This window comes from Passer domesticus, chromosome 1 (genome assembly GCF_036417665.1).
Source record: "Passer domesticus isolate bPasDom1 chromosome 1, bPasDom1.hap1, whole genome shotgun sequence".
Classification (NCBI taxonomy): Eukaryota; Metazoa; Chordata; class Aves; order Passeriformes; family Passeridae; genus Passer; species Passer domesticus.
Genome location: NC_087474.1, coordinates 56,184,230 through 56,471,117, shown reverse-complemented (window position 1 = coordinate 56,471,117; position 286,888 = coordinate 56,184,230).

The window sequence follows — 286,888 nt, the reverse complement described above, 5'->3', positions numbered from 1 at the left end:
ACCAGCCACAGGTGCCTGTGGGGCACCTTGCATCTCGGCGGCATCCTGATCCATGCAGAATTTCAGCAGGCAGCCGGACACTCCGGGCCACCAGGCCGTGGACATGAACCATGGCCTTTCCCCAGAGAAACAAAAGTCACCAGGCCAGGTTCCTGATGTCAGTTTGCAGGAGGCACTTGGCACTGTCAAACCAGCCACAGGTGCCTGTGGGGGCGCTTTTCATCTGGGAGGCATCGTGATCCATGCGGAATTTCAGCAGGCGGCCGGCCACTCCGGGCCACCAGGCCCTGGACAAGAACCACGGCTTTTCCCTAGGGAAACAAAAGTCACCCCGTCAGGTTCCTGATGTCAGTTTGCAGGAGGCACTTGGCACTGTCAAACCAGCCACAGTTGCCTCTGGGGGCACTTTCCATCTGGGAGGCATCCCGATCCATGCGGAATTTCAGCAGGCAGCCGGGCACTCCAGGCCGCAAGGCCCTGGACATGAATCATGGTCTTTCCCCAGAGAAAGGAAAGTCACAAGGCCAGGTTCCTGATGTCATTTTGCAGGAGGCACATGGCACTGTCAAACCAACCACAGGTGCCTGTGGTTGCACATTGCATCTGGGCGGTATCCTGATGCGTTCGGAATTTCAGCAGGCAGCCGGACACCCAGGGACACCCGGCCCTGGACACGAACGATGGGCTTTCCCCAGAGAAACAAAAGTCACCTGGCAAGGTTGCTGATGTCAGCTTGCAGGAGGCACTTGGCACTGTCAAACCAGCCACAGTTGCCTGTGGTGGTACTTTCGTTCTGGGAGGAATCCTGACCCGTTCGGAATTTCAGCAGGCAGCCGGCCACTCCGGGCCACCAGGCTCTGGACACGTACAATGGCCTTTCCCCAGACAAAGAACAATCACCAGGCCTGGTTCCTGATATCAGTTTGCAGGAGGCACATGGCACTGTCAAATCAGACGTAGTTGCCTGTGGGGGCACCTTTCATGTGGGAGGCATCCTGATCCATGTGGAATTTCAGCAGGCAGTCGGCCACTCTGGACTACGGGCCCTGGAGAGGAACAATGGCCTTTCCCCAGAGAAACAAAAGTCACCAGGCCAGGTTCCTGATGTCAGTTTGCAGGAGGCACTTGGCACTGTCAAACCAGCCACAGTTGCCTGTGGTGGTACTATCGGTCTGGGAGGTATCCTGATCCGTTCGGAATTTCAGCGGGGGGCCGGCCACTACGGGCCACAGGCCCTGGACACGTACAATGGCCTTTCCCCAGAGAAACAAAAGTCACCAGGCCAGCTTCCTGATGTCAGTTTGCAGGAGGCACTTGGCACTGTCAAACCAGCCACAGTTGCCTGTGGCGGCACCTTGAACCTGGGAGGTATCCTGTTCCATGCGGAATTTCAGCAGGCAGCCGGCCACTCCGAGCCACCGGGCTCTGAAGAAGAATAATAACCTTTCCCCAGAGAAACAAAAGTCACCAGGCCAGGTTCCTGATGTCAATTTACAGGAGGCACTTGGCACTCTCAAACCAGCCAAAGTTGCCTGTGGGGGCACCTTGCATCTGGGAGGTATCCGGATCCGTGTGGAATTTCAGCAGGAAGCAGGCAACTGCGAGCCACCGGGCCCTGGACATGAACCATGGCCTTTCCCCTGTGAAAGAAAATCACCAGGCCAGGTTTCTGATGTCAGTTTGCAGGAAGCACTTGGCACTGTCAAACCAGACACAGTTGCCTGTGGGGGCACCTTGCATCTGGGAGGCATCCTGGTCCGTCCAGAATTTTAGCAGGCCGACGGCCACTCCAAGACACCAGGCTCAGGATACCAACCATGGCCTTTCCCCAGAGAAACAAAAGTCACCAGGCCAGGTTCTTGATGTCAGTTGGCAGGAGGCACTTGGCACTGTCAAACCAGCCACAGTTTCCCGTGGGGCACCTTGCATCTGGGAGGTATCCTGATCCGTGCGGAATTTCAGCAGGCAGCCGGCCACTCTGGGCCACAGTTTGTAGGATATGAACCATGGCCTGTCCCCAGAGAAACAAAAGTCACCAGGCCAGGTTCCTGATGTCAGTTTGCAGGAGGCACTTGGCACTGTCAAACCAGCCACAGGAGCCTGTGGGGGCACCTTGCATCTCGGCGGCATCCTGATCCATGCAGAATTCCAGCAAGCAGCCGGCCACTCCGGGCCACTAGGCCTTGGACACGTACAATGGCCTTTCCGCAGAGAAATAAATGTCACCAGGCCAGGTTCCTGATGTCAGTTTGCAGGAGGCACTTGGCACTGTCAAACCAGCCACAGTTGCCTCTGGGGGCACCTTGCATCTGGGAGGAATCCTGGTCCGTCCAGAATTTTAGCAGGCAGACGGCCACTCCAGGACACCAGGCTCAGGATACCAACCATGGCCTTTCCCCAGAGAAACAAAAGTCACCAGGCCAGGTTCTTGATGTCAGTTGGCAGGAGGCACTTGGCACTGTCAAACCAGCCACAGTTTCCCGTGGGGCACCTTGCATCTGGGAGGTATCCTGATCCGTGTGGAATTTCAGCAGGCAGCCGTCCCCTCTGGGCCACAGTTTGTAGGATATGAACGAGGGCCTTTCCCCAGAGAAACAAAAGTCACCAGGCCAGGTTCCTGATGTCAGTTTGCAGGAGGCACTTGGCACTGTCAAACCAGCCACAATTGCCTCTGGGGGCACCTTGCATCTGGGAGGCATCCTGATCAGTGAGGAATTTCAGCAGGCAGCCGGCCACTCCTGGGCTACTGGTCCAGGATATGAACCATGGCCTTTCCCCAGAGAAACAAAAGTCACCCGGCCAGGTTCCTGATGTCAGTTTGCAGGAGGCACTTGGCACTGTCGAAGCAGCCAGAGGTGCCTGTGGGGGCATCTTGCATCTCGGCGGCATCCTGATCCGTGAGGAATTTCAACAGGCAGCCGGCCTCTCCGGTCCTACGTATCCAGGATACGAACCATGGCCTTTCCCCAGAGAAACAAAAGTCACCAGGCCAGGTTCCTGATGTCAGTTTGCAGGAGGCACATGGCACTGTCAAACCAGCCACAGTTGCCTGTGGGGGCACCTTGCATCTGGGAGGTAGCCTTAACCCTGTGGAATTTCAGCAGACAGCCAGCCACTCCGGGCCGGCGGGCCCCGGACAAGAACGATGGCCTTTCCCCAGAGAAACAAAACTTACCAGGTCAGGTTCCTGATGTCAGTTTGCAGGAGGCACTTGGCACTGTCAAACCAGCCACAGTTGCCTGTGGGGGCACCTTGCATCTGGGAGGTATCCTGATCCGTGCGGAATTTCAGCAGGCAGTCGGCCACTCCGGGCCAGGGGGCACTGGACATCATCTATGGCCTTTCCCCAGACAAGCGAAAGTCACCAGGTCAGGTTCCTGATGTCAGTTTGCAGGAGGCACAAGGCACTGTCAAACCAGCCACAGTTGCCTGTGGGTCCCCCTTGCATCTGGGAGGTATCCTCAACCGTGCGGAATTTCAGCAGGCAGCCAGCCACTCCGGGCCAGGGGGCACTGGACATCATCTATGGCCTTTCCGCAGACAAGCGAAAGTCACCAGGTCAGGTTCCTGATGTCAGTTTGCAGGAGGCACAAGGCACTGTCAAACCAGCCACAGTTGCCTGTGGGTCCCCCTTGCATCTGGGAGGTATCCTCAACCGTGCGGAATTTCAGCAGGCAGCCAGCCACTCCGGGCCACCGTGCCCCGGACAAGAATGATGGCCTTTCATCAGAGAAACAAAAGTCACCAGGCCAAGTTCCTGATGTCATTTTGCAGGAGGCACTTGGCACTGTCAAACCAGCCACAGTTGCCAATGGTTTTAGTTTCGGTCTGGGAGGTATCCTGATCCGTGCGGAATTTCAGCAGGCTGCCGGCCATTCCGGGCCAGAGGGCCCGGAATATAATGATGGCCTTTCCCCAGAGAAACAAAAGTCACCAGGCTAGGTTCCTGATGTCAGTTTGCAGGAGGCACTTGGCACTGTCAAACCAGCCACAGTTGCCTGTGGTGGTACTTTCCATCTGGGAGGTATCCTGATCCGTGCGGAATTTGAGCAGGCACCCGTCCACTCCGGGCCAACGGGCACTGGAGAAGAATGATGGCTTTTCCCCAGAGAAACAAAAGTCACCAGGCCAGGTTCCTGATGTCAGTTTGCAGGAGGCACTTGGCACTGTCAAACCAGCCACAGTTGCCTATGGGGGCACTTTTCATCCTGGAGGCATTCTGATCCATGCGGAATTTCAGGAGGCAGCCGGACACTCCGGGCCACTAGGCCGTGGACAAGAACCATGGCCTTTCCCCAGAGAAACAAAAGTCACCAGGCCAGGTTCCTGATGTCAGTTTGCAGGAGGCACTTGGCACTCTCAAGCCAGCCACAGTTGCCTCTGGCGGCACCTTGAATCTGGGAGGTATCCTGATCCGTGCGGAATTTCAGCAGGCAGCCGGACACTCCGGGCCACTGGACTCTGAACAAGAATGATGGCCTTTCCCCAGAGAAACAAAACTCACAAGGCCAGGTTCCTGATGTCAGTTTGCAGGAGGCACTTGGCACTGTCAAACCAGCCACAGTTGCCTGTGGTGGCACCTTACATCTGGGAGGTATCCTGATCCGTGTGGAATTTCAGCAGGCAGCAGGCAAGTAGGGGCCACCGGGCCCTGGACATGAACCATGGCCTTTCCCCTGAGAAAGAAAATCACCAGGCCAGGTTTCTGATGTCAGTTTGCAGGAGGCACTTGGCACTGTCAAACCAGCCACAGTTGCCTCTGGGGGCACCTTGCATCTGGGAGGCATCCTGGTCCATCCAGAATTTTAGCAGGCAGACGGCCACTCCAGGACACCAGGCTCAGGATACCAACCATGGCCTTTCCCCAGAGAAACAAAAGTCACCAGGCCAGGTTCTTGATGTCAGTTGGCAGGAGGCACTTGGCACTGTCAAACCAGCCACAGGTGCCTGTGGGGGCACCTTGCATCTCGGCGGCATCCTGATCCATGCAGAAGTCCAGCAAGCAGCCGGCCACTCCGGGCCACTAGGCCCTGGACACGGACAATGGCCTTTCCCCAGAGAAATAAAAGTCACCAGGCCAGTTTCCTGATGTCAGTTTGCAGGAGGCACTTGGCACTGTCAAACCAGCCACAATTGCCTCTGGGGGCACCTTGCATCTGGGAGGCATCCTGATCCGTTCGGAATTTCAGCAGGCAGCCGGCCACTCCTGGCCTACGGGTCCAGGATATGAACCATGGCCTTTCCCCAGAGAAACAAAAGTCACCAGGCCAGGTTCCTGATGTCAGTTTGCAGGAGGCACTTGGCACTGTCGGAGCAGCCACAGGTGCCTGTGGGGGCACCTTGCATCTCGGCGGCATCCTGATCCGTGAGGAATTTCAGCAGGCAGCCGGCCACTCTGGGCCACTGGGCTCTGAAGAAGAATGATGGCCTTTCCCCAGAGAAACAAAACTCACAAAGCCAGGTTCCTGATGTCAGTTTGCAGGAGGCACTTGGCACTGTCAAACCAGCCACAGTTGCCTGTGGTGGCACCTTACATCTGGGAGGTATCCTGATCCGTGTGGAATTTCAGCAGGCAGCAGGCAAGTAGGGGCCACCGGGCCCTGGACATGAGCCATGGCCTTTCCCCTGAGAAAGAAAATCACCAGGCCAGGTTTCTGATGTCAGTTTGCAGGAAGCACTTGGCACTGTCAAACCAGCCACAGGTGCCTGTGGGGCACCTTGCATCTCGGCGGCATCCTGATCCATGCAGAATTTCAGCAGGCAGCCGGACACTCCGGGCCACCAGGCCGTGGACATGAACCATGGCCTTTCCCCAGAGAAACAAAAGTCACCAGGCCAGGTTCCTGATGTCAGTTTGCAGGAGGCACTTGGCACTGTCAAACCAGCCACAGTTGCCTCTGGGGGCTCCTTTCATCTGGGAGTTATCCTCATCCGTGCGGAATTTCAACAGGCAGCCGGCCACTCCAGGCCACCTGGCCGTGGAGTGGAACGATGGCCTTTCCCCAGAGAAACAAAAGTCACCTGGCCAGGTTCCTGATGTCAGTTTGCAGGAGGCACTTGGCACTGTCAAACCAGCCACACGTACCTGTATGGGCATCTTGCATCTGGGAGGTATCCTCATCTGTGCGGAAGTTCAGCAGGCTGCTGGCCACTCCAGGCCACCGGGCACTGGACACGAACGATGCCCTTTCCCCTGAGAAACAAAAGTCACCAGGCCAGGTTCCTGATGTCAGTTTGCAGGAGGCACTTGGCACTGTCAAACCAGCCACAGTAGCCTGTGGTGGTACTTTCCATCTGGGAGGTACCTTCAACCGTGCGGAATTTCAGGAGACAGCCAGCCACTATTGGCCACCCGTCCATGGATAGGAACGAAAGCCTTTCCCCTGAGAAACAAAAGACACCAGGCCAGGCTCCTGATGTCAGTTTGCAGGAGGCACTTGGCACTGTCAAACCAGCCACAGTTGCCTGTGGTGGTACTTTCCATCTGGGAGGTATCCTGATCCGTGCGGAATTTGAGCAGGCACCCGTCCACTCCGGGCCAACGGGCACTGGAGAAGAATTATGGCTTTTACCCAGAGAAACAAAAGTCACCAGGCCAGGTTCCTGATGTCAGTTTGCAGGAGGCACATGGCACTGTCAAACCAGCCACAGTTGCCTGTGGTGGCACCTTGCATCTGGGAGGTAGCCTCAACCGTGTGGAATTTCAGGAGACAGCCGGCGAATCCGGGCCGGCGGAACCCGGACAAGAACGATGGCCTTTCCCCAGAGAAACAAAACTTACCAGGCCAGGTTCCTGATGTCTGTTTGGAGGAGGCACTTGGCACTGTCAAACCAGCCACAGTTGCCTGTGGGGCCACCTTGCATCTAGGAGGTATCCTCAACCGTGTGGAATTTCAGAAGGCAGCCGGCCACTCCGGGCCAGCGGGCCCCGGACAGGAACGATGGCCTTTCCCCAGAGAAACAAAACTTACCAGGTCAGGTTCCTGATGTCAGTTTGCAGGAGGCACTTGGCACTGTCAAACCTGCCACAGTTGCCTGTGGTGGTACCTTGTATCTGGGCGGCATCCTAATCCGTTCAGAATTTCAGCAGGCAGCCGGCCACTCCTGGACTACGGGTCCATGATATGAACCATGACCTTTCCCCAGAGAAACAAAAGTCACCAGGCCAGGTTCCTGATGTCAGTTTGCAGGAGGCACTTGGCACTGTCAAACCAGCCACACTTACCTTAATGGGCTCCTGTCATCTGGGAGCTGTCCTGATTTGTGCGGAATTCCAACAGGCAGCCGGCCACTGCGGGCCGGCGGGCCCTGGAGAGGAACGATGGCCTTTCCCCAGAGAAACAAAAGTCACCTGGCCAGGTTCCTGATGTCAGTTTGCAGGAGGCACTTGGCACTGTCAAACCAGCCACAGTTGCCTGTGGGGCCACTTTCCATCTGGGAGGTATCCTGATCCGTGCGGAATTTCAGCAGGCAGTCGGCCACTCCGGGCCAGGGGGCACTGGACATCATCTATGGCCTTTCCCCAGACAAGCGAAAGTCACCAGGTCAGGTTCCTGATGTCAGTTTGCAGGAGGCACATGGCACTGTCAAACCAGCCACAGTTGCCTGTGGGGGCGCCTTGCATCTGGGAGGTAGCCTCAACCGTGTGGAATTTCAGCAGACAGCCGGCGACTCCGGGCCGGCGGAACCCGGACAAGAACGATGGCCTTTCCCCAGAGAAACAAAACTTACCAGGCCAGGTTCCTGATGTCTGTTTGGAGGAGGCACTTGGCACTGTCAATCCAGCCACAGTTGCCAATGGTTTTAGTTTCGGTCTGGGAGGTATCCTGATCCGTGCGGAATTTCAGCAGGCTGCCGGCCATTCCGGGCCAGAGGGCCCGGAATATAATGATGGCCTTTCCCCTGAGAAACAAAAGTCACCAGGCCAGGTTCCTGATGTCAGTTTGCAGGAGGCACTTGGCACTGTCAAACCAGCCACAGTTGCCTATGGGGGCACTTTTCATCCTGGAGGCATTCTGATCCATGCGGAATTTCAGGAGGCAGCCGGACACTCCGGGCCACCTGGCCGTGGACAAGAACAATGGCCTTTCCCCAGAGAAAGAAAAGTTACCAGGCCAGGTTCCTGATGTCAGTTTGCAGGAGGCACTCGGCACTGTCAAACCAGCCACAGTTGTCTGTGGGTCCACCTTGCATCTGGGAGGTATCCTCAACCGTGTGGAATTTCAGAAGGCAGCCGTCCACTCCGGGCCGGCGGGCCCCGGAAAAGAATGATGGCCTTTCCCAAGAGAAACAAAAGTCACCAGGCCAGGTTCCTGATGTCAGTTTGCAGGAGGCACTTGGCACTCTCAAGCCAGCCACAGTTGCCTGTGGCGGCACATTGCATCTGGGAGGAATCCTGATCCGTGCGGAAATTCAGTAGGCAGCCGGCCACTCCGGGCCACTGGGCTCTGAACAAGAATGATGGCCTTTCCCCAGAGAAAAAAAACTCACAAGGCCAGGTTCCTGATGTCAGTTTGCAGGAGGCACTTGGCACTGTCAAACCAGCCACAGTTGCCTGTGGTGGCACCTTTACATCTGGGAGGTATCCTGATCCGTGTGGAATTTCAGCAGGCAGCAGGCAAGTAGGGGCCACCGGGCCCTGGACATGAGCCATGGCCTTTCCCCTGAGAAAGAAAATCACCAGGCCAGGTTTCTGATGTCAGTTTGCAGGAAGCACTTGGCACTGTCAAACCAGCCACAGGTGCCTGTGGGGCACCTTGCATCTCGGCGGCATCCTGATCCATTTGGAATTTCAGCAGGCAGCCGGACACTCCGGGCCACCAGGCCGTGGACATGAACCATGGCCTTTCCCCAGAGAAACAAAAGTCACCAGGCCAGGTTCCTGATGTCAGTTTGCAGGAGGCACTTGGCACTGTCAAACCAGCCACAGTTGCCTGTGGTGGTACTTTCCATCTGGGAGGCATCCTGATCCGTGCGGAATTTGAGCAGGCAGCCGTCCACTCCGGGCCAACGGGCACTGGAGAAAAATGATGGCTTTCCCCAGAGAAACAAAAGTCACCAGGCCAGGTTCCTGATGTCACTTTGCAGGAGGCACTTGGCACTGTCAAACCAGCCACAGTTGCCTGTGGGGCCACTTTCCATCTGGGAGGTATCCTGATCCGTGCGGATTTTCAGCAGGCAGCCGGCCACTCAGGACACCCGGCCCTGTACATTAACCACGGCCTTTCCCCAGAGAAACAAAAGTCACCAGGCCAGGTTCCTGATGTCAGTTTGCAGGAGGCACTTGGCACTGTCAAACCAGCCACAGTTGCCTGAGGTGGTACTATCGGTCTGGGAGGTATCCTGATCCGTTCGGAATTTCAGCAGGGGGCCAGCCACTACGGGCCACAGGCCCTGGACACGTACAATGGCCTTTCCCAGACAAAGAAAAATCACCAGGCCAGGTTCCTGATGTCAGTTGGCAGGAGGCACTTGGCACTGTCAAACCAGCCACAGGTGCCTGTGGGGGCACCTTGCATCTCGGCGGCATCCTGATCCATGCAGAAGTCCAGCAAGCAGCCGGCCACTCCGGGCCACTAGGCCCTGGACACGTACAATGGCCTTTCCCCAGAGAAACAAAAGTCACCCGGCCAGGTTCCTGATGTCAGTTTGCAGGAGGCACTTGGCACTGTCGAAGCAGCCAGAGGTGCCTGTGGGGGCATCTTGCTTCTCGGCGGCATCCTGATCCGTGAGGAATTTCAGCAGGCAGCCGGCCACTCCGGGCCACTGGGCTCTGAACAAGAATGATGGCCTTTCCCCAGAGAAACAAAACTCACAAGGCCAGATTCCTGATGTCAGTTTGCAGGAGGCACTTGGCACTGTCAAACCAGCCACAGGTGCCTGTGGGGCACCTTGCATCTCGGCGGCATCCTGATCCATGCAGAATTTCAGCAGGCAGCTGGACACTCCGGGCCACCAGGCCGTGGACATGAACCATGGCCTTTCCCCAGAGAAACAAAAGTCACCAGGCCAGGTTCCTGATGTCAGTTTGCAGGAGGCACTTGGCACTGTCAAACCAGCCACAGTTGCCTCTGGGGGCTCCTTTCATCTGGGAGTTATCCTCATCCGTGCGGAATTTCAACAGGCAGCCGGCCACTCCAGGCCACCTGGCCGTGGAGTGGAACGATGGCCTTTCCCCAGAGAAACAAAAGTCACCTGGCCAGGTTCCTGATGTCAGTTTGCAGGAGGCACTTGGCACTGTCAAACCAGCCACACGTACCTGTATGGGCATCTTGCATCTGGGAGGTATCCTCATCTGTGCGGAAGTTCAGCAGGCTGCTGGCCACTCCAGGCCACCGGGCACTGGACACGAACGATGCCCTTTCCCCTGAGAAACAAAAGTCACCAGGCCAGGTTCCTGATGTCAGTTTGCAGGAGGCACTTGGCACTGTCAAACCAGCCACAGTAGCCTGTGGTGGTACTTTCCATCTGGGAGGTATCTTCAACCGTGCGGAATTTCAGGAGACAGCCAGCCACTATTGGCCACCCGTCCATGGATAGGAATGAAAGCCTTTCCCCTGAGAAACAAAAGACACCAGGCCAGGCTCCTGATGTCAGTTTGCAGGAGGCACTTGGCACTGTCAAACCAGCCACAGTTGCCTGTGGTGGTACTTTCCATCTGGGAGGTATCCTGATCCGTGCGGAATTTGAGCAGGCACCCGTCCACTCCGGGCCAACGGGCACTGGAGAAGAATGATGGCTTTTACCCAGAGAAACAAAAGTCACCAGGCCAGGTTCCTGATGTCAGTTTGCAGGAGGCACATGGCACTGTCAAACCAGCCACAGTTGCCTGTGGTGGCACCTTGCATCTGGGAGGTAGCCTCAACCGTGTGGAATTTCAGGAGACAGCCGGCGAATCCGGGCCGGCGGAACCCGGACAAGAACGATGGCCTTTCCCCAGAGAAACAAAACTTACCAGGCCAGGTTCCTGATGTCTGTTTGGAGGAGGCACTTGGCACTGTCAAACCAGCCACAGTTGCCTGTGGGGCCACCTTGCATCTAGGAGGTATCCTCAACCGTGTGGAATTTCAGAAGGCAGCCGGCCACTCCGGGCCAGCGGGCCCCGGACAGGAACGATGGCCTTTCCCCAGAGAAACAAAACTTACCAGGTCAGGTTCCTGATGTCAGTTTGCAGGAGGCACTTGGCACTGTCAAACCTGCCACAGTTGCCTGTGGTGGTACCTTGTATCTGGGCGGCATCCTAATCCGTTCAGAATTTCAGCAGGCAGCCGGCCACTCCTGGACTACGGGTCCATGATATGAACCATGACCTTTCCCCAGAGAAACAAAAGTCACCAGGCCAGGTTCCTGATGTCAGTTTGCAGGAGGCACTTGGCACTGTCAAACCAGCCACACTTACCTTAATGGGCTCCTGTCATTTGGGAGCTATCCTGATTTGTGCGGAATTCCAACAGGCAGCCGGCCACTGCGGGCCGGCGGGCCCTGGAGAGGAACGATGACCTTTCCCCAGAGAAACAAAAGTCACCAGGCCAGGTTCCTGATGTCAGTTTGCAGGAGGCACTTGGCACTGTCAAACCAGCCACAGTTGCCTGTGGGGCCACTTTCCATCTGGGAGGTATCCTGATCCGTGCGGAATTTCAGCAGGCAGTCGGCCACTCCGGGCCAGGGGGCACTGGACATCATCTATGGCCTTTCCCCAGACAAGCGAAAGTCACCAGGTCAGGTTCCTGATGTCAGTTTGCAGGAGGCACATGGCACTGTCAAACCAGCCACAGTTGCCTGTGGGGGCGCCTTGCATCTGGGAGGTAGCCTCAACCGTGTGGAATTTCAGCAGACAGCCGGCGACTCCGGGCCGGCGGAACCCGGACAAGAACGATGGCCTTTCCCCAGAGAAACAAAACTTACCAGGCCAGGTTCCTGATGTCTGTTTGGAGGAGGCACTTGGCACTGTCAATCCAGCCACAGTTGCCTATGGTTTTAGTTTCGGTCTGGGAGGTATCCTGATCCGTGCGGAATTTCAGCAGGCTGCCGGCCATTCCGGGCCAGAGGGCCCGGAATATAATGATGGCCTTTCCCCTGAGAAACAAAAGTCACCAGGCCAGGTTCCTGATGTCAGTTTGCAGGAGGCACTTGGCACTGTCAAACCAGCCACAGTTGCCTATGGGGGCACTTTTCATCCTGGAGGCATTCTGATCCATGCGGAATTTCAGGAGGCAGCCGGACACTCCGGGCCACCTGGCCGTGGACAAGAACAATGGCCTTTCCCCAGAGAAAGAAAAGTTACCAGGCCAGGTTCCTGATGTCAGTTTGCAGGAGGCACTCGGCACTGTCAAACCAGCCACAGTTGTCTGTGGGTCCACCTTGCATCTGGGAGGTATCCTCAACCGTGTGGAATTTCAGAAGGCAGCCGTCCACTCCGGGCCGGCGGGCCCCGGAAAAGAATGATGGCCTTTCCCAAGAGAAACAAAAGTCACCAGGCCAGGTTCCTGATGTCAGTTTGCAGGAGGCACTTGGCACTCTCAAGCCAGCCACAGTTGCCTGTGGCGGCACATTGCATCTGGGAGGAATCCTGATCCGTGCGGAAATTCAGTAGGCAGCCGGCCACTCCGGGCCACTGGGCTCTGAACAAGAATGATGGCCTTTCCCCAGAGAAAAAAAACTCACAAGGCCAGGTTCCTGATGTCAGTTTGCAGGAGGCACTTGGCACTGTCAAACCAGCCACAGTTGCCTGTGGTGGCACCTTTACATCTGGGAGGTATCCTGATCCGTGTGGAATTTCAGCAGGCAGCAGGCAAGTAGGGGCCACCGGGCCCTGGACATGAGCCATGGCCTTTCCCCTGAGAAAGAAAATCACCAGGCCAGGTTTCTGATGTCAGTTTGCAGGAAGCACTTGGCACTGTCAAACCAGCCACAGGTGCCTGTGGGGCACCTTGCATCTCGGCGGCATCCTGATCCATTTGGAATTTCAGCAGGCAGCCGGACACTCCGGGCCACCAGGCCGTGGACATGAACCATGGCCTTTCCCCAGAGAAACAAAAGTCACCAGGCCAGGTTCCTGATGTCAGTTTGCAGGAGGCACTTGGCACTGTCAAACCAGCCACAGTTGCCTGTGGTGGTACTTTCCATCTGGGAGGCATCCTGATCCGTGCGGAATTTGAGCAGGCAGCCGTCCACTCCGGGCCAACGGGCACTGGAGAAAAATGATGGCTTTCCCCAGAGAAACAAAAGTCACCAGGCCAGGTTCCTGATGTCACTTTGCAGGAGGCACTTGGCACTGTCAAACCAGCCACAGTTGCCTGTGGGGCCACTTTCCATCTGGGAGGTATCCTGATCCGTGCGGATTTTCAGCAGGCAGCCGGCCACTCAGGACACCCGGCCCTGTACATTAACCACGGCCTTTCCCCAGAGAAACAAATGTCACCAGGCCAGGTTCCTGATGTCAGTTTGCAGGAGGCACTTGGCACTGTCAAACCAGCCACAGTTGCCTGAGGTGGTACTATCGGTCTGGGAGGTATCCTGATCCGTTCGGAATTTCAGCAGGGGGCCAGCCACTACGGGCCACAGGCCCTGGACACGTACAATGGCCTTTCCCAGACAAAGAAAAATCACCAGGCCAGGTTCCTGATGTCAGTTGGCAGGAGGCACTTGGCACTGTCAAACCAGCCACAGGTGCCTGTGGGGGCACCTTGCATCTCGGCGGCATCCTGATCCATGCAGAAGTCCAGCAAGCAGCCGGCCACTCCGGGCCACTAGGCCCTGGACACGTACAATGGCCTTTCCCCAGAGAAACAAAAGTCACCCGGCCAGGTTCCTGATGTCAGTTTGCAGGAGGCACTTGGCACTGTCGAAGCAGCCAGAGGTGCCTGTGGGGGCATCTTGCTTCTCGGCGGCATCCTGATCCGTGAGGAATTTCAGCAGGCAGCCGGCCACTCCGGGCCACTGGGCTCTGAACAAGAATGATGGCCTTTCCCCAGAGAAACAAAACTCACAAGGCCAGATTCCTGATGTCAGTTTGCAGGAGGCACTTGGCACTGTCAAACCAGCCACAGGTGCCTGTGGGGCACCTTGCATCTCGGCGGCATCCTGATCCATGCAGAATTTCAGCAGGCAGCCGGACACTCCGGGCCACTAGGCCGTGGACATGAACCATGGCCTTTCCCCAGAGAAACAAAAGTCACCAGGCCAGGTTCCTGATGTCAGTTTGCAGGAGGCACTTGGCACTGTCAAACCAGCCACAGTTGCCTCTGGGGGCTCCTTTCATCTGGGAGTTATCCTCATCCGTGCGGAATTTCAACAGGCAGCCGGCCACTCCAGGCCACCTGGCCGTGGAGTGGAACGATGGCCTTTCCCCAGAGAAAGAAAAGTCACCTGGCCAGGTTCCTGATGTCAGTTTGCAGGAGGCACTTGGCACTGTCAAACCAGCCACACGTACCTGTATGGGCATCTTGCATCTGGGAGGTATCCTCATCTGTGCGGAAGTTCAGCAGGCTGCTGGCTACTCCAGGCCACCGGGCACTGGACACGAACGATGCCCTTTCCCCTGAGAAACAAAAGTCACCAGGCCAGGTTCCTGATGTCAGTTTGCAGGAGGCACTTGGCACTGTCAAACCAGCCACAGTTGCCTGTGGTGGTACTTTCCATCTGGGAGGTATCTTCAACCGTGCGGAATTTCAGCAGGCAGCCAGCCACTATTGGCCACCCGTCCATGGATAGGAACGAAAGCCTTTCCCCTGAGAAACAAAAGACACCAGGCCAGGCTCCTGATGTCAGTTTGCAGGAGGCACTTGGCACTGTCAAACCAGCCACAGTTGCCTGTGGTGGTACTTTCCATCTGGGAGGTATCCTGATCCGTGCGGAATTTGAGCAGGCACCCGTCCACTCCGGGCCAACGGGCACTGGAGAAGAATGATGGCTTTTACCCAGAGAAACAAAAGTCACCAGGCCAGGTTCCTGATGTCAGTTTGCAGGAGGCACATGGCACTGTCAAACCAGCCACAGTTGCCTGTGGTGGCACCTTGCATCTGGGAGGTAGCCTCAACCGTGTGGAATTTCAGGAGACAGCCGGCGACGCCGGGCCGGCGGAACCCGGACAAGAACGATGGCCTTTCCCCAGAGAAACAAAACTTACCAGGCCAGGTTCCTGATGTCTGTTTGGAGGAGGCACTTGGCACTGTCAAACCAGCCACAGTTGCCTCTGGGGGCACTTTTCATCTGGGAGGCATTCTGATCCATGCGGAATTTCAGGAGGCAGTCGGACACTCCGGGCCACCAGGCCGTGGACAAGAATGATGGCCTTTCCCCAGAGAAACAAAAGTCACCAGGCCAGGTTCCTGATGTCAGTTTGCAGGAGGCACTTGGCACTGTCAAACCAGCCACAGTTGCCTGTGGGGCCACCTTGCATCTAGGAGGTATCCTCAACCGTGTGGAATTTCAGAAGGCAGCCGGCCACTCCGGGCCAGCGGGCCCCGGACAGGAACGATGGCCTTTCCCCAGAGAAACAAAACTTACCAGGTCAGGTTCCTGATGTCAGTTTGCAGGAGGCACTTGGCACTGTCAAACCTGCCACAGTTGCCTGTGGTGGTACCTTGCATCTGGGCGGCATCCTAATCCGTTCAGAATTTCAGCAGGCAGCCGGCCACTCCTGGACTACGGGTCCAGGATATGAACCATGACCTTTCCCCAGAGAAACAAAAGTCACCAGGCCAGGTTCCTGATGTCAGTTTGGAGGAGGCACATGGCACTGTCAAACCAGCCACAGTTGCCTGTGGTGGCACCTTGCATCTGGGAGGTAGCCTCAACCGTGTGGAATTTCAGGAGACAGCCGGCGACTCCGGGCCGGCGGAACCCGGACAGGAACGATGGCCTTTCCCCAGAGAAACAAAAGTCACCAGGCCAGGTTCCTGATGTCATTTTGCAGGAGGCACTTGGCACTGTCAAACCAGACGCAGTTGCCTCTGGGTGCATTTTTCATCTGGGAGGCATCCTGATCCATGCGGAATTTCAGCATGCACCAGGCCACTCCGGGCCACCAGGCCCTAGACATGAGCCATGTCCATTCCCCTGAGAAACAAAAGTCACCAGGCCAGGTTCCTGATGTCAGTTTGCAGGAGGCACTTGGCACTGTCAAACCAGCTGCAGTTGCCTGTGGGGGAATTTTTCATGTGGGAGGCATCCTGATCCATGCGGAATTTCAGCAGGCAGCCGGCCACTCCGAGCCACCAGGCCCTGGACATGAACCATGGCCTTTCCCCAGAGAAACAAAAGTCACCAGGCCAGGTTCCTGATGTCAGTTTGCAGGAGGCACTTGGCACTGTCAAACCAGCCACAGTTACCTGTGGGGGCACCTTGCATCTGGGAGGTATCCTCAACCGTGCGGAATTTCAGCAGGCAGCCGGCCACCGCAGGCCACTCTGGGCCCCGGACAAGTATGATGGCCTTTCCCCAGAGAAACAAAAGTCACCAGGCCAGGTTCCTGATGTCAGTTTGCAGGAGGCACTTGGCACTGTCAAACCAGCCACAGGTGCCTGTGGTGGCACCTTCCATCTCGGCGGCATCCTGATCCATGCCGAATTTCAGCAGGCAGCCGGCCACTCCGGGCCACCAGGCCATGGACATGAACCATGGCCTTTCCCGAGAGAAACAAAAGTCACCAGGCCAGGTTCCTGATGTCAGTTTGCAGGAGGCACTTGGCACTGTCAAACCAGCCACAGTTACCTGTGGGGGCACCTTCCATCTGGGAGGTATCCTCAACCGTGAGGAATTTCAGCAGGCAGCCGGCCACTCCAGGCCACGAGGCACTGGACATGAACCATGGCCTTTCCCCAGAGAAACAAAAGTCACCAGGCCAGGTTCCTGATGTCAGTTTGCAGGAGGCACTTGGCACTGTCAAACCAGCCACATTTGCCTGTGGGGGCAATTTTCATCTAGGAGGCATCCTGATTCATGCGGAATTTCAGCAGGCAGCCGGCCACTCCGGGCCACCAGGCCCTAGACAATAATGTTGGCATTTCCCCAGAGAAACAAAAGTCACCAGGCCAGGTTCCTGATGTCAGTTTGCAGGAGGCACTTGGCACTGTCAAACCAGCCACAGTTGTCTGTGGGTGCATTTTTCATCTGGGAGGCATCCTGATCCATGCGGAATTTCAGCATGCACCAGGCCACTCCGGGCCACCAGGCCCTAGACATGAGCCATGTCCATTCCCCAGAGAAACAAAAGTCACCAGGCCAGGTTCCTGATGTCAGTTTGCAGGAGGCACTTGGCACTGTCAAACCAGCCGCAGTTGCCTGTGGGGGAATTTTTCATGTGGGAGGCATCCTGATCCGTGCGGAATTTCAGGAGGCAGCCGGCCACTCCGAGCCCCCAGGCCCTGGACATGAACCATGGCCTTTCCCCAGAGAAACAAAAGTCACCAGGCCAGGTTCCTGATGTCAGTTTGCAGGAGGCACTTGGCACTGTCAAACCAGACGCAGTTGCCTGTAGGGGCACATTTCATCTCGGAGGCATCCTGATCCATGCGGAATTTCAGCAGGCAGCCGGCCAATCCTGGCCACAAGGCCCTGGACATGAACCATGGCCTTTCCCCAGAGAAACAAAAGTCACCAGGCCAGGTTCCTGATGTCAGTTTGCAGGAGGCACTTGGCACTGTCAAACCAGCCACAGTTGCCTCTGGGGGCTCCTTTCATCTGGGAGTTATCCTCATCCGTGCGGAATTTCAACAGGCAGCCGGCCACTCCAGGCCACCTGGCCGTGGAGTGGAACGATGGCCTTTCCCCAGAGAAAGAAAAGTCACCTGGCCAGGTTCCTGATGTCAGTTTGCAGGAGGCACTTGGCACTGTCAAACCAGCCACACGTACCTGTATGGGCATCTTGCATCTGGGAGGTATCCTCATCTGTGCGGAAGTTCAGCAGGCTGCTGGCTACTCCAGGCCACCGGGCACTGGACACGAACGATGCCCTTTCCCCTGAGAAACAAAAGTCACCAGGCCAGGTTCCTGATGTCAGTTTGCAGGAGGCACTTGGCACTGTCAAACCAGCCACAGTTGCCTGTGGTGGTACTTTCCATCTGGGAGGTATCTTCAACCGTGCGGAATTTCAGCAGGCAGCCAGCCACTATTGGCCACCCGTCCATGGATAGGAACGAAAGCCTTTCCCCTGAGAAACAAAAGACACCAGGCCAGGCTCCTGATGTCAGTTTGCAGGAGGCACTTGGCACTGTCAAACCAGCCACAGTTGCCTGTGGTGGTACTTTCCATCTGGGAGGTATCCTGATCCGTGCGGAATTTGAGCAGGCACCCGTCCACTCCGGGCCAACGGGCACTGGAGAAGAATGATGGCTTTTACCCAGAGAAACAAAAGTCACCAGGCCAGGTTCCTGATGTCAGTTTGCAGGAGGCACATGGCACTGTCAAACCAGCCACAGTTGCCTGTGGTGGCACCTTGCATCTGGGAGGTAGCCTCAACCGTGTGGAATTTCAGGAGACAGCCGGCGACGCCGGGCCGGCGGAACCCGGACAAGAACGATGGCCTTTCCCCAGAGAAACAAAACTTACCAGGCCAGGTTCCTGATGTCTGTTTGGAGGAGGCACTTGGCACTGTCAAACCAGCCACAGTTGCCTCTGGGGGCACTTTTCATCTGGGAGGCATTCTGATCCATGCGGAATTTCAGGAGGCAGTCGGACACTCCGGGCCACCAGGCCGTGGACAAGAATGATGGCCTTTCCCCAGAGAAACAAAAGTCACCAGGCCAGGTTCCTGATGTCAGTTTGCAGGAGGCACTTGGCACTGTCAAACCAGCCACAGTTGCCTGTGGGGCCACCTTGCATCTAGGAGGTATCCTCAACCGTGTGGAATTTCAGAAGGCAGCCGGCCACTCCGGGCCAGCGGGCCCCGGACAGGAACGATGGCCTTTCCCCAGAGAAACAAAACTTACCAGGTCAGGTTCCTGATGTCAGTTTGCAGGAGGCACTTGGCACTGTCAAACCTGCCACAGTTGCCTGTGGTGGTACCTTGCATCTGGGCGGCATCCTAATCCGTTCAGAATTTCAGCAGGCAGCCGGCCACTCCTGGACTACGGGTCCAGGATATGAACCATGACCTTTCCCCAGAGAAACAAAAGTCACCAGGCCAGGTTCCTGATGTCAGTTTGGAGGAGGCACATGGCACTGTCAAACCAGCCACAGTTGCCTGTGGTGGCACCTTGCATCTGGGAGGTAGCCTCAACCGTGTGGAATTTCAGGAGACAGCCGGCGACTCCGGGCCGGCGGAACCCGGACAGGAACGATGGCCTTTCCCCAGAGAAACAAAAGTCACCAGGCCAGGTTCCTGATGTCATTTTGCAGGAGGCACTTGGCACTGTCAAACCAGACGCAGTTGCCTCTGGGTGCATTTTTCATCTGGGAGGCATCCTGATCCATGCGGAATTTCAGCATGCACCAGGCCACTCCGGGCCACCAGGCCCTAGACATGAGCCATGTCCATTCCCCTGAGAAACAAAAGTCAGGAGGCCAGGTTCCTGATGTCAGTTTGCAGGAGGCACTTGGCACTGTCAAACCCGCCGCAGTTGCCTGTGGGGGAATTTTTCATGTGGGAGGCATCCTGATCCATGCGGAATTTCAGCAGGCAGCCGGCCACTCCGAGCCACCAGGCCCTGGACATGAACCATGGCCTTTCCCCAGAGAAACAAAAGTCACCAGGCCAGGTTCCTGATGTCAGTTTGCAGGAGGCACTTGGCACTGTCAAACCAGCCACAGTTACCTGTGGGGGCACCTTGCATCTGGGAGGTATCCTCAACCGTGCGGAATTTCAGGAGGCAGCCGGCCACCGCAGGCCACTCTGGGCCCCGGACAAGTATGATGGCCTTTCCCCAGAGAAACAAAAGTCACCAGGCCAGGTTCCTGATGTCAGTTTGCAGGAGGCACTTGGCACTGTCAAACCAGCCACAGGTGCCTGTGGTGGCACCTTCCATCTCGGCGGCATCCTGATCCATGCCGAATTTCAGCAGGCAGCCGGCCACTCCGGGCCACCAGGCCATGGACATGAACCATGGCCTTTCCCGAGAGAAACAAAAGTCACCAGGCCAGGTTCCTGATGTCAGTTTGCAGGAGGCACTTGGCACTGTCAAACCAGCCACAGTTACCTGTGGGGGCACCTTCCATCTGGGAGGTATCCTCAACCGTGAGGAATTTCAGCAGGCAGCCGGCCACTCCAGGCCACGAGGCACTGGACATGAACCATGGCCTTTCCCCAGAGAAACAAAAGTCACCAGGCCAGGTTCCTGATGTCAGTTTGCAGGAGGCACTTGGCACTGTCAAACCAGCCACAGTTGCCTGTGGGGGCAATTTTCATCTAGGAGGCATCCTGATTCATGCGGAATTTCAGCAGGCAGCCGGCCACTCCGGGCCACCAGGCCCTAGACAATAATGTTGGCCTTTCCCCAGAGAAACAAAAGTCACCAGGCCAGGTTCCTGATGTCAGTTTGCAGGAGGCACTTGGCACTGTCAAACCAGCCACAGTTGTCTGTGGGTGCATTTTTCATCTGGGAGGCATCCTGATCCATGCGGAATTTCAGCATGCACCAGGCCACTCCGGGCCACCAGGCCCTAGACATGAGCCATGTCCATTCCCCTGAGAAACAAAAGTCACCAGGCCAGGTTCCTGATGTCAGTTTGCAGGAGGCACTTGGCACTGTCAAACCAGCCGCAGTTGCCTGTGGGGGAATTTTTCATGTGGGAGGCATCCTGATCCATGCGGAATTTCAGGAGGCAGCCGGCCACTCCGAGCCCCCAGGCCCTGGACATGAACCATGGCCTTTCCCCAGAGAAACAAAAGTCACCAGGCCAGGTTCCTGATGTCAGTTTGCAGGAGGCACTTGGCACTGTCAAACCAGCCACAGTTACCTGTGGGGGCACCTTGCATCTGGGAGGTATCCTCAACCGTGTGGAATTTCAGCAGGCAGCCGGCCACCGCAGGCCACTCTGGGCCCCGGACAAGTATGATGGCCTTTCCCCAGAGAAACAAAAGTCACCAGGCCAGGTTCCTGATGTCAGTTTGCAGGAGGCACTTGGCACTGTCAAACCAGCCACAGGTGCCTGTGGTGGCACCTTCCATCTCGGCGGCATCCTGATCCATGCAGAATTTCAGCAGGCAGCCGGCCACTCCGGGCCACCAGGCCATGGACATGAACCATGGCCTTTCCCGAGAGAAACAAAAGTCACCAGGCCAGGTTCCTGATGTCAGTTTGCAGGAGGCACTTGGCACTGTCAAACCAGCCACAGTTACCTGTGGGGGCACCTTCCATCTGGGAGGTATCCTCAACCGTGAGGAATTTCAGCAGGCAGCCGGCCACTCCAGGCCACGAGGCACTGGACATGAACCATGGCCTTTCCCCAGAGAAACAAAAGTCACCAGGCCAGGTTCCTGATGTCAGTTTGCAGGAGGCACTTGGCACTGTCAAACCAACCACAATTGCCTGTGGTGGTACTTTCGGTCGGGTAGGCATCCTGACCCGTGCGGAATTTCAGCAGGCAGCCGGCCACTCCGGGCCACCGTACCCCGGAAAAGAATGATGGCCTTTCCCCAGAGAAACAAAAGTCACCCGGCCAGGTTCCTGATGTCAGTTTGCAGGAGGCACTTGGCACTGTCAAACCAGCCACAGTTGCCTCTGGTGGTACTTTCACTCTGGGAGGCATCCTGATCCATTTGGAATTTCAGCAGGCAGCCGGCCACTCCGGGCCACCAGGCCCTGGACATGAACCATGGCTTTTCCCCAGAGAAACAAAAGTCACCAGGCCAGGTTCCTGATGTCAGTTTGCAGGAGGCACTTGGCACTGTCAAACTAGACGCAGTTGCCTCTGGGGGCATTTTTCATCTGGGAGACATCCTCAACTGTGTGGAATTTCAGAAGGCAGCCGGCCACTCCGGCCGCTCTGGGCCCCGGACAAGAATGATGGCCTTTCCCCAGAGAAACAAAAGTCACCAGGCCAGGTTCCTGATGTCAGTTGGCAGGAGGCACTTGGCACTGTCAAACCAGCCACAGTTGCCTCTGGTGGTGCTTTCAGTCTGGGAGGTATCCTGATCCGTTTGGAATTTCAGCAGGCAGCCGGCCACTCTGGGCCACCGTGCCCCAAACAAGAATGATGGCCATTCCCCAGTGAAACAAATGTCACCAGGCCAGGTTCCTGATGTCAGTTTGCAGGAGGCACTTGGCACTGTCAAACCAGCCACAGTTACCTGTGGGGGCATTTTTCATCTGGGAGGTATCCTCAACCGTGAGGAATTTCAGCAGGCAGCCGGCCACTGCAGGCAGCGGGGCACTGGACACTAATGATGGCCTTTACCCAGAGAAATAAAAGTCACCAGGCCAGGTTCCTGATGTCAGTTTGCAGGAGGCACTTGGCACTGTCAAACCAGCCACAGTTGCCTGTGGTGGCACCTTTCATATGGGAGGCATCCTGATCCGTTTGGAATTTCAGCAGGCAGTCTGCCACTCGAGCCACCGGGCCCTGGACATGAACCATGGCCTTTCCCCAGAGAAACAGAACTCAGCAGGCCAGGTCGCTGATGTCAGTTTGCAGGAGGCACTTGGCACTGTCAAACCAGCCGCAGTTGCCTCTGGGGTACCTTGCATCTGGGAGGTATCCTGACCCGTGCGGAATTTCAGCAGTCAGCCGGCCACTCCGGGCCACCAAGCCCTGGACATGAACCATGGCCTTTCCCCAGAGAAAAAAAAGTCACCAGGCCAGGTTCCTGATGTCAGTTTGCAGGAGGCACTTGGCACTGTCAAACCCGCCGCAGTTGCCTGTGGGGGCATTTTTCATGTGGGAGGCATCCTGATCCATGCGGAATTTCAGCAGGCAGCCGGGCACTCCGGGCCACCAGGCCCTGGACATGAACCATGGCTTTTCCCCAGAGAAACAAAAGTCACCAGGCCAGGTTCCTGATGTCAGTTCGCAGGAGGCACTTGGCACTGTCAAACCAGCCACAGTTGCCTGTGGGGGCAATTTTCATTTAGGAGGCATCCTGATTCATGCGGAATTTCAGCAGGCAGCCGGCCACTCCGGGCCACCAGGCCCTAGACAAGAATGTTGGCCTTTCCCCAGAGAAACAAAAGTCACCAGGCCAGGTTCCTGATGTCAGTTTGCAGGAGGCACTTGGCACTGTCAAACCAGCCACAGTTGTCTGTGGGTCCACCTTGCATCTGGGAGGTATCCTCAACGGTGCGGAATTTCAGCAGGCAGCCAGCCACTCCGGGCCACCGTGCCCCGGACAAGAATGACGGCCTTTCATCAGAGAAACAAAAGTCACCAGGCCAGGTTCCTGATGTCATTTTGCAGGAGGCACTTGGCACTGTCAAACCAGACGCAGTTGCCTCTGGGTGCATTTTTCATCTGGGAGGCATCCTGATCCATGCGGAATTTCAGCATGCACCAGGCCACTCCGGGCCACCAGGCCCTAGACATGAGCCATGTCCATTCCCCTGAGAAACAAAAGTCACCAGGCCAGGTTCCTGATGTCAGTTTGCAGGAGGCACTTGGCACTGTCAAACCAGCCACAGTTACCTGTGGGGGCACCTATCATCTGGGAGGTATCCTCAACCGTGAGGAATTTCAGCAGGCAGCCGGCCACTGCAGGCAGCAGGGCACTGGACAGGAATGATGGCCTTTCCCCAGAGAAACAAAAGTCACCAGGCCAGGTTCCTGATGTCAGTTTGCAGGAGGCACTTGGCACTGTCAAACCAGCCACAGTTGCCTGTGGGAGCAATTTTCATCTGGGAGGCATCCTGATTCATGTGGAATTTCAGCAGGCAGCCGGCCACTCCGGGCCACCAGGCCCGGGACAAGATTGATGGCCTTTCCCCAGAGAAACAAAAGTCACCAGGCCAGGTTCCTGATGTCAGTTTGCAGGAGGCACTTGGCACTGTCAAACCAGCCACAGTTGTCTGTGGGTCCCCTTTGCATCTGGGAGGTATCCTCAACCGTGCGGAATTTCAGCAGGCAGCCAGCCACTCCGGGCCACCGTGCCCCGGACAAGAATGATGGCCTTTCATCAGAGAAACAAAAGTCACCAGGCCAGGTTCCTGATGTCATTTTGCAGGAGGCACTTGGCACTGTCAAACCAGACGCAGTTGCCTCTGGGTGCATTTTTCATCTGGGAGGCATCCTGATCCATGCGGAATTTCAGCATGCACCAGGCCACTCCGGGCCACCAGGCCCTAGACATGAGCCATGTCCATTCCCCTGAGAAACAAAAGTCACCAGGCCAGGTTCCTGATGTCAGTTTGCAGGAGGCACTTGGCACTGTCAAACCAGCCACAGTTACCTGTGGGGGCACCTTTCATCTGGGAGGTATCCTCAACCGTGAGGAATTTCAGCAGGCAGCCGGCCACTGCAGGCAGCAGGGCACTGGACAGGAATGATGGCCTTTACCCAGAGAAACAAAAGTCACCAGGCCAGGTTCCTGATGTCAGTTTGCAGGAGGCACTTGGCACTGTCAAACCAGCCACAGTTGCCTGTGGGAGCAATTTTCATCTGGGAGGCATCCTGATTCATGTGGAATTTCAGCAGGCAGCCGGCCACTCCGGGCCACCAGGCCCGGGACAAGATTGATGGCCTTTCCCCAGAGAAACAAAAGTCACCAGGCCAGGTTCCTGATGTCAGTTTGCAGGAGGCACTTGGCACTGTCAAACCAGCCACAGTTGTCTGTGGGTCCCCCTTGCATCTGGGAGGTATCCTCAACCGTGCGGAATTTCAGCAGGCAGCCAGCCACTCCGGGCCACCGTGCCCCGAACAAGAATGAAGGCCTTTCATCAGAGAAACAAAAGTCACCAGGCCAAGTTCCTGATGTCATTTTGCAGGAGGCACTTGGCACTGTCAAACCAGACGCAGTTGCCTCTGGGGTGATTTTTCACCTGGGAGGCATCCTGATCCATGCGGAATTTCAGCAGGCAGCAGGCCACTCCGGGCCGCCAGGCCCTGGACATGAGCCATGTCCATTCCCATGAGAAACAAAAGTCACCAGGCCAGGTTCCTGATGTCAGTTTGCAGGAGGCACTTCGCACTGTCAAACCAGCCACAGTTGCCTGTGGGGGCACCTTGCATCTGGGAGGTATCCTCAACCGTGTGGAATATCAGCAGGCAGCCGGCCACTCCTGGCCACCGTGCCCCGGACAAGAATGATGGCCTTTCCCCAGAGAAACAAAAGTCACCAGGCCAGGTTCCTGATGTCAGTTTGCAGGAGGCACTTGGCACTGTCAAACCAGCCACCGTTGCCTGTGGAGGCATTTTTCATGTGGGAGGTATCCTCAACCGTGCGGAATTTCAGCAGGCAGCCGGCCACCGCAGGCCACTCTGGGCCCTGGACAAGAATGATGGCCTTTCCCCAGAGAAACAAAAGTCACCAGGCCAGGTTCCTGATGTCAGTTTGCAGGAGGCACTTGGCACTGTCAAACCAGCCACAGGTGCCTGTGGTGGCACCTTCCATCTCGGCGGCATCCTGATCCATGCAGAATTTCAGCTGGCAGCCGGCCACTCCGGGCCACCAGGCCATGGACATGAACCATGGCCTTTCCCGAGAGAAACAAAAGTCACCAGGCCAGGTTCCTGATGTCAGTTGGCAGGAGGCACTTGGCACTGTCAAACCAGCCACAGTTACCTGTGGGGGCACCTTCCATCTGGGAGGTATCCTCAACCGTGAGGAATTTCAGCAGGCAGCCGGCCACTCCAGGCCACGAGGCACTGGACATGAACCATGGCCTTTCCCCAGAGAAACATAAGTCATCAGGCCAGGTTCCTGATGTCAGTTTGCAGGAGGCACTTGGCACTGTCAAACCAGCCACAGTTACCTGTGGGGGCACCTTCCATCTGGGAGGTATCCTCAACCGTGAGGAATTTCAGCAGGCAGCCGGCCACTCCAGGCCACGGGGCACTGGACATGAACCATGGCCTTTCCCCAGAGAAACAAAAGTCACCAGGCCAGGTTCCTGATGTCAGTTTGCAGGAGGCACTTGGCACTGTCAAACCAGCCACAGTTACCTGTGGTGGTACTTTCGGTCGGGTAGGCATCCTGATCCGTGCGGAATTTCAGCAGGCAGCCGGCCACTCCGGGCCACCGTACCCCGGAAAACAATCATGGCCTTTCCCCAGAGAAATAAAAGTCACCAGGCCAGGTTCCTGATGTCAGTTTGCTGGAGGCACTTGGCACTGTCAAACCAGCCACCGTTGCCTGTGGGGGCATTTTTCATGATGGAAGGCATCCTGATCCGTGCGGAATTTCAGCAGCCAGCCGGCCACTCCGGCCGCTCTGGGCCCCGGACGAGAAGGATGGCCTTTCCCCAGAGAAACAAAAGTCACCAGGTCAGGTCGCTGATGTCTGTTTGCAGGAGGCACTTGGCACTGTCAAACCAGCCACATTTGCCTTGGGTGGTACTTTCGGTCTGGGAGGCATCCTGATCCATGCGGAATTTCAGCAGGCAGCCGGCCACTCCGGGCCACCGTACCCCGGAAAAGAATCATGGCCTTTCCACGGAGAAACAAAAGTCACCAGGCCAGGTTCCTGATGTCAGTTTGCAGGAGGCACTTGGCACTGTCAAACCAGCCGCAGTTGCCTGTGGGGGAATTTTTCATGTGGGAGGCATCCTGATCCATGCGGAATTTCAGCAGGCAGCCGGCCACTCCGAGCCCCCAGGCCCTGGACATGAACCATGGCCTTTCCCCAGAGAAACAAAAGTCACCAGGCCAGGTTCCTGATGTCAGTTTGCAGGAGGCACTTGGCACTGTCAAACCAGCCACAGTTGCCTGTGGGGGCACCTTGCATCTGGGAGGTATCCTCAACCGTGCGGAATTTCAGCAGGCAGCCGGCCACCGCAGGCCACTCTGGGCCCCGGACAAGTATGATGGCCTTTCCCCAGAGAAACAAAAGTCACCAGGCCAGGTTCCTGATGTCAGTTTGCAGGAGGCACTTGGCACTGTCAAACCAGCCACAGGTGCCTGTGGTGGCACCTTCCATCTCGGCGGCATCCTGATCCATGCAGAATTTCAGCAGGCAGCCGGCCACTCCGGGCCACCAGGCCATGGACATGAACCATGGCCTTTCCCGAGAGAAACAAAAGTCACCAGGCCAGGTTCCTGATGTCAGTTTGCAGGAGGCACTTGGCACTGTCAAACTAGACGCAGTTGCCTCTGGGGGCATTTTTCATCTGGGAGACATCCTCAAGTGTGTGGAATTTCAGAAGGCAGCCGGCCACTCCGGCCGCTCTGGGCCCCGGACAAGAATGATGGCCTTTCCCCAGAGAAACAAAAGTCACCAGGCCAGGTTCCTGATGTCAGTTTGCAGGAGGCACTTGGCACTGTCAAACCAGCCACAGTTGCCTCTGGTGGTGCTTTCAGTCTGGGAGGTATCCTGATCCGTTTGGAATTTCAGCAGGCAGCCGGCCACTCCGGGCCACCGTGCCCCAAACAAGAATGATGGCCATTCCCCAGAGAAACAAATGTCACCAGGCCAGGTTCCTGATGTCAGTTTGCAGGAGGCACTTGGCACTGTCAAACCAGCCACAGTTACCTGTGGGGGCATTTTTCATCTGGGAGGTATCCTCAACCGTGAGGAATTTCAGCAGGCAGCCGGCCACTCCAGGCCACGGGGCACTGGACACGAATGATGGCCTTTACCCAGAGAAATAAAAGTCACCAGGCCAGGTTCCTGATGTCAGTTTGCAGGAGGCACTTGGCACTGTCAAACCAGCCACAGTTGCCTGTGGTGGCACCTTTCATATGGGAGGCATCCTGATCCGTTTGGAATTTCAGCAGGCAGTCTGCCACTCGAGCCACCGGGCCCTGGACATGAACCATGGCCTTTCCCCAGAGAAACAGAACTCAGCAGGCCAGGTCGCTGATGTCAGTTTGCAGGAGGCACTTGGCACTGTCAAACCAGCCGCAGTTGCCTCTGGGGTACCTTGCATCTGGGAGGTATCCTGACCCGTGCGGAATTTCAGCAGTCAGCCGGCCACTCCGGGCCACCAAGCCCTGGACATGAACCATGGCCTTTCCCCTGAGAAAAAAAAGTCACCAGGCCAGGTTCCTGATGTCAGTTTGCAGGAGGCACTTGGCACTGTCAAACCCGCCGCAGTTGCCTGTGGGGGCATTTTTCATGTGGGAGGCATCCTGATTCATGCGGAATTTCAGCAGGCAGCCGGCCACTCCGGGCCACCAGGCCCTGGACATGAACCATGGCTTTTCCCCAGAGAAACAAAAGTCACCAGGCCAGGTTCCTGATGTCAGTTTGCAGGAGGCACTTGGCACTGTCAAACCAGCCACAGTTGCCTGTGGGAGCAATTTTCATCTGGGAGGCATCCTGATTCATGTGGAATTTCAGCAGGCAGCCGGCCACTCCGGGCCACCAGGCCCGGGACAAGATTGATGGCCTTTCCCCAGAGAAACAAAAGTCACCAGGCCAGGTTCCTGATGTCAGTTTGCAGGAGGCACTTGGCACTGTCAAACCAGCCACAGTTGTCTGTGGGTCCCCCTTGCATCTGGGAGGTATCCTCAACCGTGCGGAATTTCGGCAGGCAGCCAGCCACTCCGGGCCACCGTGCCCCGGACAAGAATGATGGCCTTTCATCAGAGAAACAAAAGTCACCAGGCCAGGTTCCTGATGTCATTTTGCAGGAGGCACTTGGCACTGTCAAACCAGACGCAGTTGCCTCTGGGTGCATTTTTCATCTTGGAGGCATCCTGATCCATGCGGAATTTCAGCAGGCACCAGGCCACTCCGGGCCACCAGGCCCTAGACATGAGCCATGTCCATTCCCCTGAGAAACAAAAGTCACCAGGCCAGGTTCCTGATGTCAGTTTGCAGGAGGCACTTGGCACTGTCAAACCAGCCACAGTTACCTGTGGGGGCACCTTTCATCTGGGAGGTATCCTCAACCGTGAGGAATTTCAGCAGGCAGCCGGCCACTGCAGGCAGCAGGGCACTGGACAGGAATGATGGCCTTTACCCAGAGAAACAAAAGTCACCAGGCCAGGTTCCTGATGTCAGTTTGCAGGAGGCACTTGGCACTGTCAAACCAGCCACAGTTGCCTGTGGGAGCAATTTTCATCTGGGAGGCATCCTGATTCATGTGGAATTTCAGCAGGCAGCCGGCCACTCCGGGCCACCAGGCCCGGGACAAGATTGATGGCCTTTCCCCAGAGAAACAAAAGTCACCAGGCCAGGTTCCTGATGTCAGTTTGCAGGAGGCACTTGGCACTGTCAAACCAGCCACAGTTGTCTGTGGGTCCCCCTTGCATCTGGGAGGTATCCTCAACCGTGCGGAATTTCGGCAGGCAGCCAGCCACTCCGGGCCACCGTGCCCCGGACAAGAATGATGGCCTTTCATCAGAGAAACAAAAGTCACCAGGCCAAGTTCCTGATGTCATTTTGCAGGAGGCACTTGGCACTGTCAAACCAAACGCAGTTGCCTCTGGGGTGATTTTTCACCTGGGAGGCATCCTGATCCATGCGGAATTTCAGCAGGCAGCAGGCCACTCCGGGCCGCCAGGCCCTGGACATGAGCCATGTCCATTCCCCTGAGAAACAAAAGTCACCAGGCCAGGTTCCTGATGTCAGTTTGCAGGAGGCACTTCGCACTGTCAAACCAGCCACAGTTGCCTGTGGGGGCACCTTGCATCCTGGAGGTATCCTCAACCGTGTGGAATATCAGCAGGCAGCCGGCCACTCCTGGCCACCGTGCCCCGGACAAGAATGATGGCCTTTCCCCAGAGAAACAAAAGTCACCAGGCCAGGTTCCTGATGTCAGTTTGCAGGAGGCACTTGGCACTGTCAAACCAGCCACCGTTGCCTGTGGAGGCATTTTTCATGTGGGAGGTATCCTCAACCGTGCGGAATTTCAGCAGGCAGCCGGCCACCGCAGGCCACTCTGGGCCCTGGACAAGAATGATGGCCTTTCCCCAGAGAAACAAAAGTCACCAGGCCAGGTTCCTGATGTCAGTTTGCAGGAGGCACTTGGCACTGTCAAACCAGCCACAGGTGCCTGTGGTGGCACCTTCCATCTCGGCGGCATCCTGATCCATGCAGAATTTCAGCTGGCAGCCGGCCACTCCGGGCCACCAGGCCATGGACATGAACCATGGCCTTTCCCGAGAGAAACAAAAGTCACCAGGCCAGGTTCCTGATGTCAGTTGGCAGGAGGCACTTGGCACTGTCAAACCAGCCACAGTTACCTGTGGGGGCACCTTCCATCTGGGAGGTATCCTCAACCGTGAGGAATTTCAGCAGGCAGCCGGCCACTCCAGGCCACGAGGCACTGGACATGAACCATGGCCTTTCCCCAGAGAAACATAAGTCACCAGGCCAGGTTCCTGATGTCAGTTTGCAGGAGGCACTTGGCACTGTCAAACCAGCCACAGTTACCTGTGGGGGCACCTTCCATCTGGGAGGTATCCTCAACCGTGAGGAATTTCAGCAGGCAGCCGGCCACTCCAGGCCACGGGGCACTGGACATGAACCATGGCCTTTCCCCAGAGAAACAAAAGTCACCAGGCCAGGTTCCTGATGTCAGTTTGCAGGAGGCACTTGGCACTGTCAAACCAGCCACAGTTACCTGTGGTGGTACTTTCGGTCGGGTAGGCATCCTGATCCGTGCGGAATTTCAGCAGGCAGCCGGCCACTCCGGGCCACCGTACCCCGGAAAAGAATCATGGCCTTTCCACGGAGAAACAAAAGTCACCAGGCCAGGTTCCTGATGTCAGTTTGCAGGAGGCACTTGGCACTGTCAAACCAGCCGCAGTTGCCTGTGGGGGAATTTTTCATGTGGGAGGCATCCTGATCCATGCGGAATTTCAGCAGGCAGCCGGCCACTCCGAGCCCCCAGGCCCTGGACATGAACCATGGCCTTTCCCCAGAGAAACAAAAGTCACCAGGCCAGGTTCCTGATGTCAGTTTGCAGGAGGCACTTGGCACTGTCAAACCAGCCACAGTTGCCTGTGGGGGCACCTTGCATCTGGGAGGTATCCTCAACCGTGCGGAATTTCAGCAGGCAGCCGGCCACCGCAGGCCACTCTGGGCCCCGGACAAGTATGATGGCCTTTCCCCAGAGAAACAAAAGTCACCAGGCCAGGTTCCTGATGTCAGTTTGCAGGAGGCACTTGGCACTGTCAAACCAGCCACAGGTGCCTGTGGTGGCACCTTCCATCTCGGCGGCATCCTGATCAATGCAGAATTTCAGCAGGCAGCCGGCCACTCCGGGCCACCAGGCCATGGACATGAACCATGGCCTTTCCCGAGAGAAACAAAAGTCACCAGGCCAGGTTCCTGATGTCAGTTTGCAGGAGGCACTTGGCACTGTCAAACTAGACGCAGTTGCCTCTGGGGGCATTTTTCATCTGGGAGACATCCTCAAGTGTGTGGAATTTCAGAAGGCAGCCGGCCACTCCGGCCGCTCTGGGCCCCGGACAAGAATGATGGCCTTTCCCCAGAGAAACAAAAGTCACCAGGCCAGGTTCCTGATGTCAGTTTGCAGGAGGCACTTGGCACTGTCAAACCAGCCACAGTTGCCTCTGGTGGTGCTTTCAGTCTGGGAGGTATCCTGATCCGTTTGGAATTTCAGCAGGCAGCCGGCCACTCCGGGCCACCGTGCCCCAAACAAGAATGATGGCCATTCCCCAGAGAAACAAATGTCACCAGGCCAGGTTCCTGATGTCAGTTTGCAGGAGGCACTTGGCACTGTCAAACCAGCCACAGTTACCTGTGGGGGCATTTTTCATCTGGGAGGTATCCTCAACCGTGAGGAATTTCAGCAGGCAGCCGGCCACTCCAGGCCACGGGGCACTGGACACGAATGATGGCCTTTACCCAGAGAAATAAAAGTCACCAGGCCAGGTTCCTGATGTCAGTTTGCAGGAGGCACTTGGCACTGTCAAACCAGCCACAGTTGCCTGTGGTGGCACCTTTCATATGGGAGGCATCCTGATCCATGCGGAATTTCAGCAGGCAGTCTGCCACTCGAGCCACCGGGCCCTGGACATGAACCATGGCCTTTCCCCAGAGAAACAGAACTCAGCAGGCCAGGTCGCTGATGTCAGTTTGCAGGAGGCACTTGGCACTGTCAAACCAGCCGCAGTTGCCTCTGGGGTACCTTGCATCTGGGAGGTATCCTGACCCGTGCGGAATTTCAGCAGTCAGCCGGCCACTCCGGGCCACCAAGCCCTGGACATGAACCATGGCCTTTCCCCTGAGAAAAAAAAGTCACCAGGCCAGGTTCCTGATGTCAGTTTGCAGGAGGCACTTGGCACTGTCAAACCCGCCGCAGTTGCCTGTGGGGGCATTTTTCATGTGGGAGGCATCCTGATTCATGCGGAATTTCAGCAGGCAGCCGGGCACTCCGGGCCACCAGGCCCTGGACATGAACCATGGCTTTTCCCCAGAGAAACAAAAGTCACCAGGCCAGGTTCCTGATGTCAGTTTGCAGGAGGCACTTGGCACTGTCAAACCAGCCACAGTTGCCTGTGGGAGCAATTTTCATCTGGGAGGCATCCTGATTCATGTGGAATTTCAGCAGGCAGCCGGCCACTCCGGGCCACCAGGCCCGGGACAAGATTGATGGCCTTTCCCCAGAGAAACAAAAGTCACCAGGCCAGGTTCCTGATGTCAGTTTGCAGGAGGCACTTGGCACTGTCAAACCAGCCACAGTTGTCTGTGGGTCCCCCTTGCATCTGGGAGGTATCCTCAACCGTGCGGAATTTCGGCAGGCAGCCAGCCACTCCGGGCCACCGTGCCCCGGACAAGAATGATGGCCTTTCATCAGAGAAACAAAAGTCACCAGGCCAGGTTCCTGATGTCATTTTGCAGGAGGCACTTGGCACTGTCAAACCAGACGCAGTTGCCTCTGGGTGCATTTTTCATCTTGGAGGCATCCTGATCCATGCGGAATTTCAGCAGGCACCAGGCCACTCCGGGCCACCAGGCCCTAGACATGAGCCATGTCCATTCCCCTGAGAAACAAAAGTCACCAGGCCAGGTTCCTGATGTCAGTTTGCAGGAGGCACTTGGCACTGTCAAACCAGCCACAGTTACCTGTGGGGGCACCTTTCATCTGGGAGGTATCCTCAACCGTGAGGAATTTCAGCAGGCAGCCGGCCACTGCAGGCAGCAGGGCACTGGACAGGAATGATGGCCTTTACCCAGAGAAACAAAAGTCACCAGGCCAGGTTCCTGATGTCAGTTTGCAGGAGGCACTTGGCACTGTCAAACCAGCCACAGTTGCCTGTGGGAGCAATTTTCATCTGGGAGGCATCCTGATTCATGTGGAATTTCAGCAGGCAGCCGGCCACTCCGGGCCACCAGGCCCGGGACAAGATTGATGGCCTTTCCCCAGAGAAACAAAAGTCACCAGGCCAGGTTCCTGATGTCAGTTTGCAGGAGGCACTTGGCACTGTCAAACCAGCCACAGTTGTCTGTGGGTCCCCCTTGCATCTGGGAGGTATCCTCAACCGTGCGGAATTTCAGCAGGCAGCCAGCCACTCCGGGCCACCGTGCCCCGGACAAGAATGATGGCCTTTCATCAGAGAAACAAAAGTCACCAGGCCAAGTTCCTGATGTCATTTTGCAGGAGGCACTTGGCACTGTCAAACCAAACGCAGTTGCCTCTGGGGTGATTTTTCACCTGGGAGGCATCCTGATCCATGCGGAATTTCAGCAGGCAGCAGGCCACTCCGGGCCGCCAGGCCCTGGACATGAGCCATGTCCATTCCCCTGAGAAACAAAAGTCACCAGGCCAGGTTCCTGATGTCAGTTTGCAGGAGGCACTTCGCACTGTCAAACCAGCCACAGTTGCCTGTGGGGGCACCTTGCATCTGGGAGGTATCCTCAACCGTGTGGAATATCAGCAGGCAGCCGGCCACTCCTGGCCACCGTGCCCCGGACAAGAATGATGGCCTTTCCCCAGAGAAACAAAAGTCACCAGGCCAGGTTCCTGATGTCAGTTTGCAGGAGGCACTTGGCACTGTCAAACCAGCCACCGTTGCCTGTGGAGGCATTTTTCATGTGGGAGGTATCCTCAACCGTGCGGAATTTCAGCAGGCAGCCGGCCACCGCAGGCCACTCTGGGCCCTGGACAAGAATGATGGCCTTTCCCCAGAGAAACAAAAGTCACCAGGCCAGGTTCCTGATGTCAGTTTGCAGGAGGCACTTGGCACTGTCAAACCAGCCACAGGTGCCTGTGGTGGCACCTTCCATCTCGGCGGCATCCTGATCCATGCAGAATTTCAGCTGGCAGCCGGCCACTCCGGGCCACCAGGCCATGGACATGAACCATGGCCTTTCCCGAGAGAAACAAAAGTCACCAGGCCAGGTTCCGGATGTCAGTTGGCAGGAGGCACTTGGCACTGTCAAACCAGCCACAGTTACCTGTGGGGGCACCTTCCATCTGGGAGGTATCCTCAACCGTGAGGAATTTCAGCAGGCAGCCGGCCACTCCAGGCCACGGGGCACTGGACATGAACCATGGCCTTTCCCCAGAGAAACAAAAGTCACCAGGCCAGGTTCCTGATGTCAGTTTGCAGGAGGCACTTGGCACTGTCAAACCAGCCACAGTTACCTGTGGTGGTACTTTCGGTCGGGTAGGCATCCTGATCCGTGCGGAATTTCAGCAGGCAGCCGGCCACTCCGGGCCACCGTACCCCGGAAAACAATCATGGCCTTTCCCCAGAGAAACAAAAGTCACCAGGCCAGGTTCCTGATGTCAGTTTGCTGGAGGCACTTGGCACTGTCAAACCAGCCACAGGTGCCTGTGGGGGCATTTTTCATGTGGGAGGCATCCTGATCCGTGCGGAATTTCAGCAGCCAGCCGGCCACTCCGGGCGCTCTGGGCCCCGGACGAGAAGGATGGCCTTTCCCCAGAGAAACAAAAGTCACCAGGTCAGGTCGCTGATGTCTGTTTGCAGGAGGCACTTGGCACTGTCAAACCAGCCACATTTGCCTTGGGTGGTACTTTCGGTCTGGGAGGCATCCTGATCCATGCGGAATTTCAGCAGGCAGCCGGCCACTCCGGGCCACCGTACCCCGGAAAAGAATCATGGCCTTTCCACGGAGAAACAAAAGTCACCAGGCCAGGTTCCTGATGTCAGTTTGCAGGAGGCACTTGGCACTGTCAAACCAGCCGCAGTTGCCTGTGGGGGAATTTTTCATGTGGGAGGCATCCTGATCCATGCGGAATTTCAGCAGGCAGCCGGCCACTCCGAGCCCCCAGGCCCTGGACATGAACCATGGCCTTTCCCCAGAGAAACAAAAGTCACCAGGCCAGGTTGCTGATGTCAGTTTGCAGGAGGCACTTGGCACTGTCAAACCAGCCACAGTTGCCTGTGGGGGCACCTTGCATCTGGGAGGTATCCTCAACCGTGCGGAATTTCAGCAGGCAGCCGGCCACCGCAGGCCACTCTGGGCCCCGGACAAGTATGATGGCCTTTCCCCAGAGAAACAAAAGTCACCAGGCCAGGTTCCTGATGTCAGTTTGCAGGAGGCACTTGGCACTGTCAAACCAGCCACAGGTGCCTGTGGTGGCACCTTCCATCTCGGCGGCATCCTGATCCATGCAGAATTTCAGCAGGCAGCCGGCCACTCCGGGCCACCAGGCCATGGACATGAACCATGGCCTTTCCCGAGAGAAACAATAGTCACCAGGCCAGGTTCCTGATGTCAGTTTGCAGGAGGCACTTGGCACTGTCAAACTAGACGCAGTTGCCTCTGGGGGCATTTTTCATCTGGGAGACATCCTCAAGTGTGTGGAATTTCAGAAGGCAGCCGGCCACTCCGGCCGCTCTGGGCCCCGGACAAGAATGATGGCCTTTCCCCAGAGAAACAAAAGTCACCAGGCCAGGTTCCTGATGTCAGTTTGCAGGAGGCACTTGGCACTGTCAAACCAGCCACAGTTGCCTCTGGTGGTGCTTTCAGTCTGGGAGGTATCCTGATCCGTTTGGAATTTCAGCAGGCAGCCGGCCACTCCGGGCCACCGTGCCCCAAACAAGAATGATGGCCATTCCCCAGAGAAACAAATGTCACCAGGCCAGGTTCCTGATGTCAGTTTGCAGGAGGCACTTGGCACTGTCAAACCAGCCACAGTTACCTGTGGGGGCATTTTTCATCTGGGAGGTATCCTCAACCGTGAGGAATTTCAGCAGGCAGCCGGCCACTCCAGGCCACGGGGCACTGGACAAAAATGATGGCCTTTACCCAGAGAAATAAAAGTCACCAGGCCAGGTTCCTGATGTCAGTTTGCAGGAGGCACTTGGCACTGTCAAACCAGCCACAGTTGCCTGTGGTGGCCCCTTTCATATGGGAGGCATCCTGATCCGTTTGGAATTTCAGCAGGCATTCTGCCACTCGAGCCACCGGGCCCTGGACATGAACCATGGCCTTTCCCCAGAGAAACAGAACTCAGCAGGCCAGGTCGCTGATGTCAGTTTGCAGGAGGCACTTGGCACTGTCAAACCAGCCGCAGTTGCCTCTGGGGTACCTTGCATCTGGGAGGTATCCTGACCCGTGCGGAATTTCAGCAGTCAGCCGGCCACTCCGGGCCACCAAGCCCTGGACATGAACCATGGCCTTTCCCCTGAGAAAAAAAAGTCACCAGGCCAGGTTCCTGATGTCAGTTTGCAGGAGGCACTTGGCACTGTCAAACCCGCCGCAGTTGCCTGTGGGGGCATTTTTCATGTGGGAGGCATCCTGATCCATGTGGAATTTCAGCAGGCAGCCGGCCACTCCGGGCCACCAGGCCCTGGACATGAACCATGGCCTTTCCCCAGAGAAACAAAAGTCACCAGGCCAGGTTCCTGATGTCAGTTTGCAGGAGGCACTTGGCACTGTCAAACCAGCCGCAGTTGCCTGTGGGGGCAATTTTCATCCAGGAGGCATCCTGATTCATGCGGAATTTCAGCAGGCAGCCGGCCACTCCGGGCCACCAGGCCCTAGACAAGAATGTTGGCCTTTCCCCAGAGAAACAAAAGTCACCAGGCCAGGTTCCTGATGTCAGTTTGCAGGAGGCACTTGGCACTGTCAAACCAGCCACAGTTGTCTGTGGGTCCACCTTGCATCTGGGAGGTATCCTCAACGGTGCGGAATTTCAGCAGGCAGCCAGCCACTCCGGGCCACCGTGCCCCGGACAAGAATGATGGCCTTTCATCAGAGAAACAAAAGTCACCAGGCCAGGTTCCTGATGTCATTTTGCAGGAGGCACTTGGCACTGTCAAACCAGACGCAGTTGCCTCTGGGTGCATTTTTCATCTGGGAGGCATCCTGATCCATGCGGAATTTCAGCATGCACCAGGCCACTCCGGGCCACCAGGCCCTAGACATGAGCCATGTCCATTCCCCTGAGAAACAAAAGTCACCAGGCCAGGTTCCTGATGTCAGTTTGCAGGAGGCACTTGGCACTGTCAAACCAGCCACAGTTACCTGTGGGGGCACCTTTCATCTGGGAGGTATCCTCAACCGTGAGGAATTTCAGCAGGCAGCCGGCCACTGCAGGCAGCAGGGCACTGGACAGGAATGATGGCCTTTACCCAGAGAAACAAAAGTCACCAGGCCAGGTTCCTGATGTCAGTTTGCAGGAGGCACTTGGCACTGTCAAACCAGCCACAGTTGCCTGTGGGAGCAATTTTCATCTGGGAGGCATCCTGATTCATGTGGAATTTCAGCAGGCAGCCGGCCACTCCGGGCCACCAGGCCCGGGACAAGATTGATGGCCTTTCCCCAGAGAAACAAAAGTCACCAGGCCAGGTTCCTGATGTCAGTTTGCAGGAGGCACTTGGCACTGTCAAACCAGCCACATTTGCCTGTGGGGGCACCTTGCATCTGGGAGGTATCCTCAACCGTGTGGAATATCAGCAGGCAGCCGGCCACTCCTGGCCACCGTGCCCCGGACAAGAATGATGGCCTTTCCCCAGAGAAACAAAAGTCACCAGGCCAGGTTCCTGATGTCAGTTTGCAGGAGGCACTTGGCACTGTCAAACCAGCCACCGTTGCCTGTGGAGGCATTTTTCATGTGGGAGGTATCCTCAACCGTGCGGAATTTCAGCAGGCAGCCGGCCACCGCAGGCCACTCTGGGCCCTGGACAAGAATGATGGCCTTTCCCCAGAGAAACAAAAGTCACCAGGCCAGGTTCCTGATGTCAGTTTGCAGGAGGCACTTGGCACTGTCAAACCAGCCACAGGTGCCTGTGGTGGCACCTTCCATCTCGGCGGCATCCTGATCCATGCAGAATTTCAGCAGGCAGCCGGCCACTCCGGGCCACCAGGCCATGGACATGAACCATGGCCTTTCCCGAGAGAAACAAAAGTCACCAGGCCAGGTTCCTGATGTCAGTTTGCAGGAGGCACTTGGCACTGTCAAACCAGCCACAGTTACCTGTGGGGGCACCTTCCATCTGGGAGGTATCCTCAACCGTGAGGAATTTCAGCAGGCAGCCGGCCACTCCAGGCCACGGGGCACTGGACATGAACCATGGCCTATCCCCAGAGAAACAAAAGTCACCAGGCCAGGTTCCTGATGTCAGTTTGCAGGAGGCACTTGGCACTGTCAAACCAGCCACAGTTACCTGTGGTGGTACTTTCGGTCGGGTAGGCATCCTGCTCCGTGCGGAATTTCAGCAGGCAGCCGGCCACTCCGGGCCACCGTACCCCGGACAAGAATGATGGCCTTTCCCCAGAGAAACAAAAGTCACCAGGCCAGGTTCCTGATGTCAGTTTGCAGGAGGCACTTGGCACTGTCAAACCAGCCACAGTTGCCTGTGGGGGCAATTTTCATCTAGGAGGCATCCTGATTCATGCGGAATTTCAGCAGGCAGTCTGCCACTCGAGCCACCGGGCCCTGGACATGAACCATGGCCTTTCCCCAGAGAAACAGAACTCAGCAGGCCAGGTCGCTGATGTCAGTTTGCAGGAGGCACTTGGCACTGTCAAACCAGACGCAGTTGCCTCTGGGGTACCTTGCATCTGGGAGGTATCCTGACCCGTGCGGAATTTCAGCAGTCAGCCGGCCACTCCGGGCCACCAAGCCCTGGACATGAACCATGGCCTTTCCCCTGAGAAAAAAAAGTCACCAGGCCAGGTTCCTGATGTCAGTTTGCAGGAGGCACTTGGCACTGTCAAACCCGCCGCAGTTGCCTGTGGGGGCATTTTTCATGTGGGAGGCATCCTGATCCATGCGGAATTTCAGCAGGCAGCCGGCCACTCCGGGCCACCAGGCCCTGGACATGAACCATGGCTTTTCCCCAGAGAAACAAAAGTCACCAGGCCAGGTTCCTGATGTCAGTTTGCAGGAGGCACTTGGCACTGTCAAACCAGCCACAGTTGCCTGTGGGGGCAATTTTCATCTAGGAGGCATCCTGATTCATGCGGAATTTCAGCAGGCAGCCGGCCACTCCGGGCCACCAGGCCCTAGACAAGAATGTTGGCCTTTCCCCAGAGAAACAAAAGTCACCAGGCCAGGTTCCTGATGTCAGTTTGCAGGAGGCACTTGGCACTGTCAAACCAGCCACAGTTGTCTGTGGGTCCACCTTGCATCTGGGAGGTATCCTCAACGGTGCGGAATTTCAGCAGGCAGCCAGCCACTCCGGGCCACCGTGCCCCGGACAAGAATGATGGCCTTTCATCAGAGAAACAAAAGTCACCAGGCCAGGTTCCTGATGTCATTTTGCAGGAGGCACTTGGCACTGTCAAACCAGACGCAGTTGCCTCTGGGTGCATTTTTCATCTGGGAGGCATCCTGATCCATGCGGAATTTCAGCATGCACCAGGCCACTCCGGGCCACCAGGCCCTAGACATGAGCCATGTCCATTCCCCTGAGAAACAAAAGTCACCAGGCCAGGTTCCTGATGTCAGTTTGCAGGAGGCACTTGGCACTGTCAAACCAGCCACAGTTACCTGTGGGGGCACCTTTCATCTGGGAGGTATCCTGATCCGTTTGGAATTTCAGCAGGCAGCCGGCCACTGCAGGCAGCAGGGCACTGGACAGGAATGATGGCCTTTACCCAGAGAAACAAAAGTCACCAGGCCAGGTTCCTGATGTCAGTTTGCAGGAGGCACTTGGCACTGTCAAACCAGCCACAGTTGCCTGTGGGAGCAATTTTCATCTGGGAGGCATCCTGATTCATGTGGAATTTCAGCAGGCAGCCGGCCACTCCGGGCCACCAGGCCCGGGACAAGATTGACGGCCTTTCCCCAGAGAAACAAAAGTCACCAGGCCAGGTTCCTGATGTCAGTTTGCAGGAGGCACTTGGCACTGTCAAACCTGACGCAGTTGCCTGTGGGGGCACCTTGCATCTGGGAGGTATCCTCAACCGTGTGGAATATCAGCAGGCAGCCGGCCACTCCTGGCCACCGTGCCCCGGACAAGAATGATGGCCTTTCCCCAGAGAAACAAAAGTCACCAGGCCAGGTTCCTGATGTCAGTTTGCAGGAGGCACTTGGCACTGTCAAACCAGCCACCGTTGCCTGTGGAGGCATTTTTCATGTGGGAGGTATCCTCAACCGTGCGGAATTTCAGCAGGCAGCCGGCCACCGCAGGCCACTCTGGGCCCTGGACAAGAATGATGGCCTTTCCCCAGAGAAACAAAAGTCACCAGGCCAGGTTCCTGATGTCAGTTTGCAGGAGGCACTTGGCACTGTCAAACCAGCCACAGGTGCCTGTGGTGGCACCTTCCATCTCGGCGGCATCCTGATCCATGCAGAATTTCAGCAGGCAGCCGGCCACTCCGGGCCACCAGGCCATGGACATGAACCATGGCCTTTCCCGAGAGAAACAAAAGTCACCAGGCCAGGTTCCTGATGTCAGTTTGCAGGAGGCACTTGGCACTGTCAAACCAGCCACAGGTGCCTGTGGTGGCACCTTCCATCTCGGCGGCATCCTGATCCATGCAGAATTTCAGCAGGCAGCCGGCCACTCCGGGCCACGAGGCCATGGACATGAACCATGGCCTTTCCCGAGAGAAACAAAAGTCACCAGGCCAGGTTCCTGATGTCAGTTTGCAGGAGGCACTTGGCACTGTCAAACCAGCCACAGTTACCTGTGGGGGCACCTTCCATCTGGGAGGTATCCTCAACCGTGAGGAATTTCAGCAGGCAGCCGGCCACTCCAGGCCACGGGGCACTGGACATGAACCATGGCCTATCCCCAGAGAAACAAATGTCACCAGGCCAGGTTCCTGATGTCAGTTTGCAGGAGGCACTTGGCACTGTCAAACCAGCCACAGTTACCTGTGGTGGTACTTTCGGTCGGGTAGGCATCCTGCTCCGTGCGGAATTTCAGCAGGCAGCCGGCCACTCCGGGCCACCGTACCCCGGAAAACAATCATGGCCTTTCCCCAGAGAAACAAAAGTCACCAGGCCAGGTTCCTGATGTCAGTTTGCTGGAGGCACTTGGCACTGTCAAACCAGCCACCGTTGCCTGTGGGGGCATTTTTCATGTGGGAGGCATCCTGATCCGTGCGGAATTTCAGCAGCCAGCCGGCCACTCCGGCCGCTCTGGGCCCCGGACGAGAATGATGGCCTTTCCCCAGAGAAACAAAAGTCACCAGGTCAGGTCGCTGATGTCTGTTTGCAGGAGGCACTTGGCACTGTCAAACCAGCCACATTTGCCTTGGGTGGTACTTTCGGTCTGGGAGGCATCCTGATCCGTGCGGAATTTCAGCAGGCAGCCGGCCACTCCGGGCCACCGTACCCCGGAAAAGAATCATGGTCTTTCCACGGAGAAACAAAAGTCACCAGGCCAGGTTCCTGATGTCAGTTTGCAGGAGGCACTTGGCACTGTCAAACCAGCCGCAGTTGCCTGTGGGGGAATTTTTCATGTGGGAGGCATCCTGATCCATGCGGAATTTCAGCAGGCAGCCGGCCACTCCGAGCCCCCAGGCCCTGGACATGAACCATGGCCTTTCCCCAGAGAAACAAAAGTCACCAGGCCAGGTTCCTGATGTCAGTTTGCAGGAGGCACTTGGCACTGTCAAACCAGCCACAGTTGCCTGTGGGGGCACCTTGCATCTGGGAGGTATCCTCAACCGTGCGGAATTTCAGCAGGCAGCCGGCCACCGCAGGCCACTCTGGGCCCCGGACAAGTATGATGGCCTTTCCCCAGAGAAACAAAAGTCACCAGGCCAGGTTCCTGATGTCAGTTTGCAGGAGGCACTTGGCACTGTCAAACCAGCCACAGGTGCCTGTGGTGGCACCTTCCATCTCGGCGGCATCCTGATCCATGCAGAATTTCAGCAGGCAGCCGGCCACTCCGGGCCACCAGGCCATGGACATGAACCATGGCCTTTCCCGAGAGAAACAAAAGTCACCAGGCCAGGTTCCTGATGTCAGTTTGCAGGAGGCACTTGGCACTGTCAAACTAGACGCAGTTGCCTCTGGGGGCATTTTTCATCTGGGAGACATCCTCAAGTGTGTGGAATTTCAGAAGGCAGCCGGCCACTCCGGCCGCTCTGGGCCCCGGACAAGAATGATGGCCTTTCCCCAGAGAAACAAAAGTCACCAGGCCAGGTTCCTGATGTCAGTTTGCAGGAGGCACTTGGCACTGTCAAACCAGCCACAGTTGCCTCTGGTGGTGCTTTCAGTCTGGGAGGTATCCTGATCCGTTTGGAATTTCAGCAGGCAGCCGGCCACTCCGGGCCACCGTGCCCCAAACAAGAATGATGGCCATTCCCCAGAGAAACAAATGTCACCAGGCCAGGTTCCTGATGTCAGTTTGCAGGAGGCACTTGGCACTGTCAAACCAGCCACAGTTACCTGTGGGGGCATTTTTCATCTGGGAGGTATCCTCAACCGTGAGGAATTTCAGCAGGCAGCCGGCCACTCCAGGCCACGGGGCACTGGACACGAATGATGGCCTTTACCCAGAGAAATAAAAGTCACCAGGCCAGGTTCCTGATGTCAGTTTGCAGGAGGCACTTGGCACTGTCAAACCAGCCACAGTTGCCTGTGGTGGCACCTTTCATATGGGAGGCATCCTGATCCGTTTGGAATTTCAGCAGGCAGTCTGCCACTCGAGCCACCGGGCCCTGGACATGAACCATGGCCTTTCCCCAGAGAAACAGAACTCAGCAGGCCAGGTCGCTGATGTCGGTTTGCAGGAGGCACTTGGCACTGTCAAACCAGCCGCAGTTGCCTCTGGGGTACCTTGCATCTGGGAGGTATCCTGACCCGTGCGGAATTTCAGCAGTCAGCCGGCCACTCCGGGCCACCAAGCCCTGGACATGAACCATGGCCTTTCCCCTGAGAAAAAAAAGTCACCAGGCCAGGTTCCTGATGTCAGTTTGCAGGAGGCACTTGGCACTGTCAAACCCGCCGCAGTTGCCTGTGGGGGCATTTTTCATGTGGGAGGCATCCTGATCCATGCGGAATTTCAGCAGGCAGCCGGCCACTCCGGGCCACCAGGCCCTGGACATGAACCATGGCTTTTCCCCAGAGAAACAAAAGTCACCAGGCCAGGTTCCTGATGTCAGTTTGCAGGAGGCACTTGGCACTGTCAAACCAGCCACAGTTGCCTGTGGGGGCAATTTTCATCTAGGAGGCATCCTGATTCATGCGGAATTTCAGGAGGCAGCCGGCCACTCCGGGCCACCAGGCCCTAGACAAGAATGTTGGCCTTTCCCCAGAGAAACAAAAGTCACCAGGCCAGGTTCCTGATGTCAGTTTGCAGGAGGCACTTGGCACTGTCAAACCAGCCACAGTTGTCTGTGGGTCCACCTTGCATCTGGGAGGTATCCTCAACGGTGCGGAATTTCAGCAGGCAGCCAGCCACTCCGGGCCACCGTGCCCCGGACAAGAATGATGGCCTTTCATCAGAGAAACAAAAGTCACCAGGCCAGGTTCCTGATGTCATTTTGCAGGAGGCACTTGGCACTGTCAAACCAGACGCAGTTGCCTCTGGGTGCATTTTTCATCTGGGAGGCATCCTGATCCGTTCGGAATTTCAGCATGCACCAGGCCACTCCGGGCCACCAGGCCCTAGACATGAGCCATGTCCATTCCCCTGAGAAACAAAAGTCACCAGGCCAGGTTCCTGATGTCAGTTTGCAGGAGGCACTTGGCACTGTCAAACCAGCCACAGTTACCTGTGGGGGCACCTTTCATCTGGGAGGTATCCTCAACCGTGAGGAATTTCAGCAGGCAGCCGGCCACTGCAGGCAGCAGGGCACTGGACAGGAATGATGGCCTTTACCCAGAGAAACAAAAGTCACCAGGCCAGGTTCCTGATGTCAGTTTGCAGGAGGCACTTGGCACTGTCAAACCAGCCACAGTTGCCTGTGGGAGCAATTTTCATCTGGGAGGCATCCTGATTCATGTGGAATTTCAGCAGGCAGCCGGCCACTCCGGGCCACCAGGCCCGGGACAAGATTGATGGCCTTTCCCCAGAGAAACAAAAGTCACCAGGCCAGGTTCCTGATGTCAGTTTGCAGGAGGCACTTGGCACTGTCAAACCAGCCACATTTGCCTGTGGGGGCACCTTGCATCTGGGAGGTATCCTCAACCGTGTGGAATATCAGCAGGCAGCCGGCCACTCCTGGCCACCGTGCCCCGGACAAGAATGATGGCCTTTCCCCAGAGAAACAAAAGTCACCAGGCCAGGTTCCTGATGTCAGTTTGCAGGAGGCACTTGGCACTGTCAAACCAGCCACCGTTGCCTGTGGAGGCATTTTTCATGTGGGAGGTATCCTCAACCGTGCGGAATTTCAGCAGGCAGCCGGCCACCGCAGGCCACTCTGGGCCCTGGACAAGAATGATGGCCTTTCCCCAGAGAAACAAAAGTCACCAGGCCAGGTTCCTGATGTCAGTTTGCAGGAGGCACTTGGCACTGTCAAACCAGCCACAGGTGCCTGTGGTGGCACCTTCCATCTCGGCGGCATCCTGATCCATGCAGAATTTCAGCAGGCAGCCGGCCACTCCGGGCCACCAGGCCATGGACATGAACCATGGCCTTTCCCGAGAGAAACAAAAGTCACCAGGCCAGGTTCCTGATGTCAGTTGGCAGGAGGCACTTGGCACTGTCAAACCAGCCACAGTTACCTGTGGGGGCACCTTCCATCTGGGAGGTATTCTCAACCGTGAGGAATTTCAGCAGGCAGCCGGCCACTCCAGGCCACGGGGCACTGGACATGAACCATGGCCTATCCCCAGAGAAACAAAAGTCACCAGGCCAGGTTCCTGATGTCAGTTTGCAGGAGGCACTTGGCACTGTCAAACCAGCCACAGTTACCTGTGGTGGTACTTTCGGTCGGGTAGGCATCCTGATCCGTGCGGAATTTCAGCAGGCAGCCGGCCACTCCGGGCCACCGTACCCCGGAAAACAATCATGGCCTTTCCCCAGAGAAACAAAAGTCACCAGGCCAGGTTCCTGATGTCAGTTTGCTGGAGGCACTTGGCACTGTCAAACCAGCCACCGTTGCCTGTGGGGGCATTTTTCATGTGGGAGGCATCCTGATCCGTGCGGAATTTCAGCAGCCAGCCGGCCACTCCGGCCGCTCTGGGCCCCGGACGAGAAGGATGGCCTTTCCCCAGAGAAACAAAAGTCACCAGGTCAGGTCGCTGATGTCTGTTTGCAGGAGGCACTTGGCACTGTCAAACCAGCCACATTTGCCTTGGGTGGTACTTTCGGTCTGGGAGGCATCCTGATCCGTGCGGAATTTCAGCAGGCAGCCGGGCACTCCGGGCCACCGTACCCCGGAAAAGAATCATGGCCTTTCCACGGAGAAAGAAAAGTCACCAGGCCAGGTTCCTGATGTCAGTTTGCAGGAGGCACTTGGCACTGTCAAACCAGCCGCAGTTGCCTGTGGGGGAATTTTTCATGTGGGAGGCATCCTGATCCATGCGGAATTTCAGCAGGCAGCCGGCCACTCCGAGTCCCCAGGCCCTGGACATGAACCATGGCCTTTCCCCAGAGAAACAAAAGTCACCAGGCCAGGTTCCTGATGTCAGTTTGCAGGAGGCACTTGGCACTGTCAAACCAGCCACAGTTGCCTGTGGGGGCACCTTGCATCTGGGAGGTATCCTCAACCGTGAGGAATTTCAGCAGGCAGCCGGCCACCGCAGGCCACTCTGGGCCCCGGACAAGTATGATGGCCTTTCCCCAGAGAAACAAAAGTCACCAGGCCAGGTTCCTGATGTCAGTTTGCAGGAGGCACTTGGCACTGTCAAACCAGCCACAGGTGCCTGTGGTGGCACCTTCCATATCGGCGGCATCCTGATCCATGCAGAATTTCAGCAGGCAGCCGGCCACTCCGGGCCACCAGGCCATGGACATGAACCATGGCCTTTCCCGAGAGAAACAAAAGTCACCAGGCCAGGTTCCTGATGTCAGTTTGCAGGAGGCACTTGGCACTGTCAAACCAGCCACAGTTACCTGTGGGGGCACCTTCCATCTGGGAGGTATCCTCAACCGTGAGGAATTTCAGCAGGCAGCCGGCCACTCCAGGCCACGAGGCACTGGACATGAACCATGGCCTTTCCCCAGAGAAACATAAGTCACCAGGCCAGGTTCCTGATGTCAGTTTGCAGGAGGCACTTGGCACTGTCAAACCAGCCACAATTGCCTGTGGTGGTACTTTCGGTCGGGTAGGCATCCTGACCCGTGCGGAATTTCAGCAGGCAGCCGGCCACTCCGGGCCACCGTACCCCGGAAAAGAATGATGGCCTTTCCCGAGAGAAACAAAAGTCACCAGGCCAGGTTCCTGATGTCAGTTTGCAGGACGCACTTGGCACTGTCAAACCAGCCGCAGTTGCCTCTGGGGTACCTTGCATCTGGGAGGTATCCTCAACCGTGAGGAATTTCAGCAGGCAGCCGGCCACTCCGGGCCACCGGGACCTGGACATAATGATGGCCTTTCCCCAGAGAAACAAAAGTCACCAGGCCAGGTTCCTGATGTCAGTTTGCAGGAGGCACTTGGCACTGTCAAACCAGCCACAGTTGCCTTGGGTGGTTCTTTCGGGCTGGGAGGCATCCTGATCCTTTTGGAATTTCAGCAGGCAGCCGGCCACTCCGGGCCACCATAGCCCGGAAAAGAATCATGGCCTTTCCCCAGAGAAACAAAAGTCACCAGGCCAGGTTCCTGATGTCAGTTTGCAGGAGGCACTTGGCACTGTCAAACCAGCCACAGTTGCCTCTGGTGGTACTTTCACTCTGGGAGGCATCCTGATCCATTTGGAATTTCAGCAGGCAGCCGGCCACTCCGGGCCACCAAGCCCTGGACATGAACCATGGCCTTTCCCCAGAGAAACAAAAGTCACCAGGCCAGGTTCCTGATGTCAGTTTGCAGGAGGCACTTGGCACTGTCAAACCAGCCACAGTTGCCTCTGCGGCCACTTTCCATCTGGGAGGCATCCTGATCCGTTTGGAATTTCAGCAGGCAGCCTGTCACTCGAGCCACCGGGCCCTGGACATGAACCATGGCCTTTCCCCAGCGAAACAGAATTCAGCAGGCCAGGTTCCTGATGTCATTTTGCAGGAGGCACTTGGCACTGTCAAACCAGCCACAGTTACCTGTGGGGGCACCTTCCATCTGGGAGGTATCCTCAACCGTGAGGAATTTCAGCAGGCAGCCAGCCACTCCAAGCCACGGGGCACTGGACATGAACCATGGCCTTTCCCCAGAGAAACAAAAGTCACCAGGCCAGGTTCCTGATGTCAGTTTGCAGGAGGCACTTGGCACTGTCAAACCAGCCACAGTTGTCTGTGGGTCCCCCTTGCATCTGGGAGGTATCCTCAACCGTGCGGAATTTCAGCAGGCAGCCAGCCACTCCGGGCCACCGTGCCCCGGACAAGAATGATGGCCTTTCATCAGAGAAACAAAAGTCACCAGGCCAAGTTCCTGATGTCATTTTGCAGGAGGCACTTGGCACTGTCAAACCAGACGCAGTTGCCTCTGGGGTCATTTTTCATCTGGGAGGCATCCTGATCCAAGCGGAATTTCAGCAGGCACCCGGCCACTCCGGGCCGCCAGGCCCTGGATATGAGCCATGTCCATTCCCCTGAGAAACAAAAGTCACCAGGCCAGGTTCCTGATGTCAGTTTGCAGGAGGCACTTGGCACTGTCAAACCAGCCACAGTTGCCTGTGGGGGCACCTTGCATCTGGGAGGTATCCTCAACCGTGAGGAATTTCAGCAGGCAGCCGGCCACTCCTGGCCACCGTGCCCCGGACATGAATGATGGCCTTTCCCCAGAGAAAAAAAAGTCACCAGGCCAGGTTCCTGATGTCAGTTTGCAGGAGGCACTTGGCACTGTCAAACCAGCCACAGTTGCCTGTGGAGGCATTTTTCATGTGGGAGACATCCTCAACCGTGCGGAATTTCAGCAGGCAGCCGGCCACTCCGGGCCACCAGGCCCTGGACATGAACCATGGCCTTTCCCCAGAGAAACAAAAGTCACCAGGCCAGGTTCCTGATGTCAGTTTGCAGGAGGCACTTGGCACTGTCAAACCAGCCACAGTTACCTGTGGGGGCACCTTCCATCTGGGAGGTATCCTCAACCGTGAGGAATTTCAGCAGGCAGCCGGCCACTGCAGGCAGCGGGGCACTGGACAAGAATGATGGCCTTTCCCCAGAGAAACAAAAATCACCAGGCCAGGTTCCTGATGTCAGTTTGCAGGAGGCACTTGGCACTGTCAAACCAGCCACAGTTGCCTGTGGGGGCACCTTTCATCTGGGAGGCATCCTGATCCATGTGGAATTTCAGCAGGCAGCCTGCCACTCGAGCCACCGGGCCCTGGAGAGGAACCATGGCCTTTCCCCAGAGAAACAGAACTCAGCAGGCCAGGTCGCTGATGTCAGTTTGCAGGAGGCACTTGGCACTGTCAAACCAGCCACAGTTGCCTTGGGTGGTACTTTCGGTCTGGGAGGCATCCTGATCCGTGCGGAATTTCAGCAGGCAGCCGGCCACTCCGGGCCACCGGGACCCAGAAAAGAATGTTGGCCTTTTCCCAGAGAAACAAAAGTCACCAGGCCAGGTTCCTGATGTCAGTTTGCAGGAGGCACTTGGCACTGTCAAACCTGCCGCAGTTGCCTCTGGGGGCATTTTTCATGTGGGAGGCATCCTGATCCATGCGGAATTTCAGCAGGCAGCCGGCAACTCCGGGCCACCAGGCCCTGGACATGAACCATGGCCTTTCCCCTGAGAAACAAAAGTCACCAGGCCAGGTTCCTGATGTCAGTTTGCAGGAGGCACTTGGCACTGTCAAACCAGACGCAGTTGCCTGTGGGGTCCTTGCATCTGGGAGGTATCCTCATCCGTGCGGAATTTCAGCAGGCATCCGGCCACTCCAGTACACCGGGCACTGGACAAGAATGAAGGCCTTTCCCCAGAGAAACAAAAGTCACCAGGCCAGGTTCCTGATGTCAGTTTGCAGGAGGCACTTGGCACTGTCAAACCAGCCACAGTTGCCTGTAGGGGCAGTTTTCATCTGGGAGGCATCCTGATCCATGTGGAAATTCAGCAGGCAGCTGGCCACCCCTGGCCACAAGGCCCTGGACATGAACCATGGCCTTTTCCCAGAGAAACAAAAGTCACCAGGCCAGGTTCCTGATGTCAGTTTGCAGGAGGCACTTGGCACTGTCAAACCAGCCACAGTTGCGTCTGGGGGCATTTTTCATGTGGGAGACATCCTCAACTGTGTGGAATTTCAGCAGCCAGCCGGCCACTCCGGCCGCTCTGGGCCCCGTAAAAGAAGGATGGCCTTTCCCCAGAGAAACAAAAGTCACCAGGCCAGGTCGCTGATGTCTGTTTGCAGGAGGCACTTGGCACTGTCAAACCAGCCACATTTGCCTTGGGTGGTACTTTCGGTCTGGGAGGCATCCTGATCCGTGCGGAATTTCAGCAGGCAGCCGGCCACTCCGGGCCACCGTACCCCGGAAAAGAATCATGGCCTTTCCACGGAGAAACAAAATTCACCAGGCCAGGTTCGTGATGTCAGTTTGCAGGAGGCACTTGGCACTGTCAAACCAGCCGCAGTTGCCTGTGGGGGCATTTTTCATCTGGGAGGCATCCTGATCCATGCGGAATTTCAGCAGGCAGCCGGCCACTCCGAGCCCCCAGGCCCTGGACATGAACCATGGCCTTTCCCCAGAGAAACAAAAGTCACCAGGCCAGGTTCCTGATGTCAGTTTGCAGGAGGCACTTGGCACTGTCAAACCAGCCACAGTTGCCTGTGGGGGCACCTTGCATCTGGGAGGTATCCTCAACCGTGCGGAATTTCAGCAGGCAGCCGGCCACCGCAGGCCACTCTGGGCCCCGGACAAGAATGATGGCCTTTCCCCCGAGAAACAAAAGTCACCAGGCCAGGTTCCTGATGTCAGTTTGCAGGAGGCACTTGGCACTGTCAAACCAGCCACAGGTGCCTGTGGGGGCACCTTCCATCTCGGCGGCATCCTGATCCATGCAGAATTTCAGCAGGCAGCCGGCCACTCCGGGCCACCAGGCCATGGACATGAACCATGGCCTTTCCCGAGAGAAACAAAAGTCACCAGGCCAGGTTCCTGATGTCAGTTTGCAGGAGGCACTTGGCACTGTCAAACCAGCCACAGTTACCTGTGGGGGCACATTCCATCTGGGAGGTATCCTCAACCGTGAGGAATTTCAGCAGGCAGCCGGCCACTCCAGGCCACGGGGCACTGGACATGAACCATGGCCTATCCCCAGAGAAACAAAAGTCACCAGGCCAGGTTCCTGATGTCAGTTTGCAGGAGGCACTTGGCACTGTCAAACCAGACGCAGTTGCCTGTGGTGGTATTTTCGGTCGGGTAGGCATCCTGATCCGTGCGGAATTTCAGCAGGCAGCCGGCCACTCCGGGCCACCGTACCCCGGAAAAGAATGATGGCCTTTCCCCAGAGAAACAAAAGTCACCAGGCCAGGTTCCTGATGTCAGTTTGCAGGAGGCACTTGGCACTGTCAAACCAGCCGCAGTTGCCTCTGGGGTACCTTGCATCTGGGAGGTATCCTCAACCGTGAGGAATTTCAGCAGGCATCCGGCCACTCCGGGCCACCGGGACCCGGACATAATGATGGCCTTTCCCCAGAGAAACAAAAGTCACCAGGCCAGGTTCCTGATGTCAGTTTGCAGGAGGCACTTGGCACTGTCAAACCAGCCACAGTTGCCTCTGGTGGTACTTTCGCTCTGGGAGGCATCCTGATCCATTTGGAATTTCAGCAGGCAGCCGGCCACTCCGGGCCACCAAGCCCTGGACATGAACCATGGCCTTTCCCCTGAGAAAAAAAAGTCACCAGGCCAGGTTCCTGATGTCAGTTTGCAGGAGGCACTTGGCACTGTCAAACCAGCCGCAGTTGCCTGTGGGGGCATTTTTCATGTGGGATGCATCCTGATCCATGCGGAATTTCAGCAGGCAGCCGGCCACTCCAGGCCACCAGGCCCTGGACATGAACCATGGCTTTTCCCCAGAGAAACAAAAGTCACCAGGCCAGGTTCCTGATGTGTGTTTGCAGGATGTTGCCAGGATTTTTAGTGAAAAAGCCTCTGCTAGGATTTTTCCTGTCCTGAGGAGCTGAGGGCCTCAGGAAAGAAATGTAAACAATAACTATCTGCTGCTGTGGAGTGCCACAGGTGAATCTTCCATTGGTCCATGTGGATTGTTTTCAATCAGTGACCAATCACAGCCACCTGTGCCAAGGCTGTGAACAGTCACAGGATTTTTGTTATTCATTCCTGTTCTATTCTTGTCTTTGTAGCCTTCTGATCTTCTTCTCTCTGTTCTTTTTAGTATAGTTGTAATGTAGCATTTTAGTATAATATATATCATAATAAATCAGCCTTCTGATCAACATGGAGTAAAGCCTCGTGTCCTCGCACCAAGAGTCCAAGTCAAAGCAACAGCAGGAGGCACTTGGCACTGTCAAACCTGCCACAGTTGCCTGTGGGGGCAATTTTCATCTGGGAGGCATCCTGATTCATGCGGAATTTCAGCAGGCATCCGGCGACTCCGGGCCACCAGGCCCTATACAAGAATGTTGGCCTTTCCCCAGAGAAACAAAAGTCACCAGGCCAGGTTCCTGATGTCAGTTTGCAGGAGGCACTTGGCACTGTCAAACCAGCCACAGTTGCCTCTGGTGGTACTTTCGCTCTAGGAGGCATCCTGATCCATTTTGAATTTCAGCAGGCAGCCGGCCACTCCAGGACTACGGGTCCAGGATATAAACCATGGCCTTTCCCCAGAGAAACAAAAGTCACCAGGCCAGGTTCCTGATGTGTGTTTGCAGGAGGCACTTGGCACTGTCAAACCAGCCACAGTTGCCTGTGGGGGCATTTTTCATGTGGGAGGCATCCTAATCCATGCAGAATTTCAGCAGGCAGCCGGCCACTCCGGGCCACCAGGCCCTGGACATGAACCATGGCTTTTCCCCTGAGAAACAAAAGTCACCAGGCCAGGTTCCTGATGTCAGTTTGCAGGAGGCACTTGGCACTGTCAAACCCGCCGCAGTTGCCTGTGGGGGCATTTTTCATGAGGGAGGCATCCTGATCCATGCAGAATTTCAGCAGGCAGCCGGCCACTCCGGGCCACCAGGCCCTGGACATGAACCATGGCTTTTCCCCAGAGAAACAAAAGTCACCAGGCCAGGTTCCTGATGTCAGTTTGCAGGAGGCACTTGGCACTGTCAAACCCGCCGCAGTTGCCTGTGGGGGCATTTTTCATGTGGGAGGCATCCTGATCCATGCGGAATTTCAGCAGGCAGCCGGCCACTCCAGGCCACCAGGCCCTGGACATGAACCATGGCTTTTCCCCAGAGAAACAAAAGTCACCAGGCCAGGTTCCTGATGTCATTTTGCAGGTGGCACTTGGCACTGTCAAACCAGACGCAGTTGCCTCTTGGTTCATTTTTCATCTGGGAGGCATCCTGATCCATGCGGAATTTCAGCATGCACCAGGCCACTCCGGGCCACCAGGCCCTGGACATGAGCCATGTCCATTCCCCTGAGAAACAAAAGTCACCAGGCCAGGTTCCTGATGTCAATTTGCAGGAGGCACTTGGCACTGTCTAACTAGACGCAGTTGCCTGTGGGGGCTCCTTTCATCTGGGAGGTATCCTCAACCGTGCGGAATTTCAGCAGGCATCCGGCCACTCCAGAACACCGGGAACTGGACAAGAATGAATGCCTTTCCCCAGAGAAACAAAAGTCACCAGGCCAGGTTCCTGATGTCAGTTTGCAGGAGGCACTTGGCACTGTCAAACCAGCCACAGTTGCCTGTGGTGGCACCTTCCATCTCGGCGGCATCCTGATCCATGCAGAATTTCAGCAGGCAGCCGGCCACTCCGGGCCCCGAGTCCACGGACATGAACCATGGCCATTTCCCGAGAGAAACAAAAGTCACCAGGCCAGGTTCCTGATGTCAGTTTGCAGGAGGCACTTGGCACTGTCAAACCAGCCACAGTTACCTGTGGGGGCAGTTTTCATCTGGGAGGAATCCTCAACCGTGAGGAATTTCAGCAGGCAGCCGGCCACTGCAGGCAGCAGGGCACTGGACACGAATGATGGCCTTTACCCGAGAGAAACAAAAGTCACCAGGCCAGGTTCCTGATGTCAGTTTGCAGGAGGCACTTGGCACTGTCAAACCAGCCACAGTTGCCTGTGGGAGCAATTTTCATCTGGGAGGCATCCTGATTCATGCGGAATTTCAGCAGGCATCCGGCCACTCCAGTACACCGGGCACTGGACAAGAATGAAGGCCTTTCCCCAGAGAAACAAAAGTCACCAGGCCAGGTTCCTGATGTCAGTTTGCAGGAGGCACTTGGCACTGTCAAACCAGCCACAGTTGCCTGTAGGGGCAGTTTTCATCTGGGAGGCATCCTGATCAATGTGGAAATTCAGCAGGCAGCTGGCCACCCCTGGCCACAAGGCCCTGGACATGAACCATGGCCTTTTCCCAGAGAAACAAAAGTCACCAGGCCAGGTTCCTGATGTCAGTTTGCAGGAGGCACTTGGCACTGTCAAACCAGCCACAGTTGCCTCTGGGGGCATTTTTCATATGGGAGACATCCTCAACTGTGTGGAATTTCAGCAGCCAGCCGGCCACTCCGTCCGCTCTGGGCCCCGGAAAAGAAGGATGGCCATTCCCCAGAGAAACAAAAGTCACCAGGCCAGGTCACTGATGTCTGTTTGCAGGAGGCACTTGCCACTGTCAAACCAGACGCAGTTGCCTCTGGGGTCATTTTTCACCGGGGAGGCATCCTGATCCATGCGGAATTTCAGCAGGCACCAGGCCACTCCGGGCCACCAGGCCCTGGACATGAGCCATATCCATTCCCCTGAGAAACAAAAGTCACCAGGCCAGGTTCCTGATGTCAGTTTGCAGGAGGCACTTGGCACTGTCAAACCAGCCACAGTTGCCTGTGGTGGCACCTTCCATCTCGGCGGCATCCTGATCCATGCAGAATTTCAGCAGGCAGCCGGCCACTCCTGGCCACCGTGCCCCGGACAAGAATGATGGCCTTTCCCCAGAGAAACAAAAGTCACCAGGCCAGGTTCCTGATGTCAGTTTGCAGGAGGCACTTGGCACTGTCAAACCAGCCACAGTTACCTGTGGTGGTACTTTCGGTCGGGTAGGCATCCTGATCCGTGCGGAATTTCAGCAGGCAGCCGGCCACTCCGGGCCACCGTACCCCGGAAAAGAATGATGGCCTTTCCCCAGAGAAACAAAAGTCACCAGGCCAGGTTCCTGATGTCAGTTTGCTGGAGGCACTTGGCACTGTCAAACCAGCCACAGTTGCCTCTGGGGTACCTTGCATCTGGGAGGTATCCTCAACCGTGAGGAATTTCAGCAGGCAGCCGGCCACTCCGGGCCTCCGGGACCCGGACATAATGATGGCCTTTCCCCAGAGAAACAAAAGTCACCAGGCCAGGTTCCTGATGTCGGTTTGCAGGAGGCACTTGGCACTGTCAAACCAGCCACAGTTGCCTCTGGGGCCACTTTCCATCTGGGAGGCATCCTGATCCGTTTGGAATTTCAGCAGGCAGCCTGTCACTCGAGCCACCGGGCCCTGGACATGAACCATGGCCTTTCCCCAGAGAAACAGAATTCAGCAGGCCAGGTCGCTGATGTCTGTTTGCAGGAGGCACTTGGCACTGTCAAACCAGCCACAGTTGCCTTGGGTGGTACTTTCGGTCTGGGAGGCATCCTGATCCTTTTGGAATTTCAGCAGGCAGCCGGCCACTCCGGGCCACCATACCCCGGAAAAGAATGTTGGCCTTTCCCCAGAGAAACAAAAGTCACCCGGCCAGGTTCCTGATGTCAGTTTGCAGGAGGCACTTGGCACTGTCAAACCAGCCACAGTTGCCTCTGGTGGTACTTTCGCTCTGGGAGGCATCCTGATCCATTTTGAATTTCAGCAGGCAGCCGGCCATTCCGGGCCACCAGGCCCTGGACATGAACCATGGCTTTTCCCCTGAGAAACAAAAGTCACCAGGCCAGGTTCCTGATGTCAGTTTGCAGGAGGCACTTGGCACTGTCAAACCAGCCGCAGTTGCCTGTGGGGGCATTTTTCATGAGGGAGGCATCCTGATCCATGCAGAATTTCAGCAGGCAGCCGGCCACTCCGGGCCACCAGGCCCTGGACATGAACCATGGCTTTTCCCCAGAGAAACAAAAGTCACCAGGCCAGGTTCCTGATGTCAGTTTGCAGGAGGCACTTGGCACTGTCAAACCCGCCGCAGTTGCCTGTGGGGGCATTTTTCATGTGGGAGGCATCCTGATCCATGCGGAATTTCAGCAGGCAGCCGGCCACTCCAGGCCACCAGGCCCTGGACATGAACCATGGCTTTTCCCCAGAGAAACAAAAGTCACCAGGCCAGGTTCCTGATGTCATTTTGCAGGTGGCACTTGGCACTGTCAAACCAGACGCAGTTGCCTCTTGGTTCATTTTTCATCTGGGAGGCATCCTGATCCATGCGGAATTTCAGCATGCACCAGGCCACTCCGGGCCACCAGGCCCTGGACATGAGCCATGTCCATTCCCCTGAGAAACAAAAGTCACCAGGCCAGGTTCCTGATGTCAATTTGCAGGAGGCACTTGGCACTGTCTAACTAGACGCAGTTGCCTGTGGGGGCTCCTTTCATCTGGGAGGTATCCTCAACCGTGCGGAATTTCAGCAGGCATCCGGCCACTCCAGAACACCGGGAACTGGACAAGAATGAATGCCTTTCCCCAGAGAAACAAAAGTCACCAGGCCAGGTTCCTGATGTCAGTTTGCAGGAGGCACTTGGCACTGTCAAACCAGCCACAGTTGCCTGTGGTGGCACCTTCCATCTCGGCGGCATCCTGATCCATGCAGAATTTCAGCAGGCAGCCGGCCACTCCGGGCCCCGAGTCCACGGACATGAACCATGGCCATTTCCCGAGAGAAACAAAAGTCACCAGGCCAGGTTCCTGATGTCAGTTTGCAGGAGGCACTTGGCACTGTCAAACCAGCCACAGTTACCTGTGGGGGCAGTTTTCATCTGGGAGGAATCCTCAACCGTGAGGAATTTCAGCAGGCAGCCGGCTACTGCAGGCAGCAGGGCACTGGACAAGAATGATGGCCTTTACCCGAGAGAAACAAAAGTCACCAGGCCAGGTTCCTAATGTCAGTTTGCAGGAGGCACTTGGCACTGTCAAACCAGCCACAGTTGCCTGTGGGAGCAATTTTCATCTGGGAGGCATCCTGATTCATGCGGAATTTCAGCAGGCATCCGGCCACTCCAGTACACCGGGCACTGGACAAGAATGAAGGCCTTTCCCCAGAGAAACAAAAGTCACCAGGCCAGGTTCCTGATGTCAGTTTGCAGGAGGCACTTGGCACTGTCAAACCAGCCACAGTTGCCTGTAGGGGCAGTTTTCATCTGGGAGGCATCCTGATCCATGTGGAAATTCAGCAGGCAGCTGGCCACCCCTGGCCACAAGGCCCTGGACATGAACCATGGCCTTTTCCCAGAGAAACAAAAGTCACCAGGCCAGGTTGCTGATGTCAGTTTGCAGGAGGCACTTGGCACTGTCAAACCAGCCACAGTTGCCTCTGGGGGCATTTTTCATGTGGGAGACATCCTCAACTGTGTGGAATTTCAGCAGCCAGCCGGCCACTCCGTCCGCTCTGGGCCCCGGAAAAGAAGGATGGCCTTTCCCCAGAGAAACAAAAGTCACCAGGCCAGGTCACTGATGTCTGTTTGCAGGAGGCACTTGGCACTGTCAAACCAGCCACATTTGCCTTGGGTGGTACTTTCGGTCTGGGAGGCATCCTGATCCGTGCGGAATTTCAGCAGGCAGCCGGCCACTCCGGGACACCGTACCCCGGAAAAGAATCATGGCCTTTCCACGGAGAAACAAAAGTCACCAGGCCAGGTTCCTGATGTCAGTTTGCAGGAGGCACTTGGCACTGTCAAACCAGCCGCAGTTGCCTGTGGGGGCATTTTTCATCTGGGAGACATCCTGATCCATGCGGAATTTCAGCAGGCAGCCGGCCACTCCGAGCCCCCAGGCCCTGGACATGAACCATGGCCTTTCCCCAGAGAAACAAAAGTCACCAGGCCAGGTTCCTGATGTCAGTTTGCAGGAGGCACTTGGCACTGTCAAACCAGCCACAGTTGCCTGTGGGGGCACCTTGCATCTGGGAGGTATCCTCAACCGTGCGGAATTTCAGCAGGCAGCCGGCCACCGCAGGCCACTCTGGGCCCCGGACAAGTATGATGGCCTTTACCCAGAGAAACAAAAGTCACCAGGCCAGGTTCCTGATGTCAGTTTGCAGGAGGCACTTGGCACTGTCAAACCAGCCACAGTTGCCTCTGGTGGTGCTTTCGCTCTGGGAGGCATCCTGATCCATTTTGAATTTCAGCAGGCAGCCGGCCATTCCGGGCCACCAGGCCCTGGACATGAACCATGGCTTTTCCCCTGAGAAACAAAAGTCACCAGGCCAGGTTCCTGATGTCAGTTTGCAGGAGGCACTTGGCACTGTCAAACCCGCCGCAGTTGCCTGTGGGGGCATTTTTCATGAGGGAGGCATCCTGATCCATGCAGAATTTCAGCAGGCAGCCGGCCACTCCGGGCCACCAGGCCCTGGACATGAACCATGGCTTTTCCCCAGAGAAACAAAAGTCACCAGGCCAGGTTCCTGATGTCAGTTTGCAGGAGGCACTTGGCACTGTCAAACCCGCCGCAGTTGCCTGTGGGGGCATTTTTCATGTGGGAGGCATCCTGATCCATGCGGAATTTCAGCAGGCAGCCGGCCACTCCAGGCCACCAGGCCCTGGACATGAACCATGGCTTTTCCCCAGAGAAACAAAAGTCACCAGGCCAGGTTCCTGATGTCATTTTGCAGGTGGCACTTGGCACTGTCAAACCAGACGCAGTTGCCTCTGGGTTCATTTTTCATCTGGGAGGCATCCTGATCCATGCGGAATTTCAGCATGCACCAGGCCACTCCGGGCCACCAGGCCCTGGACATGAGCCATGTCCATTCCCCTGAGAAACAAAAGTCACCAGGCCAGGTTCCTGATGTCAATTTGCAGGAGGCACTTGGCACTGTCCAACTAGACGCAGTTGCCTGTGGGGGCTCCTTTCATCTGGGAGGTATCCTCATCCGTGCGGAATTTCAGCAGGCATCCGGCCACTCCAGAACACCGGGAACTGGACAAGAATGAATGCCTTTCCCCAGAGAAACAAAAGTCACCAGGCCAGGTTCCTGATGTCAGTTTGCAGGAGGCACTTGGCACTGTCAAACCAGCCACAGTTGCCTGTGGTGGCACCTTCCATCTCGGCGGCATCCTGATCCATGCAGAATTTCAGCAGGCAGCCGGCCACTCCGGGCCCCGAGTCCACGGACATGAACCATGGCCATTTCCTGAGAGAAACAAAATTCACAAGGCCAGGTTCCTGATGTCAGTTTGCAGGAGGCACTTGGCACTGTCAAACCAGCCACAGTTACCTGTGGGGGCAGTTTTCATCTGGGAGGAATCCTCAACCGTGAGGAATTTCAGCAGGCAGCCGGCTACTGCAGGCAGCAGGGCACTGGACAAGAATGATGGCCTTTACCCGAGAGAAACAAAAGTCACCAGGCCAGGTTCCTAATGTCAGTTTGCAGGAGGCACTTGGCACTGTCAAACCAGCCACAGTTGCCTGTGGGAGCAATTTTCATCTGGGAGGCATCCTGATTCATGCGGAATTTCAGCAGGCATCCGGCCACTCCAGTACACCGGGCACTGGACAAGAATGAAGGCCTTTCCCCAGAGAAACAAAAGTCACCAGGCCAGGTTCCTGATGTCAGTTTGCAGGAGGCACTTGGCACTGTCAAACCAGCCACAGTTGCCTGTAGGGGCAGTTTTCATCTGGGAGGCATCCTGATCCATGTGGAAATTCAGCAGGCAGCTGGCCACCCCTGGCCACAAGGCCCTGGACATGAACCATGGCCTTTTCCCAGAGAAACAAAAGTCACCAGGCCAGGTTGCTGATGTCAGTTTGCAGGAGGCACTTGGCACTGTCAAACCAGCCACAGTTGCCTATGGGGGCATTTTTCATGTGGGAGACATCCTCAACTGTGTGGAATTTCAGCAGCCAGCCGGCCACTCCGTCCGCTCTGGGCCCCGGAAAAGAAGGATGGCCTTTCCCCAGAGAAACAAAAGTCACCAGGCCAGGTCACTGATGTCTGTTTGCAGGAGGCACTTGGCACTGTCAAACCAGCCACATTTGCCTTGGGTGGTACTTTCGGTCTGGGAGGCATCCTGATCCGTGCGGAATTTCAGCAGGCAGCCGGCCACTCCGGGACACCGTACCCCGGAAAAGAATCATGGCCTTTCCACGGTGAAACAAAAGTCACCAGGCCAGGTTCCTGATGTCAGTTTGCAGGAGGCACTTGGCACTGTCAAACCAGCCGCAGTTGCCTGTGGGGGCATTTTTCATCTGGGAGACATCCTGATCCATGCGGAATTTCAGCAGGCAGCCGGCCACTCCGAGCCCCCAGGCCCTGGACATGAACCATGGCCTTTCCCCAGAGAAACAAAAGTCACCAGGCCAGGTTCCTGATGTCAGTTTGCAGGAGGCACTTGGCACTGTCAAACCAGCCACAGTTGCCTGTGGGGGCACCTTGCATCTGGGAGGTATCCTCAACCGTGCGGAATTTCAGCAGGCAGCCGGCCACCGCAGGCCACTCTGGGCCCCGGACAAGTATGATGGCCTTTCCCCAGAGAAACAAAAGTCACCAGGCCAGGTTCCTGATGTCAGTTTGCAGGAGGCACTTGGCACTGTCAAACCAGCCACAGGTGCCTGTGGTGGCACCTTCCATCTCGGCGGCATCCTGATCCATGCAGAATTTCAGCAGGCAGCCGGCCACTCCGGGACACCAGGCCATGGACATGAACCATGGCCTTTCCCGAGAAAAACAAAAGTCACCAGGCCAGGTTCCTGATGTCAGTTTGCAGGAGGCACTTGGCACTGTCAAACCAGCCACAGTTACCTGTGGGGGCACATTCCATCTGGGAGGTATCCTGATCCGTTTGGAATTTCAGCAGGCAGCCTTTCACTCGAGCCACCGGGCCCTGGACATGAACCATGGCCTTTCCCCAGAGAAACAGAATTCAGCAGGCCAGGTCGCTGATGTCTGTTTGCAGGAGTCACTTGGCACTGTCAAACCAGCCACAGTTGCCTTGGGTGGTTCTTTCTGTCTGGGAGGCATCCTGATCCTTTTGGAATTTCAGCAGGCAGCCGGCCACTCCGGGCCACCATACCCCGGAAAAGAATCATGGCCTTTCCCCAGAGAAACAAAAGTCACCAGGCCAGGTTCCTGATGTCAGTTTGCAGGAGGCACTTGGCACTGTCAAACCAGCCACAGTTACCTGTGGGGGCACCTTTCATCTGGGAGGTATCCTCAACCGTGAGGAATTTCAGCAGGCAGCCGGCCACTGCAGGCAGCAGGGCACTGGACACGAATGATGGCCTTTACCCAGAGAAACAAAAGTCACCAGGCCAGGTTCCTGATGTGTGTTTGCAGGAGGCACTTGGCACTGTCAAACCAGCCACAGTTACCTGTGGGGGCACCTTTCATCTGGGAGGTATCCTCAACCGTGAGGAATTTCAGCAGGCAGCCGGCCACTGCAGGCAGCAGGGCACTGGACACGAATGATGGCCTTTACCCAGAGAAACAAAAGTCACCAGGCCAGGTTCCTGATGTCAGTTTGCAGGAGGCACTTGGCACTGTCAAACCAGCCACAGTTGCCTGTGGGAGCAATTTTCATCTGGGAGGCATCCTGATTCATGCGGAATTTCAGCAGGCAGCCGGCCGCTCCGGGCCACCAGGCCCGGGACAAGAATGATGGCCTTTCCCCAGAGAAACAAAAGTCACCAGGCCAGGTTCCTGATGTCAGTTTGCAGGAGGCACTTGGCACTGTCAAACCAGCCACAGTTGTCTGTGGGTCCCCCTTGCATCTGGGAGGTATCCTCAACCGTGCGGAATTTCAGCAGGCAGCCAGCCACTCCGGGCCACCGTGCCCCGGACAAGAATGATGGCCTTTCATCAGAGAAACAAAAGTCACCAGGCCAAGTTCCTGATGTCATTTTGCAGGAGGCACTTGGCACTGTCAAACCAGACGCAGTTGCCTCTGGGGGCATTTTTCATCTGGGAGGCATCCTGATCCATGCGGAATTTCAGCAGGCACCAGGCCACTCCGGGCCACCAGGCCCTGGACATGAGCCATGTCCATTCCCCTGAGAAACAAAAGTCACCAGGCCAGGTTCCTGATGTCAGTTTGCAGGAGGCACTTGGCACTGTCAAACCAGCCACAGTTGCCTGTGGGGGCACCTTGCATCTGGGAGGTATCCTCAACTGTGTGGAATATCAGCAGGCAGCCGGCCACTCCTGGCCACCGTGCCCCGGACAAGAATGATGGCCTTTCCCCAGAGAAAAAAAAGTCACCAGGCCAGGTTCCTGATGTCAGTTGGCAGGAGGCACTTGGCACTGTCAAACCAGCCACCGTTGCCTGTGGAGGCATTTTTCATGTGGGAGACATCCTCAACCGTGCGGAATTTCAGCAGGCAGCCGGCCACTCCGGGCCACCAGGCCCTGGACATGAACCATGGCCTTTCCCCAGAGAAACAAAAGTCACCAGGCCAGGTTCCTGATGTCAGTTTGCAGGAGGCACTTGGCACTGTCAAACCAGCCACAGTTACCTGTGGGGGCACCGTCCGTCTGGGAGGTATCCTCAACCGTGAGGAATTTCAGCAGGCAGCCGGCCACTCCAGGCCACGGGGCACTGGACATGAACCATGGCCTTTCCCCAGAGAAACAAAAGTCACCAGGCCAGGTTCCTGATGTCAGTTTGCAGGAGGCACTTGGCACTGTCAAACCAGCCACAGTTACCTGTGGTGGTACTTTCGGTCGGGTATGCATCCTGATCCGTGCGGAATTTCAGCAGGCAGCCGGCCACTCCGGGCCACCGTACCCCGCAAAAGAATGACGGCCTTTCCCCAGAGAAACAAAAGTCACCAGGCCAGGTTCCTGATGTCAGTTTGCAGGAGGCACTTGGCACTGTCAAACCAGCCGCAGTTGCCTCTGGGGTACCTTGCATCTGGGAGGTATCCTCAACCGTGAGGAATTTCAGCAGGCAGCCGGCCACTCCGGGCCACCGGGACCCGGACATAATGATGGCCTTTCCCCTGAGAAACAAAAGTCACCAGGCCAGGTTCCTGATGTCAATTTGCAGGAGGCACTTGGCACTGTCAAACCAGCCACAGTTGCCTGTGGGGGCACCTTGCATCTGGGAGGCATCCTGATCCATGCGTAATTTCAGCATGCACCAGGCCACTCCGGGCCACCAGGCCCTGGACATGAGCCATGTCCATTCCCCTGAGAAACAAAAGTCACCAGGCCAGGTTCCTGATGTCAGTTTGCAGGAGGCACTTGGCACTGTCAAACCAGCCACAGTTGCCTGTGGGGGCACCTTGCATCTCGGAGGTATCCTCAACCGTGTGGAATTTCAGCAGGCAGCCGTCAGCCGCAGGCCACTCTGGGCCCTGGACATGAACCATGGCCTTTCCCCAGAGAAACAAAAGTCACCAGGCCAGGTTCCTGATGTCAGTTTGCAGGAGGCACTTGGCACTGTCAAACCAGCCACGGGTGCCTGTGGTGGCACCTTCCTTCTCGGCGGCATCCTGATCCATTTGGAATTTCAGCAGGCAGCCGGCCACTCAGGGCCAGCAGGCCATGGACATGAACCATGGCCTTTCCCCAGAGAAACAAAAGTCACCAGGCCAGGTTCCTGATGTCAGTTTGCAGGAGGCACTTGGCACTGTCAAACCAGCCACAGTTACCTGTGGTGGTACTTTCGGTCGGGTATGCATCCTGATCTGTGCGGAATTTCAGCAGGCAGCCGGCCACTCCGGGCCACCGTACCCCGTAAAAGAATGACGGCCTTTCCCCAGAGAAACAAAAGTCACCAGGCCAGGTTCCTGATGTCAGTTTGCAGGAGGCACTTGGCACTGTCAAATCCGCCGCAGTTGCCTGTGGGGACATTTTTCATGTGGGAGGCATCCTGATCCATGCGGAATTTCAGCAGGCAGCCGGCCACTCCGGGCCACCAGGCCCTGGACATGAACCATGGCTTTTCCCCAGAGAAACAAAAGTCACCAGGCCAGGTTCCTGATGTCAGTTTGCAGGAGGCACTTGGCACTGTCAAACCAGACGCAGTTGCCTGTGGGAGCAATTTTCATCTGGGAGGCATCCTGATTCATGCGGAATTTCAGCAGGCAGCCGGCGACTCCGGGCCACCAGGCCCTAGACAAGAATGTTGGCCTTTCCCCAGAGAAACAAAAGTCACCAGGCCAGGTTCCTGATGTCAGTTTGCAGGAGGCACTTGGCACTGTCAAACCTGACGCAGTTGCCTCTGGGGTCATTTTTCATCTGGGAGGCATCCTGATCCATGCGGAATTTCAGCAGGCACCAGGCCACTCCGGGCCACCAGGCCCTGGACATGAGCCATGTCCATTCCCCTGAGAAACAAAAGTCACCAGGCCAGGTTCCTGATGTCAGTTTGCAGGAGGCACTTGGCACTGTCAAACCAGCCACAGTTGCCTGTGGGGGCATTTTTCATGAGGCAGGCATCCTGATCCATGCGGAATTTCAGCAGGCAGCCGGCCACTCCGGGCCCCCGGGCCCTGGACATGAACCATGGCCTTTCCCCAGAGAAACAAAAGTCATCAGGCCAGGTTCCTGATGTCAGTTTGCAGGAGGCACTTGGCACTGTCCAACTAGACGCAGTTGCCAGTGGGGGCATTTTTCATCTGGGAGGTATCCTCATCCGTGCGGAATGTCAGCAGGCATCCGGCCACTCCAGAACACCGGGAACTGGACAAGAATGAATGCCTTTCCCCAGAGAAACAAAAGTCACCAGGCCAGGTTCCTGATGTCAGTTTGCAGGAGGCACTTGGCACTGTCAAACCAGCCACAGTTGCCTGTGGGGGCACCTTCCATCTCGGCGGCATCCTGATCCATGCAGAATTTCAGCAGGCAGCCTGCCACTCCGGGCCCCCAGTCCATGGACATGAACCATGGCCATTTCCCCAGAGAAACAAAAGTCACCAGGCCAGGTTCCTGATGTCTGTTTGCAGGAGGCATTTGGCACTGTCAAACCAGCCCCACTTGCCTGTGGGGGCACCTTGCATCTGGGAGGTATCCTCAACCGTGAGGAATTTCAGCAGGCAGCCGGCCACTGCAGGCAGCGGGGCACTGGACACGAATGATGGCCTTTCCCCAGAGAAACAAAAGTCACCAGGCCAGGTTCCTGATGTCAGTTTGCAGGAGGCACTTGGCACTGTCAAACCAGCCACAGTTGCCTTGGGTGGTACTTTCGGTCTGGGAGGCATCCTGATCCGTGCGGAATTTCAGCAGGCAGCCGGCGACTCCGGGCCACCGGGACCCAGAAAAGGATGTTGGCCTTTCCCCAGAGAAACAAAAGTCACCAGGCCAGGTTCCTGGTGTCAGTTTGCAGGAGGCACTTGGCACTGTCAAACCAGACGCAGTTGCCTGTGGGGGCATTTTTCATGTGGGAGGCATCCTGATCCATGCGGAATTTCAGCAGGCAGCCGGCCACTCCGGGCCACCAGGCCCTGGACATGAACCATGGCCTTTCCCCAGAGAAACAAAAGTCACCAGGCCAGGTTACTGATGTCAGTTTGCAGGAGGCACTTGGCACTGTCAAACCTGACGCAGTTGCCTGTGGGGCCTCCTTGCATCTGGGAGGTATCCTCATCCGTGCGGAATTTCAGCAGGCATCCGGCCACTCCAGTACACCGGGCACTGGACAAGAATGAAGGCCTTTCCCCAGAGAAACAAAAGTCACCAGGCCAGGTTCCTGATGTCAGTTTGCAGGAGGCACTTGGCACTGTCAAACCAGCCACAGTTACCTGTGGGGGCACCTTCCATCTGGGAGGTATCCTCAACCGTGAGGAATTTCAGCAAGCAGCCGGCCACTCCAGGCCACGGGGCACTGGACATGAACCATGGCCTTTCCCCAGAGAAACAAAAGTCACCAGGCCAGGTTCCTGATGTCAGTTTGCAGGAGGCACTTGGCACTGTCAAACCAGCCACAGTTACCTGTGGTGGTACTTTCGGTCGGGTAGGCATCCTGATCCATGCGGAATTTCAGCAGGCAGCCGGCCACTCCAGGCCACCGTACCCCGTAAAAGAATGATGGCCTTTCCCCAGAGAAACAAAAGTTACCAGGCCAGGTTCCTGATGTCAGTTTGCAGGAGGCACTTGGCACTGTCAAACCAGCCACAGGTGCCTGTGGGGGCATTTTTCATGTGGGAGGCATCCTGATCCATGCGGAATTTCAGCAGGCAGCCGGCCACTCCGGGCCACCAGGCCCTGGACATGAACCATGGCCTTTCCCCAGAGAAACAAAAGTCACCAGGCCAGGTTACTGATGTCAGTTTGCAGGAGGCACTTGGCACTGTCAAACCTGACGCAGTTGCCTGTGGGGGCTCCTTGCATCTGGGAGGTATCCTCATCCGTGCGGAATTTCAGCAGGCATCCGGCCACTCCAGTACACCGGGCACTGGACAAGAATGAAGGCCTTTCCCCAGAGAAACAAAAGTCACCAGGCCAGGTTCCTGATGTCAGTTTGCAGGAGGCACTTGGCACTGTCAAACCAGCCACAGTTACCTGTGGGGGCACCTTCCATCTGGGAGGTATCCTCAACCGTGAGGAATTTCAGCAAGCAGCCGGCCACTCCAGGCCACGGGGCACTGGACATGAACCATGGCCTTTCCCCAGAGAAACAAAAGTCACCAGGCCAGGTTCCTGATGTCAGTTTGCAGGAGGCACTTGGCACTGTCAAACCAGCCACAGTTACCTGTGGTGGTACTTTCGGTCGGGTAGGCATCCTGATCCATGCGGAATTTCAGCAGGCAGCCGGCCACTCCAGGCCACCGTACCCCGTAAAAGAATGATGGCCTTTCCCCAGAGAAACAAAAGTCACCAGGCCAGGTTCCTGATGTCAGTTTGCAGGAGGCACTTGGCACTGTCAAACCAGCCACAGGTGCCTGTGGGGGCATTTTTCATGTGGGAGGCATCCTGATCCATTTGGAATTTCAGCAGGCAGCCGGCCACTCGGGTCCACCGTGCCCCGGACATGAACCATGGCCTTTCCCCTGAGAAACAAAAGTCACCAGGCCAGGTTACTGATGTCAGTTTGCAGGAGGCACTTGGCACTGTCAAACCAGCCACAGGTGCCTGTGGTGGCACCTTCCATCTCGGCGGCATCCTGATCCATGCGGAATTTCAGCAGTCAGCCGGCCACTCCAGGTCACAGTACCCCGTAAAAGAATGATGGCCTTTCCCCAGAGAAACAAAAGTCACCAGGCCAGGTTCCTGATGTCAGTTTGCAGGAGGCACTTGGCACTGTCAAACCAGCCGCAGTTGCCTCTGGGGTACCTTGCATCTGGGAGGTATCCTCAACCGTGAGGAATTTCAGCAGGCAGCCGGCCACTCTGGGCCACCGGGACCCGGACATAATGATGGCCTTTCCCCAGAGAAACAAAAGTCACCAGGCCAGGTTCCTGATGTCAGTTTGCAGGAGGCGCTTGGCACTGTCAAACCAGCCACAGTTGCCTCTGGGGCCACATTCCATCTGGGAGGCATCCTGATCCGTTTGGAATTTCAGCAGGCAGCCTGTCACTCGAGCCACCGGGCCCTGGACATGAACCATGGCCTTTTCCCTGAGAAACAGAACTCAGCAGGCCAGGTCGCTGATGTCTGTTTGCAGGAGGCACTTGGCACTGTCAAACCAGCCACAGTTACCTGTGGGGGCACCTTCCGTCTGGGAGGTATCCTCAACCGTGAGGAATTTCAGCAGGCAGCCGGCCACTCCAGGCCACGGGGCACTGGACATGAACCATGGCCTTTCCCCAGAGAAACAAAAGTCACCAGGCCAGGTTCCTGATGTCAGTTTGCAGGAGGCACTTGGCACTGTCAAATCCGCCGCAGTTGCCTGTGGGGACATTTTTCATGTGGGAGGCATCCTGATCCATGCGGAATTTCAGCAGGCAGCCGGCCACTCCGGGCCACCAGGCCCTGGACATGAACCATGGCTTTTCCCCAGAGAAACAAAAGTCACCAGGCCAGGTTCCTGATGTCAGTTTGCAGGAGGCACTTGGCACTGTCAAACCAGACGCAGTTGCCTGTGGGAGCAATTTTCATCTGGGAGGCATCCTGATTCATGCGGAATTTCAGCAGGCAGCCGGCGACTCCGGGCCACCAGGCCCTAGACAAGAATGTTGGCCTTTCCCCAGAGAAACAAAAGTCACCAGGCCAGGTTCCTGATGTCAGTTTGCAGGAGGCACTTGGCACTGTCAAACCAGCCACAGTTGTCTGTGGGTCCCCCTTGCATCTGGGAGGTATCCTCAACCGTGCGGAATTTCAGCAGGCAGCCAGCCACTCCGGGCCACCGTGCCCCGGACAAGAATGATGGCCTTTCATCAGAGAAACAAAAGTCACCAGGCCAGGTTCCTGATGTCAGTTTGCAGGAGGCGCTTGGCACTGTCAAACCAGCCACAGTTGCCTCTGGGGCCACATTCCATCTGGGAGGCATCCTGATCCGTTTGGAATTTCAGCAGGCAGCCTGTCACTCGAGCCACCGGGCCCTGGACATGAACCATGGCCTTTTCCCTGAGAAACAGAACTCAGCAGGCCAGGTCGCTGATGTCTGTTTGCAGGAGGCACTTGGCACTGTCAAACCAGCCACAGTTACCTGTGGGGGCACCTTCCGTCTGGGAGGTATCCTCAACCGTGAGGAATTTCAGCAGGCAGCCGGCCACTCCAGGCCACGGGGCACTGGACATGAACCATGGCCTTTCCCCAGAGAAACAAAAGTCACCAGGCCAGGTTCCTGATGTCAGTTTGCAGGAGGCACTTGGCACTGTCAAATCCGCCGCAGTTGCCTGTGGGGACATTTTTCATGTGGGAGGCATCCTGATCCATGCGGAATTTCAGCAGGCAGCCGGCCACTCCGGGCCACCAGGCCCTGGACATGAACCATGGCTTTTCCCCAGAGAAACAAAAGTCACCAGGCCAGGTTCCTGATGTCAGTTTGCAGGAGGCACTTGGCACTGTCAAACCAGACGCAGTTGCCTGTGGGAGCAATTTTCATCTGGGAGGCATCCTGATTCATGCGGAATTTCAGCAGGCAGCCGGCGACTCCGGGCCACCAGGCCCTAGACAAGAATGTTGGCCTTTCCCCAGAGAAACAAAAGTCACCAGGCCAGGTTCCTGATGTCAGTTTGCAGGAGGCACTTGGCACTGTCAAACCAGACGCAGTTGCCTCTGGGGTCATTTTTCATCTGGGAGGCATCCTGATCCATGCGGAATTTCAGCAGGCACCAGGCCACTCCGGGCCACCAGGCCCTGGACATGAGCCATGTCCATTCCCCTGAGAAACAAAAGTCACCAGGCCAGGTTCCTGATGTCAGTTTGCAGGAGGCACTTGGCACTGTCAAACCAGCCACAGTTGCCTGTGGGGGCATTTTTCATGAGGCAGGCATCCTGATCCATGCGGAATTTCAGCAGGCAGCCGGCCACTCCGGGCCCCCGGGCCCTGGACATGAACCATGGCCTTTCCCCAGAGAAACAAAAGTCATCAGGCCAGGTTCCTGATGTCAGTTTGCAGGAGGCACTTGGCACTGTCCAACTAGACGCAGTTGCCAGTGGGGGCATTTTTCATCTGGGAGGTATCCTCATCCGTGCGGAATGTCAGCAGGCATCCGGCCACTCCAGAACACCGGGAACTGGACAAGAATGAATGCCTTTCCCCAGAGAAACAAAAGTCACCAGGCCAGGTTCCTGATGTCAGTTTGCAGGAGGCACTTGGCACTGTCAAACCAGCCACAGTTGCCTGTGGGGGCACCTTCCATCTCGGCGGCATCCTGATCCATGCAGAATTTCAGCAGGCAGCCTGCCACTCCGGGCCCCCAGTCCATGGACATGAACCATGGCCATTTCCCCAGAGAAACAAAAGTCACCAGGCCAGGTTCCTGATGTCTGTTTGCAGGAGGCATTTGGCACTGTCAAACCAGCCCCACTTGCCTGTGGGGGCACCTTGCATCTGGGAGGTATCCTCAACCGTGAGGAATTTCAGCAGGCAGCCGGCCACTGCAGGCAGCGGGGCACTGGACACGAATGATGGCCTTTCCCCAGAGAAACAAAAGTCACCAGGCCAGGTTCCTGATGTCAGTTTGCAGGAGGCACTTGGCACTGTCAAACCAGCCACAGTTGCCTTGGGTGGTACTTTCGGTCTGGGAGGCATCCTGATCCGTGCGGAATTTCAGCAGGCAGCCGGCGACTCCGGGCCACCGGGACCCAGAAAAGGATGTTGGCCTTTCCCCAGAGAAACAAAAGTCACCAGGCCAGGTTCCTGGTGTCAGTTTGCAGGAGGCACTTGGCACTGTCAAACCAGCCGCAGTTGCCTGTGGGGGCATTTTTCATGTGGGAGGCATCCTGATCCATGCGGAATTTCAGCAGGCAGCCGGCCACTCCGGGCCACCAGGCCCTGGACATGAACCATGGCCTTTCCCCAGAGAAACAAAAGTCACCAGGCCAGGTTACTGATGTCAGTTTGCAGGAGGCACTTGGCACTGTCAAACCTGACGCAGTTGCCTGTGGGGGCTCCTTGCATCTGGGAGGTATCCTCATCCGTGCGGAATTTCAGCAGGCATCCGGCCACTCCAGTACACCGGGCACTGGACAAGAATGAAGGCCTTTCCCCAGAGAAACAAAAGTCACCAGGCCAGGTTCCTGATGTCAGTTTGCAGGAGGCACTTGGCACTGTCAAACCAGCCACAGTTACCTGTGGGGGCACCTTCCATCTGGGAGGTATCCTCAACCGTGAGGAATTTCAGCAAGCAGCCGGCCACTCCAGGCCACGGGGCACTGGACATGAACCATGGCCTTTCCCCAGAGAAACAAAAGTCACCAGGCCAGGTTCCTGATGTCAGTTTGCAGGAGGCACTTGGCACTGTCAAACCAGCCACAGTTACCTGTGGTGGTACTTTCGGTCGGGTAGGCATCCTGATCCATGCGGAATTTCAGCAGGCAGCCGGCCACTCCAGGCCACCGTACCCCGTAAAAGAATGATGGCCTTTCCCCAGAGAAACAAAAGTTACCAGGCCAGGTTCCTGATGTCAGTTTGCAGGAGGCACTTGGCACTGTCAAACCAGCCACAGGTGCCTGTGGGGGCATTTTTCATGTGGGAGGCATCCTGATCCATTTGGAATTTCAGCAGGCAGCCGGCCACTCGGGTCCACCGTGCCCCGGACATGAACCATGGCCTTTCCCCTGAGAAACAAAAGTCACCAGGCCAGGTTCCTGATGTCAGTTTGCAGGAGGCACTTGGCACTGTCAAACCAGCCACAGGTGCCTGTGGTGGCACCTTCCATCTCGGCGGCATCCTGATCCATGCGGAATTTCAGCAGTCAGCCGGCCACTCCAGGTCACCGTACCCCGTAAAAGAATGATGGCCTTTCCCCAGAGAAACAAAAGTCACCAGGCCAGGTTCCTGATGTCAGTTTGCAGGAGGCACTTGGCACTGTCAAACCAGCCGCAGTTGCCTCTGGGGTACCTTGCATCTGGGAGGTATCCTCAACCGTGAGGAATTTCAGCAGGCAGCCGGCCACTCTGGGCCACCGGGACCCGGACATAATGATGGCCTTTCCCCAGAGAAACAAAAGTCACCAGGCCAGGTTCCTGATGTCAGTTTGCAGGAGGCGCTTGGCACTGTCAAACCAGCCACAGTTGCCTCTGGGGCCACATTCCATCTGGGAGGCATCCTGATCCGTTTGGAATTTCAGCAGGCAGCCTGTCACTCGAGCCACCGGGCCCTGGACATGAACCATGGCCTTTTCCCTGAGAAACAGAACTCAGCAGGCCAGGTCGCTGATGTCTGTTTGCAGGAGGCACTTGGCACTGTCAAACCAGCCACAGTTACCTGTGGGGGCACCTTCCGTCTGGGAGGTATCCTCAACCGTGAGGAATTTCAGCAGGCAGCCGGCCACTCCAGGCCACGGGGCACTGGACATGAACCATGGCCTTTCCCCAGAGAAACAAAAGTCACCAGGCCAGGTTCCTGATGTCAGTTTGCAGGAGGCACTTGGCACTGTCAAATCCGCCGCAGTTGCCTGTGGGGACATTTTTCATGTGGGAGGCATCCTGATCCATGCGGAATTTCAGCAGGCAGCCGGCCACTCCGGGCCACCAGGCCCTGGACATGAACCATGGCTTTTCCCCAGAGAAACAAAAGTCACCAGGCCAGGTTCCTGATGTCAGTTTGCAGGAGGCACTTGGCACTGTCAAACCAGACGCAGTTGCCTGTGGGAGCAATTTTCATCTGGGAGGCATCCTGATTCATGCGGAATTTCAGCAGGCAGCCGGCGACTCCGGGCCACCAGGCCCTAGACAAGAATGTTGGCCTTTCCCCAGAGAAACAAAAGTCACCAGGCCAGGTTCCTGATGTCAGTTTGCAGGAGGCACTTGGCACTGTCAAACCAGCCACAGTTGTCTGTGGGTCCCCCTTGCATCTGGGAGGTATCCTCAACCGTGCGGAATTTCAGCAGGCAGCCAGCCACTCCGGGCCACCGTGCCCCGGACAAGAATGATGGCCTTTCATCAGAGAAACAAAAGTCACCAGGCCAAGTTCCTGATGTCATTTTGCAGGAGGCACTTGGCACTGTCAAACCAGACGCAGTTGCCTCTGGGGTCATTTTTCATCTGGGAGGCATCCTGATCCATGCGGAATTTCAGCAGGCACCAGGCCACTCCGGGCCACCAGGCCCTGGACCTGAGCCATGTCCATTCCCCTGAGAAACAAAAGTCACCAGGCCAGGTTCCTGATGTCAGTTTGCAGGAGGCACTTGGCACTGTCAAACCAGCCACAGTTGCCTGTGGGGGCACCTTGCATCTGGGAGGTATCCTCAACCGTGAGGAATTTCAGCAGGCAGCCGGCCACTGCAGGCAGCGGGGCACTGGACACGAATGATGGCCTTTCCCCAGAGAAACAAAAGTCACCAGGCCAGGTTCCTGATGTCAGTTTGCAGGAGGCACTTGGCACTGTCAAACCAGCCACAGTTGCCTTGGGTGGTACTTTCGGTCTGGGAGGCATCCTGATCCGTGCGGAATTTCAGCAGGCAGCCGGCGACTCCGGGCCACCGGGACCCAGAAAAGGATGTTGGCCTTTCCCCAGAGAAACAAAAGTCACCAGGCCAGGTTCCTGGTGTCAGTTTGCAGGAGGCACTTGGCACTGTCAAACCAGCCGCAGTTGCCTGTGGGGGCATTTTTCATGTGGGAGGCATCCTGATCCATGCGGAATTTCAGCAGGCAGCCGGCCACTCCGGGCCACCAGGCCCTGGACATGAACCATGGCCTTTCCCCAGAGAAACAAAAGTCACCAGGCCAGGTTACTGATGTCAGTTTGCAGGAGGCACTTGGCACTGTCAAACCTGACGCAGTTGCCTGTGGGGGCTCCTTGCATCTGGGAGGTATCCTCATCCGTGCGGAATTTCAGCAGGCATCCGGCCACTCCAGTACACCGGGCACTGGACAAGAATGAAGGCCTTTCCCCAGAGAAACAAAAGTCAGCAGGCCAGGTTCCTGATGTCAGTTTGCAGGAGGCACTTGGCACTGTCAAACCAGCCACAGTTACCTGTGGGGGCACCTTCCATCTGGGAGGTATCCTCAACCGTGAGGAATTTCAGCAAGCAGCCGGCCACTCCAGGCCACGGGGCACTGGACATGAACCATGGCCTTTCCCCAGAGAAACAAAAGTCACCAGGCCAGGTTCCTGATGTCAGTTTGCAGGAGGCACTTGGCACTGTCAAACCAGCCACAGTTACCTGTGGGGGCACCTTCCATCTGGGAGGTATCCTCAACCGTGAGGAATTTCAGCAAGCAGCCGGCCACTCCAGGCCACGGGGCACTGGACATGAACCATGGCCTTTCCCCAGAGAAACAAAAGTCACCAGGCCAGGTTCCTGATGTCAGTTTGCAGGAGGCACTTGGCACTGTCAAACCAGCCACAGTTACCTGTGGTGGTACTTTCGGTCGGGTAGGCATCCTGATCCATGCGGAATTTCAGCAGGCAGCCGGCCACTCCAGGCCACCGTACCCCGTAAAAGAATGATGGCCTTTCCCCAGAGAAACAAAAGTTACCAGGCCAGGTTCCTGATGTCAGTTTGCAGGAGGCACTTGGCACTGTCAAACCAGCCACAGGTGCCTGTGGGGGCATTTTTCATGTGGGAGGCATCCTGATCCATTTGGAATTTCAGCAGGCAGCCGGCCACTCGGGTCCACCGTGCCCCGGACATGAACCATGGCCTTTCCCCAGAGAAACAAAAGTCACCAGGCCAGGTTCCTGATGTCAGTTTGCAGGAGGCACTTGGCACTGTCAAACCAGCCACAGGTGCCTGTGGTGGCACCTTCCATCTCGGCGGCATCCTGATCCATGCGGAATTTCAGCAGTCAGCCGGCCACTCCAGGTCACCGTACCCCGTAAAAGAATGATGGCCTTTCCCCAGAGAAACAAAAGTCACCAGGCCAGGTTCCTGATGTCAGTTTGCAGGAGGCACTTGGCACTGTCAAACCAGCCGCAGTTGCCTCTGGGGTACCTTCCATCTGGGAGGTATCCTCAACCGTGAGGAATTTCAGCAGGCAGCCGGCCACTCTGGGCCACCGGGACCCGGACATAATGATGGCCTTTCCCCAGAGAAACAAAAGTCACCAGGCCAGGTTCCTGATGTCAGTTTGCAGGAGGCGCTTGGCACTGTCAAACCAGCCACAGTTGCCTCTGGGGCCACATTCCATCTGGGAGGCATCCTGATCCGTTTGGAATTTCAGCAGGCAGCCTGTCACTCGAGCCACCGGGCCCTGGACATGAACCATGGCCTTTTCCCTGAGAAACAGAACTCAGCAGGCCAGGTCGCTGATGTCTGTTTGCAGGAGGCACTTGGCACTGTCAAACCAGACGCAGTTGCCTCTGGGGTCATTTTTCATCTGGGAGGCATCCTGATCCATGCGGAATTTCAGCAGGCACCAGGCCACTCCGGGCCACCAGGCCCTGGACATGAGCCATGTCCATTCCCCTGAGAAACAAAAGTCACCAGGCCAGGTTCCTGATGTCAGTTTGCAGGAGGCACTTGGCACTGTCAAACCAGCCACAGTTGCCTGTGGGGGCATTTTTCATGAGGCAGGCATCCTGATCCATGCGGAATTTCAGCAGGCAGCCGGCCAATCCGTGCCCCCGGGCCCTGGACATGAACCATGGCCTTTCCCCAGAGAAACAAAAGTCATCAGGCCAGGTTCCTGATGTCAGTTTGCAGGAGGCACTTGGCACTGTCCAACTAGACGCAGTTGCCTGTGGGGGCATTTTTCATCTGGGAGGTATCCTCATCCGTACGGAATTACAGCAGGCATCCGGCCACTCCAGAACACCGGGAACTGGACAAGAATGAATGCCTTTCCCCAGAGAAACAAAAGTCACCAGGCCAGGTTCCTGATGTCAGTTTGCAGGAGGCACTTGGCACTGTCAAACCAGCCACAGTTGCCTGTGGGGGCACCTTCCATCTCGGCGGCATCCTGATCCATGCAGAATTTCAGCAGGCAGCCTGCCACTCCGGGCCCCCAGTCCATGGACATGAACCATGGCCATTTCCCCAGAGAAACAAAAGTCACCAGGCCAGGTTCCTGATGTCTGTTTGCAGGAGGCATTTGGCACTGTCAAACCAGCCACAGTTGCCTGTGGGGGCACCTTGCATCTGGGAGGTATCCTCAACCGTGAGGAATTTCAGCAGGCAGCCGGCCACTGCAGGCAGCGGGGCACTGGACACGAATGATGGCCTTTCCCCAGAGAAACAAAAGTCACCAGGCCAGGTTCCTGATGTCAGTTTGCAGGAGGCAATTGGCACTGTCAAACCAGCCACAGTTGCCTTGGGTGTTACTTTCGGTCTGGGAGGCATCCTGATCCGTGCGGAATTTCAGCAGGCAGCCGGCGACTCCGGGCCACCGGGACCCAGAAAAGGATGTTGGCCTTTCCCCAGAGAAACAAAAGTCACCAGGCCAGGTTCCTGGTGTCAGTTTGCAGGAGGCACTTGGCACTGTCAAACCAGCCGCAGTTGCCTGTGGGGGCATTTTTCATGTGGGAGGCATCCTGATCCATGCGGAATTTCAGCAGGCAGCCGGCCACTCCGGGCCACCAGGCCCTGGACATGAACCATGGCCTTTCCCCAGAGAAACAAAAGTCACCAGGCCAGGTTACTGATGTCAGTTTGCAGGAGGCACTTGGCACTGTCAAACCTGACGCAGTTGCCTGTGGGGGCTCCTTGCATCTGGGAGGTATCCTCATCCGTGCGGAATTTCAGCAGGCATCCGGCCACTCCAGTACACCGGGAACTGGACAAGAATGAAGGCCTTTCCCCAGAGAAACAAAAGTCACCAGGCCAGGTTCCTGATGTCAGTTTGCAGGAGGCACTTGGCACTGTCAAACCCGCCGCAGTTGCCTGTAGGGGCAGTTTTCATCTGGGAGGCATCCTGATCCATGTGGAATTTCAGCAGGCAGCCGGCCACTCCTGGCCACAAGGCCCTGGACATGAACCATGGCCTTTTCCCAGAGAAACAACAGTCACCAGGCCAGGTTCCTGATGTCAGTTTGCAGGAGGCACTTGTCGCTGTCAAACTAGACGCAGTTGCCTCTGGGGGCATTTTCCATCTAGGAGACATCCTCATCTGTGTGGAATTTCAGCAGGCATCCGGCCACTCCGGCCGCTCTGGGCCCCGGACAAGAATGATGGCCTTTCCCCAGAGAAACAAAAGTCACCAGGCCAGGTCGCTGATGTCTGTTTGCAGGAGGCACTTGGCACTGTCAAACCAGCCACAGTTACCTGTGGGGGCACCTTCCGTCTGGGAGGTATCCTCAACCGTGAGGAATTTCAGCAGGCAGCCGGCCACTCCAGGCCACGGGGCACTGGACATGAACCATGGCCTTTCCCCAGAGAAACAAAAGTCACCAGGCCAGGTTCCTGATGTCAGTTTGCAGGAGGCACTTGGCACTGTCAAATCCACCGCAGTTGCCTGTGGGGACATTTTTCATGTGGGAGGCATCCTGATCCATGCGGAATTTCAGCAGGCAGCCGGCCACTCCGGGCCACCAGGCCCTGGACATGAACCATGGCTTTTCCCCAGAGAAACAAAAGTCACCAGGCCAGGTTCCTGATGTCAGTTTGCAGGAGGCACTTGGCACTGTCAAACCAGACGCAGTTGCCTGTGGGAGCAATTTTCGTCTGGGAGGCATCCTGATTCATGCGGAATTTCAGCAGGCAGCCGGCGACTCCGGTCCACCAGGCCCTAGACAAGAATGTTGGCCTTTCCCCAGAGAAACAAAAGTCACCAGGCCAGGTTCCTGATGTCAGTTTGCAGGAGGCACTTGGCACTGTCAAACCAGCCACAGTTGTCTGTGGGTCCCCCTTGCATCTGGGAGGTATCCTCAACCGTGAGGAATTTCAGCAGGCAGCCAGCCACTCCGGGCCACCGTGCCCCGGACAAGAATGATGGCCTTTCATCAGAGAAACAAAAGTCACCAGGCCAAGTTCCTGATGTCATTTTGCAGGAGGCACTTGGCACTGTCAAACCAGACGCAGTTGCCTCTGGGGTCATTTTTCATCTGGGAGGCATCCTGATCCATGCGGAATTTCAGCAGGCAGCCGGCCACTCCGGGCCACCAGGCCCTGGACATGAGCCATGTCCATTCCCCTGAGAAACAAAAGTCACCAGGCCAAGTTCCTGATGTCAGTTTGCAGGAGGCACTTGGCACTGTCAAACCAGCCACAGTTGCCTGTGGGGGCATTTTTCATGAGGCAGGCATCCTGATCCATGCGGAATTTCAGCAGGCAGCCGGCCACTCCGGGCCCCCGGGCCCTGGACATGATCCATGGCCTTTCCCCAGAGAAACAAAAGTCATCAGGCCAGGTTCCTGATGTCAGTTTGCAGGAGGCACTTGGCACTGTCCAACTAGACGCAGTTGCCAGTGGGGGCATTTTTCATCTGGGAGATATCCTCATCCATGCGGAATTACAGCAGGCATCCGGCCACTCCAGAACACCGGGAACTGGACAAGAATGAATGCCTTTCCCCAGAGAAACAAAAGTCACCAGGCCAGGTTCCTGATGTCAGTTTGCAGGAGGCACTTGGCACTGTCAAACCAGCCACAGTTGCCTGTGGGGGCACCTTCCATCTCGGCGGCATCCTGATCCATGCAGAATTTCAGCAGGCAGCCTGCCACTCCGGGCCCCCAGTCCATGGACATGAACCATGGCCATTTCCCCAGAGAAACAAAAGTCACCAGGCCAGGTTCCTGATGTCAGTTTGCAGGAGGCACTTGGCACTGTCAAACCAGCTGCAGTTGCCTGTGGGGGCACCTTGCATCTGGGAGGTATCCTGAACCGTGAGGAATTTCGGCAGGCAGCCTGCCACTCCGGGCCACCGGGACCCGGACAAGAATCATGGCCTTTCCCCAGACAAACAAAAGTCACCAGGCCAGGTTCCTGATGCCAGTTTGCAGGTGGCACTTGGCACTGTCAAACCAGCCACAGTTGCCTGTGGGGGCACCTTGCAACTGGGATGTATCCTCATCCGTGCGGAATTTCAGCAGGCAGCCGGCCACTCCGGGCCACAAGGCCCTGGACATGAACCATGGCCTTTACCCAGAGAAACAAAAGTCACCAGGCCAGGTTCCTGATGTCAGTTTGTAGGAGGCATTTGGCACTGTCAAACCAGCCACAGTTGCCTCTGGGGGCACCTTGCATCTGGGAGGTATCCTGATCCGTTTGGAATTTCAGCAGGCAGCCGGCCACGCCAGTCCACTCTGGGCCCCGGACAAGAATGATGGCCTTTCCCCAGACAAACAAAAGTCAGCAGGCCAGGTTCCTGATGTCAGTTTGCAGGAGGCACTTGGCACTGTCAAACCAGCCACAGGTGCCTCTGGTGGTACTTTCTGTCTGGGAAGTATCCTGATCCATGCGGAATTTCAGCAGGTAGCCGGCCACTCTGGGCCACCAAGCCCTGGACATGAACCATGGCTTTTCCCCAGAGAAACAAAAGTCACGAGGCCAGGTTCCTGATGTCAGTTGGCAGGAGGCACTTGGCACTGTCAAACCAGCCACAGTTGCATGTGGTGGTACTTTCGGTCTGGGAGGTATCCTGATCCATTTGGAATTTCAGCAGGCAGCCGGCCATTGCGGTCCACCGTGCCCCGGAAAAGAATGATGGCCTTTTCCCAGAGAAACAAAAGTCACCAGGCCAGGTTCCTGATGTCAGTTTGCAGGAGGCACTTGGCACTGTCAAACCAGCCACAGTTGACTGTGGGGGCAATTTTCATGTGGGAGGCATCCTGATCGATGCGGATTTTCAGCAGGCAGCAGGCCACTCCGGGCCACCAGGCCCTGGACATGAACCGTGGCTTTTCCCCAGAGAAACAAAAGTCACCAGGCCAGGTTCCTGATGTCAGTTTGCAGGAGGCACTTGGCACTGTCAAACCAGCCACAGTTGCCTTGTTTGGTACATTCGGTCTGGGAGGTATCCTGATCCGTTTGGAATTTCAGAAGGCAGCCGGCCACTCCGGGCCACCGTGCCCCGGACATGAACCATGGCCTTTCCCCAGAGAAACAAAAGTCACCAGGCTCGGTTCCTGATGTCAGTTTGCAGGAGGCACTTGGCACTGTCAAACCAGCCACAGTTGCCTGTAGGGGCATTTTTCATCTCGGAGGCATCCTGATCCATGCGGAATTTCAGCAGGCAGCCGGCCAATCCTGTCCACAAGGCCCTGGACATGAACCATGGCCTTTCCCCAGAGAAACAAAAGTCACCAGGCCAGGTTGCTGATGTCAGTTTGCAGGAGGCACTTGGCACTGTCAAACCAGACGCAGTTGCCTGTGGGGGCATTTTTCATCTGGGAGGCATCCTGATCCATTTGGAATTTCAGCAGGCAGCCGGCCACTCGGGGCCACCGTGCCCCGGACATGAACCTTGGCCTTTCCCCAGAGAAACAAAAGTCACCAGGCTCGGTTCCTGATGTCAGTTTGCAGGAGGCACTTGGCACTGTCAAACCAACCACAGTTGCCTGTGGTGGCACCTTCCATCTCGGCGGCATCCTGATCCATTTGGAATTTCAGCAGGCAGCCGGCCACTCCGGGCCACCCGGCCCTGGACATGAACCATGGCTTTTCCCCAGAGAAACAAAAGTCACGAGGCCAGGTTCCTGATGTCAGTTTGCAGGAGGCATTTGGCACTGTCAAACCAGCCACAGTTTCCTGTGGGGGAACCTTGCATCTGGGAGGTATCCTCAACCGTGTGGAATTTCAGCAGGCAGCCGGCCACTCCAGGCCGCAAGGCCCTGGACATGAACCGTGGCCTTTCCCCAGAGAAACAAAAGTCACCAGGCCAGGTTCCTGATGTCAGTTTACAGGTGGCACTTGGCGATGTCAAACCAGCCACAGTTGCTTGTGGGGGTACCTTGCATCTGGGATATATCCTCATTCGTACGGAATTTCAGCAGGCAGCCGGCCACTCCAGGCCCCCGGACACTGGACACGAACCATGGCCTTTCCCCAGAGAAAGAAAAGTCACCAGGCCAGGTTGCTGATGTCAGTTTGCAGGTGGCACTTGGCACTGTCAAACCAGCCACAGTTGCCTGTGGGGGCAACTTGCATCTAGGAGGTATCCTCATCCGTGCAGAATTTTAGCAGGCAGCCGGCCACTCCAGGCCACCGGGCACTGGACAAAACCATGGCCTTTCCCCAGAGAAACAAAAGTCAGCAGGCCAGGTTCCTGATGTCAGTTGGGAGGAGGCACTTGGCACTGTCACACCAGACACAATTGACTGTGGTGGTACTATCTGTCTGGGAGGTATCCTGATCCGTACGGAATTTCAGCAGGCGGCCAGCTACTCCGGGCCACCAGGCCCTGGACACGTACAATGGCCTTTCCAAAGAGAAACAAAAATCACCAGGCCAGGTTCCTGATGTCAGTTTGCAGGAGGCACTTGGCACTGTCAAACCAGCCACAGTTGCCTTGGGTGGAACTTTCGGTCTGGGAGGTATCCTGATCCTTTTGGAATTTCAGCAGGCAGTCGGGCACTCCGGGCCACCAGGCCCTGGACATGAACCATGGCCTTTCCCCAGAGAAACAAAAGTCACCAGGCCAGGTTCCTGATGTCAGTTTGCAGGAGGCACTTGGCACTGTCAAACCAGTCGCAGTTGCCTCTGGGGGCATTTTTCATGTGGGAGGCATTCTGATCCGTGCGGAATTTCAGCAGGCAGCCGGCCACTCCGGGCCACCAGGCCCTGGATATGAACCATGGCTTTTCCCCAGAGAAACAAAGGTCACCAGGCCAGGTTGCTGATGTCAGTTTGCAGGAGGCACTTGGCACTGTCAAACCAGCCACAGTTGCCTGTGGTGGTACTTTCGGTCTGGGAGGTATCCTGATCCGTTTGGAATTTCAGCAGGCAGCCGGCCACGCCAGTCCACTCAGGGCCCCGGACAAGAATGATGGCCTTTTCCCAGAGAAACAAAAGTCACCAGGCCAGGTTCCTGATGTCAGTTTGCAGGAGGCACTTGGCACTGTCAAACCAACCGCAGTTGCCTGTGGGGGCAATTTTCATGTGGGAGGCATCCTGATCGATGCGGATTTTCAGCAGGCAGCAGGCCACTCCAGGCCACCAGGCCCTGGACATGAACCATGGCTTTTCCCCAGAGAAACAAAAGTCACCAGGCCAGGTTCCTGATGTCAGTTTACCGGAGGCACTTGGCACTGTCAAGCCTGCCACAGTTGCCTTGTTTGGTACATTCGGTCTGGGAGGTATCCTGATCCGTTTGGAATTTCAGCAGGCAGCCTGCCACTCCGGGCCACAGTGCCCCGGACATGAACCATGGCCTTTCCCCAGAGAAACAAAGTCACCAGGCTCGGTTCCTGATGTCAGTTTGCAGGAGGCACTTGGCACTGTCAAACCAGCCGCAGTTTCGTGTGGTGGTACTTTCGGTCTGGGAGGTATCCTGATCCGTTTGGAATTTCAGTAGGCAGCCGGCCATTGCGGTCCACCGTGCCCCGGAAAAGAATGATGGCCTTTTCCCAGAGAAACAAAAGTCACCAGGCCAGGTTCCTGATGTCAGTTTGCAGGAGGCACTTGGCACTGTCAAACCAGCCACAGTTGACTGTGGGGGCAATTTTCATGTGGGAGGCATCCTGATCGATGCGGATTTTCAGCAGGCAGCAGGCCACTCCAGGCCACCAGGCCCTGGACATGAACCATGGCTTTTCCCCAGAGAAACAAAAGTCACCAGGCCAGGTTGCTGATGTCAGTTTGCAGGAGGCACTTGGCACTGTCAAACCAGCCACAGTTGCCTTGTTTGGTACATTCGGTCTGGGAGGTATCCTGATCTGTTTGGAATTTCAGCAGGCAGCCTGCCACTCCGGGCCACCGTGCCCCGGACATGAACCATGGCCTTTTCCAGAGAAACAAAAGTCACCAGGCTCGGTTCCTGATGTCAGTTTGCAGGAGGCACTTGGCACTGTCAAACCAACCGCAGTTGCCTGTGGTGGCACCTTCCATCTCGGCGGCATCCTGATCCATGCAGAATTTCAGCAGGCAGCCGGCCACTCCGGGCCACCAGGCCCTGGACATGAACCATGGCTTTTCCCCAGAGAAACAAAAGTCACCAGGCCAGGTTCCTGATGTCAGTTTGCAGGAGGCATTTGGCACTGTCAAACCAGCCACAGGTGCCTCTGGGGGCACCTTGCATCTGGGAGGTATCCTCAACCGTGTGGAATTTCAGCAGGCAGCCGGCCACTCCAGGCCGCAAGGCCCTGGACATGAACCGTGGCCTTTCCCCAGAGAAACAAAAGTCACCAGGCCAGGTTCCTGATGTCAGTTTACAGGTGGCACTTGGCGATGTCAAACCAGGCACAGTTGCTTGTGGGGGTACCTTGCATCGGGGATATATCCTCATTTGTACGGAATTTCAGCAGGCAGCCGGCCACTCCAGGCCACAGGACACTGGACACGAACCATGGCCTTTCCCCAGAGAAACAAAAGTCACCAGGCCAGGTTCCTGATGTCAGTTTGCAGGAGGCACTTGGCACTGTCAAACCAGCCACAGTTGCCTGTGGTGGTACTTTCGGTCTGGGAGGTATCCTGATCCGTGCGGAATTTCAGCAGGCAGACGGCCATTCTGGTCCACCGTGCCCCGGAAAAGAATGATGGCCTTTTCCCAGAGAAACAAAAGTCACCAGGCCAGGTTCCTGATGTCAGTTTGCAGGAGGCACTTGGCACTGTCAAACCTGACGCAGTTGCCTGTGGGGGCATCTTTCATGTGGGAGGCATCCTGATCCATGCGGAATTTCAGCAGGCAGCCGGCCACTCCGGGCCACCAAGCCCTGGACATGAACCATGGCCTTTCCCCAGAGAAACAAAAGTCACCAGGCCAGGTTCCTGATGTCAGTTTGCAGGAGGCACTTGGCACTGTCAAAGCAGCCACAGTTGCCTCTGGGGGCACCTTGCATCTGGGAGGTATCCTGATCCGTTTGGAATTTCAGCGGGCAGCCTGAAACCCCAGTCCACTCTGGGCCCCGGACAAGAATGATGGCCTTTCCCCAGAGAAACAAAAGTCACCAGGCCAGGTTCCTGATGTCAGTTTGCAGGAGGCACTTGGCACTGTCAAACCAGCCACAGTTGCCTCTGGTGGTACTTTCGCTCTGGGAGGTATCCTGATCCATGCGGAATTTCAGCAGGTAGCCGGCCACTCCGGGCCACCAAGCCCTGGACATGAACCATGGCTTTTCCCCAGAGAAACAAAAGTCACCAGGCCAGGTTCCTGATGTCAGTTGGCAGGAGGCACTTGGCACTGTCAAACCAGCCACAGTTGCGTGTGGTGGTACTTTCGGTCTGGGAGGTATCCTGATCCGTTTGGAATTTCAGCAGGCAGCCGGCCATTGCGGTCCACCGTGCCCCGGAAAAGAATGATGGCCTTTTCCCAGAGAAACAAAAGTCACCAGGCCAGGTTCCTGATGTCAGTTTGCAGGAGGCATTTGGCACTGTCAAACCAGCCACAGTTGACTGTGGGGGCAATTTTCATGTGGGAGGCATCCTGATCGATGCGGATTTTCAGCAGGCAGCAGGCCACTCCAGGCCACCAGGCCCTGGACATGAACCATGGCCTTTCCCCAGAGAAACAAAAGTCACCAGGCCAGGTTCCTGATGTCAGTTTACCGGAGGCACTTGGCACTGTCAAACCAGCCACAGTTGCCTTGTTTGGTACATTCGGTCTGGGAGGTATCCTGATCCGTTTGGAATTTCAGCAGGCAGCCGGCCACTCCGGGCCACCAGGCCCTGGACATGAACCATGGCTTTTCCCCAGAGAAACAAAAGTCACCAGGCCAGGTTCCTGATGTCAGTTTGCAGGAGGCATTTGGCACTGTCAAACCAGCCACAGTTGCCTGTAGGGGCACCTTGCATCTGGGAGGTATCCTCAACCGTGTGGAATTTCAGCAGGCAGCCGGCCACTCCAGGCTGCAAGGCCCTGGACATGAATGATGGCCTTTCCCCAGAGAAACAAAAGTCACCAGGCCGGGTTCCTGATGTCAGTTTACAGGTGGCACTTGGCGATGTCAAACCAGCCACAGTTGCCTGTGGGGGCAACTTGCATCTAGGAGGTATCCTCATCCGTGCAGAATTTTAGCAGGCAGCCGGCCACTCCAGGCCACCGGGCACTGGACACAAACCATGGCCTTTCCCCAGAGAAACAAAAGTCACCAGGCCAGGTTCCTGATGTCAGTTGCCAGGAGGCACTTGGCACTGTCACACCAGACACAATTGACTGTGGTGGTACTATCTGTCTGGGAGGTATCCTGATCCGTACGGAATTTCAGCAGGCGGCCAGCCACTCCGGGCCACCAGGCCCTGGACACGTACAATGGCCTTTCCAAAGAGAAACAAAAATCACCAGGCCAGGTTCCTGATGTCAGTTTGCAGGAGGCACTTGGCACTGTCAAAACAGCCACTGTTGCCTGTGGCGGCACCTTACCTCTAGGCGGTATACTGATCCCTTCGAAATTTCAGCAGGCGGCCAGCCACTCCGGTGAAGCAGGCCCTGGACACGTACAATGGCCTTTCCAAAGAGAAACAAAAATCACAAGGCCACGTTCCTGATGTCAGTTTGCAGGAGGCACTTGGCACTGTCAAACCAGCCACAGTTGCCTGTTGGAGCACCTCGCATCTGGGAGATATCCTCAACCGTGCGGAATTTCAGCAGGCAGCCGGCCACTCGAGCCACCGGGCCCTGGAGAGGAACCATGGCCTTTCCCCAGAGAAACAAAAGTCACCAGGCCAGGTTCCTGATGTCAGTTTGCAGGAGGCACTTGGCACTGTCAAACCAGCCACTGTTGCCTGTGGGAGCACCTTGCATCTGGGAGGTATCCTCAACCGTGCGGAAATTCACGAGGCAGCCAGCCAATCCGGGCCTGCAGGCCACGAACAAGAATGATGGCCTTTCCCCACAGAAACAAAAGTCACCAGGCCAGGTTCCTGATATCAGTTTGCAGGAGGCACATGGCACTGCCAAACCAGCCACTGTTGCCTGTGGCGGCACCTTCCATCTCGGCGGTATACGGATCAGTTCGGAATTTCAGCAGGCATCCGGCCACTCCGGGCCACACTGCCCTGGCCAGGAAAGGTGGCCTTTCCCCTGAGAAACAAAAGTCACCAGGCCAGGTTCCTGATGTCAGTTTGCAGGAGGCACTTGGCACTGTCAAACCAGCTGCAGTTGCCTGTGGGGGCACATTGCATCTGGGAGGCATCCTGATCCGTTTGGAATTTCAGCAGGCAGCCTGTCACTCGAGCCACCGGGCCCTGGACATGAACCATGGCCTTTCCCCAGAGAAATAGAACTCAGCAGGCCAGGTCGCTGATGTCTGTTTGCAGGAGGCACTTGGCACTGTCAAACTAGCCACAGTTGCCTTGGGTGGTACTTTCGGTCTGGGAGGCATCCTGATCCTTTTGGAATTTCAGCAGGCAGCCGGCCACTCTGGGCCACCGTACCCCGTAAAAGAATGATGGCCTTTCCCCAGAGAAACAAAAGTCACCCGGCCAGGTTCCTGATGTCAGTTTGCAGGAGGCACTTGGCACTGTCAAACCTGCCACAGTTGCCTTGGGTGGTACTTTCGGTCTGGGAGGTATCCTGATCCATTTGGAATTTCAGCAGGCAGCCAGCCACTCCGGGCCACCAAGCACTGGACATGAACCATGGCCTTTCCCCAGAGAAACAAAAGTCACCAGGCCAGGTTGCTGATGTCAGTTTGCAGGAGGCACTTGGCACTGTCAAACCAGCCGCAGTTGCCTCTGGGGGCATTTTTCATGTGGGAGGCATCCTGATCCATGCGGAATTTCAGCAGGCAGCCGGCCACTGCGGGCCACCATGCCCTTGACATGAACCATGGCTTTTCCCCAGACAAACAAAAGTCACCAGGCCAGGTTGCTGATGTCAGTTTGCAGGAGGCACTTGGCACTGTCAAACCAGACACAGGTGCCTGTGGGGGCACTTTTCATCTGGGAGGCATCCTGATCCGTGCGGAATTTCAGCAGGCAGCCGGCCACTCAGAGCCCCCAGGCCCTGGACATGAACCATGGCCTTTCCCGAGAGAAACAAATGTCACCAGGCCAGGTTCCAGATGTCAGTTTGCAGGAGGCACTTGGCACTGTCAAACCAGCCACAGTTGCCTGTGGGGGCACCTTGCATCTGGGAGGTATCCTGATCCGTTTGGAATTTCAGCAGGCAGCCGGCCACCCCAGTCCACTCTGGGCCCCGGACAAGAATGATGGCCTTTCCCCAGAGAAACAAAAGTCACCAGGCCAGGTTCCTGATGTCAGTTTGCAGGAGGCACTTGGCACTGTCAAACCAGCCACAGTTGCCTCTGGTGGTACTTTCGGTCTGGGAGGTATCCTGATCCATTTGGAATTTCCGCAAGTAGCCGGCCACTCCGGGCCACCAAGCCCTGGACATGAACCATGGCCTTTCCCCAGAGAAACAAAAGTCACCAGGCCAGGTTCCTGATGTCTGTTTGCAGGAGGCACTTGGCACTGTCAACCAGCCGCAGTTGCCTCTGGGGGTATTTTTCATGTGGGAGGCATCCTGATCCATGCGGAATTTCAGCAGGCAGCCGGCCACTCCGGGCCACAAGGCCCTGGACATGAACCATGGCTTTTCCCCAGAGAAACAAAAGTCACCAGGCCAGGTTCCTGATGTCAGTTTGCAGGAGGCACTTGGCACTGTCAAACCGGCCACAGTTGCCTTGTTTGTTACATTCGGTCTGGGAGGCATCCTGATCCATGAGGAATTTCAGCAGGCAGCCGGCCAATCCTGGCCACAAGGCCCTGGACATGAACCATGGCCTTTACCCAGAGAAACAAAAGTCACCCGGCCAGGTTGCTGATGTCAGTTTGCAGGAGGCACTTGGCACTGTCAAACCAGACGCAGTTGCCTGTGGGGGCATTTTTCATCTGGGAGGCATCCTGATCCATTTGGAATTTCAGCAGGCAGCCGGCCACTCCGGGCCACCATGCCCCGGACATGAACCATGGCCTTTCCCCAGAGAAACAAAAGTCACCAGGCCAGGTTCCTGATGTCAGTTTGCAGGAGGCACTTGGCACTGTCAAACTAACCGCAGTTGCCTGTGGTGGCACCTTCCATCTCGGCGGCATCCTGATCCATGCAGAATTTCAGCAGGCAGCCGGCCACTCCGGGCCACCAAGACCTGGACATGAACCATGGCTTTTCCCCAGAGAAACAAAAGTCACCAGGCCAGGTTCCTGATGTCAGTTTGCAGGAGGCACTTGGCACTGTCAAACCAGCCACAGTTGCCTGTGGGGGCACCTTGCATCTGGGAGGTATACTCAACCGTGCGGAATTTCAGCAGGCAGCCAGCCACCCCGGTCCACCTTGCCCCGGACAAGAACGATGGCCAATCCCCAGAGAAACAAAAGTCACCAGGCCAGGTTCCTGATGTCAGTTTGCAGGAGGCACTTGGCACTGTCAAACCAGCCACAGTTTCCTCTGGGGGCATTTTTCATCCGGGAGGCATCCTGATCCATGTGGAATTTCAGCAGGCAGCCGGCCACTCCGGGCCACACTGCCCTGGCCATGAAAGGTGGCCTTTCCCCAGAGAAACAAAAGTCACCAGGCCAGGTTCCTGATGTCAGTTTGCAGGAGGCACTTGGCACTGTCAAACCAGCCACAGGTGCCTGTGGGGGCACTTTTCATCTGGGAGGTATCCTGATCCGTGCGGAATTTCAGCAGGCAGCCGGCCACTCCGAGCCCCCAGGCCCTGGACATGAACCATGGCCTTTCCCCAGAGAAACAAAAGTCACCAGGCCAGGTTCCTGATGTCAGTTTGCAGGAGGCACTTGGCACTGTCAAACTAGACGCAGTTGCCTGTGGGGCTCCTTGCATCTGGGAGGTATCCTGATCCATTTGGAATTTCAGCAGGCATCTGGCCACTCCAGGACACCGGGCACTGGACAAGAATGAAGGCCTTTCCCCAGAGAAACAAAAGTCACCCGGCCAGGTTCCTGTTGTCAGTTTGCAGGAGGCACATGGCACTGTCAAACCAGCCGCTGTTGCCTGTGGCGGCACCTTCCATCTCGGCGGTATACGGATCAGTTCAGAATTTCAGCAGGCATCCGGCCACTCCGGGCCACACTGCCCTGGCCAGGAAAGGTGGCCTTTCCCCTGAGAAACAAAAGTCACCAGGCCAGGTTCCTGATGTCAGTTTGCAGGAGGCACTTGGCACTGTCAAACCAGCTGCAGTTGCCTGTGGGGGCACATTGCATCTGGGAGGCATCCTGATCCGTTTGGAATTTCAGCAGGCAGCCTGTCACTCGAGCCACCGGGCCCTGGACATGAACCATGGCCTTTCCCCAGAGAAACAAAAGTCACCAGGCCAGGTTCCTGATGTCAGTTTGCAGGAGGCACTTGGCACTGTCAAACTAGACGCAGTTGCCTGTGGGGGCTCCTTGCATCTGGGAGGTATCCTGATCCATTTGGAATTTCAGCAGGCATCCGGCCACTCCAGGACACCGGGCACTGGACAAGAATGAAGGCCTTTCCCCAGAGAAACAAAAGTCACCAGGCCAGGTTCCTGATGTCAGTTTGCAGGAGGCACTTGGCACTGTCAAACCAGCCGCAGTTGCCTCTAGTGGTACTTTCGGTCTGGGAGGCATCCTGATCCATTTGGAATTTCAGCAGGCAGCCGGCCACTCCGGGCCACCAAGCCCTGGACTTGAACCATGGCCTTTCCCCTGAGAAACAAAAGTCACCAGGCCAGGTGCCTGATGTCTGTTTGCAGGAGGCGCTTGGCACTGTCAAACCAGCCGCAGTTGCCTGTGCGGGCACCTTGCATCTGGGAGGTATCCTGATCCATTTGGAATTTCAGCAGGCATCTGGCCACTCCAGGACACCGGGCACTGGACAAGAATGAAGGCCTTTCCCCAGAGAAACAAAAGTCACCCAGCCAGGTTCCTGATGTCAGTTTGCAGGAGGCACTTGGCACTGTCAAACCACCCGCAGTTGCCTCTAGTGGTACTTTCGGTCTGGGAGGCATCCTGATCCATTTGGAATTTCAGCAGGCAGCCGGCCACTCCGGGCCACCAAGCCCTGGACTTGAACCATGGCCTTTCCCCTGAGAAACAAAAGTCACCAGGCCAGGTGCCTGATGTCTGTTTGCAGGAGGCACTTGGCACTGTCAAACCAGCCGCAGTTGCCTGTGCGGGCACCTTGCATCTGGGAGGTATCCTGATCCGTTTGGAATTTCAGCAGGCAGCCGGCCACCCCAGTCCACCCTTGGCCCCGGACAAGAATGATGGCCTTTCCCCAGAGAAACAAAAGTCACCCGGCTAGGTTCCTGATGTCAGTTTGCAGGAGGCACTTGGCACTGTCAAACCAACCCCAGTTGCCTGTGGTGGCACCTTCCATCTCGGCGGCATCCTGATCCATGCAGAATTTCAGCAGGCAGCCTGCCAGTCCGGGCCACCGTGCCCCGGACAAGAATGATGGCTTGTCATCAGAGAAACAAAAGTCACCAGGCCAGGTTCCTGATGTCAGTTTGCAGGAGGCACTTGGCACTGTCAAACCTGACGCAGTTTCCTCTGGGTGCATTTTTCATCTGGGAGGCATCGTGATCCATGCGGAATTTCAGCAGGCAGCCGGCCACTCCGGGCCACCAGGCCCTGGACATGAGCCATGTCCATTCCCCTGAGAAACAAAAGTCACCAGGCCAGGTTCCTGATGTCAGTTTGCAGGAGGCACTTGGCACTGTCAAACCAACCGCACTTGCCTGTAGTGGCATCTTCCATCTTGGCGGCATCCTGATCCATGCAGAATTTCAGCAGGCAGCCGGCCACTCCGGGCCACCAGGCCCTGGACATGAACCATGGCTTTTCCCCAGAGAAACAAAAGTCACCTGGCCAGTTTCCTGATGTCAGTTTGCAGGAGGCACATGGCACTGTCAAACCAGACGCAGTTGTCTGTGGGTCCCCCTTGCATCTGGGAGGTATCCTCAACCGTGCGGAATTTCAGCAGGCAGCCGGCCACTCCGGGCCACCAGGCCCTGGACAAAAATGATGGCCTTTCCCCAGAGAAACAAAAGTCACCAGGCCAGGTTCTGGATGTCAGTTTGCAGGAGGCACTTGGCACTGTCAAACCAGCCACAGTTGCCTCTGGGGGCACCTTGCATCTTAGATGTATTCTCAACCGTGCGAAATTTCAGCAGGCAGCCAGCCACCCCGGTCCACCAGACCCTGGACACGTACAATGGTCATTCCAAAGAGTAACAAAAATCACCAGGCCAGGTTCCTGATGTCAGTTTGCAGGAGGCACTTGGCACTGTCAAACCAGCCACATTTGCCTTGGGTGGTACTTTCGGTCTGGGAGGCATCCTGATCCGTGCGGAATTTCAGCAGGCAGCCGGCCACTCCGGTCCACCGTGCCCCGGAAAAGAATGATGGCCTTTCCCCAGAGAAACAAAAGTCACCAGGCCAGGTTCCTGATGTCAGTTTGCAGGAGGCACTTGGCACTGTCAAACCAGCCACAGTTACCTCAGGGGGCAATTTTCATGTGGGAGGCATCCTGATCCATGCGGAATTTCAGCAGGCATCCGGCCACTCCGGGCCCCCAGGCCCTGGACATGAACCATGGCCTTTACCCAGAGAAACAAAAGTCACCCGGCCAGGTTGCTGATGTCAGTTTGCAGGAGGCACTTGGCACTGTCAAACCAGACGCAGTTGCCTGTGGGGGCATTTTTCATCTGGGAGGCATCCTGATCCATTTGGAATTTCAGCAGGCAGCCGGCCACTCCGGGCCACCATGCCCCGGACATGAACCATGGCCTTTCCCCAGAGAAACAAAAGTCACCAGGCCAGGTTCCTGATGTCAGTTTGCAGGAGGCACTTGGCACTGTCAAACCAACCGCAGTTGCCTGTGGTGGCACCTTCCATCTCGGCGGCATCCTGATCCATGCAGAATTTCAGCAGGCAGCCGGCCACTCCGGGCCACCAAGCCCTGGACATGAACCATGGCTTTTCCCCAGAGAAACAAAAGTCACCAGGCCAGGTTCCTGATGTCAGTTTGCAGGAGGCACTTGGCACTGTCAAACCAGCCACAGTTGCCTGTGGGGGCACCTTGCATCTGGGAGGTATACTCAACCGTGCGGAATTTCAGCAGGCAGCCAGCCACCCCGGTCCACCTTGCCCCGGACAAGAACGATGGCCAATCCCCAGAGAAACAAAAGTCACCAGGCCAGGTTCCTGATGTCAGTTTGCAGGAGGCACTTGGCACTGTCAAACCAGCCACAGTTTCCTCTGGGGGCATTTTTCATCCGGGAGGCATCCTGATCCATGTGGAATTTCAGCAGGCAGCCGGCCACTCCGGGCCACACTGCCCTGGCCATGAAAGGTGGCCTTTCCCCAGAGAAACAAAAGTCACCAGGCCAGGTTGCTGATGTCAGTTTGCAGGAGGCACTTGGCACTGTCAAACCAGCCACAGGTGCCTGTGGGGGCACTTTTCATCTGGGAGGTATCCTGATCCGTGCGGAATTTCAGCAGGCAGCCGGCCACTCCGAGCCCCCAGGCCCTGGACATGAACCATGGCCTTTCCCCAGAGAAACAAAAGTCACCAGGCCAGGTTCCTGATGTCAGTTTGCAGGAGGCACTTGGCACTGTCAAACTAGACGCAGTTGCCTGTGGGGCTCCTTGCATCTGGGAGGTATCCTGATCCATTTGGAATTTCAGCAGGCATCTGGCCACTCCAGGACACCGGGCACTGGACAAGAATGAAGGCCTTTCCCCAGAGAAACAAAAGTCACCCGGCCAGGTTCCTGTTGTCAGTTTGCAGGAGGCACATGGCACTGTCAAACCAGCCGCTGTTGCCTGTGGCGGCACCTTCCATCTCGGCGGTATACGGATCAGTTCAGAATTTCAGCAGGCATCCGGCCACTCCGGGCCACACTGCCCTGGCCAGGAAAGGTGGCCTTTCCCCTGAGAAACAAAAGTCACCAGGCCAGGTTCCTGATGTCAGTTTGCAGGAGGCACTTGGCACTGTCAAACCAGCTGCAGTTGCCTGTGGGGGCACATTGCATCTGGGAGGCATCCTGATCCGTTTGGAATTTCAGCAGGCAGCCTGTCACTCGAGCCACCGGGCCCTGGACATGAACCATGGCCTTTCCCCAGAGAAACAAAAGTCACCAGGCCAGGTTCCTGATGTCAGTTTGCAGGAGGCACTTGGCACTGTCAAACTAGACGCAGTTGCCTGTGGGGGCTCCTTGCATCTGGGAGGTATCCTGATCCATTTGGAATTTCAGCAGGCATCTGGCCACTCCAGGACACCGGGCACTGGACAAGAATGAAGGCCTTTCCCCAGAGAAACAAAAGTCACCAGGCCAGGTTCCTGATGTCAGTTTGCAGGAGGCACTTGGCACTGTCAAACCAGCCGCAGTTGCCTCTAGTGGTACTTTCGGTCTGGGAGGCATCCTGATCCATTTGGAATTTCAGCAGGCAGCCGGCCACTCCGGGCCACCAAGCCCTGGACTTGAACCATGGCCTTTCCCCTGAGAAACAAAAGTCACCAGGCCAGGTGCCTGATGTCTGTTTGCAGGAGGCACTTGGCACTGTCAAACCAGCCGCAGTTGCCTGTGCGGGCACCTTGCATCTGGGAGGTATCCTGATCCATTTGGAATTTCAGCAGGCATCTGGCCACTCCAGGACACCGGGCACTGGACAAGAATGAAGGCCTTTCCCCAGAGAAACAAAAGTCACCCAGCCAGGTTCCTGATGTCAGTTTGCAGGAGGCACTTGGCACTGTCAAACCAGCCGCAGTTGCCTCTAGTGGTACTTTCGGTCTGGGAGGCATCCTGATCCATTTGGAATTTCAGCAGGCAGCCGGCCACTCCGGGCCACCAAGCCCTGGACTTGAACCATGGCCTTTCCCCTGAGAAACAAAAGTCACCAGGCCAGGTGCCTGATGTCTGTTTGCAGGAGGCACTTGGCACTGTCAAACCAGCCGCAGTTGCCTGTGCGGGCACCTTGCATCTGGGAGGTATCCTGATCCGTTTGGAATTTCAGCAGGCAGCCGGCCACCCCAGTCCACCCTTGGCCCCGGACAAGAATGATGGCCTTTCCCCAGAGAAACAAAAGTCACCCGGCTAGGTTCCTGATGTCAGTTTGCAGGAGGCACTTGGCACTGTCAAACCAACCCCAGTTGCCTGTGGTGGCACCTTCCATCTCGGCGGCATCCTGATCCATGCAGAATTTCAGCAGGCAGCCTGCCAGTCCGGGCCACCGTGCCCCGGACAAGAATGATGGCTTGTCATCAGAGAAACAAAAGTCACCAGGCCAGGTTCCTGATGTCAGTTTGCAGGAGGCACTTGGCACTGTGAAACCTGACGCAGTTTCCTCTGGGTGCATTTTTCATCTGGGAGGCATCGTGATCCATGCGGAATTTCAGCAGGCAGCCGGCCACTCCGGGCCACCAGGCCCTGGACATGAGCCATGTCCATTCCCCTGAGAAACAAAAGTCACCAGGCCAGGTTCCTGATGTCAGTTTGCAGGAGGCACTTGGCACTGTCAAACCAACCGCACTTGCCTGTAGTGGCATCTTCCATCTTGGCGGCATCCTGATCCATGCAGAATTTCAGCAGGCAGCCGGCCACTCCGGGCCACCAGGCCCTGGACATGAACCATGGCTTTTCCCCAGAGAAACAAAAGTCACCTGGCCAGTTTCCTGATGTCAGTTTGCAGGAGGCACATGGCACTGTCAAACCAGACGCAGTTGTCTGTGGGTCCCCCTTGCATCTGGGAGGTATCCTCAACCGTGCGGAATTTCAGCAGGCAGCCGGCCACTCCGGGCCACCAGGCCCTGGACAAAAATGATGGCCTTTCCCCAGAGAAACAAAAGTCACCAGGCCAGGTTCTGGATGTCAGTTTGCAGGAGGCACTTGGCACTGTCAAACCAGCCACAGTTGCCTCTGGGGGCACCTTGCATCTTAGATGTATTCTCAACCGTGCGAAATTTCAGCAGGCAGCCAGCCACCCCGGTCCACCAGACCCTGGACACGTACAATGGTCATTCCAAAGAGTAACAAAAATCACCAGGCCAGGTTCCTGATGTCAGTTTGCAGGAGGCACTTGGCACTGTCAAACCAGCCACATTTGCCTTGGGTGGTACTTTCGGTCTGGGAGGCATCCTGATCCGTGCGGAATTTCAGCAGGCAGCCGGCCACTCCGGTCCACCGTGCCCCGGAAAAGAATGATGGCCTTTCCCCAGAGAAACAAAAGTCACCCGGCCAGGTTCCTGATGTCAGTTTGCAGGAGGCACTTGGCACTGTCAAACCAACCGCAGTTGCCTGTGGTGGCACCTTCCATCTCGGCGGCATCCTGATCCATGCAGAATTTCAGCAGGCAGCCGGCCACTCCGGGCCACCAAGCCCTGGACATGAACCATGGCTTTTCCCCAGAGAAACAAAAGTCACCAGGCCAGGTTCCTGATGTCAGTTTGCAGGAGGCACTTGGCACTGTCAAACCAGCCACAGTTGCCTGTGGGGGCACCTTGCATCTGGGAGGTATACTCAACCGTGCGGAATTTCAGCAGGCAGCCAGCCACCCCGGTCCACCTTGCCCCGGACAAGAACGATGGCCAATCCCCAGAGAAACAAAAGTCACCAGGCCAGGTTCCTGATGTCAGTTTGCAGGAGGCACTTGGCACTGTCAAACCAGCCACAGTTTCCTCTGGGGGCATTTTTCATCCGGGAGGCATCCTGATCCATGCGGAATTTCAGCAGGCATCCGGCCACTCTGGGCCCCCAGGCCCTGGACATGAACCATGGCCTTTACCCAGAGAAACAAAAGTCACCAGGCCAGGTTCCTGATGTCAGTTTGCAGGAGGCACTTGGCACTGTCAAACTAGACGCAGTTGCCTGTGGGGGCTCCTTGCATCTGGGAGGTATACTCATCCGTGCGGAATTTCAGCAGGCATCTGGCCACCCCAGGACACCGGGCACTGGACAAGAATGAAGGCCTTTGCCCAGAGAAACAAAAGTCACCAGGCCAGGTTCCTGATGTCAGTTTGCAGGAGGCACTTGGCACTGTCAAACCTGACGCAGTTGCCTCTGGGGTACCTCGCATCTGGGATGTATCCTCAACCGTGAGGAATTTCAGCAGGCAGCCGGCCACTCCGGGCCACAGGGACCCGGACAAGAATGATGGCCTTTCCCCAGAGAAACGAAAGTCACCAGGCCAGGTTCCTGATGTCAGTTTGCAGGAGGCACTTGGCACTGTCAAACCAGACGCAGTTGCCTCTGGTGGTACTTTCGGTCTGGGAGGCATCCTGATCCATGCGGACTTTCAGCAGGCAGCCGGACACTCCGAGCCCCCAGGCCCTGGACAAGAACCATGGCCTTTCCCCAGAGAAACAAAAGTCACCAGGCCAGGTTCCTGATGTCAGTTTGCAGGAGGCACTTGGCACTGTCAAACCAGCCGCAGTTGCCTCTAGTGGTACTTTCGGTCTGGGAGGCATCCTGATCCATTTGGAATTTCAGCAGGCAGCCGGCCACTCCGGGCCACCAAGCCCTGGACTTGAACCATGGCCTTTCCCCTGAGAAACAAAAGTCACCAGGCCAGGTGCCTGATGTCTGTTTGCAGGAGGCACTTGGCACTGTCAAACCAGCCGCAGTTGCCTGTGCGGGCACCTTGCATCTGGGAGGTATCCTGATCCGTTTGGAATTTCAGCAGGCAGCCGGCCACCCCAGTCCACCCTTGGCCCCGGACAAGAATGATGGCCTTTCCCCAGAGAAACAAAAGTCACCCGGCTAGGTTCCTGATGTCAGTTTGCAGGAGGCACTTGGCACTGTCAAACCAACCCCAGTTGCCTGTGGTGGCACCTTCCATCTCGGCGGCATCCTGATCCATGCAGAATTTCAGCAGGCAGCCTGCCAGTCCGGGCCACCGTGCCCCGGACAAGAATGATGGCTTGTCATCAGAGAAACAAAAGTCACCAGGCCAGGTTCCTGATGTCAGTTTGCAGGAGGCACTTGGCACTGTGAAACCTGACGCAGTTTCCTCTGGGTGCATTTTTCATCTGGGAGGCATCGTGATCCATGCGGAATTTCAGCAGGCAGCCGGCCACTCCGGGCCACCAGGCCCTGGACATGAGCCATGTCCATTCCCCTGAGAAACAAAAGTCACCAGGCCAGGTTCCTGATGTCAGTTTGCAGGAGGCACTTGGCACTGTCAAACCAACCGCACTTGCCTGTAGTGGCATCTTCCATCTTGGCGGCATCCTGATCCATGCAGAATTTCAGCAGGCAGCCGGCCACTCCGGGCCACCAGGCCCTGGACATGAACCATGGCTTTTCCCCAGAGAAACAAAAGTCACCTGGCCAGTTTCCTGATGTCAGTTTGCAGGAGGCACATGGCACTGTCAAACCAGACGCAGTTGTCTGTGGGTCCCCCTTGCATCTGGGAGGTATCCTCAACCGTGCGGAATTTCAGCAGGCAGCCGGCCACTCCGGGCCACCAGGCCCTGGACAAAAATGATGGCCTTTCCCCAGAGAAACAAAAGTCACCAGGCCAGGTTCTGGATGTCAGTTTGCAGGAGGCACTTGGCACTGTCAAACCAGCCACAGTTGCCTCTGGGGGCACCTTGCATCTTAGATGTATTCTCAACCGTGCGAAATTTCAGCAGGCAGCCAGCCACCCCGGTCCACCAGACCCTGGACACGTACAATGGTCATTCCAAAGAGTAACAAAAATCACCAGGCCAGGTTCCTGATGTCAGTTTGCAGGAGGCACTTGGCACTGTCAAACCAGCCACATTTGCCTTGGGTGGTACTTTCGGTCTGGGAGGCATCCTGATCCGTGCGGAATTTCAGCAGGCAGCCGGCCACTCCGGTCCACCGTGCCCCGGAAAAGAATGATGGCCTTTCCCCAGAGAAACAAAAGTCACCCGGCCAGGTTCCTGATGTCAGTTTGCAGGAGGCACTTGGCACTGTCAAACCAACCGCAGTTGCCTGTGGTGGCACCTTCCATCTCGGCGGCATCCTGATCCATGCAGAATTTCAGCAGGCAGCCGGCCACTCCGGGCCACCAAGCCCTGGACATGAACCATGGCTTTTCCCCAGAGAAACAAAAGTCACCAGGCCAGGTTCCTGATGTCAGTTTGCAGGAGGCACTTGGCACTGTCAAACCAGCCACAGTTGCCTGTGGGGGCACCTTGCATCTGGGAGGTATACTCAACCGTGCGGAATTTCAGCAGGCAGCCAGCCACCCCGGTCCACCTTGCCCCGGACAAGAACGATGGCCAATCCCCAGAGAAACAAAAGTCACCAGGCCAGGTTCCTGATGTCAGTTTGCAGGAGGCACTTGGCACTGTCAAACCAGCCACAGTTTCCTCTGGGGGCATTTTTCATCCGGGAGGCATCCTGATCCATGCGGAATTTCAGCAGGCATCCGGCCACTCTGGGCCCCCAGGCCCTGGACATGAACCATGGCCTTTACCCAGAGAAACAAAAGTCACCAGGCCAGGTTCCTGATGTCAGTTTGCAGGAGGCACTTGGCACTGTCAAACTAGACGCAGTTGCCTGTGGGGGCTCCTTGCATCTGGGAGGTATACTCATCCGTGCGGAATTTCAGCAGGCATCTGGCCACCCCAGGACACCGGGCACTGGACAAGAATGAAGGCCTTTGCCCAGAGAAACAAAAGTCACCAGGCCAGGTTCCTGATGTCAGTTTGCAGGAGGCACTTGGCACTGTCAAACCTGACGCAGTTGCCTCTGGGGTACCTCGCATCTGGGATGTATCCTCAACCGTGAGGAATTTCAGCAGGCAGCCGGCCACTCCGGGCCACAGGGACCCGGACAAGAATGATGGCCTTTCCCCAGAGAAACGAAAGTCACCAGGCCAGGTTCCTGATGTCAGTTTGCAGGAGGCACTTGGCACTGTCAAACCAGACGCAGTTGCCTCTGGTGGTACTTTCGGTCTGGGAGGCATCCTGATCCATGCGGACTTTCAGCAGGCAGCCGGACACTCCGAGCCCCCAGGCCCTGGACAAGAACCATGGCCTTTCCCCAGAGAAACAAAAGTCACCAGGCCAGGTTCCTGATGTCAGTTTGCAGGAGGCACTTGGCACTGTCAAACCAGACGCAGTTGCCTGTGGTGGCACATTGCAAATGGGATGTATCCTCATCCGTGCGGAATTTCAGCAGGCACCCGGCCACTCCTGGCCACAAGGCCCTGGACATGAACCATGGCCTTTCCCAGAGAAACAAAAGTCACCAGGCCAGGTTCCTGATGTCAGTTTGCAGGAGGCACTTGGCACTGTCAAACCAACCGCAGTTGCCTGTGGTGGCACCTTCCATCTCGGCGGCATCCTGATCCATGCAGAATTTCAGCAGGCAGCCTGCCACTCCGGGCCACCAGGCCCTGGACATGAACCATGGCTTTTCCCCAAAGAAACAAAAGTCACCAGGCCAGGTTCCTGATGTCAGTTTGCAGGAGGCACTTGGCACTGTCAAACCAGCCACAGTTTCCTCTGGGGGCATTTTTCATGTGGGACGCATCCTGATCCATGCGGAATTTCAGCAGGCAGCCGGCCACTCCGGACCACACTGCCCTGGCCATGAATGGTGGCCTTTCCCCAGAGAAACAAAAGTCACCAGGCCAGGTTCCTGATGTCAGTTTGCAGGAGGCACTTGGCATTGTCAAACCAGCCACAGTTGTCTGTGGGGGCAGTTTTCATCTGGGAGGCATCCTGATCCGTGCGGAATTTCGGCAGGCAGCCGGCCACTCCGAGCCCCCAGGCCCTGGACATGAACCATGGCCTTTCCCCAGAGAAACAAAAGTCACCAGGCCAGGTTCCTGATGTCAGTTTGCAGGAGGCACTTGGCACTGTCAAACTAGACGCAGTTGCCTGTGGGGGCTCCTTGCATCTGGGAGGTATCCTGATCCATTTGGAATTTCAGCAAGCATCTGGCCACTCCAGGACACCGGGCACTGGACAAGAATGAAGACCTTTCCCCAGAGAAACAAAAGTCACCCGGCCAGGTTCCTGATGTCAGTTTGCAGGAGGCACTTGGCACTGTCAAACCAGCCGCAATTGCCTCTGGAGGTACTTTCGGTCTGGGAGGCATCCTGATCCATTTGGAATTTCAGCAGGCAGCCGGCCACTCCGGGCCACCAGGCCCTGGACATGAACCATGGCCTTTCCCCAGAGAAACAAAAGTCACCAGGCCAGGTTCCTGATGTCAGTTTGCAGGAGGCACTTGGCACTGTCAAACCAGCCGCAGTTGCCTGTGGGGGCACCTTGCATCTGGGAGGTATCCTGATCCGTTTGGAATTTGAGCAGGCAGCCGGCCACCCCAGTCCACTCTGGGCCCCGGACAAGAATGATGGCCTTTCCCCAGAGAAACAAAAGTCAGCAAGCCAGGTTGCTGATGTCAGTTTGCAGGAGGCACTTGGCACTGTCAAAACAGCCACAGGTGCCTCTGGTGGTACTTTCGGTCTGGGAGGTATCCTGATCCATTTGGAATTTCAGCAGGTAGCCGGCCACTCCGGGCCACCAAGCCCTGGACAAGAATGTTGGCCTTTCCCCAGAGAAACAAAAGTCACCAGGCCAGGTTCCTGATGTCAGTTTGCAGGAGGCACTTGGCACTGTCAAACCAGCCACAGTTGCGTGTGGTGGTACTTTCGGTCTGGGAGGTATCCTGATACGTTTGGAATTTCAGCAGGTAGCCGGCCATTCCGGTCCACCGTGCCCCGGAAAAGAATGATGGCCTTTTCCCACACAAACAAAAGTCACCAGGCCAGGTTCCTGATGTCAGTTTGCAGGAGGCACTTGGCACTGTCAAACCAGCCACAGGTGCCTGTGGGGGCACTTTTCATCTGGGAGGCATCCTGATCCGTTTGGAATTTCAGCAGGCAGCCGGCCACTCCGAGCCACCAGGCCCTGGACATGAACCATGGCCTTTCCCCAGAGAAACAAAAGTCACCAGGCCAGGTTCCTGATGTCAGTTGGCAGGAGGCACTTGGCACTGTCAAACCAGACACAGGTGCCTGTGGGGGCACTTTTCATCTGGGAGGCATCCTGATCCGTGCGGAATTTCAGCAGGAAGCCGGCCACTCCGAGCCCCCAGGCCCTGGACAGGAACCATGGCCTTTCCCCAGAGAAACAAAAGTCACCAGGCCAGGTTCCTGATGTCAGTTTGCAGGAGGCACTTGGCACTGTCAAACTGGACGCAGTTGCCTGTGGGGGCTCCTTGCATCTGGGAGGTATCCTGATCCATTTGGAATTTCAACAGGCATCTGGCCACTCCAGGACACCGGGCACTGGACAAGAATGAAGGCCTTTCCCCAGAGAAACAAAAGTCACCCGGCCAGGTTCCTGATGTCAGTTTGCAGGAGGCACTTGGCACTGTCAAACCTGACGCAGTTGCCTGTGGGAGCATTTTTCATGTGGGAGGCATCCTGATCGATGCGGAATTTCAGCAGGCAGCCGGCCACTCCGGGCCACCAGGCCCTGGACAAGAATGATGACCTTTACCCAGAGAAACAAAAGTCACCAGGCCAGGTTCCTGATGTCAGTTTGCAGGAGGCACTTGGCACTGTCAAACCAGCCGCAGTTGCCTGTGGTGGTACTTTCGGTCTGGGAGGCATCCTGATCCATTTGGAATTTCAGCAGGCAGCCGGCCACTCCGGGCCACCAAGCCCTGGACATGAACCATGGCCTTTCCCCTGAGAAACAAAAGTCACCAGGCCAGGTTCCTGATGTCTGTTTGCAGGAGGCACTTGGCACTGTCAAACCAGCCGCAGTTGCCTGTGGGGGCACCTTGCATCTGGGAGGTATCCTGATCCGTTTGGAATTTCAGCAGGCAGCCGGCCACCCCAGTCCACTCTGGGCCCCGGACAAGAATGATGGCCTTTCCCCAGAGAAACAAAAGTCAGCAGGCCAGGTTCCTGATGTCAGTTTGCAGGAGGCACTTGGCACTGTCAAACCAGCCACAGTTGCTTCTGGTGGTACTTTCGGTCTGGGAGGTATCCTGATACGTTTGGAATTTCAGCAGGTAGCCGGCCACTCCGGGCCACCAAGCCCAGGACAAGAATGTTGGTCTTTCCCCAGAGAAACAAAAGTCACCAGGCCAGGTTCCTGATGTCAGTTTGCAGGAGGCACTTGGCACTGTCAAACCAGCCGCAGTTGCCTGTGGGGGCACCTTGCATCTGGGAGGTATCCTGATCCTTTTGGAATTTGAGCAGGCAGCCGGCCACCCCAGTCCACTCTGGGCCCCGGACAAGAATGATGGCCTTTCCCCAGAGAAACAAAAGTCAGCAAGCCAGGTTGCTGATGTCAGTTTGCAGGAGGCACTTGGCACTGTCAAACCAGCCACAGTTGCCTGTGGGGTCAAGTTTCATCTGGGAGGCATCCTGATCCGTGCGGAATTTCAGCCGGCAGCCGGCCACTCCGAGCCCCCAGGCCCTGGACATGAACCATGGCCTTTCCCCAGAGAAACAAAAGTCACCAGGCCAGGTTCCTGATGTCAGTTTGCAGGAGGCACTTGGCACTGTCAAACTAGACGCAGTTGCCTGTGGGGGCTCCTTGCATCTGGGAGGTATCCTGATCCATTTGGAATTTCAACAGGCATCTGGCCACTCCAGGACACCGGGCACTGGACAAGAATGAAGGCCTTTCCCCAGAGAAACAAAAGTCACCAGGCCAGGTTCCTGATGTCTGTTTGCAGGAGGCACTTGGCACTGTCAAACCAGCCGCAGTTGCCTCTGGTGGTTCTTTCGGTCTGGGAGGCATCCTGATCCATTTGGAATTTCAGCAGGCAGCCGGCCACTCCGGGCCACCAAGCCCTGGACATGAACCATGGCCTTTCCCCTGAGAAACAAAAGTCACCAGGCCAGGTTCCTGATGTCTGTTTGCAGGAGGCACTTGGCACTGTCAAACCAGCCGCAGTTGCCTGTGGGGGCACCTTGCATCTGGGAGGTATCCTGATCCGTTTGGAATTTCAGCAGGCAGCCGGCCACCCCAGTCCACTCTGGGCCCCGGACAAGAATGATGGCTTGTCATCAGAGAAACAAAAGTCACCAGGCCAGGTTCCTGATGTCAGTTTGCAGGAGGCACTTGGCACTGTCAAACCTGACGCAGTTTCCTCTGGGTGCATTTTTCATCTGGGAGGCATCGTGATCCATGCGGAATTTCAGCAGGCAGCCGGCCACTCCGGGCCACCAGGCCCTGGACATGAGCCATGTCCATTCCCCTGAGAAACAAAAGTCACCAGGCCAGGTTCCTGATGTCAGTTTGCAGGAGGCACTTGGCACTGTCAAACCAACCGCACTTGCCTGTAGTGGCATCTTCCATCTTGGCGGCATCCTGATCCATGCAGAATTTCAGCAGGCAGCCGGCCACTCCGGGCCACCAGGCCCTGGACATGAACCATGGCTTTTCCCCAGAGAAACAAAAGTCACCTGGCCAGTTTCCTGATGTCAGTTTGCAGGAGGCACATGGCACTGTCAAACCAGACGCAGTTGTCTGTGGGTCCCCCTTGCATCTGGGAGGTATCCTCAACCGTGCGGAATTTCAGCAGGCAGCCGGCCACTCCGGGCCACCAGGCCCTGGACAAAAATGATGGCCTTTCCCCAGAGAAACAAAAGTCACCAGGCCAGGTTCTGGATGTCAGTTTGCAGGAGGCACTTGGCACTGTCAAACCAGCCACAGTTGCCTCTGGGGGCACCTTGCATCTTAGATGTATTCTCAACCGTGCGAAATTTCAGCAGGCAGCCAGCCACCCCGGTCCACCAGACCCTGGACACGTACAATGGTCATTCCAAAGAGTAACAAAAATCACCAGGCCAGGTTCCTGATGTCAGTTTGCAGGAGGCACTTGGCACTGTCAAACCAGCCACATTTGCCTTGGGTGGTACTTTCGGTCTGGGAGGCATCCTGATCCGTGCGGAATTTCAGCAGGCAGCCGGCCACTCCGGTCCACCGTGCCCCGGAAAAGAATGATGGCCTTTCCCCAGAGAAACAAAAGTCACCAGGCCAGGTTCCTGATGTCAGTTTGCAGGAGGCACTTGGCACTGTCAAACCAGCCACAGTTACCTCAGGGGGCAATTTTCATGTGGGAGGCATCCTGATCCATGCGGAATTTCAGCAGGCATCCGGCCACTCCGGGCCCCCAGGCCCTGGACATGAACCATGGCCTTTACCCAGAGAAACAAAAGTCACCCGGCCAGGTTGCTGATGTCAGTTTGCAGGAGGCACTTGGCACTGTCAAACCAGACGCAGTTGCCTGTGGGGGCATTTTTCATCTGGGAGGCATCCTGATCCATGCGGAATTTCAGCAGGCAGCCGGCCACTCCGGGCCACCATGCCCCGGACATGAACCATGGCCTTTCCCCAGAGAAACAAAAGTCACCAGGCCAGGTTCCTGATGTCAGTTTGCAGGAGGCACTTGGCACTGTCAAACCAACCGCAGTTGCCTGTGGTGGCACCTTCCATCTCGGCGGCATCCTGATCCATGCAGAATTTCAGCAGGCAGCCGGCCACTCCGGGCCACCAAGCCCTGGACATGAACCATGGCTTTTCCCCAGAGAAACAAAAGTCACCAGGCCAGGTTCCTGATGTCAGTTTGCAGGAGGCACTTGGCACTGTCAAACCAGCCACAGTTGCCTGTGGGGGCACCTTGCATCTGGGAGGTATACTCAACCGTGCGGAATTTCAGCAGGCAGCCAGCCACCCCGGTCCACCTTGCCCCGGACAAGAACGATGGCCAATCCCCAGAGAAACAAAAGTCACCAGGCCAGGTTCCTGATGTCAGTTTGCAGGAGGCACTTGGCACTGTCAAACCAGCCACAGTTTCCTCTGGGGGCATTTTTCATCCGGGAGGCATCCTGATCCATGCGGAATTTCAGCAGGCATCCGGCCACTCTGGGCCCCCAGGCCCTGGACATGAACCATGGCCTTTACCCAGAGAAACAAAAGTCACCAGGCCAGGTTCCTGATGTCAGTTTGCAGGAGGCACTTGGCACTGTCAAACCTGACGCAGTTGCCTCTGGGGTACCTCGCATCTGGGATGTATCCTCAACCGTGAGGAATTTCAGCAGGCAGCCGGCCACTCCGGGCCACAGGGACCCGGACAAGAATGATGGCCTTTCCCCAGAGAAACGAAAGTCACCAGGCCAGGTTCCTGATGTCAGTTTGCAGGAGGCACTTGGCACTGTCAAACCAGACGCAGTTGCCTCTGGTGGTACTTTCGGTCTGGGAGGCATCCTGATCCATGCGGACTTTCAGCAGGCAGCCGGACACTCCGAGCCCCCAGGCCCTGGACAAGAACCATGGCCTTTCCCCAGAGAAACAAAAGTCACCAGGCCAGGTTCCTGATGTCAGTTTGCAGGAGGCACTTGGCACTGTCAAACCAGACGCAGTTGCCTGTGGTGGCACATTGCAAATGGGATGTATCCTCATCCGTGCGGAATTTCAGCAGGCACCCGGCCACTCCTGGCCACAAGGCCCTGGACATGAACCATGGCCTTTCCCCAGAGAAACAAAAGTCACCAGGCCAGGTTCCTGATGTCAGTTTGCAGGAGGCACTTGGCACTGTCAAACCAACCGCAGTTGCCTGTGGTGGCACCTTCCATCTCGGCGGCATCCTGATCCATGCAGAATTTCAGCAGGCAGCCTGCCACTCCGGGCCACCAGGCCCTGGACATGAACCATGGCTTTTCCCCAAAGAAACAAAAGTCACCAGGCCAGGTTCCTGATGTCAGTTTGCAGGAGGCACTTGGCACTGTCAAACCAGCCACAGTTTCCTCTGGGGGCATTTTTCATGTGGGACGCATCCTGATCCATGCGGAATTTCAGCAGGCAGCCGGCCACTCCGGACCACACTGCCCTGGCCATGAATGGTGGCCTTTCCCCAGAGAAACAAAAGTCACCAGGCCAGGTTCCTGATGTCAGTTTGCAGGAGGCACTTGGCATTGTCAAACCAGCCACAGTTGTCTGTGGGGGCAGTTTTCATCTGGGAGGCATCCTGATCCGTGCGGAATTTCGGCAGGCAGCCGGCCACTCCGAGCCCCCAGGCCCTGGACATGAACCATGGCCTTTCCCCAGAGAAACAAAAGTCACCAGGCCAGGTTCCTGATGTCAGTTTGCAGGAGGCACTTGGCACTGTCAAACTAGACGCAGTTGCCTGTGGGGGCTCCTTGCATCTGGGAGGTATCCTGATCCATTTGGAATTTCAGCAAGCATCTGGCCACTCCAGGACACCGGGCACTGGACAAGAATGAAGACCTTTCCCCAGAGAAACAAAAGTCACCCGGCCAGGTTCCTGATGTCAGTTTGCAGGAGGCACTTGGCACTGTCAAACCAGCCGCAATTGCCTCTGGAGGTACTTTCGGTCTGGGAGGCATCCTGATCCATTTGGAATTTCAGCAGGCAGCCGGCCACTCCGGGCCACCAGGCCCTGGACATGAACCATGGCCTTTCCCCAGAGAAACAAAAGTCACCAGGCCAGGTTCCTGATGTCAGTTTGCAGGAGGCACTTGGCACTGTCAAACCAGCCGCAGTTGCCTGTGGGGGCACCTTGCATCTGGGAGGTATCCTGATCCGTTTGGAATTTCAGCAGGCAGCCGGCCACCCCAGTCCACTCTGGGCCCCGGACAAGAATGATGGCCTTTCCCCAGAGAAACAAAAGTCAGCAAGCCAGGTTGCTGATGTCAGTTTGCAGGAGGCACTTGGCACTGTCAAAACAGCCACAGGTGCCTCTGGTGGTACTTTCGGTCTGGGAGGTATCCTGATCCATTTGGAATTTCAGCAGGTAGCCGGCCACTCCGGGCCACCAAGCCCTGGACAAGAATGTTGGCCTTTCCCCAGAGAAACAAAAGTCACCAGGCCAGGTTCCTGATGTCAGTTTGCAGGAGGCACTTGGCACTGTCAAACCAGCCACAGTTGCGTGTGGTGGTACTTTCGGTCTGGGAGGTATCCTGATACGTTTGGAATTTCAGCAGGTAGCCGGCCATTCCGGTCCACCGTGCCCCGGAAAAGAATGATGGCCTTTTCCCACACAAACAAAAGTCACCAGGCCAGGTTCCTGATGTCAGTTTGCAGGAGGCACTTGGCACTGTCAAACCAGCCACAGGTGCCTGTGGGGGCACTTTTCATCTGGGAGGCATCCTGATCCGTTTGGAATTTCAGCAGGCAGCCGGCCACTCCGAGCCACCAGGCCCTGGACATGAACCATGGCCTTTCCCCAGAGAAACAAAAGTCACCAGGCCAGGTTCCTGATGTCAGTTGGCAGGAGGCACTTGGCACTGTCAAACCAGACACAGGTGCCTGTGGGGGCACTTTTCATCTGGGAGGCATCCTGATCCGTGCGGAATTTCAGCAGGAAGCCGGCCACTCCGAGCCCCCAGGCCCTGGACAGGAACCATGGCCTTTCCCCAGAGAAACAAAAGTCACCAGGCCAGGTTCCTGATGTCAGTTTGCAGGAGGCACTTGGCACTGTCAAACTGGACGCAGTTGCCTGTGGGGGCTCCTTGCATCTGGGAGGTATCCTGATCCATTTGGAATTTCAACAGGCATCTGGCCACTCCAGGACACCGGGCACTGGACAAGAATGAAGGCCTTTCCCCAGAGAAACAAAAGTCACCCGGCCAGGTTCCTGATGTCAGTTTGCAGGAGGCACTTGGCACTGTCAAACCTGACGCAGTTGCCTGTGGGAGCATTTTTCATGTGGGAGGCATCCTGATCGATGCGGAATTTCAGCAGGCAGCCGGCCACTCCGGGCCACCAGGCCCTGGACAAGAATGATGACCTTTACCCAGAGAAACAAAAGTCACCAGGCCAGGTTCCTGATGTCAGTTTGCAGGAGGCACTTGGCACTGTCAAACCAGCCGCAGTTGCCTGTGGTGGTACTTTCGGTCTGGGAGGCATCCTGATCCATTTGGAATTTCAGCAGGCAGCCGGCCACTCCGGGCCACCAAGCCCTGGACATGAACCATGGCCTTTCCCCTGAGAAACAAAAGTCACCAGGCCAGGTTCCTGATGTCTGTTTGCAGGAGGCACTTGGCACTGTCAAACCAGCCGCAGTTGCCTCTGGGGGCACCTTGCATCTGGGAGGTATCCTGATCCGTTTGGAATTTCAGCAGGCAGCCGGCCACCCCAGTCCACTCTGGGCCCCGGACAAGAATGATGGCCTTTCCCCAGAGAAACAAAAGTCAGCAGGCCAGGTTCCTGATGTCAGTTTGCAGGAGGCACTTGGCACTGTCAAACCAGCCACAGTTGCTTCTGGTGGTACTTTCGGTCTGGGAGGTATCCTGATACGTTTGGAATTTCAGCAGGTAGCCGGCCACTCCGGGCCACCAAGCCCAGGACAAGAATGTTGGTCTTTCCCCAGAGAAACAAAAGTCACCAGGCCAGGTTCCTGATGTCAGTTTGCAGGAGGCACTTGGCACTGTCAAACCAGCCGCAGTTGCCTGTGGGGGCACCTTGCATCTGGGAGGTATCCTGATCCTTTTGGAATTTGAGCAGGCAGCCGGCCACCCCAGTCCACTCTGGGCCCCGGACAAGAATGATGGCCTTTCCCCAGAGAAACAAAAGTCAGCAAGCCAGGTTGCTGATGTCAGTTTGCAGGAGGCACTTGGCACTGTCAAACCAGCCACAGTTGCCTGTGGGGTCAAGTTTCATCTGGGAGGCATCCTGATCCGTGCGGAATTTCAGCCGGCAGCCGGCCACTCCGAGCCCCCAGGCCCTGGACATGAACCATGGCCTTTCCCCAGAGAAACAAAAGTCACCAGGCCAGGTTCCTGATGTCAGTTTGCAGGAGGCACTTGGCACTGTCAAACTAGACGCAGTTGCCTGTGGGGGCTCCTTGCATCTGGGAGGTATCCTGATCCATTTGGAATTTCAACAGGCATCTGGCCACTCCAGGACACCGGGCACTGGACAAGAATGAAGGCCTTTCCCCAGAGAAACAAAAGTCACCAGGCCAGGTTCCTGATGTCAGTTTGCAGGAGGCACTTGACACTGTCAAACCAGCCGCAGTTGCCTCTGGTGGTTCTTTCGGTCTGGGAGGCATCCTGATCCATTTGGAATTTCAGCAGGCAGCCGGCCACTCCGGGCCACCAAGCCCTGGACATGAACCATGGCCTTTCCCCTGAGAAACAAAAGTCACCAGGCCAGGTTCCTGATGTCTGTTTGCAGGAGGCACTTGGCACTGTCAAACCAGCCGCAGTTGCCTGTGGGGGCACCTTGCATCTGGGAGGTATCCTGATCCGTTTGGAATTTCAGCAGGCAGCCGGCCACCCCAGTCCACTCTGGGCCCCGGACAAGAATGATGGCCTTTCCCCAGAGAAACAAAAGTCAGCAAGCCAGGTTGCTGATGTCAGTTTGCAGGAGGCACTTGGCACTGTCAAAACAGCCACAGTTGCCTCTGGTGGTACTTTCGGTCTGGGAGCTATCCTGATCCGTTTGGAATTTCAGCAGGTAGCCGGCCACTCCGGGCCACCAAGCCCTGGATAAGAATGTTGGCCTTTCCCCAGAGAAACAAAAGTCACCAGGCCAGGTTCCTGATGTCAGTTTGCAGGAGGCACTTGGCACTGTCACACCAGCCACAGGTGCCTGTGGGGGCACTTTTCATCTGGGAGGCATCCTGATACGTTTGGAATTTCAGCAGGCAGCCGGCCACTCCGAGCCACAAGGCCCTGCACATGAACCATGGCCTTTCCCCAGAGAAACAAAAGTCACGAGGCCAGGTTCCTGATGTCAGTTGGCAGGAGGCACTTGGCACTGTCAAACCAGGCACAGGTGCCTGTGGGGGCACTATTCATCTGGGAGGCATCCTGATCCTTGCGGAATTTCAGCAGGCAGCCGGCCACTCCGAGCCCCCAGGCCCTGGACATGAACCATGGCCTTTCCCCAGAGAAACAAAAGTCACCAGGCCAGGTTCCTGATGTCAGTTTGCAGGAGGCACTTGGCACTGTCAAACTAGACGCAGTTGACTGTGGGGGCTCCTTGCATCTGGGAGGTATCCTGATCCATTTGGAATTTCAGCAGGCATCTGGCCACTCCAGGACACCGGGCACTGGACCAGAATGAAGGCCTTATCCCAGAGAAACAAAAGTCACCAGGCCAGGTTCCTGATGTCAGTTTGCAGGAGGCACTTGGCACTGTCAAACCTGACGCAGTTTCCTCTGGGGGCATTTTTCATGTGGGAGGCATCCTGATCCATGCGGAATTTCAGCAGGCAGCCGGCCACTCCGGGCCACCAGGCCCTGGACAAAAATGATGGACTTTACCCAGAGAAACAAAAGTCACCAGGCCAGGTTCCTGATGTCAGTTTGCAGGAGGCACTTGGCACTGTCAAACCAGCCGCAGTTGCCTGTGGTGGTACTTTCGGTCTGGGAGGCATCCTGATCCATTTGGAATTTCAGCAGGCAGCCGGCCACTCCGGGCCACCAAGCCCTGGACATGAACCATGGCCTTTCCCCTGAGAAACAAAAGTCACCAGGCCAGGTTCCTGATGTCAGTTTGCAGGAGGCACTTGGCACTGTCAAACCAGCCACAGTTGTGTGTGGTGGTACTTTCGGTCTGGGAGGTATCCTGATCCGTTTGGAATTTCAGCAGGCAGCCGGCCATTCCGGTCCACCGTGCCCCTGAAAAGAATGATGGCCTTTTCCCCAGAGAAACAAAAGTCACCAGGCCAGGTTCCTGATGTCAGTTTGCAGGAGGCACTTGGCACTGTCAAACTAGACGCAGTTGCCTGTGGGGGCTCCTTGCATCTGGGAGGTATCCTGATCCATTTGGAATTTCAGCGGGCATCTGGCCACTACAGGACACCGGGCACTGGACAAGAATGAAGGCCTTTCCCCAGAGAAACAAAAGTCACCAGGCCAGGTTCCTGATGTCAGTTTGCAGGAGGCACTTGGCACTGTCAAACCTGACGCAGTTGCCTGTGGGAGCATTTTTCATGTGGGAGGCATCCTGATCCATGCGGAATTTCAGCAGGCAGCCGGCCACTCCGGGCCACCAGGCCCTGGACATGAACCATGGCTTTTCCCCAGAGAAACAAATGTCACCAGGCCAGTTTCCTGATGTCAGTTTGCAGGAGGCACTTGGCACTGTCAAACCAGACGCAGTTGCCTGTAGGGGCACATTTCATCTGGGAGGCATCCTGATCCATGCGGAATTTCAGGAGGCAGCCGGCCAATCCTGGCCACAAGGCCCTGCACATGAACCATGGCCTTTCCCCAGAGAAACAAAAGTCACCAGGCCAGGTTGCTGATGTCAGTTTGCAGGAGGCACTTGGCACTGTCAAACCAGACGCAGTTGCCTGTGGGGGCATTTTTCATGTGGGAGGCATCCTGATTCATGCGGAATTTCAGCAGGCGTCCGGCCACTCCGGGCCACCAGGCCCTGGACATGAACCATGGCTTTTTCCCAGAGAAACAAAAGTCACCAGGCCAGGTTCCTGATGTCTGTTTGCAGGAGGCACTTGGCACTGTCAAACCTGATGCAGTTTCCTCTGGGGGCATTTTTCATCTGGGAGGCATCCTGATCCATGCAGAATTTCAGCAGGCAGCCGGCCACTCCGGGCCACCAGGCCCTGGACAATAATGATGGCCTTTCCCCAGAGAAAGAAAAGTCACCAGGCCAGGTTGCTGATGTCAGTTTGCAGGAGGCACTTGGCACTGTCAAACCAGCCACAGTTGACTGTGGGGCCACCTTGCATCTGGGAGGTATCCTCAACCGTGCGGAATTTCAGCAGGCAGCCAGCCACTCCGGGCCACCGTGCCCCGGACAAGAATGATGGCTTGTCATCAGAGAAACAAAAGTCACCAGGCCAGGTTCCTGATGTCAGTTTGCAGGAGGCACTTGGCACTGTCAAACCTGACGCAGTTTCCTCTGGGAGCATTTTTCATCTGGGAGGCATCCTGATCCATGCGGAATTTCAGCAGGCAGCCGGCCACTCCGGGCCACCAGGCACTGGACAATAATGATGGCCTTTCCCCAGAGAAACAAAAGTCACCAGGCCAGGTTCCTGATGTCAGTTTGCAGGAGGCACTTGGCACTGTCAAACCAACCGCACTTGCCTGTAGTGGCACCTTCCATCTCGGCGGCATCCTGATCCATGCAGAATTTCATCGGGCAGCTGGCCACTCCGGGCCACCAGGCCCTGGACATGAACCATGGCTTTTCCCCAGAGAAACAAAAGTCACCAGGCCAGGTTCCTGATGTCAGTTTGCAGGAGGCACTTGGCACTGTCAAACCAGACGCAGTTTCCTCTGGGGGCATTTTTCATCTGGGAGGCATCCTGATCCATGCGGAATTTCAGCAGGCAGCCGGCCACTCCGGGCCACCAGGCCCTGGACAAAAATGATGGCCTTTCCCCAGAGAAACAAAAGTCACCAGGCCAGGTTCCTGATGTCAGTTTGTAGGAGGCACTTGGCACTGTCAAACCAGCCACAGTTGCCTGTGGGGGCACCTTGCATCTTAGAGGTATACTCAACCGTGCGGAATTTCAGCAGGCAGCCTGCCACCCCGGTCCACCAGACCCTGGACACGTACAATGGTCATTCCAAAGAGTAACAAAAATCACCAGGCCAGGTTGCTGATGTCAGTTTGCAGGAGGCACTTGGCACTGTCAAACCAGCCACAGTTGCGTGTGGTGGTACTTTCGGTCTGGGAGGTATCCTGATCCATTTGGAATTTCAGCAGGTAGCCGGCCATTCCGGTCCACCGTGCCCCGGAAAAGAATGATGGCCTTTTCCCAGACAAACAAAAGTCACCAGGCCAGGTTCCTGATGTCAGTTTGCAGGAGGCACTTGGCACTGTCAAACCAGCCACAGGTGCCTGTGGGGGCACTTTTCATCTGGGAGGCATCCTGATACGTTTGGAATTTCAGCAGGCAGCCGGCCACTCCGAGCCACAAGGCCCTGCACATGAACCATGGCCTTTCCCCAGAGAAACAAAAGTCACCAGGCCAGGTTCCTGATGTCAGTTGGCAGGAGGCACTTGGCACTGTCAAACCAGGCACAGGTGCCTGTGGGGGCACTATTCATCTGGGAGGCATCCTGATCCGTTTGGAATTTCAGCAGGCAGCCGGCCACTCCGAGCCCCCAGGCCCTGGACATGAACCATGGCCTTTCCCCAGAGAAACAAAAGTCACCAGGCCAGGTTCCTGATGTCAGTTTGCAGGAGGCACTTGGCACTGTCAAACTAGACGCAGTTGCCTGTGGGGGCTCCTTGCATCTGGGAGGTATCCTGATCCATTTGGAATTTCAGCAGGCATCTGGCCACTCCAGGACACCGGGCACTGGACCAGAATGAAGGCCTTTCCCCAGAGAAACAAAAGTCACCCGGCCAGGTTCCTGATGTCAGTTTGCAGGAGGCACTTGGCACTGTCAAACCAGACGCAGTTGCCTGTGGTGGTACTTTCGGTCTGGGAGGCATCCTGATCGATTTGGAATTTCAGCAGGCAGCCGGCCACTCCGGGCCACCAAGCCCTGGACATGAACCATGGCCTTTCCCCTGAGAAACAAAAGTCACCAGGCCAGGTTCCTGATGTCTGTTTGCAGGAGGCACTTGGCACTGTCAAACCAGCCGCAGTTGCCTCTGGGGGCACCTTGCATCTGGGAGGTATCCTGATCCGTTTGGAATTTCAGCAGGCAGCCGGCCACCCCAGTCCACTCTGGGCCCCGGACAAGAATGATGGCCTTTCCCCAGAGAAACAAAAGTCACCAGGCCAGGTTCCTGATGTCAGTTTGCAGGAGGCACTTGGCACTGTCAAACCAGCCACAGTTGCTTCTGGTGGTACTTTCGGTCTGGGAGGTATCCTGATACGTTTGGAATTTCAGCAGGTAGCTGGCCACTCCGGGCCACCAAGCCCTGGACAAGAATGTTGGCCTTTCCCCAGAGAAACAAAAGTCACCAGGCCAGGTTCCTGATGTCAGTTTGCAGGAGGCACTTGGCACTGTCAAACCAGCCACAGTTGTGTGTGGTGGTACTTTCGGTCTGGGAGGTATCCTGATCCGTTTGGAATTTCAGCAGGCAGCCGGCCATTCCGGTCCACCGTGCCCCGGAAAAGAATGATGGCCTTTTCCCCAGAGAAACAAAAGTCACCAGGCCAGGTTCCTGATGTCAGTTTGCAGGAGGCACTTGGCACTGTCAAACTAGACGCAGTTGCCTGTGGGGGCTCCTTGCATCTGGGAGGTATCCTGATCCATTTGGAATTTCAGCGGGCATCTGGCCACTACAGGACACCGGGCACTGGACAAGAATGAAGGCCTTTCCCCAGAGAAACAAAAGTCACCAGGCCAGGTTCCTGATGTCAGTTTGCAGGAGGCACTTGGCACTGTCAAACCTGACGCAGTTGCCTGTGGGAGCATTTTTCATGTCGGAGGCATCCTGATCCATGCGGAATTTCAGCAGGCAGCCGGCCACTCCGGGCCACCAGGCCCTGGACACGAATGATGGCCTTTACCCAGAGAAACAAAAGTCACCAGGCCAGGTTCCTGATGTCAGTTTGCAGGAGGCACTTGGCACTGTCAAACCAGACGCAGTTGCCTGTAGGGGCACATTTCATCTCGGAGGCATCCTGATCCATGCGGAATTTCAGCAGGCAGCCGGCCACTCCGGGCCACCAGGCCCTGGACAAGAATGATGGCCTTTACCCAGAGAAACAAAAGTCACCAGGACAGGTTCCTGATGTCAGTTTGCAGGAGGCACTTGGCACTGTCAAACCAGACGCAGTTGCCTGTGGGGGCATTTTTCATCTGGGAGGCATCCTGATCCATTTGGAATTTCAGCAGGCAGCCGGCCACTCCGGTCCACCGTGCCCCGGACATGAACCATGGCCTTTCCCCAGAGAAACAAAAGTCACCAGGCTCGGTTCCTGATGTCAGTTTGCAGGAGGCACTTGGCACTGTCAAACCAACCGCAGTTGCCTGTGGTGGCACCTTCCATCTCGGCGGCATCCTGATCCATGCAGAATTTCATCAGGCAGCCGGCCACTCCGGGCCACCAGGCCCTGGACATGAACCATGGCTTTTCCCCAGAGAAACAAAAGTCACCAGGCCAGGTTCCTGATGTCAGTTTGCAGGAGGCATTTGGCACTGTCAAACCAGACGCAGTTGCCTCTGGGGGCACCTTGCATCTGGGAGGTATCCTCAACCGTGTGGAATTTCAGCAGGCAGCCGGCCACTCCGGGCCTCAAGGCCCTGGACATGAACCGTGGCCTTTCCCCAGAGAAACAAAAGTCACCAGGCCAGGTTCCTGATGTCAGTTTACACTTGGCACTTGGCGATGTCAAACCAGCCACAGTTGCTTGTGGGGGTACCTTGCATCTGGGATATATCCTCATTCGTACGGAATTTTAGCAGGCAGCCGGCCACTCCAGGCCACCGGACACTGGACACGAACCATGGCCTTTCCCCAGAGAAACAAAAGTCACCAGGCCAGGTTCCTGATGTCAGTTTGCAGGAGGCACTTGGCACTGTCAAACCAGCCACAGGTGCCTGTGGGGGCATTTTTCATCTGGGAGGTATCCTCAAACGTGCGGAATTTCAGCAGGCAGCCGGCCACTCTGGGCCACCAGGCCCCTGACATGAACCGTGGCCTTTCCCCAGAGAAACAAAGGCCACCAGGCCAGGTTGCTGATATCAGATTGCAGGTGACACTTGGCACTGTCAAACCAGCCACAGTTGCCTGTGGGGGCAACTTGCATCTAGGAGGTATCCTCATCCGTGCAGAATTTTAGCAGGCAGCCGGCCACTCCAGGCCATAGGGCACTGGACACAAACCATGGCCTTTCCCCAGAGAAACACAAGTCACCAGGCCATGTTCCTGATGTCAGTTGGCAGGAGGCACTTGGCACTGTCACACCAGACACAATTGACTGTGGTGGTACTATCTGTCTGGGAGGTATCCTGATCCGTACGGAATTTCAGCAGGCGGCCAGCCACTCCGGGCCACCAGGCCCTGGACATGAACCATGGCTTTTCCCCAGAGAAACAAATGTCACCAGGCCAGTTTCCTGATGTCAGTTTGCAGGAGGCACTTGGCACTGTCAAACCGGCCACAGTTGCCTGTAGGGGCACATTTCATCTCGGAGGCATCCTGATCCATGCGGAATTTCAGGAGGCAGCCGGCCAATCCTGGCCACAAGGCCCTGGACATGAACCATGGCCTTTACCCAGAGAAACAAAAGTCACCAGGCCAGGTTCCTGATGTCAGTTTGCAGGAGGCACTTGGCACTGTCAAACCAGACGCAGTTGCCTGTGGGGGCATTTTTCATGTGGGAGGCATCCTGATTCATGCGGAATTTCAGCAGGCGTCCGGCCACTCCGGGCCACCAGGCCCTGGACATGAACCATGGCTTTTTCCCAGAGAAACAAAAGTCACCAGGCCAGGTTCCTGATGTCTGTTTGCAGGAGGCACTTGGCACTGTCAAACCTGATGCAGTTTCCTCTGGGGGCATTTTTCATCTGGGAGGCATCCTGATCCATGCAGAATTTCAGCAGGCAGCCGGCCACTCCGGGCCACCAGGCCCTGGACAATAATGATGGCCTTTCCCCAGAGAAAGAAAAGTCACCAGGCCAGGTTGCTGATGTCAGTTTGCAGGAGGCACTTGGCACTGTCAAACCAGCCACAGTTGTCTGTGGGGCCACCTTGCATCTGGGAGGTATCCTCAACCGTGCGGAATTTCAGCAGGCAGCCAGCCACTCCGGGCCACCGGGACCCGGACAAGAATGATGGCTTGTCATCAGAGAAACAAAAGTCACCAGGCCAGGTTCCTGATGTCAGTTTGCAGGAGGCACTTGGCACTGTCAAACCTGACGCAGTTTCCTCTGGGTGCATTTTTCATCTGGGAGGCATCCTGATCCATGCGGAATTTCAGCAGGCAGCCGGCCACTCCGGGCCACCAGGCCCTGAACAAAAATGATGGCCTTTCCCCAGAGAAACAAAAGTCACCAGGCCAGGTTCCTGATGTCAGTTTGCAGGAGGCACTTGGCACTGTCAAACCAGCCACAGTTGCCTGTGGGGGCACCTTGCATCTTAGAGGTATACTCAACCGTGCGGAATTTCAGCAGGCAGCCAGCCACCCCGGTCCACCAGACCCTGGACACGTACAATGGTCATTCCAAAGAGTAACAAAAATCACCAGGCCAGGTTGCTGATGTCAGTTTGCAGGAGGCAGTTGGCACTGTCCAACCAGACGCAGTTGCCTGTGGGGGCATTTTTCATCTGGGAGGCATCCTGATCCATGCGGAATTTCAGCAGGCAGCCGGCCACTCCGGGCCACCAGGCCCTGGACATGAACCATGGCTTTTCCCCAGAGAAACAAAAGTCACCAGGCCAGGTTCCTGATGTCAGTTTGCAGGAGGCACTTGGCACTGTCAAACCAGACGCAGTTGCCTGTAGGGGCACATTTCATCTCGGAGGCATCCTGATCCATGCGGAATTTCAGCAGGCAGCCGGCCAATCCTGGCCACAAGGCCCTGGACATGAACCATGGCCTTTCCCCAGAGAAACAAAAGTCACCAGGCCAGGTTCCTGATGTCTGTTTGCAGGAGGCACTTGGTACTGTCAAACCTGACGCAGTTGCCTGTGGGAGCATTTTTCATGTGGGAGGCATCCTGATCCATGCGGAATTTCAGCAGGCAGCCGGCCACTCCGGGCCACCAGGCCCTGGACAATAATGATGGCCTTTCCCCAGAGAAACTAAAGTCACCAGGCCAGGTTCCTGATGTCTGTTTGCAGGAGGCACTTGGCACTGTCAAACCTGACGCAGTTGCCTGTGGGAGCATTTTTCATGTGGGAGGCATCCTGATCCATGCGGAATTTCAGCAGGCAGCCGGCCACTCCGGGCCACCAGGCCCTGGACAAGAATGATGGCCTTTACCCAGAGAAACAAAAGTCACCAGGCCAGGTTCCTGATGTCAGTTTGCAGGAGGCACTTGGCACTGTCAAACCAGCCGCAGTTGCCTGTGGTGGTACTTTCGGTCTGGGAGGCATCCTGATCCATTTGGAATTTCAGCAGGCAGCCGGCCACTCCGGTCCACCGTGCCCTGGACATGAACCATGGCCTTTCCCCTGAGAAACAAAAGTCACCAGGCCAGGTTCCTGATGTCTGTTTGCAGGAGGCACTTGGCACTGTCAAACCAGCCGCAGTTGCCTGTGGGGGCACCTTGCATCTGGGAGGTATCCTGATCCGTTTGGAATTTCAGCAGGCAGCCGGCCACCCCAGTCCACTCTGGGCCCCGGACAAGAATGATGGCCTTTCCCCAGAGAAACAAAAGTCACCAGGCCAGGTTCCTGATGTCAGTTTGCAGGAGGCACTTGGCACTGTCAAACCAGCCACAGTTGCTTCTGGTGGTACTTTCGGTCTGGGAGGTATCCTGATACGTTTGGAATTTCAGCAGGTAGCTGGCCACTCCGGGCCACCAAGCCCTGGACAAGAATGTTGGCCTTTCCCCAGAGAAACAAAAGTCACCAGGCCAGGTTCCTGATGTCAGTTTGCAGGAGGCACTTGGCACTGTCAAACCAGCCACAGTTGTGTGTGGTGGTACTTTCGGTCTGGGAGGTATCCTGATCCGTTTGGAATTTCAGCAGGCAGCCGGCCATTCCGGTCCACCGTGCCCCGGAAAAGAATGATGGCCTTTTCCCCAGAGAAACAAAAGTCACCAGGCCAGGTTCCTGATGTCAGTTTGCAGGAGGCACTTGGCACTGTCAAACTAGACGCAGTTGCCTGTGGGGGCTCCTTGCATCTGGGAGGTATCCTGATCCATTTGGAATTTCAGCGGGCATCTGGCCACTACAGGACACCGGGCACTGGACAAGAATGAAGGCCTTTCCCCAGAGAAACAAAAGTCACCAGGCCAGGTTCCTGATGTCAGTTTGCAGGAGGCACTTGGCACTGTCAAACCTGACGCAGTTGCCTGTGGGAGCATTTTTCATGTCGGAGGCATCCTGATCCATGCGGAATTTCAGCAGGCAGCCGGCCACTCCGGGCCACCAGGCCCTGGACACGAATGATGGCCTTTACCCAGAGAAACAAAAGTCACCAGGCCAGGTTCCTGATGTCAGTTTGCAGGAGGCACTTGGCACTGTCAAACCAGACGCAGTTGCCTGTAGGGGCACATTTCATCTCGGAGGCATCCTGATCCATGCGGAATTTCAGCAGGCAGCCGGCCACTCCGGGCCACCAGGCCCTGGACAAGAATGATGGCCTTTACCCAGAGAAACAAAAGTCACCAGGACAGGTTCCTGATGTCAGTTTGCAGGAGGCACTTGGCACTGTCAAACCAGACGCAGTTGCCTGTGGGGGCATTTTTCATCTGGGAGGCATCCTGATCCATTTGGAATTTCAGCAGGCAGCCGGCCACTCCGGTCCACCGTGCCCCGGACATGAACCATGGCCTTTCCCCAGAGAAACAAAAGTCACCAGGCTCGGTTCCTGATGTCAGTTTGCAGGAGGCACTTGGCACTGTCAAACCAACCGCAGTTGCCTGTGGTGGCACCTTCCATCTCGGCGGCATCCTGATCCATGCAGAATTTCATCAGGCAGCCGGCCACTCCGGGCCACCAGGCCCTGGACATGAACCATGGCTTTTCCCCAGAGAAACAAAAGTCACCAGGCCAGGTTCCTGATGTCAGTTTGCAGGAGGCATTTGGCACTGTCAAACCAGACGCAGTTGCCTCTGGGGGCACCTTGCATCTGGGAGGTATCCTCAACCGTGTGGAATTTCAGCAGGCAGCCGGCCACTCCGGGCCTCAAGGCCCTGGACATGAACCGTGGCCTTTCCCCAGAGAAACAAAAGTCACCAGGCCAGGTTCCTGATGTCAGTTTACACTTGGCACTTGGCGATGTCAAACCAGCCACAGTTGCTTGTGGGGGTACCTTGCATCTGGGATATATCCTCATTCGTACGGAATTTTAGCAGGCAGCCGGCCACTCCAGGCCACCGGACACTGGACACGAACCATGGCCTTTCCCCAGAGAAACAAAAGTCACCAGGCCAGGTTCCTGATGTCAGTTTGCAGGAGGCACTTGGCACTGTCAAACCAGCCACAGGTGCCTGTGGGGGCATTTTTCATCTGGGAGGTATCCTCAAACGTGCGGAATTTCAGCAGGCAGCCGGCCACTCTGGGCCACCAGGCCCCTGACATGAACCGTGGCCTTTCCCCAGAGAAACAAAGGCCACCAGGCCAGGTTGCTGATATCAGATTGCAGGTGACACTTGGCACTGTCAAACCAGCCACAGTTGCCTGTGGGGGCAACTTGCATCTAGGAGGTATCCTCATCCGTGCAGAATTTTAGCAGGCAGCCGGCCACTCCAGGCCATAGGGCACTGGACACAAACCATGGCCTTTCCCCAGAGAAACACAAGTCACCAGGCCATGTTCCTGATGTCAGTTGGCAGGAGGCACTTGGCACTGTCACACCAGACACAATTGACTGTGGTGGTACTATCTGTCTGGGAGGTATCCTGATCCGTACGGAATTTCAGCAGGCGGCCAGCCACTCCGGGCCACCAGGCCCTGGACATGAACCATGGCTTTTCCCCAGAGAAACAAATGTCACCAGGCCAGTTTCCTGATGTCAGTTTGCAGGAGGCACTTGGCACTGTCAAACCGGCCACAGTTGCCTGTAGGGGCACATTTCATCTCGGAGGCATCCTGATCCATGCGGAATTTCAGGAGGCAGCCGGCCAATCCTGGCCACAAGGCCCTGGACATGAACCATGGCCTTTACCCAGAGAAACAAAAGTCACCAGGCCAGGTTCCTGATGTCAGTTTGCAGGAGGCACTTGGCACTGTCAAACCAGACGCAGTTGCCTGTGGGGGCATTTTTCATGTGGGAGGCATCCTGATTCATGCGGAATTTCAGCAGGCGTCCGGCCACTCCGGGCCACCAGGCCCTGGACATGAACCATGGCTTTTTCCCAGAGAAACAAAAGTCACCAGGCCAGGTTCCTGATGTCTGTTTGCAGGAGGCACTTGGCACTGTCAAACCTGATGCAGTTTCCTCTGGGGGCATTTTTCATCTGGGAGGCATCCTGATCCATGCAGAATTTCAGCAGGCAGCCGGCCACTCCGGGCCACCAGGCCCTGGACAATAATGATGGCCTTTCCCCAGAGAAAGAAAAGTCACCAGGCCAGGTTGCTGATGTCAGTTTGCAGGAGGCACTTGGCACTGTCAAACCAGCCACAGTTGTCTGTGGGGCCACCTTGCATCTGGGAGGTATCCTCAACCGTGCGGAATTTCAGCAGGCAGCCAGCCACTCCGGGCCACCGGGACCCGGACAAGAATGATGGCTTGTCATCAGAGAAACAAAAGTCACCAGGCCAGGTTCCTGATGTCAGTTTGCAGGAGGCACTTGGCACTGTCAAACCTGACGCAGTTTCCTCTGGGTGCATTTTTCATCTGGGAGGCATCCTGATCCATGCGGAATTTCAGCAGGCAGCCGGCCACTCCGGGCCACCAGGCCCTGGACAAAAATGATGGCCTTTCCCCAGAGAAACAAAAGTCACCAGGCCAGGTTCCTGATGTCAGTTTGCAGGAGGCACTTGGCACTGTCAAACCAGCCACAGTTGCCTGTGGGGGCACCTTGCATCTTAGAGGTATACTCAACCGTGCGGAATTTCAGCAGGCAGCCAGCCACCCCGGTCCACCAGACCCTGGACACGTACAATGGTCATTCCAAAGAGTAACAAAAATCACCAGGCCAGGTTGCTGATGTCAGTTTGCAGGAGGCAGTTGGCACTGTCCAACCAGACGCAGTTGCCTGTGGGGGCATTTTTCATCTGGGAGGCATCCTGATCCATGCGGAATTTCAGCAGGCAGCCGGCCACTCCGGGCCACCAGGCCCTGGACATGAACCATGGCTTTTCCCCAGAGAAACAAAAGTCACCAGGCCAGGTTCCTGATGTCAGTTTGCAGGAGGCACTTGGCACTGTCAAACCAGACGCAGTTGCCTGTAGGGGCACATTTCATCTCGGAGGCATCCTGATCCATGCGGAATTTCAGCAGGCAGCCGGCCAATCCTGGCCACAAGGCCCTGGACATGAACCATGGCCTTTCCCCAGAGAAACAAAAGTCACCAGGCCAGGTTCCTGATGTCTGTTTGCAGGAGGCACTTGGTACTGTCAAACCTGACGCAGTTGCCTGTGGGAGCATTTTTCATGTGGGAGGCATCCTGATCCATGCGGAATTTCAGCAGGCAGCCGGCCACTCCGGGCCACCAGGCCCTGGACAATAATGATGGCCTTTCCCCAGAGAAACTAAAGTCACCAGGCCAGGTTCCTGATGTCTGTTTGCAGGAGGCACTTGGCACTGTCAAACCTGACGCAGTTGCCTGTGGGAGCATTTTTCATGTGGGAGGCATCCTGATCCATGCGGAATTTCAGCAGGCAGCCGGCCACTCCGGGCCACCAGGCCCTGGACAAGAATGATGGCCTTTACCCAGAGAAACAAAAGTCACCAGGCCAGGTTCCTGATGTCAGTTTGCAGGAGGCACTTGGCACTGTCAAACCAGCCGCAGTTGCCTGTGGTGGTACTTTCGGTCTGGGAGGCATCCTGATCCATTTGGAATTTCAGCAGGCAGCCGGCCACTCCGGTCCACCGTGCCCTGGACATGAACCATGGCCTTTCCCCTGAGAAACAAAAGTCACCAGGCCAGGTTCCTGATGTCTGTTTGCAGGAGGCACTTGGCACTGTCAAACCAGCCGCAGTTGCCTGTGGGGGCACCTTGCATCTGGGAGGTATCCTGATCCGTTTGGAATTTCAGCAGGCAGCCGGCCACCCCAGTCCACTCTGGGCCCCGGACAAGAATGATGGCCTTTCCCCAGAGAAACAAAAGTCACCAGGCCAGGTTCCTGATGTCAGTTTGCAGGAGGCACTTGGCACTGTCAAACCAGCCACAGTTGCTTCTGGTGGTACTTTCGGTCTGGGAGGTATCCTGATACGTTTGGAATTTCAGCAGGTAGCTGGCCACTCCGGGCCACCAAGCCCTGGACAAGAATGTTGGCCTTTCCCCAGAGAAACAAAAGTCACCAGGCCAGGTTCCTGATGTCAGTTTGCAGGAGGCACTTGGCACTGTCAAACCAGCCACAGTTGTGTGTGGTGGTACTTTCGGTCTGGGAGGTATCCTGATCCGTTTGGAATTTCAGCAGGCAGCCGGCCATTCCGGTCCACCGTGCCCCGGAAAAGAATGATGGCCTTTTCCCCAGAGAAACAAAAGTCACCAGGCCAGGTTCCTGATGTCAGTTTGCAGGAGGCACTTGGCACTGTCAAACTAGACGCAGTTGCCTGTGGGGGCTCCTTGCATCTGGGAGGTATCCTGATCCATTTGGAATTTCAGCGGGCATCTGGCCACTACAGGACACCGGGCACTGGACAAGAATGAAGGCCTTTCCCCAGAGAAACAAAAGTCACCAGGCCAGGTTCCTGATGTCAGTTTGCAGGAGGCACTTGGCACTGTCAAACCTGACGCAGTTGCCTGTGGGAGCATTTTTCATGTCGGAGGCATCCTGATCCATGCGGAATTTCAGCAGGCAGCCGGCCACTCCGGGCCACCAGGCCCTGGACACGAATGATGGCCTTTACCCAGAGAAACAAAAGTCACCAGGCCAGGTTCCTGATGTCAGTTTGCAGGAGGCACTTGGCACTGTCAAACCAGACGCAGTTGCCTGTAGGGGCACATTTCATCTCGGAGGCATCCTGATCCATGCGGAATTTCAGCAGGCAGCCGGCCACTCCGGGCCACCAGGCCCTGGACAAGAATGATGGCCTTTACCCAGAGAAACAAAAGTCACCAGGACAGGTTCCTGATGTCAGTTTGCAGGAGGCACTTGGCACTGTCAAACCAGACGCAGTTGCCTATGGGGGCATTTTTCATCTGGGAGGCATCCTGATCCATTTGGAATTTCAGCAGGCAGCCGGCCACTCCGGTCCACCGTGCCCCGGACATGAACCATGGCCTTTCCCCAGAGAAACAAAAGTCACCAGGCTCGGTTCCTGATGTCAGTTTGCAGGAGGCACTTGGCACTGTCAAACCAACCGCAGTTGCCTGTGGTGGCACCTTCCATCTCGGCGGCATCCTGATCCATGCAGAATTTCATCAGGCAGCCGGCCACTCCGGGCCACCAGGCCCTGGACATGAACCATGGCTTTTCCCCAGAGAAACAAAAGTCACCAGGCCAGGTTCCTGATGTCAGTTTGCAGGAGGCATTTGGCACTGTCAAACCAGACGCAGTTGCCTCTGGGGGCACCTTGCATCTGGGAGGTATCCTCAACCGTGTGGAATTTCAGCAGGCAGCCGGCCACTCCGGGCCTCAAGGCCCTGGACATGAACCGTGGCCTTTCCCCAGAGAAACAAAAGTCACCAGGCCAGGTTCCTGATGTCAGTTTACACTTGGCACTTGGCGATGTCAAACCAGCCACAGTTGCTTGTGGGGGTACCTTGCATCTGGGATATATCCTCATTCGTACGGAATTTTAGCAGGCAGCCGGCCACTCCAGGCCACCGGACACTGGACACGAACCATGGCCTTTCCCCAGAGAAACAAAAGTCACCAGGCCAGGTTCCTGATGTCAGTTTGCAGGAGGCACTTGGCACTGTCAAACCAGCCACAGGTGCCTGTGGGGGCATTTTTCATCTGGGAGGTATCCTCAAACGTGCGGAATTTCAGCAGGCAGCCGGCCACTCTGGGCCACCAGGCCCCTGACATGAACCGTGGCCTTTCCCCAGAGAAACAAAGGCCACCAGGCCAGGTTGCTGATATCAGATTGCAGGTGACACTTGGCACTGTCAAACCAGCCACAGTTGCCTGTGGGGGCAACTTGCATCTAGGAGGTATCCTCATCCGTGCAGAATTTTAGCAGGCAGCCGGCCACTCCAGGCCATAGGGCACTGGACACAAACCATGGCCTTTCCCCAGAGAAACACAAGTCACCAGGCCATGTTCCTGATGTCAGTTGGCAGGAGGCACTTGGCACTGTCACACCAGACACAATTGACTGTGGTGGTACTATCTGTCTGGGAGGTATCCTGATCCGTACGGAATTTCAGCAGGCGGCCAGCCACTCCGGGCCACCAGGCCCTGGACATGAACCATGGCTTTTCCCCAGAGAAACAAATGTCACCAGGCCAGTTTCCTGATGTCAGTTTGCAGGAGGCACTTGGCACTGTCAAACCGGCCACAGTTGCCTGTAGGGGCACATTTCATCTCGGAGGCATCCTGATCCATGCGGAATTTCAGGAGGCAGCCGGCCAATCCTGGCCACAAGGCCCTGGACATGAACCATGGCCTTTACCCAGAGAAACAAAAGTCACCAGGCCAGGTTCCTGATGTCAGTTTGCAGGAGGCACTTGGCACTGTCAAACCAGACGCAGTTGCCTGTGGGGGCATTTTTCATGTGGGAGGCATCCTGATTCATGCGGAATTTCAGCAGGCGTCCGGCCACTCCGGGCCACCAGGCCCTGGACATGAACCATGGCTTTTTCCCAGAGAAACAAAAGTCACCAGGCCAGGTTCCTGATGTCTGTTTGCAGGAGGCACTTGGCACTGTCAAACCTGATGCAGTTTCCTCTGGGGGCATTTTTCATCTGGGAGGCATCCTGATCCATGCAGAATTTCAGCAGGCAGCCGGCCACTCCGGGCCACCAGGCCCTGGACAATAATGATGGCCTTTCCCCAGAGAAAGAAAAGTCACCAGGCCAGGTTGCTGATGTCAGTTTGCAGGAGGCACTTGGCACTGTCAAACCAGCCACAGTTGTCTGTGGGGCCACCTTGCATCTGGGAGGTATCCTCAACCGTGCGGAATTTCAGCAGGCAGCCAGCCACTCCGGGCCACCGGGACCCGGACAAGAATGATGGCTTGTCATCAGAGAAACAAAAGTCACCAGGCCAGGTTCCTGATGTCAGTTTGCAGGAGGCACTTGGCACTGTCAAACCTGACGCAGTTTCCTCTGGGAGCATTTTTCATCTGGGAGGCATCCTGATCCATGCGGAATTTCAGCAGGCAGCCGGCCACTCCGGGCCACCAGGCCCTGGACAAAAATGATGGCCTTTCCCCAGAGAAACAAAAGTCACCAGGCCAGGTTCCTGATGTCAGTTTGCAGGAGGCACTTGGCACTGTCAAACCAGCCACAGTTGCCTGTGGGGGCACCTTGCATCTTAGAGGTATACTCAACCGTGCGGAATTTCAGCAGGCAGCCAGCCACCCCGGTCCACCAGACCCTGGACACGTACAATGGTCATTCCAAAGAGTAACAAAAATCACCAGGCCAGGTTGCTGATGTCAGTTTGCAGGAGGCAGTTGGCACTGTCCAACCAGACGCAGTTGCCTGTGGGGGCATTTTTCATCTGGGAGGCATCCTGATCCATGCGGAATTTCAGCAGGCAGCCGGCCACTCCGGGCCACCAGGCCCTGGACATGAACCATGGCTTTTCCCCAGAGAAACAAAAGTCACCAGGCCAGGTTCCTGATGTCAGTTTGCAGGAGGCACTTGGCACTGTCAAACCAGACGCAGTTGCCTGTAGGGGCACATTTCATCTCGGAGGCATCCTGATCCATGCGGAATTTCAGCAGGCAGCCGGCCAATCCTGGCCACAAGGCCCTGGACATGAACCATGGCCTTTCCCCAGAGAAACAAAAGTCACCAGGCCAGGTTCCTGATGTCTGTTTGCAGGAGGCACTTGGTACTGTCAAACCTGACGCAGTTGCCTGTGGGAGCATTTTTCATGTGGGAGGCATCCTGATCCATGCGGAATTTCAGCAGGCAGCCGGCCACTCCGGGCCACCAGGCCCTGGACAATAATGATGGCCTTTCCCCAGAGAAACTAAAGTCACCAGGCCAGGTTCCTGATGTCTGTTTGCAGGAGGCACTTGGCACTGTCAAACCTGACGCAGTTGCCTGTGGGAGCATTTTTCATGTGGGAGGCATCCTGATCCATGCGGAATTTCAGCAGGCAGCCGGCCACTCCGGGCCACCAGGCCCTGGACAAGAATGATGGCCTTTACCCAGAGAAACAAAAGTCACCAGGCCAGGTTCCTGATGTCAGTTTGCAGGAGGCACTTGGCACTGTCAAACCAGCCGCAGTTGCCTGTGGTGGTACTTTCGGTCTGGGAGGCATCCTGATCCATTTGGAATTTCAGCAGGCAGCCGGCCACTCCGGTCCACCGTGCCCTGGACATGAACCATGGCCTTTCCCCTGAGAAACAAAAGTCACCAGGCCAGGTTCCTGATGTCTGTTTGCAGGAGGCACTTGGCACTGTCAAACCAGCCGCAGTTGCCTGTGGGGGCACCTTGCATCTGGGAGGTATCCTGATCCGTTTGGAATTTCAGCAGGCAGCCGGCCACCCCAGTCCACTCTGGGCCCCGGACAAGAATGATGGCCTTTCCCCAGAGAAACAAAAGTCACCAGGCCAGGTTCCTGATGTCAGTTTGCAGGAGGCACTTGGCACTGTCAAACCAGCCACAGTTGCTTCTGGTGGTACTTTCGGTCTGGGAGGTATCCTGATACGTTTGGAATTTCAGCAGGTAGCTGGCCACTCCGGGCCACCAAGCCCTGGACAAGAATGTTGGCCTTTCCCCAGAGAAACAAAAGTCACCAGGCCAGGTTCCTGATGTCAGTTTGCAGGAGGCACTTGGCACTGTCAAACCAGCCACAGTTGTGTGTGGTGGTACTTTCGGTCTGGGAGGTATCCTGATCCGTTTGGAATTTCAGCAGGCAGCCGGCCATTCCGGTCCACCGTGCCCCGGAAAAGAATGATGGCCTTTTCCCCAGAGAAACAAAAGTCACCAGGCCAGGTTCCTGATGTCAGTTTGCAGGAGGCACTTGGCACTGTCAAACCAGCCACAGTTGCCTGTGGTGGTACTTTCGGTCTGGGAGGTATCCTGATCCGTGCGGAATTTCAGCAGGCAGCCGGCCATTCCGGTCCACCGTGCCCCGGAAAAGAATGATGGCCTTTTCCCCAGAGAAACAAAAGTCACCAGGCCAGGTTCCTGATGTCAGTTTGCAGGAGGCACTTGGCACTGTCAAACCAGCCACAGTTGCCTGTGGGGGCTCCTTGCATCTGGGAGGTATCCTGATCCATTTGGAATTTCAGCGGGCATCTGGCCACTACAGGACACCGGGCACTGGACAAGAATGAAGGCCTTTCCCCAGAGAAACAAAAGTCACCAGGCCAGGTTGCTGATGTCAGTTTGCAGGAGGCACTTGGCACTGTCAAACCTGACGCAGTTGCCTGTGGGAGCATTTTTCATGTGGGAGGCATCCTGATCCATGCGGAATTTCAGCAGGCAGCCGGCCACTCCGGGCCACCAGGCCCTGGACAAGAATGATGGCGTTTACCCAGAGAAACAAAAGTCACCAGGCCAGGTTCCTGATGTCAGTTTGCAGGAGGCACTTGGCACTGTCAAACCAGAAGCAGTTGCCTGTAGGGGCACATTTCATCTCGGAGGCATCCTGATCCATGCGGAATTTCAGCAGGCAGCCGGCCAATCCTGGCCACAAGGCCCTGGACATGAACCATGGCCTTTCCCCAGAGAAACAAAAGTCACCAGGCCAGGTTGCTGATGTCAGTTTGCAGGAGGCACTTGGCACTGTCAAACCAGACGCAGTTGCCTGTGGGGGCATTTTTCATGTGGGAGGCATCCTGATCCATTTGGAATTTCAGCAGGCAGCCGGCCACTCCGGTCCACCGTGCCCCGGACATGAACCATGGCCTTTCCCCAGAGAAACAAAAGTCACCAGGCTCGGTTCCTGATGTCAGTTTGCAGGAGGCACTTGGCACTGTCAAACCAACCGCAGTTGCCTGTGGTGGCACCTTCCATCTCGGCGGCATCCTGATCCATGCGGAATTTCATCAGGCAGCCGGCCACTCCGGGCCACCAGGCCCTGGACATGAACCATGGCTTTTCCCCAGAGAAACAAAAGTCACCAGGCCAGGTTCCTGATGTCAGTTTGCAGGAGGCACTTGGCACTGTCAAACCAGACGCAGTTGCCTCTGGGGGCACCTTGCATCTGGGAGGTATCCTCAACCGTGTGGAATTTCAGCAGGCAGCCGGCCACTCCGGGCCTCAAGGCCCTGGACAAGAACCGTGGCCTTTCCCCAGAGAAACAAAAGTCACCAGGCCAGGTTCCTGATGTCAGTTTACACTTGGCACTTGGCGATGTCAAACCAGCCACAGTTGCTTGTGGGGGTACTTTGCATCTGGGATATATCCTCATTCGTACGGAATTTTAGCAGGCAGCCGGCCACTCCAGGCCACCGGACACTGGACACGAACCATGGCCTTTCCCCAGAGAAACAAAAGTCACCAGGCGAGGTTCCTGATGTCAGTTTGCAGGAGGCACTTGGCACTGTCAAACCAGCCATAGTTGCCTGTGGGGGCATTTTTCATCTGGGAGGTATCCTCAACCGTTTGGAATTTCAGCAGGCAGCCGGCCACTCTGGGCCACCAGGCCCCTGACATGAACAATGGCCTTTCCCCAGAGAAACAAAAGTCACCAGGCCAGGTTCCTGATGTCAGTTTGCAGGTGGCACTTGGCACTGTCAAACCAGCCACAGTTGCCTGTGGGGGCAACTTGCATCTAGGAGGTATCCTCATCCGTGCAGAATTTTAGCAGGCAGCCGGCCACTCCAGGACACCGGGCACTGGACACAAACCATGTCCTTTCCCCAGAGAAACACAAGTCACCAGGCCAGGTTCCTGATGTCAGTTGGGAGGAGGCACTTGGCACTGTCAAACCAGACACAATTGACTGTGGTGGTACTATCTGTCTGGGAGGTATCCTGATCCGTACGGAATTTCAGCAGGCGGCCAGCCACTCCGGGCCACCAGGCCCTGGACATGAACCATGGCTTTTCCCCAGAGAAACAAATGTCACCAGGCCAGGTTCCTGATGTCAGTTTGCAGGAGGCACTTGGCACTGTCAAACCGGCCACAGTTGCCTGTAGGGGCACATTTCATCTCGGAGGCATCCTGATCCATGCGGAAATTCAGGAGGCAGCCGGCCAATCCTGGCCACAAGGCCCTGGACATGAACCATGGCCTTTACCCAGAGAAACAAAAGTCACCAGGCCAGGTTCCTGATGTCAGTTTGCAGGAGGCACTTGGCACTGTCAAACCAGACGCAGTGGCCTGTGGGGGCATTTTTCATGTGGGAGGCATCCTGATTCGTGCGGAATTTCAGCAGGCGTCCGGCCACTCCGGGCCACCAGGCCCTGGACAAGAATGATGGCCTTTACCCAGAGAAACAAAAGTCACCAGGCCAGGTTCCTGATGTCAGTTTGCAGGAGGCACTTGGCACTGTCAAACCAGACGCAGTTGCCTGTAGGGGCACATTTCATCTCGGAGGCATCCTGATCCATGCGGAATTTCAGCAGGCAGCCGGCCAATCCTGGCCACAAGGCCCTGGACATGAACCGTGGCCTTTCCCCAGAGAAACACAAGTCACCAGGCCAGGTTGCTGATGTCAGTTTGCAGGAGGCACTTGGCACTGTCAAACCTGACGCAGTTGCCTGTGGGAGCATTTTTCATCTGGGAGGCATCCTGATCCATGCGGAATTTCAGCAGGCAGCCGGCCACTCCGGGCCACCAGGCCCTGGACAAGAATGATGGCCTTTACCCAGAGAAACAAAAGTCACCAGGCCAGGTTCCTGATGTCAGTTTGCAGGAGGCACTTGGCACTGTCAAACCAGACGCAGTTGCCTGTAGGGGCACATTTCATCTCGGAGGCATCCTGATCCATGCGGAATTTCAGCAGGCAGCCGGCCAATCCTGGCCACAAGGCCCTGGACATGAACCATGGCCTTTACCCAGAGAAACAAAAGTCACCAGGCCAGGTTGCTGATGTCAGTTTGCAGGAGGCACTTGGCACTGTCAAACCAGACGCAGTTGCCTGTGGGGGCATTTTTCATCTGGGAGGCATCCTGATCCATTTGGAATTTCAGCAGGCAGCCGGCCACTCCGGTCCACCGTGCCCCGGACAAGAATAATGGCCTTTCCCCAGAGAAACAAAAGTCACCAGGCTCGGTTCCTGATGTCAGTTTGCAGGAGGCATTTGGCACTGTCAAACCAGACGCAGTTGCCTCTGGGGGCACCTTGCATCTGGGAGGTATCCTCAACCGTGTGGAATTTTAGCAGGCAGCCGGCCCCTCCAGGCCACCGGACACTGGATACGAACCATGGCCTTTCCCCAGAGAAACAAAAGTCACCAGGCCAGGTTCCTGATGTCAGTTTGCAGGAGGCACTTGGCACTGTCAAACCAGACGCAGTTGCCTGTGGGGGCATTTTTCATCTGGGAGGTATCCTCAACCGTGAGGAATTTCAGCAGGCAGCCGGCCACTCCGGGCCACCAGGCCCCTGACATGAACCGTGGCCTTTCCCCAGAGAAACAAAAGTCACCAGGCCAGGTTCCTGATGTCAGTTTGCAGGTGGCACTTGGCACTGTCAAACCAGCCACAGTTGCCTGTGGGGGCATTTTTCATCTGGGAGGCATCCTGATCCATTTGGAATTTCAGCAGGCAGCCGGCCACTCCGGTCCACCGTGCCCCGGACATGAACCATGGCCTTTCCCCAGAGAAACAAAAGTCACCAGGCTCGGTTCCTGATGTCAGTTTGCAGGAGGCACTTGGCACTGTCAAACCAACCGCAGTTGCCTGTGGTGGCACCTTCCATCTCGGCGGCATCCTGATCCATGCAGAATTTCATCAGGCAGCCGGCCACTCCGGGCCACCAGGCCCTGGACATGAACCATGGCTTTTCCCCAGAGAAACAAAAGTCACCAGGCCAGGTTCCTGATGTCAGTTTGCAGGAGGCATTTGGCACTGTCAAACCAGACGCAGTTGCCTCTGGGGGCACCTTGCATCTGGGAGGTATCCTGATCCGTTTGGAATTTCAGCAGGCAGCCGGCCACTCCGGGCCTCAAGGCCCTGGACATGAACCGTGGCCTTTCCCCAGAGAAACAAAAGTCACCAGGCCAGGTTCCTGATGTCAGTTTGCAGGAGGCACTTGGCACTGTCAAACCAGCCACAGTTGCCGCTGGGGGTACCTTGCATCTTAGAGGTATACTCAACCGTGCGGAATTTCAGCAGGCAGCCAGCCTCCCCGGTCCACCAGACTCCGGACACGTACAATGGTCATTCCAAAGAGTAACAAAAATCACCAGGCCAGGTTCCTGATGTCAGTTTGCAGGAGGCACTTGGCACTGTCAAACTAGACGCAGTTGCCTGTGGGAGCATTTTTCATGTGGAGGCATCCTGATCCATGCGGAATTTCAGCAGGCAGCCGGCCACTCCGGGCCACCAGGCCCTGGACAAGAATGATGGCCTTTACCCAGAGAAACAAAAGTCACCAGGCCAGGTTCCTGATGTCAGTTTGCAGGAGGCACTTGGCACTGTCAAACCAGACGCAGTTTCCTCTGGGTGCATTTTTCATCTGGTAGGCATCCTGATCCATGAGGAATTTCAGCAGGCAGCCGGCCACTCCGGGCCACCAGGCCCTGGACATGAGCCATGTCCATTCCCCTGAGAAACAAAAGTCACCAGGCCAGGTTCCTGATGTCAGTTTGCAGGAGGCACTTGGCACTGTCAAACCAACCGCACTTGCCTGTTGTGGCACCTTCCCTCTCGGCGGCATCCTGATCCATGCAGAATTTCAGCAGGCAGCCGGCCACTCCGGGCCACCAGGCCCTGGACAAGAATGATGGCCTTTACCCAGAGAAACAAAAGTCACCAGGCCAGGTTCCTGATGTCAGTTTGCAGGAGGCACTTGGCACTGTCAAACCAGACGCAGTTGCCTGTAGGGGCACATTTCATCTCGGAGTCATCCTGATCCATGCGGAATTTCAGCAGGCAGCCGGCCAATCCTGGCCACAAGGCCCTGGACATGAACCATGGCCTTTACCCAGAGAAACAAAAGTCACCAGGCCAGGTTGCTGATGTCAGTTTGCAGGAGGCACTTGGCACTGTCAAACCAACCGCAGTTGCCTGTGGTGGCACCTTCCATCTCGGCGGCATCCTGATCCATGCAGAATTTCATCAGGCAGCCGGCCACTCCGGGCCACCAGGCCCTGGACATGAACCATGGCTTTTCCCCAGAGAAACAAAAGTCACCAGGCCAGGTTCCTGATGTCAGTTTGCAGGAGGCATTTGGCACTGTCAAACCAGACGCAGTTGCCTCTGGGGGCACCTTGCATCTGGGAGGTATCCTCAACCGTGTGGAATTTCAGCAGGCAGCCGGCCACTCCGGGCCACCAGGCCCTGGACATGAACCATGGCTTTTCCCCAGAGAAACAAAAGTCACCAGGCCAGGTTCCTGATGTCAGTTTGCAGGAGGCATTTGGCACTGTCAAACCTGACGCAGTTGCCTCTGGGGGCACCTTGCATCTGGGAGGTATCCTCAACCGTGCAGAATTTTAGCAGGCAGCCGGCCACTCCAGGCCACCGGGCACTGGACACAAACCATGGCCTTTCCCCAGAGAAACACAAGTCACCAGGCCAGGTTCCTGATGTCAGTTGGCAGGAGGCACTTGGCACTGTCACACCAGACACAATTGACTGTGGTGGTACTATCTGTCTGGGAGGTATCCTGATCCGTACGGAATTTCAGCAGGCGGCCAGCCACTCCGGGCCACCAGGCCCTGGACATGAACCATGGCTTTTCCCCAGAGAAACAAATGTCACCAGGCCAGTTTCCTGATGTCAGTTTGCAGGAGGCACTTGGCACTGTCAAACCGGCCACAGTTGCCTGTAGGGGCACATTTCATCTCGGAGGCATCCTGATCCATGCGGAATTTCAGGATGCAGCCGGCCAATCCTGGCCACAAGGCCCTGGACATGAACCATGGCCTTTACCCAGAGAAACAAAAGTCACCAGGCCAGGTTCCTGATGTCAGTTTGCAGGAGGCACTTGGCACTGTCAAACCAGACGCAGTTGCCTGTGGGGGCATTTTTCATGTGGGAGGCATCCTGATTCGTGCGGAATTTCAGCAGGCGTCCGGCCACTCCGGGCCACCAGGCCCTGGACATGAACCATGGCTCTTCCCCAGAGAAACAAAAGTCACCAGGCCAGGTTCCTGATGTCAGTTTGCAGGAGGCACTTGGCACTGTCAAACCGGCCACAGTTGCCTGTAGGGGCACATTTCATCTCGGAGGCATCCTGATCCATGCGGAATTTCAGGAGGCAGCCGGCCAATCCTGGCCACAAGGCCCTGGACATGAACCATGGCCTTTCCCCAGAGAAACAAAAGTCACCAGGCCAGGTTCCTGATGTCAGTTTGCAGGAGGCACTTGGCACTGTCAAACCTGACGCAGTTTCCTCTGGGGGCATTTTTCATCTGGGAGGCATCCTGATCCATGCGGAATTTCAGCAGACAGCCGGCCACTCCGGGCCACCAGGCCCTGGACAATAATGATGGCCTTTCCCCAGAGAAACAAAAGTCACCAGGCCAGGTTCCTGATGTCAGTTTGCAGGAGGCACTTGGCACTGTCAAACCAGCCACAGTTGCCTCTGGGGGCACCTTGCATCTTAGAGGTATACTCAACCGTGCGGAATTTCAGCAGGCAGCCAGCCACCCCGGTCCACCAGACCCTGGACACGTACAATGGTCATTCCAAAGAGTAACAAAAATCACCAGGCCAGGTTGCTGATGTCAGTTTGCAGGAGGCACTTGGCACTGTCAAACTAGACGCAGTTGCCTGTGGGGGCTCCTTGCATCTGGGAGGTATCCTGATCCATTTGGAATTTCAGCCGGCATCTGGCCACTACAGGACACCGGGCACTGGACAAGAATGAAGGCCTTTCCCCAGAGAAACAAAAGTCACCAGGCCAGGTTCCTGATGTCAGTTTGCAGGAGGCACTTGGCACTGTCAAACCTGACGCAGTTGCCTGTGGGAGCATTTTTCATGTGGGAGGCATCCTGATCCATGCGGAATTTCAGCAGGCAGCCGGCCAATCCGGGCCACCAGGCCCTGGACAAGAATGATGGCCTTTACCCAGAGAAACAAAAGTCACCAGGCCAGGTTCCTGATGTCAGTTTGCAGGAGGCACTTGGCACTGTCAAACCAGACGCAGTTTCCTCTGGGTGCATTTTTCATCTGGGAGGCATCCAGATCCATGAGGAATTTCAGCAGGCAGCCGGCCACTCCGGGCCACCAGGCCCTGGACATGAGCCATGTCCATTCCCCTGAGAAACAAAAGTCACCAGGCCAGGTTCCTGATGTCAGTTTGCAGGAGGCACTTGGCACTGTCAAACCAACCGCACTTGCCTGTTGTGGCACCTTCCATCTCGGCGGCATCCTGATCCATGCAGAATTTCAGCAGGCAGCCGGCCACTCCGGGCCACCAGGCCCTGGACAAGAATGATGGCCTTTACCCAGAGAAACAAAAGTCACCAGGCCAGGTTCCTGATGTCAGTTTGCAGGAGGCACTTGGCACTGTCAAACCAGACGCAGTTGCCTGTAGGGGCACATTTCATCTCGGAGGCATCCTGATCCATGCGGAATTTCAGCAGGCAGCCGGCCAATCCTGGCCACAAGGCCCTGGACATGAACCATGGCCTTTACCCAGAGAAACAAAAGTCACCAGGCCAGGTTGCTGATGTCAGTTTGCAGGAGGCACTTGGCACTGTCAAACCAACCGCAGTTGCCTGTGGTGGCACCTTCCATCTCGGCGGCATCCTGATCCATGCAGAATTTCAGCAGGCAGCCGGCCACTCCGGGCCACCAGGCCCTGGACATGAACCATGGCTTTTCCCCAGAGAAACAAAAGTCACCAGGCCAGGTTCCTGATGTCAGTTTGCAGGAGGCATTTGGCACTGTCAAACCAGACGCAGTTGCCTCTGGGGGCACCTTGCATCTGGGAGGTATCCTCAACCGTGTGGAATTTCAGCAGGCAGCCGGCCACTCCGGGCCACCAGGCCCTGGACATGAACCATGGCTTTTCCCCAGAGAAACAAAAGTCACCAGGCCAGGTTCCTGATGTCAGTTTGCAGGAGGCATTTGGCACTGTCAAACCAGACGCAGTTGCCTCTGGGGGCACCTTGCATCTGGGAGGTATCCTCAACCGTGCAGAATTTTAGCAGGCAGCCGGCCACTCCAGGCCACCGGGCACTGGACACAAACCATGGCCTTTCCCCACAGAAACACAAGTCACCAGGCCAGGTTCCTGATGTCAGTTGGCAGGAGGCACTTGGCACTGTCACACCAGACACAATTGACTGTGGTGGTACTATCTGTCTGGGAGGTATCCTGATCCGTACGGAATTTCAGCAGGCGGCCAGCCACTCCGGGCCACCAGGCCCTGGACATGAACCATGGCTTTTCCCCAGAGAAACAAATGTCACCAGGCCAGTTTCCTGATGTCAGTTTGCAGGAGGCACTTGGCACTGTCAAACCGGCCACAGTTGCCTGTAGGGGCACATTTCATCTCGGAGGCATCCTGATCCATGCGGAATTTCAGCAGGCAGCCGGCCAATCCTGGCCACAAGGCCCTGGACATGAACCATGCCCTTTACCCAGAGAAACAAAAGTCACCAGGCCAGGTTCCTGATGTCAGTTTGCAGGAGGCACTTGGCACTGTCAAACCAGACGCAGTTGCCTGTGGGGGCATTTTTCATGTGGGAGGCATCCTGATCCATGAGGAATTTCAGCAGGCGTCCGGCCAAACCGGGCCACCAGGCCCTGGACATGAACCATGGATCTTCCCCAGAGAAACAAAAGTCACCAGGCCAGGTTCCTGATGTCAGTTTGCAGGAGGCACTTGGCACTGTCAAACCTGACGCAGTTTCCTCTGGGGGCATTTTTCATCTGGGAGGCATCCTGATCCATGCGGAATTTCAGCAGGCAGCCGGCCACTCCGGGCCACCAGGCCCTGGACAATAATGATGGCCTTTCCCCAGAGAAACAAAAGTCACCAGGCCAGGTTCCTGATGTCAGTTTGCAGGAGGCACTTGGCACTGTCAAACCAGACGCAGTTTCCTCTGGGGGCATTTTTCATCTGGGAGGCATCCTGATCCATGCGGAATTTCAGCAGGCAGCCGGCCACTCCGGGCCACCAGGCCCTGGACAAGAATGATGGCATTTACCCAGTGAAACAAAAGTCACCAGGCCAGGTTCCTGATGTCAGTTTGCAGGAGGCACTTGGCACTGTCAAACCAGACGCAGTTGCCTGTAGGGGCACATTTCATCTCAGAGGCATCCTGATCCATGCGGAATTTCAGCAGGCAGCCGGCCAATCCTGGCCACAAGGCCCTGGACATGAACCATGGCCTTTACCCAGAGAAACAAAATTCACCAGGCCAGGTTGCTGATGTCAGTTTGCAGGAGGCACTTGGCACTGTCAAACCTGACGCCGTTGCCTGTGGGAGCATTTTTCATGTGGGAGGCATCCTGATCCATGCGGAATTTCAGCAGGCAGCCGGCCACTCCGGGCCACCAGGCCCTGGACATGAGCCATGTCCATTCCCCTGAGAAACGAAAGTCACCAGGTCAGGTTCCTGATGTCAGCTTGCAGGAGGCACTTGGCACTGTCAAACCAACCGCACTTGCCTGTAGTGGCACCTTCCATCTCGGCGGCATCCTGATCCATGCAGAATTTCAGCAGGCAGCCGGCCACTCCGGTCCACCGTGCCCCGGACATGAACCATGGCTTTTCCCCAGAGAAACAAAAGTCACCAGGCCAGGTTCCTGATGTCAGTTTGCAGGAGGCATTTGGCACTGTCAAACCAGACGCAGTTGCCTCTGGGGGCACCTTGCATCTGGGATATATCCTCAATCGTACGGAATTTTAGCAGGCAGCCGGCCACTCCAGGCCACCGGACACTGGACACGAACCATGGCCTTTCCCCAGAGAAACAAAAGTCACCAGGCCAGGTTCCTGATGTCAGTTTGCAGGAGGCACTTGGCACTGTCAAACCAGCCACAGTTGCCTGTGGGGGCACCTTGCATCTTAGAGGTATACTCAACCGTGCGGAATTTCAGCAGGCAGCCAGCCACCCCGGTCCACCAGACCCTGGACACGTACAATGGTCATTCCAAAGAGTAACAAAAATCACCAGGCCAGGTTGCTGATGTCAGTTTGCAGGAGGCAGTTGGCACTGTCCAACCAGACGCAGTTGCCTGTGGGGGCATTTTTCATCTGGGAGGCATCCTGATCCATGCGGAATTTCAGCAGGCAGCCGGCCACTCCGGGCCACCAGGCCCTGGACATGAACCATGGCTTTTCCCCAGAGAAACAAAAGTCACCAGGCCAGGTTCCTGATGTCAGTTTGCAGGAGGCACTTGGCACTGTCAAACCAGACGCAGTTGCCTGTAGGGGCACATTTCATCTCGGAGGCATCCTGATCCATGCGGAATTTCAGCAGGCAGCCGGCCAATCCTGGCCACAAGGCCCTGGACATGAACCATGGCCTTTCCCCAGAGAAACAAAAGTCACCAGGCCAGGTTCCTGATGTCTGTTTGCAGGAGGCACTTGGTACTGTCAAACCTGACGCAGTTGCCTGTGGGAGCATTTTTCATGTGGGAGGCATCCTGATCCATGCGGAATTTCAGCAGGCAGCCGGCCACTCCGGGCCACCAGGCCCTGGACAATAATGATGGCCTTTCCCCAGAGAAACAAAAGTCACCAGGCCAGGTTCCTGATGTCTGTTTGCAGGAGGCACTTGGCACTGTCAAACCTGACGCAGTTGCCTGTGGGAGCATTTTTCATGTGGGAGGCATCCTGATCCATGCGGAATTTCAGCAGGCAGCCGGCCACTCCGGGCCACCAGGCCCTGGACAAGAATGATGGCCTTTACCCAGAGAAACAAAAGTCACCAGGCCAGGTTCCTGATGTCAGTTTGCAGGAGGCACTTGGCACTGTCAAACCAGCCGCAGTTGCCTGTGGTGGTACTTTCGGTCTGGGAGGCATCCTGATCCATTTGGAATTTCAGCAGGCAGCCGGCCACTCCGGTCCACCGTGCCCTGGACATGAACCATGGCCTTTCCCCTGAGAAACAAAAGTCACCAGGCCAGGTTCCTGATGTCTGTTTGCAGGAGGCACTTGGCACTGTCAAACCAGCCGCAGTTGCCTGTGGGGGCACCTTGCATCTGGGAGGTATCCTGATCCGTTTGGAATTTCAGCAGGCAGCCGGCCACCCCAGTCCACTCTGGGCCCCGGACAAGAATGATGGCCTTTCCCCAGAGAAACAAAAGTCACCAGGCCAGGTTCCTGATGTCAGTTTGCAGGAGGCACTTGGCACTGTCAAACCAGCCACAGTTGCTTCTGGTGGTACTTTCGGTCTGGGAGGTATCCTGATACGTTTGGAATTTCAGCAGGTAGCTGGCCACTCCGGGCCACCAAGCCCTGGACAAGAATGTTGGCCTTTCCCCAGAGAAACAAAAGTCACCAGGCCAGGTTCCTGATGTCAGTTTGCAGGAGGCACTTGGCACTGTCAAACCAGCCACAGTTGTGTGTGGTGGTACTTTCGGTCTGGGAGGTATCCTGATCCGTTTGGAATTTCAGCAGGCAGCCGGCCATTCCGGTCCACCGTGCCCCGGAAAAGAATGATGGCCTTTTCCCCAGAGAAACAAAAGTCACCAGGCCAGGTTCCTGATGTCAGTTTGCAGGAGGCACTTGGCACTGTCAAACCAGCCACAGTTGCCTGTGGTGGTACTTTCGGTCTGGGAGGTATCCTGATCCGTTTGGAATTTCAGCAGGCAGCCGGCCATTCCGGTCCACCGTGCCCCGGAAAAGAATGATGGCCTTTTCCCCAGAGAAACAAAAGTCACCAGGCCAGGTTCCTGATGTCAGTTTGCAGGAGGCACTTGGCACTGTCAAACCAGCCACAGTTGCCTGTGGGGGCTCCTTGCATCTGGGAGGTATCCTGATCCATTTGGAATTTCAGCGGGCATCTGGCCACTACAGGACACCGGGCACTGGACAAGAATGAAGGCCTTTCCCCAGAGAAACAAAAGTCACCAGGCCAGGTTGCTGATGTCAGTTTGCAGGAGGCACTTGGCACTGTCAAACCAGACGCAGTTGCCTGTAGGGGCACATTTCATCTCGGAGGCATCCTGATCCATGCGGAATTTCAGCAGGCAGCCGGCCAATCCTGGCCACAAGGCCCTGGACATGAACCATGGCCTTTCCCCAGAGAAACAAAAGTCACCAGGCCAGGTTGCTGATGTCAGTTTGCAGGAGGCACTTGGCACTGTCAAACCAGACGCAGTTGCCTGTGGGGGCATTTTTCATCTGGGAGGCATCCTGATCCATTTGGAATTTCAGCAGGCAGCCGGCCACTCCGGTCCACCGTGCCCCGGACATGAACCATGGCCTTTCCCCAGAGAAACAAAAGTCACCAGGCTCGGTTCCTGATGTCAGTTTGCAGGAGGCACTTGGCACTGTCAAACCAACCGCAGTTGCCTGTGGTGGCACCTTCCATCTCGGCGGCATCCTGATCCATGCGGAATTTCATCAGGCAGCCGGCCACTCCGGGCCACCAGGCCCTGGACATGAACCATGGCTTTTCCCCAGAGAAACAAAAGTCACCAGGCCAGGTTCCTGATGTCAGTTTGCAGGAGGCACTTGGCACTGTCAAACCAGACGCAGTTGCCTCTGGGGGCACCTTGCATCTGGGAGGTATCCTCAACCGTGTGGAATTTCAGCAGGCAGCCGGCCACTCCGGGCCTCAAGGCCCTGGACAAGAACCGTGGCCTTTCCCCAGAGAAACAAAAGTCACCAGGCCAGGTTCCTGATGTCAGTTTACACTTGGCACTTGGCGATGTCAAACCAGCCACAGTTGCTTGTGGGGGTACTTTGCATCTGGGATATATCCTCATTCGTACGGAATTTTAGCAGGCAGCCGGCCACTCCAGGCCACCGGACACTGGACACGAACCATGGCCTTTCCCCAGAGAAACAAAAGTCACCAGGCCAGGTTCCTGATGTCAGTTTGCAGGAGGCACTTGGCACTGTCAAACCAGCCATAGTTGCCTGTGGGGGCATTTTTCATCTGGGAGGTATCCTCAACCGTTTGGAATTTCAGCAGGCAGCCGGCCACTCTGGGCCACCAGGCCCCTGACATGAACAATGGCCTTTCCCCAGAGAAACAAAAGTCACCAGGCCAGGTTCCTGATGTCAGTTTGCAGGTGGCACTTGGCACTGTCAAACCAGCCACAGTTGCCTGTGGGGGCAACTTGCATCTAGGAGGTATCCTCATCCGTGCAGAATTTTAGCAGGCAGCCGGCCACTCCAGGACACCGGGCACTGGACACAAACCATGTCCTTTCCCCAGAGAAACACAAGTCACCAGGCCAGGTTCCTGATGTCAGTTGGGAGGAGGCACTTGGCACTGTCAAACCAGACACAATTGACTGTGGTGGTACTATCTGTCTGGGAGGTATCCTGATCCGTACGGAATTTCAGCAGGCGGCCAGCCACTCAGGGCCACCAGGCCCTGGACATGAACCATGGCTTTTCCCCAGAGAAACAAATGTCACCAGGCCAGGTTCCTGATGTCAGTTTGCAGGAGGCACTTGGCACTGTCAAACCGGCCACAGTTGCCTGTAGGGGCACATTTCATCTCGGAGGCATCCTGATCCATGCGGAAATTCAGGAGGCAGCCGGCCAATCCTGGCCACAAGGCCCTGGACATGAACCATGGCCTTTACCCAGAGAAACAAAAGTCACCAGGCCAGGTTCCTGATGTCAGTTTGCAGGAGGCACTTGGCACTGTCAAACCAGACGCAGTGGCCTGTGGGGGCATTTTTCATGTGGGAGGCATCCTGATTCGTGCGGAATTTCAGCAGGCGTCCGGCCACTCCGGGCCACCAGGCCCTGGACAAGAATGATGGCCTTTACCCAGAGAAACAAAAGTCACCAGGCCAGGTTCCTGATGTCAGTTTGCAGGAGGCACTTGGCACTGTCAAACCAGACGCAGTTGCCTGTAGGGGCACATTTCATCTCGGAGGCATCCTGATCCATGCGGAATTTCAGCAGGCAGCCGGCCAATCCTGGCCACAAGGCCCTGGACATGAACCGTGGCCTTTCCCCAGAGAAACACAAGTCACCAGGCCAGGTTGCTGATGTCAGTTTGCAGGAGGCACTTGGCACTGTCAAACCTGACGCAGTTGCCTGTGGGAGCATTTTTCATGTGGGAGGCATCCTGATCCATGCGGAATTTCAGCAGGCAGCCGGCCACTCCGGGCCACCAGGCCCTGGACAAGAATGATGGCCTTTACCCAGAGAAACAAAAGTCACCAGGCCAGGTTCCTGATGTCAGTTTGCAGGAGGCACTTGGCACTGTCAAACCAGACGCAGTTGCCTGTAGGGGCACATTTCATCTCGGAGGCATCCTGATCCATGCGGAATTTCAGCAGGCAGCCGGCCAATCCTGGCCACAAGGCCCTGGACATGAACCATGGCCTTTACCCAGAGAAACAAAAGTCACCAGGCCAGGTTGCTGATGTCAGTTTGCAGGAGGCACTTGGCACTGTCAAACCAGACGCAGTTGCCTGTGGGGGCATTTTTCATCTGGGAGGCATCCTGATCCATTTGGAATTTCAGCAGGCAGCCGGCCACTCCGGTCCACCGTGCCCCGGACAAGAATAATGGCCTTTCCCCAGAGAAACAAAAGTCACCAGGCTCGGTTCCTGATGTCAGTTTGCAGGAGGCATTTGGCACTGTCAAACCAGACGCAGTTGCCTCTGGGGGCACCTTGCATCTGGGAGGTATCCTCAACCGTGTGGAATTTTAGCAGGCAGCCGGCCCCTCCAGGCCACCGGACACTGGATACGAACCATGGCCTTTCCCCAGAGAAACAAAAGTCACCAGGCCAGGTTCCTGATGTCAGTTTGCAGGAGGCACTTGGCACTGTCAAACCAGACGCAGTTGCCTGTGGGGGCATTTTTCATCTGGGAGGTATCCTCAACCGTGAGGAATTTCAGCAGGCAGCCGGCCACTCCGGGCCACCAGGCCCCTGACATGAACCGTGGCCTTTCCCCAGAGAAACAAAAGTCACCAGGCCAGGTTCCTGATGTCAGTTTGCAGGTGGCACTTGGCACTGTCAAACCAGCCACAGTTGCCTGTGGGGGCATTTTTCATCTGGGAGGCATCCTGATCCATTTGGAATTTCAGCAGGCAGCCGGCCACTCCGGTCCACCGTGCCCCGGACATGAACCATGGCCTTTCCCCAGAGAAACAAAAGTCACCAGGCTCGGTTCCTGATGTCAGTTTGCAGGAGGCACTTGGCACTGTCAAACCAACCGCAGTTGCCTGTGGTGGCACCTTCCATCTCGGCGGCATCCTGATCCATGCAGAATTTCATCACGCAGCCGGCCACTCCGGGCCACCAGGCCCTGGACATGAACCATGGCTTTTCCCCAGAGAAACAAAAGTCACCAGGCCAGGTTCCTGATGTCAGTTTGCAGGAGGCATTTGGCACTGTCAAACCAGACGCAGTTGCCTCTGGGGGCACCTTGCATCTGGGAGGTATCCTGATCCGTTTGGAATTTCAGCAGGCAGCCGGCCACTCCGGGCCTCAAGGCCCTGGACATGAACCGTGGCCTTTCCCCAGAGAAACAAAAGTCACCAGGCCAGGTTCCTGATGTCAGTTTGCAGGAGGCACTTGGCACTGTCAAACCAGCCACAGTTGCCGCTGGGGGTACCTTGCATCTTAGAGGTATACTCAACCGTGCGGAATTTCAGCAGGCAGCCAGCCTCCCCGGTCCACCAGACTCCGGACACGTACAATGGTCATTCCAAAGAGTAACAAAAATCACCAGGCCAGGTTCCTGATGTCAGTTTGCAGGAGGCACTTGGCACTGTCAAACTAGACGCAGTTGCCTGTGGGAGCATTTTTCATGTGGAGGCATCCTGATCCATGCGGAATTTCAGCAGGCAGCCGGCCACTCCGGGCCACCAGGCCCTGGACAAGAATGATGGCCTTTACCCAGAGAAACAAAAGTCACCAGGCCAGGTTCCTGATGTCAGTTTGCAGGAGGCACTTGGCACTGTCAAACCAGACGCAGTTTCCTCTGGGTGCATTTTTCATCTGGTAGGCATCCTGATCCATGAGGAATTTCAGCAGGCAGCCGGCCACTCCGGGCCACCAGGCCCTGGACATGAGCCATGTCCATTCCCCTGAGAAACAAAAGTCACCAGGCCAGGTTCCTGATGTCAGTTTGCAGGAGGCACTTGGCACTGTCAAACCAACCGCACTTGCCTGTTGTGGCACCTTCCCTCTCGGCGGCATCCTGATCCATGCAGAATTTCAGCAGGCAGCCGGCCACTCCGGGCCACCAGGCCCTGGACAAGAATGATGGCCTTTACCCAGAGAAACAAAAGTCACCAGGCCAGGTTCCTGATGTCAGTTTGCAGGAGGCACTTGGCACTGTCAAACCAGACGCAGTTGCCTGTAGGGGCACATTTCATCTCGGAGTCATCCTGATCCATGCGGAATTTCAGCAGGCAGCCGGCCAATCCTGGCCACAAGGCCCTGGACATGAACCATGGCCTTTACCCAGAGAAACAAAAGTCACCAGGCCAGGTTGCTGATGTCAGTTTGCAGGAGGCACTTGGCACTGTCAAACCAACCGCAGTTGCCTGTGGTGGCACCTTCCATCTCGGCGGCATCCTGATCCATGCAGAATTTCATCAGGCAGCCGGCCACTCCGGGCCACCAGGCCCTGGACATGAACCATGGCTTTTCCCCAGAGAAACAAAAGTCACCAGGCCAGGTTCCTGATGTCAGTTTGCAGGAGGCATTTGGCACTGTCAAACCAGACGCAGTTGCCTCTGGGGGCACCTTGCATCTGGGAGGTATCCTCAACCGTGTGGAATTTCAGCAGGCAGCCGGCCACTCCGGGCCACCAGGCCCTGGACATGAACCATGGCTTTTCCCCAGAGAAACAAAAGTCACCAGGCCAGGTTCCTGATGTCAGTTTGCAGGAGGCATTTGGCACTGTCAAACCTGACGCAGTTGCCTCTGGGGGCACCTTGCATCTGGGAGGTATCCTCAACCGTGCAGAATTTTAGCAGGCAGCCGGCCACTCCAGGCCACCGGGCACTGGACACAAACCATGGCCTTTCCCCAGAGAAACACAAGTCACCAGGCCAGGTTCCTGATGTCAGTTGGCAGGAGGCACTTGGCACTGTCACACCAGACACAATTGACTGTGGTGGTACTATCTGTCTGGGAGGTATCCTGATCCGTACGGAATTTCAGCAGGCGGCCAGCCACTCCGGGCCACCAGGCCCTGGACATGAACCATGGCTTTTCCCCAGAGAAACAAATGTCACCAGGCCAGTTTCCTGATGTCAGTTTGCAGGAGGCACTTGGCACTGTCAAACAAGCCACAGTTGCCTGTAGGGGCACATTTCATCTCGGAGGCATCCTGATCCATGCGGAATTTCAGCAGGCGTCCGGCCACTCCGGGCCACCAGGCCCTGGACATGAACCATGGCTCTTCCCCAGAGAAACAAAAGTCACCAGGCCAGGTTCCTGATGTCAGTTTGCAGGAGGCACTTGGCACTGTCAAACCGGCCACAGTTGCCTGTAGGGGCACATTTCATCTCGGAGGCATCCTGATCCATGCGGAATTTCAGGAGGCAGCCGGCCAATCCTGGCCACAAGGCCCTGGACATGAACCATGGCCTTTCCCCAGAGAAACAAAAGTCACCAGGCCAGGTTCCTGATGTCAGTTTGCAGGAGGCACTTGGCACTGTCAAACCTGACGCAGTTTCCTCTGGGGGCATTTTTCATCTGGGAGGCATCCTGATCCATGCGGAATTTCAGCAGACAGCCGGCCACTCCGGGCCACCAGGCCCTGGACAATAATGATGGCCTTTCCCCAGAGAAACAAAAGTCACCAGGCCAGGTTCCTGATGTCAGTTTGCAGGAGGCACTTGGCACTGTCAAACCAGCCACAGTTGCCTCTGGGGGCACCTTGCATCTTAGAGGTATACTCAACCGTGCGGAATTTCAGCAGGCAGCCAGCCACCCCGGTCCACCAGACCCTGGACACGTACAATGGTCATTCCAAAGAGTAACAAAAATCACCAGGCCAGGTTGCTGATGTCAGTTTGCAGGAGGCACTTGGCACTGTCAAACTAGACGCAGTTGCCTGTGGGGGCTCCTTGCATCTGGGAGGTATCCTGATCCATTTGGAATTTCAGCCGGCATCTGGCCACTACAGGACACCGGGCACTGGACAAGAATGAAGGCCTTTCCCCAGAGAAACAAAAGTCACCAGGCCAGGTTCCTGATGTCAGTTTGCAGGAGGCACTTGGCACTGTCAAACCTGACGCAGTTGCCTGTGGGAGCATTTTTCATGTGGGAGGCATCCTGATCCATGCGGAATTTCAGCAGGCAGCCGGCCAATCCGGGCCACCAGGCCCTGGACAAGAATGATGGCCTTTACCCAGAGAAACAAAAGTCACCAGGCCAGGTTCCTGATGTCAGTTTGCAGGAGGCACTTGGCACTGTCAAACCAGACGCAGTTTCCTCTGGGTGCATTTTTCATCTGGGAGGTATCCTGATCCATGAGGAATTTCAGCAGGCAGCCGGCCACTCCGGGCCACCAGGCCCTGGACATGAGCCATGTCCATTCCCCTGAGAAACAAAAGTCACCAGGCCAGGTTCCTGATGTCAGTTTGCAGGAGGCACTTGGCACTGTCAAACCAACCGCACTTGCCTGTTGTGGCACCTTCCATCTCGGCGGCATCCTGATCCATGCAGAATTTCAGCAGGCAGCCGGCCACTCCGGGCCACCAGGCCCTGGACAAGAATGATGGCCTTTACCCAGAGAAACAAAAGTCACCAGGCCAGGTTCCTGATGTCAGTTTGCAGGAGGCACTTGGCACTGTCAAACCAGACGCAGTTGCCTGTAGGGGCACATTTCATCTCGGAGGCATCCTGATCCATGCGGAATTTCAGCAGGCAGCCGGCCAATCCTGGCCACAAGGCCCTGGACATGAACCATGGCCTTTCCCCAGAGAAACAAAAGTCACCAGGCCAGGTTGCTGATGTCAGTTTGCAGGAGGCACTTGGCACTGTCAAACCAACCGCAGTTGCCTGTGGTGGCACCTTCCATCTCGGCGGCATCCTGATCCATGCAGAATTTCAGCAGGCAGCCGGCCACTCCGGGCCACCAGGCCCTGGACATGAACCATGGCTTTTCCCCAGAGAAACAAAAGTCACCAGGCCAGGTTCCTGATGTCAGTTTGCAGGAGGCATTTGGCACTGTCAAACCAGACGCAGTTGCCTCTGGGGGCACCTTGCATCTGGGAGGTATCCTCAACCGTGTGGAATTTCAGCAGGCAGCCGGCCACTCCGGGCCACCAGGCCCTGGACATGAACCATGGCTTTTCCCCAGAGAAACAAAAGTCACCAGGCCAGGTTCCTGATGTCAGTTTGCAGGAGGCATTTGGCACTGTCAAACCAGACGCAGTTGCCTCTGGGGGCACCTTGCATCTGGGAGGTATCCTCAACCGTGCAGAATTTTAGCAGGCAGCCGGCCACTCCAGGCCACCGGGCACTGGACACAAACCATGGCCTTTCCCCACAGAAACACAAGTCACCAGGCCAGGTTCCTGATGTCAGTTGGCAGGAGGCACTTGGCACTGTCACACCAGACACAATTGACTGTGGTGGTACTATCTGTCTGGGAGGTATCCTGATCCGTACGGAATATCAGCAGGCGGCCAGCCACTCCGGGCCACCAGGCCCTGGACATGAACCATGGCTTTTCCCCAGAGAAACAAATGTCACCAGGCCAGTTTCCTGATGTCAGTTTGCAGGAGGCACTTGGCACTGTCAAACCGGCCACAGTTGCCTGTAGGGGCACATTTCATCTCGGAGGCATCCTGATCCATGCGGAATTTCAGCAGGCAGCCGGCCAATCCTGGCCACAAGGCCCTGGACATGAACCATGCCCTTTACCCAGAGAAACAAAAGTCACCAGGCCAGGTTCCTGATGTCAGTTTGCAGGAGGCACTTGGCACTGTCAAACCAGACGCAGTTGCCTGTGGGGGCATTTTTCATGTGGGAGGCATCCTGATCCATGAGGAATTTCAGCAGGCGTCCGGCCAATCCTGGCCACAAGGCCCTGGACATGAACCATGCCCTTTACCCAGAGAAACAAAAGTCACCAGGCCAGGTTCCTGATGTCAGTTTGCAGGAGGCACTTGGCACTGTCAAACCTGACGCAGTTTCCTCTGGGGGCATTTTTCATCTGGGAGGCATCCTGATCCATGCGGAATTTCAGCAGGCAGCCGGCCACTCCGGGCCACCAGGCCCTGGACAATAATGATGGCCTTTCCCCAGAGAAACAAAAGTCACCAGGCCAGGTTCCTGATGTCAGTTTGCAGGAGGCACTTGGCACTGTCAAACCAGACGCAGTTTCCTCTGGGGGCATTTTTCATCTGGGAGGCATCCTGATCCATGCGGAATTTCAGCAGGCAGCCGGCCACTCCGGGCCACCAGGCCCTGGACAAGAATGATGGCATTTACCCAGTGAAACAAAAGTCACCAGGCCAGGTTCCTGATGTCAGTTTGCAGGAGGCACTTGGCACTGTCAAACCAGCCGCAGTTGCCTGTGGGAGCATTTTTCATCTGGGAGGTATCCTCAACCGTGCGGAATTTCAGCAGGCAGCCGGCCACTCTGGGCCACCAGGCCCCTTACATGAACCGTGGCCTTTCCCCAGAGAAACAAAAGTCACCAGGCCAGGTTCCTGATGTCAGTTTGCAGGAGGCACTTGGCACTGTCAAACCAGCCGCAGTTGCCTGTGGGAGCATTTTTCATCTGGGAGGTATCCTCAACCGTGCGGAATTTCAGCAGGCAGCCGGCCACTCCGGGCCACCAGGCCCTGGACAAGAATGATGGCCTTTACCCAGTGAAACAAAAGTCACCAGGCCAGGTTCCTGATGTCAGTTTGCAGGAGGCACTTGGCACTGTCAAACCAGACGCAGTTGCCTGTAGGGGCACATTTCATCTCAGAGGCATCCTGATCCATGCGGAATTTCAGCAGGCAGCCGGCCAATCCTGGCCACAAGGCCCTGGACATGAACCATGGCCTTTACCCAGAGAAACAAAATTCACCAGGCCAGGTTGCTGATGTCAGTTTGCAGGAGGCACTTGGCACTGTCAAACCTGACGCCGTTGCCTGTGGGAGCATTTTTCATGTGGGAGGCATCCTGATCCATGCGGAATTTCAGCAGGCAGCCGGCCACTCCGGGCCACCAGGCCCTGGACATGAGCCATGTCCATTCCTCTGAGAAACGAAATTCACCAGGCCAGGTTCCTGATGTCAGCTTGCAGGAGGCACTTGGCACTGTCAAACCAACCGCACTTGCCTGTAGTGGCACCTTCCATCTCGGCGGCATCCTGGTCCATGCAGAATTTCAGCAGGCAGCCGGCCACTCCAGTCCACCGTGCCCCGGACATGAACCATGGCTTTTCCCCAGAGAAACAAAAGTCACCAGGCCAGGTTCCTGATGTCAGTTTGCAGGAGGCATTTGGCACTGTCAAACCAGACGCAGTTGCCTCTGGGGGCACCTTGCATCTGGGATATATCCTCAATCGTACGGAATTTTAGCAGGCAGCCGGCCACTCCAGGCCACCGGACACTGGACACGAACCATGGCCTTTCCCCAGAGAAACAAAAGTCACCAGGCCAGGTTCCTGATGTCAGTTTGCAGGAGGCACTTGGCACTGTCAAACCAGCCGCAGTTGCCTGTGGGAGCATTTTTCATCTGGGAGGTATCCTCAACCGTTTGGAATTTCAGCAGGCAGCCGGCCACTCTGGGCCACCAGGCCCCTTACATGAACCGTGGCCTTTCCCCAGAGAAACAAAAGTCACCAGGCCAGGTTGCTGATGTCAGTTTGCAGGTGGCACTTGGCACTGTCAAACCAGCCACAGTTGCCTGTGGGGGCAACTTGCATCTAGGAGGTATCCTCATCCGTGCAGAATTTTAGCAGGCAGCTGGCCACTCCAGACAACCGGGCACTGGACACAAACCATGGCCTTTCCCCAGAGAAACACAAGTCACCAGGCCAGGTTCCTGATGTCAGTTGGCAGGAGGCACTTGGCACTGTCACACCAGACGCAATTGACTTTGGTGGTACTATCTGTCTGGGAGGTATCCTGATCCGTACGGAATTTCAGCAGGCGGCCAGCCACTCCAGGCCACCAGGCCCTGGACATGAACCATGGCTTTTCCCCAGAGAAACAAATGTCACCAGGCCAGTTTCCTGATGTCAGTTTGCAGGAGGCACTTGGCACAGTCAAACCGGCCACAGTTGCCTGTAGGGGCACATTTCATCTCGGAGGCATCCTGATCCATGCGGAATTTCAGCAGGCAGCCGGCCAATCCTGGCCACAAGGCCCTGGACATGAACCATGCCCTTTACCCAGAGAAACAAAAGTCACCAGGCCAGGTTCCTGATGTCAGTTTGCAGGAGGCATTTGGCACTGTCAAACCAGACGCAGTTGCCTCTGGGGGCACCTTGCATCTGGGATATATCCTCAATCGTACGGAATTTTAGCAGGCAGCCGGCCACTCCAGGCCACCGGACACTGGACACGAACCATGGCCTTTCCCCAGAGAAACAAAAGTCACCAGGCCAGGTTCCTGATGTCAGTTTGCAGGAGGCACTTGGCACTGTCAAACCAGCCGCAGTTGCCTGTGGGAGCATTTTTCATCTGGGAGGTATCCTCAACCGTGCGGAATTTCAGCAGGCAGCCGGCCACTCCGGGCCACCAGGCCCCTTACATGAACCGTGGCCTTTCCCCAGAGAAACAAAAGTCACCAGGCCAGGTTGCTGATGTCAGTTTGCAGGAGGCACTTGGCACTGTCAAACCAGCCACAGTTGCCTGTGGGGGCAACTTGCATCTAGGAGGTATCCTCATCCGTGCAGAATTTTAGCAGGCAGCTGGCCACTCCAGACAACCGGGCACTGGACACAAACCATGGCCTTTACCCAGAGAAACACAAGTCACCAGGCCAGGTTCCTGATGTCAGTTGGCAGGAGGCACTTGGCACTGTCACACCAGACACAATTGACTGTGGTGGTACTATCTGTCTGGGAGGTATCCTGATCCGTACGGAATTTCAGCAGGCGGCCAGCCACTCCAGGCCACCAGGCCCTGGACATGAACCATGGCTTTTCCCCAGAGAAACAAATGTCACCAGGCCAGTTTCCTGATGTCAGTTTGCAGGAGGCACTTGGCACAGTCAAACCAGACGCAGTTGCCTGTAGGGGCACATTTCATCTCAGAGGCATCCTGATCCATGCGGAATTTCAGCAGGCAGCCGGCCAATCCTGGCCACAAGGCCCTGGACATGAACCATGGCCTTTACCCAGAGAAACAAAATTCACCAGGCCAGGTTGCTGATGTCAGTTTGCAGGAGGCACTTGGCACTGTCAAACCTGACGCCGTTGCCTGTGGGAGCATTTTTCATGTGGGAGGCATCCTGATCCATGCGGAATTTCAGCAGGCAGCCGGCCACTCCGGGCCACCAGGCCCTGGACATGAGCCATGTCCATTCCTCTGAGAAACGAAATTCACCAGGCCAGGTTCCTGATGTCAGCTTGCAGGAGGCACTTGGCACTGTCAAACCAACCGCACTTGCCTGTAGTGGCACCTTCCATCTCGGCGGCATCCTGGTCCATGCAGAATTTCAGCAGGCAGCCGGCCACTCCAGTCCACCGTGCCCCGGACATGAACCATGGCTTTTCCCCAGAGAAACAAAAGTCACCAGGCCAGGTTCCTGATGTCAGTTTGCAGGAGGCATTTGGCACTGTCAAACCAGACGCAGTTGCCTCTGGGGGCACCTTGCATCTGGGATATATCCTCAATCGTACGGAATTTTAGCAGGCAGCCGGCCACTCCAGGCCACCGGACACTGGACACGAACCATGGCCTTTCCCCAGAGAAACAAAAGTCACCAGGCCAGGTTCCTGATGTCAGTTTGCAGGAGGCACTTGGCACTGTCAAACCAGCCGCAGTTGCCTGTGGGAGCATTTTTCATCTGGGAGGTATCCTCAACCGTGCGGAATTTCAGCAGGCAGCCGGCCACTCTGGGCCACCAGGCCCCTTACATGAACCGTGGCCTTTCCCCAGAGAAACAAAAGTCACCAGGCCAGGTTGCTGATGTCAGTTTGCAGGTGGCACTTGGCACTGTCAAACCAGCCACAGTTGCCTGTGGGGGCAACTTGCATCTAGGAGGTATCCTCATCCGTGCAGAATTTTAGCAGGCAGCTGGCCACTCCAGACAACCGGGCACTGGACACAAACCATGGCCTTTCCCCAGAGAAACACAAGTCACCAGGCCAGGTTCCTGATGTCAGTTGGCAGGAGGCACTTGGCACTGTCACACCAGACACAATTGACTGTGGTGGTACTATCTGTCTGGGAGGTATCCTGATCCGTACGGAATTTCAGCAGGCGGCCAGCCACTCCAGGCCACCAGGCCCTGGACATGAACCATGGCTTTTCCCCAGAGAAACAAATGTCACCAGGCCAGTTTCCTGATGTCAGTTTGCAGGAGGCACTTGGCACAGTCAAACCGGCCACAGTTGCCTGTAGGGGCACATTTCATCTCGGAGGCATCCTGATCCATGCGGAATTTCAGCAGGCAGCCGGCCAATCCTGGCCACAAGGCCCTGGACATGAACCATGCCCTTTACCCAGAGAAACAAAAGTCACCAGGCCAGGTTCCTGATGTCAGTTTGCAGGAGGCATTTGGCACTGTCAAACCAGACGCAGTTGCCTCTGGGGGCACCTTGCATCTGGGATATATCCTCAATCGTACGGAATTTTAGCAGGCAGCCGGCCACTCCAGGCCACCGGACACTGGACACGAACCATGGCCTTTCCCCAGAGAAACAAAAGTCCCCAGGCCAGGTTCCTGATGTCAGTTTGCAGGAGGCACTTGGCACTGTCAAACCAGCCGCAGTTGCCTGTGGGAGCATTTTTCATCTGGGAGGTATCCTCAACCGTGCGGAATTTCAGCAGGCAGCCGACCACTCCGGGCCACCAGGCCCCTTACATGAACCGTGGCCTTTCCCCAGAGAAACAAAAGTCACCAGGCCAGGTTGCTGATGTCAGTTTGCAGGTGGCACTTGGCACTGTCAAACCAGCCACAGTTGCCTGTGGGGGCAACTTGCATCTAGGAGGTATCCTCATCCGTGCAGAATTTTAGCAGGCAGCTGGCCACTCCAGACAACCGGGCACTGGACACAAACCATGGCCTTTACCCAGAGAAACACAAGTCACCAGGCCAGGTTCCTGATGTCAGTTGGCAGGAGGCACTTGGCACTGTCACACCAGACACAATTGACTGTGGTGGTACTATCTGTCTGGGAGGTATCCTGATCCGTACGGAATTTCAGCAGGCGGCCAGCCACTCCAGGCCACCAGGCCCTGGACATGAACCATGGCTTTTCCCCAGAGAAACAAATGTCACCAGGCCAGTTTCCTGATGTCAGTTTGCAGGAGGCACTTGGCACAGTCAAACCGGCCACAGTTGCCTGTAGGGGCACTTTTCATCTCGGAGGCATCCTGATCCATGCGGAATTTCAGCAGGCAGCCGGCCAATCCTGGCCACAAGGCCCTGGACATGAACCATGCCCTTTACCCAGAGAAACAAAAGTCACCAGGCCAGGTTGCTGATGTCAGTTTGCAGGAGGCACTTGGCACTGTCAAACCAGCCACAGTTGCCTGTGGGGGCACCTTGCATCTTAGAGGTATACTCAACCGTGCGGAATTTCAGCAGGCAGCCAGCCACCCCGGTCCACCAGACCCTGGACACGTACAATGGTCATTCCAAAGAGTAACAAAAATCACCAGGCCAGGTTGCTGATGTCAGTTTGCAGGAGGCACTTGGCACTGTCAAACTAGACGCAGTTGCCTGTGGGGGCTCCTTGCATCTGGGAGGTATCCTGATCCATTTGGAATTTCAGCCGGCATCTGGCCACTACAGGACACCGGGCACTGGACAAGAATGAAGGCCTTTCCCCAGAGAAACAAAAGTCACCAGGCCAGGTTCCTGATGTCAGTTTGCAGGAGGCACTTGGCACTGTCAAACCTGACGCAGTTGCCTGTGGGAGCATTTTTCATGTGGGAGGCATCCTGATCCATGCGGAATTTCAGCAGGCAGCCGGCTAATCCGGGCCACCAGGCCCTGGACAAGAATGATGGCCTTTACCCAGAGAAACAAAAGTCACCAGGCCAGGTTCCTGATGTCAGTTTGCAGGAGGCACTTGGCACTGTCAAACCAGACGCAGTTTCCTCTGGGTGCATTTTTCATCTGGGAGGCATCCTGATCCATGAGGAATTTCAGCAGGCAGCCGGCCACTCCGGGCCACCAGGCCCTGGACATGAGCCATGTCCATTCCCCTGAGAAACAAAAGTCACCAGGCCAGGTTCCTGATGTCAGTTTGCAGGAGGCACTTGGCACTGTCAAACCAACCGCACTTGCCTGTTGTGGCACCTTCCATCTCGGCGGCATCCTGATCCATGCAGAATTTCAGCAGGCAGCCGGCCACTCCGGGCCACCAGGCCCTGGACAAGAATGATGGCCTTTACCCAGAGAAACAAAAGTCACCAGGCCAGGTTCCTGATGTCAGTTTGCAGGAGGCACTTGGCACTGTCAAACCAGACGCAGTTGCCTGTAGGGGCATATTTCATCTCGGAGGCATCCTGATCCATGCGGAATTTCAGCAGGCAGCCGGCCAATCCTGGCCACAAGGCCCTGGACATGAACCATGGCCTTTACCCAGAGAAACAAAAGTCACCAGGCCAGGTTGCTGATGTCAGTTTGCAGGAGGCACTTGGCACTGTCAAACCAACCGCAGTTGCCTGTGGTGGCACCTTCCATCTCGGCGGCATCCTGATCCATGCAGAATTTCATCAGGCAGCCGGCCACTCCGGGCCACCAGGCCCTGGACATGAACCATGGCTTTTCCCCAGAGAAACAAAAGTCACCAGGCCAGGTTCCTGATGTCAGTTTGCAGGAGGCATTTGGCACTGTCAAACCAGACGCAGTTGCCTCTGGGGGCACCTTGCATCTGGGAGGTATCCTCAACCGTGCGGAATTTCAGCAGGCAGCCGGCCACTCCGGGCCACCAGGCCCTGGACATGAACCATGGCTTTTCCCCAGAGAAACAAAAGTCACCAGGCCAGGTTCCTGATGTCAGTTTGCAGGAGGCATTTGGCACTGTCAAACCAGACGCAGTTGCCTCTGGGGGCACCTTGCATCTGGGAGGTATCCTCAACCGTGCAGAATTTTAGCAGGCAGCCGGCCACTCCAGGCCACCGGGCACTGGACACAAACCATGGCCTTTCCCCAGAGAAACACAAGTCACCAGGCCAGGTTCCTGATGTCAGTTTGCAGGAGGCACTTGGCACTGTCACACCAGACACAATTGACTGTGGTGGTACTATCTGTCTGGGAGGTATCCTGATCCGTACGGAATTTCAGCAGGCGGAGAGCCACTCCGGGCCACCAGGCCCTGGACATGAACCATGGCTTTTCCCCAGAGAAACAAATGTCACCAGGCCAGTTTCCTGATGTCAGTTTGCAGGAGGCACTTGGCACTGTCAAACCGGCCACAGTTGCCTGTAGGGGCACATTTCATCTCGGAGGCATCCTGATCCATGCGGAATTTCAGCAGGCAGCCGGCCAATCCTGGCCACAAGGCCCTGGACATGAACCATGCCCTTTACCCAGAGAAACAAAAGTCACCAGGCCAGGTTCCTGATGTCAGTTTGCAGGAGGCACTTGGCACTGTCAAACCAGACGCAGTTGCCTGTGGGAGCATTTTTCATGTGGGAGGCATCCTGATTCGTGCGGAATTTCAGCAGGCGTCCGGCCACTCCGGGCCACCAGGCCCTGGACATGAACCATGGATCTTCCCCAGAGAAACAAAAGTCACCAGGCCAGGTTCCTGATGTCAGTTTGCAGGAGGCACTTGGCACTGTCAAACCTGACGCAGTTTCCTCTGGGGGCATTTTTCATGTGGGAGGCATCCTGATTCGTGCGGAATTTCAGCAGGCAGCCGGCCACTCCGGGCCACCAGGCCCTGGACATGAGCCATGTCCATTCCCCTGAGAAACGAAAGTCACGAGGCCAGGTTCCTGATGTCAGCTTGCAGGAGGCACTTGGCACTGTCAAACCAACCGCACTTGCCTGTAGTGGCACCTTCCATCTCGGCGGCATCCTGATCCATGCAGAATTTCAGCAGGCAGCCGGCCACTCCGGTCCACCGTGCCCCGGACATGAACCATGGCTTTTCCCCAGAGAAACAAAAGTCACCAGGCCAGGTTCCTGATGTCAGTTTGCAGGAGGCATTTGGCACTGTCAAACCAGACGCAGTTGCCTCTGGGGGCACCTTGCATCTGGGATATATCCTCAATCGTACGGAATTTTAGCAGGCAGCCGGCCACTCCAGGCCACCGGACACTGGACACGAACCATGGCCTTTCCCCAGAGAAACAAAAGTCACCAGGCCAGGTTCCTGATGTCAGTTTGCAGGAGGCACTTGGCACTGTCAAACCAGCCGCAGTTGCCTGTGGGAGCATTTTTCATCTGGGAGGTATCCTCAACCGTGCGGAATTTCAGCAGGCAGCCGGCCACTCTGGGCCACCAGGCCCCTTACATGAACCGTGGACTTTCCCCAGAGAAACAAAAGTCACCAGGCCAGGTTGCTGATGTCAGTTTGCAGGTGGCACTTGGCACTGTCAAACCAGCCACAGTTGCCTGTGGGGGCAACTTGCATCTAGGAGGTATCCTCATCCGTGCAGAATTTTAGCAGGCAGCTGGCCACTCCAGACAACCGGGCACTGGACACAAACCATGGCCTTTACCCAGAGAAACACAAGTCACCAGGCCAGGTTCCTGATGTCAGTTGGCAGGAGGCACTTGGCACTGTCACACCAGACACAATTGACTGTGGTGGTACTATCTGTCTGGGAGGTATCCTGATCCGTACGGAATTTCAGCAGGCGGCCAGCCACTCCAGGCCACCAGGCCCTGGACATGAACCATGGCTTTTCCCCAGAGAAACAAATGTCACCAGGCCAGTTTCCTGATGTCAGTTTGCAGGAGGCACTTGGCACAGTCAAACCGGCCACAGTTGCCTGTAGGGGCACATTTCATCTCGGAGGCATCCTGATCCATGCGGAATTTCAGCAGGCAGCCGGCCAATCCTGGCCACAAGGCCCTGGACATGAACCATGCCCTTTACCCAGAGAAACAAAAGTCACCAGGCCAGGTTGCTGATGTCAGTTTGCAGGAGGCACTTGGCACTGTCAAACCAGACGCAGTTGCCTGTGGGGGATTTTTCATGTGGGAGGCATCCTGATTCGTGCGGAATTTCAGCAGGCAGCCGGCCACTCCGGGCCACCAGGCCCTGGACAATAATGATGGCCTTTCCCCAGAGAAACAAAAGTCACCAGGCCAGGTTCCTGATGTCAGTTTGCAGGAGGCACTTGGCACTGTCAAACCAGCCACAGTTGTCTGTGGGGCCAACTTGCATCTGGGAGGTATCCTCAACCGTGCGGAATTTCAGCAGGCAGCCGGCCACTCCGGGCCACCAGGCCCTGGACATGAGCCATGTCCATTCCCCTGAGAAACGAAAGTCACCAGGCCAGGTTGCTGATGTCAGTTTGCAGGTGGCACTTGGCACTGTCAAACCAGACACAGTTGCCTGTGGGGGCAACTTGCATCTAGGAGGTATCCTCATCCGTGCAGAATTTTAGCAGGCAGCTGGCCACTCCAGACAACCGGGCACTGGACACAAACCATGGCCTTTCCCCAGAGAAACACAAGTCACCAGGCCAGGTTCCTGATGTCAGTTGGCAGGAGGCACTTGGCACTGTCACACCAGACACAATTGACTGTGGTGGTACTATCTGTCTGGGAGGTATCCTGATCCGTACGGAATTTCAGCAGGCGGCCAGCCACTCCAGGCCACCAGGCCCTGGACATGAACCATGGCTTTTCCCCAGAGAAACAAATGTCACCAGGCCAGTTTCCTGATGTCAGTTTGCAGGAGGCACTTGGCACTGTCAAACCGGCCACAGTTGCCTGTAGGGGCACATTTCATCTCGGAGGCATCCTGATCCATGCGGAATTTCAGCAGGCAGCCGGCCAATCCTGGCCACAAGGCCCTGGACATGAACCATGGCCTTTACCCAGAGAAACAAAAGTCACCAGGCCAGGTTGCTGATGTCAGTTTGCAGGAGGCACTTGGCACTGTCAAACCAGACGCAGTTGCCTGTGGGGGCATTTTTCATGTGGGAGGCATCCTGATTCGTGCGGAATTTCAGCAGGCGTCCGGCCACTCCGGGCCACCAGGCCCTGGACATGAACCATGGCTTTTCCCCAGAGAAACAAAAGTCACCAGGCCAGGTTCCTGATGTCTGTTTGCAGGAGGCACTTGGCACTGTCAAACCTGACGCAGTTTCCTCTGGGGGCATTTTTCATCTGGGAGGCATCCTGATCCATGCGGAATTTCAGCAGGCAGCCGGCCACTCCGGGCCACCAGGCCCTGGACAATAATGATGGCCTTTCCCCAGAGAAACAAAAGTCACCAGGCCAGGTTCCTGATGTCAGTTTGCAGGAGGCACTTGGCACTGTCAAACCAGCCACAGTTGTCTGTGGGGCCACCTTGCATCTGGGAGGTATCCTCAACCGTGCGGAATTTCAGCAGGCAGCCAGCCACTCCGGGCCACCGTGCCCCGGACAAGAATGATGGCTTGTCATCAGAGAAACAAAAGTCACCAGGCCATGTTCCTGATGTCAGTTTGCAGGAGGCACTTGGCACTGTCAAACCAGACGCAGCTTCCTGTGGGAGCATTTTTCATGTGGGAGGCATCCTGATCCATGCGGAATTTCAGCAGGCAGCCGGCCACTCCGGGCCACCAGGCCCTGGACATGAGCCATGTCCATTCCCCTGAGAAACAAAAGTCACCAGGCCAGGTTCCTGATGTCAGTTTGCAGGAGGCACTTGGCACTGTCAAACCAACCGCACTTGCCTGTAGTGGCACCTTCCATCGCGGCCGCATCCTGATCCATGCAGAATTTCAGCAGGCAGCCGGCCACTCCGGGCCACCAGGCCCTGGACATGAACCATGGCTTTTCCCCAGAGAAACAAAAGTCACCTGGCCAGGTTCCTGATGTCAGTTTGCAGGAGGCACTTGGCACTGTCAAACCAGACGCAGTTTCCTCTGGGGGCATTTTTCATCTGGGAGGCATCCTGATCCATGCGGAATTTCAGCAGGCAGCCAGCCACTCCGGGCCACCAGGCCCTGGACAAAAATGATGGCCTTTCCCCAGAGAAACAAAAGTCACCAGGCCAGGTTGCTGATGTCAGTTTGCAGGAGGCACTTGGCACTGTCAAACCAGCCACAGTTGCCTCTGGGGGCACCTTGCATCTTAGAGGTATACTCAAGCGTGCGGAATTTCAGCAGGCAGACAGCCACCCCGGTCCACCAGACCCTGGACACGTACAATGGTCATTCCAAAGAGTAACAAAAATCACCAGGCCAGGTTCCTGATGTCAGTTTGCAGGAGGCACTTGGCACTGTCCAACCAGACGCAGTTGCCTGTGGGTGCATTTTTCATGTGGGAGGCATCCTGATCCATGCGGAATTTCAGCAGGCAGCCGGCCACTCCGGGCCACCAGGCCCTGGACATGAACCATGGCTTTTCCCCAGAGAAACAAATGTCACCAGGCCAGGTTCCTGATGTCAGTTTGCAGGAGGCACTTGGCACTGTCAAACCAGACGAAGTTTCCTCTGGGGGCATTTTTCATGTGGGAGGCCTCCTGATCCATGCCGAATTTCAGCAGGCAGCCGGCCCCTCCGGGCCACCAGCCCCTGGACAAAAATGATGGCCTTTCCCCAGAGAAACAAAAGTCACCAGGCCAGGTTCCGGATGTCAGTTTGCAGGAGGCACTTGGCACTGTCAAACCGGCCACAGTTGCCTGTGGTGGCACCTTGCATCTGGGAGGTATCCTCAACCGTGCTGAATTTCAGCAGGCAGCCAGCCACCCCCGTCCACTGTGCCCCGGAAAAGAATGATGGCCAATCCCCAGAGAAACAAAAGTCACCAGGCCAGGTTCCTGACGTCAGTTTGCAGGAGGCACTTGGCACTGTCAAACCAGCCACAGTTGCCTTGTTTGGTACTTTCGGTCTGGGAGGTATCCTGATCCTTGCGGAATTTCAGCAGGCAGCCGGCCACTCCGGGCCACCAGGCCCCGGACAAGAATGATGGCCTTTCCCCTGAGAAACAAAGTCACCAGGCCAGGTTCCTGATGCCAGTTTGCAGGAGGCACTTGGCACTGTCAAACCAGCCACAGTTTCCTCTGGGGGCATTTTTCATCTGGGAGGCATCCTGATCCATGCAGAATTTCAGCAGGCAGTCGGCCACTCCGGGCCACCAGGCCCTGGACATGAACCATGGCCTTTCCCCTGAGAAACAAAAGTCACCAGGCCAGGTTCCTGATGTCAGTTTGCAGGTGGCACTTGGCACTGTCAAAACAGCCACAGTTGCCTGTGGGGATACCTTGCATCTGGGAGGTATCCTCAACCGTGTGGAATTTCAGCAGGCAGCCAGCCATTCCGGGCCACCGGGACCCGGAAAAGAATTATGGCCTTTCCCCAGAGAAAGAAAAGTCACCAGGCCAGGTTCCTGATGTCAGTTTGCAGGAGGCACTTGGCACTGTCAAACCAGACGCAGTTGCCTCTGGGTCCACTTTCCATCTGGGAGGTATCCTGACCCGTGCGGAATTTCAGCAGGCAGCCAGCCACTCCGGGCCCCCAGGCCCTGGACATGAACCATGGCCTTTCCCCACAGAAACAAAAGTCACCAGGCCAGGTTCCTGATGTCAGTTTGCAGGAGGCACTTGGCACTGTCAAACCAGCCACAGTTGCCTGTGGTGGTACTTCCGGTCTGGGAGGTATCCTGATCCGTTTGGAATTTCAGCAGTCAGCCGGCCACTCCGGGCCACCGTGCCCCAAACAAGAATGATGGCCATTCCCCAGAGAAACAAAAGTCACCAGGCCAGGTTGCTGATGTCAGTTTGCAGGAGGCACTTGGCACTGTCAAACCAGCCACAGTTGCCTGTGGGGACATTTTTCATGTGGGAGGCATCCTGATTCATGCGGAATTTCAGCAGGCAGCCGGCCACTCCGGGCCACCAGGCCCTGGACAAGAATGATGGCCTTTCCCCAGAGAAACAAAAGTCACCAGGCCAGGTTCCTGATGTCAGTTTGCAGGAGGCACTTGGCACTGTCAAACCAGCCACAGTTGCCTCTGATGGTACTTTCGCTCTGGGAGGTATCCGGACCCATTTGGAATTTCAGCAGGCAGCCGGCCACTCCGGGCCACCAAGCCCTGGACATGAACCATGGCCTTTCCCCAGAGAAACAAAAGTCACCAGGCCAGGTTCCTGATGTCAGTTTGCAGGAGGCACTTGGCACTGTCAAACCAGCCGCAGTTGCCTGTGGGGGCATTTTTCATGTGGGAGGCATCCTGATCCATGCGGAATTTCAGCAGGCAGCCGGCCACTCCGGTCCACCGGGACCCGGAAAAGAATGATGGCCTTTCCCCAGAGAAACAAAAGTCACCAGGCCAGGTTCCTGATGTCAGTTTGCAGGAGGCACTTGGCACTGTCAAACCAGCCGCAGTTGCCTCAGGGGGCATTTTTCATGTGGGAGGCATTCTGATCCATGCGGAATTTCAGCAGGTAGCCGGCCACTCCGAGCCCCCAGGCCCTGGACATGAACCATGGCCTTTCCCCAGAGAAACAAAAGTCACCAGGCCAGGTTCCTGATGTCAGTTTGCAGGTGGCACTTGGCACTGTCAAACCAGACGCAGTTGCCTGTGGTGGCACATTGCAAATGGGATGTATCCTCATCCGTGCGGAATTTCAGCAGGCACCCGGCCACTCCTGGCCACAAGGCCCTGGACATGAACCATGGCCTTTACCCAGAGAAACAAAAGTCACCAGGCCAGGTTCCTGATGTCAGTTTGCAGGAGGCACTTGGCACTGTCAAACCAGCCACAGTTGCCTCTGATGGTACTTTCGGTCTGGGAGGCATCCTGATCCATTTGGAATTTCAGCAGGCAGGCGGCCACTCCGGTCCACCGTGCCCCAAACAAGAATGAGGGCCATTCCCCAGAGAAACAAAAGTCACCAGGCCTGGTTCCTGATGTCAGTTTGCAGGAGGCACTTGGCACTGTCAAACCTGACGCAGTTGCCTGTGGGGGATTTTTCATGTGGGAGGCATCCTGATCCACGCGGAATTTCAGCAGGCAGCCGGCCACTCCGGGCCACCAGGCCCTGGACAAGAATGATGGCCTTTCCCCAGAGAAACAAAAGTCACCAGGCCAGGTTCCTGATGTCAGTTTGCAGGAGGCACTTGGCACTGTCAAACCGGCCACAGTTGCCTGTGGTGGCACCTTGCCTCTGGGAGGTATCCTCAACCGTGCGGAATTTCAGCAGGCAGCCAGCCACCCCCGTCCACCGTGCCCCGGAGAAGAATGATGGCCAATCCCCAGAGAAACAAAAGTCACCAGGCCAGGTTCCTGATGTCAGTTTGCAGGAGGCACTTGGCACTGTCAAAACAGCCACAGTTGCCTGTGGGGGTACCTTGCATCTGGGAGGTATCCTCAACCGTGTGGAATTTCAGCAGGCAGCCAGCCACTCCGGGCCACCGGGACCCGGAAAAGAATTATGGCCTTTCCCCAGAGAAACAAAAGTCACCAGGCCAGGTTCCTGATGTCAGTTTGCAGGAGGCACTTGGCACTGTCAAACCAGCCACAGTTGCCTCTGGTGGTACTTCCGGTCTGGGAGGTATCCTGGTCCGTTTGGAATTTCAGCAGTCAGCCGGCCACTCCGGGCCACCGTGCCCCAAACAAGAATGATGGCCATTCCCCAGAGAAACAAAAGTCACCAGGCCAGGTTCCTGATGTCAGTTTGCAGGAGGCACTTGGCACTGTCAAACCAGACGCAATTGCCTGTGGGGGCATTTTTCATGTGGGAGGCATCCTGATTCATGCGGAATTTCAGCAGGCAGCCGGCCACTCCGGGCCACCAGGCCCTGGACAAGAATGATGGCCTTTCCCCAGAGAAACAAAAGTCACCAGGCCAGGTTCCTGATGTCAGTTTGCAGGAGGCACTTGGCACTGTCAAACCAGCCACAGTTGCCTCTGATGGTACTTTCGCTCTGGGAGGTATCCGGATCCTTTTGGAATTTCAGCAGGCAGCCGGCCACTCCGGGCCACCAAGCCCTGGACATGAACCATGGCCTTTCCCCTGAGAAACAAAAGTCACCAGGCCAGGTTCCTGATGTCAGTTTGCAGGAGGCACTTGGCACTGTCAAACCAGCCGCAGTTGCCTCTGGGGGCATTTTTCATGTGGGAGGCATCCTGATCCATGCGGAATTTCAGCAGGCAGCCGGCCATTCCTGTGCACCGCGCCCCGGAAAAGAATTATGGCCTCTTCCCAGAGAAACAAAAGTCACCAGGCCAGGTTCCTGATGTCAGTTTGCAGGAGGCACTTGGCACTGTCAAACCAGGCGCAATTGCCTGTGGGGGCACCTTTCATCTGGGAGGCATCCTGATCCATGCGCAATTTCAGCAGGCAGCCGGCCACTCCGAGCCACCAGGCCCTGGACTTGAACCATGGCCTTTCCCCAGAGAAACAAAATTCACCAGGTCAGGTTCCTGATGTCAGTTTGCAGGAGGCACTTGGCACTGTCAAACCAGGCATCGTTTCCTATGGGGGCAAATTCCATCTCGGCGGAATCCTGATCCATGCAGAATTTCAGCAGGCAGCCGGCCACTCCGGGCCCCCAGGCCATGGACATGAACCATGGCCTTTCCCCAGAGAAACAAAAGTCACCAGGCCAGGTTCCTGATGTCAGTTTGCAGGAGGCACTTGGCACTGTCAAACCAGACGCAGTTGCCTGTGGGGGCACCTTTCATATGGGAGGCATCCTGATCCATGTGAAATTTCAGCAGGCAGCCTGCCACTCGAGCCACCGGGCCCTGGAGAGGAACGATGGCCTTTCCCCAGAGAAACAGAACTCAGCAGGCCAGGTCGCTGATGTCTGTTTGCAGGAGGCACTTGGCACTGTCAAACCAGCCACATTTGCCTTGGGTGGTACTTTCGGTCTGGGAGGCATCCTGATCCGTGCGGAATTTCAGCAGGCAGCCGGCCACTCCGGTCCACCGGAACCCGGACAAGAATGATGGCCTTTCCCCAGAGAAACAAAAGTCACCAGGCCAGGTTCCTGATGTCAGTTTGCAGGAGGCACTTGGCACTGTCAAACCAGCCGCAGTTGCCTCAGGGGGCATATTTCATGTGGGAGGCATCCTGATCCATGCGGAATTTCAGCAGGCAGCCCGCCACTCCGAGCCCCCAGGCCCTGGACATGAACCATGGCCTTTCCCCAGAGAAACAAAAGTCACCAGGCCAGGTTCCTGATGTCAGTTTGCAGGTGGCACTTGGCACTGTCAAACCAGACGCAGTTGCCTGTGGTGGCACATTGCAAATGGGAGGTATCCTCATCCGTGCGGAATTTCAGCAGGCAGCCAGCCACTCCTGGCCACAAGGACCTGGACATGAACCATGGCCTTTCCCCAGAGAAACAAAAGTCACCAGGCCAGGTTCCTGATGTCAGTTTGCAGGAGGCACTTGGCACTGTCAAACCAGCCACAGTTGCCTCTGGTGGTACTTTCGGTCTGGGAGGCATCCTGATACATTTGGAATTTCAGCAGGCAGCCGGCCACTCCGGTCCACCGTGCCCCAAACAAGAATGAGGACCATTCCCCAGAGAAACAAAAGTCACCAGGCCAGGTTCCTGATGTCAGTTTGCAGGAGGCACTTGGCACTGTCAAACCAGCCACATTTGCCTTGGGTGGTACTTTCGGTCCGGGAGGTATCCTGATCCAAGCGGAATTTCAGCAGGCAGCCGGCCACTCCGGGCCCCCAGGCCATGGACATGAACCATGGCCTTTCCCCAGAGAAACAAAAGTCACCAGGCCAGGTTCCTGATGTCAGTTTGCAGGAGGCACTTGGCATTGTCAAACCAGCCACAGTTGCCTCTGGGGGTATTTTTCATGTGGGAGGCATCCTGATTCATGCGGAATTTCAGCAGGCAGCCGGCCACTCCGGGCCACCAGGCCCTGGACATGAACCATGGCTTTTCCCCAGAGAAACAAAAGTCACCAGGCCAGGTTCCTGATGTCAGTTTGCAGGAGGCACTTGGCACTGTCAAACCAGCCACAGTTGCCTGTGGGGGCACCTTCCATCTCGGCGGCATCCTGATCCATGCAGAATTTCAGCAGGCAGCCTGACACTGCGGGCCACCAAGCACTGGACATGAACAATGGCCTTTCCCCAGAGAAACAAAAGTCACCAGGCCAGGTTCCTGATGTCAGTTTGCAGGAGGCACTTGGCACTGTCAAACCAGCCACAGTTGCCTCTGGTGGTACTTTCGCTCTGGGAGGTATCCGGATCCTTTTGGAATTTCAGCAGGCAGCCGGCCACTCCGGGCCACCAAGCCCTGGACATGAACCATGGCCTTTCCCCTGAGAAACAAAAGTCACCAGGCCAGGTTCCTGATGTCAGTTTGCAGGAGGCACTTGGCACTGTCAAACCAGCCGCAGTTGCCTCTGGGGGCATTTTTCATCTGGGAGGCATCCTGATCCATGCGGAATTTCAGCAGGCAGCCGGCCATTCCGGTGCACCGCGCCCCGGAAAAGAATTATGGCCTTTTCCCAGAGAAACAAAAGTCACCAGGCCAGGTTCCTGATGTCAGTTTGCAGGAGGCACTTGGCACTGTCAAACCAGACGCAATTGCCTGTGGGGGCATTTTTCATGTGGGAGGCATCCTGATCCATGCGGAATTTCAGGAGGCAGCCGGCCACTCCAGGCCACCAGCCACTGCACATGAACCATGGCCTTTCCCCAGAGAAACAAAAGTCACCAGGTCAGGTTCCTGATGTCAGTTTGCAGGAGGCACTTGGCACTGTCAAACCAGACGCAGTTTCCTCTGGGGGCATTTTTCATCTGGGAGGCATCCTGATCCATGTGGAATTTCAGCAGGCAGCCGGCCACTCCGGGCCACCAGGGCCTGGACATGAACCATGGCCTTTCCCCAGAGAAACAAAAGTCACCAGGCCAGGTTGCTGATGTCAGTTTGCAGGAGGCACTTGGCACTGTCAAACCAGCCATCGTTTCCTATGGGGGCAACTTCCATCTCGGCGGAATCCTGATCCATGCAGAATTTCAGCAGGCAGCCGGCCACTCCGGGCCCCCAGGCCATGGACATGAACCATGGCCTTTCCCCAGAGAAACAAAAGTCACCAGGCCAGGTTCCTGATGTCAGTTTGCAGGAGGCACTTGGCATTGTCAAACCAGCCACAGTTGCCTGTGGGGGCACCTTTCATCTGGGAGGCATCCTGATCCATGTGAAATTTCAGCAGGCAGCCTGCCACTCCTGGCCACAAGGCCCTGGAGAGGAACGATGGCCTTTCCCCAGAGAAACAAAAGTCACCAGGCCAGGTCGCTGAGGTCTGTTTGCAGGAGGCACTTGGCACTGTCAAACCAGCCACATTTGCCTTGGGTGGTACTTTCGGTCTGGGAGGCATCCTGATCCGTGCGGAATTTCAGCAGTGAGCCGGACACTCCGGGCCACCAGGGTCTGGACATGAACCATGGCCTTTCCCCAGAGAAACAAAAGTCACCAGGCCACGTTCCTGATGTCAGTTTGCAGGAGGCACTTGGCACTGTCAAACTAGACGCAGTTGCCTGTGGGGGCTCCTTGCATCTGGGAGGTATACTCATCCGTGCGGAATTTCTGCAGGCATCTGGCCACTCGAGGACACCGGGCACTGGACAAGAATGAGGGCCTTTCCCCAGAGAAACAAAAGTCACCAGGCCAGGTTCCTGATGTCAGTTTGCAGGAGGCACTTGGCACTGTCAAACCAGACGCAATTGCCTGTGGGGGCATTTTTCATGTGGGAGGCATCCTGATTCATGCGGAATTTCAGCAGGCAGCCGGCCACTCCGGGCCACCAGGCCCTGGACAAGAATGATGGCCTTTCCCCAGAGAAACAAAAGTCACCAGGCCAGGTTCCTGATGTCAGTTTGCAGGAGGCACTTGGCACTGTCAAACCAGCCACAGTTGCCTCTGATGGTACTTTCGCTCTGGGAGGTATCCGGATCCTTTTGGAATTTCAGCAGGCAGCCGGCCACTCCGGGCCACCAAGCCCTGGACATGAACCATGGCCTTTCCCCTGAGAAACAAAAGTCACCAGGCCAGGTTCCTGATGTCAGTTTGCAGGAGGCACTTGGCACTGTCAAACCAGCCGCAGTTGCCTGTGGGGGCATTTTTCATGTGGGAGGCATCCTGATCCATGCGGAATTTCAGCAGGCAGCCGGCCATTCCTGTGCACCGCGCCCCGGAAAAGAATTATGGCCTCTTCCCAGAGAAACAAAAGTCACCAGGCCAGGTTCCTGATGTCAGTTTGCAGGAGGCACTTGGCACTGTCAAACCAGGCGCAATTGCCTGTGGGGGCACCTTTCATCTGGGAGGCATCCTGATCCATGCGCAATTTCAGCAGGCAGCCGGCCACTCCGAGCCACCAGGCCCTGGACTTGAACCATGGCCTTTCCCCAGAGAAACAAAATTCACCAGGTCAGGTTCCTGATGTCAGTTTGCAGGAGGCACTTGGCACTGTCAAACCAGGCATCGTTTCCTATGGGGGCAAATTCCATCTCGGCGGAATCCTGATCCATGCAGAATTTCAGCAGGCAGCCGGCCACTCCGGGCCCCCAGGCCATGGACATGAACCATGGCCTTTCCCCAGAGAAACAAAAGTCACCAGGCCAGGTTCCTGATGTCAGTTTGCAGGAGGCACTTGGCACTGTCAAACCAACCGCACTTGCCTGTAGTGGCACCTTCCATCGCGGCCGCATCCTGATCCATGCAGAATTTCAGCAGGCAGCCGGCCACTCCGGGCCACCAGGCCCTGGACATGAACCATGGCTTTTCCCCAGAGAAACAAAAGTCACCAGGCCAGGTTCCTGATGTCAGTTTGCAGGAGGCACTTGGCACTGTCAAACCAGACGCAGTTTCCTCTGGGGGCATTTTTCATCTGGGAGGCATCCTGATCCATGCGGAATTTCAGCAGGCAGCCAGCCACTCCGGGCCACCAGGCCCTGGACAAAAATGATGGCCTTTCCCCAGAGAAACAAAAGTCACCAGGCCAGGTTGCTGATGTCAGTTTGCAGGAGGCACTTGGCACTGTCAAACCAGCCACAGTTGCCTCTGGGGGCACCTTGCATCTTAGAGGTATACTCAACCGTGCGGAATTTCAGCAGGCAGACAGCCACCCCGGTCCACCAGACCCTGGACACGTACAATGGTCATTCCAAAGAGTAACAAAAATCACCAGGCCAGGTTCCTGATGTCAGTTTGCAGGAGGCACTTGGCACTGTCCAACCAGACGCAGTTGCCTGTGGGTGCATTTTTCATGTGGGAGGCATCCTGATCCATGCGGAATTTCAGCAGGCAGCCGGCCACTCCGGGCCACCAGGCCCTGGACATGAACCATGGCTTTTCCCCAGAGAAACAAATGTCACCAGGCCAGGTTCCTGATGTCAGTTTGCAGGAGGCACTTGGCACTGTCAAACCAGACGAAGTTTCCTCTGGGGGCATTTTTCATGTGGGAGGCCTCCTGATCCATGCCGAATTTCAGCAGGCAGCCGGCCCCTCCGGGCCACCAGCCCCTGGACAAAAATGATGGCCTTTCCCCAGAGAAACAAAAGTCACCAGGCCAGGTTCCGGATGTCAGTTTGCAGGAGGCACTTGGCACTGTCAAACCGGCCACAGTTGCCTGTGGTGGCACCTTGCATCTGGGAGGTATCCTCAACCGTGCTGAATTTCAGCAGGCAGCCAGCCACCCCCGTCCACTGTGCCCCGGAAAAGAATGATGGCCAATCCCCAGAGAAACAAAAGTCACCAGGCCAGGTTCCTGACGTCAGTTTGCAGGAGGCACTTGGCACTGTCAAACCAGCCACAGTTGCCTTGTTTGGTACTTTCGGTCTGGGAGGTATCCTGATCCTTGCGGAATTTCAGCAGGCAGCCGGCCACTCCGGGCCACCAGGCCCCGGACAAGAATGATGGCCTTTCCCCTGAGAAACAAAGTCACCAGGCCAGGTTCCTGATGCCAGTTTGCAGGAGGCACTTGGCACTGTCAAACCAGCCACAGTTTCCTCTGGGGGCATTTTTCATCTGGGAGGCATCCTGATCCATGCGGAATTTCAGCAGGCAGTCGGCCACTCCGGGCCACCAGGCCCTGGACATGAACCATGGCCTTTCCCCTGAGAAACAAAAGTCACCAGGCCAGGTTCCTGATGTCAGTTTGCAGGTGGCACTTGGCACTGTCAAAACAGCCACAGTTGCCTGTGGGGATACCTTGCATCTGGGAGGTATCCTCAACCGTGCGGAATTTCAGCAGGCAGCCAGCCACTCCGGGCCACCGGGACCCGGAAAAGAATTATGGCCTTTCCCCAGAGAAAGAAAAGTCACCAGGCCAGGTTCCTGATGTCAGTTTGCAGGAGGCACTTGGCACTGTCAAACCAGATGCAGTTGCCTCTGGGTCCACTTTCCATCTGGGAGGTATCCTGACCCGTGCGGAATTTCAGCAGGCAGCCAGCCACTCCGGGCCCCCAGGCCCTGGACATGAACCATGGCCTTTCCCCACAGAAACAAAAGTCACCAGGCCAGGTTCCTGATGTCAGTTTGCAGGAGGCACTTGGCACTGTCAAACCAGCCACAGTTGCCTGTGGTGGTACTTCCGGTCTGGGAGGTATCCTGATCCGTTTGGAATTTCAGCAGTCAGCCGGCCACTCCGGGCCACCGTGCCCCAAACAAGAATGATGGCCATTCCCCAGAGAAACAAAAGTCACCAGGCCAGGTTGCTGATGTCAGTTTGCAGGAGGCACTTGGCACTGTCAAACCAGCCACAGTTGCCTGTGGGGACATTTTTCATGTGGGAGGCATCCTGATTCATGCGGAATTTCAGCAGGCAGCCGGCCACTCCGGGCCACCAGGCCCTGGACAAGAATGATGGCCTTTCCCCAGAGAAACAAAAGTCACCAGGCCAGGTTCCTGATGTCAGTTTGCAGGAGGCACTTGGCACTGTCAAACCAGCCACAGTTGCCTCTGATGGTACTTTCGCTCTGGGAGGTATCCGGACCCATTTGGAATTTCAGCAGGCAGCCGGCCACTCCGGGCCACCAAGCCCTGGACATGAACCATGGCCTTTCCCCAGAGAAACAAAAGTCACCAGGCCAGGTTCCTGATGTCAGTTTGCAGGAGGCACTTGGCACTGTCAGACCAGCCGCAGTTGCCTCTGGGGGCATTTTTCATGTGGGAGGCATCCTGATCCATGCGGAATTTCAGCAGGCAGCCGGCCATTCCGGTGCACCGCGCCCCGGAAAAGAATTATGGCCTCTTCCCAGAGAAACAAAAGTCACCAGGCCAGGTTCCTGATGTCAGTTTGCAGGAGGCACTTGGCACTGTCAAACCAGACGCAGTTGCCTGTGGGGGCACCTTTCATCTGGGAGGCATCCTGATCCATGTGAAATTTCAGCAGGCAGCCTGCCACTCGAGCCACCGGGCCCTGGAGAGGAACGATGGCCTTTCCCCAGAGAAACAGAACTCAGCTGGCCATGTCGCTGAGGTCTGTTTGCAGGAGGCACTTGGCACTGTCAAACCAGCCACATTTGCCTTGGGTGGTACTTTCGGTCTGGGAGGCATCCTGATCCATGCGGAATTTCAGCAGGCAGCCGGCCACTCCGGTCCACCGGGACCCGGAAAAGAATGATGGCCTTTCCCCAGAGAAACAAAAGTCACCAGGCCAGGTTCCTGATGTCAGTTTGCAGGAGGCACTTGGCACTGTCAAACCAGCCGCAGTTGCCTGTGGGGGCATTTTTCATGTGGGAGGCATCCTGATCCATGCGGAATTTCAGCAGGCAGCCGGCCACTCCGGTCCACCGGGACCCGGAAAAGAATGATGGCCTTTCCCCAGAGAAACAAAAGTCACCAGGCCAGGTTCCTGATGTCAGTTTGCAGGAGGCACTTGGCACTGTCAAACCAGCCGCAGTTGCCTCAGGGGGCATTTTTCATGTGGGAGGCATTCTGATCCATGCGGAATTTCAGCAGGCAGCCGGCCACTCCGAGCCCCCAGGCCCTGGACATGAACCATGGCCTTTCCCCAGAGAAACAAAAGTCACCAGGCCAGGTTCCTGATGTCAGTTTGCAGGTGGCACTTGGCACTGTCAAACCAGACGCAGTTGCCTGTGGTGGCACATTGCAAATGGGATGTATCCTCATCCGTGCGGAATTTCAGCAGGCACCCGGCCACTCCTGGCCACAAGGCCCTGGACATGAACCATGGCCTTTACCCAGAGAAACAAAAGTCACCAGGCCAGGTTCCTGATGTCAGTTTGCAGGAGGCACTTGGCACTGTCAAACCAGCCACAGTTGCCTCTGATGGTACTTTCGGTCTGGGAGGCATCCTGATCCATTTGGAATTTCAGCAGGCAGGCGGCCACTCCGGTCCACCGTGCCCCAAACAAGAATGAGGGCCATTCCCCAGAGAAACAAAAGTCACCAGGCCAGGTTCCTGATGTCAGTTTGCAGGAGGCACTTGGCACTGTCAAACCTGACGCAGTTGCCTGTGGGGGATTTTTCATGTGGGAGGCATCCTGATCCACGCGGAATTTCAGCAGGCAGCCGGCCACTCCGGGCCACCAGGCCCTGGACAAGAATGATGGCCTTTCCCCAGAGAAACAAAAGTCACCAGGCCCGGTTCCTGATGTCAGTTTGCAGGAGGCACTTGGCACTGTCAAACCGGCCACAGTTGCCTGTGGTGGCACCTTGCCTCTGGGAGGTATCCTCAACCGTGCGGAATTTCAGCAGGCAGCCAGCCACCCCCGTCCACCGTGCCCCGGAAAAGAATGATGGCCAATCCCCAGAGAAACAAAAGTCACCAGGCCAGGTTCCTGATGTCAGTTTGCAGGAGGCACTTGGCACTGTCAAAACAGCCACAGTTGCCTGTGGGGGTACCTTGCATCTGGGAGGTATCCTGGTCCGTTTGGAATTTCAGCAGTCAGCCGGCCACTCCGGGCCACCGTGCCCCAAACAAGAATGATGGCCATTCCCCAGAGAAACAAAAGTCACCAGGCCAGGTTCCTGATGTCAGTTTGCAGGAGGCACTTGGCACTGTCAAACCAGACGCAATTGCCTGTGGGGGCATTTTTCATGTGGGAGGCATCCTGATTCATGCGGAATTTCAGCAGGCAGCCAGCCACTCCGGGCCACCGGGACCCGGAAATGAATTATGGCCTTTCCCCAGAGAAACAAAAGTCACCAGGGCAGGTTCCTGATGTCAGTTTGCAGGAGGCACTTGGCACTGTCAAACCAGCCACAGTTGCCTCTGGTGGTACTTCCGGTCTGGGAGGTATCCTGGTCCGTTTGGAATTTCAGCAGTCAGCCGGCCACTCCGGGCCACCGTGCCCCAAACAAGAATGATGGCCATTCCCCAGAGAAACAAAAGTCACCAGGCCAGGTTCCTGATGTCAGTTTGCAGGAGGCACTTGGCACTGTCAAACCAGACGCAATTGCCTGTGGGGGCATTTTTCATGTGGGAGGCATCCTGATTCATGCGGAATTTCAGCAGGCAGCCGGCCACTCCGGGCCACCAGGCCCTGGACAAGAATGATGGCCTTTCCCCAGAGAAACAAAAGTCACCAGGCCAGGTTCCTGATGTCAGTTTGCAGGAGGCACTTGGCACTGTCAAACCAGCCACAGTTGCCTCTGATGGTACTTTCGCTCTGGGAGGTATCCGGATCCTTTTGGAATTTCAGCAGGCAGCCGGCCACTCCGGGCCACCAAGCCCTGGACATGAACCATGGCCTTTCCCCTGAGAAACAAAAGTCACCAGGCCAGGTTCCTGATGTCAGTTTGCAGGAGGCACTTGGCACTGTCAAACCAGCCGCAGTTGCCTCTGGGGGCATTTTTCATGTGGGAGGCATCCTGATCCATGCGGAATTTCAGCAGGCAGCCGGCCATTCCTGTGCACCGCGCCCCGGAAAAGAATTATGGCCTCTTCCCAGAGAAACAAAAGTCACCAGGCCAGGTTCCTGATGTCAGTTTGCAGGAGGCACTTGGCACTGTCAAACCAGGCGCAATTGCCTGTGGGGGCACCTTTCATCTGGGAGGCATCCTGATCCATGCGGAATTTCAGCAGGCAGCCGGCCACTCCGAGCCACCAGGCCCTGGACTTGAACCATGGCCTTTCCCCAGAGAAACAAAATTCACCAGGTCAGGTTCCTGATGTCAGTTTGCAGGAGGCACTTGGCACTGTCAAACCAGGCATCGTTTCCTATGGGGGCAAATTCCATCTCGGCGGAATCCTGATCCATGCAGAATTTCAGCAGGCAGCCGGCCACTCCGGGCCCCCAGGCCATGGACATGAACCATGGCCTTTCCCCAGAGAAACAAAAGTCACCAGGCCAGGTTCCTGATGTCAGTTTGCAGGAGGCACTTGGCACTGTCAAACCAGACGCAGTTGCCTGTGGGGGCACCTTTCATATGGGAGGCATCCTGATCCATGTGAAATTTCAGCAGGCAGCCTGCCACTCGAGCCACCGGGCCCTGGAGAGGAACGATGGCCTTTCCCCAGAGAAACAGAACTCAGCAGGCCAGGTCGCTGATGTCTGTTTGCAGGAGGCACTTGGCACTGTCAAACCAGCCACATTTGCCTTGGGTGGTACTTTCGGTCTGGGAGGCATCCTGATCCGTGCGGAATTTCAGCAGGCAGCCGGCCACTCCGGTCCACCGGAACCCGGACAAGAATGATGGCCTTTCCCCAGAGAAACAAAAGTCACCAGGCCAGGTTCCTGATGTCAGTTTGCAGGAGGCACTTGGCACTGTCAAACCAGCCGCAGTTGCCTCAGGGGGCATATTTCATGTGGGAGGCATCCTGATCCATGCGGAATTTCAGCAGGCAGCCGGCCACTCCGAGCCCCCAGGCCCTGGACATGAACCATGGCCTTTCCCCAGAGAAACAAAAGTCACCAGGCCAGGTTCCTGATGTCAGTTTGCAGGTGGCACTTGGCACTGTCAAACCAGACGCAGTTGCCTGTGGTGGCACATTGCAAATGGGAGGTATCCTCATCCGTGCGGAATTTCAGCAGGCAGCCAGCCACTCCTGGCCACAAGGACCTGGACATGAACCATGGCCTTTCCCCAGAGAAACAAAAGTCACCAGGCCAGGTTCCTGATGTCAGTTTGCAGGAGGCACTTGGCACTGTCAAACCAGCCACAGTTGCCTCTGGTGGTACTTTCGGTCTGGGAGGCATCCTGATCCATTTGGAATTTCAGCAGGCAGCCGGCCACTCCGGTCCACCGTGCCCCAAACAAGAATGAGGACCATTCCCCAGAGAAACAAAAGTCACCAGGCCAGGTTCCTGATGTCAGTTTGCAGGAGGCACTTGGCACTGTCAAACCAGCCACATTTGCCTTGGGTGGTACTTTCGGTCCGGGAGGTATCCTGATCCATGCGGAATTTCAGCAGGCAGCCGGCCACTCCGGGCCCCCAGGCCCTGCACATGAACCATGGCCTTTCCCCAGAGAAACAAAAGTCACCAGGCCAGGTTCCTGATGTCAGTTTGCAGGAGGCACTTGGCACTGTCAAACCAGCCACAGTTGCCTCTGGGGGTATTTTTCATGTGGGAGGCATCCTGATTCATGCGGAATTTCAGCAGGCAGCCGGCCACTCCGGGCCACCAGGCCCTGGACATGAACCATGGCTTTTCCCCAGAGAAACAAAAGTCACCAGGCCAGGTTCCTGATGTCAGTTTGCAGGAGGCACTTGGCACTGTCAAACCAGCCACAGTTGCCTGTGGGGGCACCTTCCATCTCGGCGGCATCCTGATCCATGCAGAATTTCAGCAGGCAGCCTGACACTCCGGGCCACCAAGCACTGGACATGAACAATGGCCTTTCCCCAGAGAAACAAAAGTCACCAGGCCAGGTTCCTGATGTCAGTTTGCAGGAGGCACTTGGCACTGTCAAACCAGCCACAGTTGCCTCTGGTGGTACTTTCGCTCTGGGAGGTATCCGGATCCTTTTGGAATTTCAGCAGGCAGCCGGCCACTCCGGGCCACCAAGCCCTGGACATGAACCATGGCCTTTCCCCTGAGAAACAAAAGTCACCAGGCCAGGTTCCTGATGTCAGTTTGCAGGAGGCACTTGGCACTGTCAAACCAGCCGCAGTTGCCTCTGGGGGCATTTTTCATCTGGGAGGCATCCTGATCCATGCGGAATTTCAGCAGGCAGCCGGCCATTCCGGTGCACCGCGCCCCGGAAAAGAATTATGGCCTTTTCCCAGAGAAACAAAAGTCACCAGGCCAGGTTCCTGATGTCTGTTTGCAGGAGGCACTTGGCACTGTCAAACCAGACGCAGTTGCCTGTGGGGGCATTTTTCATGTGGGAGGCATCCTGATCCATGCGGAATTTCAGGAGGCAGCCGGCCACTCCAGGCCACCAGCCACTGCACATGAACCATGGCCTTTCCCCAGAGAAACAAAAGTCACCAGGTCAGGTTCCTGATGTCAGTTTGCAGGAGGCACTTGGCACTGTCAAACCAGACGCAGTTTCCTCTGGGGGCATTTTTCATCTGGGAGGCATCCTGATCCATGTGGAATTTCAGCAGGCAGCCGGCCACTCCGGGCCACCAGGGTCTGGACATGAACCATGGCCTTTCCCCAGAGAAACAAAAGTCACCAGGCCAGGTTGCTGATGTCAGTTTGCAGGAGGCACTTGGCACTGTCAAACCAGCCATCGTTTCCTATGGGGGCAACTTCCATCTCGGCGGAATCCTGATCCATGCAGAATTTCAGCAGGCAGCCGGCCACTCCGGGCCCCCAGGCCATGGACATGAACCATGGCCTTTCCCCAGAGAAACAAAAGTCACCAGGCCAGGTTCCTGATGTCAGTTTGCAGGAGGCACTTGGCATTGTCAAACCAGCCACAGTTGCCTCTGGGGGCACCTTTCATCTGGGAGGCATCCTGATTCATGTGAAATTTCAGCAGGCAGCCTGCCACTCCTGGCCACAAGGCCCTGGAGAGGAACGATGGCCTTTCCCCAGAGAAACAAAAGTCACCAGGCCAGGTCGCTGAGGTCTGTTTGCAGGAGGCACTTGGCACTGTCAAACCAGCCACATTTGCCTTGGGTGGTACTTTCGGTCTGGGAGGCATCCTGATCCGTGCGGAATTTCAGCAGTGAGCCGGACACTCCGGGCCACCAGGGTCTGGACATGAACCATGGCCTTTCCCCAGAGAAACAAAAGTCACCAGGCCACGTTCCTGATGTCAGTTTGCAGGAGGCACTTGGCACTGTCAAACTAGACGCAGTTGCCTGTGGGGGCTCCTTGCATCTGGGAGGTATACTCATCCGTGCGGAATTTCTGCAGGCATCTGGCCACTCGAGGACACCGGGCACTGGACAAGAATGAGGGCCTTTCCCCAGAGAAACAAAAGTCACCAGGCCAGGTTCCTGATGTCAGTTTGCAGGAGGCACTTGGCACTGTCAAACCAGACGCAATTGCCTGTGGGGGCATTTTTCATGTGGGAGGCATCCTGATTCATGCGGAATTTCAGCAGGCAGCCGGCCAATCCGGGCCACCAGGCCCTGGACAAGAATGATGGCCTTTCCCCAGAGAAACAAAAGTCACCAGGCCAGGTTCCTGATGTCAGTTTGCAGGAGGCACTTGGCACTGTCAAACCAGCCACAGTTGCCTCTGATGGTACTTTCGCTCTGGGAGGTATCCGGATCCTTTTGGAATTTCAGCAGGCAGCCGGCCACTCCGGGCCACCAAGCCCTGGACATGAACCATGGCCTTTCCCCTGAGAAACAAAAGTCACCAGGCCAGGTTCCTGATGTCAGTTTGCAGGAGGCACTTGGCACTGTCAAACCAGCCGCAGTTGCCTCTGGGGGCATTTTTCATGTGGGAGGCATCCTGATCCATGCGGAATTTCAGCAGGCAGCCGGCCATTCCTGTGCACCGCGCCCCGGAAAAGAATTATGGCCTCTTCCCAGAGAAACAAAAGTCACCAGGCCAGGTTCCTGATGTCAGTTTGCAGGAGGCACTTGGCACTGTCAAACCAGGCGCAATTGCCTGTGGGGGCACCTTTCATCTGGGAGGCATCCTGATCCATGCGCAATTTCAGCAGGCAGCCGGCCACTCCGAGCCACCAGGCCCTGGACTTGAACCATGGCCTTTCCCCAGAGAAACAAAATTCACCAGGTCAGGTTCCTGATGTCAGTTTGCAGGAGGCACTTGGCACTGTCAAACCAGGCATCGTTTCCTATGGGGGCAAATTCCATCTCGGCGGAATCCTGATCCATGCAGAATTTCAGCAGGCAGCCGGCCACTCCGGGCCCCCAGGCCATGGACATGAACCATGGCCTTTCCCCAGAGAAACAAAAGTCACCAGGCTCGGTTCCTGATGTCAGTTTGCAGGAGGCACTTGGCACTGTCAAACCAGACGCAGTTGCCTGTGGGGGCACCTTTCATATGGGAGGCATCCTGATCCATGTGAAATTTCAGCAGGCAGCCTGCCACTCGAGCCACCGGGCCCTGGAGAGGAACGATGGCCTTTCCCCAGAGAAACAGAACTCAGCAGGCCAGGTCGCTGATGTCTGTTTGCAGGAGGCACTTGGCACTGTCAAACCAGCCACATTTGCCTTGGGTGGTACTTTCGGTCTGGGAGGCATCCTGATCCGTGCGGAATTTCAGCAGGCAGCCGGCCACTCCGGTCCACCGGAACCCGGACAAGAATGATGGCCTTTCCCCAGAGAAACAAAAGTCACCAGGCCAGGTTCCTGATGTCAGTTTGCAGGAGGCACTTGGCACTGTCAAACCAGCCGCAGTTGCCTCAGGGGGCATATTTCATGTGGGAGGCATCCTGATCCATGCGGAATTTCAGCAGGCAGCCGGCCACTCCGAGCCCCCAGGCCCTGGACATGAACCATGGCCTTTCCCCAGAGAAACAAAAGTCACCAGGCCAGGTTCCTGATGTCAGTTTGCAGGTGGCACTTGGCACTGTCAAACCAACCGCAGTTGCCTGTGGTGGCACATTGCAAATGGGAGGTATCCTCATCCGTGCGGAATTTCAGCAGGCAGCCAGCCACTCCTGGCCACAAGGACCTGGACATGAACCATGGCCTTTCCCCAGAGAAACAAAAGTCACCAGGCCAGGTTCCTGATGTCAGTTTGCAGGAGGCACTTGGCACTGTCAAACCAGCCACAGTTGCCTCTGGTGGTACTTTCGGTCTGGGAGGCATCCTGATCCATTTGGAATTTCAGCAGGCAGCCGGCCACTCCGGTCCACCGTGCCCCAAACAAGAATGAGGACCATTCCCCAGAGAAACAAAAGTCACCAGGCCAGGTTCCTGATGTCAGTTTGCAGGAGGCACTTGGCACTGTCAAACCAGCCACATTTGCCTTGGGTGGTACTTTCGGTCCGGGAGGTATCCTGATCCATGCGGAATTTGAGCAGGCAGCCGGCCACTCCGGGCCCCCAGGCCATGGACATGAACCATGGCCTTTCCCCAGAGAAACAAAAGTCACCAGGCCAGGTTCCTGATGTCAGTTTGCAGGAGGCACTTGGCACTGTCAAACCAGCCACAGTTGCCTCTGGGGGTATTTTTCATGTGGGAGGCATCCTGATTCATGCGGAATTTCAGCAGGCAGCCGGCCACTCCGGGCCACCAGGCCCTGGACATGAACCATGGCTTTTCCCCAGAGAAACAAAAGTCACCAGGCCAGGTTCCTGATGTCAGTTTGCAGGAGGCACTTGGCACTGTCAAACCAGCCACAGTTGCCTGTGGGGGCACCTTCCATCTCGGCGGCATCCTGATCCATGCAGAATTTCAGCAGGCAGCCTGACACTGCGGGCCACCAAGCACTGGACATGAACAATGGCCTTTCCCCAGAGAAACAAAAGTCACCAGGCCAGGTTCCTGATGTCAGTTTGCAGGAGGCACTTGGCACTGTCAAACCAGCCACAGTTGCCTCTGGTGGTACTTTCGCTCTGGGAGGTATCCGGATCCTTTTGGAATTTCAGCAGGCAGCCGGCCACTCCGGGCCACCAAGCCCTGGACATGAACCATGGCCTTTCCCCTGAGAAACAAAAGTCACCAGGCCAGGTTCCTGATGTCAGTTTGCAGGAGGCACTTGGCACTGTCAAACCAGCCGCAGTTGCCTCTGGGGGCATTTTTCATCTGGGAGGCATCCTGATCCATGCGGAATTTCAGCAGGCAGCCGGCCATTCCGGTGCACCGCGCCCCGGAAAAGAATTATGGCCTTTTCCCAGAGAAACAAAAGTCACCAGGCCAGGTTCCTGATGTCAGTTTGCAGGAGGCACTTGGCACTGTCAAACCAGACGCAATTGCCTGTGGGGGCATTTTTCATGTGGGAGGCATCCTGATCCATGCGGAATTTCAGGAGGCAGCCGGCCACTCCAGGCCACCAGCCACTGCACATGAACCATGGCCTTTCCCCAGAGAAACAAAAGTCACCAGGTCAGGTTCCTGATGTCAGTTTGCAGGAGGCACTTGGCACTGTCAAACCAGACGCAGTTTCCTCTGGGGGCATTTTTCATCTGGGAGGCATCCTGATCCATGTGGAATTTCAGCAGGCAGCCGGCCACTCCGGGCCACCAGGGCCTGGACATGAACCATGGCCTTTCCCCAGAGAAACAAAAGTCACCAGGCCAGGTTGCTGATGTCAGTTTGCAGGAGGCACTTGGCACTGTCAAACCAGCCATCGTTTCCTATGGGGGCAACTTCCATCTCGGCGGAATCCTGATCCATGCAGAATTTCAGCAGGCAGCCGGCCACTCCGGGCCCCCAGGCCATGGACATGAACCATGGCCTTTCCCCAGAGAAACAAAAGTCACCAGGCCAGGTTCCTGATGTCAGTTTGCAGGAGGCACTTGGCATTGTCAAACCAGCCACAGTTGCCTGTGGGGGCACCTTTCATCTGGGAGGCATCCTGATCCATGTGAAATTTCAGCAGGCAGCCTGCCACTCCTGGCCACAAGGCCCTGGAGAGGAACGATGGCCTTTCCCCAGAGAAACAAAAGTCACCAGGCCAGGTCGCTGAGGTCTGTTTGCAGGAGGCACTTGGCACTGTCAAACCAGCCACATTTGCCTTGGGTGGTACTTTCGGTCTGGGAGGCATCCTGATCCGTGCGGAATTTCAGCAGTGAGCCGGACACTCCGGGCCACCAGGGTCTGGACATGAACCATGGCCTTTCCCCAGAGAAACAAAAGTCACCAGGCCACGTTCCTGATGTCAGTTTGCAGGAGGCACTTGGCACTGTCAAACTAGACGCAGTTGCCTGTGGGGGCTCCTTGCATCTGGGAGGTATACTCATCCGTGCGGAATTTCAGCAGGCATCTGGCCACTCCAGGACACCGGGCACTGGACAAGAATGAGGGCCTTTCCCCAGAGAAACAAAAGTCACCAGGCCAGGTTCCTGATGTCAGTTTGCAGGAGGCACTTGGCACTGTCAAACCTGACGCAGTTGCCTCTGGTGGTACTTTCGGTCTGGGAGGCATCCTGATCCATGCGGACTTTCAGCAGGCAGCCGGCCACTCCGAGCCCCCAGGCCCTGGACATGAACCATGGCCTTTCCCCAGAGAAACAAAAGTCACCAGGCCAGGTTCCTGATGTCAGTTTGCAGGTGGCACTTGGCACTGTCAAACCAGACGCAGTTGCCTGTGGTGGCACATTGCAAATGGGATGTATCCTCATCCGTGCGGAATTTCAGCAGGCACCCGGCCACTCCTGGCCACAAGGCCCTGGACATGAACCATGGCCTTTACCCAGAGAAACAAAAGTCACCAGGCCAGGTTCCTGATGTCAGTTTGCAGGAGGCACTTGGCACTGTCAAACCAGCCACAGTTGCCTCTGGTGGTACTTTCGGTCTGGGAGGCATCTTGATCCATTTGGAATTTCAGCAGGCAGCCGGCCACTCCGAGCCCCCAGGCCCTGGACATGAACCATGGCCTTTCCCCAGAGAAACAAAAGTCACCAGGCCTGGTTCCTGATGTCAGTTTGCAGGAGGCACTTGGCACTGTCAAACCTGACGCAGTTGCCTGTGGGGGCATTTTTCATGTGGGAGGCATCCTGATCCATGCGGAATTTCAGCAGGCAGCCGGTCACTCCGGGCCACCAGGCCCTGGACAAGAATGATGGCCTTTCCCCAGAGAAACAAAAGTCACCAGGCCAGGTTCCTGATGTCACTTTGCAGGAGGCACTTGGCACTCTCAAACCAGCCACATTTTCCTTGGGTGGTACTTTCGGTCTGGGAGGTATCCTGATCCATGAGGAATTTCAGCAGGCAGCCGGCCACTCCGGGCCACCAAGCCCTGGACATGAACCATGGCCTTTCCCCAGAGAAACAAAAGTCACCAGGCCAGGTTCCTGATGTCTGTTTGCAGGAGGCACTTGGCACTGTCAAACCAGACGCAGTTGCCTCAGGGGGTATATTTCATGTGGGAGGCATCCTGATTCATGCGGAATTTCAGCAGGCAGCCGGCCACTCCGGGCCACCAGGCCCTGGACATGAACCATGGCTTTTCCCCAGAGAAACAAAAGTCACCAGGCCAGGTTCCTGATGTCAGTTTGCAGGAGGCACTTGGCACTGTCAAACCAGCCACAGTTGCCTGTGGGGGCAGCTTCCATCTCGGCGGCATCCTGATCCATGCAGAATTTCAGCAGGCAGCCTGACACTCCGGGCCCCCAGGCCATGGACATGAACCATGGCCTTTCCCAGAGAAACAAAAGTCACCAGGCCAGGTTCCTGATGTCAGTTTGCAGGAGGCACTTGGCACTGTCAAACCAGCCACAGTTACCTGTGGGGGCACCTTTCATCTGGGAGGTATCCTCAACCGTGAGGAATTTCAGCAGGCAGCCGGCCACTCCAGGCCACGGGGCACTGGACAAGAATGATGGCCTTTACCCAGAGAAATAAAAGTCACCAGGCGAGGTTACTGATGTCAGTTTGCAGGAGGCACTTGGCACTGTCAAACCAGCCACAGTTGCCTGTGGGGGCACCTTTCTTCTGGGAGGCATCCTGATCCATGTGGAATTTCAGCAGGAAGCCTGCCATTCGAGCCACCGGGCCCTGGAGCGGAACGATGGCCTTTCCCCAGAGAAACAGAACTCAGCAGGCCAGATCGCTGATGTCAGTTTGCAGGAGGCACTTGGCACTGTCAAACCAGCCACATTTGCCTTGGGTGGTACATTCGGTCTGGGAGGCATCCTGATCCGTGCGGAATTTCAGCAGGCAGCCGGCCACTCCGGGCCACCAGGCCCTGGACAAGAATGATGGCCTTTCCCCAGAGAAACAAAAGTCACCAGGGCAGGTTCCTGATGTCAGTTTGCAGGAGGCACTTGGCACTGTTAAACCAGCCATCGTTTCCTATGGGGGCAACTTCCATCTCGGCGGAATCTTGATCCATGCAGAATTTCAGCAGGCAGCCGGCCACTCCGGGCCCCCAGGCCATGGACATGAACCATGGCCTTTCCCCAGAGAAACAAAAGTCACCAGGCCAGGTTCCTGATGTCAGTTTGCAGGAGGCACTTGGCACTGTCAAACCACCCACATTTGCCTCTGGTGGTACTTTCGGTCTGGGAGGTATCCTGATCCGTTTGAAATTTCAGCAGGCAGCCGGCCACTCCGGGGCACCAGGCCCTGGACAAGAATGATGGCCTTTCCCCAGAGAAACAAAAGTCACCAGGCCAGGTTCCTGACGTCAGTTTGCAGGAGGCACTTGGCACTGTCAAACCAGCCGCAGTTGCCTCTGGGGGCTTTTTTCATGTGGGAGGCATCCTGATCCATGCGGAATTTCAGCAGGCAGCCGGCCACTCCGGGGCACCAGGCCCTGGACATGAACCATGGCTTTTCCCCAGAGAAACAAAAGTCACCAGGCCAGGTTCTTGATGTCAGTTTGCAGGAGGCACTTGGCACTGTCGAACCAGCCACAGTTGTCTGTGGGGCCACCTTGCATCTGGGAGGTATCCTCAACCGTGCGGAATTTCAGCAGGCAGCCAGCCACTCCGGGCAACCGTGCCCCGGACAAGAATGATGGCCTGTCATCAGAGAAACAAAAGTCACCAGGCCAGGTTCCTGATGTCAGTTTGCAGGAGGCACTTGGCACTGTCAAACCAGACGCAGTTTCCTCTGGGGGCATTTTTCATCTGGGAGGCATCCTGATCCATGTGGAATTTCAGCAGGCAGCCGGCCACTCCGGGCCACCAGGCTCTGGACATGAGCCATGTCCATTCCCCTGAGAAACAAAAGTCACCAGGCTCGGTTCCTGATGTCAGTTTGCAGGAGGCACTTGGCACTGTCAAACCAACCGCAGTTGCCTGTGGTGGCACCTTCCATCTCGGCGGCATCCTGATCCATGCAGAATTTCAGCAGGCAGCCGGCCACTCCTGGCCACCAGGCCCTGGACATGAACCATGGCTTTTCCCCAGAGAAGCAAAAGTCACCAGGCCAGGTTCCTGATGTCTGTTTGCAGGAGGCACTTGGCACTGTCAAACCAGACGCAGTTTCCTCTGGGGGCATTTTTCATCTGGGAGGCGTCCTGATCCATGCGGAATTTCAGCAGGCAGCCGGCCACTCCGGGCCACCAGGCCCTGGACAAAAATGAAGGCCTTTCCCCAGAGAAACAAAAGTCACCAGGCCAGGTTCCTGATGTCAGTTTGCAGGAGGCACTTGGCACTGTCAAACCAGCCACAGTTGCCGCTGGGGGCACCTTGCATCTGGGAGGTATCCTCAACCGTGTGGACTTTCAGCAGGCAGCCGGCCACTGCGGCCACTCTGGGCCCCGGACAAGAATGATGGCCTTTCCCCGGAGAAGCAAATGTCACCAGGCCAGGTTGCTGATGTCAGTTTGCAGGAGGCACTTGGCACTGTCAAACCAGCCACAGTTGCCTGTGGGGGCACCTTGCATCTGGGAGGTATCCTCAACCGTGCGGAATTTCAGCAGGCAGCCGGCCACTCTGGGCCCCCAGGCCCTGGACATGAACCGTGGCCTTTCCCCAGAGAAACAAAAGTCACCAGGCCAGGTTCCCCATTTCAGTTTGCAGGCGGCACTTGGCACTGTCAAACCAGCCACATTTGCCTTGGGTGGTACTTTCGGTCCGGGAGGTATCCTGATCCATGCGGAATTTCAGCAGGCAGCCGGCCACTCCGGGCCCCCAGGCCATGGACATGAACCATGGCCTTTCCCCAGAGAAACAAAAGTCACCAGGCCAGGTTCCTGATGCCAGTTTGCAGGAGGCACTGGGCACTGTCAAACCAGCCACAGTTGCCTCTGGGGGTATTTTTCATGTGGGAGGCATCCTGATTCATGCGGAATTTCAGCAGGCAGCCGGCCACTCCGGGCCACCAGGCCCTGTACATGAACCATGGCTTTTCCCCAGAGAAACAAAAGTCACCAGGCCAGGTTCCTGATGTCAGTTTGCAGGAGGCACTTGGCACTGTCAAACCAGCCACAGTTGCCTGTGGGGGCACCTTCCATCTCGGCGGCATCCTGATCCATGCAGAATTTCAGCAGGCAGCCTGACACTCCGGGCCACCAAGCACTGGACATGAACAATGGCCTTTCCCCAGAGAAACAAAAGTCACCAGGCCAGGTTCCTGATGTCAGTTTGCAGGAGGCACTTGGCACTGTCAAACCAGCCACAGTTGCCTCTGGTGGTACTTTCGCTCTGGGAGGTATCCGGATCCATTTGGAATTTCAGCAGGCAGCCGGCCACTCCGGGCCACCAAGCCCAGGACATGAACCATGGCCTTTCCCCAGAGAAATAAAAGTCACCAGGCGAGGTTCCTGATGTCAGTTTGCAGGAGGCACTTGGCACTGTCAAACCAGCCACAGTTGCCTGTGGGGGCACCTTTCTTCTGGGAGGCATCCTGATCCATGTGGAATTTCAGCTGGAAGCCTGCCATTCGAGCCACCGGGCCCTGGAGCGGAACGATGGCCTTTCCCCAGAGAAACAGAACTCAGCAGGCCAGATCGCTGATGTCAGTTTGCAGGAGGCACTTGGCACTGTCAAACCAGCCACATTTGCCTTGGGTGGTACATTCGGTCTGGGAGGCATCCTGATCCGTGCGGAATTTCAGCAGGCAGCCGGCCACTCCGGGCCACCAGGCCCTGGACAAGAATGATGGCCTTTCCCCAGAGAAACAAAAGTCACCAGGGCAGGTTCCTGATGTCAGTTTGCAGGAGGCACTTGGCACTGTTAAACCAGCCATCGTTTCCTATGGGGGCAACTTCCATCTCGGCGGAATCTTGATCCATGCAGAATTTCAGCAGGCAGCCGGCCACTCCGGGCCCCCAGGCCATGGACATGAACCATGGCCTTTCCCCAGAGAAACAAAAGTCACCAGGCCAGGTTCCTGATGTCAGTTTGCAGGAGGCACTTGGCACTGTCAAACCACCCACATTTGCCTCTGGTGGTACTTTCGGTCTGGGAGGTATCCTGATCCGTTTGAAATTTCAGCAGGCAGCCGGCCACTCCGGGGCACCAGGCCCTGGACAAGAATGATGGCCTTTCCCCAGAGAAACAAAAGTCACCCAGCCAGGTTCCTGACATCAGTTTGCAGGAGGCACTTGGCACTGTCAAACCGGCCACAGTTGCCTCTGGTGGTACTTTCGCTCTGGGAGGTATCCGGATCCATTTGGAATTTCAGCAGGCAGCCGGCCACTCCGGGCCACCGGGCCCTGGAGAGGAACGATGGCCTTTCCCCTGAGAAACAAAAGTCACCAGGCCAGGTTCCTGATGTCAGTTTGCAGGAGGCACTTGGCACTGTCAAACCAGCCACAGTTGCCTCTGGGGGCTTTTTTCATGTGGGAGGCATCCTGATCCATGCGGAATTTCAGCAGGCAGCCGGCCACTCCGGGGCACCAGGCCCTGGACATGAACCATGGCTTTTCCCCAGAGAAACAAAAGTCACCAGGCCAGGTTCCTGATGTCAGTTTGCAGGAGGCACTTGGCACTGTCGAACCAGCCACAGTTGTCTGTGGGGCCACCTTGCATCTGGGAGGTATCCTCAACCGTGCGGAATTTCAGCAGGCAGCCAGCCACTCCGGGCAACCGTGCCCCGGACAAGAATGATGGCCTGTCATCAGAGAAACAAAAGTCACCAGGCCAGGTTCCTGATGTCAGTTTGCAGGAGGCACTTGGCACTGTCAAACCAGACGCAGTTTCCTCTGGGGGCATTTTTCATCTGGGAGGCATCCTGATCCATGCGGAATTTCAGCAGGCAGCCGGCCACTCCGGGCCACCAGGCTCTGGACATGAGCCATGTCCATTCCCCTGAGAAACAAAAGTCACCAGGCTCGGTTCCTGATGTCAGTTTGCAGGAGGCACTTGGCACTGTCAAACCAACCGCAGTTGCCTGTGGTGGCACCTTCCATCTCGGCGGCATCCTGATCCATGCAGAATTTCAGCAGGCAGCCGGCCACTCCTGGCCACCAGGCCCTGGACATGAACCATGGCTTTTCCCCAGAGAAGCAAAAGTCACCAGGCCAGGTTCCTGATGTCTGTTTGCAGGAGGCACTTGGCACTGTCAAACCAGACGCAGTTTCCTCTGGGGGCATTTTTCATCTGGGAGGCGTCCTGATCCATGCGGAATTTCAGCAGGCAGCCGGCCACTCCGGGCCACCAGGCCCTGGACAAAAATGAAGGCCTTTCCCCAGAGAAACAAAAGTCACCAGGCCAGGTTCCTGATGTCAGTTTGCAGGAGGCACTTGGCACTGTCAAACCAGCCACAGTTGCCGCTGGGGGCACCTTGCATCTGGGAGGTATCCTCAACCGTGTGGACTTTCAGCAGGCAGCCGGCCACTGCGGCCACTCTGGGCCCCGGACAAGAATGATGGCCTTTCCCCGGAGAAGCAAATGTCACCAGGCCAGGTTGCTGATGTCAGTTTGCAGGAGGCACTTGGCACTGTCAAACCAGCCACAGTTGCCTGTGGGGGCACCTTGCATCTGGGAGGTATCCTCAACCGTGCGGAATTTCAGCAGGCAGCCGGCCACTCTGGGCCCCCAGGCCCTGGACATGAACCGTGGCCTTTCCCCAGAGAAACAAAAGTCACCAGGCCAGGTTCCCCATTTCAGTTTGCAGGCGGCACTTGGCACTGTCAAACCAGCCACATTTGCCTTGGGTGGTACTTTCGGTCCGGGAGGTATCCTGATCCATGCGGAATTTCAGCAGGCAGCCGGCCACTCCGGGCCCCCAGGCCATGGACATGAACCATGGCCTTTCCCCAGAGAAACAAAAGTCACCAGGCCAGGTTCCTGATGCCAGTTTGCAGGAGGCACTTGGCACTGTCAAACCAGCCGCAGTTGCCTCTGGGGGTATTTTTCATGTGGGAGGCATCCTGATTCATGCGGAATTTCAGCAGGCAGCCGGCCACTCCGGGCCACCAGGCCCTGGACATGAACCATGGCTTTTCCCCAGAGAAACAAAAGTCACCAGGCCAGGTTCCTGATGTCAGTTTGCAGGAGGCACTTGGCACTGTCAAACCAGCCACAGTTGCCTGTGGGGGCACCTTCCATCTCGGCGGCATCCTGATCCATGCAGAATTTCAGCAGGCAGCCTGACACTCCGGGCCACCAAGCACTGGACATGAACAATGGCCTTTCCCCAGAGAAACAAAAGTCACCAGGCCAGGTTCCTGATGTCAGTTTGCAGGAGGCACTTGGCACTGTCAAACCAGCCACAGTTGCCTCTGGTGGTACTTTCACTCTGGGAGGTATCCGGATCCATTTGGAATTTCAGCAGGCAGCCGGCCACTCCGGGCCACCAAGCCCTGGACATGAACCATGGCCTTTCCCCAGAGAAACAAAAGTCACCAGGCCAGGTTCCTGATGTCAGTTTGCAGGAGGCACTTGGCACTGTCAAACCAGCCGCAGTTGCCTCTGGGGGCATTTTTCATCTGGGAGGCATCCTGATCCATGCGGAATTTCAGCAGGCAGCCGGCCATTCCGGTGCACCGCGCCCCGGAAAAGAATTATGGCCTTTTCCCAAAGAAACAAAAGTCACCAGGCCAGGTTCCTGATGTCAGTTTGCAGGAGGCACTTGGCACTGTCAAACCAGACGCAATTGCCTGTGGGGGCATTTTTCATGTGGGAGGCATCCTGATCCATGCGGAATTTCAGGAGGCAGCCGGCCACTCCAGGCCACCAGCCCCTGCACATGAACCATGGCCTTTCCCCAGAGAAACAAAAGTCACCAGGTCAGGTTCCTGATGTCAGTTTGCAGGAGGCACTTGGCACTGTCAAACCAGACGCAGTTTCCTCTGGGGGCATTTGTCATCTGGGAGGCATCCTGATCCATGTGGAATTTCAGCAGGCAGCCGGCCACTCCGGGCCACCAGGCCCTGGACATGAACCATGGCTTTTCCCCAGAGAAACAAAAGTCACCAGGCCAGGTTGCTGATGTCAGTTTGCAGGAGGCACTTTGCACTGTCAAACCGGCCACAGTTTCCTGTAGGGGCACATTTCATTTCGGAGGCATCCTGATCCATGCAGAATTTCAGCAGGCAGCCGGCCACTCCGGGCCCCCAGGCCATGGACATGAACCATGGCCTTTCCCCAGAGAAACAAAAGTCACCAGGCCAGGTTCCTGATGTCAGTTTGCAGGAGGCACTTGGCATTGTCAAACCAGCCACAGTTGCCTGTGGGGGCACCTTTCATCTGGGAGGCATCCTGATCCATGTGAAATTTCAGCAGGCAGCCTCCCACTCCTGGCCACAAGGCCCTGGAGAGGAACGATGGCCTTTCCCCAGAGAAACAAAAGTCACCAGGCCAGGTCGCTGATGTCAGTTTTCAGGAGGCACTTGGCACTGTCAAACCAGCCACATTTGCCTTGGGTGGTACTTTCGGTCTGGGAGGCATCCTCATCCGTGCGGAATTTCAGCAGTGAGCCGGACACTCCGGGCCACCAGGGCCTGGACATGAACCATGGCCTTTCCCCAGAGAAACAAAAGTCACCAGGCCACATTCCTGATGTCAGTTTGCAGGAGGCACTTGGCACTGTCAAACTAGACGCAGTTGCCTGTGGGGGCACCTTGCATCTGGGAGGTATACTCATCCGTGCGGAATTTCAGCAGGCATCTGGCCACTCCAGGACACCGGGCACTGGACAAGAATGAGGGCCTTTCCCCAGAGAAACAAAAGTCACCAGGCCAGGTTCCTGATGTCAGTTTGCAGGAGGCACTTGGCACTGTCAAACCTGACGCAGTTGCCTGTGGTGGTACTTTCGGTCTGGGAGGCATCCTGATCCATGCGGACTTTCAGCAGGCAGCCGGCCACTCCGAGCCCCCAGGCCCTGGACATGAACCATGGCCTTTCCCCAGAGAAACAAAAGTCACCAGGCCAGGTTCCTGATGTCAGTTTGCAGGAGGCACTTGGCACTGTCAAACCAGACGCAGTTGCCTGTGGTGGCACATTGCAAATGGGATGTATCCTCATCCGTGCGGAATTTCAGCAGGCACCCGGCCACTCCTGGCCACAAGGCCCTGGACATGAACCATGGCCTTTACCCAGAGAAACAAAAGTCACCAGGCCAGGTTCCTGATGTCAGTTTGCAGGAGGCACTTGGCACTGTCAAACCAGCCACAGTTGCCTCTGGTGGTACTTTCGGTCTGGGAGGCATCCTGATCCATTTGGAATTTCAGCAGGCAGCCGGCCACTCCGGTCCACCAAACAAGAATGAGGGCCATTCCCCAGAGAAACAAAAGTCACCAGGCCTGGTTCCTGATGTCAGTTTGCAGGAGGCACTTGGCACTGTCAAACCTGACGCAGTTGCCTGTGGGGGCACCTTCCATCTCGGCGGCATCCTGATCCATGCGGAATTTCAGCAGGCAGCCGGTCACTCTGGGCCCCCAGGCCATGGACATGAACCATGGCCTTTCCCCAGAGAAACAAAAGTCACCAGGCCAGGTTCCTGATGTCAGTTTGCAGGAGGCACTTGGCACTCTCAAACCAGCCACAGTTACCTGTGGGGGCACTTTTCATCTGGGAGGTATCCTCAACCGTGAGGAATTTCAGCAGGCAGCCGGCCACTCCAGGCCACGGGGCACTGGACAAGAATGATGGCCTTTACCCAGAGAAATAAAAGTCACCAGGCGAGGTTCCTGATGTCAGTTTGCAGGAGGCACTTGGCACTGTCAAACCAGCCACAGTTGCCTGTGGGGGCACCTTTCTTCTGGGAGGCATCCTGATCCATGTGGAATTTCAGCAGGAAGCCTGCCATTCGAGCCACCGGGCCCTGGAGCGGAAAGATGGCCTTTCCCCAGAGAAATAAAAGTCACCAGGCCTGGTTCCTGATGTCAGTTTGCAGGAGGCACTTGGCACTGTCAAACCAGCCGCAGTTGCCTCTGGGGGCTTTTTTCATGTGGGAGGCATCCTGATCCATGCGGAATTTCAGCAGGCAGCCGGCCACTCCGGGGCACCAGGCCCTGGACATGAACCATGGCTTTTCCCCAGAGAAACAAAAGTCACCAGGCCAGGTTCCTGATGTCAGTTTGCAGGAGGCACTTGGCACTGTCAAACCAACCGCAGTTGCCTGTGGTGGCACCTTCCATCTCGGCGGCATCCTGATCCATGCAGAATTTCAGCAGGCAGCCGGCCACTCCTGGCCACCAGGCCCTGGACATGAACCATGGCTTTTCCCCAGAGAAGCAAAAGTCACCAGGCCAGGTTCCTGATGTCTGTTTGCAGGAGGCACTTGGCACTGTCAAACCAGACGCAGTTTCCTCTGGGGGCATTTTTCATCTGGGAGGCGTCCTGATCCATGCGGAATTTCAGCAGGCAGCCGGCCACTCCGGGCCACCAGGCCCTGGACAAAAATGAAGGCCTTTCCCCAGAGAAACAAAAGTCACCAGGCCAGGTTCCTGATGTCAGTTTGCAGGAGGCACTTGGCACTGTCAAACCAGCCACAGTTGCCGCTGGGGGCACCTTGCATCTGGGAGGTATCCTCAACCGTGTGGACTTTCAGCAGGCAGCCGGCCACTGCGGCCACTCTGGGCCCCGGACAAGAATGATGGCCTTTCCCCGGAGAAGCAAATGTCACCAGGCCAGGTCGCTGATGTCAGTTTGCAGGAGGCACTTGGCACTGTCAAACCAGCCACAGTTGCCTGTGGGGGCACCTTGCATCTGGGAGGTATCCTCAACCGTGCGGAATTTCAGCAGGCAGCCGGCCACTCTGGGCCCCCAGGCCCTGGACATGAACCGTGGCCTTTCCCCAGAGAAACAAAAGTCACCAGGCCAGGTTCCCCATTTCAGTTTGCAGGCGGCACTTGGCACTCTCAAACCAGCCACATTTTCCTTGGGTGGTACTTTCGGTCTGGGAGGTATCCTGATCCATGAGGAATTTCAGCAGGCAGCCGGCCACTCCGGGCCACCAAGCCCTGGACATGAACCATGGCCATTCCCCAGAGAAACAAAAGTCACCAGGCCAGGTTCCTGATGTCTGTTTGCAGGAGGCACTTGGCACTGTCAAACCAGCCGCAGTTGCCTCTGGGGGTATATTTCATGTGGGAGGCATCCTGATTCATGCGGAATTTCAGCAGGCAGCCGGCCACTCCGGGCCACCAGGCCCTGGACATGAACCATGGCTTTTCCCCAGAGAAACAAAAGTCACCAGGCCAGGTTCCTGATGTCAGTTTGCAGGAGGCACTTGGCACTGTCAAACCAGCCACAGTTGCCTGTGGGGGCACCTTCCATCTCGGCGGCATCCTGATCCATGCAGAATTTCAGCAGGCAGCCGGCCACTCCGGGCCCTCAGGCCATGGACATGAACCATGGCCTTTCCCAGAGAAACAAAAGTCACCAGGCCAGGTTCCTGATGTCAGTTTGCAGGAGGCACTTGGCACTGTCAAACCAGCCACAGTTGCCTGTGGGGGCACCTTTCTTCTGGGAGGCATCCTGATCCATGTGGAATTTCAGCAGGAAGCCTGCCATTCGAGCCACCGGGCCCTGGAGCGGAACGATGGCCTTTCCCCAGAGAAACAGAACTCAGCAGGCCAGATCGCTGATGTCTGTTTGCAGGAGGCACTTGGCACTGTCAAACCAGCCACATTTGCCTTGGGTGGTGCATTCGGTCTGGGAGGCATCCTGATCCGTGCGGAATTTCAGCAGGCAGCCGGCCACTCCGGGCCACCAGGGCCTGGACCTGAACCATGGCCTTTCCCCAGAGAAACAAAAGTCACCAGGGCAGGTTCCTGATGTCAGTTTGCAGGAGGCACTTGGCACTGTCAGACCAGCCGCAGTTGCCTCTGTGGGCATTTTTCATGTGGGAGGCATCCTGATCCTTGCGGAATTTCAGCAGGCAGCCGGCCACTCGAGCCACGGGCCCTGGACATGAACCATGGCCTTTCCCCAGAGAAACAAAAGTCACCAGGCCAGGTTCCTGATGTCAGTTTGCAGGAGGCACTTGGCACTGTCAAACCAGCCACAGTTGCCTCTGGTGGTACTTTCGGTCTGGGAGGCATCCTGATCCATTTGGAATTTCAGCAGGCAGCCGGCCACTCCTGTCCACCGTGCCCCAAACAAGAATGAGGGCCATTCCCCAGAGAAACAAAAGTCACCAGGCCTGGTTCCTGATGTCAGTTTGCAGGAGGCACTTGGCACTGTCAAACCTGACGCAGTTGCCTGTGGGGGCATTTTTCATGTGGGAGGCATCCTGATCCACGCGGAATTTCAGCAGGCAGCCTGCCACTCCGGGCCACCAGGCCCTGGACAAGAATGATGGCCTTTCCCCAGAGAAACAAAAGTCACCAGGCCAGGTTCCTGATGTCAGTTTGCAGGAGGCACTTGGCACTGTCAAACCGGCCACAGTTGCCTGTGGCGGCACCTTGCATCTGGGAGGTATCCTCAACCGTGCGGAATTTCAGCAGGCAGCCAGCCACCCCCGTCCACCGTGCCCCGGAAAAGAATGATGGCCAATCCCCAGAGAAACAAAAGTCACCAGGCCAGGTTCCTGACGTCAGTTTGCAGGAGGCACTTGGCACTATCAAACCAGCCACAGTTGCCTTGTTTGGTACTTTCGGTCTGGGAGGTATCCTGATCCTTGCGGAATTTCAGCAGGCAGCCGGCCACTCCGGGCCACCAGGCCCCGGACAAGAATGATGGCCTTTACCCAGAGAAACAAAGTCACCAGGCCAGGTTCCTGATGCCAGTTTGCAGGAGGCACTTGGCACTGTCAAACCAGACGCAGTTTCCTCTGGGGGCATTTTTCATCTGGGAGGCATCCTGATCCATGCGGAATTTCAGCAGGCAGCCGGCCACTCCGGGCCACCAGGCCCTGGACATGAACCATGGCCTTTCCCCAGAGAAACAAAAGTCACCAGGCCAGGTTCCTGATGTCAGTTTGCAGGAGGCACTTGGCACTGTCAAACCAGACGCAGTTGCCCCTGGGGGCATTTTTCATCTGGGAGGCATCCTGATCCATTTGGAATTTCAGCAGGCAGCCGGCCACTCCGGGCCACCAGGCCCTGGACATGAACCATGGCTTTTCCCCAGAGAAACAAAAGTCACCAGGCCAGGTTCCTGATGTCAGTTTGCAGGAGGCACTTGGCACTATCAAACCTGACGCAGTTTCCTCTGGGGGCATTTTTCATCTGGGAGGCATCCTGATCCATGCGGAATTTCAGCAGGCAGTCGGCCACTCCGGGCCACCAGGCCCTGGACACGAACCATGGCCTTTCCCCTGAGAAACAAAAGTCACCAGGCCAGGTTCCTGATGTCAGTTTGCAGGAGGCACTTGGCACTGTCAAAACAGCCACAGTTGCCTGTGGGGGTACATTGCATCTGGGAGGTATCCTCAACCGTGTGGAATTTCAGCAGGCAGCCAGCCACTCCGGGCCACCGGGACCCGGAAAAGAATTATGGCCTTTCCCCAGAGAAACAAAAGTCACCAGGCCAGGTTCCTGATGTCAGTTTGCAGGAGGCACTTGGCACTGTCAAACCAGCCACAGTTGCCTCTGGTGGTACTTCCGGTCTGGGAGGTATCCTGGTCCGTTTGGAATTTCAGCAGTCAGCCGGCCACTCCGGGCCACCGTGCCCCAAACAAGAATGATGGCCATTCCCCAGAGAAACAAAAGTCACCAGGCCAGGTTCCTGATGTCAGTTTGCAGGAGGCACTTGGCACTGTCAAACCAGACGCAATTGCCTGTGGGGGCATTTTTCATGTGGGAGGCATCCTGATTCATGCGGAATTTCAGCAGGCAGCCGGCCACTCCGGGCCACCAGGCCCTGGACAAGAATGATGGCCTTTCCCCAGAGAAACAAAAGTCACCAGGCCAGGTTCCTGATGTCAGTTTGCAGGAGGCACTTGGCACTGTCAAACCAGCCACAGTTGCCTCTGATGGTACTTTCGCTCTGGGAGGTATCCGGATCCTTTTGGAATTTCAGCAGGCAGCCGGCCACTCCGGGCCACCAAGCCCTGGACATGAACCATGGCCTTTCCCCTGAGAAACAAAAGTCACCAGGCCAGGTTCCTGATGTCAGTTTGCAGGAGGCACTTGGCACTGTCAAACCAGCCGCAGTTGCCTCTGGGGGCATTTTTCATGTGGGAGGCATCCTGATCCGCGCGGAATTTCAGCAGGCAGCCGGCCACTCCGAGCCACCAGGCCCTGGACTTGAACCATGGCCTTTCCCCAGAGAAACAAAAGTCACCAGGTCAGGTTCCTGATGTCAGTTGGCAGGAGGCACTTGGCACTGTCAAACCAGGCATCGTTTCCTATGGGGGCAAATTCCATCTCGGCGGAATCCTGATCCATGCAGAATTTCAGCAGCCAGCCGGCCACTCCGAGCCCCCAGTCCATGGACATGAACCATGGCCTTTCCCCAGAGAAACAAAAGTCACCAGGCCAGGTTCCTGATGTCAGTTTGCAGGAGGCACTTGGCACTGTCAAACCAGACGCAGTTGCCTGTGGGGGCACCTTTCATCTGGGAGGCATCCTGATCCATGTGAAATTTCAGCAGGCAGCCTGCCATTCGAGCCACCGGGCCCTGGAGATGAACGATGGCCTTTCCCCAGAGAAACAGAACTCAGCAGGCCAGGTCGCTGATGTCTGTTTGCAGGAGGCACTTGGCACTGTCAAACCAGCCACATTTGCCTTGGGTGGTACTTTCGGTCTGGGAGGCATCCTGATCCGTGCGGAATTTCAGCAGGCAGCCGGCCACTCCGGTCCACCGGAACCCGGAAAAGAATGATGGCCTTTCCCCAGAGAAACAAAAGTCACCAGGCCAGGTTCCTGATGTCAGTTTGCAGGAGGCACTTGGCACTGTCAAACCAGCCGCAGTTGCCTCTGGGGGCATATTTCATGTGGGAGGCATCCTGATCCATGCGGAATTTCAGCAGGCAGCCGGCCACTCCGAGCCCCCAGGCCCTGGACATGAACCATGGCCTTTCCCCAGAGAAACAAAAGTCACCAGGCCAGGTTCCTGATGTCAGTTTGCAGGTGGCACTTGGCACTGTCAAACCAGACGCAGTTGCCTGTGGTGGCACATTGCAAATGGGATGTATCCTCATCCGTGCGGAATTTCAGCAGGCAGCCAGCCACTCCTGGCCACAAGGCCCTGGACATGAACCATGGCCTTTACCCAGAGAAACAAAAGTCACCAGGCCAGGTTCCTGATGTCAGTTTGCAGGAGGCACTTGGCACTGTCAAACCAGCCACAGTTGCCTCTGGTGGTACTTTCGGTCTGGGAGGCATCCTGATCCATTTGGAATTTCAGCAGGCAGCCGGCCACTCCGGTCCACCGTGCCCCAAACAAGAATGAGGGCCATTCCCCAGAGAAACAAAAGTCACCAGGTCAGGTTCCTGATGTCAGTTGGCAGGAGGCACTTGGCACTGTCAAACCAGGCATCGTTTCCTATGGGGGCAAATTCCATCTCGGCGGAATCCTGATCCATGCAGAATTTCAGCAGCCAGCCGGCCACTCCGAGCCCCCAGTCCATGGACATGAACCATGGCCTTTCCCCAGAGAAACAAAAGTCACCAGGCCAGGTTCCTGATGTCAGTTTGCAGGAGGCACTTGGCACTGTCAAACCAGACGCAGTTGCCTGTGGGGGCACCTTTCATCTGGGAGGCATCCTGATCCATGTGAAATTTCAGCAGGCAGCCTGCCATTCGAGCCACCGGGCCCTGGAGATGAACGATGGCCTTTCCCCAGAGAAACAGAACTCAGCAGGCCAGGTCGCTGATGTCTGTTTGCAGGAGGCACTTGGCACTGTCAAACCAGCCACATTTGCCTTGGGTGGTACTTTCGGTCTGGGAGGCATCCTGATCCGTGCGGAATTTCAGCAGGCAGCCGGCCACTCCGGTCCACCGGAACCCGGAAAAGAATGATGGCCTTTCCCCAGAGAAACAAAAGTCACCAGGCCAGGTTCCTGATGTCAGTTTGCAGGAGGCACTTGGCACTGTCAAACCAGCCGCAGTTGCCTCTGGGGGCATATTTCATGTGGGAGGCATCCTGATCCATGCGGAATTTCAGCAGGCAGCCGGCCACTCCGAGCCCCCAGGCCCTGGACATGAACCATGGCCTTTCCCCAGAGAAACAAAAGTCACCAGGCCAGGTTCCTGATGTCAGTTTGCAGGTGGCACTTGGCACTGTCAAACCAGACGCAGTTGCCTGTGGTGGCACATTGCAAATGGGATGTATCCTCATCCGTGCGGAATTTCAGCAGGCAGCCAGCCACTCCTGGCCACAAGGCCCTGGACATGAACCATGGCCTTTACCCAGAGAAACAAAAGTCACCAGGCCAGGTTCCTGATGTCAGTTTGCAGGAGGCACTTGGCACTGTCAAACCAGCCACAGTTGCCTCTGGTGGTACTTTCGGTCTGGGAGGCATCCTGATCCATTTGGAATTTCAGCAGGCAGCCGGCCACTCCGGTCCACCGTGCCCCAAACAAGAATGAGGGCCATTCCCCAGAGAAACAAAAGTCACCAGGCCTGGTTCCTGATGTCAGTTTGCAGGAGGCACTTGGCACTGTCAAACCAGCCACATTTGCCTTGGGTGGTACTTTCGGTCCGGGAGGTATCCTGATCCATGCGGAATTTCAGCAGGCAGCCGGCCACTCCGGGCCCCCAGGCCATGGACATGAACCATGGCCTTTCCCCAGAGAAACAAAAGTCACCAGGCCAGGTTCCTGATGCCAGTTTGCAGGAGGCACTTGGCACTGTCAAACCAGCCACAGTTGCCTCTGGGGGTATTTTTCATGTGGGAGGCATCCTGATTCATGCGGAATTTCAGCAGGCAGCCGGCCACTCCGGGCCACCAAGCCCTGGACATGAACCATGGCTTTTCCCCAGAGAAACAAAAGTCACCAGGCCAGGTTCCTGATGTCAGTTTGCAGGAGGCACTTGGCACTGTCAAACCAGCCACAGTTGCCTGTGGGGGCACCTTCCATCTCGGCGGCATCCTGATCCATGCAGAATTTCAGCAGGCAGCCGGCCCTTCCGGTGCACCGCGCCCCGGAAAAGAATTATGGCCTTTTCCCAGAGAAACAAAAGTCACCAGGCCAGGTTCCTGATGTCAGTTTGCAGGAGGCACTTGGCACTGTCAAACCAGACGCAATTGCCTGTGGGGGCATTTTTCATCTGGGAGGCATCCTGATCCATGTGGAATTTCAGCAGGCAGCCGGCCACTCCAGGCCACCAGGGCCTGGACATGAACCATGGCCTTTCCCCAGAGAAACAAAAGTCACCAGGCCAGGTTCCTGATGTCAGTTTGCAGGAGGCACTTGGCACTGTCAAACCAGCCATCGTTTCCTATGGGGGCAACTTCCATCTCGGCGGAATCCTGATCCATGCAGAATTTCAGCAGGCAGCCGGCCACTCCGGGCCCCCAGGCCATGGACATGAACCATGGCCTTTCCCCAGAGAAACAAAAGTCACCAGGCCAGGTTCCTGATGTCAGTTTGCAGGAGGCACTTGGCACTGTCAAACCAGCCACAGTTGCCTGTGGGGGCACCTTTCATCTGGGAGGCATCCTGATCCATGTGAAATTTCAGCAGGCAGCCTGCCACTCCTGGCCACAAGGCCCTGGAGAGGAACGATGGCCTTTCCCCAGAGAAACAGAACTCAGCAGGCCAGGTCGCTGATGTCTGTTTGCAGGAGGCACTTGGCACTGTCAAACCAGCCACATTTGCCTTGGGTGGTACTTTCGGTCTGGGAGGCATCCTGATCCGTGCGGAATTTCAGCAGTGAGCCGGACACTCCGGGCCACCAGGGCCTGGACATGAACCATGGCCTTTCCCCAGAGAAACAAAAGTCACCAGGCCACGTTCCTGATGTCAGTTTGCAGGAGGCACTTGGCACTGTCAAACTAGACGCAGTTGCCTGTGGGGGCTCCTTGCATCTGGGAGGTATACTCATCCGTGCGGAATTTCAGCAGGCATCTGGCCACTCCAGGACACCGGGCACTGGACAAGAATGAGGGCCTTTCCCCAGAGAAACAAAAGTCACCAGGCCAGGTTCCTGATGTCAGTTTGCAGGAGGCACTTGGCACTGTCAAACCTGACGCAGTTGCCTGTGGTGGTACTTTCGGTCTGGGAGGCATCCTGATCCATGCGGACTTTCAGCAGGCAGCCGGCCACTCCGAGCCCCCAGGCCCTGGACATGAACCATGGCCTTTCCCCAGAGAAACAAAAGTCACCAGGCCAGGTTCCTGATGTCAGTTTGCAGGTGGCACTTGGCACTGTCAAACCTGATGCAGTTGCCTGTGGTGGCACATTGCAAATGGGATGTATCCTCATCCGTGCGGAATTTCAGCAGGCACCCGGCCACTCCTGGCCACAAGGCCCTGGACATGAACCATGGCCTTTCCCCAGAGAAACAAAAGTCACCAGGCCAGGTTCCTGATGTCAGTTTGCAGGAGGCACTTGGCACTGTCAAACCAGCCACAGTTGCCTCTGGTGGTACTTTCGGTCTGGGAGGCATCCTGATCCATTTGGAATTTCAGCAGGCAGCCGGCCACACCGGTCCACCAAACAAGAATGAGGGCCATTCCCCAGAGAAACAAAAGTCACCAGGCCTGGTTCCTGATGTCAGTTTGCAGGAGGCACTTGGCACTGTCAAACCAGACGCAGTTGCCTATGGGGGCATTTTTCATGTGGGAGGCATCCTGATCCATGCGGAATTTCAGCAGGCAGCCGGTCACTCCGGGCCTCCAGGCCCTGGACAAGAATGATGGCCTTTCCCCAGAGAAACAAAAGTCACCAGGCCAGGTTCCTGATGTCAGTTTGCAGGAGGCACTTGGCACTGTCAAACCAGCCACATTTTCCTTGGGTGGTACTTTCGTTCTGGGAGGTATCCTGATCCATGAGGAATTTCAGCAGGCAGCCGGCCACTCCGGGCCACCAAGCCCTGGACATGAACCATGGCCTTTCCCCAGAGAAACAAAAGTCACCAGGCTCGGTTCCTGATGTCAGTTTGCAGGAGGCACTTGGCACTGTCAAACCAACCGCAGTTGCCTGTGGTGGCACCTTCCATCTCGGCGGCATCCTGATCCATGCAGAATTTCAGCAGGCAGCCGGCCACTCCTGGCCACCAGGCCCTGGACATGAACCATGGCTTTTCCCCAGAGAAGCAAAAGTCACCAGGCCAGGTTCCTGATGTCTGTTTGCAGGAGGCACTTGGCACTGTCAAACCAGACGCAGTTTCCTCTGGGGGCATTTTTCATCTGGGAGGCGTCCTGATCCATGCGGAATTTCAGCAGGCAGCCGGCCACTCCGGGCCACCAGGCCCTGGACAAAAATGAAGGCCTTTCCCCAGAGAAACAAAAGTCACCAGGCCAGGTTCCTGATGTCAGTTTGCAGGAGGCACTTGGCACTGTCAAACCAGCCACAGTTGCCGCTGGGGGCACCTTGCATCTGGGAGGTATCCTCAACCGTGTGGACTTTCAGCAGGCAGCCGGCCACTGCGGCCACTCTGGGCCCCGGACAAGAATGATGGCCTTTCCCCGGAGAGACAAAAGTCACCAGGCCAGGTTGCTGATGTCAGTTTGCAGGAGGCACTTGGCACTGTCAAACCAGCCACAGTTGCCTGTGGGGGCACCTTGCATCTGGGAGGTATCCTCAACCGTGCGGAATTTCAGCAGGCAGCCGGCCACTCTGGGCCCCCAGGCCCTGGACATGAACCGTGGCCTTTCCCCAGAGAAACAAAAGTCACCAGGCCAGGTTCCCCATTTCAGTTTGCAGGCGGCACTTGGCACTGTCAAACCAGCCACATTTGCCTTGGGTGGTACTTTCGGTCCGGGAGGTATCCTGATCCATGCGGAATTTCAGCAGGCAGCCGGCCACTCCGGGCCACCAGGCCCTGGACATGAACCATGGCTTTTCCCCAGAGAAACAAAAGTCACCAGGCCAGGTTCCTGATGTCAGTTTGCAGGAGGCACTTGGCACTGTCAAACCAGCCACAGTTGCCTGTGGGGGCACCTTCCATCTCGGCGGCATCCTGATCCATGCAGAATTTCAGCAGGCAGCCTGACACTCCGGGCCACCAAGCACTGGACATGAACAATGGCCTTTCCCCAGAGAAACAAAAGTCACCAGGCCAGGTTCCTGATGTCAGTTTGCAGGAGGCACTTGGCACTGTCAAACCAGCCACAGTTGCCTCTGGTGGTACTTTCGCTCTGGGAGGTATCCGGATCCATTTGGAATTTCAGCAGGGAGCCGGCCACTCCGGGCCACCAAGCCCAGGACATGAACCATGGCCTTTCCCCAGAGAAATAAAAGTCACCAGGCGAGGTTCCTGATGTCAGTTTGCAGGAGGCACTTGGCACTGTCAAACCAGCCGCAGTTGCCTCTGGGGGCATTTTTCATCTGGGAGGCATCCTGATCCATGCGGAATTTCAGCAGGCAGCCGGCCATTCCGGTGCACCGCGCCCCGGAAAAGAATTATGGCCTTTTCCCAAAGAAACAAAAGTCACCAGGCCAGGTTCCTGATGTCAGTTTGCAGGAGGCACTTGGCACTGTCAAACCAGACGCAATTGCCTGTGGGGGCATTTTTCATGTGGGAGGCATCCTGATCCATGCGGAATTTCAGGAGGCAGCCTGTCACTCCTGGCCACAAGGCCCTGGAGAGGAACGATGGCCTTTCCCCAGAGAAACAAAAGTCACCAGGCCAGGTCGCTGATGTCAGTTTTCAGGAGGCACTTGGCACTGTCAAACCAGCCACATTTGCCTTGGGTGGTACTTTCGGTCTGGGAGGCATCCTCATCCGTGCGGAATTTCAGCAGTGAGCCGGACACTCCGGGCCACCAGGGCCTGGACATGAACCATGGCCTTTCCCCAGAGAAACAAAAGTCACCAGGCCACATTCCTGATGTCAGTTTGCAGGAGGCACTTGGCACTGTCAAACTAGACGCAGTTGCCTGTGGGGGCTCCTTGCATGTGGGAGGTATACTCATCCGTGCGGAATTTCAGCAGGCATCTGGCCACTCCAGGACACCGGGCACTGGACAAGAATGAGGGCCTTTCCCCAGAGAAACAAAAGTCACCAGGCCAGGTTCCTGATGTCAGTTTGCAGGAGGCACTTGGCACTGTCAAACCTGACGCAGTTGCCTGTGGTGGTACTTTCGGTCTGGGAGGCATCCTGATCCATGCGGACTTTCAGCAGGCAGCCGGCCACTCCGAGCCCCCAGGCCCTGGACATGAACCATGGCCTTTCCCCTGAGAAACAAAAGTCACCAGGCCAGGTTCCTGATGTCAGTTTGCAGGAGGCACTTGGCACTGTCAAACCAGACGCAGTTGCCTGTGGTGGCACATTGCAAATGGGATGTATCCTCATCCGTGCGGAATTTCAGCAGGCACCCGGCCACTCCTGGCCACAAGGCCCTGGACATGAACCATGGCCTTTACCCAGAGAAACAAAAGTCACCAGGCCAGGTTCCTGATGTCAGTTTGCAGGAGGCACTTGGCACTGTCAAACCAGCCACAGTTGCCTCTGGTGGTACTTTCGGTCTGGGAGGCATCCTGATCCATTTGGAATTTCAGCAGGCAGCCGGCCACTCCGGTCCACCAAACAAGAATGAGGGCCATTCCCCAGAGAAACAAAAGTCACCAGGCCTGGTTCCTGATGTCAGTTTGCAGGAGGCACTTGGCACTGTCAAACCTGACGCAGTTGCCTGTGGGGGCACCTTCCATCTCGGCGGCATCCTGATCCATGCGGAATTTCAGCAGGCAGCCGGTCACTCCGGGCCCCCAGGCCATGGACATGAACCATGGCCTTTCCCCAGAGAAACAAAAGTCACCAGGCCAGGTTCCTGATGTCAGTTTGCAGGAGGCACTTGGCACTCTCAAACCAGCCACAGTTACCTGTGGGGGCACTTTTCATCTGGGAGGTATCCTCAACCGTGAGGAATTTCAGCAGGCAGCCGGCCACTCCAGGCCACGGGGCACTGGACAAGAATGATGGCCTTTACCCAGAGAAATAAAAGTCACCAGGCGAGGTTCCTGATGTCAGTTTGCAGGAGGCACTTGGCACTGTCAAACCAGCCACAGTTGCCTGTGGGGGCACCTTTCTTCTGGGAGGCATCCTGATCCATGTGGAATTTCAGCAGGAAGCCTGCCATTCGAGCCACCGGGCCCTGGAGCGGAAAGATGGCCTTTCCCCAGAGAAACAGAACTCAGCAGGCCAGATCGCTGATGTCTGTTTGCAGGAGGCACTTGGCACTGTCAAACCAGCCACATTTGCCTTGGGTGGTACATTCGGTCTGGGAGGCATCCTGATCCGTGCGGAATTTCAGCAGGCAGCCGGCCACTCCGGGCCACCAGGGCCTGGACATGAACCATGGCCTTTCCCCAGAGAAACAAAAGTCACCAGGCCAGGTTCCTGATGTCAGTTTGCAGGAGGCACTTGGCACTGTTAAACCAGCCATCGTTTCCTATGGGGGCAACTTCCATCTCGGCGGAATCTTGATCCATGCAGAATTTCAGCAGTCAGCCGGCCACTCCGGGCCCCCAGGCCATGGACATGAACCATGGCCTTTCCCCAGAGAAACAAAAGTCACCAGGCCAGGTTCCTGATGTCAGTTTGCAGGAGGCACTTGGCACTGTCAAACCACCCACATTTGCCTCTGGTGGTACTTTCGGTCTGGGAGGTATCCTGATCCGTTTGAAATTTCAGCAGGCAGCCGGGCACTCCCGGCCACCGTGCCCCAAACAAGAATGATGGCCATTCCCCAGAGAAACAAAAGTCACCCGGCCTGATTCCTGATGTCAGTTTGCAGGAGGCACTTGGCACTGTCAAACCAGACGCAGTTGCCTGTGGGGGCATTTTTCATCTGGGAGGCATCCTGATCCATGCGGAATTTCAGCAGGCAGCCGGCCACTCCGGGGCACCAGGCCCTGGACAAGAATGATGGCCTTTCCCCAGAGAAACAAAAGTCACCAGGCCAGGTTCCTGATGCCAGTTTGCAGGAGGCACTTGGCACTGTCAAACCAGCCACAGTTGCCTCTGGTGGTACTTTCGCTCTGGGAGGTATCCGGATCCATTTGGAATTTCAGCAGGCAGCCGGCCACTCCGGGCCACCGGGCCCTGGAGAGGAACGATGGCCTTTCCCCAGAGAAACAAAAGTCACCAGGCCAGGTTCCTGATGTCAGTTTGCAGGAGGCACTTGGCACTGTCAAACCAGCCGCAGTTGCCTCTGGGGGCTTTTTTCATGTGGGAGGCATCCTGATCCATGCGGAATTTCAGCAGGCAGCCGGCCACTCCGGGCCACCAGGCCCTGGACATGAACCATGGCTTTTCCCCAGAGAAACAAAAGTCACCAGGCCAGGTTCCTGATGTCAGTTTGCAGGAGGCACTTGGCACTGTCAAACCAGCCACAGTTGCCTCTGGTGGTACTTTCGGTCTGGGAGGCATCCTGATCCATTTGGAATTTCAGCAGGCAGCCGGCCACTCCGGTCCACCAAACAAGAATGAGGGCCATTCCCCAGAGAAACAAAAGTCACCAGGCCTGGTTCCTGATGTCAGTTTGCAGGAGGCACTTGGCACTGTCAAACCTGACGCAGTTGCCTGTGGGGGCACCTTCCATCTCGGCGGCATCCTGATCCATGCGGAATTTCAGCAGGCAGCCGGTCACTCCGGGCCCCCAGGCCATGGACATGAACCATGGCCTTTCCCCAGAGAAACAAAAGTCACCAGGCCAGGTTCCTGATGTCAGTTTGCAGGAGGCACTTGGCACTCTCAAACCAGCCACAGTTACCTGTGGGGGCACTTTTCATCTGGGAGGTATCCTCAACCGTGAGGAATTTCAGCAGGCAGCCGGCCACTCCAGGCCACGGGGCACTGGACAAGAATGATGGCCTTTACCCAGAGAAATAAAAGTCACCAGGCGAGGTTCCTGATGTCAGTTTGCAGGAGGCACTTGGCACTGTCAAACCAGCCACAGTTGCCTGTGGGGGCACCTTTCTTCTGGGAGGCATCCTGATCCATGTGGAATTTCAGCAGGAAGCCTGCCATTCGAGCCACCGGGCCCTGGAGCGGAAAGATGGCCTTTCCCCAGAGAAACAGAACTCAGCAGGCCAGATCGCTGATGTCTGTTTGCAGGAGGCACTTGGCACTGTCAAACCAGCCACATTTGCCTTGGGTGGTACATTCGGTCTGGGAGGCATCCTGATCCGTGCGGAATTTCAGCAGGCAGCCGGCCACTCCGGGCCACCAGGGCCTGGACATGAACCATGGCCTTTCCCCAGAGAAACAAAAGTCACCAGGCCAGGTTCCTGATGTCAGTTTGCAGGAGGCACTTGGCACTGTTAAACCAGCCATCGTTTCCTATGGGGGCAACTTCCATCTCGGCGGAATCTTGATCCATGCAGAATTTCAGCAGTCAGCCGGCCACTCCGGGCCCCCAGGCCATGGACATGAACCATGGCCTTTCCCCAGAGAAACAAAAGTCACCAGGCCAGGTTCCTGATGTCAGTTTGCAGGAGGCACTTGGCACTGTCAAACCACCCACATTTGCCTCTGGTGGTACTTTCGGTCTGGGAGGTATCCTGATCCGTTTGAAATTTCAGCAGGCAGCCGGGCACTCCCGGCCACCGTGCCCCAAACAAGAATGATGGCCATTCCCCAGAGAAACAAAAGTCACCCGGCCTGATTCCTGATGTCAGTTTGCAGGAGGCACTTGGCACTGTCAAACCAGACGCAGTTGCCTGTGGGGGCATTTTTCATCTGGGAGGCATCCTGATCCATGCGGAATTTCAGCAGGCAGCCGGCCACTCCGGGGCACCAGGCCCTGGACAAGAATGATGGCCTTTCCCCAGAGAAACAAAAGTCACCAGGCCAGGTTCCTGATGCCAGTTTGCAGGAGGCACTTGGCACTGTCAAACCAGCCACAGTTGCCTCTGGTGGTACTTTCACTCTGGGAGGTATCCGGATCCATTTGGAATTTCAGCAGGCAGCCGGCCACTCCGGGCCACCGGGCCCTGGAGAGGAACGATGGCCTTTCCCCAGAGAAACAAAAGTCACCAGGCCAGGTTCCTGATGTCAGTTTGCAGGAGGCACTTGGCACTGTCAAACCAGCCGCAGTTGCCTCTGGGGGCTTTTTTCATGTGGGAGGCATCCTGATCCATGCGGAATTTCAGCAGGCAGCCGGCCACTCCGGGCCACCAGGCCCTGGACATGAACCATGGCTTTTCCCCAGAGAAACAAAAGTCACCAGGCCAGGTTCCTGATGTCAGTTTGCAGGAGGCACTTGGCACTGTCAAACCAGCCACAGTTGTCTGTGGGGCCACCTTGCATCTGGGAGGTATCCTCAACCGTGCGGAATTTCAGCAGGCAGCCAGCCACTCGGGGCAACCGTGCCCCGGACAAGAATGATGGCCTGTCATCAGAGAAACAAAAGTCACCAGGCCAGGTTCCTGATGTCAGTTTGCAGGAGGCACTTGGCACTGTCAAACCAGACGCAGTTTCCTCTGGGGGCATTTTTCATCTGGGAGGCATCCTGATCCATGCAGAATTTCAGCAGGCAGCCGGCCACTCCGGGCCACCAGGCCCTGGACATGAGCCATGTCCATTCCCCTGAGAAACAAAAGTCACCAGGCTCGGTTCCTGATGTCAGTTTGCAGGAGGCACTTGGCACTGTCAAACCAACCGCAGTTGCCTGTGGTGGCACCTTCCATCTCGGCGGCATCCTGATCCATGCAGAATTTCAGCAGGCAGCCGGCCACTCCTGGCCACCAGGCCCTGGACATGAACCATGGCTTTTCCCCAGAGAAGCAAAAGTCACCAGGCCAGGTTCCTGATGTCTGTTTGCAGGAGGCACTTGGCACTGTCAAACCAGACGCAGTTTCCTCTGGGGGCATTTTTCATCTGGGAGGCGTCCTGATCCATGCGGAATTTCAGCAGGCAGCCGGCCACTCCGGGCCACCAGGCCCTGGACAAAAATGAAGGCCTTTCCCCAGAGAAACAAAAGTCACCAGGCCAGGTTCCTGATGTCAGTTTGCAGGAGGCACTTGGCACTGTCAAACCAGCCACAGTTGCCGCTGGGGGCACCTTGCATCTGGGAGGTATCCTCAACCGTGTGGACTTTCAGCAGGCAGCCGGCCACTGCGGCCACTCTGGGCCCCGGACAAGAATGATGGCCTTTCCCCGGAGAAGCAAATGTCACCAGGCCAGGTTGCTGATGTCAGTTTGCAGGAGGCACTTGGCACTGTCAAACCAGCCACAGTTGCCTGTGGGGGCACCTTGCATCTGGGAGGTATCCTCAACCGTGCGGAATTTCAGCAGGCAGCCGGCCACTCTGGGCCCCCAGGCCCTGGACATGAACCGTGGCCTTTCCCCAGAGAAACAAAAGTCACCAGGCCAGGTTCCCCATTTCAGTTTGCAGGCGGCACTTGGCACTCTCAAACCAGCCACATTTTCCTTGGGTGGTACTTTCGGTCTGGGAGGTATCCTGATCCATGAGGAATTTCAGCAGGCAGCCGGCCACTCCGGGCCACCAAGCCCTGGACATGAACCATGGCCTTTCCCCAGAGAAACAAAAGTCACCAGGCCAGGTTCCTGATGTCTGTTTGCAGGAGGCACTTGGCACTGTCAAACCAGCCGCAGTTGCCTCTGGGGGTATATTTCATGTGGGAGGCATCCTGATTCATGCGGAATTTCAGCAGGCAGCCGGCCACTCCGGGCCACCAGGCCCTGGACATGAACCATGGCTTTTCCCCAGAGAAACAAAAGTCACCAGGCCAGGTTCCTGATGTCAGTTTGCAGGAGGCACTTGGCACTGTCAAACCAGCCACAGTTGCCTGTGGGGGCACCTTCCATCTCGGCGGCATCCTGATCCATGCAGAATTTCAGCAGGCAGCCGGCCACTCCGGGCCCTCAGGCCATGGACATGAACCATGGCCTTTCCCAGAGAAACAAAAGTCACCAGGCCAGGTTCCTGATGTCAGTTTGCAGGAGGCACTTGGCACTGTCAAACCAGCCACAGTTGCCTGTGGGGGCACCTTTCTTCTGGGAGGCATCCTGATCCATGTGGAATTTCAGCAGGAAGCCTGCCATTCGAGCCACCGGGCCCTGGAGCGGAACGATGGCCTTTCCCCAGAGAAACAGAACTCAGCAGGCCAGATCGCTGATGTCTGTTTGCAGGAGGCACTTGGCACTGTCAAACCAGCCACATTTGCCTTGGGTGGTGCATTCGGTCTGGGAGGCATCCTGATCCGTGCGGAATTTCAGCAGGCAGCCGGCCACTCCGGGCCACCAGGGCCTGGACATGAACCATGGCCTTTCCCCAGAGAAACAAAAGTCACCAGGGCAGGTTCCTGATGTCAGTTTGCAGGAGGCACTTGGCACTGTCAGACCAGCCGCAGTTGCCTCTGGGGGCATTTTTCATGTGGGAGGCATCCTGATCCTTGCGGAATTTCAGCAGGCAGCCGGCCACTCGAGCCACGGGCCCTGGACATGAACCATGGCCTTTCCCCAGAGAAACAAAAGTCACCAGGCCAGGTTCCTGATGTCAGTTTGCAGGTGGCACTTGGCACTGTCAAACCAGACGCAGTTGCCTGTGGTGGCACATTGCAAATGGGATGTATCCTCATCCGTGCGGAATTTCAGCAGGCACCCGGCCACTCCTGGCCACAAGGCCCTGGACATGAACCATGGCCTTTACCCAGAGAAACAAAAGTCACCAGGCCAGGTTCCTGATGTCAGTTTGCAGGAGGCACTTGGCACTGTCAAACCAGCCACAGTTGCCTCTGATGGTACTTTCGGTCTGGGAGGCATCCTGATCCATTTGGAATTTCAGCAGGCAGCCGGCCACTCCTGTCCACCGTGCCCCAAACAAGAATGAGGGCCATTCCCCAGAGAAACAAAAGTCACCAGGCCTGGTTCCTGATGTCAGTTTGCAGGAGGCACTTGGCACTGTCAAACCTGACGCAGTTGCCTGTGGGGGCATTTTTCATGTGGGAGGCATCCTGATCCACGCGGAATTTCAGCAGGCAGCCTGCCACTCCGGGCCACCAGGCCCTGGACAAGAATGATGGCCTTTCCCCAGAGAAACAAAAGTCACCAGGCCAGGTTCCTGATGTCAGTTTGCAGGAGGCACTTGGCACTGTCAAACCGGCCACAGTTGCCTGTGGCGGCACCTTGCATCTGGGAGGTATCCTCAACCGTGCGGAATTTCAGCAGGCAGCCAGCCACCCCCGTCCACCGTGCCCCGGAAAAGAATGATGGCCAATCCCCAGAGAAACAAAAGTCACCAGGCCAGGTTCCTGACGTCAGTTTGCAGGAGGCACTTGGCACTATCAAACCAGCCACAGTTGCCTTGTTTGGTACTTTCGGTCTGGGAGGTATCCTGATCCTTGCGGAATTTCAGCAGGCAGCCGGCCACTCCGGGCCACCAGGCCCCGGACAAGAATGATGGCCTTTACCCAGAGAAACAAAGTCACCAGGCCAGGTTCCTGATGCCAGTTTGCAGGAGGCACTTGGCACTGTCAAACCAGACGCAGTTGCCCCTGGGGGCATTTTTCATCTGGGAGGCATCCTGATCCATTTGGAATTTCAGCAGGCAGCCGGCCACTCCGGGCCACCAGGCCCTGGACATGAACCATGGCTTTTCCCCAGAGAAACAAAAGTCACCAGGCCAGGTTCCTGATGTCAGTTTGCAGGAGGCACTTGGCACTATCAAACCTGACGCAGTTTCCTCTGGGGGCATTTTTCATCTGGGAGGCATCCTGATCCATGCGGAATTTCAGCAGGCAGTCGGCCACTCCGGGCCACCAGGCCCTGGACACGAACCATGGCCTTTCCCCTGAGAAACAAAAGTCACCAGGCCAGGTTCCTGATGTCAGTTTGCAGGAGGCACTTGGCACTGTCAAAACAGCCACAGTTGCCTGTGGGGGTACATTGCATCTGGGAGGTATCCTCAACCGTGTGGAATTTCAGCAGGCAGCCAGCCACTCCGGGCCACCGGGACCCGGAAAAGAATTATGGCCTTTCCCCAGAGAAACAAAAGTCACCAGGCCAGGTTCCTGATGTCAGTTTGCAGGAGGCACTTGGCACTGTCAAACCAGCCACAGTTGCCTCTGGTGGTACTTCCGGTCTGGGAGGTATCCTGGTCCGTTTGGAATTTCAGCAGTCAGCCGGCCACTCCGGGCCACCGTGCCTCAAACAAGAATGATGGCCATTCCCCAGAGAAACAAAAGTCACCAGGCCAGGTTCCTGATGTCAGTTTGCAGGAGGCACTTGGCACTGTCAAACCAGACGCAATTGCCTGTGGGGGCATTTTTCATGTGGGAGGCATCCTGATTCATGCGGAATTTCAGCAGGCAGCCGGCCACTCCGGGCCACCAGGCCCTGGACAAGAATGATGGCCTTTCCCCAGAGAAACAAAAGTCACCAGGCCAGGTTCCTGATGTCAGTTTGCAGGAGGCACTTGGCACTGTCAAACCAGCCACAGTTGCCTCTGATGGTACTTTCGCTCTGGGAGGTATCCGGATCCTTTTGGAATTTCAGCAGGCAGCCGGCCACTCCGGGCCACCAAGCCCTGGACATGAACCATGGCCTTTCCCCTGAGAAACAAAAGTCACCAGGCCAGGTTCCTGATGTCAGTTTGCAGGAGGCACTTGGCACTGTCAAACCAGCCGCAGTTGCCTCTGGGGGCATTTTTCATGTGGGAGGCATCCTGATCCGCGCGGAATTTCAGCAGGCAGCCGGCCACTCCGAGCCACCAGGCCCTGGACTTGAACCATGGCCTTTCCCCAGAGAAACAAAAGTCACCAGGTCAGGTTCCTGATGTCAGTTGGCAGGAGGCACTTGGCACTGTCAAACCAGGCATCGTTTCCTATGGGGGCAAATTCCATCTCGGCGGAATCCTGATCCATGCAGAATTTCAGCAGGCAGCCGGCCACTCCGAGCCCCCAGTCCATGGACATGAACCATGGCCTTTCCCCAGAGAAACAAAAGTCACCAGGCCAGGTTCCTGATGTCAGTTTGCAGGAGGCACTTGGCACTGTCAAACCAGACGCAGTTGCCTGTGGGGGCACCTTTCATCTGGGAGGCATCCTGATCCATGTGAAATTTCAGCAGGCAGCCTGCCATTCGAGCCACCGGGCCCTGGAGAGGAACGATGGCCTTTCCCCAGAGAAACAGAACTCAGCAGGCCAGGTCGCTGATGTCTGTTTGCAGGAGGCACTTGGCACTGTCAAACCAGCCACATTTGCCTTGGGTGGTACTTTCGGTCTGGGAGGCATCCTGATCCGTGCGGAATTTCAGCAGGCAGCCGGCCACTCCGGTCCACCGGAACCCGGAAAAGAATGATGGCCTTTCCCCAGAGAAACAAAAGTCACCAGGCCAGGTTCCTGATGTCAGTTTGCAGGAGGCACTTGGCACTGTCAAACCAGCCGCAGTTGCCTCAGGGGGCATATTTCATGTGGGAGGCATCCTGATCCATGCGGAATTTCAGCAGGCAGCCGGCCACTCCGAGCCCCCAGGCCCTGGACATGAACCATGGCCTTTCCCCAGAGAAACAAAAGTCACCAGGCCAGGTTCCTGATGTCAGTTTGCAGGTGGCACTTGGCACTGTCAAACCAGACGCAGTTGCCTGTGGTGGCACATTGCAAATGGGATGTATCCTCATCCGTGCGGAATTTCAGCAGGCAGCCAGCCACTCCTGGCCACAAGGCCCTGGACATGAACCATGGCCTTTACCCAGAGAAACAAAAGTCACCAAGCCAGGTTCCTGATGTCAGTTTGCAGGAGGCACTTGGCACTGTCAAACCAGCCACAGTTGCCTCTGGTGGTACTTTCGGTCTGGGAGGCATCCTGATCCATTTGGAATTTCAGCAGGCAGCCGGCCACACCGGTCCACCAAACAAGAATGAGGGCCATTCCCCAGAGAAACAAAAGTCACCAGGCCTGGTTCCTGATGTCAGTTTGCAGGAGGCACTTGGCACTGTCAAACCAGCCACATTTGCCTTGGGTGGTACTTTCGGTCCGGGAGGTATCCTGATCCATGCGGAATTTCAGCAGGCAGCCGGCCACTCCGGGCCCCCAGGCCATGGACATGAACCATGGCCTTTCCCCAGAGAAACAAAAGTCACCAGGCCAGGTTCCTGATGCCAGTTTGCAGGAGGCACTTGGCACTGTCAAACCAGCCACAGTTGCCTCTGGGGGTATTTTTCATGTGGGAGGCATCCTGATTCATGCGGAATTTCAGCAGGCAGCCGGCCACTCCGGGCCACCAAGCCCTGGACATGAACCATGGCTTTTCCCCAGAGAAACAAAAGTCACCAGGCCAGGTTCCTGATGTCAGTTTGCAGGAGGCACTTGGCACTGTCAAACCAGCCACAGTTGCCTGTGGGGGCACCTTCCATCTCGGCGGCATCCTGATCCATGCAGAATTTCAGCAGGCAGCCGGCCCTTCCGGTGCACCGCGCCCCGGAAAAGAATTATGGCCTTTTCCCAGAGAAACAAAAGTCACCAGGCCAGGTTCCTGATGTCAGTTTGCAGGAGGCACTTGGCACTGTCAAACCAGACGCAATTGCCTGTGGGGGCATTTTTCATCTGGGAGGCATCCTGATCCATGTGGAATTTCAGCAGGCAGCCGGGCACTCCGGGCCACCAGGGCCTGGACATGAACCATGGCCTTTCCCCAGAGAAACAAAAGTCACCAGGCCAGGTTCCTGATGTCAGTTTGCAGGAGGCACTTGGCACTGTCAAACCAGCCATCGTTTCCTATGGGGGCAACTTCCATCTCGGCGGAATCCTGATCCATGCAGAATTTCAGCAGGCAGCCGGCCACTCCGGGCCCCCAGGCCATGGACATGAACCATGGCCTTTCCCCAGAGAAACAAAAGTCACCAGGCCAGGTTCCTGATGTCAGTTTGCAGGAGGCACTTGGCACTGTCAAACCAGCCACAGTTGCCTGTGGGGGCACCTTTCATCTGGGAGGCATCCTGATCCATGTGAAATTTCAGCAGGCAGCCTGCCACTCCTGGCCACAAGGCCCTGGAGAGGAACGATGGCGTTTCCCCAGAGAAACAGAACTCAGCAGGCCAGGTCGCTGATGTCTGTTTGCAGGAGGCACTTGGCACTGTCAAACCAGCCACATTTGCCTTGGGTGGTACTTTCGGTCTGGGAGGCATCCTGATCCGTGCGGAATTTCAGCAGTGAGCCGGACACTCCGGGCCACCAGGGCCTGGACATGAACCATGGCCTTTCCCCAGAGAAACAAAAGTCACCAGGCCACGTTCCTGATGTCAGTTTGCAGGAGGCACTTGGCACTGTCAAACTAGACGCAGTTGCCTGTGGGGGCTCCTTGCATCTGGGAGGTATACTCATCCGTGCGGAATTTCAGCAGGCATCTGGCCACTCCAGGACACCGGGCACTGGACAAGAATGAGGGCCTTTCCCCAGAGAAACAAAAGTCACCAGGCCAGGTTCCTGATGTCAGTTTGCAGGAGGCACTTGGCACTGTCAAACCTGACGCAGTTGCCTGTGGTGGTACTTTCGGTCTGGGAGGCATCCTGATCCATGCGGACTTTCAGCAGGCAGCCGGCCACTCCGAGCCCCCAGGCCCTGGACATGAACCATGGCCTTTCCCCAGAGAAACAAAAGTCACCAGGCCAGGTTCCTGATGTCAGTTTGCAGGTGGCACTTGGCACTGTCAAACCTGACGCAGTTGCCTGTGGTGGCACATTGCAAATGGGATGTATCCTCATCCGTGCGGAATTTCAGCAGGCACCCGGCCACTCCTGGCCACAAGGCCCTGGACATGAACCATGGCCTTTCCCCAGAGAAACAAAAGTCACCAGGCCAGGTTCCTGATGTCAGTTTGCAGGAGGCACTTGGCACTGTCAAACCAGCCACAGTTGCCTCTGGTGGTACTTTCGGTCTGGGAGGCATCCTGATCCATTTGGAATTTCTGCAGGCAGCCGGCCACACCGGTCCACCAAACAAGAATGAGGGCCATTCCCCAGAGAAACAAAAGTCACCAGGCCTGGTTCCTGATGTCAGTTTGCAGGAGGCACTTGGCACTGTCAAACCAGACGCAGTTGCCTATGGGGGCATTTTTCATGTGGGAGGCATCCTGATCCATGCGGAATTTCAGCAGGCAGCCGGTCACTCCGGGCCTCCAGGCCCTGGACAAGAATGATGGCCTTTCCCCAGAGAAACAAAAGTCACCAGGCCAGGTTCCTGATGTCAGTTTGCAGGAGGCACTTGGCACTGTCAAACCAGCCACATTTTCCTTGGGTGGTACTTTCGTTCTGGGAGGTATCCTGATCCATGAGGAATTTCAGCAGGCAGCCGGCCACTCCGGGCCACCAAGCCCTGGACATGAACCATGGCCTTTCCCCAGAGAAACAAAAGTCACCAGGCCAGGTTCCTGATGTCTGTTTGCAGGAGGCACTTGGCACTGTCAAACCAGCCACAGTTGCCTCTGGGGGTATATTTCATGTGGGAGGCATCCTGATCCATGCAGAATTTCAGCTGGCAGCCGGCCACTCCGGGCCCCCAGGCCATGGACATGAACCATGGCCTTTCCCCAGAGAAACAAAAGTCACCAGGCCAGGTTCCTGATGTCAGTTTGCAGGAGGCACTTGGCACTGTCAAACCACCCACGTTTGCCTCTGGTGGTACTTTCGGTCTGGGAGGTATCCTGATCCGTTTGAAATTTCAGCAGGCAGCCGGCCACTCCCGGCCACCGTGCCCCAAACAAGAATGATGGCCATTCCCCAGAGAAACAAAAGTCACCCGGCCTGATTCCTGATGTCAGTTTGCAGGAGGCACTTGGCACTGTCAAACCTGACGCAGTTGCCTGTGGGGGCATTTTTCATCTGGGAGGCATCCTGATCCATGCGGAATTTCAGCAGGCAGCCGGCCACTCCGGGGCACCAGGCCCTGGACAAGAATGATGGCCTTTCCCCAGAGAAACAAAAGTCACCAGGCCAGGTTCCTGACGTCAGTTTGCAGGAGGCACTTGGCACTGTCAAACCAGCCACAGTTGCCTCTGGTGGTACTTTCGCTCTGGGAGGTATCCGGATCCATTTGGAATTTCAGCAGGCAGCCGGCCACTCCGGGGCACCAGGCCCTGGACATGAACCATGGCTTTTCCCCAGAGAAACAAAAGTCACCAGGCCAGGTTCCTGATGTCAGTTTGCAGGAGGCACTTGGCACTGTCAAACCAGCCACAGTTGTCTGTGGGGCCGCCTTGCATCTGGGAGGTATCCTCAACCGTGCGGAATTTCAGGAGGCAGCCGGCCACTCCGGGCAACCGTGCCCCGGACAAGAATGATGGCCTGTCATCAGAGAAACAAAAGTCACCAGGCCAGGTTCCTGATGTCAGTTTGCAGGAGGCACTTGGCACTGTCAAACCAGACGCAGTTTCCTCTGGCGGCATTTTTCATCTGGGAGGCATCCTGATCCATGCGGAATTTCAGCAGGCAGCCGGCCACTCCGGGCCACCAGGCCCTGGACATGAGCCATGTCCATTCCCCTGAGAAACAAAAGTCACCAGGCTCGGTTCCTGATGTCAGTTTGCAGGAGGCACTTGGCACTGTCAAACCAACCGCAGTTGCCTGTGGTGGCACCTTCCATATCGGCGGCATCCTGATCCATGCAGAATTTCAGCAGGCAGCCGGCCACTCCTGGCCACCAGGACCTGGACATGAACCATGGCTTTTCCCCAGAGAAGCAAAAGTCACCAGGCCAGGTTCCTGATGTCTGTTTGCAGGAGGCACTTGGCACTGTCAAACCAGCCACAGTTGCCGCTGGGGGCACCTTGCATCTGGGAGGTATCCTCAACCGTGCGGAATTTCAGCAGGCAGCCGGCCACTCTGGGCCCCCAGGCCCTGGACCTGAACCGTGGCCTTTCCCCAGAGAAACAAAAGTCACCAGGCCAGGTTCCCCATTTCAGTTTGCAGGCGGCACTTGGCACTCTCAAACCAGCCACATTTTCCTTCGGTGGTACTTTCGGTCTGGGAGGTATCCTGATCCATGAGGAATTTCAGCAGGCAGCCGGACAATCCTGGCCACAAGGCCCTGGACATGAACCATGGCCTTTCCCCAGAGAAACAAAAGTCACCAGGCCAGGTTCCTGATGTCAGTTTGCAGGAGGCACTTGGCACTGTCAAACCAGACGCAGTTGCCTGTGGGGGCATTTTTCATCTGGGAGGCATCCTGATCCATGCGGAATTTCAGCAGGCAGCCGGCCACTCCGGGCCACCAGACCCTGGACATGAACCATGGCTTTTCCCCAGAGAAACAAAAGTCACCAGGCCAGGTTCCTGATGTCAGTTTGCAGGAGGCACTTGGCACTGTCAAACCAGCCAGAGTTGCCTGTGGGGGCACCTTCCATCTCGGCGGCATCCTGATCCATGCAGAATTTCAGCAGGCAGCCGGCCACTCCGGGCCCCCGGCCATGGACATGAACCATGGCCTTTCCCAGAGAAACAAAAGTCACCAGGCCAGGTTCCTGATGTCAGTTTGCAGGAGGCACTTGGCACTGTCAAACCAGCCACAGTTACCTGTGCGGGCACATTTCATCTGGGAGGTATCCTCAACCGTGAGGAATTTCAGCAGGCAGCCGGCCACTCCAGTCCACGGGGCACTGGACAAGAATGATGGCCTTTACCCAGAGAAATAAAAGTCACCAGGCGAGGTTCCTGATGTCAGTTTGCAGGAGGCACTTGGCACTGTCAAACCAGCCACAGTTGCCTGTGGGGGCACCTTTCTTCTGGGAGGCATCCTGATCCATGTGGAATTTCAGCAGGAAGCCTGCCATTCGAGCCACCGGGCCCAGGAGCGGAACGATGGCCTTTCCCCAGAGAAACAGAACTCAGCAGGCCAGATCGCTGATGTCTGTTTGCAGGAGGCACTTGGCACTGTCAAACCAGCCACATTTGCCTTGGGTGGTACATTCGGTCTGGGAGGCAGCCTGATCCGTGCGGAATTTCAGCAGGCAGCCGGACACTCCGGGCCACCAGGGCCTGGACATGAACCATGGCCTTTCCCCAGAGAAACAAAAGTCACCAGGCCAGGTTCCTGATGTCAGTTTGCAGGAGGCACTTGGCACTGTCAAACCACCCACATTTGCCTCTGGTGGTACTTTCGGTCTGGGAGGTATCCTGATCCGTTTGAAATTTCAGCAGGCAGCCGGCCACTCCCGGCCACCGTGCCCCAAACAAGAATGATGGCCATTCCCCAGAGAAACAAAAGTCACCCGGCCTGATTCCTGATGTCAGTTTGCAGGAGGCACTTGGCACTGTCAAACCAGACGCAGTTGCCTGTGGGGGCATTTTTCATCTGGGAGGCATCCTGATCCATGCGGAATTTCAGCAGGCAGCCGGCCACTCCGGGGCACCAGGCCCTGGCCAAGAATGATGGCCTTTCCCCAGAGAAACAAAAGTCACCAGGCCAGGTTCCTGACGTCAGTTTGCAGGAGGCACTTGGCACTGTCAAACCAGCCACAGTTGCCTCTGGTGGTACTTTCGCTCTGGGAGGTATCCGGATCCATTTGGAATTTCAGCAGGCAGCCGGCCACTCCGGGCCACCGGGCCCTGGAGAGGAACGATGGCCTTTCCCCTGAGAAACAAAAGTCACCAGGCCAGGTTCCTGATGTCAGTTTGCAGGAGGCACTTGGCACTGTCAAACCAGCCGCAGTTGCCTCTGGGGGCATTTTTCATGTGGGAGGCATCCTGATCCATGCGGAATTTCAGCAGCCAGAAGGCCACTCTGAGCCCCCAGGCCCTGGACACGAACCATGGCCTTTCCCAGAGAAACAAAAGTCACCAGGCCAGGTTCCTGATGTCAGTTTGCAGGAGGCACTTGGCACTGTCAAACCAGACGCAGTTGCCTCTGGGGGCACCTTGCATCTGGGAGGTATCCTCAACCGTGAGGAATTTCAGCAGGCAGCCTGCCACTCCGGGCCACCGGGACCCGGACAAGAATAATGGCCTTTCCCCAGAGAAACAAAAGTCACCAGGCCAGGTTCCTGATGTCAGTTTGCAGGTGGCTCTTGGCACTGTCAAACCAGCCACAGTTGCCTGTGGTGGCACCTTGCAACTGGGATGTATCCCGATCCGTGCGGAATTTCAGCAGGCAGCCAGCCACTCCGGGCCACCAGGCCCTGGACATGAACCATGGCTTTTCCCCAGAGAAACAAAAGTCACAAGGCCAGGTTCCTGATGTCAGTTTGCAGGAGGCACTTGGCACTGTCAAACCAGCCACAGTTGTCTGTGGGGCCACCTTGCATCTGGGAGGTATCCTCAACCGTGCGGAATTTCAGCAGGCAGCCAGCCACTCCGGGCAACCGTGCCCCGGACAAGAATGATGGCCTGTCATCAGAGAAACAAAAGTCACCAGGCCAGGTTCCTGATGTCAGTTTGCAGGCGGCACTTGGCACTGTCAAACCAGACGCAGTTTCCTCTGGGGGCATTTTTCATCTGGGAGGCATCCTGATCCATGCGGAATTTCAGCAGGCAGCCGGCCACTCCGGGCCACCAGGCCCTGGACATGAGCCATGTCCATTCCCCTGAGAAACAAAAGTCACCAGGCTCGGTTCCTGATGTCAGTTTGCAGGAGGCACTTGGCACTGTCAAACCAACCGCAGTTGCCTGTGGTGGCACCTTCCATCTCGGCGGCATCCTGATCCATGCAGAATTTCAGCAGGCAGCCGGCCACTCCTGGCCACCAGGCCCTGGACATGAACCATGGCTTTTCCCCAGAGAAGCAAAAGTCACCAGGCCAGGTTCCTGATGTCAGTTTGCAGGAGGCACTTGGCACTGTCAAACCAGACGCAGTTTCCTCTGGGGGCATTTTTCATCTGGGAGGCGTCCTGATCCATGCGGAATTTCAGCAGGCAGCCGGCCACTCCGGGCCACCAGGCCCTGGCCAAAAATGAAGGCCTTTCCCCAGAGAAACAAAAGTCACCAGGCCAGGTTCCTGATGTCAGTTTGCAGGAGGCACTTGGCACTGTCAAACCAGCCACAGTTGCCGCTGCGGGCACCTTGCATCTGGGAGGTATCCTCAACCGTGTGGACTTTCAGCAGGCAGCCGGCCACTGCGGCCACTCTGGGCCCCGGACAAGAATGATGGCCTTTCCCCGGAGAAGCAAATGTCACCAGGCCAGGTTGCTGATGTCAGTTTGCAGGAGGCACTTGGCACTGTCAAACCAGCCACAGTTGCCTGTGGGGGCACCTTGCATCTGGGAGGTATCCTCAACCGTGCGGAATTTCAGCAGGCAGCCGGCCACTCTGGGCCCCCAGGCCCTGGACATGAACCGTGGCCTTTCCCCAGAGAAAGAAAAGTCACCAGGCCAGGTTCCCCATTTCAGTTTGCAGGCGGCACTTGGCACTGTCACACCAGACACAATTGACTGTGGTGGTACTATCTCTCTGGGAGGTATCCTGATCCGTGCGGAATTTCAGCAGGCGGCCAGCCACTCCAGGCCACCGGACACTGGGCACAAACAATGGCCTTTCCAAAGAGGAACAAAAATCACCAGGCCAGGTTGCTGATGTCAGTTGGCAGGAGGCACTTGGCACTGTCAAACCAGCCACTGTTGCCTGTGGGAGCACCTTACCTCTAGGCGGAATTCTGATCCATTCGGAATTTCAGCAGGCGGCCAGCCACTCCGGTGAAGCAGGCCCTGGACACGAACAATGGCCTTTCCCCAGAGAAACAAAAATCACCAGGCCACGTTCCTGATGTCATTTTGCAGGAGGCACTTGGCACTGTCAAACCGGCCACATTTGCGTGTGGGAGCACCTCGCGTCTGGGAGATATCCTCAACCGTGCGGAATTTCAGCAGGCAGCCGGCCACTCGAGCCACCGGGCCCTGGAGAGGAACCATGGCCTTTCCCCAGAGAAACAAAAGTCACCAGGCCAGGTTCCTGATGTCAGTTTGCAGGAGGCACTTGGCACTGTCAAACCAGCCACTGGTGCCTGTGGGGGCACCTTGCATCTGGGAGGTATCCTCAACTGTGCGGAAATTCACGAGGCAGCCAGCCAATCCGGGCCTGCAGGCCTCGAACAAGAAGGATGGCCTTTCCCCAGAGAAACAAAAGTCACCAGGCCAGGTTCCCGATATCAGTTTGCAGGAGGCACATGGCACTGTCAAACCAGCCACTGTTGCCTGTGGCGGCACCTTGCATCTCGGCGGTATACGGATCCGTTCGGAATTTCAGCAGGCATCCGGCCACTCCGGGCCACACTGCCCTGGCCATGAAAGGTGGCCTTTCCCCAGAGAAACAAAAGTCACCAGGCCAGGTTCCTGATGTCAGTTTGCAGGAGGCACTTGGCACTGTCAAACCAGCCACAGTTGCCTGTGGGAGCACCTTGAATCTCGGCGGTATCCTGATCCGTTCGGAATTTCAGCAGGCAGCCGGCCAATCCTGGCCTGCAGGCCTCGAACTAAAATGATGGCCTTTCATCTGAGAAACAGAAGTCACCAGGCCAGGTTCCTGATGTCAGTTTGCAGGAGGCATTTGGCACTGTCAAACCAGCCACTGTTGCCTGTGGCGGCACCTTGCATCTAGGCGGTATTCTGATCCCTTCGGAATTTCAGCCGGCATCCGGCCACTCGAGCCAGCAGGCCCTAGAGAGGAACGATGGCCTTTCCCCAGAGAAACAAAAGTCACCAGGCCAGGTTCCTGATGTCAGTTTGCAGGAGGCACTTGGCACTGTCAAACCAGCCACAGTTGCCTGTGGTGGTACCATCTGTCTGGGAGGTATCCTGATCCGTGCTGAATTTCAGCAGGGAGCCGGCAGCAACGGGCCGCAAGGCCCTGGACATCAACCATGGCTTTTCCCCAGAGAAACAAAAGTCACCAGGCCAGGTTCCTGATGTCAGTTTACAGGAGGCACTTGGCACTATCAAACCTGACGCAGTTTCCTCTGGGGGCATTTTTCATCTGGGAGGCATCCTGATCCATGCGGAATTTCAGCAGGCAGTCGGCCACTCCGGGCCACCAGGCCCTGGACATGAACCATGGCCTTTACCCAGAGAAACAAAAGTCACCAGGCCAGGTTCCTGATGTCTGTTTGCAGGAGGCACTTGGCACTGTCAAACCAGCCGCAGTTGCCTCTGGGGGCATTATTCATGTGGGAGGCATCCTGATCCATGCGGAATTTCAGCAGGCATCCGGCCATTCCGGTGCACCGCGCCCCGGAAAAGAATTATGGCCTTTTCCCAGAGAAACATAAGTCACCAGGCCAGGTTCCTGATGTCAGTTTGCAGGAGGCACTTGGCACTGTCAAACCAGACGCAGTTGCCTGTCGGGGCTTTTTTCATGTGGGGGGCATCCTGATCCATGCGGAATTTCAGCAGGCAGCCTGCCACTCCGGGCCACCAGGCCCTGGACACGAACCATGGCCTTTCCCCAGAGAAACAAAAGTCACCAGGCCAGGTTCCTGCTGTCAGTTTGCAGGAGGCACTTGGCACTATCAAACCAGACGCAGTTGCCTGTGGGGGCACCTTGCATCTGGGAGGTATCCTCAACCGTGAGGAATTTCAGCAGGCAGCCTGCCACTCCGGGCCACCGGGACCCGGACAAGAATAATGGCCTTTCCCCAGAGAAACAAAAGTCACCAGGCCAGGTTCCTGATGTCAGTTTGCAGGTGGCTCTTGGCAATGTCAAACCAGCCACAGTTGCCTGTGGTGGCACCTTGCAACTGGGATGTATCCCGATCCGTGCGGAATTTCAGCAGGCAGCCGGCCACACATGGCCACAAGGCCCTGGACATGAACAATGGCCTTTACCCAGAGAAACAAAAGTCACCAGGCCAGGTTCCTGATGTCAGTTTGCAGGAGGCACTTGGCACTGTCAAACCAGACGCAGTTGCCTCTGGGGGCTTTTTTCATGTGGGGGGCATACTGATCCATGCGGAATTTCAGCAGGCAGCCGGCCACTCCGGGCCACCAGGCCCTGGACACGAACCATGGCCTTTCCCCAGAGAAACAAAAGTCACCAGGCCAGGTTCCTGATGTCAGTTTGCAGGAGGCACTTGGCACTATCAAACCAGCCACAGTTGCCTGTGGGGGCACCTTGCATCTGGGAGGTATCCTCAACCGTGAGGAATTTCAGCAGGCAGCCTGCCACTCCGGGCCACCGGGACCCGGACAAGAATAATGGCCTTTCCCCAGAGAAACAAAAGTCACCAGGCCAGGTTCCTGATGTCAGTTTGCAGGTGGCACTTGGCACTGTCAAACCAAACGCAGTTGCCTGTGGGGGCACCTTGCATCTGGGAGGTATCCTCAACCGTGAGGAATTTCAGCAGGCAGCCTGCAACTCCGGGCCACCGGGACCCGGACAAGAATGATGGCCTTTCCCCAGAGAAACAAAAGTCACCAGGCCAGGTTCCTGATGTCAGTTTGCAGGAGGCACTTGGCACTGTCAAACCAGCCACAGTTGCCTCTGGGGGCATTTTTCATGTGGGAGGTATCCTGATCCATGCGGAATTTCAGCAGGCAGCCGGCCACTCCGGGCCACCAGGCCCTGGACATGAGCCATGTCCATTCCCCTGAGAAACAAAAGTCACCAGGCTCGGTTCCTGATGTCAGTTTGCAGGAGGCACTTGGCACTGTCAAACCAACCGCAGTTGCCTGTGGTGGCACCTTCCATCTCGGCGGCATCCTGATCCATGCAGAATTTCAGCAGGCAGCCGGCCACTCCTGGCCACCACGCCCTGGACATGAACCACGGCTTTTCCCCAGAGAAGCAAAAGTCACCAGGCCAGGTTCCTGATGTCTGTTTGCAGGAGGCACTTGGCACTGTCAAACCAGACGCAGTTTCCTCTGGGGGCATTTTTCATCTGGGAGGCGTCCTGATCCATGCGGAATTTCAGCAGGCAGCCGGCCACTCCGGGCCACCAGGCCCTGGACAAAAATGAAGGCCTTTCCCCAGAGAAACAAAAGTCACCAGGCCAGGTTCCTGATGTCAGTTTGCAGGAGGCACTTGGCACTGTCAAACCAGCCACAGTTGCCGCTGGGGGCACCTTGCATCTGGGAGGTATCCTCAACCGTGTGGACTTTCAGCAGGCAGCCGGCCACTGCGGCCACTCTGGGCCCCGGACAAGAATGATGGCCTTTCCCCGGAGAAGCAAATGTCACCAGGCCAGGTTGCTGATGTCAGTTTGCAGGAGGCACTTGGCACTGTCAAACCAGCCACAGTTGCCTGTGGGGGCACCTTGCATCTGGGAGGTATCCTCAACCGTGTGGAATTTCAGCAGGCAGCCGGCCACTCTGGGCCCCCAGGCCCTGGACATGAACCGTGGCCTTTCCCCAGAGAAACAAAAGTCACCAGGCCAGGTTCCCCATTTCAGTTTGCAGGCGGCACTTGGCACTGTCACACCAGACACAATTGACTGTGGTGGTACTATCTCTCTGGGAGGTATCCTGATCCGTGCGGAATTTCAGCAGGCGGCCAGCCACTCCAGGCCACCGGACACTGGGCACAAACAATGGCCTTTCCAAAGAGAAACAAAAATCACCAGGCCAGGTTGCTGATGTCAGTTTGCAGGAGGCACTTGGCACTGTCAAACCAGCCACTGTTGCCTGTGGGAGCACCTTACCTCTAGGCGGAATTCTGATCCATTCGGAATTTCAGCAGGCGGCCAGCCACTCCGGTGAAGCAGGCCCTGGACACGAACAATGGCCTTTCCCCAGAGAAACAAAAATCACCAGGCCACGTTCCTGATGCCAGTTTGCAGGAGGCACTTGGCACTGTCAAACCAGCCACATTTGCCTGTGGGAGCACCTCGCGTCTGGGAGATATCCTCAACCGTGCGGAATTTCAGCAGGCAGCCGGCCACTCGAGCCACCGGGCCCTGGAGAGGAACCATGGCCTTTCCCCAGAGAAACAAAAGTCACCAGGCCAGGGTCCTGATGTCAGTATGCAGGAGGCACTTGGCACTGTCAAACCAGCCACTGTTGCCTGTGGGGGCACCTTGCATCTGGGAGGTATCCTCAACTGTGCGGAAATTCACGAGGCAGCCAGCCAATCCGGGCCTGCAGGCCTCGAACAAGAAGGATGGCCTTTCCCCAGAGAAACAAAAGTCACCAGGCCAGGTTCCCGATATCAGTTTGCAGGAGGCACATGGCACTGTCAAACCAGCCACTGTTGCCTGTGGCGGCACCTTGCATCTCGGCGGTATACGGATCCGTTCGGAATTTCAGCAGGCATCCGGCCACTCCGGGCCACACTGCCCTGGCCATGAAAGGTGGCCTTTCCCCAGAGAAACAAAAGTCACCAGGCCAGGTTCCTGATGTCAGTTTGCAGGAGGCACTTGGCACTGTCAAACCAGCCACAGTTGCCTGTGGGAGCACCTTGAATCTCGGCGGTATCCTGATCCGTTCGGAATTTCAGCAGGCAGCCGGCCAATCCTGGCCTGCAGGCCTCGAACTAAAATGATGGCCTTTCATCTGAGAAACAGAAGTCACCAGGCCAGGTTCCTGATGTCAGTTTGCAGGAGGCATTTGGCACTGTCAAACCAGCCACTGTTGCCTGTGGCGGCACCTTGCATCTAGGCGGTATTCTGATCCCTTCGGAATTTCAGCAGGCATCCGGCCACTCGAGCCAGCAGGCCCTAGAGAGGAACGATGGCCTTTCCCCAGAGAAACAAAAGTCACCAGGCCAGGTTCCTGATGTCAGTTTGCAGGAGGCACTTGGCACTGTCAAACCAGCCACAGTTGCCTGTGGTGGTACCATCTGTCTGGGAGGTATCCTGATCCGTGCTGAATTTCAGCAGGCAGCCGGCAGCAACGGGCCGCAAGGCCCTGGACATCAACCATGGCTTTTCCCCAGAGAAACAAAAGTCACCAGGCCAGGTTCCTGATGTCAGTTTGCAGGAGGCACTTGGCACTGTCAAACCAACCGCAGTTGCCTGTGGTGGCACCTTCCATCTCGGCGGCATCCTGATCCATGCAGAATTTCAGCAGGCAGCCGGCCACTCCTGGCCACCACGCCCTGGACATGAACCACGGCTTTTACCCAGAGAAGCAAAAGTCACCAGGCCAGGTTCCTGATGTCTGTTTGCAGGAGGCACTTGGCACTGTCAAACCAGACGCAGTTTCCTCTGGGGGCATTTTTCATCTGGGAGGCGTCCTGATCCATGCGGAATTTCAGCAGGCAGCCGGCCACTCCGGGCCACCAGGCCCTGGACAAAAATGAAGGCCTTTCCCCAGAGAAACAAAAGTCACCAGGCCAGGTTCCTGATGTCAGTTTGCAGGAGGCACTTGGCACTGTCAAACCAGCCACAGTTGCCGCTGGGGGCACCTTGCATCTGGGAGGTATCCTCAACCGTGTGGACTTTCAGCAGGCAGCCGGCCACTGCGGCCACTCTGGGCCCCGGACAAGAATGATGGCCTTTCCCCGGAGAAGCAAATGTCACCAGGCCAGGTTGCTGATGTCAGTTTGCAGGAGGCACTTGGCACTGTCAAACCAGCCACAGTTGCCTGTGGGGGCACCTTGCATCTGGGAGGTATCCTCAACCGTGTGGAATTTCAGCAGGCAGCCGGCCACTCTGGGCCCCCAGGCCCTGGACATGAACCGTGGCATTTCCCCAGAGAAACAAAAGTCACCAGGCCAGGTTCCCCATTTCAGTTTGCAGGCGGCACTTGGCACTGTCACACCAGACACAATTGACTGTGGTGGTACTATCTCTCTGGGAGGTATCCTGATCCGTGCGGAATTTCAGCAGGCGGCCAGCCACTCCAGGCCACCGGACACTGGGCACAAACAATGGCCTTTCCAAAGAGAAACAAAAATCACCAGGCCAGGTTGCTGATGTCAGTTGGCAGGAGGCACTTGGCACTGTCAAACCAGCCACTGTTGCCTGTGGGAGCACCTTACCTCTAGGCGGAATTCTGATCCATTCGGAATTTCAGCAGGCGGCCAGCCACTCCGGTGAAGCAGGCCCTGGACACGAACAATGGCCTTTCCCCAGAGAAACAAAAATCACCAGGCCACGTTCCTGATGCCAGTTTGCAGGAGGCACTTGGCACTGTCAAACCAGCCACATTTGCCTGTGGGAGCACCTCGCGTCTGGGAGATATCCTCAACCGTGCGGAATTTCAGCAGGCAGCCGGCCACTCGAGCCACCGGGCCCTGGAGAGGAACCATGGCCTTTCCCCAGAGAAACAAAAGTCACCAGGCCAGGGTCCTGATGTCAGTATGCAGGAGGCACTTGGCACTGTCAAACCAGCCACTGTTGCCTGTGGGGGCACCTTGCATCTGGGAGGTATCCTCAACTGTGCGGAAATTCACGAGGCAGCCAGCCAATCCGGGCCTGCAGGCCTCGAACAAGAAGGATGGCCTTTCCCCAGAGAAACAAAAGTCACCAGGCCAGGTTCCCGATATCAGTTTGCAGGAGGCACATGGCACTGTCAAACCAGCCACTGTTGCCTGTGGCGGCACCTTGCATCTCGGCGGTATACGGATCCGTTCGGAATTTCAGCAGGCATCCGGCCACTCCGGGCCACACTGCCCTGGCCATGAAAGGTGGCCTTTCCCCAGAGAAACAAAAGTCACCAGGCCAGGTTCCTGATGTCAGTTTGCAGGAGGCACTTGGCACTGTCAAACCAGCCACAGTTGCCTGTGGGAGCACCTTGAATCTCGGCGGTATCCTGATCCGTTCGGAATTTCAGCAGGCAGCCGGCCAATCCTGGCCTGCAGGCCTCGAACTAAAATGATGGCCTTTCATCTGAGAAACAGAAGTCACCAGGCCAGGTTCCTGATGTCAGTTTGCAGGAGGCATTTGGCACTGTCAAACCAGCCACTGTTGCCTGTGGCGGCACCTTGCATCTAGGCGGTATTCTGATCCCTTCGGAATTTCAGCAGGCATCCGGCCACTCGAGCCAGCAGGCCCTAGAGAGGAACGATGGCCTTTCCCCAGAGAAACAAAAGTCACCAGGCCAGGTTCCTGATGTCAGTTTGCAGGAGGCACTTGGCACTGTCAAACCAGCCACAGTTGCCTGTGGTGGTACCATCTGTCTGGGAGGTATCCTGATCCGTGCTGAATTTCAGCAGGCAGCCGGCAGCAACGGGCCGCAAGGCCCTGGACATCAACCATGGCTTTTCCCCAGAGAAACAAAAGTCACCAGGCCAGGTTCCTGATGTCAGTTTGCAGGAGGCACTTGGCACTGTCAAACCAGACGCAGTTTCCTCTGGGGGCATTTTTCATCTGGGAGGCGTCCTGATCCATGCGGAATTTCAGCAGGCAGCCAGCCACCCCGGTCCACCGTGCCCCGGACAAGAATGATGGCCAATCCCCAGAGAAACAAAAGTCACCAGGCCAGGTTCCTGATGTCAGTTTGCAGGAGGCACTTGGCGCTGTCTAAACCAGCCACAGTTGCCTGTGGTGGTACTTTCGGTCTGGGAGGTATCCTGATCCACGCGGAATTTCAGCAGGCAGCCGGCCAATCCGGGCCACCAGGCCCTGGACCTGAACCATGGCCTTTACCCAGAGAAACAAAAGTCACCAGGCCAGGTTCCTGATGTCTGTTTGCAGGAGGCACTTGGCACTGTCAAACCAGCCGCAGTTGCCTCTGGGGGCATTATTCATGTGGGAGGCATCCTGATCCATGCGGAATTTCAGCAGGCATCCGGCCATTCCGGTGCACCGCGCCCCGGAAAAGAATTATGGCCTTTTCCCAGAGAAACATAAGTCACCAGGCCAGGTTCCTGATGTCAGTTTGCAGGAGGCACTTGGCACTGTCAAACCAGACGCAGTTGCCTGTCGGGGCTTTTTTCATGTGGGGGGCATCCTGATCCATGCGGAATTTCAGCAGGCAGCCGGCCACTCCGGGCCACCAGGCCCTGGACACGAACCATGGCCTTTCCCCAGAGAAACAAAAGTCACCAGGCCAGGTTCCTGATGTCAGTTTGCAGGAGGCACTTGGCACTATCAAACCAGCCACAGTTGCCTGTGGGGGCACCTTGCATCTGGGAGGTATCCTCAACCGTGAGGAATTTCAGCAGGCAGCCTGCCACTCCGGGCCACCGGGACCCGGACAAGAATAATGGCCTTTCCCCAGAGAAACAAAAGTCACCAGGCCAGGTTCCTGATGTCAGTTTGCAGGTGGCACTTGGCACTGTCAAACCAAACGCAGTTGCCTGTGGTGGCACCTTGCATCTGGGAGGTATCCTCAACCGTGAGGAATTTCAGCAGGCAGCCTGCAACTCCGGGCCACCGGGACCCGGACAAGAATGATGGCCTTTCCCCAGAGAAACAAAAGTCACCAGGCCAGGTTCCTGATGTCAGTTTGCAGGAGGCACTTGGCACTGTCAAACCAGCCACAGTTGCCTCTGGGGGCATTTTTCATGTGGGAGGTATCCTGATCCATGCGGAATTTCAGCAGGCAGCCGGCCACTCCGGGCCACCAGGCCCTGGACATGAATCATGGCTTTTCCCCAGAGAAACAAATGTCACCAGGCCAGGTTGCTGATGTCAGTTTGCAGGAGGCACTTTGCACTGTCAAACCGGCCACAGTTGCCTGTAGGGGCACATTTCATTTCGGAGGCATCCTGATCCATGCGGAATTTCAGCAGGCAGCCGGACAATCCTGGCCACAAGGCCCTGGACATGAACCATGGCCTTTACCCAGAGAAACAAAAGTCACCAGGCCAGGTTCCTGATGTCAGTTTGCAGGCGGCACTTGGCACTGTCAAACCAGACGCAGTTTCCTCTGGGGGCATTTTTCATCTGGGAGGCATCCTGATCCATTTGGAATTTCAGCAGGCAGCCGGCCACTCCGGGCCACCAGGCCCTGGACATGAGCCATGTCCATTCCCCAGAGAAACAAAAGTCACCAGGCCAGGTTCCTGATGTCAGTTTGCAGGAGGCACTTGGCACTGTCAAACCAGCCACAGTTGCCTGTGGGGGCACCTTCCATCTCGGCGGCATCCTGATCCATGCAGAATTTCAGCAGGCAGCCGGCCACTCCGGGCCCCCAGGCCATGGACATGAACCATGGCCTTTCCCAGAGAAACAAAAGTCACCAGGCCAGGTTCCTGATGTCAGTTTGCAGGAGGCACTTGGCACTGTCAAACCAGCCACAGTTACCTGTGGGGGCACCTTTCATCTGGGAGGTATCCTCAACCGTGAGGAATTTCAGCAGGCAGCCGGCCACTCCACTCCACGGGGCACTGGACAAGAATGATGGCCTTTACCCAGAGAAATAAAAGTCACCAGGCGAGGTTCCTGATGTCAGTTTGCAGGAGGCACTTGGCACTGTCAAACCAGCCACAGTTACCTGTGGGGGCACCTTGCATCTGGGAGGTATCCTCAACCGTGAGGAATTTCAGCAGGCAGCCTGCCACTCCGGGCCACCGGGACCCGGACAAGAATAATGGCCTTTCCCCAGAGAAACAAAAGTCACCAGGCCAGGTTACTGATGTCAGTTTGCAGGTGGCTCTTGGCAATGTCAAACCAGCCACAGTTGCCTGTGGTGGCACCTTGCAACTGGGATGTATCCCGATCCGTGCGGAATTTCAGCAGGCAGCCGGCCACACATGGCCTCAAGGCCCTGGACATGAACCATGGCCTTTACCCAGAGAAACAAAAGTCACCAGGCCAGGTTCCTGATGTCAGTTTGCAGGAGGCACTTGGCACTGTCAAACCAGACGCAGTTGCCTGTGGGGGCTTTTTTCATGTGGGGGGCATCCTGATCCATGCGGAATTTCAGCAGGCAGCCGGCCACTCCGAGCCACCAGGCCCTGGACACGAACCATGGCCTTTCCCCAGAGAAACAAAAGTCACCAGGCCAGGTTCCTGATGTCAGTTTGCAGGAGGCACTTGGCACTATCAAACCAGACGCAGTTGCCTGTGGGGGCACCTTGCATCTGGGAGGTATCCTCAACCGTGAGGAATTTCAGCAGGCAGCCTGCCACTCCGGGCCACCGGGACCCGGACAAGAACCATGGCCTTTCCCCAGAGAAACAAAAGTCACCAGGCCAGGTTCCTGATGTCAGTTTGCAGGTGGCACTTGGCACTGTCAAACCAGACGCAGTTGCCTGTGGGGGCACCTTGCAACTGGGATGTATCCCGATCCGTGTGGAATTTCAGCAGGCAGCCTGCCACTCTGGGCCACAAGGCCCTGGACATGAACCACGGCCTTTACCCAGAGAAACAAAAGTCACCAGGCCAGGTTCCTGATGTCAGTTTGCAGGAGGCACTTGGCACTGTCAAACCAGCCACAGTTGCTTGTGGGGGCATATTTCATCTGAGAGGCATCCTGATCCATGCGGAATTTCAGCAGGCAGCCGGCCACTCCGGGCCACCGTGCCCCGGACAAGAACCATGGCCTTTCCCCAGAGAAACAAAAGTCACCTGGCTCGGTTCCTGATGTCAGTTTGCAGGAGGCACTTGGCACTGTCAAACCAACCGCAGTTGCCTGTGGTGGCACCTTCCATCTCGGCGGCATCCTGATCCATGCAGAATTTCAGCAGGCAGCCGGCCACTCCGGGCCACCAGGCCCTGGACATGAACCATGGCTTTTCCCCAGAGAAACAAAAGTCAGCAGGCCAGGTTCCTGATGTCAGTTTGCAGGAGGCACTTGGCACTGTCAATCCAGACGCAGTTTCCTCTGGGGGCATTTTTCATCTGGGAGGCATCCTGATCCATGCGGAATTTCAGCAGGCAGCCGGCCACTCCGGGCCACCAGGCCCTGAACAAAAATGATGGCCTTTCCCCAGAGAAACAAAAGTCACCAGGCCAGGTTGCTGATGTCAGTTTGCAGGAGGCACTTGGCACTGTCAAACCAGCCACAGTTGCCTGTGGGGGCACCTTGCATCTGGGAGGTATACTCAACCGTGCGGAATTTCAGCAGGCAGCCAGCCACCCCGGTCCACCAGACCCTGGACACGTACAATGGTCATTCCAAAGAGAAACAAAAGTCACCAGGCCAGGTTCCTGATGTCAGTTTGCAGGAGGCACTTGGCACTGTCAAACCAGCCACAGTTGCCTGTGGGGGCACCTTGCATCTGGGAGGTATCCTCAACCGTGCGGAATTTCAGCAGGCAGCCAGCCACCCCCGTCCACCGTGCCCCGGACAAGAATGATGGCCAATCGCCAGAGAAACAAAAGTCACCAGGCCAGGTTCCTGATGTCAGTTTGCAGGAGGCACTTGGCACTGTCAAACCAGCCACAGTTGCCTTGTTTGGTACTTTCGGTCTGGGAGGTATCCTGATCCTTGCGGAATTTCAGCAGGCAGCCGGCCACTCTGGGCCACCATGCCCCGGACAAGAATGATGGCCTTTCCCCTGAGAAACAAAACTCACCAGGCCAGGTTCCTGATGCCAGTTTGCAGGAGCCACTTGGCACTGTCAAACCAGCCACAGTTTCCTCTGGGGGCATTTTTCATCTGGGAGGCATCCTGATCCATGCGGAATTTCAGCAGGCAGCCGGCCACTCCAGGCCACAAGGCCCTGGACATGAACCATGGCCTTTCCCCAGAGAAACAAAAGTCACCAGGCCAGGTTCCTGATGTCAGTTTGCAGGAGGCACTTGGCACTGTCAAACCAGACGCAGTTGCCTCTGGGGGCATTTTTCATCTGGGAGGCATCCTGATCCATGCGGAATTTCAGCAGGCAGCCGGCCACTCCGGGCCACCAGGCCCTGGACATGAACCATGGCTTTTCCCCAGAGAAACAAAAGTCACCAGGCCAGGTTCCTGATGTCAGTTTGCAGGAGACACTTGGCACTATCAAACCTGACGCAGTTTCCTCTGGGGGCATTTTTCATCTGGGAGGCATCCTGATCCATGCGGAATTTCAGCAGGCAGCCGGCCACTCCGGGCCACCAGGCCCTGGACATGAACCATGGCTTTTCCCCAGAGAAACAAAAGTCACCAGGCCAGGTTCCTGATGTCTGTTTGCAGGAGGCACTTGGCACTGTCAAACCAGACGCAGTTGCCTCTGGGGGCATTTTTCATCTGGGAGGCATCCTGATCCATGCGGAATTTCAGCAGGCAGCCGGCCACTCCGGGCCACCAGGCCCTGGACTTGAACCATGGCTTTTACCCAGAGAAACAAAAGTCACCAGGCCAGGTTCCTGATGTCAGTTTGCAGGAGGCACTTGGCACTGTCAAAACAGCTACAGTTACCTGGGGCGGTACCTTGCATCTGGGAGGCATCCTCAACCGTGTGGAATTTCAGCAGGCAGCCGGCCACTCCGGGCCACCGGGACCCGGAAAAGAATGATGGCCTTTCCCCAGAGAGACAAAAGTCACCAGGCCAGGTTCCTGATGTCAGTTTGCAGGAGGCACTTGGCACTGTCAAACCAGCCACAGTTACCTGTGGGGGCACCTTTCATCTGGGAGGTATCCTCAACCGTGAGGAATTTCAGCAGGCAGCCGGCCACTCCAGGCCACGGGGCACTGGACACGAATGATGGCCTTTACCCAGAGAAATAAAAGTCACCAGGCCAGGTTCCTGATGTCAGTTTGCAGGAGGCACTTGGCACTGTCAAACCAGCCACAGTTGCCTGTGGGGGCACATTTCATCTGGGAGGCATCCTGATCCATGTGGAATTTCAGCAGGCAGCCTGCCATTCGAGCCACCAGGCCCTGGAGAGGAACGATGGCCTTTCCCCCGAGAAACAAAAGTCAACCGGCCTGATTCCTGATGTCAGTTTGCAGGAGGCACTTGGCACTGTCAAACCAGCCACAGTTGCCTGTGGGGGCACCTTGCATCTGGGAGGTATCCTCAACCGTGCGGAATTTCAGCAGGCAGCCAGCCACCCCCGTCCACCGTGCCCCGGACAAAAATGATGGCCAATCGCCAGAGAAACAAAAGTCACCAGGCCAGGTTCCTGATGTCAGTTTGCAGGAGGCACTTGGCACTGTCAAACCAGCCACAGTTGCCTTGTTTGGTACTTTCGGTCTGGGAGGTATCCTGATCCTTGCGGAATTTCAGCAGGCAGCCGGCCACTCTGGGCCACCATGCCCCGGACAAGAATGATGGCCTTTCCCCTGAGAAACAAAACTCACCAGGCCAGGTTCCTGATGCCAGTTTGCAGGAGCCACTTGGCACTGTCAAACCAGCCACAGTTTCCTCTGGGGGAATTTTTCATCTGGGAGGCATCCTGATCCATGCGGAATTTCAGCAGGCAGCCGGCCACTCCAGGCCACAAGGCCCTGGACATGAACCATGGCCTTTCCCCAGAGAAACAAAAGTCACCAGGCCAGGTTCCTGATGTCAGTTTGCAGGAGGCACTTGGCACTGTCAAACCAGACGCAGTTGCCTCTGGGGGCATTTTTCATCTGGGAGGCATCCTGATCCATGCGGAATTTCAGCAGGCAGCTGGCCACTCCGGGCCACCAGGCCCTGGACATGAACCATGGCTTTTCCCCAGAGAAACAAAAGTCACCAGGCCAGGTTCCTGATGTCAGTTTGCAGGAGACACTTGGCACTATCAAACCTGACGCAGTTTCCTCTGGGGGCATTTTTCATCTGGGAGGCATCCTGATCCATGCGGAATTTCAGCAGGCAGCCGGCCACTCCGGGCCACCAGGCCCTGGACTTGAACCATGGCTTTTACCCAGAGAAACAAAAGTCACCAGGCCAGGTTCCTGATGTCAGTTTGCAGGAGGCACTTGGCACTGTCAAAACAGCTACAGTTACCTGGGGCGGTACCTTGCATCTGGGAGGCATCCTCAACCGTGTGGAATTTCAGCAGGCAGCCGGCCACTCCGGGCCACCGGGACCCGGAAAAGAATGATGGCCTTTCCCCAGAGAGACAAAAGTCACCAGGCCAGGTTCCTGATGTCAGTTTGCAGGAGGCACTTGGCACTGTCAAACCAGCCACAGTTACCTGTGGGGGCACCTTTCATCTGGGAGGTATCCTCAACCGTGAGGAATTTCAGCAGGCAGCCGGCCACTCCAGGCCACGGGGCACTGGACACGAATGATGGCCTTTACCCAGAGAAATAAAAGTCACCAGGCCAGGTTCCTGATGTCAGTTTGCAGGAGGCACTTGGCACTGTCAAACCAGCCACAGTTGCCTGTGGGGGCACATTTCATCTGGGAGGCATCCTGATCCATGTGGAATTTCAGCAGGCAGCCTGCCATTCGAGCCACCAGGCCCTGGAGAGGAACGATGGCCTTTCCCCCGAGAAACAAAAGTCAACCGGCCTGATTCCTGATGTCAGTTTGCAGGAGGCACTTGGCACTGTCAAACCTGACGCAGTTGCCTGTGGGGGCATTTTTCATCTGGGAGGCATCCTGATCCATGCGGAATTTCAGCAGGCAGCCGGCCACTCGGGGCCACCAGGCCCTGGACAAGAATGATGGCCTTTCCCCAGAGAAACAAAAGTCACCAGGCCAGGTTCCTGACGTCAGTTTGCAGGAGGCACTTGGCACTGTCAAACCAGCCACAATTGCCTCTGGTGGTACTTTCGCTCTGGGAGGTATCCGGATCCATTTGGAATTTCAGCAGGCAGCCGGCCACTCCGGGCCACCAGGCCCTGGACATGAACCATGGCCTTTCCCCTGAGAAACAAAAGTCACCAGGCCAGGTTCCTGATGTCTGTTTGCAGGAGGCACTTGGCACTGTCAAACCAGCCGCAGTTGCCTCTGGGGGCATTTTTCATGTGGGAGGCATCCTGATCCATGCGGAATTTCAGCAGGCAGCCGGCCATTCCGGTGCACCGCGCCCCGGAAAAGAATTATGGCCTTTTCCCAGAGAAACAAAAGTCACCAGGCCAGGTTCCTGATGTCTGTTTGCAGGAGGCACTTGGCACTGTCAAACCAGACGCAGTTGCCTGTGGGGGCACCTTGCATCTTGGAGGTATCCTCAACCGTGCGGAATTTCAGCAGGCAGCCAGCCACTCCGGGCAACCGTGCCCCGGACAAGAATGATGGCCTTTACCCAGAGAAACAAAAGTCACCTGGCCAGGTTCCTGATGTCAGTTTGCAGGAGGCACTTGGCACTGTCAAACCAGACGCAGTTGCCTCTGGGGGCATTTTTCCTCTGGGAGGCATCCTGATCCATGCGGAATTTCAGCAGGCAGCCGGCCACTCCGGGCCACCAGGCCCTGGACATGAGCCATGTCCATTCCCCTGAGAAACAAAAGTCACCAGGCCAGGTTCCTGATGTCAGTTTGCAGGAGGCACTTGGCACTGTCAAACCAGCCACAGTTGCTTGTGGGGGCATATTTCATCTGAGAGGCATCCTGATCCATGCAGAATTTCAGCAGGCAGCCGGCCACTCCGGGCCACCGTGCCCCGGACAAGAACCATGGCCTTTCCCCAGAGAAACAAAAGTCACCAGGCTCGGTTCCTGATGTCAGTTTGCAGGAGGCACTTGGCACTGTCAAACCAACCGCAGTTGCCTGTGGTGGCACCTTCCATCTCGGCGGCATCCTGATCCATGCAGAATTTCAGCAGGCAGCCGGCCACTCCGGGCCACCAGGCCCTGGACATGAACCATGGCTTTTCCCCAGAGAAACAAAAGTCACCAGGCCAGGTTCCTGATGTCAGTTTGCAGGAGGCACTTGGCACTGTCAAACCAGCCGCAGTTTCCTCTGGGGGCATTTTTCATCTGGGAGGCATCCTGATCCATGCGGAATTTCAGCAGGCAGCCGGCCACTCCGGGCCACCAGGCCCTGAACAAAAATGATGGCCTTTCCCCAGAGAAACAAAAGTCACCAGGCCAGGTTCCTGATGTCAGTTTGCAGGAGGCACTTGGCACTGTCAAACCAGCCACAGTTGCCTGTGGGGGCACCTTGCATCTGGGAGGTATACTCAACCGTGCGGAATTTCAGCAGGCAGCCAGCCACCCCGGTCCACCAGACCCTGGACACGTACAATGGTCATTCCAAAGAGAAACAAAAGTCACCAGGCCAGGTTCCTGATGTCAGTTTGCAGGAGGCACTTGGCACTGTCAAACCAGCCACAGTTGCCTGTGGGGGCACCTTGCATCTGGGAGGTATCCTCAACCGTGCGGAATTTCAGCAGGCAGCCAGCCACCCCCGTCCACCGTGCCCCGGACAAGAATGATGGCCAATCGCCAGAGAAACAAAAGTCACCAGGCCAGGTTCCTGATGTCAGTTTGCAGGAGGCACTTGGCACTGTCAAACCAGCCACAGTTGCCTTGTTTGGTACTTTCGGTCTGGGAGGTATCCTGATCCTTGCGGAATTTCAGCAGGCAGCCGGCCACTCTGGGCCACCATGCCCCGGACAAGAATGATGGCCTTTCCCCTGAGAAACAAAACTCACCAGGCCAGGTTCCTGATGCCAGTTTGCAGGAGGCACTTGGCACTGTCAAACCAGCCACAGTTTCCTCTGGGGGAATTTTTCATCTGGGAGGCATCCTGATCCATGCGGAATTTCAGCAGGCAGCCGGCCACTCCAGGCCACAAGGCCCTGGACATGAACCATGGCCTTTCCCCAGAGAAACAAAAGTCACCAGGCCAGGTTCCTGATGTCAGTTTGCAGGAGGCACTTGGCACTGTCAAACCAGACGCAGTTGCCTCTGGGGGCATTTTTCATCTGGGAGGCATCCTGATCCATGCGGAATTTCAGCAGGCAGCCGGCCACTCCGGGCCACCAGGCCCTGGACATGAACCATGGCTTTTCCCCAGAGAAACAAAAGTCACCAGGCCAGGTTCCTGATGTCAGTTTGCAGGAGACACTTGGCACTATCAAACCTGACGCAGTTTCCTCTGGGGGCATTTTTCATCTGGGAGGCATCCTGATCCATGCGGAATTTCAGCAGGCAGCCGGCCACTCCGGGCCACCAGGCCCTGGACATGAACCATGGCTTTTCCCCAGAGAAACAAAAGTCACCAGGCCAGGTTCCTGATGTCTGTTTGCAGGAGGCACTTGGCACTGTCAAACCAGACGCAGTTGCCTCTGGGGGCATTTTTCATCTGGGAGGCATCCTGATCCATGCGGAATTTCAGCAGGCAGCCGGCCACTCCAGGCCACCAGGCCCTGGACTTGAACCATGGCTTTTACCCAGAGAAACAAAAGTCACCAGGCCAGGTTCCTGATGTCAGTTTGCAGGAGGCACTTGGCACTGTCAAAACAGCTACAGTTACCTGGGGCGGTACCTTGCATCTGGGAGGCATCCTCAACCGTGTGGAATTTCAGCAGGCAGCCGGCCACTCCGGGCCACCGGGACCCGGAAAAGAATGATGGCCTTTCCCCAGAGAGACAAAAGTCACCAGGCCAGGTTCCTGATGTCAGTTTGCAGGAGGCACTTGGCACTGTCAAACCAGCCACAGTTACCTGTGGGGGCACCTTTCATCTGGGAGGTATCCTCAACCGTGAGGAATTTCAGCAGGCAGCCGGCCACTCCAGGCCACGGGGCACTGGACACGAATGATGGCCTTTACCCAGAGAAATAAAAGTCACCAGGCCAGGTTCCTGATGTCAGTTTGCAGGAGGCACTTGGCACTGTCAAACCAGCCACAGTTGCCTGTGGGGGCACATTTCATCTGGGAGGCATCCTGATCCATGTGGAATTTCAGCAGGCAGCCTGCCATTCGAGCCACCAGGCCCTGGAGAGGAACGATGGCCTTTCCCCCGAGAAACAAAAGTCAACCGGCCTGATTCCTGATGTCAGTTTGCAGGAGGCACTTGGCACTGTCAAACCAGCCACAGTTGCCTGTGGGGGCACCTTGCATCTGGGAGGTATCCTCAACCGTGCGGAATTTCAGCAGGCAGCCAGCCACCCCCGTCCACCGTGCCCCGGACAAGAATGTTGGCCAATCGCCAGAGAAACAAAAGTCACCAGGCCAGGTTCCTGATGTCAGTTTGCAGGAGGCACTTGGCACTGTCAAACCAGCCACAGTTGCCTTGTTTGGTACTTTCGGTCTGGGAGGTATCCTGATCCTTGCGGAATTTCAGCAGGCAGCCGGCCACTCTGGGCCACCATGCCCCGGACAAGAATGATGGCCTTTCCCCTGAGAAACAAAACTCACCAGGCCAGGTTCCTGATGCCAGTTTGCAGGAGCCACTTGGCACTGTCAAACCAGCCACAGTTTCCTCTGGGGGAATTTTTCATCTGGGAGGCATCCTGATCCATGCGGAATTTCAGCAGGCAGCCGGCCACTCCAGGCCACAAGGCCCTGGACATGAACCATGGCCTTTCCCCAGAGAAACAAAAGTCACCAGGCCAGGTTCCTGATGTCAGTTTGCAGGAGGCACTTGGCACTGTCAAACCAGACGCAGTTGCCTCTGGGGGCATTTTTCATCTGGGAGGCATCCTGATCCATGCGGAATTTCAGCAGGCAGCCGGCCACTCCGGGCCACCAGGCCCTGGACATGAACCATGGCTTTTCCCCAGAGAAACAAAAGTCACCAGGCCAGGTTCCTGATGTCAGTTTGCAGGAGACACTTGGCACTATCAAACCTGACGCAGTTTCCTCTGGGGGCATTTTTCATCTGGGAGGCATCCTGATCCATGCGGAATTTCAGCAGGCAGCCGGCCACTCCGGGCCACCAGGCCCTGGACATGAACCATGGCTTTTCCCCAGAGAAACAAAAGTCACCAGGCCAGGTTCCTGATGTCTGTTTGCAGGAGGCACTTGGCACTGTCAAACCAGACGCAGTTGCCTCTGGGGGCATTTTTCATCTGGGAGGCATCCTGATCCATGCGGAATTTCAGCAGGCAGCCGGCCACTCCGGGCCCCCAGGCCCTGGACTTGAACCATGGCTTTTACCCAGAGAAACAAAAGTCACCAGGCCAGGTTCCTGATGTCAGTTTGCAGGAGGCACTTGGCACTGTCAAAACAGCCACAGTTACCTGGGGCGGTACCTTGCATCTGGGAGGCATCCTCAACCGTGTGGAATTTCAGCAGGCAGCCGGCCACTCGGGGCCACCAGGCCCTGGACAAGAATGATGGCCTTTCCCCAGAGAAACAAAAGTCACCAGGCCAGGTTCCTGACGTCAGTTTGCAGGAGGCACTTGGCACTGTCAAACCAGCCACAATTGCCTCTGGTGGTACTTTCGCTCTGGGAGGTATCCGGATCCATTTGGAATTTCAGCAGGCAGCCGGCCACTCCGGGCCACCAGGCCCTGGACATGAACCATGGCCTTTCCCCTGAGAAACAAAAGTCACCAGGCCAGGTTCCTGATGTCTGTTTGCAGGAGGCACTTGGCACTGTCAAACCAGCCGCAGTTGCCTCTGGGGGCATTTTTCATGTGGGAGGCATCCTGATCCATGCGGAATTTCAGCAGGCAGCCGGCCATTCCGGTGCACCGCGCCCCGGAAAAGAATTATGGCCTTTTCCCAGAGAAACAAAAGTCACCAGGCCAGGTTCCTGATGTCAGTTTGCAGGAGGCACTTGGCACTGTCAAACCAGACGCAGTTGCCTGTGGGGGCACCTTGCATCTTGGAGGTATCCTCAACCGTGCGGAATTTCAGCAGGCAGCCGGCCACTCCGGGCAACCGTGCCCCGGACAAGAATGATGGCCTTTACCCAGAGAAACAAAAGTCACCAGGCCAGGTTCCTGATGTCAGTTTGCAGGAGGCACTTGGCACTGTCAAACCAGACGCAGTTGCCTCTGGGGGCATTTTTCCTCTGGGAGGCATCCTGATCCATGCGGAATTTCAGCAGGCAGCCGGCCACTCCGGGCCACCAGGCCCTGGACATGAGCCATGTCCATTCCCCTGAGAAACAAAAGTCACCAGGCCAGGTTCCTGATGTCAGTTTGCAGGAGGCACTTGGCACTGTCAAACCAGCCACAGTTGCTTGTGGGGGCATATTTCATCTGAGAGGCATCCTGATCCATGCAGAATTTCAGCAGGCAGCCGGCCACTCCGGGCCACCGTGCCCCGGACAAGAACCATGGCCTTTCCCCAGAGAAACAAAAGTCACCAGGCTCGGTTCCTGATGTCAGTTTGCAGGAGGCACTTGGCACTGTCAAACCAACCGCAGTTGCCTGTGGTGGCACCTTCCATCTCGGCGGCATCCTGATCCATGCAGAATTTCAGCAGCCAGCCGGCCACTCCGGGCCACCAGGCCCTGGACATGAACCATGGCTTTTCCCCAGAGAAACAAAAGTCACCTGGCCAGGTTCCTGATGTCAGTTTGCAGGAGGCACTTGGCACTGTCAAACCAACCGCAGTTTCCTCTGGGGGCATTTTTCATCTGGGAGGCATCCTGATCCATGCGGAATTTCAGCAGGCAGCCGGCCACTCCGGGCCACCAGGCCCTGAACAAAAATGATGGCCTTTCCCCAGAGAAACAAAAGTCACCCGGCCAGGTTCCTGATGTCAGTTTGCAGGAGGCACTTGGCACTGTCAAACCAGCCACAGTTGCCTGTGGGGGCAACTTGCATCTGGGAGGTATACTCAACCGTGCGGAATTTCAACAGGCAGCCAGCCACCCCGGTCCACCGGACCCTGGACACGTACAATGGTCATTCCAAAGAGAAACAAAAGTCACCAGGCCAGGTTCCTGATGTCAGTTTGCAGGAGGCACTTGGCACTGTCAAACCAGCCACAGTTGCTTGTGGGGGCATATTTCATCTGAGAGGCATCCTGATCCATGCGGAATTTCAGCAGGCAGCCGGCCACTCCGGGCCACCAGGCCCTGGACATGAACCATGGCTTTTCCCCAGACAAACAAAAGTCACCAGGCCAGGTTCCTGATGTCAGTTTGCAGGAGGCACTTGGCACTGTCAGAACAGCGACACTTACCTGGGGGGGTACCTTGCATCTGGGAGGCATCCTCAACCGTGTGGAATTTCAGCAGGCAGCCGGCCACTCCGGGCCACCGGGACCCGGAAAAGAATGATGGCCTTTCCCCAGAGAGACAAAAGTCACCAGGCCAGGTTCCTGATGTCAGTTTGCAGGAGGCACTTGGCAGTGTCAAACCAGCCACAGTTACCTGTGGGGGCACCTTTCATCTGGGAGGTATCCTCAACCGTGAGGAATTTCAGCAGGCAGCCGGCCACTCCAGGCCACGGGGCACTGGACACGAATGATGGCCTTTCCCCAGAGAAATAAAAGTCACCAGGCCAGGTTCCTGATGTCAGTTTGCAGGAGGCACTTGGCACTGTCAAACCAGCCACAGTTGCCTGTGGGGGCACATTTCATCTGGGAGGCATCCTGATCCATGTGGAATTTCAGCAGGCAGCCGGCCACTCCGGGCCACCGTGCCCCGGACAAGAACCATGGCCTTTCCCCAGAGAAACAAAAGTCACCTGGCTCGGTTCCTGATGTCAGTTTGCAGGAGGCACTTGGCACTGTCAAACCAACCGCAGTTGCCTGTGGTGGCACCTTCCATCTCGGCGGCATCCTGATCCATGCAGAATTTCAGCAGGCAGCCGGCCACTCCGGGCCACCAGGCCCTGGACATGAACCATGGCTTTTCCCCAGAGAAACAAAAGTCAGCAGGCCAGGTTCCTGATGTCAGTTTGCAGGAGGCACTTGGCACTGTCAATCCAGACGCAGTTTCCTCTGGGGGCATTTTTCATCTGGGAGGCATCCTGATCCATGCGGAATTTCAGCAGGCAGCCGGCCACTCCGGGCCACCAGGCCCTGAACAAAAATGATGGCCTTTCCCCAGAGAAACAAAAGTCACCAGGCCAGGTTCCTGATGTCAGTTTGCAGGAGGCACTTGGCACTGTCAAACCAGCCACAGTTGCCTGTGGGGGCACCTTGCATCTGGGAGGTATACTCAACCGTGCGGAATTTCAGCAGGCAGCCAGCCACCCCGGTCCACCAGACCCTGGACACGTACAATGGTCATTCCAAAGAGAAACAAAAGTCACCAGGCCAGGTTCCTGATGTCAGTTTGCAGGAGGCACTTGGCACTGTCAAACCAGCCACAGTTGCCTGTGGGGGCACCTTGCATCTGGGAGGTATCCTCAACCGTGCGGAATTTCAGCAGGCAGCCAGCCACCCCCGTCCACCGTGCCCCGGACAAGAATGATGGCCAATCGCCAGAGAAACAAAAGTCACCAGGCCAGGTTCCTGATGTCAGTTTGCAGGAGGCACTTGGCACTGTCAAACCAGCCACAGTTGCCTTGTTTGGTACTTTCGGTCTGGGAGGTATCCTGATCCTTGCGGAATTTCAGCAGGCAGCCGGCCACTCTGGGCCACCATGCCCCGGACAAGAATGATGGCCTTTCCCCTGAGAAACAAAACTCACCAGGCCAGGTTCCTGATGTCAGTTTGCAGGAGGCACTTGGCACTGTCAAACCAGACGCAGTTGCCTCTGGGGGCATTTTTCATCTGGGAGGCATCCTGATCCATGCGGAATTTCAGCAGGCAGCCGGCCACTCCGGGCCACCAGGCCCTGGACATGAACCATGGCTTTTCCCCAGAGAAACAAAAGTCACCAGGCCAGGTTCCTGATGTCAGTTTGCAGGAGACACTTGGCACTATCAAACCTGACGCAGTTTCCTCTGGGGGCATTTTTCATCTGGGAGGCATCCTGATCCATGCGGAATTTCAGCAGGCAGCCGGCCACTCCGGGCCACCAGGCCCTGGACTTGAACCATGGCTTTTCCCCAGAGAAACAAAAGTCACCAGGCCAGGTTCCTGATGTCTGTTTGCAGGAGGCACTTGGCACTGTCAAACCAGACGCAGTTGCCTCTGGGGGCATTTTTCATCTGGGAGGCATCCTGATCCATGCGGAATTTCAGCAGGCAGCCGGCCACTCCGGGCCCCCAGGCCCTGGACTTGAACCATGGCTTTTACCCAGAGAAACAAAAGTCACCAGGCCAGGTTCCTGATGTCAGTTTGCAGGAGGCACTTGGCACTGTCAAAACAGCCACAGTTACCTGGGGCGGTACCTTGCATCTGGGAGGCATCCTCAACCGTGTGGAATTTCAGCAGTCAGCCGGCCACTCCGGGCCACCGGGACCCGGAAAAGAATGATGGCCTTTCCCCAGAGAGACAAAAGTCACCAGGCCAGGTTCCTGATGTCAGTTTGCAGGAGGCACTTGGCACTGTCAAACCAGCCACAGTTACCTGTGGGGGCACCTTTCATCTGGGAGGTATCCTCAACCGTGAGGAATTTCAGCAGGCAGCCGGCCACTCCAGGCCACGGGGCACTGGACACGAATGATGGCCTTTACCCAGAGAAACAAAAGTCACCAGGCCAGGTTCCTGATGTCAGTTTGCAGGAGGCACTTGGCACTGTCAAACCAGCCACAGTTGCCTGTGGGGGCACATTTCATCTGGGAGGCATCCTGATCCATGTGGAATTTCAGCAGGCAGCCTGCCATTCGAGCCACCAGGCCCTGGAGAGGAACGATGGCCTTTCCCCCGAGAAACAAAAGTCAACCGGCCTGATTCCTGATGTCAGTTTGCAGGAGGCACTTGGCACTGTCAAACCTGACGCAGTTGCCTGTGGGGGCATTTTTCATGTGGGAGGCATCCTGATCCATGCGGAATTTCAGCAGGCAGCCGGCCACTCGGGGCCACCAGGCCCTGGACAAGAATGATGGCCTTTCCCCAGAGAAACAAAAGTCACCAGGCCAGGTTCCTGACGTCAGTTTGCAGGAGGCACTTGGCACTGTCAAACCAGCCACAATTGCCTCTGGTGGTACTTTCGCTCTGGGAGGTATCCGGATCCATTTGGAATTTCAGCAGGCAGCCGGCCACTCCGGGCCACCAGGCCCTGGACATGAACCATGGCCTTTCCCCTGAGAAACAAAAGTCACCAGGCCAGGTTCCTGATGTCTGTTTGCAGGAGGCACTTGGCACTGTCAAACCAGCCGCAGTTGCCTCTGGGGGCATTTTTCATGTGGGAGGCATCCTGATCCATGCGGAATTTCAGCAGGCAGCCGGCCATTCCGGTGCACCGCGCCCCGGAAAAGAATTATGGCCTTTTCCCAGAGAAACAAAAGTCACCAGGCCAGGTTCCTGATGTCTGTTTGCAGGAGGCACTTGGCACTGTCAAACCAGACGCAGTTGCCTGTGGGGGCACCTTGCATCTGGGAGGTATCCTCAACCGTGCGGAATTTCAGCAGGCAGCCAGCCACTCCGGGCAACCGTGCCCCGGACAAGAATGATGGCCTTTACCCAGAGAAACAAAAGTCACCAGGCCAGGTTCCTGATGTCAGTTTGCAGGAGGCACTTGGCACTGTCAAACCAGACGCAGTTGCCTCTGGGGGCATTTTTCCTCTGGGAGGCATCCTGATCCATGCGGAATTTCAGCAGGCAGCCGGCCACTCCGGGCCACCAGGCCCTGGACATGAGCCATGTCCATTCCCCTGAGAAACAAAAGTCACCAGGCCAGGTTCCTGATGTCAGTTTGCAGGAGGCACTTGGCACTGTCAAACCAGCCACAGTTGCTTGTGGGGGCATATTTCATCTGAGAGGCATCCTGATCCATGCAGAATTTCAGCAGGCAGCCGGCCACTCCGGGCCACCGTGCCCCGGACAAGAACCATGGCCTTTCCCCAGAGAAACAAAAGTCACCAGGCTCGGTTCCTGATGTCAGTTTGCAGGAGGCACTTGGCACTGTCAAACCAACCGCAGTTGCCTGTGGTGGCACCTTCCATCTCGGCGGCATCCTGATCCATGCAGAATTTCAGCAGGCAGCCGGCCACTCCGGGCCACCAGGCCCTGGACATGAACCATGGCTTTTCCCCAGAGAAACAAAAGTCACCTGGCCAGGTTCCTGATGTCAGTTTGCAGGAGGCACTTGGCACTGTCAAACCAACCGCAGTTTCCTCTGGGGGCATTTTTCATCTGGGAGGCATCCTGATCCATGCGGAATTTCAGCAGGCAGCCGGCCACTCCGGGCCACCAGGCCCTGAACAAAAATGATGGCCTTTCCCCAGAGAAACAAAAGTCACCCGGCCAGGTTCCTGATGTCAGTTTGCAGGAGGCACTTGGCACTGTCAAACCAGCCACAGTTGCCTGTGGGGGCACCTTGCATCTGGGAGGTATACTCAACCGTGCGGAATTTCAACAGGCAGCCAGCCACCCCGGTCCACCGGACCCTGGACACGTACAATGGTCATTCCAAAGAGAAACAAAAGTCACCAGGCCAGGTTCCTGATGTCAGTTTGCAGGAGGCACTTGGCACTGTCAAACCAGCCACAGTTGCTTGTGGGGGCATATTTCATCTGAGAGGCATCCTGATCCATGCGGAATTTCAGCAGGCAGCCGGCCACTCCGGGCCACCAGGCCCTGGACATGAACCATGGCTTTTCCCCAGAGAAACAAAAGTCACCAGGCCAGGTTCCTGATGTCAGTTTGCAGGAGGCACTTGGCACTGTCAGAACAGCGACAGTTACCTGGGGGGGTACCTTGCATCTGGGAGGCATCCTCAACCGTGTGGAATTTCAGCAGGCAGCCGGCCACTCCCGGCCACCGGGACCCGGAAAAGAATGATGGCCTTTCCCCAGAGAGACAAAAGTCACCAGGCCAGGTTCCTGATGTCAGTTTGCAGGAGGCACTTGGCACTGTCAAACCAGCCACAGTTACCTGTGGGGGCACCTTTCATCTGGGAGGTATCCTCAACCGTGAGGAATTTCAGCAGGCAGCCGGCCACTCCAGGCCACGGGGCACTGGACACGAATGATGGCCTTTCCCCAGAGAAATAAAAGTCACCAGGCCAGGTTCCTGATGTCAGTTTGCAGGAGGCACTTGGCACTGTCAAACCAGCCACAGTTGCCTGTGGGGGCACATTTTATCTGGGAGGCATCCTGATCCATGTGGAATTTCAGCAGGCAGCCGGCCACTCCGGGCCACCGTGCCCCGGACAAGAACCATGGCCTTTCCCCAGAGAAACAAAAGTCACCTGGCTCGGTTCCTGATGTCAGTTTGCAGGAGGCACTTGGCACTGTCAAACCAACCGCAGTTGCCTGTGGTGGCACCTTCCATCTCGGCGGCATCCTGATCCATGCAGAATTTCAGCAGGCAGCCGGCCACTCCGGGCCACCAGGCCCTGGACATGAACCATGGCTTTTCCCCAGAGAAACAAAAGTCAGCAGGCCAGGTTCCTGATGTCAGTTTGCAGGAGGCACTTGGCACTGTCAATCCAGACGCAGTTTCCTCTGGGGGCATTTTTCATCTGGGAGGCATCCTGATCCATGCGGAATTTCAGCAGGCAGCCGGCCACTCCGGGCCACCAGGCCCTGAACAAAAATGATGGCCTTTCCCCAGAGAAACAAAAGTCACCAGGCCAGGTTCCTGATGTCAGTTTGCAGGAGGCACTTGGCACTGTCAAACCAGCCACAGTTGCCTGTGGGGGCACCTTGCATCTGGGAGGTATACTCAACCGTGCGGAATTTCAGCAGGCAGCCAGCCACCCCGGTCCACCAGACCCTGGACACGTACAATGGTCATTCCAAAGAGAAACAAAAGTCACCAGGCCAGGTTCCTGATGTCAGTTTGCAGGAGGCACTTGGCACTGTCAAACCAGCCACAGTTGCCTGTGGGGGCACCTTGCATCTGGGAGGTATCCTCAACCGTGCGGAATTTCAGCAGGCAGCCAGCCACCCCCGTCCACCGTGCCCCGGACAAGAATGATGGCCAATCGCCAGAGAAACAAAAGTCACCAGGCCAGGTTCCTGATGTCAGTTTGCAGGAGGCACTTGGCACTGTCAAACCAGCCACAGTTGCCTTGTTTGGTACTTTCGGTCTGGGAGGTATCCTGATCCTTGCGGAATTTCAGCAGGCAGCCGGCCACTCTGGGCCACCATGCCCCGGACAAGAATGATGGCCTTTCCCCTGAGAAACAAAACTCACCAGGCCAGGTTCCTGATGCCAGTTTGCAGGAGGCACTTGGCACTGTCAAACCAGCCACAGTTTCCTCTGGGGGAATTTTTCATCTGGGAGGCATCCTGATCCATGCGGAATTTCAGCAGGCAGCCGGCCACTCCAGGCCACAAGGCCCTGGACATGAACCATGGCCTTTCCCCAGAGAAACAAAAGTCACCAGGCCAGGTTCCTGATGTCAGTTTGCAGGAGGCACTTGGCACTGTCAAACCAGACGCAGTTGCCTCTGGGGGCATTTTTCATCTGGGAGGCATCCTGATCCATGCGGAATTTCAGCAGGCAGCCGGCCACTCCGGGCCACCAGGCCCTGGACATGAACCATGGCTTTTCCCCAGAGAAACAAAAGTCACCAGGCCAGGTTCCTGATGTCAGTTTGCAGGAGACACTTGGCACTATCAAACCTGACGCAGTTTCCTCTGGGGGCATTTTTCATCTGGGAGGCATCCTGATCCATGCGGAATTTCAGCAGGCAGCCGGCCACTCCGGGCCACCAGGCCCTGGACATGAACCATGGCTTTTCCCCAGAGAAACAAAAGTCACCAGGCCAGGTTCCTGATGTCTGTTTGCAGGAGGCACTTGGCACTGTCAAACCAGACGCAGTTGCCTCTGGGGGCATTTTTCATCTGGGAGGCATCCTGATCCATGCGGAATTTCAGCAGGCAGCCGGCCACTCCGGGCCCCCAGGCCCTGGACTTGAACCATGGCTTTTACCCAGAGAAACAAAAGTCACCAGGCCAGGTTCCTGATGTCAGTTTGCAGGAGGCACTTGGCACTGTCAAAACAGCCACAGTTACCTGGGGCGGTACCTTGCATCTGGGAGGCATCCTCAACCGTGTGGAATTTCAGCAGGCAGCCGGCCACTCCGGGCCACCGGGACCCGGAAAAGAATGATGGCCTTTCCCCAGAGAGACAAAAGTCACCAGGCCAGGTTCCTGATGTCAGTTTGCAGGAGGCACTTGGCACTGTCAAACCAGCCACAGTTACCTGTGGGGGCACCTTTCATCTGGGAGGTATCCTCAACCGTGAGGAATTTCAGCAGGCAGCCGGCCACTCCAGGCCACGGGGCACTGGACACGAATGATGGCCTTTACCCAGAGAAATAAAAGTCACCAGGCCAGGTTCCTGATGTCAGTTTGCAGGAGGCACTTGGCACTGTCAAACCAGCCACAGTTGCCTGTGGGGGCACATTTCATCTGGGAGGCATCCTGATCCATGTGGAATTTCAGCAGGCAGCCTGCCATTCAAGCCACCAGGCCCTGGAGAGGAACGATGGCCTTTCCCCCGAGAAACAAAAGTCAACCGGCCTGATTCCTGATGTCAGTTTGCAGGAGGCACTTGGCACTGTCAAACCTGACGCAGTTGCCTGTGGGGGCATTTTTCATGTGGGAGGCATCCTGATCCATGCGGAATTTCAGCAGGCAGCCGGCCACTCGGGGCCACCAGGCCCTGGACAAGAATGATGGCCTTTCCCCAGAGAAACAAAAGTCACCAGGCCAGGTTCCTGACGTCAGTTTGCAGGAGGCACTTGGCACTGTCAAACCAGCCACAATTGCCTCTGGTGGTACTTTCGCTCTGGGAGGTATCCGGATCCATTTGGAATTTCAGCAGGCAGCCGGCCACTCCGGGCCACCAGGCCCTGGACATGAACCATGGCCTTTCCCCTGAGAAACAAAAGTCACCAGGCCAGGTTCCTGATGTCTGTTTGCAGGAGGCACTTGGCACTGTCAAACCAGCCGCAGTTGCCTCTGGGGGCATTTTTCATGTGGGAGGCATCCTGATCCGTGCGGAATTTCAGCAGGCAGCCGGCCATTCCGGTGCACCGCGCCCCGGAAAAGAATTATGGCCTTTTCCCAGAGAAACAAAAGTCACCAGGCCAGGTTCCTGATGTCTGTTTGCAGGAGGCACTTGGCACTGTCAAACCAGACGCAGTTGCCTGTGGGGGCACCTTGCATCTGGGAGGTATCCTCAACCGTGCGGAATTTCAGCAGGCAGCCAGCCACTCCGGGCAACCGTGCCCCGGACAAGAATGATGGCCTTTACCCAGAGAAACAAAAGTCACCAGGCCAGGTTCCTGATGTCAGTTTGCAGGAGGCACTTGGCACTGTCAAACCAGACGCAGTTGCCTCTGGGGGCATTTTTCCTCTGGGAGGCATCCTGATCCATGCGGAATTTCAGCAGGCAGCCGGCCACTCCGGGCCACCAGGCCCTGGACATGAGCCATGTCCATTCCCCTGAGAAACAAAAGTCACCAGGCCAGGTTCCTGATGTCAGTTTGCAGGAGGCACTTGGCACTGTCAAACCAGCCACAGTTGCTTGTGGGGGCATATTTCATCTGAGAGGCATCCTGATCCATGCAGAATTTCAGCAGGCAGCCGGCCACTCCGGGCCACCGTGCCCCGGACAAGAACCATGGCCTTTCCCCAGAGAAACAAAAGTCACCAGGCTCGGTTCCTGATGTCAGTTTGCAGGAGGCACTTGGCACTGTCAAACCAACCGCAGTTGCCTGTGGTGGCACCTTCCATCTCGGCGGCATCCTGATCCATGCAGAATTTCAGCAGGCAGCCGGCCACTCCGGGCCACCAGGCCCTGGACATGAACCATGGCTTTTCCCCAGAGAAACAAAAGTCACCAGGCCAGGTTCCTGATGTCAGTTTGCAGGAGGCACTTGGCACTGTCAAACCAGACGCAGTTTCCTCTGGGGGCATTTTTCATCTGGGAGGCATCCTGATCCATGCGGAATTTCAGCAGGCAGCCGGCCACTCCGGGCCACCAGGCCCTGAACAAAAATGATGGCCTTTCCCCAGAGAAACAAAAGTCACCCGGCCAGGTTCCTGATGTCAGTTTGCAGGAGGCACTTGGCACTGTCAAACCAGCCACAGTTGCCTGTGGGGGCACCTTGCATCTGGGAGGTATACTCAACCGTGCGGAATTTCAACAGGCAGCCAGCCACCCCGGTCCACCAGACCCTGGACACGTACAATGGTCATTCCAAAGAGAAACAAAAGTCACCAGGCCAGGTTCCTGATGTCAGTTTGCAGGAGGCACTTGGCACTGTCAAACCAGCCACAGTTGCTTGTGGGGGCATATTTCATCTGAGAGGCATCCTGATCCATGCGGAATTTCAGCAGGCAGCCGGCCACTCCGGGCCACCAGGCCCTGGACATGAACCATGGCTTTTCCCCAGACAAACAAAAGTCACCAGGCCAGGTTCCTGATGTCAGTTTGCAGGAGGCACTTGGCACTGTCAAACCAGCCACAGTTGCCTGTGGGGGCATTTTTCATGTGGGAGGCATCCTGATCCATGCGGAATTTTAGCAGGCAGCTGGCCACTCCGGGCCACCAGGCCCTGGACAAAAATGATGGCCTTTCCCCAGAGAAACAAAAGTCAGCAGGCCAGGTTGCTGATGTCAGTTTGCAGGAGGCACTTGGCACTGTCAAACCAGCCACAGTTTCCTCTGGGGGAATTTTTCATCTGGGAGGTATCCTCAACCGTGCGGAATTTCAGCAGGCAGCCAGCCACCCCCGTCCACCGTGCCCCGGACAAGAATGATGGCCAATCCCCAGAGAAACAAAAGTCACCAGGCCAGGTTCCTGATGTCAGTTTGCAGGAGGCACTTGGCACTGTCAAACCAGCCACAGTTGCCTTGTTTGGTACTTTCGGTCTGGGAGGTATCCTGATCCTTGCGGAATTTCAGCAGGCAGCCGGCCACTCCGGGCCACCAGGCCCCGGACAAGAATGATGGCCTTTCCCCTGAGAAACAAAACTCACCAGGCCAGGTTCCTGATGCCAGTTTGCAGGAGGCACTTGGCACTGTCAAACCAACCACAGTTTCCTCTGGGGGAATTTTTCATCTGGGAGGCATCCTGATCCATGCGGAATTTCAGCAGGCAGCCGGCCACTCCAGGCCACAAGGCCCTGGACATGAACCATGGCTTTTCCCCAGAGAAACAAAAGTCACCAGGCCAGGTTCCTGATGTCTGTTTGCAGGAGGCACTTGGCACTGTCAAACCAGACGCAGTTGCCTCTGGGGGCATTTTTCATCTGGGAGGCATCCTGATCCATGCGGAATTTCAGCAGGCAGCCGGCCACTCCGGGCCACCAGGCCCTGGACTTGAACCATGGCTTTTACCCAGAGAAACAAAAGTCACCAGGCCAGGTTCCTGATGTCAGTTTGCAGGAGGCACTTGGCACTGTCAAAACAGCGACAGTTACCTGGGGGGGTACCTTGCATCTGGGAGGCATCCTCAACCGTGTGGAATTTCAGCAGGCAGCCGGCCACTCCGGGCCACCGGGACCCGGAAAAGAATGATGGCCTTTCCCCAGAGAGACAAAAGTCACCAGGCCAGGTTCCTGATGTCAGTTTGCAGGAGGCACTTGGCACTGTCATACCAGCCACAGTTACCTGTGGGGGCACCTTTCATCTGGGAGGTATCCTCAACCGTGAGGAATTTCAGCAGGCAGCCGGCCACTCCAGGCCACGGGGCACTGGACACGAATGATGGCCTTTACCCAGAGAAATAAAAGTCACCAGGCCAGGTTCCTGATGTCAGTTTGCAGGAGGCACTTGGCACTGTCAAACCAGCCACAGTTGCCTGTGGGGGCACATTTCATCTGGGAGGCATCCTGATCCATGTGGAATTTCAGCAGGCAGCCTGCCATTCGAGCCACCAGGCCCTGGAGAGGAACGATGGCCTTTCCCCCGAGAAACAAAAGTCAACCGGCCTGATTCCTGATGTCAGTTTGCAGGAGGCACTTGGCACTGTCAAACCTGACGCAGTTGCCTGTGGGGGCATTTTTCATGTGGGAGGCATCCTGATCCATGCGGAATTTCAGCAGGCAGCCGGCCACTCGGGGCCACCAGGCCCTGGACAAGAATGATGGCCTTTCCCCAGAGAAACAAAAGTCACCAGGCCAGGTTCCTGACGTCAGTTTGCAGGAGGCACTTGGCACTGTCAAACCAGCCACAATTGCCTCTGGTGGTACTTTCGCTCTGGGAGGTATCCGGATCCATTTGGAATTTCAGCAGGCAGCCGGCCACTCCGGGCCACCAGGCCCTGGACATGAACCATGGCCTTTCCCCTGAGAAACAAAAGTCACCAGGCCAGGTTCCTGATGTCTGTTTGCAGGAGGCACTTGGCACTGTCAAACCAGCCGCAGTTGCCTCTGGGGGCATTTTTCATGTGGGAGGCATCCTGATCCATGCGGAATTTCAGCAGGCAGCCGGCCATTCCGGTGCACCGCGCCCCGGAAAAGAATTATGGCCTTTTCCCAGAGAAACAAAAGTCACCAGGCCAGGTTCCTGATGTCTGTTTGCAGGAGGCACTTGGCACTGTCAAACCAGACGCAGTTGCCTGTGGGGGCACCTTGCATCTTGGAGGTATCCTCAACCGTGCGGAATTTCAGCAGGCAGCCAGCCACTCCGGGCAACCGTGCCCCGGACAAGAATGATGGCCTTTACCCAGAGAAACAAAAGTCACCAGGCCAGGTTCCTGATGTCAGTTTGCAGGAGGCACTTGGCACTGTCAAACCAGACGCAGTTGCCTCTGGGGGCATTTTTCCTCTGGGAGGCATCCTGATCCATGTGGAATTTCAGCAGGCAGCCGGCCACTCCGGGCCACCAGGCCCTGGACATGAGCCATGTCCATTCCCCTGAGAAACAAAAGTCACCAGGCCAGGTTCCTGATGTCAGTTTGCAGGAGGCACTTGGCACTGTCAAACCAGCCACAGTTGCTTGTGGGGGCATATTTCATCTGAGAGGCATCCTGATCCATGCAGAATTTCAGCAGGCAGCCGGCCACTCCGGGCCACCGTGCCCCGGACAAGAACCATGGCCTTTCCCCAGAGAAACAAAAGTCACCAGGCTCGGTTCCTGATGTCAGTTTGCAGGAGGCACTTGGCACTGTCAAACCAACCGCAGTTGCCTGTGGTGGCACCTTCCATCTCGGCGGCATCCTGATCCATGCAGAATTTCAGCAGGCAGCCGGCCACTCCGGGCCACCAGGCCCTGGACATGAACCATGGCTTTTCCCCAGAGAAACAAAAGTCACCTGGCCAGGTTCCTGATGTCAGTTTGCAGGAGGCACTTGGCACTGTCAAACCAACCGCAGTTTCCTCTGGGGGCATTTTTCATCTGGGAGGCATCCTGATCCATGCGGAATTTCAGCAGGCAGCCGGCCACTCCGGGCCACCAGGCCCTGAACAAAAATGATGGCCTTTCCCCAGAGAAACAAAAGTCACCCGGCCAGGTTCCTGATGTCAGTTTGCAGGAGGCACTTGGCACTGTCAAACCAGCCACAGTTGCCTGTGGGGGCAACTTGCATCTGGGAGGTATACTCAACCGTGCGGAATTTCAACAGGCAGCCAGCCACCCCGGTCCACCGGACCCTGGACACGTACAATGGTCGTTCCAAAGAGAAACAAAAGTCACCAGGCCAGGTTCCTGATGTCAGTTTGCAGGAGGCACTTGGCACTGTCAAACCAGCCACAGTTGCTTGTGGGGGCATATTTCATCTGAGAGGCATCCTGATCCTTGCGGAATTTCAGCAGGCAGCCGGCCACTCCGGGGCACCAGGCCCTGGACATGAACCATGGCTTTTCCCCAGACAAACAAAAGTCACCAGGCCAGGTTCCTGATGTCAGTTTGCAGGAGGCACTTGGCACTGTCAAACCAGCCACAGTTGCCTGTGGGGGCATTTTTCATGTGGGAGGCATCCTGATCCATGCGGAATTTTAGCAGGCAGCTGGCCACTCCGGGCCACCAGGCCCTGGACAAAAATGATGTCCTTTCCCCAGAGAAACAAAAGTCAGCAGGCCAGGTTGCTGATGTCAGTTTGCAGGAGGCACTTGGCACTGTCAAACCAGCCACAGTTTCCTCTGGGGGAATTTTTCATCTGGGAGGTATCCTCAACCGTGCGGAATTTCAGCAGGCAGCCAGCCACCCCCGTCCACCGTGCCCCGGACAAGAATGATGGCCAATCCCCAGAGAAACAAAAGTCACCAGGCGAGGTTCCTGATGTCAGTTTGCAGGAGGCACTTGGCACTGTCAAACCAGCCACAGTTGCCTTGTTTGGTACTTTCGGTCTGGGAGGTATCCTGATCCTTGCGGAATTTCAGCAGGCAGCCGGCCACTCCGGGCCACCAGGCCCCGGACAAGAATGATGGCCTTTCCCCTGAGAAACAAAACTCACCAGGCCAGGTTCCTGATGCCAGTTTGCAGGAGGCACTTGGCACTGTCAAACCAGCCACAGTTTCCTCTGGGGGAATTTTTCATCTGGGAGGCATCCTGATCCATGCGGAATTTCAGCAGGCAGCCGGCCACTCCAGGCCACAAGGCCCTGGACATGAACCATGGCCTTTCCCCAGAGAAACAAAAGTCACCAGGCCAGGTTCCTGATGTCAGTTTGCAGGAGGCACTTGGCACTGTCAAACCAGACGCAGTTGCCTCTGGGGGCATTTTTCATCTGGGAGGCATCCTGATCCATGCGGAATTTCAGCAGGCAGCCGGCCACTCCGGGCCACCAGGCCCTGGACTTGAACCATGGCTTTTCCCCAGAGAAACAAAAGTCACCAGGCCAGGTTCCTGATGTCTGTTTGCAGGAGGCACTTGGCACTGTCAAACCAGACGCAGTTGCCTCTGGGGGCATTTTTCATCTGGGAGGCATCCTGATCCATGCGGAATTTCAGCAGGCAGCCGGCCACTCCGGGCCACCAGGCCCTGGACTTGAACCATGGCTTTTACCCAGAGAAACAAAAGTCACCAGGCCAGGTTCCTGATGTCAGTTTGCAGGAGGCACTTGGCACTGTCAAAACAGCGACAGTTACCTGGGGGGGTACCTTGCATCTGGGAGGCATCCTCAACCGTGTGGAATTTCAGCAGGCAGCCGGCCACTCCGGGCCACCGGGACCCGGAAAAGAATGATGGCCTTTCCCCAGAGAGACAAAAGTCACCAGGCCAGGTTCCTGATGTCAGTTTGCAGGAGGCACTTGGCACTGTCAAACCAGCCACAGTTACCTGTGGGGGCACCTTTCATCTGGGAGGTATCCTCAACCGTGAGGAATTTCAGCAGGCAGCCGGCCACTCCAGGCCACGAGGCACTGGACACGAATGATGGCCTTTCCCCAGAGAAATAAAAGTCACCAGGCCAGGTTCCTGATGTCAGTTTGCAGGAGGCACTTGGCACTGTCAAACCAGCCACAGTTGCCTGTGGGGGCACATTTCATCTGGGAGGCATCCTGATCCATGTGGAATTTCAGCAGGCAGCCGGCCACTCCGGGCCACCGTGCCCCGGACAAGAACCATGGCCTTTCCCCAGAGAAACAAAAGTCACCTGGCTCGGTTCCTGATGTCAGTTTGCAGGAGGCACTTGGCACTGTCAAACCAACCGCAGTTGCCTGTGGTGGCACCTTCCATCTCGGCGGCATCCTGATCCATGCAGAATTTCAGCAGGCAGCCGGCCACTCCGGGCCACCAGGCCCTGAACAAAAATGATGGCCTTTCCCCAGAGAAACAAAAGTCACCAGGCCAGGTTCCTGATGTCAGTTTGCAGGAGGCACTTGGCACTGTCAAACCAGCCACAGTTGCCTGTGGGGGCACCTTGCATCTGGGAGGTATCCTCAACCGTGCGGAATTTCAGCAGGCAGCCAGCCACCCCCGTCCACCGTGCCCCGGACAAGAATGATGGCCAATCGCCAGAGAAACAAAAGTCACCAGGCCAGGTTCCTGATGTCAGTTTGCAGGAGGCACTTGGCACTGTCAAACCAGCCACAGTTGCCTTGTTTGGTACTTTCGGTCTGGGAGGTATCCTGATCCTTGCGGAATTTCAGCAGGCAGCCGGCCACTCTGGGCCACCATGCCCCGGACAAGAATGATGGCCTTTCCCCTGAGAAACAAAACTCACCAGGCCAGGTTCCTGATGCCAGTTTGCAGGAGGCACTTGGCACTGTCAAACCAGCCACAGTTTCCTCTGGGGGCATTTTTCATCTGGGAGGCATCCTGATCCATGCGGAATTTCAGCAGGCAGCCGGCCACTCCAGGCCACAAGGCCCTGGACATGAACCATGGCCTTTCCCCAGAGAAACAAAAGTCACCAGGCCAGGTTCCTGATGTCAGTTTGCAGGAGGCACTTGGCACTGTCAAACCAGACGCAGTTGCCTCTGGGGGCATTTTTCATCTGGGAGGCATCCTGATCCATGCGGAATTTCAGCAGGCAGCCGGCCACTCCGGGCCACCAGGCCCTGGACATGAACCATGGCTTTTCCCCTGAGAAACAAAAGTCACCAGGCCAGGTTCCTGATGTCTGTTTGCAGGAGGCACTTGGCACTGTCAAACCAGACGCAGTTGCCTCTGGGGGCATTTTTCATCTGGGAGGCATCCTGATCCATGCGGAATTTCAGCAGGCAGCCGGCCACTCCGGGCCCCCAGGCCCTGGACTTGAACCATGGCTTTTACCCAGAGAAACAAAAGTCACCAGGCCAGGTTCCTGATGTCAGTTTGCAGGAGGCACTTGGCACTGTCAAAACACCCACAGTTACCTGGGGCGGTACCTTGCATCTGGGAGGCATCCTCAACCGTGTGGAATTTCAGCAGGCAGCCGGCCACTCCGGGCCACCGGGACCCGGAAAAGAATGATGGCCTTTCCCCAGAGAGACAAAAGTCACCAGGCCAGGTTCCTGATGTCAGTTTGCAGGAGGCACTTGGCACTGTCAAACCAGCCACAGTTACCTGTGGGGGCACCTTTCATCTGGGAGGTATCCTCAACCGTGAGGAATTTCAGCAGGCAGCCGGCCACTCCAGGCCACGGGGCACTGGACACGAATGATGGCCTTTACCCAGAGAAATAAAAGTCACCAGGCCAGGTTCCTGATGTCAGTTTGCAGGAGGCACTTGGCACTGTCAAACCAGCCACAGTTGCCTGTGGGGGCACATTTCATCTGGGAGGCATCCTGATCCATGTGGAATTTCAGCAGGCAGCCTGCCATTCGAGCCACCAGGCCCTGGAGAGGAACGATGGCCTTTCCCCCGAGAAACAAAAGTCAACCGGCCTGATTCCTGATGTCAGTTTGCAGGAGGCACTTGGCACTGTCAAACCTGACGCAGTTGCCTGTGGGGGCATTTTTCATCTGGGAGGCATCCTGATCCATGCGGAATTTCAGCAGGCAGCCGGCCACTCGGGGCCACCAGGCCCTGGACAAGAATGATGGCCTTTCCCCAGAGAAACAAAAGTCACCAGGCCAGGTTCCTGACGTCAGTTTGCAGGAGGCACTTGGCACTGTCAAACCAGCCACAATTGCCTCTGGTGGTACTTTCGCTCTGGGAGGTATCCGGATCCATTTGGAATTTCAGCAGGCAGCCGGCCACTCCGGGCCACCAGGCCCTGGACATGAACCATGGCCTTTCCCCTGAGAAACAAAAGTCACCAGGCCAGGTTCCTGATGTCTGTTTGCAGGAGGCACTTGGCACTGTCAAACCAGCCGCAGTTGCCTCTGGGGGCATTTTTCATGTGGGAGGCATCCTGATCCATGCGGAATTTCAGCAGGCAGCCGGCCATTCCGGTGCACCGCGCCCCGGAAAAGAATTATGGCCTTTTCCCAGAGAAACAAAAGTCACCAGGCCAGGTTCCTGATGTCTGTTTGCAGGAGGCACTTGGCACTGTCAAACCAGACGCAGTTGCCTGTGGGGGCACCTTGCATCTGGGAGGTATCCTCAACCGTGCGGAATTTCAGCAGGCAGCCAGCCACTCCGGGCAACCGTGCCCCGGACAAGAATGATGGCCTTTACCCAGAGAAACAAAAGTCACCAGGCTCGGTTCCTGATGTCAGTTTGCAGGAGACACTTGGCACTATCAAACCTGACGCAGTTTCCTCTGGGGGCATTTTTCATCTGGGAGGCATCCTGATCCATGCGGAATTTCAGCAGGCAGCCGGCCACTCCGGGCCACCAGGCCCTGGACATGAACCATGGCTTTTCCCCAGAGAAACAAAAGTCACCAGGCCAGGTTCCTGATGTCTGTTTGCAGGAGGCACTTGGCACTGTCAAACCAGACGCAGTTGCCTCTGGGGGCATTTTTCATCTGGGAGGCATCCTGATCCATGCGGAATTTCAGCAGGCAGCCGGCCACTCCGGGCCACCGTGCCCCGGACAAGAACCATGGCCTTTCCCCAGAGAAACAAAAGTCACCAGGCCAGGTTCCTGATGTCAGTTTGCAGGAGGCACTTGGCACTGTCAAACCAGCCACAGTTACCTGTGGGGGCACCTTTCATCTGGGAGGTATCCTCAACCGTGAGGAATTTCAGCAGGCAGCCGGCCACTCCAGGCCACGGGGCACTGGACACGAATGATGGCCTTTCCCCAGAGAAATAAAAGTCACCAGGCCAGGTTCCTGATGTCAGTTTGCAGGAGGCACTTGGCACTGTCAAACCAACCGCAGTTGCCTGTGGTGGCACCTTCCATCTCGGCGGCATCCTGATCCATGCAGAATTTCAGCAGGCAGCCGGCCACTCCGGGCCACCAGGCCCTGGACATGAACCATGGCTTTTCCCCAGAGAAACAAAAGTCAGCAGGCCAGGTTCCTGATGTCAGTTTGCAGGAGGCACTTGGCACTGTCAATCCAGACGCAGTTTCCTCTGGGGGCATTTTTCATCTGGGAGGCATCCTGATCCATGCGGAATTTCAGCAGGCAGCCGGCCACTCCGGGCCACCAGGCCCTGAACAAAAATGATGGCCTTTCCCCAGAGAAACAAAAGTCACCAGGCCAGGTTGCTGATGTCAGTTTGCAGGAGGCACTTGGCACTGTCAAACCAGCCACAGTTGCCTGTGGGGGCACCTTGCATCTGGGAGGTATACTCAACCGTGCGGAATTTCAGCAGGCAGCCAGCCACCCCGGTCCACCAGACCCTGGACACGTACAATGGTCATTCCAAAGAGAAACAAAAGTCACCAGGCCAGGTTCCTGATGTCAGTTTGCAGGAGGCACTTGGCACTGTCAAACCAGCCACAGTTGCCTGTGGGGGCACCTTGCATCTGGGAGGTATCCTCAACCGTGCGGAATTTCAGCAGGCAGCCAGCCACCCCCGTCCACCGTGCCCCGGACAAGAATGATGGCCAATCGCCAGAGAAACAAAAGTCACCAGGCCAGGTTCCTGATGTCAGTTTGCAGGAGGCACTTGGCACTGTCAAACCAGCCACAGTTGCCTTGTTTGGTACTTTCGGTCTGGGAGGTATCCTGATCCTTGCGGAATTTCAGCAGGCAGCCGGCCACTCTGGGCCACCATGCCCCGGACAAGAATGATGGCCTTTCCCCTGAGAAACAAAACTCACCAGGCCAGGTTCCTGATGCCAGTTTGCAGGAGGCACTTGGCACTGTCAAACCAGCCACAGTTTCCTCTGGGGGCATTTTTCATCTGGGAGGCATCCTGATCCATGCGGAATTTCAGCAGGCAGCCGGCCACTCCAGGCCACAAGGCCCTGGACATGAACCATGGCCTTTCCCCAGAGAAACAAAAGTCACCAGGCCAGGTTCCTGATGTCAGTTTGCAGGAGGCACTTGGCACTGTCAAACCAGACGCAGTTGCCTCTGGGGGCATTTTTCATCTGGGTGGCATCCTGATCCATGCGGAATTTCAGCAGGCAGCCGGCCACTCCGGGCCACCAGGCCCTGGACATGAACCATGGCTTTTCCCCAGAGAAACAAAAGTCACCAGGCCAGGTTCCTGATGTCAGTTTGCAGGAGACACTTGGCACTATCAAACCTGACGCAGTTTCCTCTGGGGGCATTTTTCATCTGGGAGGCATCCTGATCCATGCGGAATTTCAGCAGGCAGCCGGCCACTCCGGGCCACCAGGCCCTGGACATGAACCATGGCTTTTCCCCAGAGAAACAAAAGTCACCAGGCCAGGTTCCTGATGTCAGTTTGCAGGAGGCACTTGGCACTGTCAAACCAGACGCAGTTGCCTCTGGGGGCATTTTTCATCTGGGAGGCATCCTGATCCATGCGGAATTTCAGCAGGCAGCCGGCCACTCGGGGCCCCCAGGCCCTGGACTTGAACCATGGCTTTTACCCAGAGAAACAAAAGTCACCAGGCCAGGTTCCTGATGTCAGTTTGCAGGAGGCACTTGGCACTGTCAAACCAGCCACAGTTTCCTCTGGGGGAATTTTTCATCTGGGAGGTATCCTCAACCGTGCGGAATTTCAGCAGGCAGCCAGCCACCCCCGTCCACCGTGCCCCGGACAAGAATGATGGCCAATCCCCAGAGAAACAAAAGTCACCAGGCCAGGTTCCTGATGTCAGTTTGCAGGAGGCACTTGGCACTGTCAAACCAGCCACAGTTGCCTTGTTTGGTACTTTCGGTCTGGGAGGTATCCTGATCCTTGCGGAATTTCAGCAGGCAGCCGGCCACTCCGGGCCACCAGGCCCCGGACAAGAATGATGGCCTTTCCCCTGAGAAACAAAACTCACCAGGCCAGGTTCCTGATGCCAGTTTGCAGGAGGCACTTGGCACTGTCAAACCAACCACAGTTTCCTCTGGGGGAATTTTTCATCTGGGAGGCATCCTGATCCATGCGGAATTTCAGCAGGCAGCCGGCCACTCCAGGCCACAAGGCCCTGGACATGAACCATGGCTTTTCCCCAGAGAAACAAAAGTCACCAGGCCAGGTTCCTGATGTCTGTTTGCAGGAGGCACTTGGCACTGTCAAACCAGACGCAGTTGCCTCTGGGGGCATTTTTCATCTGGGAGGCATCCTGATCCATGCGGAATTTCAGCAGGCAGCCGGCCACTCCGGGCCACCAGGCCCTGGACTTGAACCATGGCTTTTACCCAGAGAAACAAAAGTCACCAGGCCAGGTTCCTGATGTCAGTTTGCAGGAGGCACTTGGCACTGTCAAAACAGCGACAGTTACCTGGGGGGGTACCTTGCATCTGGGAGGCATCCTCAACCGTGTGGAATTTCAGCAGGCAGCCGGCCACTCCGGGCCACCGGGACCCGGAAAAGAATGATGGCCTTTCCCCAGAGAGACAAAAGTCACCAGGCCAGGTTCCTGATGTCAGTTTGCAGGAGGCACTTGGCACTGTCATACCAGCCACAGTTACCTGTGGGGGCACCTTTCATCTGGGAGGTATCCTCAACCGTGAGGAATTTCAGCAGGCAGCCGGCCACTCCAGGCCACGGGGCACTGGACACGAATGATGGCCTTTACCCAGAGAAATAAAAGTCACCAGGCCAGGTTCCTGATGTCAGTTTGCAGGAGGCACTTGGCACTGTCAAACCAGCCACAGTTGCCTGTGGGGGCACATTTCATCTGGGAGGCATCCTGATCCATGTGGAATTTCAGCAGGCAGCCTGCCATTCGAGCCACCAGGCCCTGGAGAGGAACGATGGCCTTTCCCCCGAGAAACAAAAGTCAACCGGCCTGATTCCTGATGTCAGTTTGCAGGAGGCACTTGGCACTGTCAAACCTGACGCAGTTGCCTGTGGGGGCATTTTTCATGTGGGAGGCATCCTGATCCATGCGGAATTTCAGCAGGCAGCCGGCCACTCGGGGCCACCAGGCCCTGGACAAGAATGATGGCCTTTCCCCAGAGAAACAAAAGTCACCAGGCCAGGTTCCTGACGTCAGTTTGCAGGAGGCACTTGGCACTGTCAAACCAGCCACAATTGCCTCTGGTGGTACTTTCGCTCTGGGAGGTATCCGGATCCATTTGGAATTTCAGCAGGCAGCCGGCCACTCCGGGCCACCAGGCCCTGGACATGAACCATGGCCTTTCCCCTGAGAAACAAAAGTCACCAGGCCAGGTTCCTGATGTCTGTTTGCAGGAGGCACTTGGCACTGTCAAACCAGCCGCAGTTGCCTCTGGGGGCATTTTTCATGTGGGAGGCATCCTGATCCATGCGGAATTTCAGCAGGCAGCCGGCCATTCCGGTGCACCGCGCCCCGGAAAAGAATTATGGCCTTTTCCCAGAGAAACAAAAGTCACCAGGCCAGGTTCCTGATGTCTGTTTGCAGGAGGCACTTGGCACTGTCAAACCAGACGCAGTTGCCTGTGGGGGCACCTTGCATCTTGGAGGTATCCTCAACCGTGCGGAATTTCAGCAGGCAGCCAGCCACTCCGGGCAACCGTGCCCCGGACAAGAATGATGGCCTTTACCCAGAGAAACAAAAGTCACCAGGCCAGGTTCCTGATGTCAGTTTGCAGGAGGCACTTGGCACTGTCAAACCAGACGCAGTTGCCTCTGGGGGCATTTTTCCTCTGGGAGGCATCCTGATCCATGTGGAATTTCAGCAGGCAGCCGGCCACTCCGGGCCACCAGGCCCTGGACATGAGCCATGTCCATTCCCCTGAGAAACAAAAGTCACCAGGCCAGGTTCCTGATGTCAGTTTGCAGGAGGCACTTGGCACTGTCAAACCAGCCACAGTTGCTTGTGGGGGCATATTTCATCTGAGAGGCATCCTGATCCATGCAGAATTTCAGCAGGCAGCCGGCCACTCCGGGCCACCGTGCCCCGGACAAGAACCATGGCCTTTCCCCAGAGAAACAAAAGTCACCAGGCTCGGTTCCTGATGTCAGTTTGCAGGAGGCACTTGGCACTGTCAAACCAACCGCAGTTGCCTGTGGTGGCACCTTCCATCTCGGCGGCATCCTGATCCATGCAGAATTTCAGCAGGCAGCCGGCCACTCCGGGCCACCAGGCCCTGGACATGAACCATGGCTTTTCCCCAGAGAAACAAAAGTCACCTGGCCAGGTTCCTGATGTCAGTTTGCAGGAGGCACTTGGCACTGTCAAACCAACCGGAGTTTCCTCTGGGGGCATTTTTCATCTGGGAGGCATCCTGATCCATGCGGAATTTCAGCAGGCAGCCGGCCACTCCGGGCCACCAGGCCCTGAACAAAAATGATGGCCTTTCCCCAGAGAAACAAAAGTCACCCGGCCAGGTTCCTGATGTCAGTTTGCAGGAGGCACTTGGCACTGTCAAACCAGCCACAGTTGCCTGTGGGGGCAACTTGCATCTGGGAGGTATACTCAACCGTGCGGAATTTCAACAGGCAGCCAGCCACCCCGGTCCACCGGACCCTGGACACGTACAATGGTCGTTCCAAAGAGAAACAAAAGTCACCAGGCCAGGTTCCTGATGTCAGTTTGCAGGAGGCACTTGGCACTGTCAAACCAGCCACAGTTGCTTGTGGGGGCATATTTCATCTGAGAGGCATCCTGATCCTTGCGGAATTTCAGCAGGCAGCCGGCCACTCCGGGGCACCAGGCCCTGGACATGAACCATGGCTTTTCCCCAGACAAACAAAAGTCACCAGGCCAGGTTCCTGATGTCAGTTTGCAGGAGGCACTTGGCACTGTCAAACCAGCCACAGTTGCCTGTGGGGGCATTTTTCATGTGGGAGGCATCCTGATCCATGCGGAATTTTAGCAGGCAGCTGGCCACTCCGGGCCACCAGGCCCTGGACAAAAATGATGTCCTTTCCCCAGAGAAACAAAAGTCAGCAGGCCAGGTTGCTGATGTCAGTTTGCAGGAGGCACTTGGCACTGTCAAACCAGCCACAGTTTCCTCTGGGGGAATTTTTCATCTGGGAGGTATCCTCAACCGTGCGGAATTTCAGCAGGCAGCCAGCCACCCCCGTCCACCGTGCCCCGGACAAGAATGATGGCCAATCCCCAGAGAAACAAAAGTCACCAGGCGAGGTTCCTGATGTCAGTTTGCAGGAGGCACTTGGCACTGTCAAACCAGCCACAGTTGCCTTGTTTGGTACTTTCGGTCTGGGAGGTATCCTGATCCTTGCGGAATTTCAGCAGGCAGCCGGCCACTCCGGGCCACCAGGCCCCGGACAAGAATGATGGCCTTTCCCCTGAGAAACAAAACTCACCAGGCCAGGTTCCTGATGCCAGTTTGCAGGAGGCACTTGGCACTGTCAAACCAGCCACAGTTTCCTCTGGGGGAATTTTTCATCTGGGAGGCATCCTGATCCATGCGGAATTTCAGCAGGCAGCCGGCCACTCCAGGCCACAAGGCCCTGGACATGAACCATGGCCTTTCCCCAGAGAAACAAAAGTCACCAGGCCAGGTTCCTGATGTCAGTTTGCAGGAGGCACTTGGCACTGTCAAACCAGACGCAGTTGCCTCTGGGGGCATTTTTCATCTGGGAGGCATCCTGATCCATGCGGAATTTCAGCAGGCAGCCGGCCACTCCGGGCCACCAGGCCCTGGACATGAACCATGGCTTTTCCCCAGAGAAACAAAAGTCACCAGGCCAGGTTCCTGATGTCTGTTTGCAGGAGGCACTTGGCACTGTCAAACCAGACGCAGTTGCCTCTGGGGGCATTTTTCATCTGGGAGGCATCCTGATCCATGCGGAATTTCAGCAGGCAGCCGGCCACTCCGGGCCACCAGGCCCTGGACTTGAACCATGGCTTTTACCCAGAGAAACAAAAGTCACCAGGCCAGGTTCCTGATGTCAGTTTGCAGGAGGCACTTGGCACTGTCAAAACAGCGACAGTTACCTGGGGGGGTACCTTGCATCTGGGAGGCATCCTCAACCGTGTGGAATTTCAGCAGGCAGCCGGCCACTCCGGGCCACCGGGACCCGGAAAAGAATGATGGCCTTTCCCCAGAGAGACAAAAGTCACCAGGCCAGGTTCCTGATGTCAGTTTGCAGGAGGCACTTGGCACTGTCAAACCAGCCACAGTTACCTGTGGGGGCACCTTTCATCTGGGAGGTATCCTCAACCGTGAGGAATTTCAGCAGGCAGCCGGCCACTCCAGGCCACGAGGCACTGGACACGAATGATGGCCTTTCCCCAGAGAAATAAAAGTCACCAGGCCAGGTTCCTGATGTCAGTTTGCAGGAGGCACTTGGCACTGTCAAACCAGCCACAGTTGCCTGTGGGGGCACATTTCATCTGGGAGGCATCCTGATCCATGTGGAATTTCAGCAGGCAGCCGGCCACTCCGGGCCACCGTGCCCCGGACAAGAACCATGGCCTTTCCCCAGAGAAACAAAAGTCACCTGGCTCGGTTCCTGATGTCAGTTTGCAGGAGGCACTTGGCACTGTCAAACCAACCGCAGTTGCCTGTGGTGGCACCTTCCATCTCGGCGGCATCCTGATCCATGCAGAATTTCAGCAGGCAGCCGGCCACTCCGGGCCACCAGGCCCTGAACAAAAATGATGGCCTTTCCCCAGAGAAACAAAAGTCACCAGGCCAGGTTCCTGATGTCAGTTTGCAGGAGGCACTTGGCACTGTCAAACCAGCCACAGTTGCCTGTGGGGGCACCTTGCATCTGGGAGGTATACTCAACCGTGCGGAATTTCAGCAGGCAGCCAGCCACCCCGGTCCACCAGACCCTGGACACGTACAATGGTCATTCCAAAGAGAAACAAAAGTCACCAGGCCAGGTTCCTGATGTCAGTTTGCAGGAGGCACTTGGCACTGTCAAACCAGCCACAGTTGCCTGTGGGGGCACCTTGCATCTGGGAGGTATCCTCAACCGTGCGGAATTTCAGCAGGCAGCCAGCCACCCCCGTCCACCGTGCCCCGGACAAGAATGATGGCCAATCGCCAGAGAAACAAAAGTCACCAGGCCAGGTTCCTGATGTCAGTTTGCAGGAGGCACTTGGCACTGTCAAACCAGCCACAGTTGCCTTGTTTGGTACTTTCGGTCTGGGAGGTATCCTGATCCTTGCGGAATTTCAGCAGGCAGCCGGCCACTCTGGGCCACCATGCCCCGGACAAGAATGATGGCCTTTCCCCTGAGAAACAAAACTCACCAGGCCAGGTTCCTGATGCCAGTTTGCAGGAGGCACTTGGCACTGTCAAACCAGCCACAGTTTCCTCTGGGGGCATTTTTCATCTGGGAGGCATCCTGATCCATGCGGAATTTCAGCAGGCAGCCGGCCACTCCAGGCCACAAGGCCCTGGACATGAACCATGGCCTTTCCCCAGAGAAACAAAAGTCACCAGGCCAGGTTCCTGATGTCAGTTTGCAGGAGGCACTTGGCACTGTCAAACCAGACGCAGTTGCCTCTGGGGGCATTTTTCATCTGGGAGGCATCCTGATCCATGCGGAATTTCAGCAGGCAGCCGGCCACTCCGGGCCACCAGGCCCTGGACATGAACCATGGCTTTTCCCCAGAGAAACAAAAGTCACCAGGCCAGGTTCCTGATGTCTGTTTGCAGGAGGCACTTGGCACTGTCAAACCAGACGCAGTTGCCTCTGGGGGCATTTTTCATCTGGGAGGCATCCTGATCCATGCGGAATTTCAGCAGGCAGCCGGCCACTCCGGGCCCCCAGGCCCTGGACTTGAACCATGGCTTTTACCCAGAGAAACAAAAGTCACCAGGCCAGGTTCCTGATGTCAGTTTGCAGGAGGCACTTGGCACTGTCAAAACACCCACAGTTACCTGGGGCGGTACCTTGCATCTGGGAGGCATCCTCAACCGTGTGGAATTTCAGCAGGCAGCCGGCCACTCCGGGCCACCGGGACCCGGAAAAGAATGATGGCCTTTCCCCAGAGAGACAAAAGTCACCAGGCCAGGTTCCTGATGTCAGTTTGCAGGAGGCACTTGGCACTGTCAAACCAGCCACAGTTACCTGTGGGGGCACCTTTCATCTGGGAGGTATCCTCAACCGTGAGGAATTTCAGCAGGCAGCCGGCCACTCCAGGCCACGGGGCACTGGACACGAATGATGGCCTTTACCCAGAGAAATAAAAGTCACCAGGCCAGGTTCCTGATGTCAGTTTGCAGGAGGCACTTGGCACTGTCAAACCAGCCACAGTTGCCTGTGGGGGCACATTTCATCTGGGAGGCATCCTGATCCATGTGGAATTTCAGCAGGCAGCCTGCCATTCGAGCCACCAGGCCCTGGAGAGGAACGATGGCCTTTCCCCCGAGAAACAAAAGTCAACCGGCCTGATTCCTGATGTCAGTTTGCAGGAGGCACTTGGCACTGTCAAACCTGACGCAGTTGCCTGTGGGGGCATTTTTCATCTGGGAGGCATCCTGATCCATGCGGAATTTCAGCAGGCAGCCGGCCACTCGGGGCCACCAGGCCCTGGACAAGAATGATGGCCTTTCCCCAGAGAAACAAAAGTCACCAGGCCAGGTTCCTGACGTCAGTTTGCAGGAGGCACTTGGCACTGTCAAACCAGCCACAATTGCCTCTGGTGGTACTTTCGCTCTGGGAGGTATCCGGATCCATTTGGAATTTCAGCAGGCAGCCGGCCACTCCGGGCCACCAGGCCCTGGACATGAACCATGGCCTTTCCCCTGAGAAACAAAAGTCACCAGGCCAGGTTCCTGATGTCTGTTTGCAGGAGGCACTTGGCACTGTCAAACCAGCCGCAGTTGCCTCTGGGGGCATTTTTCATGTGGGAGGCATCCTGATCCATGCGGAATTTCAGCAGGCAGCCGGCCATTCCGGTGCACCGCGCCCCGGAAAAGAATTATGGCCTTTTCCCAGAGAAACAAAAGTCACCAGGCCAGGTTCCTGATGTCTGTTTGCAGGAGGCACTTGGCACTGTCAAACCAGACGCAGTTGCCTGTGGGGGCACCTTGCATCTGGGAGGTATCCTCAACCGTGCGGAATTTCAGCAGGCAGCCAGCCACTCCGGGCAACCGTGCCCCGGACAAGAATGATGGCCTTTACCCAGAGAAACAAAAGTCACCAGGCTCGGTTCCTGATGTCAGTTTGCAGGAGACACTTGGCACTATCAAACCTGACGCAGTTTCCTCTGGGGGCATTTTTCATCTGGGAGGCATCCTGATCCATGCGGAATTTCAGCAGGCAGCCGGCCACTCCGGGCCACCAGGCCCTGGACATGAACCATGGCTTTTCCCCAGAGAAACAAAAGTCACCAGGCCAGGTTCCTGATGTCTGTTTGCAGGAGGCACTTGGCACTGTCAAACCAGACGCAGTTGCCTCTGGGGGCATTTTTCATCTGGGAGGCATCCTGATCCATGCGGAATTTCAGCAGGCAGCCGGCCACTCCGGGCCACCGTGCCCCGGACAAGAACCATGGCCTTTCCCCAGAGAAACAAAAGTCACCAGGCCAGGTTCCTGATGTCAGTTTGCAGGAGGCACTTGGCACTGTCAAACCAGCCACAGTTACCTGTGGGGGCACCTTTCATCTGGGAGGTATCCTCAACCGTGAGGAATTTCAGCAGGCAGCCGGCCACTCCAGGCCACGGGGCACTGGACACGAATGATGGCCTTTCCCCAGAGAAATAAAAGTCACCAGGCCAGGTTCCTGATGTCAGTTTGCAGGAGGCACTTGGCACTGTCAAACCAGCCACAGTTGCCTGTGGGGGCACATTTCATCTGGGAGGCATCCTGATCCATGTGGAATTTCAGCAGGCAGCCGGCCACTCCGGGCCACCGTGCCCCAGACAAGAACCATGGCCTTTCCCCAGAGAAACAAAAGTCACCTGGCTCGGTTCCTGATGTCAGTTTGCAGGAGGCACTTGGCACTGTCAAACCAACCGCAGTTGCCTGTGGTGGCACCTTCCATCTCGGCGGCATCCTGATCCATGCAGAATTTCAGCAGGCAGCCGGCCACTCCGGGCCACCAGGCCCTGGACATGAACCATGGCTTTTCCCCAGAGAAACAAAAGTCAGCAGGCCAGGTTCCTGATGTCAGTTTGCAGGAGGCACTTGGCACTGTCAATCCAGACGCAGTTTCCTCTGGGGGCATTTTTCATCTGGGAGGCATCCTGATCCATGCGGAATTTCAGCAGGCAGCCGGCCACTCCGGGCCACCAGGCCCTGAACAAAAATGATGGCCTTTCCCCAGAGAAACAAAAGTCACCAGGCCAGGTTGCTGATGTCAGTTTGCAGGAGGCACTTGGCACTGTCAAACCAGCCACAGTTGCCTGTGGGGGCACCTTGCATCTGGGAGGTATACTCAACCGTGCGGAATTTCAGCAGGCAGCCAGCCACCCCGGTCCACCAGACCCTGGACACGTACAATGGTCATTCCAAAGAGAAACAAAAGTCACCAGGCCAGGTTCCTGATGTCAGTTTGCAGGAGGCACTTGGCACTGTCAAACCAGCCACAGTTGCCTGTGGGGGCACCTTGCATCTGGGAGGTATCCTCAACCGTGCGGAATTTCAGCAGGCAGCCAGCCACCCCCGTCCACCGTGCCCCGGACAAGAATGATGGCCAATCGCCAGAGAAACAAAAGTCACCAGGCCAGGTTCCTGATGTCAGTTTGCAGGAGGCACTTGGCACTGTCAAACCAGCCACAGTTGCCTTGTTTGGTACTTTCGGTCTGGGAGGTATCCTGATCCTTGCGGAATTTCAGCAGGCAGCCGGCCACTCTGGGCCACCATGCCCCGGACAAGAATGATGGCCTTTCCCCTGAGAAACAAAACTCACCAGGCCAGGTTCCTGATGCCAGTTTGCAGGAGGCACTTGGCACTGTCAAACCAGCCACAGTTTCCTCTGGGGGCATTTTTCATCTGGGAGGCATCCTGATCCATGCGGAATTTCAGCAGGCAGCCGGCCACTCCAGGCCACAAGGCCCTGGACATGAACCATGGCCTTTCCCCAGAGAAACAAAAGTCACCAGGCCAGGTTCCTGATGTCAGTTTGCAGGAGGCACTTGGCACTGTCAAACCAGACGCAGTTGCCTCTGGGGGCATTTTTCATCTGGGTGGCATCCTGATCCATGCGGAATTTCAGCAGGCAGCCGGCCACTCCGGGCCACCAGGCCCTGGACATGAACCATGGCTTTTCCCCAGAGAAACAAAAGTCACCAGGCCAGGTTCCTGATGTCAGTTTGCAGGAGACACTTGGCACTATCAAACCTGACGCAGTTTCCTCTGGGGGCATTTTTCATCTGGGAGGCATCCTGATCCATGCGGAATTTCAGCAGGCAGCCGGCCACTCCGGGCCACCAGGCCCTGGACATGAACCATGGCTTTTCCCCAGAGAAACAAAAGTCACCAGGCCAGGTTCCTGATGTCAGTTTGCAGGAGGCACTTGGCACTGTCAAACCAGACGCAGTTGCCTCTGGGGGCATTTTTCATCTGGGAGGCATCCTGATCCATGCGGAATTTCAGCAGGCAGCCGGCCACTCGGGGCCCCCAGGCCCTGGACTTGAACCATGGCTTTTACCCAGAGAAACAAAAGTCACCAGGCCAGGTTCCTGATGTCAGTTTGCAGGAGGCACTTGGCACTGTCAAAACACCCACAGTTACCTGGGGCGGTACCTTGCATCTGGGAGGCATCCTCAACCGTGTGGAATTTCAGCAGGCAGCCGGCCACTCCGGGCCACCGGGACCCGGAAAAGAATGATGGCCTTTCCCCAGAGAGACAAAAGTCACCAGGCCAGGTTCCTGATGTCAGTTTGCAGGAGGCACTTGGCACTGTCAAACCAGCCACAGTTACCTGTGGGGGCACCTTTCATCTGGGAGGTATCCTCAACCGTGAGGAATTTCAGCAGGCAGCCGGCCACTCCAGGCCACGGGGCACTGGACACGAATGATGGCCTTTACCCAGAGAAATAAAAGTCACCAGGCCAGGTTCCTGATGTCAGTTTGCAGGAGGCACTTGGCACTGTCAAACCAGCCACAGTTGCCTGTGGGGGCACATTTCATCTGGGAGGCATCCTGATCCATGTGGAATTTCAGCAGGCAGCCTGCCATTCGAGCCACCAGGCCCTGGAGAGGAACGATGGCCTTTCCCCCGAGAAACAAAAGTCAACCGGCCTGATTCCTGATGTCAGTTTGCAGGAGGCACTTGGCACTGTCAAACCTGACGCAGTTGCCTGTGGGGGCATTTTTCATGTGGGAGGCATCCTGATCCATGCGGAATTTCAGCAGGCAGCCGGCCACTCGGGGCCACCAGGCCCTGGACAAGAATGATGGCCTTTCCCCAGAGAAACAAAAGTCACCAGGCCAGGTTCCTGACGTCAGTTTGCAGGAGGCACTTGGCACTGTCAAACCAGCCACAATTGCCTCTGGTGGTACTTTCGCTCTGGGAGGTATCCGGATCCATTTGGAATTTCAGCAGGCAGCCGGCCACTCCGGGCCACCAGGCCCTGGACATGAACCATGGCCTTTCCCCTGAGAAACAAAAGTCACCAGGCCAGGTTCCTGATGTCTGTTTGCAGGAGGCACTTGGCACTGTCAAACCAGCCGCAGTTGCCTCTGGGGGCATTTTTCATGTGGGAGGCATCCTGATCCATGCGGAATTTCAGCAGGCAGCCGGCCATTCCGGTGCACCGCGCCCCGGAAAAGAATTATGGCCTTTTCCCAGAGAAACAAAAGTCACCAGGCCAGGTTCCTGATGTCTGTTTGCAGGAGGCACTTGGCACTGTCAAACCAGACGCAGTTGCCTGTGGGGGCACCTTGCATCTGGGAGGTATCCTCAACCGTGCGGAATTTCAGCAGGCAGCCAGCCACTCCGGGCAACCGTGCCCCGGACAAGAATGATGGCCTTTACCCAGAGAAACAAAAGTCACCAGGCCAGGTTCCTGATGTCAGTTTGCAGGAGGCACTTGGCACTGTCAAACCAGACGCAGTTGCCTCTGGGGGCATTTTTCCTCTGGGAGGCATCCTGATCCATGCGGAATTTCAGCAGGCAGCCGGCCACTCCGGGCCACCAGGCCCTGGACATGAGCCATGTCCATTCCCCTGAGAAACAAAAGTCACCAGGCCAGGTTCCTGATGTCAGTTTGCAGGAGGCACTTGGCACTGTCAAACCAGACGCAGTTGCTTGTGGGGGCATATTTCATCTGAGAGGCATCCTGATCCATGCAGAATTTCAGCAGGCAGCCGGCCACTCCGGGCCACCGTGCCCCGGACAAGAACCATGGCCTTTCCCCAGAGAAACAAAAGTCACCAGGCTCGGTTCCTGATGTCAGTTTGCAGGAGGCACTTGGCACTGTCAAACCAACCGCAGTTGCCTGTGGTGGCACCTTCCATCTCGGCGGCATCCTGATCCATGCAGAATTTCAGCAGGCAGCCGGCCACTCCGGGCCACCAGGCCCTGGACATGAACCATGGCTTTTCCCCAGAGAAACAAAAGTCACCTGGCCAGGTTCCTGATGTCAGTTTGCAGGAGGCACTTGGCACTGTCAAACCAACCGCAGTTTCCTCTGGGGGCATTTTTCATCTGGGAGGCATCCTGATCCATGCGGAATTTCAGCAGGCAGCCGGCCACTCCGGGCCACCAGGCCCTGAACAAAAATGATGGCCTTTCCCCAGAGAAACAAAAGTCACCCGGCCAGGTTCCTGATGTCAGTTTGCAGGAGGCACTTGGCACTGTCAAACCAGCCACAGTTGCCTGTGGGGGCACCTTGCATCTGGGAGGTATACTCAACCGTGCGGAATTTCAACAGGCAGCCAGCCACCCCGGTCCACCGGACCCTGGACACGTACAATGGTCATTCCAAAGAGAAACAAAAGTCACCAGGCCAGGTTCCTGATGTCAGTTTGCAGGAGGCACTTGGCACTGTCAAACCAGCCACAGTTGCTTGTGGGGGCATATTTCATCTGAGAGGCATCCTGATCCATGCGGAATTTCAGCAGGCAGCCGGCCACTCCGGGCCACCAGGCCCTGGACATGAACCATGGCTTTTCCCCAGACAAACAAAAGTCACCAGGCCAGGTTCCTGATGTCAGTTTGCAGGAGGCACTTGGCACTGTCAAACCAGCCACAGTTGCCTGTGGGGGCATTTTTCATGTGGGAGGCATCCTGATCCATGCGGAATTTTAGCAGGCAGCTGGCCACTCCGGGCCACCAGGCCCTGGACAAAAATGATGGCCTTTCCCCAGAGAAACAAAAGTCAGCAGGCCAGGTTCCTGATGTCAGTTTGCAGGAGGCACTTGGCACTGTCAAACCAGCCACAGTTTCCTCTGGGGGAATTTTTCATCTGGGAGGTATCCTCAACCGTGCGGAATTTCAGCAGGCAGCCAGCCACCCCCGTCCACCGTGCCCCGGACAAGAATGATGGCCAATCCCCAGAGAAACAAAAGTCACCAGGCGAGGTTCCTGATGTCAGTTTGCAGGAGGCACTTGGCACTGTCAAACCAGCCACAGTTGCCTTGTTTGGTACTTTCGGTCTGGGAGGTATCCTGATCCTTGCGGAATTTCAGCAGGCAGCCGGCCACTCCGGGCCACCAGGCCCCGGACAAGAATGATGGCCTTTCCCCTGAGAAACAAAACTCACCAGGCCAGGTTCCTGATGCCAGTTTGCAGGAGGCACTTGGCACTGTCAAACCAGCCACAGTTTCCTCTGGGGGAATTTTTCATCTGGGAGGCATCCTGATCCATGCGGAATTTCAGCAGGCAGCCGGCCACTCCAGGCCACAAGGCCCTGGACACGAACCATGGCCTTTCCCCAGAGAAACAAAAGTCACCAGGCCAGGTTCCTGATGTCAGTTTGCAGGAGGCACTTGGCACTGTCAAACCAGACGCAGTTGCCTCTGGGGGCATTTTTCATCTGGGAGGCATCCTGATCCATGCGGAATTTCAGCAGGCAGCCGGCCACTCCGGGCCACCAGGCCCTGGACATGAACCATGGCTTTTCCCCAGAGAAACAAAAGTCACCAGGCCAGGTTCCTGATGTCTGTTTGCAGGAGGCACTTGGCACTGTCAAACCAGACGCAGTTGCCTCTGGGGGCATTTTTCATCTGGGAGGCATCCTGATCCATGCGGAATTTCAGCAGGCAGCCGGCCACTCCGGGCCACCAGGCCCTGGACTTGAACCATGGCTTTTACCCAGAGAAACAAAAGTCACCAGGCCAGGTTCCTGATGTCAGTTTGCAGGAGGCACTTGGCACTGTCAAAACAGCGACAGTTACCTGGGGGGGTACCTTGCATCTGGGAGGCATCCTCAACCGTGTGGAATTTCAGCAGGCAGCCGGCCACTCCGGGCCACCGGGACCCGGAAAAGAATGATGGCCTTTCCCCAGAGAGACAAAAGTCACCAGGCCAGGTTCCTGATGTCAGTTTGCAGGAGGCACTTGGCACTGTCAAACCAGCCACAGTTACCTGTGGGGGCACCTTTCATCTGGGAGGTATCCTCAACCGTGAGGAATTTCAGCAGGCAGCCGGCCACTCCAGGCCACGGGGCACTGGACACGAATGATGGCCTTTCCCCAGAGAAATAAAAGTCACCAGGCCAGGTTCCTGATGTCAGTTTGCAGGAGGCACTTGGCACTGTCAAACCAGCCACAGTTGCCTGTGGGGGCACATTTCATCTGGGAGGCATCCTGATCCATGTGGAATTTCAGCAGGCAGCCTGCCATTCGAGCCACCGGGCCCTGGAGAGGAACGATGGCCTTTCCCCCGAGAAACAAAAGTCACCCGGCCTGATTCCTGATGTCAGTTTGCAGGAGGCACTTGGCACTGTCAAACCAGACGCAGTTGCCTGTGGGGGCATTTTTCATGTGGGAGGCATCCTGATCCATGCGGAATTTCAGCAGGCAGCCGGACACTCCGGGCCACCAGGCCCTGGACAAGAATGATGGCCTTTCCCCAGAGAAACAAAAGTCACCAGGCCAGGTTCCTGACGTCAGTTTGCAGGAGGCACTTGGCACTGTCAAACCAGCCACAATTGCCTCTGGTGGTACTTTCGCTCTGGGAGGTATCCGGATCCATTTGGAATTTCAGCAGGCAGCCGGCCACTCCGGGCCACCAGGCCCTGGACATGAACCATGGCCTTTCCCCTGAGAAACAAAAGTCACCAGGCCAGGTTCCTGATGTCTGTTTGCAGGAGGCACTTGGCACTGTCAAACCAGCCGCAGTTGCCTCTGGGGGCATTTTTCATGTGGGAGGCATCCTGATCCATGCGGAATTTCAGCAGGCAGCCGGCCATTCCGGTGCACCGCGCCCCGGAAAAGAATTATGGCCTTTTCCCAGAGAAACAAAAGTCACCAGGCCAGGTTCCTGATGTCTGTTTGCAGGAGGCACTTGGCACTGTCAAACCAGACGCAGTTGCCTGTGGGGGCACCTTGCATCTGCGAGGTATCCTCAACCGTGCGGAATTTCAGCAGGCAGCCAGCCACTCCGGGCAACCCTGCCCCGGACAAGAATGATGGCCTTTACCCAGAGAAACAAAAGTCACCAGGCCAGGTTCCTGATGTCAGTTTGCAGGAGGCACTTGGCACTGTCAAACCAGACGCAGTTGCCTCTGGGGGCATTTTTCCTCTGCGAGGCATCCTGATCCATGCGGAATTTCAGCAGGCAGCCGGCCACTCCGGGCCACCAGGCCCTGGACATGAGCCATGTCCATTCCCCTGAGAAACAAAAGTCACCAGGCCAGGTTCCTGATGTCAGTTTGCAGGAGGCACTTGGCACTGTCAAACCAGCCACAGTTGCTTGTGGGGGCATATTTCATCTGAGAGGCATCCTGATCCATGCGGAATTTCAGCAGGCAGCCGGCCACTCCGGGCCACCGTGCCCCGGACAAGAACCATGGCCTTTCCCCAGAGAAACAAAAGTCACCTGGCCAGGTTCCTGATGTCAGTTTGCAGGAGGCACTTGGCACTGTCAATCCAGACGCAGTTTCCTCTGGGGGCATTTTTCATCTGGGAGGCATCCTGATCCATGCGGAATTTCAGCAGGCAGCCGGCCACTCCGGGCCACCAGGCCCTGAACAAAAATGATGGCCTTTCCCCAGAGAAACAAAAGTCACCCGGCCAGGTTCCTGATGTCAGTTTGCAGGAGGCACTTGGCACTGTCAAACCAGCCACAGTTGCCTGTGGGGGCACCTTGCATCTGGGAGGTATACTCAACCGTGCGGAATTTCAGCAGGCAGCCAGCCACCCCGGTCCACCAGACCCTGGACACGTACAATGGTCATTCCAAAGAGAAACAAAAGTCACCAGGCCAGGTTCCTGATGTCAGTTTGCAGGAGGCACTTGGCACTGTCAAACCAGCCACAGTTGCTTGTGGGGGCATATTTCATCTGAGAGGCATCCTGATCCATGCGGAATTTCAGCAGGCAGCCGGCCACTCCGGGCCACCAGGCCCTGGACATGAACCATGGCTTTTCCCCAGACAAACAAAAGTCACCAGGCCAGGTTCCTGATGTCAGTTTGCAGGAGGCACTTGGCACTGTCAAACCAGCCACAGTTGCCTGTGGGGGCATTTTTCATGTGGGAGGCATCCTGATCCATGCGGAATTTTAGCAGGCAGCTGGCCACTCCGGGCCACCAGGCCCTGGACAAAAATGATGGCCTTTCCCCAGAGAAACAAAAGTCAGCAGGCCAGGTTCCTGATGTCAGTTTGCAGGAGGCACTTGGCACTGTCAAACCAGCCACAGTTGCCCCTGGGGGCACCTTGCATCTGGGAGGTATCCTCAACCGTGCGGAATTTCAGCAGGCAGCCAGCCACCCCCGTCCACCGTGCCCCGGACAAGAATGATGGCCAATCCCCAGAGAAACAAAAGTCACCAGGCCAGGTTCCTGATGTCAGTTTGCAGGAGGCACTTGGCACTGTCAAACCAGCCACAGTTGCCTTGTTTGGTACTTTCGGTCTGGGAGGTATCCTGATCCTTGCGGAATTTCAGCAGGCAGCCGGCCACTCCGGGCCACCAGGCCCCGACAAGAATGATGGCCTTTCCCCTGAGAAACAAAACTCACCAGGCCAGGTTCCTGATGCCAGTTTGCAGGAGGCACTTGGCACTGTCAAACCAGCCACAGTTTCCTCTGGGGGAATTTTTCATCTGGGAGGCATCCTGATCCATGCGGAATTTCAGCAGGCAGCCGGCCACTCCAGGCCACAAGGCCCTGGACATGAACCATGGCCTTTCCCCTGAGAAACAAAAGTCACCAGGCCAGGTTCCTGATGTCAGTTTGCAGGAGGCACTTGGCACTGTCAAACCAGACGCAGTTGCCTCTGGGGGCATTTTTCATCTGGGAGGCATCCTGATCCATGCAGAATTTCAGCAGGCAGCCGGCCACTCCGGGCCACCAGGCCCTGGACATGAACCATGGCTTTTCCCCAGAGAAACAAAAGTCACCAGGCCAGGTTCCTGATGTCAGTTTGCAGGAGACACTTGGCACTATCAAACCTGACGCAGTTTCCTCTGGGGGCATTTTTCATCTGGGAGGCATCCTGATCCATGCGGAATTTCAGCAGGCAGCCGGACACTCCGGGCCACCAGGCCCTGGACATGAACCATGGCCTTTCCCCTGAGAAACAAAACTCACCAGGCCAGGTTCCTGATGTCTGTTTGCAGGAGGCACTTGGCACTGTCAAACCAGACGCAGTTGCCTCTGGGGGCATTTTTCATCTGGGAGGCATCCTGATCCATGCGGAATTTCAGCAGGCAGCCGGCCACTCCGGGCCACCAGGCCCTGGACTTGAACCATGGCTTTTACCCAGAGAAACAAAAGTCACCAGGCCAGGTTCCTGATGTCAGTTTGCAGGAGGCACTTGGCACTGTCAAAACACCCACAGTTACCTGGGGGGGTACCTTGCATCTGGGAGGCATCCTCAACCGTGTGGAATTTCAGCAGGCAGCCGGCCACTCCGGGCCACCGGGACCCGGAAAAGAATGATGGCCTTTCCCCAGAGAGACAAAAGTCACCAGGCCAGGTTCCTGATGTCAGTTTGCAGGAGGCACTTGGCACTGTCAAACCAGCCACAGTTACCTGTGGGGGCACCTTTCATCTGGGAGGTATCCTCAACCGTGAGGAATTTCAGCAGGCAGCCGGTCACTCCAGGCCACGGGGCACTGGACACGAATGATGGCCTTTACCCAGAGAAATAAAAGTCACCAGGCCAGGTTCCTGATGTCAGTTTGCAGGAGGCACTTGGCACTGTCAAACCAGCCACAGTTGCCTGTGGGGGCACATTTCATCTGGGAGGCATCCTGATCCATGTGGAATTTCAGCAGGCAGCCTGCCATTCGAGCCACCTGGCCCTGGAGAGGAACGATGGCCTTTCCCCCGAGAAACAAAAGTCACCCGGCCTGATTCCTGATGTCAGTTTGCAGGAGGCACTTGGCACTGTCAAACCAGACGCAGTTGCCTGTGGGGGCATTTTTCATGTGGGAGGCATCCTGATCCATGCGGAATTTCAGCAGGCAGCCGGCCACTCCGGGCCACCAGGCCCTGGACAAGAATGATGGCCTTTCCCCAGAGAAACAAAAGTCACCAGGCCAGGTTCCTGACGTCAGTTTGCAGGAGGCACTTGGCACTGTCAAACCAGCCACAATTGCCTCTGGTGGTACTTTCGCTCTGGGAGGTATCCGGATCCATTTGGAATTTCAGCAGGCAGCCGGCCACTCCGGGCCACCAGGCCCTGGACATGAACCATGGCCTTTCCCCTGAGAAACAAAAGTCACCAGGCCAGGTTCCTGATGTCTGTTTGCAGGAGGCACTTGGCACTGTCAAACCAGCCGCAGTTGCCTCTGGGGGCATTTTTCATGTGGGAGGCATCCTGATCCATGCGGAATTTCAGCAGGCAGCCGGCCATTCCGGTGCACCGCGCCCCGGAAAAGAATTATGGCCTTTTCCCAGAGAAACAAAAGTCACCAGGCCAGGTTCCTGATGTCTGTTTGCAGGAGGCACTTGGCACTGTCAAACCAGACGCAGTTGCCTGTGGGGGCACCTTGCATCTGGGAGGTATCCTCAACCGTGCGGAATTTCAGCAGGCAGCCAGCCACTCCGGGCAACCGTGCCCCGGACAAGAATGATGGCCTTTACCCAGAGAAACAAAAGTCACCAGGCCAGGTTCCTGATGTCAGTTTGCAGGAGGCACTTGGCACTGTCAAACCAGACGCAGTTGCCTCTGGGGGCATTTTTCCTCTGGGAGGCATCCTGATCCATGCGGAATTTCAGCAGGCAGCCGGCCACTCCGGGCCACCAGGCCCTGGACATGAGCCATGTCCATTCCCCTGAGAAACAAAAGTCACCAGGCCAGGTTCCTGATGTCAGTTTGCAGGAGGCACTTGGCACTGTCAAACCAGCCACAGTTGCTTGTGGGGGCATATTTCATCTGAGAGGCATCCTGATCCATGCGGAATTTCAGCAGGCAGCCGGCCACTCCGGGCCACCGTGCCCCGGACAAGAACCATGGCCTTTCCCCAGAGAAACAAAAGTCACCTGGCCCGGTTCCTGATGTCAGTTTGCAGGAGGCACTTGGCACTGTCAATCCAGACGCAGTTTCCTCTGGGGGCATTTTTCATCTGGGAGGCATCCTGATCCATGCGGAATTTCAGCAGGCAGCCGGCCACTCCGGGCCACCAGGCCCTGAACAAAAATGATGGCCTTTCCCCAGAGAAACAAAAGTCACCCGGCCAGGTTCCTGATGTCAGTTTGCAGGAGGCACTTGGCACTGTCAAACCAGCCACAGTTGCCTGTGGGGGCACCTTGCATCTGGGAGGTATACTCAACCGTGCGGAATTTCAGCAGGCAGCCAGCCACCCCGGTCCACCAGACCCTGGACACGTACAATGGTCATTCCAAAGAGAAACAAAAGTCACCAGGCCAGGTTCCTGATGTCAGTTTGCAGGAGGCACTTGGCACTGTCAAACCAGCCACAGTTGCTTGTGGGGGCATATTTCATCTGAGAGGCATCCTGATCCATGCGGAATTTCAGCAGGCAGCCGGCCACTCCGGGCCACCAGGCCCTGGACATGAACCATGGCTTTTCCCCAGACAAACAAAAGTCACCAGGCCAGGTTCCTGATGTCAGTTTGCAGGAGGCACTTGGCACTGTCAAACCAGCCACAGTTGCCTGTGGGGGCATTTTTCATGAGGGAGGCATCCTGATCCATGCGGAATTTTAGCAGGCAGCTGGCCACTCCGGGCCACCAGGCCCTGGACAAAAATGATGGCCTTTCCCCAGAGAAACAAAAGTCAGCAGGCCACGTTGCTGATGTCAGTTTGCAGGAGGCACTTGGCACTGTCAAACCAGCCACAGTTGCCCCTGGGGGCACCTTGCATCTGGGAGGTATCCTCAACCGTGCGGAATTTCAGCAGGCAGCCAGCCACCCCCGTCCACCGTGCCCCGGACAAGAATGATGGCCAATCCCCAGAGAAACAAAAGTCACCAGGCCAGGTTCCTGATGTCAGTTTGCAGGAGGCACTTGGCACTGTCAAACCAGCCACAGTTGCCTTGTTTGGTACTTTCGGTCTGGGAGGTATCCTGATCCTTGCGGAATTTCAGCAGGCAGCCGGCCACTCCGGGCCACCAGGCCCCGGACAAGAATGATGGCCTTTCCCCTGAGAAACAAAACTCACCAGGCCAGGTTCCTGATGCCAGTTTGCAGGAGGCACTTGGCACTGTCAAACCAGCCACAGTTTCCTCTGGGGGAATTTTTCATCTGGGAGGCATCCTGATCCATGCGGAATTTCAGCAGGCAGCCGGCCACTCCAGGCCACAAGGCCCTGGACATGAACCATGGCCTTTCCCCTGAGAAACAAAAGTCACCAGGCCAGGTTCCTGATGTCAGTTTGCAGGAGGCACTTGGCACTGTCAAACCAGACGCAGTTGCCTCTGGGGGCATTTTTCATCTGGGAGGCATCCTGATCCATGCGGAATTTCAGCAGGCAGCCGGCCACTCCGGGCCACCAGGCCCTGGACATGAACCATGGCTTTTCCCCAGAGAAACAAAAGTCACCAGGCCAGGTTCCTGATGTCAGTTTGCAGGAGACACTTGGCACTATCAAACCTGACGCAGTTTCCTCTGGGGGCATTTTTCATCTGGGAGGCATCCTGATCCATGCGGAATTTCAGCAGGCAGCCGGACACTCCGGGCCACCAGGCCCTGGACATGAACCATGGCCTTTCCCCTGAGAAACAAAACTCACCAGGCCAGGTTCCTGATGTCTGTTTGCAGGAGGCACTTGGCACTGTCAAACCAGACGCAGTTGCCTCTGGGGGCATTTTTCATCTGGGAGGCATCCTGATCCATGCGGAATTTCAGCAGGCAGCCGGCCACTCCGGGCCACCAGGCCCTGGACTTGAACCATGGCTTTTACCCAGAGAAACAAAAGTCACCAGGCCAGGTTCCTGATGTCAGTTTGCAGGAGGCACTTGGCACTGTCAAAACAGCGACAGTTACCTGGGGGGGTACCTTGCATCTGGGAGGCATCCTCAACCGTGTGGAATTTCAGCAGGCAGCCGGCCACTCCGTGCCACCGGGACCCGGAAAAGAATGATGGCCTTTCCCCAGAGAGACAAAAGTCACCAGGCCAGGTTCCTGATGTCAGTTTGCAGGAGGCACTTGGCACTGTCAAACCAGCCACAGTTACCTGTGGGGGCACATTTCATCTGGGAGGCATCCTGATCCATGTGGAATTTCAGCAGGCAGCCTGCCATTCGAGCCACCTGGCCCTGGAGAGGAACGATGGCCTTTCCCCCGAGAAACAAAAGTCACCCGGCCTGATTCCTGATGTCAGTTTGCAGGAGGCACTTGGCACTGTCAAACCAGACGCAGTTGCCTGTGGGGGCATTTTTCATGTGGGAGGCATCCTGATCCATGCGGAATTTCAGCAGGCAGCCGGCCACTCCGGGCCACCAGGCCCTGGACAAGAATGATGGCCTTTCCCCAGAGAAACAAAAGTCACCAGGCCAGGTTCCTGACGTCAGTTTGCAGGAGGCACTTGGCACTGTCAAACCAGCCACAATTGCCTCTGGTGGTACTTTCGCTCTGGGAGGTATCCGGATCCATTTGGAATTTCAGCAGGCAGCCGGCCACTCCGGGCCACCAGGCCCTGGACATGAACCATGGCCTTTCCCCTGAGAAACAAAAGTCACCAGGCCAGGTTCCTGATGTCTGTTTGCAGGAGGCACTTGGCACTGTCAAACCAGCCGCAGTTGCCTCTGGGGGCATTTTTCATGTGGGAGGCATCCTGATCCATGCGGAATTTCAGCAGGCAGCCGGCCATTCCGGTGCACCGCGCCCCGGAAAAGAATTATGGCCTTTTCCCAGAGAAACAAAAGTCACCAGGCCAGGTTCCTGATGTCTGTTTGCAGGAGGCACTTGGCACTGTCAAACCAGACGCAGTTGCCTGTGGGGGCACCTTGCATCTGGGAGGTATCCTCAACCGTGCGGAATTTCAGCAGGCAGCCAGCCACTCCGGGCAACCGTGCCCCGGACAAGAATGATGGCCTTTACCCAGAGAAACAAAAGTCACCAGGCCAGGTTCCTGATGTCAGTTTGCAGGAGGCACTTGGCACTGTCAAACCAGACGCAGTTGCCTCTGGGGGCATTTTTCCTCTGGGAGGCATCCTGATCCATGCGGAATTTCAGCAGGCAGCCGGAAACTCCGGGCCACCAGGCCCTGGACATGAGCCATGTCCATTCCCCTGAGAAACAAAAGTCACCAGGCCAGGTTCCTGATGTCAGTTTGCAGGAGGCACTTGGCACTGTCAAACCAGCCACAGTTGCCTGTGGGGGCACCTTGCATCTGGGAGGTATACTCAACCGTGCGGAATTTCAGCAGGCAGCCAGCCACCCCGGTCCACCAGACCCTGGACACGTACAATGGTCATTCCAAAGAGAAACAAAAGTCACCAGGCCAGGTTCCTGATGTCAGTTTGCAGGAGGCACTTGGCACTGTCAAACCAGCCACAGTTGCTTGTGGGGGCATATTTCATCTGAGAGGCATCCTGATCCATGCGGAATTTCAGCAGGCAGCCGGCCACTCCGGGCCACCAGGCCCTGGACATGAACCATGGCTTTTCCCCAGAGAAACAAAAGTCACCAGGCCAGGTTCCTGATGTCAGTTTGCAGGAGGCACTTGGCACTGTCAAACCAGCCACAGTTGCCTGTGGGGGCATTTTTCATGTGGGAGGCATCCTGATCCATGCGGAATTTTAGCAGGCAGCTGGCCACTCCGGGCCACCAGGCCCTGGACAAAAATGATGGCCTTTCCCCAGAGAAACAAAAGTCAGCAGGCCAGGTTGCTGATGTCAGTTTGCAGGAGGCACTTGGCACTGTCAAACGAGCCACAGTTGCCTGTGGGGGCACCATGCATCTGGGAGGTATCCTCAACCGTGCGGAATTTCAGCAGGCAGCCAGCGACCCCCGTCCACCGTGCCCCGGACAAGAATGTTGGCCAATCCCCAGAGAAACAAAAGTCACCAGGCCAGGTTCCTGATGTCAGTTTGCAGGAGGCACTTGGCACTGTCAAACCAGCCACAGTTGCCTTGTTTGGTACTTTCGGTCTGGGAGGTATCCTGATCCTTGCGGAATTTCAGCAGGCAGCCGGCCACTCCGGGCCACCAGGCCCCGGACAAGAATGATGGCCTTTCCCCTGAGAAACAAAACTCACCAGGCCAGGTTCCTGATGCCAGTTTGCAGGAGGCACTTGGCACTGTCAAACCAGCCACAGTTTCCTCTGGGGGAATTTTTCATCTGGGAGGCATCCTGATCCATGCGGAATTTCAGCAGGCAGCCGGCCACTCCAGGCCACAAGGCCCTGGACATGAACCATGGCCTTTCCCCAGAGAAACAAAAGTCACCAGGCCAGGTTCCTGATGTCAGTTTGCAGGAGGCACTTGGCACTGTCAAACCAGACGCAGTTGCCTCTGGGGGCATTTTTCATCTGGGAGGCATCCTGATCCATGCGGAATTTCAGCAGGCAGCCGGCCACTCCGGGCCACCAGGCCCTGGACATGAACCATGGCTTTTCCCCAGAGAAACAAAAGTCACCAGGCCAGGTTCCTGATGTCTGTTTGCAGGAGGCACTTGGCACTGTCAAACCAGACGCAGTTGCCTCTGGGGGCATTTTTCATCTGGGATGCATCCTGATCCATGCGGAATTTCAGCAGGCAGCCGGCCACTCCAGGACACCAGGCCCTGGACTTGAACCATGGCTTTTCCCCAGAGAAACAAAAGTCACCAGGCCAGGTTCCTGATGTCGGTTTGCAGGAGGCACTTGGCACTGTCAAACTAGCCACAGTTTCCTCTGGGGGAATTTTTCATCTGGGAGGCATCCTGATCCATGAGGAATTTCAGCAGGCAGCCGGCCACTCCGGGCCACCGGGACCCGGAAAAGAATGATGGCCTTTCCCCAGAGAGACAAAAGTCACCAGGCCAGGTTCCTGATGTCAGTTTGCAGGAGGCACTTGGCACTGTCAAACCAGCCACAGTTACCTGTGGGGGCACCTTTCATCTGGGAGGTATCCTCAACAGTGAGGAATTTCAGCAGGCAGCCGGTCACTCCAGGCCACGGGGCACTGGACACGAATGATGGCCTTTACCCAGAGAAATAAAAGTCACCAGGCCAGGTTCCTGATGTCAGTTTGCAGGAGGCACTTGGCACTGTCAAACCAGCCACAGTTGCCTGTGGGGGCACATTTCATCTGGGAGGCATCCTGATCCATGTGGAATTTCAGCAGGCAGCCTGCCATTCGAGCCACCGGGCCCTGGAGAGGAACGATGGCCTTTCCCCCGAGAAACAAAAGTCACCCGGCCTGATTCCTGATGTCAGTTTGCAGGAGGCACTTGGCACTGTCAAACCAGACGCAGTTGCCTCTGGGGGCATTTTTCATGTGGGAGGCATCCTGATCCATGCGGAATTTCAGCAGGCAGCCGGCCACTCCGGGCCACCAGGCCCTGGACAAGAATGATGGCCTTTCCCCAGAGAAACAAAAGTCACCAGGCCAGGTTCCTGACGTCAGTTTGCAGGAGGCACTTGGCACTGTCAAACCAGCCACAATTGCCTCTGGTGGTACTTTCGCTCTGGGAGGTATCCGGATCCATTTGGAATTTCAGCAGGCAGCCGGCCACTCCGGGCCACCAGGCCCTGGACATGAACCATGGCCTTTCCCCTGAGAAACAAAAGTCACCAGGCCAGGTTCCTGATGTCTGTTTGCAGGAGGCACTTGGCACTGTCAAACCAGACGCAGTTGCCTCTGGGGGCATTTTTCATGTGGGAGGCATCCTGATCCATGCGGAATTTCAGCAGGCAGCCGGCCATTCCGGTGCACCGCGCCCCGGAAAATAATTATGGCCTTTTCCCAGAGAAACAAAAGTCACCAGGCCAGGTTCCTGATGTCTGTTTGCAGGAGGCACTTGGCACTGTCAAACCAGACGCAGTTGCCTGTGGGGGCACCTTGCATCTGGGAGGTATCCTCAACCGTGCGGAATTTCAGCAGGCAGCCAGCCACTCCGGGCAACCGTGCCCCGGACAAGAATGATGGCCTTTACCCAGAGAAACAAAAGTCACCAGGCCAGGTTCCTGATGTCAGTTTGCAGGAGGCACTTGGCACTGTCAAACCAGACGCAGTTGCCTCTTGGGGCATTTTTCCTCTGGGAGGCATCCTGATCCATGCGGAATTTCAGCAGGCAGCCGGCCACTCCGGGCCACCAGGCCCCGGACATGAGCCATGTCCATTCCCCTGAGAAACAAAAGTCACCAGGCCAGGTTCCTGATGTCAGTTTGCAGGAGGCACTTGGCACTGTCAAACCAGCCACAGTTGCTTGTGGGGGCATATTTCATCTGAGAGGCATCCTGATCCATGCGGAATTTCAGCGGGCAGCCGGCCACTCCAGGCCACCGTGCCCCGGACAAGAACCATGGCCTTTCCCCAGAGAAACAAAAGTCACCAGGCTCGGTTCCTGATGTCAGTTTGCAGGAGGCACTTGGCACTGTCAAACCAACCGCAGTTGCCTGTGGTGGCGCCTTCCATCTCGGCGGCAACCTGATCCATGCAGAATTTCAGCAGGCAGCCGGCCACTCCGGGCCACCAGGCCCTGAACAAAAATGATGGCCTTTCCCCAGAGAAACAAAAGTCACCAGGCCAGGTTCCTGATGTCAGTTTGCAGGAGGCACTTGGCACTATCAAACCAGCCACAGTTGCCTGTGGGGGCACCTTGCATCTGGGAGGTATACTCAACCGTGCGGAATTTCAGCAGGCAGCCAGCCACCCCGGTCCACCAGACCCTGGACACGTACAATGGTCATTCCAAAGAGAAACAAAAGTCACCAGGCCAGGTTCCTGATGTCAGTTTGCAGGAGGCACTTGGCACTGTCAAACCAGACGCAGTTGCCTCTGGGGGCATTTTTCATCTGGGAGGCATCCTGATCCATGCGGAATTTCAGCAGGCAGCCGGCCACTCCGGGCCACCAGGCCCTGGACATGAACCATGGCTTTTCCCCAGACAAACAAAAGTCACCAGGTCAGGTTCCTGATGTCAGTTTGCAGGAGGCACTTGGCACTGTCAAACCAGCCACAGTTGCCTGTGGGGGCATTTTTCATGTGGGAGGCATCCTGATCCATGCGGAATTTTAGCAGGCAGCTGGCCACTCCGGGCCACCAGGCCCTGGACAAAAATGATGGCCTTTCCCCAGAGAAACAAAAGTCAGCAGGCCAGGTTCCTGATGTCAGTTTGCAGGAGGCACTTGTCACTGTCAAACCAGCCACAGTTGCCTGTGGGGGCACCTTGCATCTGGGAGGTCTCCTCAACCGTGCGGAATTTCAGCAGGCAGCCAGCCACCCCCGTCCACCGTGCCCCGGACAAGAATGATGGCCAATCCCCAGAGAAACAAAAGTCACCAGGCCAGGTTCCTGATGTCAGTTTGCAGGAGGCACTTGGCACTGTCAAACCAGCCACAGTTGCCTTGTTTGGTACTTTCGGTCTGGGAGGTATCCTGATCCATGCGGAATTTTAGCAGGCAGCTGGCCACTCCGGGCCACCAGGCCCTGGACAAAAATGATGGCCTTTCCCCAGAGAAACAAAAGTCAGCAGGCCAGGTTCCTGATGTCAGTTTGCAGGAGGCACTTGTCACTGTCAAACCAGCCACAGTTGCCTGTGGGGGCACCTTGCATCTGGGAGGTCTCCTCAACCGTGCGGAATTTCAGCAGGCAGCCAGCCACCCCCGTCCACCGTGCCCCGGACAAGAATGATGGCCAATCCGCAGAGAAACAAAAGTCACCAGGCCAGGTTCCTGATGTCAGTTTGCAGGAGGCACTTGGCACTGTCAAACCAGCCACAGTTGCCTTGTTTGGTACTTTCGGTCTGGGAGGTATCCTGATCCTTGCGGAATTTCAGCAGGCAGCCAGCCACTCCGGGCCACCAGGCCCCGGACAAGAATGATGGCCTTTCCCCTGAGAAACAAAACTCACCAGGCCAGGTTCCTGATGCCAGTTTGCAGGAGGCACTTGGCACTGTCAAACTAGCCACAGTTTCCTCTGGGGGAATTTTTCATCTGGGAGGCATCCTGATCCATGAGGAATTTCAGCAGGCAGCCGGCCACTCCAGGCCACAAGGCCCTGGACATGAACCATGGCCTTTCCCCAGAGAAACAAAAGTCACCAGGCCAGGTTCCTGATGTCAGTTTGCAGGAGGCACTTGGCACTGTCAAACCAGACGCAGTTGCCTCTGGGGGCAATTTTCATCTGGGAGGCATCCTGATCCATGCGGAATTTCAGCAGGCAGCCGGCCACTCCGGGCCACCAGGCCCTGGACATGAACCATGGCCTTTCCCCAGAGAAACAAAAGTCACCAGGCCAGGTTCCTGATGTCAGTTTGCAGGAGACACTTGGCACTATCAAACCTGACGCAGTTTCCTCTGGGGGCATTTTTCATCTGGGAGGCATCCTGATCCATGCGGAATTTCAGCAGGCAGCCGGCCACTCCGGGCCACCAGGCCCTGGACTTGAACCATGGCTTTTCCCCAGAGAAACAAAAGTCACCAGGCCAGGTTCCTGATGTCAGTTTGCAGGAGGCACTTGGCACTGTCAAACCAGACGCAGTTTCCTCTGGGGGCATTTTTCATCTGGGAGGCATCCTCAACCGTGTGGAATTTCAGCAGGCAGCCGGCCACTCCGGCCACTCTGGGGCCCGGACAAGAATGATGGCCTGTCATCAGAGAAACAAAAGTCACCAGGCCAGGTTCCTGATGTCAGTTTGCAGGAGGCACTTGGCACTGTCAAACCAGACGCAGTTTCCTCTGGGGGCATTTTTCATCTGGGAGGCATCCTGATCCATGCGGAATTTCAGCAGGCCGCCGGCCACTCCGGGCCACCAGGCCCTGGACTTGAACCATGGCTTTTACCCAGAGAAACAAAAGTCACCAGGCCAGGTTCCTGATGTCAGTTTGCAGGAGGCACTTGTCACTGTCAAACCAGCCACAGTTGCCTGTGGGGGCACCTTGCATCTGGGAGGTCTCCTCAACCGTGCGGAATTTCAGCAGGCAGCCAGCCACCCCCGTCCACCGTGCCCCGGACAAGAATGATGGCCAATCCCCAGAGAAACAAAAGTCACCAGGCCAGGTTCCTGATGTCAGTTTGCAGGAGGCACTTGGCACTGTCAAACCAGCCACAGTTGCCTTGTTTGGTACTTTCGGTCTGGGAGGTATCCTGATCCTTGCGGAATTTCAGCAGGCAGCCGGCCACTCCGGGCCACCAGGCCCCGGACAAGAATGATGGCCTTTCCCCTGAGAAACAAAACTCACCAGGCCAGGTTCCTGATGCCAGTTTGCAGGAGGCACTTGGCACTGTCAAACTAGCCACAGTTTCCTCTGGGGGAATTTT